This window comes from Pristiophorus japonicus, chromosome 2 (genome assembly GCF_044704955.1).
Source record: "Pristiophorus japonicus isolate sPriJap1 chromosome 2, sPriJap1.hap1, whole genome shotgun sequence".
NCBI lineage: Eukaryota > Metazoa > Chordata > Chondrichthyes > Pristiophoridae > Pristiophorus > Pristiophorus japonicus.
Genome location: NC_091978.1, coordinates 155,524,800 through 155,813,157, shown reverse-complemented (window position 1 = coordinate 155,813,157; position 288,358 = coordinate 155,524,800). Strand labels below are relative to the sequence as shown.

Sequence of the window (288,358 nt, the reverse complement as noted above, 5' to 3'; positions counted from 1 at the left end):
GATCCGGTCCGGTCTCTTTCCTCCCCCCCCCCCCCCGACCTCCGCGACTCTCTCTCCCCCCCCGACTCTCTCTCATCCCCCCCGATACAGTACAAGCGACAATAGAGGCTGCAATCCAGCCCAGGAGATACCTGCCGAGATTCAGCGTGGATACGGTCTGCTTAACAGCCTAATCTTGGCCAGCACTTCACACCCGCAAATTTTGTATCTCGCGTATCATGCGACCCCCCAAATTTAGGTTACAATTTAGGTCTTCAAAAGTCGCATGATACGCGAGTATATACGGTACTTGTTCAATTGGTCTGCTATTTCTTTGTCCCCCGTTATGACTTCCCCTGATTCTGACTGCAGGGGACCTACGGTTGTCTTTACTAACCTTTTTCTCTTTACATATCTATAGAAACTTTTGCAATCTGTCTTAATGTTCCCTGAAAGCTTCTTCTCGTATTCCATTTTCCCTGCCCTAATCAAACCCTTTGTCCTCCTCTGCTGAGTTCTAAATTTCTCCCAGTCTCCGGGTTCGCTGCTATTTCTGGCCAATTTCTATGCCACTTCCTTGGCTTTAATACTATCCCTGATTTCCCTTGATAGCCAAGGTTGAGCCACCTTCCCTTTTTTATTTTTACGCCAGACAGGAATGTACAATTGTTGTAGTTCATCCATGCGGTCTCTAAATGACTGCCATTGCTCATCCACAGTCAACCCCTTAAGCATCATTCGCCAATCTATCCTAGCCAATTCACGCCTCATACCTTCAAAGTTACCCTTCTTTAAGTTCTGGACCATGGTCTCTGAATTAACTGTTTCATTCTCCATCCTAATGCAGAATTCCACCATATTATGGTCACTCTTCCCCAAGGGGCCTCGCACAACGAGATTGCTAATTAATCCTCTCTCATTACACAACACCCAGTCTAAGATGGCCTCCCCTCTAGTTGGTTCCTCGACATATTGGTCTAGAAAACCATCCCTTATGCACTCCAGGAAATCCTCCTCCACTGTATTGCTTCCAGTTTGGTTAGCCCAATCTATGTGCATATTAAAGTCACCCATTATAACTGCTGCACCTTTATTGCACGCACCCCTAATTTCCTGTTTAATGCCCTCCCCAACATTACTACTACTGTTTGGAGGTCTGTACACAACTCCCACTAATGTTTTTTGCCCTTTGGTGTTCTGCAGCTCTACCCATATAGATTCCACATCATCCAAGCTAATATCCTTCCTAACTATTGCATTAATCTCCTCTTTAACCGGCAATGCTACCCCACCTCCTTTTCCTTTTATTCTATCCTTCCTGAATGTTGAATACCCCTGGATGTTGAGTTCCCAGCCCTGATCTACCTGGAGCCACGTCTCCGTAATCCCAATCACATCATATTTGTTAACATCCATTTGCACAGTTAATTCATCCACCTTATTACGGATACTCCTTGCATTAAGACACAAAGACTTCAGGCTTGTTTTTTTAACACCCTTTGTCCTTTTAGAATTTTGCTGTACAGTGGCCCTTTTTGTTCTTTTTCTTGGGTTTCTCTGCCCTCCACTTTTCCTCATCTCCTTTCTGTCTTTTGCTTTTGTCTCCTTTTTGTTTCCCTCTGTCTCCCTGCATTGGTTCCCATCCCCCTGCCATATTAGTTTAACTCCTCCCCAACAGCACTAGCAAACACTCCACCTCGGACATTGGTTCTGGTCCTGCCCAGGTGCAGACCGTCCGGTTTGTACTGGTCCCACCTCCCCAGAACCGGTTCCAATGCCCCAGGAATTTGCATCCCTCCCTGCTGCACCACTGCTCAAGCCTACTCTGACTAGCACGTGGCACTGGTAGCAATCCCGAGATTACTACTTTTGAGGTCCTACTTTTTAATTTAGCGCCTAGCTCCTTATATTCGTTTCATAGGACCTCATCCCTTTTTTTACCTATGTCGTTGGTACCAATGTGCACCACGACAACTGGCTGTTCTCCCTCCCTTTTTAGAATGTCCTGCACCCGCTCAGAGACATCCTTGACCCTTGCACCATACCATCCTGGTAGAAGTGCCCTTGGAGTGGAACGGATGTCGCTCGGCGTCATCAGCGCCATGCTGATGACATCAGTCACGCTAATGCGTCACAACGTCCCTCCTCTTCAGTTAAAGGGGAGGGCCGCTGCGAACTGCAGTTAGTTTACTTTGGCCCACAGAGCCACCAGGGATGGTTTCTGCTGGGCCACTGGCCCATTACCCAAGAGGGGGTGCTGGGGCTACCTGGCCAAACCACGGGCTCCATTGCCGCTCGACAATTAAACTAAAATGGCAGAGTGCCCTCCCCTTTAAGGGCGGATGTGCTACCCAGCCACACACACCTTCCCACGAGGGAAAGCTGTTGGAGGCACTGAGCAGCGACTGATTCGCTCCTGCGGGGCAATTCCCCACTCGGGGCGAAAAGGGATTGCTGCCAGTCGGTAGGGGGTCGGCACATGCCCGACGGGTGACACTGGAAAACAAATGGAGGGCAATTTCATAAATGTTTGTGGCTCCGCACCGACTAGGCAGTGAGTCCTTACCGACCCGTAGCCACCTCTTTGAGGCGGTCACGGCTCTTAAAGGGTCTATATCAGCCCCAAAGGCTCTTGAAAGAAACACACGATAAAAATCCACAAATCACTAACTAAACTGATAACATGTATGTTTTTTTAAATTTATTTATTCAAGGGATATGGGCATCGCTGGAAAGACCAGCATTTATTGCCCATCCCTAATTGCCCTTAAGCAGGTGGTGGTGAGCCGTGTGGTGAAGGTACTCAGTGCTATTAGGTAGGGAGTTCCAGGATTTTGAGCCAACGACGAATAAGCACAGTCATATCTTTCCAATTGTGACTTGGAGGGAACTTGAAGGTGATGGTGTTCCCATGCGCCTGTCCTTCTAGGTGGTAGAGGTTGCAGGTTTGGGAGGTCGAAGAAGCCTTGGCGAGTTGCCGTTGTGCATCTTGTAGATGGTACACACTGTAGCCACATTGTATCGGTGGTGGAGGGAGTGAATGTTTTCGGTGGTGCATGGGGTACCGATCAAGCGGACAGCATTTCCCTGGACGGTGCCAAGCTTCTTAAGTTTGTGGGAGCTGCACTCATCCAGGCAAGAGTATTCCATCACACTCCTGACGTGAGTCTTGTAGGTGGTGGAAAGACTTTGGGAACTCAGTAGGTGTGTCACTCACCACAGAATGTGTTTGTGAAGCGCAGAAGTGCCCAAACAATTTTATAATTTTTTTTGAATAAAGTGCTTGGAATGAGCCTTTGCTTCTCTTACTCTTGTTATGAGGACAGATGAAAGGAAGTAGGGGCTAAAAAGCTGTTTAACAATAGCACCCAGGATGTTGATGGTGGGGGACTTGACAATGCTAATACCACTGAATGTCAAGGGGTGGTATTTAGACTCTCGTTTGTTGGAGATGGTCACTGCCTGGCAGTTGTGTGGCGCAAACATTCTACTTATCAGCCCCAAGCCTGGATGTTGTTCAGGTCTTGCTACATGCGGGCATGAACTGCTTCATTATCTGAGGAATTGCGAATGGAACTGAACGTTGTGCAATCATCAGCAAACATTCCCACTTCGAACCTTATGATTGAGGGATGGTCATAGGATAGTTACAGGTCAGAAGGATGCCATTCAGCCCGTCGAGCCCATGCCGGAATTGCTGAAGCAGCTGAAGATGATTGGGCCAAGGACACTCCCCTGAGGAACTCCTCCAGCTATGTCTTGGGGCTGAGCTGATTGGCCTCCAATAACCTCCTTTGAGCTAGGTATGACTCCAGTCAGTGGAGAGTTTTCGCCTGATCTCTATTGACTTCAATTTTACTAGTGGTGCCACACTTGGTCAATTGCTGCCTTGATGTCGAGGGCAGTCACTCTCACCTCACATCTGAAATTCAGCTCATTTGTCTATGTTTGGACCAAAGCTGTAATGAGATGTGGAGTCAAGTAGTCCTGGCAGAACCCAAACTGAGCATTGGTGAGCAGGTTATTGGTGAGTAAGTGCTGTTTGATATTATTTTCAACAAAACTTACCATCCCTTGGCTGATTGAGAGTAGGTTGTTTGTGAATAAATGGAGAGGTAATTGACTGGATTGGATTTGTGCTGCTTTGTGTGGAGAATGCATACCTGGGCAATTTTTCACTTTGTCGGATAAATGCCAGCTTGGAACAGCTTGGCTAGAGGCACGACTAGTTCTGGAGCATAAGTCTTCAGCACTATAACCAGGATATTGTTGTGGCCCATAGCCTTTTCTGTACCCAATGTGCTCATCTGTTTCTTGATATCACGTGGAGTGAATCGAATTGGCTGACGACTGGCTTCTGTGATGGTGGAGACCTCTGGAGAAGCTGATATGGATCATCCACTCGGTACTTCTGGCTGAAGATGGTTGTGATCGCTTCAACTTTGTCTTTTGCACTCACTGCTGGGCTCCGCCATCATTGAGGCTGGGGATGTTCATGGAGCTTCCTCCTCCCGTTACTTGTTTAATTGTCCACCACCATTCATGACTTATGAGGAAAGGTTGAGTAGGTTGGGCCTCTACTCATTGGAATTCAGAAGAATGAGAGGTGATCTTATCGAAACGTATAAGATTATGAGGGGGCTTCACAAGGTGGATGCAGAGAGGATGTTTCCACTGATGGGGGAGACTAGAACGAGAGGGCATAATCTTAGAATAAGGAGCTGCCCATTTAAAACTGAGATGAGGAGAAATTTCTTCTCTGAGGGTTGTAAATCTGTGGAATTCGCTGCCTCAGAGAGCAGTGGAAGCTGGGTCATTGAATAAATTTAAGACAGAGATAGACAGTTTCTTAACCGATAAGGGAATAAGGGGTTATGGGGAGCGGGCGGGGAAATGGACCAGAGTTCATGATCGGATCAGCCATGATCGTATTAAATGGCGGAGCAGGCTCGAGAGGCCAAATGGCTTATTCCTGCTCCTATTTCTTATGTTCTTATGACTGGGTGTGGCAGTACTGCAGAGCTCTGATCTGATCTATTGGTTGTGGGATTGCTTAGCTCTATCTATAATATGCTGCTTCCGCTGTTTAGCATGCATGTAGTCCTATGATGATGATGAGTCCTGCATTGTAGCTTCACCAAGTTGGCATCTCATTTTCAGGTACATGTAGTGCTGCTCCTGGCATTCTCTTCTACACTCCTCATTGAACCCGAGTGGGATGCCTGGCTTGATGGTAATGGTCGAGTGAGAGATATGCCAGGCTATGAGGTTACAGATTGTGGTGGAATATAATTCTGCTGCTCCTGATGGCCCACAATGCCTCATGGATGCCCAGTTATGAGCTACTAGACCTGTTCTGAACCTATTCCATTTAGCACAGTGGTAGTGCCACACAACATAATGGAGGGTGTCCTCAGTGTGAAGAGGAGACTTTGCCTCAAGGACAGTGCAGTGGTCACTCCTACCAATGCTGTCTTGGACAGTCCAATAAGCTGCATGTGATAGGTAGATTGGTGAGGACGAGGTCAAGTAGGTTTTTCCCTCATGTTGCTTCTCTGCCCAATCTGACATCTATGTCCTCAGGACTTGGCTAACTAATGGTGCTTTCTTGGTGACGAACATTGAAGTTCCCCACCCAGAGTAGCTTGTTAGTACTCTAAAAGAAGCAGTGGCATTCAACTGGGAGCCGGATCCTGGCTACATTCCCAAACCAGCACCACCTGGTCCAGAGTCAATATTGAGGACGCCAAGGTTCATTCCTACCAGTATGCTGGTCTGCTCCTCTACCCCCTTGCTGGTCCTCAGGGTGTACACCAACTACATCAAGAAGTGTGTGTGGGAAACCTGCCTCCAGAACTCTGCCAAAGCCACGAGAGGTATATTGATTCATCTGTGGGACAGCGCTCCTAATATTGGCACAAGACCCCAGGAGGACTTGGCAGGGTCGACTGTCATGTCTGAATCTGATGCCCAGGTCGAAGCTAAGTGGTCCGTCCAGTTTTATTCTTATTGTACGTTTTTGTAGTAGTTTGATACAAGTGAGTGGCTTGCAAGCATTTCAGAGGATAGTTAAGAGTCAACTGCACTGGGTAAGTGACCAGTTGGGTTTTTATAACAATCCTATAGCTTCATTATTGATACTATTTATAGATTTATTCAATTAACTAAATTGAAATTCACCAACTGCCATGATGGGATTTGAAATCATGTATCTGAATTTAGTCCGGGCCTCTAGATTACCAGTACAGTAACATAACCACTATCCTAAATCCTAGTGATCAACATGTTAAGATTCTTTGATCATGATAAGAAAAAAAAAATAAGGATACATACTAGATTAATCCCTTATATCCATTTCTGGTCCTCAGGGCCAACCACATCAAGAAAAGTGAGTGGAGAACCTGCCTCCAGATTTCTGCCAATGCCACAAAAGAGGTGAGCAAGAACATAAGAAATAGGAGCAGGAGTCGGCCATTTGGTCCTTCGAGTCTGTTCTGCCATTCAACAAGATCATGGCTGATCTTCTACCTCAACTCCACTTTCCTGCATTCCACCTTCCCGCACTACCTTGATTACCTTAATATCCAAAAATCTATCAATCTCTGTCTTGAACACACAACGACTGAGCATCCACAGCTCGCTGGGGTAGAATGGCCAGCTGACAACTCTTTTCAAATTTTCCTCCCCAGAAAAGTATCTATATTCAGTGTGGCTCAGATCAGCAACTCAGCGGTGTGTGTTTGTGCATGTGAAGGGGAAAGATACACGTAAACTCGTCCTCCTCACGGTAGCGCTGCAGTTCTATTGTAATGCACATGTCACCATCCAGAGATGTTTGCTTGGAATTTCCACATGGGTTCTCCAGACATAACTTTGACGGAAACCCCAGAGAAATGGCTTAAACGGCTGATTATGCCATTTCTCCACGGTTTCCACTGAACTGTCGATGTTACACTGGACAATTGGGAGAAGCCCATGGAAATTCTATCCCGTAGTTTAATGCCTTACACATGTTATGTAACTGCTGCACATTTACACTTGCAATCTGCACTCAGTCCCAAAACTGCATATTAGTCAATAATCTACAATCTCCCATTCCCCGCCCCTTCCTGTCTCCGCTCCTCCATATCCCCTTCCTCCTTCTTCTCCCATTCCCCTCATCCCCTCCCTCCTCGGTTTCCTCCTCTTCTATTTTGCTCCCTTCTCCAAGCCCCTCCCTTTCCTGACTTTCGTCCCCTTATACCCGATTTCTGCTGCTTCCTATTCCTCCTCCCTCATCCCCCTGAAATCAAATAAAAACAGAAAATATTGGAAATTTCCACCAGAACCTGAAACAAGAAGATGGAGACTGAATTGTAACATCTCTACCATCATCCATCATCATCATCATTAGGTAGTCCCTCAAATCGAGGGTGACTTACTTCCACGCCGAAAAGGAATGAGTTCACAGGTGTTTCAATGAAGGGCCTAATATTCCGGATCCCAAACTACATGTCGAAGGGTGGAAGATGCCGGTGCGTGGATTTTTTTTTCCATGTGGTGGCCGTTGCACACCAGCCATCACACGAGCTTGACAGAGCTAGGTCTTGGTCCAGTAGCAAGGGTTAACCAAGACGACTGGAGACCAGCTCTGCTGCACGGACCTAGTGCGCACACATATAGCAGCGTGGGCTGGCCCGTGCTGCCCCAGGGCCCTCAGCTGTTCTGGCCCCAAACTCTCGCCTCTCCTGGCTGAGATCAGCCAACACAGCCCAGACTTGGATCGAACCCAAGAGCTTCCTGTGTGGCTGAGTAGCTAAACTTGCAGAGCATTGAGGGATACGCTGAAAAAAAATAGGTTAATAGTTCTGATGCAGGGTTACTCCTGGAGCATTAATCTATCCTTCTCTTTCAGCTGATGACTGTTTTTTTGTGCATATCCAACATCTTTAAATAATATAGGCCTAGGCTCAGTCATATTAACCTGTAGTTTTGTTGATTTAAGGTTGTTTATGACAAATTGACTGATTCTGAGCATGACGCATTATCAGCTGCTGATTCAACAGCCTGCCTGTATTATCGTTCATCTGAAGTAAGTTATGCTAATATGCTGAAAGCTACAATTAAAGCAAAATAGCAAGAGCACTATCAGTATCACTAGAATTATATTACACTCTATATATAGAACTATATATTACACATTGAAAAATCTCAAAGCACTTTGTTTGTAAGAAATTACTTTTGGAGTACGTGACTGTCAAGCAGGAAAACATGTTGACCTTTCTGTGCCCACGTTCCACAAACAGCTTCGTGAATTTTTTTTGTGGTATTGCTTGAGGGAGGACAACAGGAAAACTCTGCTCTTCTTTTAATAATGGCATTGGGTCTTTTAACATTCATTTCAACCAATGGAGTAGGTAGACAAAACCTTGGGGACAATTTTCCACATGGCCGATTTTTGATGCAGTTGTAGAGGTGCGTCCGATTTTTTAGTGGCCGACTGCACAAAAAAAAAAGTTGCAAGATTCGCCGGAATAAACTTCCATTTTGGAGCGGCGCAGATTGTCCTTAAGTTCTGTCAGATTGTCAGGGTAACGAGGGACACACTGAAGGGCTGAGGCTGCAAAGTGAAACATACAAGATGCAGCAAGACAGATGCAGGTACATATTATATTGGCAAGATCTCTTCATTTCTGTTTATTGGAAGATTGTAGTGACAAACTATCACACCCTGCAATATTTATTTATTTAATTTTAAGTGAAACAGACCTAATAAAATGAAAGACATTCCACACACAATCGCACATTAGGTTACCGCTTTTTTGTAGAGCCCCGGTGCTGCTGCTATCCCGGGCTGAAAGGCCCCCCTGCCCCCGGTGCCAGTGCTGCTGCTATCCCAGGCCGAATGCCCCCCCGCCCTCGGTGCCAGTGCTGCTCCTATCCCTCTGCAAAAAGACTTCCCTCCCTCCAAAACCTAACTCAGCTCTGCTAAAACAATGGCATCTTCTCTGCGCCAATTTTCTTAAGTGCAGGTAAGGTTTTTCAGAACGGTGCACTGCTTAAATGGGCAGAAATGGCACAGCCGGCACCCCCAGAGACGTCAAAAATTCAGCAACTAAAAAATCGTTCGTAAGTAGTTTAGGATGGCGCAGAAACCTTGGCGAAACTTTCAGATTTAGGTCTACTCCAAAAAAAACAGCGGACACCAAATAAAACGACGCAGAATGGTGGCGAAAATAGGGCCCTTAATTTTTAACATGTCATCTGAAGAATGGCACCTCCAAAAGCAAAGTATTCCATCAGTACTGCACTGGAGTGTAAATGTAAATTATGTGCTACTTGGCAAAGTAGTGGATAGTTATAGGCTTCAGGATGACAGACAGGATGGTGAAATGGGCAGATGCATGGCAGATGGAGAAGTGTGAAGTGATGCACTTTGGGAGGACTAATATGGAAAGACAGTATACAATAAATGACACGATTTTGAGACATGTAGATAAGCAGAGAGATCTTGGTGTCCACATACACAAATCCTTAAAGGTGGCACGCCAAGTTGATAAGGTTGTTAAAAAGGCATATGGATTACTTGGGTTTATGAATCGAGGAATAGAATATAAAAGCAAAGAGATTATGCTAGAACTTTATAAATATTTGGTTAGACCTCAGCTGTGGACAATTCTGGGCAGAACACTTCAGGAAAGATGTAAAGGCCTTAGAAAGGGTACAGAGGAGGTTTACTAGGATGAGAGATTTCACTATGAGGAGAGGTTGGAAAAGTTAGGGTTCTCCTTGGAATAGAGAAGGTTAAGAGGTGACATAATAGAGGTTTTCAAGATGATGAGAGGTTTTGATAAAGTAGATAGGGAAAAGGTCATAGATTCAAATCATTATCAAAAGATCTAGAGAGGAGATGAGGAGAAATGTTTTTACTCAGTGGTCTGGATCTGGAATGCTCTACCTGAAAAAGGTGGTGAAAACTAACTCCATAAATAATTTTAAATGGGAGTTGGACAGGTACTTGAGGATGAGAAATTTACAGGGTTATGGACAAAAAGGAGGGACGTGGAACTAAGCATGACTGCTCTTTTTAAGAGCCAGCACAGGTACGATGGGCCAAATAACCTCTTTCTGTACTGTAAGGTTCTACAGTTCTATGAAAGTCCTGATAGGAGGCTCGATTTCACAACCTTAGGATCCAGAGTTGCAAATCCCACCAACTGAGCCCAAGATGATGCACAGGAGAGAAGTCTGTGTCCTAGGGATGGGCCAGATGAAGGTGGTCACCTATCATTGTAAATTTGATCAGCTACCAGAAGTTACTGCTGGTTCTACAAGTTAAAAATTGGTAGATTCCAGATAGTTGAGGTCAACAAATTCTCTAGTCTGATATTACAATCACAAACAATCCTGTAATTTCAACAACTGCCCTGGTAACAGTGTTGGATTCTGCATCTGCATTAAACTAATGCCATGATAGTGAGTTTAGGTCGTCACCACCCAGTTTCATTACTCAAATATTCCCCTAACTTCACATCGTCTCAGAGGCCGTGAGAATAATTGATGAGGGAACCAGAAAGGTCACAATGTTGCAGTAGTCAGTGTTCTTAGGGCAGGTTAGTACATAAGAACATAATAAATAGGAACAGGAGTAGGAGTAAGCCATTCACCCTTCGGGCCTGCACCGCCATTCAATATCATGGCTGATTTTCTACCTCAACTTCACCTTCCCTCACTATCCCCATATCCCTTGATTCACTTACTATCCAAAAATCTATCAATCTCGGTCTTGAAAATACTCAACGACTGAGCATTCACAGACATCTGGGGTAGAGAGACAAAGTGAGAAGCTTTACTTCACTTGTAACCAAAGCTATGCCTTATCTGTAAATGTTGGATCCTGATGGTGTAAAATAAAAAGAAAATTCCACTCCATAGAAATGGTATCCAATACCTTTGTGGAAAATCCTTCACACAGGAACATAGCAAAACTGTAGCATATTTGTGAAGAAAAACTTGATCCACCAATCACACAGACCGATGAAACATTTTCTATGCATCTACATATTATTTATTCGTGTGAGTAATTGTAAATCATAGAGGCTGCTGTAGCAGGGCACAGGTTGTACAACCCTGAAATGGTTTATTCACATTTTAAATGTCAGTTGTTGAATCCAGCAGTGCAGCTAGAACCACTGCCCAGTACTAAACCAATGCTCATATGATTGTTTTTCAGCGTCCTGTAAGAAATTAAAATCTCCAAGAAAATTTCCTAAACTGAGCATCACTGTATAATATCACGTTTAAAATAATGGAATATATTTCAAACCAAGGTAAAATTAATTCTGCAGTGAACCACAGTAAAGGAAAAACTGATTTAAAGATCTTTAATTAAGAGATGGAGCAACTCTCTGATAAAAGTCAAAGGGCTGGATTTTCGGTTGCCAAATGCCTCAGTTAGCGGCCAGAGAGGGCATTAATGGGAGCGTAAGAGGTTACCGACCGGGAGCGCAGTGTTTAGCGCCCCAACTGAAAATTCATTAGAGGCTAACCAGGGACATAAACCAGTAGCGGCTGGCTGCTGATGATCACTTCGATCATGATGTATTCCTGGTGCAATGCCCTCACTTGCTACCCGGTCGGAAAATTAGGTGCGGCTGCCAAGAACAACGTCTGGAACAACAGTCAGTACAAGCTTGCAGAGTTGTTAACTGATAGCTACTTAAAAGGGATGAGGAAGCGCTTCCCTCGGAGGTCACAGTCAGTGCAACGTTTACACAGAGCACAGTGTGTGAGCATCCGAGTTTGCGGCAGCAGACTGACATACTAGTTGAGCTTGAGAGAAAAGTTATTTCGAAAACTTTAATGGGGGCATTACTTGTTCGCCAGCATCGCATTCTACTTGCTCTAGCAAGGCTTCGAGAAGAGAGGACTGTTGGCCATGTTGATGGCAGAAGGAGAGCCTCTAGAAGTCGGGGCAGGAGGCCTTATCTCCCCCCTCGCCGCCACCCCCCCCCATCCCATGGCTTTACCAGCGGCAATGCTCATACCCAAACTTCTCTGAGGGCCGCGTGTCAGAAAGCTGCACTTCCGAAAGGCGGTCAATGCAGAGATATGCCATCTCCTGCAGGAAGACCTGCAGCCTCACATTGGCACTGCCTGTCACAGTGAAGGTCATGATGGCACTCACTTCTATGTCTCCGGCTCCTTCCAGGCTGTATCAGGAGACATATGCTGCGTCTCTCAATTCGCAGCACATTGAATGGACTTCATTACCTGCCCGTTGACCAGGGAGAAACAGGATGAGCGCACAAATGGGCTTGCCAGGATAACTGACTTCCCGAAGGTACAAGGAGCAATTGATTGCACGCACGAGGTCTTGCGAGCACCATTCCAGAATGCAGAGGTCTTCAGAAACAGAAAGGGATACCACTCCCTAAATGTGCAACTGGTCTGCGATCACATGCTGAGCACCCTCGCAGTCAATGCTCGCTATCCTGGGGGGGGGGGGAGGGAGGGAGGGAGGGAAGGCGAGGGGGAGGGAGGGAGGGAGGGAAGGAGAGAGGAGGGAGGGAGGGAAGGAGAGAGGAGGGAGGGAGGGAAGGAGAGAGGAGGGAGGGAGGGAAGGAGAGAGGAGGGAGGGAGGGAAGGAGAGAGGAGGGAGGGAGGGAGGGAGGGAAGGAGAGAGGGGGGAGGGAGGGAAGGAGAGAGGGGGGAGGGAGGGAAGGAGAGAGGGGGGAGGGAGGGAAGGAGAGGAGGGAGAGAGGAGGGAGGGAGGGAGGGAGGGAGGGAGGGAGGGAGGGAGGGAGGGAGGGAGAGAGGAGGGAGGGAGGGAGGGAGGGAGGGAGGGAGGGAGGGAAGGAGAGAGGAGGGAGGGAGGGAGGGAGGGGAGGAGAGGGGAGGGAAGGAGAGAGGAGGGAGAGAGGGAAGGAGAGAGGGGGGAGGGAGGGAAAGAGAGGAGGGAGAGGGGAGGGAGGGAGGGAGGGAGGGAGGGAGGGAGGGAGGGAGGGAGGGAGGGAGGGAGGGAGGGAGGGAGGGAGGGAAGGAGAGGGGAGGGAAGGAGAGAGGAGGGAGGGAGGGAGAGAGGAGGGAGGGAGGGAGGGAGGGAGGAGAGGAGGGAGGGAGGGAGGGAGGGAGGGAGGGAAGGAGAGAGGAGGGAGGGAGGGAGGGAAGGAGAGAGGAGGGAGGGAGGGAGGGAAGGAGAGAGGAGGGAGGGAGGGAGGGAAGGAGAGAGGAGGGAGGGAGGGAGGGAGAGAGGAGGGAGGGAGGGAGGGAAGGAGAGAGGAGGGAGGGAAGGAGAGAGGAGGGAGGGAAGGAGAGAGGAGGGAGGGAAGGAGAGAGGAGGGAGGGAGGGAGGGAGGGAGGGAGGGAGGGAGGGAGGGAGGGAGGGAGGGAGGAGAGAGGAGGGAGGGAGGGAGGGAGGGAAGGCGAGGGGGAGGGAGGGAGAGAGGGAAGGAGAGAGGAGGGAGGGAGAGAGGAGGGAGGGTGGGAGGGAGGGGAGGAGAGGGGAGGGAAGGAGAGAGGGGTGTGGGAAAGAATCGCGGAGGTCGGATGGTGTGGGAAAGTCACGGAGATCGGGGGGGGGCGGCGGGGGAGAAGGAAGAGTCGCGGAGGTCGGGTCGGGTCGGGTCGCCGGGGGCGGGGGGAGCGGGAGTCGAGTCAGGTCGGGTCCGATCGGGAGGAAGCAGGAACTGGGCGCGGGAGGCCCAGTTCGCGCATGTGCAGAGGTCCCGGCATTGTTTTCAGCGCAGGGACCTGGCTCCGCCCCCCATAGCTCGTGCTGCGCCGCGCCCAGCTCCAGATGACCTGCAGGGAGCCGGAGAATAGGTAAGTGTTTTTTAGACGCACTTTGTGGCACGAAAAACGGGCGTCCAGGTCCGGGCTGCGCCGTTTTCGGCGCGTCCCGAAATTTGGGCCCATAGAGAGAGAGAGAGAGAGAGAGAGAGATAGAGATAGAGATAGAGATAGAGATAGAGATAGAGATAGAGAGAGAATTTTATGTACTGGTTGATGTTCCATAGTATTGTACGTGTTGAGTTCCTAAGTGCAGATTTAGACAGTTGGGCCAGGTCACACAGTCTGAAATTAACCCTGAGCGATACCACTGCCGACAACCAATCACTCTGAAAAACAGCCCTTAACTCCTACTCTCTCTTTTTTTCCTTTCTAACCAATTTTTATCATCCCCTAATTTCATACACTTTAATCTTCTCTAGTAATCACCCATGCAGTACCTTAAAAAAGGCTTTTCTAATGTCCATGTCACTGCATCCTCCATCTACCATGGCTGTTACCTGTGTGTATATCAAATGCACAAAAAAATAGAAATAACTTTTCAAACAATTCTGAAACATAAAGGATAAAGTTCCTTGTATGTAATATAAAACTGTCTGACGTTTAGACCTGGAAGAGATGTGGATGGATACTCATTGCATTACTGACCATTGTGCATGCCTCTTTTTCTTGCTATTGTGCACTAAACAAACTTAGCCAATAGCTATCCAAGCCAAATTTAATCCATCGGACAGACCATGTCCCTTTCACGTGTTGAACAGTCACCCCAAGTCCAAGCATATAACTGAAGAAATATTGCCAAGAAATCTGGCATCTTCAAATTTCAGTAAGACAGTGTCCAATATTTTGACGTCATGGGCTGTTTCGGTCAATACTATAGCCCATATATAAAGTTTACATCGCTGTTCCCATTAACTGGCATATATCCAACTGATCCAGGTGTTCCGATTTAGGATTTATCCACCAACAGAGCAATCTTTTCGAAGAAGAAGTAGGACACATTCATAGACCGAGTTGTAAAGATTCGAGGGCTGATAATGGCCATGTGCCATAAATTGCCCTCCTTAATCTAATGACTTGAGTTTTGTTTTTGTTTTTGCCCTAACGAGCATCATCCGTATACACTTTCTTGCAGTCGTTTATATGCAAGTTTGCCTCCTTCTGAACTTGGCTAAATAAATACAGCAGACTCTAGTCAAATATTTTCAAAAGTAATAATTATGTTGCTGGGACTGCTGTGTGAATCCAAAATCAACTTTCTGAAAGTGATCACTTGGCATAGCAGCTGAGCCGTCTTAATTCAAGATCTGGGGAGGGGTGCCTGAATGTGATTTTTGGTTGGCCAGTAATGCATTTGAGGATACTGAGTACTTGATGGGGAGCATTTCATAATAATTCAAGGAGATACGCTGGGAAGGATATGAAGCCATTTCATTATGGTGGAAATTAAGTCCATGAGGGATATAGTCAGAGGTAACTGAAAATATGAGCTGCCCCAAAATACCATTCTATTCACACCAGGGGAAGTGCGGCATTTAACCCAAAAGAAACTAGTTTTGTCTCCGCTAGTTTGTATGAGAGGAGCTGCACAACTCAAGTTCATGAAGTAAAAGTTTGGGTATCTTAAAGTAACACAATTTAACCTTTAGGTTTTCCAGTTCTATTAATCACCCTCCATGCAAGTGTTCAACATAATTGTATGTTTTCAAATATATGATTTTCGCCCCCTAGCTTTATAGGCAAGAGTGTAGGATCATGCTAATTCAAGTTCCGTTAATTCAGCCTCTAGTATCCTTGGGAAGTGGTGTTCCACAAGGATCAGTGCTGGGCACTGTTGTTCACCATTTATATAAACGATTTCGACTCAGGTATCAGAAGTACAATTTCAATTTCAAAATTTGCTGATCACAGCAAATTGTGGGGTGTAGTAAGAGGATGACCGCGACAAAATACAGGAAAACATAAATAAACTTGCAGAATAGGCATGTAATTGGCAAATGAACATTCAATGTAGATAAGTGTGAGGTACATTTTGGTAGGAAGAATACGCTTTGGAAAATAAGTGTCTAAATATGGTAGAGAGACAGGGGGGTCTGGGAGTACAGTTACTCAAATCATTAAAAGTGACGACAGGTTAATAAAGCCACAAAAAGGGAAAATCAAGCACTATGGTTCATTTCTAGATAGATAGAATTGAAAAGCAGAGATGTTATGTTAAACTTTTATGGAGCCTTGGTTAGTCTACACTTGGAGTACTGTGAACCGTTCTGGTCTCCATATTATAAAACAGAGAGGCAGTGAAGCAGGTGCAAAAAAGATTAACTACAATGATACCAGAACTGAGAGGTTAAAACTAACAGGAGAATTAAACAGGCTGGGGCTGAGGTGACCCGATAGAGGACTTTAAGATTATGGAAGGGTTTGATAAGATAGGTGTAGGCAAGATGCTTCCACTTGTGAGCAAGACCAGAAGTTGGTGTCTCGTAAATAAGATAGTCACTTATAGATCTAACAAGGAATTCATAAGAAACTTCCTTCACTAAGAGAGCGGTTAGACTGGAACTCGATAGCACAAGGAGTAGTTGAGGTGAATAGCATAGAAGCATTTAAGGGGAAGCTAGATGAGGGAGAAAGGAATAAAAAGATATGTTGATAGGGGTTAGATGAAGTAGGGTGGGAGGAGGCTTGTGTGGAGCATAAATGCCGGCATGGACTGTTGAGCGGAATAGTCTGTTTCTGTGCTGTTGATACTGTACTGTATATCCGTGTGTTTGACTGTGTTGTTTTTCCCTTCACCCTATCCTGTCCTTCTTAAATGTTGTTCATTTGCAGTATCTTCTACTTCTGATGCAACGTCTATATTCCCAACGCCTATATCCCCATAGTTAAAAATGAAGTTGTGGTCACTTGAATACAGGAACAGTAGCATAGTGGTTATGTTACTGGACTAGTAATCCAGAGGCCAGATTAATAATCCAGAGACGCGAGTTCAAAACCCGCCACAGCAGCTGGGAAATTTAAATTCAATTAAATAAATCTGGAGTATAAAACTAGCATCTGGTTCACTAATGTCCTTTAGGGAAGAAAATCTGCTGTCCTTACTTGGTCTGACCTATATATGACTGCAGGCCCACAGCAATGTGGTTGAATCTTAAATGGCCTAGCAAGCCACTCAGTTGTAACAAACCACTATGAAAAACATTAAGAATAAAACCAGAAGGACCACTCGGTATCGACCTCCACACCGTCTTCGGACACAACTACGGCACACCCACCCAGATGATCTTGGAAGTCCTCCTCACTAACATCTGGGGACTTGTGTCAAAATTGGGAGAGTTGTGAAACAGACTAGTCAAGCAATAGCCAGACATAATCATTCCTTTCAGTCAATTTCTCAGACTCCTCCATCACCATCCCTGGGTATATCCTGTCCCATCGGCAGCATAGATCCACCAGATGTGGCGGTACAGTCGTAAGGGAGTGGCCCTGGGAGTCCTCAACATTGACTCAGAACCCCACGAAGTTTCAGGTCAAGCTTGGACACGGAAACCTCCTGCTGATTACCACTTACCGCCCATGTTCAGCTGATGAATCAATACTGCTCCATGTTGAACACCACTTAGGGTGGCAAGGGTAGAATGTACTCTGGGTTTAATTCTTCAATGTCCAACCCCAAGAGTGGCTTGATAGCACCTCTACTGACCGAGTCCTGAAGGACACAGCTGCCAGACTGGGCCTGCGGCAGGTGGTGAGAAAACCAACACAAGGCAAAAACCTACTTGACCTCATCCTCAACAATCTACCGGTCACTGATGCATTTGTCCATGACAGCTTGCTAACAGTGACCACTGCACAGTCCTTATGGGGAAGAACACTGAGGACATCCTCCATCGTGTTGTGTGGCACTACCACTGTGCTAAATGGGATACATTCAGAACAGATCTAGCAGCTCAAAACTGGGCATCCATGAGATGCTGTGGGCCATCAGCAGCAGCAGCAGAATTGTACTCCACCACAATCTGTAACCTCATGACCCGGCATATCCCTCACTTTACCATTACCATTAAGCCAGGGGATCAACCCTGGCTCACTGAGGAGTGCAGAAGAGCATGCCAGGAGCAGCACCAGATGTACCTAAAAATGAGGTGCCAACCTGGGGAAGCTGCAACACAGGACTAATGCATGCTAAACAGAAGCAGCATGCAATACACAGTGCCAATCAACGGATCAGATCAAAGCTCTGCAGTTCTGCCATATTCAGTTGGGGAATGGTGGTGGACAATTAAACAACTAATGGGAGGAGGCTCCATGAATATCCCCATCCTCAATGATGGCGGAGCTTAGCACCAGAGTGCAAAAGATAAGGCTGAAACCATCTTCAACCAGAAGTGCCGAGAGAATGATCCATATAGGCCTCCTCCTGATATCCCCACCATCACAGCAGACAGTCTTCAGCCAATTCAATTCACTCCACACAATATCAAGAAACGGCTGAGCACACTGGGTACAGGAAAGGCTACGGGCCCTGACAACATCCCGGCTGTCATGCTGAATACTTGCGCTCCAGAGCTAGCTGTGCCTCTAGCCAAGCTGTTCCAATACAGCTACAACACTGGCATTTAACCGACAATGTGCAAAACTGCCCAGTTATGTCCTGTCCACAAAAAGGAGGACAAATCCAATCCAGCCAATTACCGCCCCATCAGTCTACTATCAATAATCAACAAAGTGATAGCACTGTCGACGATACGTTCCATCAAACGGCACTTGTTCACCAACAACCTGCTCACCAATGCTCAGTTTGTGCTTCACCCAGACCATTCAGCTCCTGACCTCATAACAGCCTTGGTCCAAACATGGACAAAAGAGCTGAATGTGACTGCCCTTGACATCAAGGCAACATTTGACCAAGTATGGCATCAAGGAGCCCTAGTAAAATTGAAGTCAATGGAAATCAGGGGGAAAACTCCCCAGTGGTTGGAGTCATACCTAGCACAAAGGAAGATGGCTATGACTGTAAGAGGTCAATCATCTCAGCCCCAGGACTTCGCTGCAGGAGAGCCTCAGGCCAATGTCCTAGGCCCAAACATCTTCAGCTGCTTCATCAATGACCTTCCCTCCCTCATAAGGTCAGAAGTGGGGATGTTTGCTGATGATTGCACAGTGTTCAGTTCCATTCGCAACTCTCCAGATAATGAAGCCGCCCATGCCCGCATGCAGCAAGACCTGGACAACATTCAGGCTTGGGCTGATAAATGGTAATATGTGCACCACACAAGTGCCAGGTAATGACTATCTCCAATAAGCAAGAGTCTAACCACCACCCCTTGACATTCAACGGCATTACCATCTCCGAATCCCCCACCACCAACATCCTGGGGGTCACCATTGACCAGAAACTTAACTGGACCAGCCACATAAATACTGTGGCTACAAGAGCAGGTCAGAGGCCAGGTATTCTACGGCAAGTGTCTCACCTCCTGACTTCCCAAAGCCTTTCCACCATCTACAAGGCACAAATCAGAAGTGTGATGGAATACTCGCCACTTGCCTGGATGAGCGCAGCTCCAACAATACTTAAAAAGCTCAATACCATCCAGGACAAAGCAGCCCGCTTGATCAGCAGCCTATCCACCTCCTGAAACAGTCACTCCCTCCACCACTGCACATTGTGGCTGCAGTGTGTACCATCTAGAAGATGCACTGCAGCAACTCGCCAATACTTCTTCAACAGCATCTCCTGCGACCTCTACCACCTAGAAGGACAAGGGCAGCAGCGCATAGGAACACCATCACCTCCAAGTTACACACCATCCTGACTTGGGAATATATCACTCTTCCTTCATCGTTGCTCGGTCAAAATCCTGGAACTCCCTCCCTAACAGCTGTGGAAATACCTTCACCACAAGGACTGCAGCGGTTCAAGAAGGCGGCTCACCACCACCTTCTCGAGGGCAATTAGGGATGGGCAATAAATGCTAGCCTTGCCCAGCGACGCCCACATCCCATGAACGAATAAAAAAAGACAAACCTTAAAACTATGGGAGCAAGTATCTCCTGGGCATCAGGCGAATTGCGAAACACCGATTCACCGAAGCCTTAAAACTGTTGTACTACATTGGCAAGTTAGGTACACTACAATTGTATTATCCGTGTAAAGTTGCCGAATGTCACCCATTGCAGAACTGGAGCGGCGCTGATTTTGCGAAATCCAGCTGCGTGAGCCTTTGTCGTGTGAACTACACATTAAATCCGTGTAAACATTTTACTGTATATTTTCCATTTTCGTGAGAAAAAAAACATTTGAAGATGTTAATAAGCACTTACCTGGAGACTGTGTGTTCAGCGGTTGCTATGGAGCTACCTTCACAAAAGCTAACCGGAAACGTGCGGTGCAACAGCCAGGCACGTGCGGTATTTGGAACCCGGCCCGGATCATTGGAACGGTGAGGATCGCCTGGTGGGAAAGTCGAGGCTGCCTTAGCCCAATGGCACTAGTCCATATAGACTGTAAAATATTGTGCCATTTTCAAGAATGTGACTTGTCATTGCATCTCCGGTTTTCATTTTTTTTGCATATGTGTATTGCTAATGTTACACAAAACTATAATCAAAAGTAACCCAAAGGCAAGTCTTGAGGGAGCCGGCAGTGAATGGGTTATCAAAGTCAAGTGATGTACGTGCAATTTATATTGCTGCGGAGGGAGGGAACATGTTTAAATTTAAGGAATTCTTCAGGTTGCGTGCTATAAACTATTTAGACGGGACTTAAACGACGATTTCATAACATTCCTCAAACGTTCTTCTTTGCGTTTAATTAATCAAAAAAGGTACATAACGTTCAGTCAGCGATTGCGGACCTTGGCTCGACCCCAGTCGAAGTGTAACTTAAAAATTGTCAGGAGAGGATTTTGGGGGGCAACGGGAAGGGGGAAGAAAATAACCCCCCCCCCCTACTAGAGATATGCAATGGTTTTTAATCCCATTGCCTTTTTCTGTTCCTTTTAAAATGCTCATCATCATTATTATTTTTTCTTTCCAGTTCTGAAGAGTTACATCTAAAACATTGTCTGCCCAAATGCTGACTCGTCATCCATCCTGTTTAAAAGTCTTCCAATCAAACTGTTAAAAAAGCTGCTATTACCATCTGTAGGGTTTCTGTTTTTCCCCCCTCACAACACAAGCCACTTAAATCGACAGAGTTTACTTACAGGACCAACACATAAGTATCTACCCCCTCTTACCCCGCCCCCTTCCCATGTGGCACTTCGGCATTTAATAGTTAAAAGCACACAACTTACCAGAGTAGATCATTGGTAAGCTTCCTGCTGTTTCCTAACCAGTTGTTTTTTTTGTCAATACAATCCTTAGAGCTCAGTGGAAAGGGTCCCAATGTCAAGTCAACCACTCCAGATTCCATTAAAGACAGCTTGTCTATCATGAGCACTATCCTGTAGTACTGTAGATCTGTAGCTCAGGTAAACAAATCTGCCACAAGAGGTTGACTTTGTTTTGAACTTCCATCAGCAGGGATCAGCTTGGAGCCACTGTGATCATAAAAGATCCCTCCTACCTTCTCTCCCCTAATGATAACTAGTTGACTTAATAGTTAAATAATGCTCATCAGCAATTGCTTAATTCAGGCCTTGTATGTGGGGCTTTGAGAAAAATCCCCTCGCCTGAATCTTGGAGGTGGAGTGCATATTCTGGATAAACGCCAAGATTAGGCAATATATTTGCATAGCTTTAGCTTCTCAACAAGGACTTTGAGGCTCAAGGCCAAAAGCTTTACAGAAAAATCAAAGAAAGCAATTTTCTTTTAATCTCTGTGATACTCTAGAATTTGAAAGCCACAAACTGTCCTGCTAATCCTCATGAGAGGAAAATCCAACCTGTTCCTTTGAGTATCCTGCAGGCTTCCACAGCATTCATTATGAATTCTGGGACAACCAAAAAAATGACATTAAGAGTCACTGATAACAATGAGGTCTCTCAGGATTCTTTTGTCTCACTATGATCACCCTTGTGTGGATAGAAACCATAATTATGTGCTGGAACACTGAGGGTATGCATACCTCAAAAACAAATCCTATTCAGCAGCTCAGAGGTAAGCTGGTAGTTTCTGGTACTCCAAGACCATTGGTGTTTCTTCCCTGCCCCTCCCAATCGCCTAGAGCAGCTTTTTAGAAATTTGGCACATCATCCATACCTGCTACCGTACCATTAGTCAGACAATGCAGTGCTGCGTCCACTAAGTCAGTGTCATGTATCCAACATGGCTACTGTTGGTACTATCACAAGGTGTGCCACCAGTGGGCACAGAAGTGGGAGACTTGTAGGTTACCTGTACAGGTGTGCATGGCCTAGTGTAAAAAGCAGGCCACCAGGTGTGATCTTCACTCTGGAATTAACGAATAGAGGACTAATGTCACTACAGTTCAAATACAACACATTGCCTCGTGGAGTCATTACTAGAGCATCTAAGAACACAACAATTGGCGACAAGATTCTGAACTTTCACGTGAAAATGGCTACCCTTGGTACGTTGCAGCAGTTCGCCGATGGTGATGATTGGGTCGCCTTTGTGGAGAGGTTAGAACATTTTTTCACAGCAAAAGACCTGGCAGGAGACGACTCGGCCACACTGGCTGAAAAGCACTGAGCTATCCTGCTAACCAGTTGTGGGCCCACCGTCTATGGCCTCGTCAGGAACTTGCTGGCACCAGCGAAGACAACAACCAAGACGTAAAAGGAGCTCGTAACCCTGATCCATGAGCAATTCAAGCCCAAGGAGATCATCCTCACAGCCAGACACCGGTTCTATACCCATCAACGGCCCAAAGGACAGGAAGTCATGAAGTACGCCGCAGACCTCAGGAGGCTGGCGGCACCGTGCGAGTTCGGCACCCACCTCAACGAAGCGCTGCGGGATAGTTTTGTCATTGGAATTGGCCATGAGGACCTTCTTTGTAAGCTACTGTCGGCGGATACCATGGTCACACTGCAGAAGGCCATCTCTGTGAGCCAGTCTTTCATGACCTTGACCTGCGGCTCTAGGCAGATGACTCACTCTCAGGACTCAAACCTGGCAGGTAATGTGCACAGAGTAGCGCCGTTTAGGGGCTGGACTGTAGAGCGCGAATCCTCTCAGGGAAGAGAGAACAGGCCCCTGAGTCCCTTAACTCAGAGTCCGCCGAGGGAGGCTAATCGAGTAGCACCATGCTGGTGTTGCGGAGGGAATCACAGGGCTCACCAGTGCCGCTTTAAAGACTGTATGCAAAGGCTGCAGCACAAAGGGCCACCTCCAGTGAATGTGTAAGAGAAGTATGACTCACTGTGTCGATGAAGTCTGCAGATGGCCAAGAATCCAGCGTGGATTATGAATCACTAGGCAGAGAGGCAGCCCAGTCCCACGGGGAGGTACATAGCGTGTTTACCTGCACCACCGACTGTTCCCCATTGAAGATGGAAGTCGAGATAGAGGGCATTCCAGTCTTCATGGAAGTGGACACAGGGGCGAGCCAGTCAGTGATGAATCAAGGAACCTTTGAGAGGCTATGGGACAATCTGGCTGAACGACCCGAGTTGGCCCCGGTTCAGGCAAAGCTGCGGACCTACACCGATGAAATCATCCCAGTCGTTGGTAGTGTGAATGTAAAGGTACTCCATGATGGTGCGGTGCACAAGTTACCTCTGTGGATTGTTGCAGGTGATGGACCAACGCTGCTCCGCAGAAGGTGGATGGAGAAGATCCATTGGAAGTGGGAAGACTTCACCACTCCAGCAATCGACGCCCTCTGCACTCAGAGGCAAAGCAGGCCCTCACCTGAGGGTGGACCCAGCCCCGGAGAGCAGACCAGCACAGCACCCGAGGCACAGACCGCTCAGCACAACTGCGTGGAGATGATCCAGCTGAGACGACCCGAATGCACCTTCCAGGCTCCAGAGGAAGAAAGTCAGATCCAGAGGCGACTTCCCAGCTTCGGAGGCAGAACCCGGGGAGAAGAGGATTACCGCAGTCAACATCATGGATGGTGAAAAGATGGCGCCCAAACCACGAGGTGAGGCGCTGAAGACAAAGATGGGCTCAGCCAGACCACGAGGTGCAGCGCTGATGGAGCAACACGTGGCACCAAACGGAGAAGCGGATTGGGGTAAAGAAAGCAAGGCTCTCTTAAAGGAGGCCTGCAACCCACCACAATTAAAGGGACAGTTCCACACATTTAAGCAAAATAATAGTAATTGCAAGTCAGAGACAAAAGGTGTAATTGATCATGTAAAATGTGCAACTGATAATCTGAATTGTGTACATGCAACCAGCGAGGAAAAGTCACGTGATTATGTAAAATGTGTAACTGATGATCTGAATTGTGCACATACAACCAACGAGAAAAAGTCACGCGATCGCAATCGAGCCCACAGTGTGTCCATCATAAGTAATGAAAAGTTGAGCGATGTAGGGTTTCAACTGCACGCAGCCGACACACACGAGCTGCAGAGCAAGCGACCTCAGCAGGGCAACAGCATCAGTATCGATACCATGCCCCTAATCGATTCCACCTCTCAGGCACCCGATGGCACCAACTGCCATGAGCCTGAAGGAGCAGACTGTACTAAGGCACAGTCCCCAGACCCCATCGCCACCAAGGCCATACCCGTAAATAAAGAGTCACCTGCCACAGTTCCCCCAAAGGAAAACGGCACCAGCCAGGATCCCAAACCAAACAACGCCCAGGCCAGCAAGTCAGCAGTTCCCTGTGCACTGCTAGGCGACAGCTCCTCAGGAAGCAGCAGCAAGCCAGGGAGGTGACAGGCATCTGTGAACCAACCCAATGCTAGGGACCACGGCAACAACCCCGAGAGCAGGCAACTCGAGCCAACCGGGTTCCCACTGCCGGCACCGGGCACTGAGCCGCCATCAGACTGCAGGGACACAACCCAACAGCTCCGGAACTAGTTTATCCTCACGCACCCATCACTGCAGCGATAAGACATCTAACGTACTTGTCTCACAATAGAACCACAAATATAAGGCAAAACCCATTTTCCTGAACTTGAATGTACATCAATGCTAGGAGCCCCTGCCATAATCGATGTGGGGGTGGGGAGAGAATGGAGTGGCCAGGGACACACACACATACAGCAACCACCAGCACTCTACTGCACCAACCACTCACCCAAGATTGAAATGACCTGCCAAGGGTCAACCAGACATAGCCCACATAGAGCTAAGCCCAGTCAATGGAGAGGCGATTTGCACTAAAGGCTCAGGGGAGAGTGATGTCATGTATCCTGTATGGCTACTGTTGGTACTATCACAAGGTGTGCCACCAAGGGCACAGCAGTGGGAGACTTGTAGGTTACCTGTATAGGTGTGTCTGGCCTAGTATAAAAGGCAGGCCACCATGTGTGATCCTCACTCTGGAGTTAACGAATAAAGGACTAAGGTCACTACAGTTCAAGTACAACACATTGCCTCGTGGAGTCATTACTAGAGCATCGAGGGTCTAGCGAGAAGGGGGAACTGAGAGAAATCATTATTAGTCAGGAAATGGTGTTAAGGAAATTGAAGGGACTGAAGGCCGATAAATCCCCAGGACCTGATAGTCTGCATCCCAGAGTACTTAATGAACTGGCCCTAGAAATAGTAGCTGCATTGGTGGTCATTTTCCAAGATTCCATGGACTCTGGATGAATTCCTATGGATTGGAGGGTAGCTAATGTAATCCCACTTTTTAAAAAAGGAGGGAGAGAGAAAACAGGGAATTATAGACCAGTTAGCCTGACATCGGTGGTGGGGAAATGCTGGAGTCAATTATTAAAGATCGAATAGCGGCGCATTTGGAAAGCAGTGACAAGATCAGTCCAAGTCAGCATGGATTTATGAAAGGGAAATCATGCTTGACAAATCTTCTAGAGTTTTTTAAGGATGTAACTAGTAGAGTGGATAAGGGAGAACCAGTAGATGTGGTGTATTTGGACTTTCAAAAGGCTTTTGACAAGGTCCCACACAAGAGATTAGTGTGCAAAATTAAGGCACATGATATTTGGGGTAATGTATTGATGTGGATAGAGAAACGGTTGGCAGACAGGAAGCAAAGAGTGGGAATAAATGGGTCCTTTTCAGAATGGCAGGCAGTGACTAGTGGGGTGCCACAGGGTTCAGTGCTGGGACCCCAGCTATTTACAATATACATTAATAATTTAGACGAAGGAATTGAAGGTAACATCTCCAAGTTTGCAGATGACATTAAGCTGGGTGGCAGTGCGAGCTGCAAGGAGGATACTCAGAGGCTGCAGGGTGACTTGGACATGTTAGTTGAATAGACAAATGCATGGCAGATGCAGTATAATGTGGATAAATGTGAGGTTATCCACTTTGGTGGCAAAAACAGGAAGGCAGATTATTATCTGAATGGTGATTGATTAGTAAAAGGGAAGTGCAACGAGACCTGGGTGTCATGGTACATCAGTCATTGAAGGTAGGCATGCAGGTACAGCAGGCAGTAAAGAAAGCAAATGGCATGCTGGCCTTCATAGTGAGGAAATTTGAGTACAGGAGCAGGGAGGTCTTGCTGCAGTTGTGCAGGGCCTTGGTGAGACCACACCTTGAGTATTGTGTGTAGTTTTGGTCTCCTAATCTACGGAAGTACGTGCTTGTTATTGAGGGAGTGCAGCGAAGGTTCACCAGACTGATTCCCGGGATGGCAGGACTGACATATGAGGAAAGACTGGATCGGCTAGGCTTATACTCACTGGAATTTAGAAGGATGAGAGGGGAGCTCAAAGATACGTATAAAATTTTGACGGGCCTGGATAGGTTAGATGCAGGAAGAATGTTCCCGATGTTGGGGAAGTCCAGGACCAGGGGACACAGTCTAAGGATAAGGGGTAAGCCATATAGGACCGAGATGAGGAGAAACTTTTTCACCCAGAGAGCTCTGAACCTATGGAATTCTCTGCCACAGAAAGTTGTTGAATCCAGTTGGTTGGACATATTCAAAAGGGAGTTAGATGTGGCCCTTACGGCTAAAGGGATCAGGAGGTATGGAGAGAAGGCGGGTGAGGGGTACTGAAGTTGAATGATCAGCCATGATCACATTGAATGGCGGTGCAGGCTCGAAGGGCCGAATGGCACCTATTTTCTATGATTCTGTCTGAGAACACAACAGCCGGAATCTGCGATCTCAACTGTACCAATTCATTTTGACTTCCGGGTTTCATGTCTCCAAGCTGTGCAGTGAGCGTGTTGCCCACCCATGTGACGCAATATCAGCTATATTTAAAGGGATGGTCCACAAATGGAAATTGGAGGTGTTCAGAATGGATGGTGGACATGGAGCAAGGGCAGCATGTAGAATCATGCTGCTTTGCTGGAATTACTGCTAGGTGCAGTCAGGAGGAGGAGGGAAATAATTTTCTCCAGCAATGGGAGGAATAACTTGGTGCTTGCAGGGGCAGCAGGGGCGTTGTGCCCAGGATGCAATGTAACCAGGTCTGGAAAAGTGAGTACATTTGCTGATTCAACTATATCCTGTGCTTTAAGCACCCCTCCTCCTTTCACTCTGTCTTGCTAAGTGTTCTCTATCACATCACAGCTAACACACACTCAACTTTCAGCAGCACGCAGCCTTCACTTTCTATGCACTTCATCATCTTCCAATTTATCCTTCCACCATTGACACTCACCCCAATCCTTATGCAATATGATGCATCTGCCTCAGAATCACCCTCGCCAAATACACTGCATCCATGATGACTAGCTGACCTCCTATTCACAGGTCTGTTTTATCGTCTCTTGTCGGAGAAGAGGGGGAACTGAGGGAAATCCTCATCAGTCAGCAAAATGCAAAGGAGAGAGACAGGACTGGAAGTGGGCTACCACAAATAGTACAGTTCACAGATGCAGAGGAGGGTGGCCTAGAGAAAATGGAAAATCTGCATCCCTCTCAGTCGCAGATAGCTGGTGTCAGAATTATAAATATCTGTGACACATAGGTGTTTTTGTGGCTGCAAATGAGACTCCAGAATGGTATGTTGCCTCCCTGGTGCAAGGGTCAAGGATGTCTCGGAGCAGCTGCAACGCATTCTGGAGGGGGAGGGTGAACAGCCAGTAGTCATGGTACATATAGGTACCAACGAGATAGGTAAAAAATGGGATGAGGTCCTACAAGCTGAATTTATGGAGGTAGGAATTAAATTAAAAAGTAGGACCTCAAAGGTAGTAATCTCAGGATTGCTACCAGTGCCACGTGCTAGTCAGGGTAGGAATTGCAGGATAGCTCAGATGAATACGTGGCGTGAGGAATGGTGCAAGGGGGAGGGATTCAAATTCCTGGAACATTGGAACCGGTTCTGGGGGAGGTGGGACCAGTATGAACTGGACGGTCTGCACCTGGGATGTCCTAGGCAGAGTGTTTGCTACTGCTGTTGGGGACGGTTTAAATTAAAAAGGCAGGGGGATGGAAATCTATGCAGGGAGACAGAGGGAAGTAAAAAAGGGGCAGAAGCAAAAGGTAGGAAGGAGAAAAGCAAGAGTGGAGGGCAGAGAAATCAAGGGCAAAAATCAAAAAAGGCCACATTACAACATAATTCTAAAAGGACAAAGATTGTTAAAAAAAACAAGTCTGAAGGCTCCGAGTCTCAATGCGAAGAGCATTCGTAATAAGGTGGATGAATTGACTGCGCAGATAGCTATTAACGGATATGATGTAATTGAGATTACGGAGACATGGCTCCAGAGTAACCAAGGCTGGGAACTCAACATCCAGGGGTATTCAACATTCAGGAAGGACAGAAAAGAAGGAAAAGGAGGTGGGATAGAGTTACTGGTTAAAGAGATTAACGCAATAGCAAGGGAGGACATTAGCTTGCATGATGTGGAATCTATATGGGTAGAGCTGCGAAAACCAAAGGGCAGAAAACGTTAGTGGAATTGTGTACAGATTACCAAACACTAGTAAGGAGGTTGCGGATGGCATCAAACAAGAAATTAGGGACGCGTGCAATAAGGGTACAGCAGTTATCATGGGTGACTTTAATCTACATATTGATTGGGCTAACCAAACTGGTAGCAATACGGTGGAAGAGGATTTCCTGGAGTGTATAAGGAATGGTTTTCAAGACCAATATGTCAAGGAACCAACTAGAGAGCAGCCATCCTAGACTGGGTCTTGTGTAACAAAAGAGGATTAATTAGCAATCTAGTCGTGTGGAAGAGTGACCATAATATGGTAGACTTCTTCATTAAGATGGAGAGTGACACAATTAATTCAGAGACAAGAGTCCTGAACTTAAAAAAAGGAAACTTCGACAGTATGAAACGTGAATTGGCCAGGGTAGACTGGAGAATGATAATTAAAGGGTTGACGGTGGATAGGCAATGGCAGACATTTAAAGATCACATGCATGAATTACAACAATTGTACATCCCTGTCTGGCGTAAGAATAAAAAAGGGAAGGTGGCTCAACCGTGGCTAACAAGGGAAATTAGGGAAAGTGTTAAATCCAAGGAAGAGGCATATAAATTGGCCAGAAAAAGCAGCAAACCTGAGGACTGAGAGAAATTTACAATTCAGCAGAGGAAGACAAAGGGTTTAGTTAGGAGGGGGGAAATAGAGTATGAGAGTAAGCTTGCAGGGAACATAAAAACTGACTGCAAAAGCTCCTATAAATATGTGAAGAGGAAAAGATTAGTGAAGACTAATATAGGTCCCTTGCAGTCAGAATCAGGTGAATTCATAATGGGGAACAAGGAAATGGCAGACAAATTGAACAAATACTTTGGTTCTGTCTTCACTAAGGAAGACACGAATAACCTCCCAAAAATACTAGGGGACCGAGGGTCTAGCGAGAAGGGGGAACTGAGGGAAATCCTTATTAGTCAGGAAATGGTGTTAGGGAAATTGAAGGGACTGAAGGCCGATAAATCACCAGGGCCTGATAGTCTGCATCCCAGAGTACTTAAGGAAGTGGCCCCAGAAATAGTAGGTGCTTTGGTGGTCATTTTTCAACATTCCATGGACTCTGGATCAGTTCCTATGGATTGGAGGGTAGCTAATGTAACACCATTTTTTTAAAAAGGAGAGAGAAAACATGGAATTATAGATCGGTTAGCCTAACATCAGTGGTGGGGAAAATGCTGGAATCAATTATTAAAGATGTAATAGCAGCGCATTTGGAAAAGCAGTGACAGGATCGGTCCAAATCAGCATGGATTTATGAAAGGAAAATCATGCTTGACAAATCTTCTAGAGTTGTTTGAGGATGTATCTAGTAGAGTGGATAAGGGAGAACCAGTAGATGTGGTGTATTTGGACTTTCAAAAGGCTTTTGACAAGGTCCCACAGAAGAGATTAGTGTGCAAAATTAAGTCACATGGTATTGGGGTGATGTATTGACGTGGGGAGAGAACTGTTTGGTAGACAGGAAGCAAAGAGTGGGAATAAACGGGTCCTTTTCAGAATGGCAGGCAGTGACTAGTGGGGTACCGCAGGGTTCAGTGCTGTGACCCCAGCTATTTACAATATACATTAATGATTTAGACGAAGGAATTGAAGGTAATATCTCCAAGTTTGCAGATGACACTAAGCTGGGTGGCAGTGTGAGCTGTGAGGAGGATGCTAAGAGGCTGTAGGGGGACTTGGACAGGTTAGATGAATGGGCAAATGCATGGCAGATGCAGTATAATGTGGATAAGTGTGAGGTTATCCACTTTGGTGGCAAAAACAGGAAGGCAATTATCTGAATGGTGACAGATTAGTAAAAGGAGAGGTGCAAAGAGACCTGGGTGTCATGGTATATCAGTCATTGAAGGTAGGCATGCAGGTACAGCAGGCAGTAAAGAAAGCAAATGGCATGCTGGCCTTCATAGCGAGGGGAGTTGAGTATAGGAGCAGGGAGGTCTTACTGCAATTGTACAGGGCCTTGGTGAGACCACACCTTGAGTATTGTGTGCAGTTTTGGTCTCCTAATCTACGGAAGGACGTGCTTGCTATTGAGGGAGTGCAGCGAAGGTTCACCAGTCTGATTCCCGGGATGACAGGACTGACATATGAGGAAAGAATGAATCGGTTAGGCTTATACTCACTGGAATTTAAAAGAATGAGAGGGTATCTCAGAAACATATAAAATTCTGACGGGATTGGACAGGTTAGATGCAGGTAGAATGGTCCCGATGTTGGGGAAGTCCAGAACCATAGGTCACAACCTAAAAATAAGGGGTAAGCCATATAGGACCAAGATGAGGAGAAACTTTTTCACCCAGAGAGTTGTGAACCTATGGAATTCTCTGCCACAGAAAGTTGTTGAGTCCAGTTCATTGGACACATCCAAAAGGGAGTTAGATGTGGTCCTTATGGCTAAAGGGATCAGGGGGTATGGAGAGAAGGCAGGGGTGGGTCCTGAGGTTGCATGGTCAGCCATGATCATATTGAATGGCGGTGCAGGCTCGAAGGGCCAAATGGCCTGCTCCTGCATCTATTTTCTATGTTTCTATGTTTCTATATATGCCGACTTCACGTCACCAATAAACCCACTTCACTATGAAAATACTGAGTGAAAGAAAGAGTTGGATTTATATTGTGCCTTTCACGACCACTGGACGTCTCAAAGCGCTTTACACCCAATGAAATACTTTTGGAGTGTAATCACTGTTGTAATGTGGGATACATGGCAGCCAATTTGTGCACAAGCAAGCTCCTACAAACAGCAATGTGATAATGACCAGATAATCTATTTTTGTTATGTTGATTGAGAGTTAAATATTGGCCAGAACACCATGGATAACTTCCCTGCTCTTCTTCGCAATAGGGCCATGGGATCCTTTACATCCACTTGAGAGAGCAGACAGGGCCTTAGTTTAATGTCTCATCCGAAAGACAGTGCAACACTCCTTCAGCACTGCACTGGAGTGTCAGCCTATATTTTTGTGCTCAAGTCCCTGGAATGGGGCTTGAACCCACAACCTTCTGACTCAGAGGTGAGAGTGCTAACCACTGAGCCACAGCTGACACCTATGGTGATTGTCAAGACTGTGACTGCCACAACTAAATCATATTTCTTTCTTTTGTCTTCTGGGCCCTTCACATATACAGCAAGTATCGCAGGACATGCATGAGAATGATTCCTCAGAGGACTTCATTCCTGCTGAGGGTGCACCATCACAGGACATAAGCCATGCACCGGCGCAAATACGGGCACTTCGGTGGATCCACTTAGACATAGAAACATAGAAACATAGAAATTAGGTGCAGGAGCAGGCCATTCGGCCCTTCGAGCCTGCACCGTTATTCAATAAGATCATGGCTGATCATTCAACTTCAGTACCCCTTTCCTGCTTTCTCTCCATACCCCTTGATCCCTTTGGCCGTAAGGGCCATATCTAACTCCCTTTTGAATATATCTAACAAAATGGCCTCAACAACTTTCTGCGGCGAAAATTCCACAGGTTAACCACTCTCTGAGTGAAGAAGTTTCTCTTCATCTCGGTCCTAAATGGCTTACCCCTTATTCTTAGACCGTGACTCCTGGTTCTAGAACTCCCCAGCAATGGGAACATTCTTCCTGCCTCTAACCTGTCCAATCCTGTCAGAATTTTATATGTTTCTATGAAATCCCCTCTGATTCTTCTAAATTCAAGTGGATATAAGCCCAGTTGATCCAGTCTCTTCTCATATGTCAGTCCTGCCATCCCGGGAATTAGTCTGGTGAACCTTCGCTGTACTCCCTCAATAGCAAGAACATCCTTCCTCAGATTCGGAGACCAAAACTGAACACAATATTCGAGGTGTGGCCTCACCAAGGCTCTGTACAACTGCAGTAAGACCTCCCTGCTCCTATACTCAAATCCCCTAGCTATGAAGGCCAACATGCCATTTGCCTTCTTCATCGCCTGCTGTATCTCCATGCCAACCTTCATTGACTGATGTACCATGACACCCAGGTCTCGTTGCACCTCCCCTTTTCCTAATCTGTCACCATTCAGATAATATTCTGTCTTCCTGTTTTTGCCACCAAAGTGGATAACCTCATATTTATCCACATTATACTGCATCTGTCATGCATTTGCCCACTCACCTAACCTGCCCAATTCACCCTGCAGCGTCTTAGCATCTTCCACACAGCTCACATCGCCACCCAGCTTAGTGTCATCTGCAAACTTGGAGACATTACATTCAATTCCTTCATCTAAGTCATTGATGTATATTGTAAATAGCTGGGGTCCCAGCACTGAGCCCTGCGGCACCCCACTGGTCACTGCCTGCCATTCTGAAAAGGACCCGTTTATTCCAAATCTCTGCTTCCTTTCTGCCAACCAGTTTTCTATCCACGTCAATACATTACCCCCAATGCCATGTGCTTTAATTTTGCACACTAATCTCTTGTGTGGGACTTTGTCAAAAGCCTTTTGAAAGTCCAAATGCACCACATCCACTGGTTCTCCCTTGTCCACTCTACTAGTTATATCCTCAGTTGAGTTTTCACCTGGTGATTCACACCTCACAACTGAGCACCAGCAGAGACTGGTGGCAGGGACAGCTGTGGAGAGTCCATGTCAGGGGCACAATCCTCTCCAAGCTCTGCTCAGCTGAACACAGATGCTGAACCCCGGGTCTGTCATTGAGAAGGAGACTGCTAGAGGTGCATCAACAAGTAAGCCAGCAAAGATCTGAGTAGCCGACATCTACCTCTACTAAAGCCACACAGGATGCACCACATAGGAAGCTTGAGTTGAATAAATTGTAATTCACCAAGGGTATGCACATGGGTGTTTGACAAACTGGTATGTTAAGCTTCCTTTTTTATAATGCCATGTAAAATTTATTGATTAGCACCACTTCCACATCATCAAGATTATTGCGTCTGAGGGCCAACTCACCCTTTCACTCATTTCAGGATGAATCTCAATAGAAGATGGGTCCCATTGGGCAGATGTGCAATGTGGCTGAAGGACTGTTCAGTGTGGGTGGTGGGAACGAACTGCAGAATTTAATTTATCTTTCACACTAGGTGAACCGTTGCGATATTAGGGCATCCCGAGGAGCAAGGAAGCGGCTGGTGTTGTCGATGGTGCCCCATCTACATCATCCTCCTCATCCTCTATGTTCTCCTCATCTGAAGATGAGTGAGGAGCCCTTTCGGCCTCCTCCACCTGCAATCCTCTCTGCTGCATAATGTGTAGGATGCAAGACGCTATTATAATTCTGGACAATCTATATTAACGACTTGGAAGAAGGGACTGAGTGTAACGTAGCCAACTTTGCTGACGATACAAAGATGGGAGGAAAAGCAATGTGTGAGGAGGACACAAAAACTCTGCAAAAGGACATAGACAGGCTAAATGAGTGGGCAAAAATTTGGCAGATGGAGTATAATGTTGGAAAGTGTGAGGTCATGCATCTTGGCAGAAAAAAATCAAAGTAAATGTTATTATTTAAATGGAGAAAGATTGCAAAGTGCTGCCATACAGCGGGACCTGGGGGTACTTTGTGCATGAAACACAAAAGGATAGTATGCAGGTACAGCAACTGATTAAGAAGGCCAATGGTATCTTGGCCTTTTTTGCAAAGGGGATGGAGTATAAAAGCAGGGAAGTCATACTACAGCTATATAAGGTATTGGTGAGGCCACACCTGGAATACTGCATGCAGTTTTGGTTTTCATATTTACGAAAGGATATACTTGCTTTGGAGGCAGTTCAGAGAAGGTTCACTAGGTTGATTCTGGAGATGAGGGAGTTAATTTATGAGGAAAGGTTGAGTAGGTTGGGCTTCTACTCATTGGAATTCAGAAGAGTGAGAGGTGATCTTATCGAAACGTATAAGATTATGAGGGGACTTAACAAGGTAGTTGCGGAGAGGATGTTTCCACTGATGGGGGAGACTAGAACTAGAGGGCATGATCTTAGAATAAGGGACCGCCCATTTAAAACAGAGATGAGGAGAAATTTCTTCTCTCAGAGGGTTGTAAATCTAGGAATTCGCTGTCTCAGAGAGCTGTGGAAGCTGGGACATTGAATAAATTTAAGACAGAAATAGAAACTTTCTTAAACGATAAGGGGATAAGGGGTTATGGGGAGCGGGCAGGGAAGTGGAGCTGAGTCCATGATCAGGTCAGCCATGATCTTATTGAATGGCGGAGCAGGCTCGAGGGGCGGTATGGCCTACTCCTGTTCCTATTTCTTATGTTCGTATCCTCACTGTAAAGTACTGAAGCGCCTCCAGACCTAACTAGGCACCTGAAGTGCATCTTCAACATTCCGATGGCTTGCTCGATGATACACCTGGTGGTCATGTGGCTCTCGTTGTAGTGTTCCTGTGCCTCAGTAATGGGGTTCCTCACAGGTTTCATAAGCCAAGTTTTAGGGGAGTGTCCCTTGTCTCCTACAAGCCAGCCCTCGAGTCTGCTTCCTGAAACAAAAAGGTCTGGCATCATAAGAGCATTAGTAATAGGCGCAGGAGTAGGCCATACGGCCCCTCAAGTCTGCTCCGCTATTCAATGAGATCATAGAAACATAGAAACATAGAAAATAGGTGCAGGGGTAGGCCATTCGGCCCTTCGAGCCTGCACCACCATTCAATAAGATCATGGCTGATCATTTCCTCAGTACCCCTTTCCTGCTTTCTCTCCATACCCTTGATCCTCTTAGTCGTAAGGGCCATATCTAACTCCCTTTTGAGTATATCCAATTAACTGGCATCAACAACTCTCTGCAGTAGGGAATTCCACAGGTTAACACCTCTCTGAGTGAAGAAGTTTCTCCTCATCTCAGTCCTAAATGGCCTACCCCTTATCCTAAGACTGTGTCCCCTGGTTCTGGACTTCCCCAACATCGGGAACATTCTACCCGCATCTAACCTGTCCCGTCCCGTCAGAATCTTATATGTGTCTATGAGATCCCCTCTCATCCTTCTAAACTCCAATGTATAAAGGCCCAGTTGATCCAGTCTCTCCTCATATGTCAGTCCTGCCATCCCAGGAATCAGTCTGGTGAATCTTCGCTGCACTCCCTCAATAGCAAGAACATCCTTCCTCAGATTAGAAGACCAAAACTGAACACAATATTCCAGGTGAGGTCTCACCAAGGCCCTGTACAACTGCAGTAAGACCTTGCTGCTCCTATACTCAAATCCCCGAGTTATGAAGGCCAACATACCATTTGCCGCCTTCACCGCTTGCTGTACCTGTATGCCAACTTTCAAAGACTGATGAACCATGACACCCAGGTCTCGTTGCACCTCCCCTTTTCCTAATCTGCCACAATTCAGATAATATTCTGTCTTTGCGTTTTTGCCCCCAAAGTGGATAACCTCACATTTATCCACATTATACTGCATCTACCATGCATTTGCCCACTCACCTAGCCTGTCCAAGTTACCTTGCAGCCTCTTAGCGACCCCTCACATCTCACACCACCACCCAGTTTAGTGTTATCTGCAAACTTGGAGATATTACACTCAATTCCTTCATCCAAATCATTGATGTATATTGTAAACAGATGGGGTCCCAGCACTGAGCCCGGCAGCACTCCACTAGTCACTGCCTGCCATTCTGAAAAGGACCCATTTATCCCGACTCTCTGCTTCCTGTCTGCCAACCAGTTCTCTATCCACGTCAGTATATTATCCCCAATACCATGTGCTTTGATTTTGCACATCAATCTCTTGTGTGGGACCTTGTCAAAAGCTTTTTGAAAGTCCAAGTACACCACATCCACTGGTTCTCCCTTGTCTACTTTACTAGTTATATCCTCAAAGAATTCCAGAAGATATGTCAATCATGATTTCCCCTTCATAAATCCATGCTGACTTGGACCGATCCTGTCACTGCTTTCCAAATGCGTTGCTATTTCATCCTTAATAATTGATTCCAACATTTTCCCCATTACTGATGTCAGGCTAACCGGTCTATAATTATCCGCTTTCTCTCTCCCTCCCTTTTTAAAAAGTGGTGTTACATTAGCTACCCTCCAGTCCATAGAAACTGATCCAGAGTCGATGGACTGTTGGAAAATGATCACCAATGCATCCACTATTTCTAGGGCCACTTCCTTAAGTACTCTGGGATGCAGACTATCAGGCCCCGGGGATTTATCGGCCTTCAATCCCATCAATTTCCCTAACACAATTTCCCGCCTAATAAGGATATCCTTCAGTTCCTCCTTTTCACTAGACCCTCAGTCCCCTAGTACTTCCGGAAGGTTATTTGTGTATTCCTTCGTGAAGACAGAACCAAAGTATTTGTTGAATTGGTCTGCCATTTCTTTGCTCCCCATTATAAATTCACCTGAATCCGACTGCAAGACGTTTGTCTTTACTAATCTTTTTCTCTTCACATATCTATAGAAGCTTTTGCAGTCAGTTTTTATGTTCCCTGCAAGCTTCTTCTCGTACTCTATTTTCCCCCTCTTAATTAAACCCTTTGACCTCCTCTGCTGAATGCTAAATTTCTCCCAGTCCTCAGGTTTGTTGCTTTTTTTGGCCAATTTATATGCCTCTTCCTTGGATTTAACACTATCCTTAATTTCCCTTGTTGAGCCACCTTCCCCATTTTATTTTTACTACAGACAGGGATGTACAATTGCTGAAGTTCATCCATGTGATCTTTAAATGCTTGCCATTGCCTATCCACCGTCAACCCTTTAAGTATCATTTGCCAGTCTATTCTAGCCAATTCACGCCTCAAACCATCGAAGTTACCTTTCCTTAAGTTCAGGACCCTAGTTTCTGAATTAACTGTGTCACTCTCCATCTTAATAAAGAAGTCTACCATGTTATGGTCACTCTTCCCCAAGGGGCCTCGTACAACAAGATTGCTAATTAGTTATTTGTCATTACACATCACCCAGTCTAGGATGGCCAGCTCCCTAGTTGGTTCCTCGACATATTGGCTGATCTGATCATGGATTCAGCTCCACTTCCCTGCCTGCTCCCCATAACCCCTTATCCCCTTATCATTTAAGAAACTGTCTATTTCTGTCTTAAATCTATTCAATGTCCCATCTTCCACAGCTCTCTGAGGCAGCGAATTCCACAGATTTACAACCCTCTGAGAGAAGAAATTTCTCCTCATCTCAGTTTTAAATGGGCGGCCCCTTATTCTAAGATCATGCCCTCTAGTTCTAGTCTTCCCCACCAGTGGAAACATCCTCTCTGCATCCACCTTGTTAAGTCCCCTCATATACGTTTCGATAAGATTACCTCTCATTCTTCTGAATTCCAATGAATAGAGGCCCAACCTACTCAACCTTTCCTCATAAGTCAAACCCTCATCTCCAGAATCAACCTTGTGAACCTTCTCTGAACTGCCTCCAAAGCAAGTATATCCTTTCGTAAATATGGAAACCAAAACTGCATGCATAGCTGTAGCAAGACTTCCCTGCTTTATTCTATATCCCCTTTGCAATAAAGATTAAGATTCCATTGGACTTCCTGATCACTTGCTGTACCTGCATACAATCCTTTTGTGTTTCATGCACAAGTACCCCCATGACAGCTCCCAGGGAATCTGCCGCAGACCTGCATGAACCTCTTCTTGTGGTTCCATAGAAACTGCCCATTGATGGATGAATATACCAAACTCATGGTTGCTGTGGCGGTACTCAGATTGCAAAGTCTGTGCAACGATGGCGCCCTGTACCTGCGGGAATCCAGCCGGAGGGGCAAATCTGAGTGCCTGCTCATTCTGGCTATTGTCAATATAGGGGAAATTTCCTACCCACCACCCTCCTACCCACCACCTCACATTGGCCCCAAGTTTCCACATGATTTGCTCCTGATTTTTAGGAGCAACTGGTGTAGAACGGAGTATCTTAGAAATCGGAATTCTCGTCATTTAGTTTGCTCCAGTTCTCGTCAGTTAGAACAGTTTCACTTTGGAACAGAATTTTTTTTTCAAAAGGGGGCGTGTCCGGCCACTTATGCCTGATTTCAAAGTTTCGTGAGTGAAAACTTACTCCAAACTAACTTAGAATGGAGTAAGTGAAGATTTTTGTACGCTCGAAAAAACCTTGTCTACACTTTAGAAAATCAGGCGTAGGTTACAAATCAGGCGTAGGGAATGGTGGGGGGGGGTGTTTAAAGGGAAGTTTACAAACATTAAACACTTCAGTTTTACAAATAAAGAGCCATCATCAATAATAAATGATAAATACATCAATAAATCAACCAATAAATCAATCAAAAAAAATTAATAAGAAATTATTTTTTTTTTAAATCAATAAATAAAACATTTTCTACTTACCGACTGCAGCACCGGGAGCCCTCCAACAGCGTGCTGGGATGCCCCCCCCCCCCCCCCCCCCCAAGTGTGTCTCTGTCAGTGTCTCTATCTCTCTGTCTGTCTGTCTGTCTGTGTGTCTCTCATTCTCTGTCTGTCAGTGTCTGTGTTTCTGACAGCGAGGAGGGGGGTAGAGGGAGAGAGAAGGGGGAGGGATGGGGGAGAAGAGGGGGGAGGGGGAGGGGGAGGGGTGGAGAAGGGGATAAAGGGGAGAAGGGGGAGAAAGGAGATGGGGGGGGAAAGGAGATGGAGGGGGGAGAAGAAGGAGATTGGGGGTGGGGGTGGGGGGGGAGAAGGAGATTGGGGGGGGAAAGGAGATGAGGGGAGAAGGAGATTGGGGGGGGGAGAAGGAGATTGGGTGGGAGGGAAGGAGATTGAGGGGGAAGGAGATTGGGGGGGGAGGGAAGGAGATTGAGGGGGGGAAGGAGATTGGGGGGAAGGAGATGGGGGGGGGGGAGGAGATTGGGGGGGGTGGGGGGGAAGGAGAAGGGGGAGGGAGGCTGAACGTGCCGGACCCGAGACTTCGGGCAGGGCCCGTCCCCAGCATCAGATTTACAGGTAGGTGGCATTGGGTCGGGTCGGGGGGGGTGATGGGAGGGAGGTCGGTTCCGTTCGGGTCGGGGGGAGGGAGGGAGGGAGAGGGAGGTCAGGTCGGATCCAGTCCAGAGGCGGGGGGGGGAGCGGGTGTCGGGTCCGGTCCGGGGGCGGGGGGGGGGGGGAAGCGGGTGTCGGGTCTGGTCCGGGGGCGGGGGGGGGTAGCGGGTGTCGGGTCCGGTCCAGGGGCGGGGGGAGCGGGTGTCGGGTCCGGTCCGGGGGCGGGGGGGGGTGGGTGAGCGAGCAGGTGTCGTGTCTGGTCCGGGGGCGGGGAGGAGCGGGTGTCGGGTCCGGTCCGGGGGCGGGGGGCGGGAAGCGGGAAGCGGGAGTCGAGTCGGGTCGGGAGGAAGCAGGAGCTGGCCGTGGGAGGAGCCTTATTCACGCAGCCCCAGTGAGGCCATTCGGCCAGGGCTAGGGGCTGCGTGCTTTGGGCCCCCCCCCCACACAGTTTCGGGTGCCTGGAGCTACTGCACTTGCGTGCCCACTGTAGTGCGCATGTGCAGAGGTCCCGGCACTGTTTTCAGCGCAGGGGCCTGGCTCCGCCCCCTACGGCTCCTGCTGCGCTGCGCCGAGGGCCAGAGGACCTGCAGGGAGGTGGAGAATACGGAGGGTTTTTTTAAGCGCACTTTGTGGCGTGAAAAACGGGCGTCCAGGTCGGGACTGCGCCGTTCTAGGCGCGGCTCGAAACTTGGGCCCATAATGTCAGAATGCTAAAAGTTAAAAATAACAGAAAATTGACATTTTCCTATTGCATTTGTATCCTGTATTTATCTGCCTGTACTTCAGACCTTTCTGATACTGATCCAGCCTTGGTCTGTTGCCAACCTGTATGATTTCTAATATATCATTTACATCCTGTTGCCAAACCCAAAATTCTCAGGGTTATTTTGTTGCTGATGAAAATTAATTAATAAAACTTTGATAGCAATCCCTTCATGTTCTTTGAGAGAAATTAACAGTTTACATTTTGGACAGATTAGCCCAAAACTGTACACATTGTAATCCTATGTTTATCTCCCATGTTTAATTCTCCATTTTCGGCCAATGATTAACTATTATTAGCCCAAGAGAAGCCAGGCAAGCTCTGCTCTTCAATGCCCTCGGTAATTATAGTCTAACAATGTAAGGCATACAAGATCATGTGTAACCTGATCTCCATTATTTCCTTCGACTCAGTAAAGTAGGTGGGGTGGCGGAAGAGGGTAAAAGGGAACAATGTACAACACAAATTCCTACATTACAGACTTTCCAATTCATCACACATTTCCAGTCATATATAATGTCATTTGTACAATTCCAAATGAGATAGTATGTGTGCATACATGTGATTGTTAAACATGTGGGTGAATTAGAACATCTGTTGACTTTGTAATCTATGTTCTTTGATGCAGCATATTGGTATTCTAAATATGCTATTTCAGATTTCTTCTACACAAGACAAATTGCAGGAATTGTGTGGAACACAGAAAATGTTAGGAACATTTTAGCTTTTGGCCTAGGATAAAGAGAGCAAGATAATACAGTACTTAAGTTTTCTAAACTTATGCCATCACCGCCTACAAAATCAGAACCTCTGCCTGCTCCCCAGAAGATCCTTTGGAACTTTTATTTAAAGTTTCTACAATTCAGCTGCAGCAATATTACAGGAAGGAAAGGAGCAGAGGAGGGGATTTAAAAAAATTTCTCCAACACCCCTCACACCCAGCCCCCACGATCTCAGACTCCCTGTGCCCCCTGCCCCCGCGATCTCTAACTTGCCCCCTACTCCCATGATCTCCAACCCGCCCCTCGAACCCTCGGCGAACTCAGATTCTCCTCCTTCCAACCCCCGCGATCTCCTACTTACCTGGCATCCGCTCCCTGGCAGCTTTTCTGCCCAACAGGCAACCAACCTGCTGGCTGCCAAGCGAGAAACCGGCTGAAAATTTAAAAAAAAGATATCCTGCAGATATAAAGCCACGGATCCTGGGTGCTTTTTAACTGAGTTCCCTGAACGTGCCCATATTTCCAGTCCAAGGGTTATTTGCATACAGGAGCTGAGGTTTCCAGCCTGTACTGGGGATGCACGCTAGACTGGAGATGAAGACTTGCTACACTAGCCCTAGAGGAGCCTGTCACAAGTCTCTGTCTCCAGCAGAAATAGAAGGCAGTCTCCCCACTGCCTGCATTTTGGTGCTATTTGTGGGGCTTATTTGTGGCCATGCTTGGAGAGTGCTAGAACAGGGTTATTTGACAATGTTTCCTCAGAGAACTCTGATGGACCTTCGAATGCTGGGTTCCACTGTTGAACAGGCAGCCTCAGTGACAATTGAGAAATACAGCACAGGCATATTTCAATCATCTTAATCCAATTTTCATGCACCCACCCATATATGGGCAACTGCATTTTAAGCTGTCAAGCCTGCCTATTAAGAAATGGGGGAGGTGGGGATTTACAGTGGGAAGCAGCAAAGTGCATCACCAATCGAGTTTCCACTGGCACCCACCCCCGCTTTGCCAACATAGTCACCAGGGACTAGGCAGAAGATCTAGCCTCATGCATCAGCTATTGTAGAGTTAGTGTACCTCTAATTATTCAAAGTATTGGGAAAAAATGTTTTCTGCTGCCACTGTATTCATTTGGTTACTTCCCTCCATATGCTAAATCCTATGTCAAATACTTCCAGTCAGTCTTCCAATCCTCCTTACATCGTTGAGACAGCCTTGACCAAACTCACAAGTGACAACCTCTTGTGATTGTACTGGTAGTATTTAATTCCTCATCTTTCTCAACCTCTGCAGCATTTGATTGAGGGGATTACCATTGCCTCGTCTCTGTTATCTAGTTCCATGGATTTGCTCTTGCATGGTTCCACTCCTATCATAATGCAGCCACCACATCTCTTTCAATGGTTTTCCTTCCTACTCCACACCATCACCTTCAGATTACCCAAGTTTCGATCTTTTGGCCTTTCATCTATCTGCTGCTTCTGATGTCATCAATAGGTACAGGGTCAGCTTCCACACAAATGTTGATGACACCCAGCTCTCATCATCATCATAGGCAGTCCCTCGGAATCGAGGAAAACTTGCTTCCACTCTAAAAATGAGTCCTTTGGTGGCTCAACAGTCCAATACGAGAACTACAGTCCCTTTCACAGGTGCGACAGATAGTTGTTGAGGGAAGGGGTGGGTGGGACAGGTTTGCCGCACGCTCTTTCCGCTGCCTGCGCTTAATTACTGCATGTTCTCGCCGTTGAGACTCAAGGTGCTCAGCGCCCTCCCGAATGCACTTCTTCCACTTAGGGCGGTCTTTGGCCAGGGACTCCCAGGTGTCGTTGGGGATGTTGCACTTTATCAGGGAGGCTTTAAAGGTGTCCTTGTAACGTTTCCTCTGCCCATCTTTGGCTCGCTTGCCGTGAAGAAGTTCCGAGTAGAGCGCTTGCTTTGGGAGCCTGTCTGGCATGCGAACGATGTGGCCTGCCCAGCGGAGCTGGTCAAGTACGGTCCATGCTTCAATGCTGGGGATGTTGGCCTGGCCGAGGACGCTAACGTTGGTGCGTCTGTCCTCCCAGGGGATTTGTAGGATCTTGCGGAGACATCGTTGGTGGTATTTCTCCAGCAATGTGAGGTGTCTACTGTACATGGTTCATGTCTCTGAACCATACAGGAGGACGGGTATTACTACAGCCCTGTAGACCATGAGCTTGGTGGCGGATTTGAGAACCTGGTCTTCAAACACTCTTTTCTTCAGGCAGCTGAAGGCTGTGCTGGCACACTGGAGGCGGTGTTGAATCTCGTCGTCAACGTCTGCTCTTGTTAAGAGGCTCCCAAGGTATGGGAAATGGTCCACGTTGTCCAGGGCCACGCCGTGGATCTTGATGGCGGGGGGTGGGGGAGTGCTGTGTGACGAGGACATGCTGGTGGAGGACCTTTGTCTTACGGATGTTTAGTGTAAGGCACATGTACGCCTCAGTAAATATGTATGTGTGCAGATGCAGGCATCATCTGCGTACTGTAGCTCAATGACAGACGTTGGGGTGGTCTTGGACCTGGCCTGGAGACGGCGCAGGTTGAACAGGTTCCCACTGGTTCTGTAGTTTAGTTCCACTCCAGCGGGGAGCTTGTTGACTGTGAGGTGAAGCATGGCAGCGAGGAAGATTGAGAAGAGGGTTGGGGCGATGATGCAGCCCTGTTTGACCCTGGTCCGGACATGGATTGGGTCTGTAATGGATCCGTTGGTAAGGATCACAGCCTGCATGTCGTCGTGGAGCAGGCGGAAGATGGTGACAAACTTTTGGGGGCGTCCGAAATGGAGAAGGACGCTCCATAGACCATCACGGTTGACAGTGTCAAAAGCCTTTAAGGTTGAAGAAGGCCATGTAAAAGGGTTGGTGCTGTTCCCTGCATTTTTCCTGCAGCTGTCGCGATGTAAAAACCCAGCTCTACCTCGTCACCAAATCCACCCATCAGATTGACTGACAGCAAGTTATGGATGAGCCACAACTTCCTCCAACTTAATAGCAGGAAAACAATTGTGTTCTGTCATCACCATAAACTCCATGCCTGTGTCACTGATTTCATCTCTTCCCACCCGCCCTCCAATCATCAGGTTGAACAAAGTCAAGTAAAACTTTGGTGTCTGCTCAACGCTGAGCTAAGCTTCAAAAGTTACATCTTATCCATCACCAAAACTATCTATTTCCTCCAGCAAATATTCCTCTCCCTCTACCTCAGCCTCTCGGTAACCAAAACTCTTATTCATACTTGTGTCACCTTTAGCCTTCATTATTCCAATGCTTTTTTTTCTGGCCTCCTATCCTGCACAAACTCCAACTTATCCAAAATACAGCCATATATATCCTGTACCGTAGAAATCCTCCTCGTTCATCAGCTTGCTGACCTTTATTGTCTCCCTATCCCCACAAAGTAGATTTAAACTCATTTTCATCTTTAAATCTCATCACAGCCTTGGTCCACAACAAGTGAGCAGGTAGCAGCAGGTTAGAACCATACCAGAGCAAGTGCAGCACGAACCAGAAAGTGAGTCTTGTTACAGTGTAACACTTCACCAATACAAACACGTCTAATGGCAAACCATTCACTATAGTAAAAACTACAGTATAATTATCCAATAAAAGCCATTTTTAGCACTGATCCATTTCCAAAACAATTCGACAAAGTTATTGAACATCAATAAGCATCATCCAATTTCTCAAAGGACATTGCCCATAAAATAAACTCCAGCCTTGTATCATCTTTCGGTCCTCTGACTCTGGTATTTTGTGTCCCCTATCCTCGTAGAATCATAGAATGGTTACAGCATGGAAGGCGGCCGTTTGGCCCATCGAGCCCATGCCGACTCTCAGCCAGTCCCACTCCCCTGCCCTTTCCCTGTAGCCCTGCCATTTATTTTCCTTCAGATACTTATCCAACTCCCTTGTGAAAGATAAAATTGAGTCTGCCTCCCCAACCCTTTTAGGCAGTGCATTCCAGATCTTACCCATTCGCTGTGTAAAAAAGTTGTTTCTTGCGTCGCCTTTGGTTCTTTTGCCAATCACCTTAAATCTGTGTCCTCTGGTTCTCGACTCTTCTGCCAATGGGAACAGTTTCTCTCTATATACTCTGTCCAGACCCCTCTTGATTTTGAACACCTCTATCAAATCTCCTCTCAACCTTCTCTGCTCCAAGGAGAACAAACCCAGATTTTCCAGTCTATCAATGCAACTGAAGTCCCTCATTCCTGGAATCATTCTCGTAAATCTTTTCTGCCCTTCTCTGAGGCCTTCACATCCTTCCTAAAATGTGGTGCTCAGAATTGGACACAGTATTCCAGTTGGGGCCGAATCGGTGTTTTATACAGGTTCATCACAATTTCCACACTTTTGTACTTGATACCTCTATTTATGAAGCCCAGGGTCCCGTAAGCCTTTTTAACTGCTTTCTCAACCTGCCCTGCCGTCTTCAAAGATTTATGCATCCCCTTTAGGATTGTACCATTTAGTGTATATGTTCTCTCCTCATTCTTACTACCAAAATGCATCACTTCACAATTTTCTGCGTTAAATTTCATCTGCCATGCGTCTACCCATCTCACCAGCCTATCTATGTCTTCCTGAAGTTTATCACTCTCCTCCTCACTGTTCACTATACTTCTAAGTTTTGTGTCATCTGCAAATTTTGAAATTGTGCTCTGTACACCCATGTCCAAGTCATTAATATATATCAAGAAAAGCAGTGGTCCTAGAACTCATCATCATCATCATCATCATCATCATCATAGGCAGTCCCTCGGGATCGAGGAAGACTTGCTTCCACCCTTAGCATGAGTTCTTAGGTGGCTGTACAGTCCAATACGAGAACCACATTTTCTGTCACAGGTGGGACAGATAGTCATTGAGGGAAAGGGTGGGGAAGGAGCCTGGTTTGCCGCACACTCCTTCCGCTGCCTGCTTGATTTCTGCATGCTCTCGGCGGCGATACTCGAGGAGCTCAGCGCCCTCCCGCATGCACTTCCTCCACTTAGGGCGGTCTATGGCCAAGGACTCCCAGGTGTCAGTGGGGATGTCGCACTTTATCAGGGAGGCTTTGAGGGTATCCTTGTAATGTTTCCTCTGCCTGTCTTTGGCTCGTTTGCCATGGACGAGTTCCGAGTAGAGCGCTTGCTTTGGGAGTCTCGTGTCTGGCATGCGAACTATGTGGCCTGCCCAGCGGAGCTGATCAAGTGTGGTCAGTGCTTCAATGCTGGGGATGTTGGCCTGGACGAGGACGCTAATGTTTGGGCGTCTGTCCTCCCAGGGGATTTTCAGGATCTTGCAGAGACATCGCTGGTGGTACTTATCCAGCGACTTGAGGTATCTACTGTACATAGTCCACGTCTCTGAGCCATACAGGAGGGCGGGTATTACTACGGCCCTGTAGACCATGAGCTTGGTGACAGTTTTGAGGGACTGATCTTCAAAACTCTTTTCCTCAGACAGCCGAAGGCTGCACTGGCGCACTGGAGGCATTGTTGGATCTCATTATCAATGCCTGCCCTTGTTGATAAGAGGCTCCTGAGATAGGGGAAGTGGTCCACGCTGTCCAGGGTCACGCCGTGGATCTTGATGTTTGGGGGACAGTGCTGGGCGGCGAGGACAGGCTGGTGTAGGACCTTTGTCTTACTAATGTTTAGCGTAAGGCCCGTGCTTTCATATGCCTCGGTAAATACGTCGACTATGTCCTGGAGTTCAGCCTCTGTGTGTGCACAGACGCAGGCGGCGTCCGCGTACTGTAGCTCGACGACAGAGGTTGGGGTGGTCTTGGACTTGGCCTGGAGACGGCGAAGGTTGAACAGGTTCCCACTGATTCTGTAGTTTAGCTCCACTCCAGCGGGGAGCTTATCAACTATGAGGTGGAGCATGGCAGCGAGGAAGATTGAGAAGGTTGGAGCGATGGCACAGCCCTGCTTGACCCCAGTCCAGACATGAATTGGGTCTGTGATGGATCCATTGGTAAGGATCACGGCTTGCATGTCGTCGTAAAGCAGACGGAGTATGGTGACGTACTTTTGGGGGCATCCGAAACGGAAGAGGACGCTCCATAGACCCTCGCGGTAGACAGTGTCAAAGGCCTTTGTAAGTTTGAAGAAGGCCATGTATAAGGGCTGGTGCTGTTCCCTGCATTTTCCTGCAGCTGTTGTGCTGCAAAAATCATGTCCGTTGTGCCCCGGAGGGGACGAAATCCGCACTGCAACTCCGGGAGGAGCTCCTCGGCCATGGGGAGAGACGATTGAGGAGGACTCTAGCGACGACTTTCCCAGTGATTGATAGCAGGGAGATTCCTCTGTAGTTGCTGCAGTCGGACTTGTCCCCTTTTTTAAAGATGGTCACAATCACTGCATCTCTAAGATCTCCCGGCATGCTCTCCTCCCTCAAGATGAGAGAGATGAGGTCGTGTTTTCGTGCCAGTAGTGCCTCTGCGCCATACTTCAATGCCTCAGCAGGGATTCCATCCGCTCCCGTAGCCTTGTTTTTTAGCTGACTTATGGCCTTTTCTACCTCATGTACTGTTGGGGCCTCACTGAGGTGGTGGCGGGTAGCATGTTGTGGAATGGAGTCGAGAACACTCGAGTCAAAGGCAGAGTCTCGGTTGAGGGGATCTTCGAAGTGTTCCTTCCAGCGGGCCCTGACTGCCTCGGTGTCCTTGATGAGTGTTTTCCTGTTCTTGGCCAGGAGTGGGGTGGGGCCTTGGGAGTTTGGTCCATATGCGGCCTTGACTGCGGTAAAGAATCCTCGCACATCATGGCTGTCGGCCAGCTGCTGTATCTCCTGTGCTTTCTCCATCCACCATCTGTTCTTTAGGTCCCGGGTTTTTTGTTGGACCTTAGCCTTTAGCTGTCTGTGATGCTGCTTTGCTGCTCCCGAGTTGGGTTGCTGTTTAAGGCTCAGAAATGCCCTGTGCTTGCAGTCTATTAGTTCTTGAATCTCCTGATCATTCTCATCAAACCAGTCCTGGTGTTTCCTGGTTGAGTGACCGAGCGTCTCCTTGCAGACACTGGTTATGGAGGCCTGGAGGGCAGACCAAGCGCTGTGGGCATTCTGCGTCTCTGGGTCATCAAGGCACGCCAGGTTAGCTGTGAGGCGCTGACTGTAAAGAGCTCTCTTAGCTGGGTCCTTAAGAGCCCCGGCATTGACTTTTTTGTGACACTGCTTCTGCTGCCCCCTTCGCTCTGGGGCTATGTTGATGTCAATGATGGATCTGATTAGGCGGTGGTCCGTCCAGCAGTCGTCAGTTCCTGTCATGGCACGGGTGATGTGCACATCCTTGCGATCCCTGGCTCAGACGATGACATAGTCGAGCAGGTGCCAGTGCTTGGAGCGAGGGTGTTGCCACAATGCCTTGTATTTGTCACTCTGGTGCAACAAGGTGTTGTTGATGACAAGTTCATGCTCTAGACATTTTGTCAGGATAGGGTACCGCTGGAGCTGGCTTTCCCTACCCTCTCTCTGCCAATCACGCCTCCCCAGAGGTGTGTGTCCCTGCCGACCCTGACGTTGAAGTCTCCGAGGAGGATCAGTTTGTCGTCCGCGGGGACGCAAGTCAGGGATTTTGAGAGGTTGGAGTAAAAACCCTCTTTGGCCTCATCGGTTGCATCGAGTGTTGGGGCGTAAGCACTGATGACTGTGGCACACTGGTTCCGGGATAGGGTGAGTCAAAGCGACATGAGGCATTTCTTAGTCCCGCAGGGGGAGTCTTTGAGGCGGTCGACCAGCTCGTTTTTGATGGCGAAGCCGACTCCGTGGAGGCAGTGTTCTGCCTCTGGTTTCCCTCTCCAGAAGAAGGCGTAACCTCCACCTTGTTCCTTGAACTGGCCTTCCCCTGCCCGCCGGGTCTCGCTGCGATGTCGATATCAAAGCGTCTAAGTTCCCGAGCAATTATGGTGGTGCGGCCTTCCGGCCTGTCGCTGTTGGGGTTGCCCATGAGGGTCCTGACGTTCCAGGTCCCGAACTTCATGTTAGAGGAGTGGAAGATGCCTGTGCGTGAGTTCTTTTAACGTGGGGTGATCGTTGCACGCCAGCTACCACACGGGTTTAGCTGATCGAGGTCTTGGTCCAGTGGCAAGGGGGTCCAGGACGACTGGAGACCAGGCACTGCTATATAGGCCTAATTGCCTACGGCGAGGTGTTGGCCGCAGGCTCAGCCCTGGGTAGCGCCCTTGGTGGTAGGTGGTCCGAGGTTTGTTTGGGGGCAGGCATTGGGGGGGCCAGCGGTGCATTGGGGTTTAGAATGGGGGGGCACGGGGGTCACAGCCATTGTACTCACCACGTGCTGGAGAAGGACTGACCCCTGGGGAACATCACTGTATGCCTTCCTCCAGTCTGAAAAACAACTGTTCACCACTACTCTCCACAGTCACTTAGCTAATTTCGTATCCAGGCTGCCATTGTTCTTTTTATTCCATGGGCTTCAATTTTGCTGGTTAGCTTATTATGTGACACATTGTCGAATGCCTTTTGGAAATCGTATTATCCTCATCAATTTTCTCTCTTACCTCATCAAAAAAACTCGATCAAATTAATTAAACATGATTTGCCTTTAATAAATCCATGCTGGCTTTCCTTAATTAATCCACCCCAATCCAAGTGACTTAACTTTGTCCCTGATTACTGTTTCAAAAGCTTTCCCACTACTGAGATTAAATTGACTGGCTGGGTTTATCTTTATATCCTTTTTTGAACAATGGTGTAACATTTGCAATTCTCCAGTCCTCTGGGACCACCACTGTATCTAAGGAGGATTGGAGTAATATGGCCAGTACCTCTGTGATTTCCGCCCTCAATTCCCTCAACTTCCTATGATGCATCCCATCTGCTCCGGGTGATTTATCTACTTTAAGTACAGCCAGCTTTTCTAATACCTGTTCTTTATCAATTTTTATCCTATTAAGTGCCTCTATTACCTCCTCCTTCACTATATGTCTATGGCAGCATCCTCTTCCTTGGTGAAGACAGATCATTTAGTACCTCAGCCATATCCTCTGCCTCCATGCTTAGGTCCCTAATCAACCCCACCCCTCCTCTTACAGGTGCAGCGTCGAGAATCCGAAACCCTCAGGACCGAGGCCGTTCCAGATTCCAGGCTTTTCCGGACTTTCGATCGACTTTCTAACATCTCGAATCTGGAAACACCCGAGCCCAGGTTCGGGTATTTCCAGATTTCGGAACATCAGAAAGGGGGGGGCGGGTGGGAGGTCCCCGACGAGGAGATGTTCGGGTGAGCCCCGCCGTGGAGAAGGTGTTCGGGTGGGGCCCCGCCGTGGAGAAGGTGTTCGGGCGGGGCCCTGCCGTGGAGAAGGTGTTCGGGCGGGGCCCTGCCGTGGAGAAGGTGTTCGGGCGGGGCCCTGCCGTGGAGAAGGTGTTCGGGCGGGGCCCTGCCGTGGAGAAGATGTTCGGGCGGGGCCCTGCCGTGGAGAAGGTGTTCGGGTGAGCCCCGCCGTGGAGAAGGTGTTCGGGTGGGGCCCCGCCGTGGAGAAGGTGTTCGGGCGGGGCCCCGCCGTGGAGAAGGTGTTCGGGCGGGGCCCTGCCGTGGAGAAGGTGTTCGGGCGGGGCCCTGCCGTGGAGAAGGTGTTCGGGCGGGGCCCTGCCGTGGAGAAGATGTTCGGGCAGGGCCCTGCCGTGGAGAAGGTGTTCGGGCGGGGCCCTGCCGTGGAGAAGGTGTTCGGGCGGGGCCCTGCCGTGGAGAAGATGTTCGGGCGGGGCCCTGCCGCGGAGAAGGTGTTCGGGCGGGGCCCTGCCGTGGAGAAGGTGTTCGGGCGGGGCCCTGTCGTGGAGAAGGTGTTCGGGCGGGGCCCTGCCGTGGAGAAGATGTTCGGGTGAGCCCCGCCGTGGAGAAGGTGTTCGGGCGGGGGCCTGCCGTGGAGAAGGTGTTCGGGCGGGGCCCTGCCGTGGAGAAGGTGTTCGGGCGGGGCCCTGCCGTGGAGAAGGTGTTCGGGCGGGGCCCTGCCGTGGAGAAGGTGTTCGGGCGGGGCCCTGCCGTGGAGAAGGTGTTCGGGCGGGGCCCTGCCGTGGAGAAGATGTTCGGGCGGGGCCCTGCCGTGGAGAAGGTGTTCGGGCGGGGCCCTGCCGTGGAGAAGATGTTCGGGCGGGGCCCTGCCGTGGAGAAGATGTTCGGGCAGGGCCCTGCCGTGGAGGCCCCAAGGTAAGGGCAGCGGCGGTGAGCGCGGCGAGGTAAGGGTGGCGGGAGCGAGGCGAGCGGCGGCGAGGCGAGCCCGAGGTCGGGCAGCGGCAGAGCCCAGAGGTCGGCAGGTCCGGATTCCGGAACATTTTACGGATTCCGGACGAGCCTGCCACCGATCGGTCTGGAGTCCGGAACACTCCGGATTTTCGATGCTGAGCCTGTACTACCCTTTTACTATTTGTATACCTATAGAAGACTTTTGGATTACCTTTTATGTTGGCTGTCATTCACACACCCTCACTTTGGCCCTCTTATTTTCTATTTCACTTCTCCTCTGACCTTTCTATATACAGCCTGATTCTCAGATGTATTTGCAACCTGACATCTGTCATAAGCGCTCTTTTTCTGCTTTATCATATTCTCTATCTGTTTTATCATCCAGGGAGCTCTGACTTTAGTTGCCCTACCTTTTCCCCTCACTGTAATGTATCTCGAATGTACCTGAACTATTTCCTCTTTAAAGGTAGCCCATTGTTCCATTACAGTTTTGCCTGAAATCTTTGACTTCCAGTTTACCCGGGCCAGATCCGTTCTCATCCCACTGAAATTGGCCTTCCTCCAGTTAAAATGTTTTACACTAGATTGCTCCCTGCCTTTTTCCATAGTTAATCTAAACTGTATGATACTATGTTTACTGTTCCCTAAATGTTCACCTACTGAAATTTGCTCCACTTGACTTACCTCTTTCCCCAGAACCAGATCCAGCAATGCCTCCTCCCTCATCGGGCCACAAACATACTGATCAAGGTTCTCTTGAACACACTTCAGAAATTCTTCCCCCCCTCTGCCCTTTACACTATTACTATCCCAGTCTATATTAGGATAGTTGAAGTCCCCCATTATCACTACTCTGTAGCTCTTTCACCTCTCTGTAATTTCTCTGCAAATCTGCTCCTCCATATCTTGACCGCTATTTCATGGTCTATAGAATACACCTAGTCGTGTAATGGCATCTCTATTATTTCTTAACTCTAGTCATATGGGCCCCAAGTTTCCACATGATTTGCTCCTGATTTTTAAGAGCAACTGGTGTAGAACGGAGTATCTTAGAAATCGGAATTCTCGTCATTTAGTTTGCTCCAGTTCTAGTCAGTTAGAACAGTTTCACTTTGGAACAGAATTTTTTTTTCAAAAGGGGGCGTGTCCGGCCACTTACGCCTGGTTTCAAAGTTTCGTGAGTGAAAACTTACTCCAAACTAACTTAGAATGGAGTAAGTGAAGATTTTTGTACGCTCGAAAAAACCTTGTCTACACTTTAGAAAATCAGGCGTAGGTTACAAATCAGGCGTAGGGAATGGTGGGGTGGGGGGGGGGGGGTGTTTAAAGGGAAGTTTACAAACATTAAACACTTCAGTTTTACAAATAAAGAGCCATCATCAATAATAAATGATAAATACATCAATAAATCAACCAATAAATCAATCAAAAAAAATTAATAAGAAATATTATTATTTTTTTAAATCAATAAATAAAACATTTTCTACTTACCGACTGCAGCACCGGGAGCCCTCCAACAGCGTGCTGGGATGCCCCCCCACCCAGTGTGTCTCTGTCAGTGTCTCTATCTCTCTGTCTATCTGTCTGTGTGTGTCTCTCACTCTCTGTCTGTCAGTGTCTGTATTTCTGACAGCGAGGGGGAAGAGGGGGGAGATGGGGGAGAAGGGGGAGGGATGGGGGAGAAGGATGAAGGAGAAGGGGGTGGGGGGAGAAAGGGGGAGGGGGAGAAGGGGGAGAAAGGAGATGGGGGGGAAAGGAGATGGGGGGGGAAAGGAGATTGGGAAAGGATATGGGGGGGGAAGGAGATTTTGGGGGGGGAAGGAGATTTTGGGGGGGGAAGGAGATTGGGGGGGGGAAGGAGATTGGGGAGGATGGGGGGGGAAGGAGAAGGGGGAGGGAGGCTGAACGGACCGAGCCCGAGACTTCGGGCAGGGCCCGTCCCCAGCACCAGATTTACAGGTAGGTGGCGTTGGGTCGGGTCGGGGGGTGGTGGGAGGGAGGTCGGGTCGGGGGGAGGGAGGGAGGGAAGGAGAGGGAGTTCAGGTCGGGGGGAGGGAGGTCAGGTCGGATCCAGTCCGGGGGCGGGGGGGGGAGCGGGTGTCGGGTCCGGTCCGGGGGCGGGGGGGGGTGGGAGCGAGTGTCGGGTCCGGTCCGGGGGCGGGGAGCGGGTGTCGGGTCTGGTCTGGGGCCGGGGGGGGGGAGCGGGTGTCGGGTCCGGTCCGGGGGCGGGGGGGAGCGGGTGTCGGGTCCGGTCCGGGGACGGGAAGCGGGAGTCGGGTCGGGTCGGGAGGAAGCAGGAGCTGGCCGTGGGGGGAGCCTTATTCACGCAGCCCCAGTGAGGCCATTGGGCCAGGGCTAGGGGCTGCGTGCTTCAGGCGCCTGGAGCTACTGCACTTGCGCTCCCACTGTAGCGCGCATGTGCAGAGGTCCTGGTACTGTTTTCAGCGGAGGGACCTGGCTCCGCCCCCCTACAGCTCCTGCTGCGCTGCGCCGAGGGCCAGACGACCTACAGGGAGCTGGAGAATATGGAGGGTTTTTTTAGGCGCATTTTGTGGCGCGAAAAACGGGCGTCCAGGTCGGGACTGCGCCGTTCTAGGCGCGGCTCGAAACTTGGGCCCATAGATTCTGTCCTTGACCCCTCCAGGACATCTTCTTTATCCAGCACTGTAACATTCTCCTGAACCAATACTGCCATACCACCTCCTATCTTTCCTGAACACCCTATAACCAGGAATATTTAATAACCAATCCTGCCCTTTTTTGAGCCAGGTCTCAGGTATTGCCACAACATCATATTTCCATGTGGCTATTTGTGCCTGCAGCTCACTTATCTTGTTTACTACGTTTCATGTGTTCACATACACTGTAAACCTATCTAAGACTATCCTGTATTCTCTCTTATTTGGACTCCACCTAATACCTTACTATTTCTTACTTTAGTGCTCTCTGCCTCATTTCCCCTTTCTAATGTTACATCCTGGTGCCCATAACCCTGAAAATTAGTTTAAACCCTCCCAACAGCACTAGCAAACCTCCCTGTGAGGATATTGGTTTCGACCCTGGTGAGGTGCAACCCGTCCAGCCTGTACTGGTCCCAATGCCCCAGGAATTTGAAGCCCTCCCTCCTGCACCATCTCTCCAGTCATGCATTCATCTGCTCTATCCTCCTATTTCTTTATTCACTCGCACTGGCACCAGGAGTAATCCGGAGATTACTACCTTTGAGGTCTTGTTTTTTAATCTCTTTCATATCTCCCTAAAATCCGCCTGCACCACCTCACCCCTCTTTCTACTTATGTTGTTGGTACCAATATGGACCTCCCCCCTCAGAATGTTCTACAGCGACATCCTTAGTCCTGGCACTAGGGAGGCCACATACCATCCTGGAGTCACGTCTGCGGCTGCAGAAACGCCTGTCTGCTCATAGAGGACTATTGCTCTCCCACTCTTCTTCCCCCACCCCGCCTGTGCAGCTGAGCCACCCGTTGTGCCATGGACTTGGCTCTGGCTGTACTCCCCAGAGGAACCATTGTCCTCACCAGTACTCAGAACAGAATACTGCTTGGAGAGCGAGATGCACTCAGGGGACTCCTGCACTACCTGCCTGGTCCTCCTTTTCTGTCTGGCGGTCACCCATTCCCTCTCTGCCTGTGCACTCCTTATCTGCGGGGTGACCACCTCCTGAAATGTGTTATCCACGAAGCTCAGTCTCGTGGATGCATCGCAGTGAGGCTAGCTGCTGCTCAAGCTCCGAAACTCGGAGCTCGAGCTCCTCCAACTGACGACACTTCCTGTGGTTGTCGAGGACATGGGAAGCATCCTGGATTTCCCACATGGCACAGGATGTGCATTCCATGGTACTGAGCTGCCCTGCCGTGCCTTTATTAGGTTGGACCATTGTCTGACCATTCTTGTCTGACCATTGATAGCTTTCAGTCACCTTGCCTGCATGCTCTGGAACTTCCCCTCAATATTCCTTCACTTTTCCACTTCTCTTTCTTTCTTGAAAAGCATTTTGAACACTTCTCTTTTTGACCAGGCTTTCTACCTGTATTTCTTGCTCTCCTCATCCCAACTCAGCATCCATTTTCCTGATTTCCAGTTATGAAGTGCCTGGGACATAAAAAAAAACACATTCAAAGGTGCTATATAAATCCAAGTTTTTGTTTAGTTGCTGGCAAATTTAATTGAATATTTTATCCATCATGGGCTAGAAATTCGACTCCATAGTACCCGTTTTTTCGGTACTGCGGGTGCCGTTTTATGTCCAAACTGATTTCAGGTCCGGGCCATCTTGGTAAAAGACATCCTTAACCTAAGTCTGAAGCAGGCATTATTTCATTTGCATATGCAAATAAGGGGCCCAATGTCAGCTTCTGGTCCCTGGGTTTGCCCCTGAGGCAGCCAGCGCCTCTCGAAAAACCACACTAAACACCACACAATGCACTTCCACAATTCCGAGATCTCCAAGCTCACTCCCAACTCCTTGCCCCTGAGCTGCCCCCCGCCAGCACTCCCGAGCAATGTTCTTCCCAATTGTTGGGGGGTACAGATCCCATGAACGGGCTGCGTGGCCCATTAAAAATGTCGCTCGTGTGCGAAATCTCCCATTTGAAAAGTCGGTCCCGGGCTGTGCGGGAGCTCCAGACAGCTGTGCGGGAGCGCCGCTTCATGGGACTGCTGCTGCCGAACCCCCAATACTACACCCGAGGCCAATCTTCCGACTTGACCCCCGACAGATTCCGATCATGGACTCAGGAGGCCCACTTGTCCACACCCACTCCCTCCCCGCGATCCAACCCAACCACTCTGACCGGATGCTGCAGAAACGGACTCTGTGGAATGTTTCCTTGAAGACTCTCAATATTCCTAAAAAATTGACCTTGAGCAGACGGCCCAATTGCAAACAGCAGAACGCGACCAACTGCAAGAATTAAAGTGTTTGAAACTTGAGAAGAGACCGTCTCGAAGAAATATAGACTCAGATGGATTCAAAGCACAATAAGGAATGGCAGTGATCATCACAACTGCACAAAATAGCAACAACAACTTGTATTTATATAGCGCCTGTAAAATAGTGAAACGTCCCAAGTTGCTTCACCGGAGTAGTAAGAGATTAAAAAATATAAATTAGCGCAGGTGACCAAAAGCTTGGTCAAAGAGGTATGGTTTAAGGAGCGTCTTAAAGGAGGAAAGAGAGGCGGAGAGGTTTAGGTAGGGAGTTTCTGAGCTAGGGGCCTAGCAACAGAAGGCACGCCACCAATGGTTGAGTGATTATAATCAGGGATGCTTAAGAGGGCACAATTAGAGGACTACAGACATCTTGGGCGGGGTGGGGGGTGGTTGTGAGGCTGGAGGAGATTACAGAGATAGGGACAGGTGAGGCCATGGAGAGATTCGAAAATAAGGATGTGAATTTTGAAATCGAGGCGTTGTTTAACTGGAAGCCAATGTAGGTCAGCGAGGACAGGGCTGATGGGCGAGTGGGACTTGGTGCAAGTTAAGACACGGGCAGCCAAGTTTTAGATCACCTCAAGTTTATGTAGGGTAGAATGAAGGAGCCCAGCCAGGAGTGCATATTGTTCAACACTGCCACCAGTGCGCCAGGGCAACCTTCGGCCGCCTGAGGAAGAGAGTGTTCGAAGATCAGGCCCTCAAATCTGGCAGGAAGCTTATGGTCTACAGGGCTGTAGTGATACCGGTCCTCCTGTATGCCTCAGAGACATGGACCATATACAGTAGACATTTCAGAATGGCAGGCAGTGACTAGTGGGGTACCGCAAGGTTCTGTGCTGGGGCCCCAGCTGTTTACATTGTACATTAATGATTTAGACGATGGGATTAAATGTAGTATCTCCAAATTTGCAGATGACACTAAGTTGAGTGGCAGTGTGAGCTGCGAGGAGGATGCTATGAGGCTGCAGAGCGACTTGGATAGGTTAGGTGAGTGGGCAAATGCATGGCAGATGAAGTATAATGTGGATAAATGTGAGGTTATCCACTTTGGTGGTAAAAACAGAGAGACAGACTATTATCTGAATGGTAACAGATTAGGAAAAGGGGAGGTGCAAAGAGACCTGGGTGTCATGGTACATCAATCATTGAAGGTTGGCATGCAGGTACAGCAGGCGGTTAAGAAAGCAAATGGCATGTTGGCCTTCATAGCAAGGGGATTTGAGTACAGGGGCAGGCAGGTGATGCTACAGTTGTACAGGGCCTTGGTGAGGCCACACCTGGAGTATTGTGTACAGTTTTGGTCTCATAACCTGAGGAAGGACATTTTTGCTATTGAGTGAGTGCAGCAAAGGTTCACCAGACTGATTCCTGGGATGGCGGGACTGACCTATCAAGAAAGACTGGATCAACTGGGCTTGTATTCACTGGAGTTCAGAAGAATGAGAGGGGACCTCATAGAAACGTTTAAAATTCTGACGGATTTAGACAGGTTAGATGCAGGAAGAATGTTCCCAATGTTGGGGAAATTTAGAACTAGGGGACACAGTCTAAGGATAAGGGGTAAACCATTTAGGACCGAGATGAGGAGGAACTTCTTCACCCAGAGAGTGGTGAACCTGTGGAATTCTCTACCACAGAAAGTTGTTGAGGCCAATTCACTAAATATATTCAAAAAGGAGTTCGATGAAGTCCTTACTACTAGGGGGATCAAGGGGTATGGCGAGAAAGCAGGAATGGGGTACTGAAGTTGCATGTTCAGCCATGAACTCATTGAATGGCGGTGCAGGCTAGACGGGCCGAATGGCCTACTCCTGCACCTATTTTCTATGTTTCTATGACACCTCAAATCGCTAGAGAAATATCATCAACGTTGTCTCCGCAAGATCCTGCAAATCCCCTGGAAGGACAGGCACACTAACGTTACTGTCCTCGATCAGACCTACATCCTCAGCATTGAAGCACTGACCACACTCGACCAGCTCCGTTGGGCAAGCCACATTGTTCGTAAACCTGATACTAGACTTCCAAGGCAAGTGCTCTACTCGGAACTCCTACACGGCAAGTGAGCCCCAGGTGAGCAGAGGAAACATTTCAAGGACACCCTCAAAGCTTCCTTGATAAAATGCAACATCCCCACCGGCACCTGGGAATCCCTGGCCAAACACCACCCTAAGTGGAGGAAGAGCATCCGGGAGGCCGTTGAGCACCTCGAGTCTCGCTGCCGAGAGCATGCAGAAAGCAAGCACAGGCAGCGGAAGGAACGTGCGGCAAATCAGACTCCCCACCCACCCTTTTCTTCAACAACTATCTGTCCCACCTGTGACAGAGACTGTAATTCTCGTATTGGACTGTTCAGTCACCTAAGAACTTGTCATGTATTCAACCAGCATTGTAACCCATGTATAATCTGACCTAAGTTGTACACTGTGAGAACAATGACCACTAGGTGGTGAACTTGTGGGAGACACTCCTAACCTGGACCTTCAGAGATAAAAGGGGAAGCTCCACCCACTTCCATCACTTGAGTGCTATGGAATAAAGGACAGGTCACAGACTGACCTTCTCTCAAGCATGAGCCTCGTGTGCATTTATACTGTATAGTAAGGACGTATCAATGGCGACGAGAAACTGGGATTTAAACCACGTGAGCATGGCCACTAGCAGAACAGAGGAGAGGTACTGTGTTAAGGAATGGTTGGGACAGAGATTCAACATTGTTAAAGCAGCACACAGTTCTCCAGGCAGACAAGGGCAGTCGGGCATGCCCCAACATGTAGTCGAACCCAGAGAGGGAGTTCGACAGAGACAATGGCAAGCTGAACGGCGATTCACGCCATTGCAAGGGACAATGCGGCCAGTAATGGGGCCATCAACACCTGTTAATAGAAAACATAGAAAACATAGAAAATAGGTGCAGGAGCAGGCCATTCAGCCCTTCTAGCCTGCACCGCCATTCAATGAGTTCATGGCTGAACATGAAACTTCAGTACCCACTTCTTGCTTTCACGCCATACCCCTTGATCCCCCGAGTAGTAAGGACTTCATCCAACTCCCTTTTGAATATATTTAGTGAATTGGCCTCAACTACATTCTGTGGTAGAGAATTCCACAGGTTCACCACTCTCTGGGTGAAGAAGTTTCTCCTTATCTCGGTCCTAAATGGCTTACCCCTTATCCTTAGACTGTGACCCCTGGTTCTGGACTTCCCCAACATTGGGAACATTCTTCCTGCATCCAACCTGTCCAAACCCGTCAGAATTTTAAACGTTTCTATGAGGTCCCCTCTCACTCTTCTGAACTCCAGTGAATACAAGCCCAGTTGATCCAGTCTTTCTTGATAGGTCAGTCCCACCATCCCGGGAATCAGTCTGGTGAATCTTCGCTGCACTCCCTCAATAGCAAGAATGTCCTTCCTCAAGTTAGGAGACCAAAACTGTACACAATACTCCAGGTGTGGCCTCACCAAGGCCCTGTACAACTGTAGCAACACCTCCCTGCCCCTGTACTCAAATCCCCTTGCTATGAAGGCCAACATGCCATTTGCTTTCTTAACCGCCTGCTGTACCTGCATGCCAACCTTCAATGACTGATGTACCATGACACCCAGGTCTCGTTACACCTTCCCTTTTCCTAATCTGTCACCATTCAGATAATAGTCTGTCTCTCTGTTTTTACCACCAAAGTGGATAACCTCACATTTATCCACATTATACTTCATCTGCCACGCATTTGCCCACTCACCTAACCTATCCAAGTCACTCTGCAGCCTCATAGCATCCTCCTCGCAGCTCACACTGCCACCCAACTTAGTGTCATCTGCAAATTTGGAGATACTACATTTAATCCCCTCGTCTAAATCATTAATGTACAATGTAAACAGCTGGGGCCTCAGCACAGAACCCTGCGGTACCCCACTAGTCACTGCCTGCCATTCCGAAAAGTACCCATTTACTCCTACTCTTTGCTTCCTGTCTGACAACCAGTTCTCAATCCACGTCAGCACACTACCCCCAATCCCATGTGCTTTAACTTTGCACATTAATCTCTTGTGTGGGACCTTGTCGAAAGCCTTCTGAAAGTCCAAATATACCACATCAACTGGTACTCCTTTGTCCACTTTATTGGAAACATCCTCAAAAAATTCCAGAAGATTTGTCAAGCATGATCTCCCTTTCACAAATCCATGCTGACTTGGACCTATCATGTCACCATTTTCCAAATGCGCTGCTATGACATCCTTAATAATTGATTCCATCATTTTACCCACTACTGAGGTCAGGCTGACCGGTCTATAATTTCCTGCTTTCTCTCTCCCTCCTTTTTTAAAAAGTGGGGTTACATTGGCTACCCTCCACTCCATAGGAACTGATCCAGAGTCAATGGAATGTTGGAAAATGACTGTCAATGCATCCGCTATTTCCAAGGCCACCTCCTTAAGTACTCTGGGATGCAGTCCATCAGGCCCTGGGGATTTATCGGCCTTCAATCCCATCAATTTCCCCAACACAATTTCCAGACTAATAAAGATTTCCCTCAGTTCCTCCTCCTTACTAGACACTCTGACCCCTTTTATATCCGGAAGGTTGTTTGTGTCCTCCTTAGTGAATACTGAACCAAAGTACTTGTTCAATTGGTCTGCCATTTCTTTGTTCCCCGTTATGACTTCCCCTGATTCTGACTGCAGGGGACCTACGTTTGTCTTTACTAACCTTTTTCTCTTTACATACCTATAGAAACTTTTGCAATCCGCCTTAATGTTCCCTGCAAGCTTCTTCTCGTACTCCATTTTCCCTGCCCTAATCAAACCCTTTGTCCTCCTCTGCTGAGTTCTAAATTTCTCCCAGTCCCCAGGTTCGCTGCTATTTCTGGCCAATTTGTATGCCATTTCCTTGGCTTTAATACTATCCCTGATTTCCCTAGATAGCCACGGTTGAGCCACCTTCCCTTTTTTATTTTTACGCCAGACAGGAATGTACAATTGTTGTAATTCATCCATGCGGTCTCTAAATGTCTGTCATTGCCCATTCACAGTCAACCCCTTAAGTATCATTCGCCAATCTATCTTAGCCAATTCATGTCTCATACCTTCAAAGTTACCCTTCTTTAAGTTCTGGACCATGGTCTCTGAATTAACTGTTTCATTCTCCATCCTAATGCAGAATTCCACCATATTATGGTCACTCTTCCCCAAGGGGTCTCGCACAATGAGATTGCTAATTAATCCTCTCTCATTACACAACACCCAGTCTAAGATGGCCTCCCCCCTAGTTGGTTCCTCGACATATTGGTCTAGAAAACCATCCCTTATGCACTCCAGGAAATCCTCCTCTACCGTATTGCTTCCAGTTTGGCTAGCCCAATCTATGTGCATATTAAAGTCATCCATTATAACTGCTGCACCTTTATTGCATGCACTCCTAATTTCCTGTTTGATGCCCTCCCCAACATCACTACTACTGTTGGAGGTCTGTACACAACTCCCACTAACGATTTTTGCCCTTTAGTGTTCTGCAGCTCTACCCATATAGATTCCACATCATCCAAGCTAATGTCTTTCCTAACTATTGCATTAATCTCCTCTTTAACCAGCAATGCTACCCCACCTCCTTTTCCTTTTATTCTATCCTTCCTGAATGTTGAATACCCCTGGATGTTGAGTTCCCAGCCCCGATCATCCTGGAGCCACGTCTCCGTAATCCCAATCACATCATATTTGTTAACATCTATTTGCACAGTTAATTCATCCACCTTATTGCGGATACTCCTTGCATTAAGACACAAAGCCTTCAGGCTTGTTTTTTTAACACCCTTTGTCCTTTTAGAATTTTGCTGTACAGTTGCCCTTTTTGTTCTTTGCCTTGGGTTTCTCTGCCCACCACTTTTCCTCATCTCCTTTCTATCTTTTGCTTTTGCCTCATTTTTGTCTCCCTCTGTCTCCCTGCATCGGTTCCCATCCCCCTGCAATATTAGTTTAACTCCTCCCCAACAGCACTAGCAAACACTCCCCCTAGGACATTGGTTCCAGTCCTGCCCAGGTGCAGACCTTCCGGTTTGTACTGGTCCCACCTCCCCCAGAACCGGTTCCAATGCCCCAAGAATTTGAATCCCTCCCTGCTGCACCACTGCTCAAGCCATGTATTCATCTGCGCTATCCTGCGATTCCTACTCTGACTAGCACGTGGCACTGGTAGCAATCCCGAGATTACTACTTTTGAGGTCCTACTTTTTAATTTAGCTCCTAGCTCCTTAAATTCTTTTCGTAGGACCTCATCCCTTTTTTTACCTATGTCGTTGGTACCAATGTGCACCACGACAACTGGCTGTTCTCCCTCCCATTTCAGAATGTCCTGCAACCGCTCCGAGACATCCTTGACCCTTGCACCAGGGAGACAACATACGATCCTGGAGTCTCGGTTGCGTCCGCAGAAACGCCTATCTATTCCCCTCACCATCGAATCCCCTATCACTATCGCGCTCCCAATCTTTTTCCTGCCCTCCTTTGCAGCAGAGCCACCTACGGTGCCATGAACTTGGCTGCTGCTGCCCTCCTCTGATGAGTCATCCTTCCCAACAGTACTCAAAGCAGTGTATCTGTTTTGCAGGGGGATGACCACAGGGGACCCCTGCACTATCTTTCTTGCACTACTCTTCCTGCTGGTCTTCCATTCCCTATCTGGCTGTGGACCCTTCTCCTGCGGTAAGACCAACTCACTACATGTGATACTCACGCCATTCTCAGCATCGTGGATGCTCCAGAGTGAATCCACCCTCAGCTCCAATTCCGCAACGCGGACCGTCAAGAGCTCGAGGCGGATACACTTCCCACACACGTAGCGCCCAGGGACACCGGAAGTGTCCCCGAGTTCCCACATGGTACAGGAGGAGCATATCACGTGACCGAGCTCTCCTGCCATGTCTTAACCTTAGATACCCTTAAATTGGTAATAACAATGTTGCAGTTCACTTACTGATATAAAACAGAAAAGAAAAGCTACTCACCAATCACCAGCCAATCACTTACCCCATTGGCTGTGATGTCACTTTTTGATTACTTTCTACTTCTATTTTGCTTTCTCTCCCGCTGTAGCTGCACCGGTACGCTTTTGACAGGTCGCTCCCCTCTCACCAACTGCCGCTGGCTCTCGATCTCCCACTGGGCTTTTGATAGGTCGCTCCCCTCTCACCAACTGCCGCTGGCTCTCGATCTCCCGCTGGGCTTTTGATAGGTCGCTCCCCTCTCACCAACTGCCGCTGGCTCTCGATCTCCCGCTGGGCTTTTGATAGGTCGCTCCCCTCTCACCAACTGCCGCTGGCTCTCGATCTCCCGCTGGGCTTTTGATAGGTCGCTCCCCTCTCACCAACTGCCGCTGGCTCTCGATCTCCCGCTGGGCTTTTGATAGGTCGCTCTCCTCTCACCAACTGCTGCTGGCTCTCGATCTCCTGCTGGGCTTTTGATAGGTCGCTCCCCTCTCACCAACTGCTGCTGGCTCTCGATCTCCCACTGGGCTTTTGATAGATCGCTCCCCTCTCACCAACTGCTGCTGGCTCTCGATCTCCCGCTGGGCTTTTGATAGGTCGCACTCAAGGACAATCACAGGGCAGTCAGGGATGATCGACTGGCAAGGGACCTTTTGTTTCAAACAGCAGCTCATGTTGGAGGCGTGGAGGCACACACTCAGTCGGAGTTTGCAGAGATGAGCAAAATACCTGCAGAAATTGCAGAAATGAATGCTGGGGGAAATCGCTGGAAGCTGAAGTTCAGCGAGTTCATGTGGAGCACGTATACAGTTCATACACCAGGACGCCACCAATAATGATGAAAGTGCTCCTCAATGGCATCCCAGTATCAATGGAGCTAGACACGGGGGCCAGCCAGTCCATGATGGGTATCAAACAGTTCGAAAAGTTGTGGGCATCCAAGGCCAGGAGGCCAAAATTATCGCCGATTGACACACAGCTACGGACATACATAAAGGAGATCATTCCGGTGCTAGGCAGCGCCACGGTAGTCGTGACCCACAAAGATTCGGAGAACAGGTTGCCACTCTGGATTGTCCCGGGGGACGGTCCCACACTACTGGGGAGGAGTTGGCTTGCTGTCATGGAACTGGAAATGGGACGATGTCAATGCAATTTCCTCGGTGGAGCGAGTATCATGCTCACAGATCCTGGACAAATTTGACTCATTATTTCAACCCGGCATTGGCACTTTCATGGGGGCTAAGGTAGTGATTCACATTAACACGGATGCCAGGCCAGTACTCCACAAGGCCAGAGCGGTGCCGTACGTGATGCGGGAAAAGATAGAAGGCAAATTGGACCGCCTGCTGAGGGAAGGCATCATCTCGCCAGTCGAATTCAGTGACTGGGCGACCCCGATTGTGCCGGTGCACAAGGCGGATGGGTCGGTCAGGATATGTGGCGATTACAAGGCCACCATCAATCGGGTGTCACTCCAAGACCAGTACCCGCTACCGAGAGCGGAGGACCTCTTTGCGACGCTATCCGGTGGCAAACCTTTTTCAAAATTGGACCTGACCTCAGCTTACATGACTCAGGAGCTGGTGAGTGAGTCGAAGAAGCTGACCACCATCATGACACACAAGGGGTTGTTTGAGTACAACAGATGTCCATTCGGGATTCGCTCGGCCGCCACGATCTTCCAACGAAATATGAAAAACCTCCTCAAGTCGATTCCAAGGACGGTGATTTTTCAGGACAACATCCTCATCACGGGTTACGACACTGAAGAACACCTCCACAACCTGGAGGAGGTGCTACACAGACTGGACCGGGTAGGGCTGCGACTGAAAAAGGCTAAGTGCGTCTTCCTAGCTCCAGAGGTAGAATTCCTGGGGATGAGGGTAGCAGCAGACGGGATCAGCCCTACTGCGTCCAAGACGGAAGCGATCCAGAGAGCACCCAGACCCCGTAACACGACGGAGCTGCGTTCATTCCTGGGGCTCCTGAACTATTTTGGTAACTTTCTTCCCAAATTGAGCACGCTGCTAGAGCTGCTACACGTGCTCCTACGCAAAGGTCGTGAATGGGTCTGGGGGGACAGCCAGGAAAGGGCTTTTAATAGAGCACGCAATTTGTTATATTCCAACAATCTGTTAACGCTATATGACCCATGTAAGAAACTTGTGTTAACGTGCGATGCGTCGTCCTATGGTGTCGGGTGTGTGTTGCAGCATGTCAATGCCAAGGGTCAGTTACAGCCGGTAGCTTATGCCTCAAGAAGTCTGTCCCAGTCAGAAAGGGACTACAGTATGGTAGAAAAGGAGGCGCTCGCATGTGTATATGCGGTAAAGAAAATGCACCAGTACCTGTTTGGCAGGAAATTTAAGCTGGAGACAGATCACAAACCCCTAACGTCCCTTTTGGCCGACAACAAGGCCATAAATGCAAACACATCGGCCCGCATACAGAGGTGGGCACTTCCGTTATCCGCCTATGACTACACAATTCGGCACAGACCGGGCACCGAAAACTGCGCCGATGCACTCAGCAGGCTCCCACTAGCCACCTACAGATCCCGACCACACTCGCTCACAGGGGTTCCACCCGCAGAGCTGCTAATGAAAAGGACGCTCAAAACCCGTTATCCCTTATACACCCCACCATGAAAAAAATTGTCGAGAGCAGGCGTCAGTCACAATATGACTACCATGACAGGAATGCGAGGGCGCAATGTATTGATGTAAATGACCCTGTTTTTGTCCTCAACTACGCTGCAGGGCCCAAATGGCTCACAGGCACTGTGGTTGCCAAAGAGGGAAATAGGATTCTGGTAGTTAAACTTACCAATGGACAAATCTGCCGCAATGTGGATCAAACAAAAAGGAGGTTCAGCAACCCCATTGAAGAAGCAGAGGAAGAACACAATATAGAGTTCACTCCACCACAGGTGACCGAACACAGGGACCAAAGGGAGGAGAGCCCAGTCACTGTGGGCAGTCCGGATAGGCCTGAGGCACCGCAAACAGCAGACACTCAGGCCAGCGCCCAACAACCGGAGCCCCAACTCAGGCGCTCTACAAGAGAGCGTAAACCACCAGAGAGACTCAACCTGTGATCCCAATGAGACTTTGGGCAGGGGGAAGGTGATGTCATGTATTCAACCAGCATTGTAACCCATGTATAATCTGACCTAAGTTGTACACTGTGAGAACAATGACCACTAGGTGGTGAACTTGTGGGAGACACTCCTAACCTGGACCTTCAGAGATAAAAGGGGAAGGTCCAGTCACTTTCATCACTTGAGTGCTATGGAATAAAGGACAGGTCACAGACTGATCTTCTCTCAAGCATGGGCCTCGTGTGCATTTATACTGTATAGTAAGGACGTATCAGAACTCACTTTTAGAGTGGAAGCAAGTCTTCCTCGATTTCGAGGGACTGCCTATGATGATGGAATAGTCAAGTCTAGAGGTAACAAGGGCATGGATGAGGGCTTCAGCAGCGGATGAGCTGAGGTAAGGGCGGGGACGGGTGATGTTACGGAGATGGAAATAGGCAGTCTTAGTTATGCTGCAGATATGTAGTCGAAAGTTCATTGCAGGGTCAAATATGACACCAAGGTTGCGAACAGTCTGGTTCAGCCTCAGAGAGAAATTAGAGAGGGATTCAGTGGCTAGGGAACGCAGGTTGTGGCGGGGACTGAAAAAATTGGTCTTCCCAATATTCAATTGGAGAAAATTTCTGGTCATCCGGAATTAGATGTCGGACAAGCAGTTTGACAATTTAGAGAGCGTGGAGGGGTCGAGAGAAGTGGTAGAGCTGGGTGTCATCAGCATACATGTGGACACTGATGTGTTTTTGGATGATGTCATCAAAGGGCAACATGTAGATGAGAAACAGGAGGGGACCAAGGAGAGATCCTTGGGGGACACCAGTTGTAACTATGCGGGGGCGGGAAGAGAAGCCGTTGCAGGTGATTCTCTGAAAATACTGTAAATAAACCTATTGCCAGACGAGCCCTAGCAGCTAGAAACTACCAAGCGGAACAAAACTCATTTTAACAAAGTACATAAAAATAAATGGAAAAAACAATCTGCCCATCTTACTCACCCCAAGGAGAAAGACTTTTAATTCTTGGATAGCCATTGGCTGGTTTACCCAGTACAGGTATTAAAGTGCACTTTTTATGTACTTATCCCTGGAAATTGAAGCTCCTACTGCAACGCCACCTACATTATAATGATGTCCAAGGCCCAAAATCCAGGGTGCCTCAGACCTCACCATTTGAGGTTGTTTGCTCTCTGCGGGCAAGGCACAAAAAAATGAACGCTTCCGAATTTCTAGGCTCATAAGTCTGCCTCCAAGTTTTCATGTCTGGCATGAGGAAAGTGCAGCACAGAAAGAAAAAGGAAACTCTCACGCACATGCACAAACAAACATAGAGAGACACACACTCAGTCGTGAAACGTTGTAGCACACGGACAAGTTATTCAGTGCTGAAGAATGTTTTCGTCACCTACTCTAACCCCGCTTTCCTGCTTACTCCCTATATCCTTTAATATTGTTTTTCAAGCAATGAATTCGCTTTTAAAATAATTTATGGCAGAGAACTTCACACTCTAACCACTTATGCAGAGAAATGTTTAAATGTGCCTGTTATATATGTAAACTTGTATTTACTCTGTACAGTCACCAGAGGGCTCATCCCCTGGAGCTCTAAGGGATCCCATAATCCCTTGGGAGCACAGGTATTTAAGGAGGCCTCACAGGTTGGAGAGGCACTCTGGAGACCTGCAATAAAAGACTAAGGTCACACTTTACTTTGAGCTCACAGTATTCAGTCTGACTGTTTCTCCATAAATAACAGTGCCCTCTTTACTGTGTCTCTGACCAGTGGAAACATTCCACCACTATTTTATCTTATCATAACCCTTCATAATTTTGAACACCTCCATAAAGTTTTAGCATAATTATGGATAAGGACAAAGAAAAAAGAGGAGTAAAGGCTCTAAACTGGGGGAAGGCCAATTTTACTAGGCCGAGAAGTGATTTAGCAAAAGTGGACTGGAAACAGTTACTTGAAGGTAAATCAGTGCCAGAGCAGTGGGAGGCATTCAAGAGGGAGGTACACAGAGTTCAAGGCAAACAAAGAAAAAGGGAGAATTGCCAAATTTAGAGCCACCTGGCTGCAAGGTGCATACAGGATAAGATAAGGCAAAAAGCATGGGAGGAAATATCGTGAGCTCAATACTGAAGAAAGCTTACAGGAGTATAGAAAATGCAGGGATGAAATTAAGAAGGAAATTAAGACAGCAAAAAGGGGACATGAAAAAATACTGGCAAGTAGAATCAAAGAAAACCCAAAGATGTTTTACAATTACATAAAGAGCAAGAGGATAACTAAGGAAAGAGTAGGGCCTATTAGGGACCAAAATGATGATGTGTGTGTGGAGGCAGAGGATGTGGGCATGGTTCTCAATGAATACTTTGCAGCTGTCTTCACAAAAGAGGGGGACGATGCGGACATTGAAGTTCAGGAGGAAGGTAGTCAAATATTGGACAGGATAAACATAGTAAGAGGGAGTATTAAGGGGTTTAGCATCCTTTAAAGTAGATAAACCACCAGGACCGGATTAAATATATCCGAGGCTATTAAAAGAAGCATGGAAGGAAATAGCAGAAGCTCTGACCATCATTTTCCAATCTTCCCTGGCTACAGGAGTGGTGCCAGAGGATTGGAGAATTGCCAATATTGTACCATTGTTTAAAAAGGGAAGGGATAAACCAAGCAATTACAGGCCAGTTAATTTAAACTCGGTGGTGGGCAACTTACTGGAATCAATTCAGACGGACAGTATAAACCTTAATTTAGAAAGACACAGATTAATCAAAGGCAGTTAGCATGGATTTGTTGAGGGAAGGTTGTGTCTGACAAATTGAGGAAGTAACAAGGAGGGTCGATGAGGGCAGTGCGTTTGACATAGTATACATGGATTTTAGCAAGGCTTTTGACAAGGTCCCACATGGTAGGCTGATCAAAAAATTAAAAGCCCATGGGATCCAAGGGAGAGTGGCAAATTGGATCCAAAATTGGCTCAGTGGCAGGAAGCAAAGGGTAATGGTTGACAGGTGCTTTTGTGACTGGAGGGCTGTTTCCAGTGGGGTTCCACTGGGCTCAGTCCCTTGCTTTTTGTAGTATATATTAATGATTTAGACTTAAATATAGGGGGCATGATAAAGAAATTTGCAGATGATATAAAAATTGGCCTTATAGTTGACAGGGAGGAGGAAAGCTCTCAACAGCAGGAAGATATCAATGAACTGGTCAGCTGGACAGAAAAGTGGCAAATGGAATTCAATCCAGAAAAGTGAGAGGTAATGTATTTGGGGAGAGGCAACAAGGCAGGAAAATATACAATAAATTAGAGGATACTGAGAGGTGCGGAGGAACAGAAAGACCTTGGAGTATATTTCCACAGATCCTGTTTTAGCAAAGCTTTTGATAAGGTCGCACATGGCAGACTGGTCACTAAAGTAAAAGCCCATGGGATCCAGCCTAAAGTGGCAAGTTGGATCCAAAGTTGGCTCAGAGGCAGGAAGCAAAAGGTAATGGTTGATGGGTGTATTTGTGACTGGAATGATGTTTCCAGTGGGGTTCCACAGGGCTCAGTACAAGGTCCCTTGCTTTTTGTGGTATACAGCAATGATCTAGACTTGAATATAGGGGATATGATTTACGAAGTTTGCAGATGATACAAAAATTAGCCATGTGTTTGATGGTGAGGAAGAAAGCTGCGGACTGCGGAAGATATCAATGAACTGGTCAGGTGGGCAGAACAGTGGCAAATGGAATTTAATCCGGAGAAGTGTGAGGTAATGCATTTGGGGAAAGCTAACATGGAAAGAGAATACACGTTAAATGGTATGACACTGAGAAGCGTAGAAGAACAAAGGGACCTTGGACTGCATGTCCACAGACCCCTGAATGTAGGTCAGGTCAGGTAGAAAAGGTGGTTAATAAGGCATACGGAATACTTGCCTTTATTAGCCGAGGCATAGAATATAAGAGCAGGGGGTTATGTTTTAACTGTATAAAACATTGGTTAGGCCAATGGAGTACTGCATGCAGTTCTGGTCACCGCATTACAGGAAGGACGTGATTGCACTGGAAAGGGTACAGAGGAGATTTGCGAGGATGTTGCCGGGAGTGGAGAATCTTAGCTATGAGGATAGATTCGATAGGCTGGGTTTGTTTTCCTTGGAGGTGTATAAAATTATGAGGAGCCTAGATATAGTGGATAGAAAGGGCCTATTTTCCTTAGCAGAGGAGTTAACACCTAGGGGGCATAAATTTAAAATAATTGGTAGAAGGTTTAGAGGGAATTTGAAGGGAAATTTCTTCACGCTGAGGGTTGTGGGGGTCTGGAACTCACTGCCTGAAAGAGTGGTAAAGGCAGAAATCCTCATCACATTTAAAAAGTGCTTGGATGTGTACTTGAAGTGCTGTAACCTGCAGGGTTACGGACCTAGAGCTAGAAAGTGGGATTAGGCTGGATAGCCTCTTGTCGGCTGGCACGGACACAATGGGCCAAAATGGCCTCCTTCCGTGCTGTAAACTTCGATGATTCTATCCTTAAAGGTAGCAGGACAAGTCGATAAGATAGTTAAAAGGGCATACGGAATGCTTTGCTTTATTAGCCAAGGCATAGAATACAAGAGCAATGAAGTTATGCTAGAAATGTATACAACACTAATTAAGCTACAGCTTGAATACTGTAATGTATTTAACCCTGTGTAACCTGCATGATACTTGACCACCAGTGGGTCCACCTGTTGGAATCCCAACAGATCCCAGCATCCCTTGGGAGCACAGTATATAAGCAGGCCACCCATGAGGTACTTGCACTCTGAAGTCTTATTAAAGGAGCTAAGGTCACACTTGCTCATTGTACACAGTACTCAGTTTCATCCTTTATTATGAGTGTACCAATTGGCGACGAGGTAACGAACAACCGCGCGAAAATGCAAAGAACAGTCGGTATCCTGGAGAAGTTCTCAGAAGGGGGCGATTGAGAAGCCTTCGTGGAGAGACTCGACCAATACTTCATAGTCAACGAGCTGGAAGGGGCTGAGAATGCGACCAAACAAAGGACGATCCTCCTAACTGTCTGTGGGGCAACAACCTATGGCCTCATGAAAAATCTCCTGGCCCCGGCAAAACCGACAGAGAAATCCTACGAAGAATTCTGTACGCTGGTCCGGGAGCACCTAAATCCTATGGAAAGCGTTTTGATGGCGACGTATCGATTCTATACGTGTCAACGATTGGAGGGCCAGGAAGTGGTGAGCTATGTCGCCGAACTAAGGTGCCTCGCAGGACATTGAGAGTTTGAGGGATTCCTAGAACAAATGCTTTTTGTACTGGGCATTGGACATGAGACAATCCTTCGCAAACTGTTGACTGTAGAAACTCCGAATCTGAGTAAAGCCATAACAATAGCCCAGGCGTTTATGTCCTCCTGTGACAACACCAAGCAGATTTCGCAGAACAAAGAAGTTTCGGCCATTACTGTGCATAAAGTAACGTCGATCTCGAGCAGAAATGTACACGGCAGAACGTACACACCGGCTGCTGCTGCCCGACCTCAATTGATCCAGAGTCCGCCATCAATCGTTAATGCGAGGCAGTTAACACCTTGTTGGCGCTGCGGAGGTGATCATCGGCCCCATCAATGCCGCTTTAAGCACTATGCGTGCAATGATTGCAGAACAATGGGACACCTCCAATGAATGTGCAGGCGAGCTGCAAACCTGCAAACCACCACGTTGCAGAGGAAGATCGATCCACAGCGGATCAGGCTGAATTGGAGACTTGTACGGAGGAGGCAGAAGTGTACTGGGTATACACATTCACTACGAAATGTCCACCAATAATGTTGAAAGTTGAACTGAACGGTATTCCAGTATCTATGGAACTGAACACGGGTGCAAGTCAGTCCATAATGAGTAAAAAGGCCTTCGACAGGCTGTGGGGCAAAAAGGTACACAGGCCCAAGCTCAGCCCCATTCACACCAAACTAAGGACTTACACCAAGGAACTAATCCCTGTAATTAGCAGTGCTGAAGTCAAAGTCTCCTATGACAGAACAGTACACGAACTCATACTATGGATTGTGCCAAGGGATGGCCCCACGTTGTTTGGCAGAAGCTGGCTGGGAAAAATCCGCTGGAACTGGGATGACATCCGAGCACTTTCGTCCATCAACGACGACTCATGTATCCAGGTTCTGGGCAAGTTCCCATCGTTGTTTGAGCCAGGCATTGGAAGCTTCCAGGGGCCGAAAGTGCAGATCCATTTGGTTCCCGGTACGCGACCCATCCACCACAAGGCATGGACTGTACCATACATGATGCGTGAAAAAGTGGAAATTGAGCTGGACAGGCTGCAACGTGAAGACATCATCGTGCCGGTGGAATTCAGTGACTGGGCCAGTCTGATTGTCCCGGTAGTTAAGGAGGACGGCATGGTTAGAATTTGCTGCACGACCAGTACCCGCTACCCAAGGCAGATGACCTATTTGCGACCCTGGCTGGAGGGAAGACGTTCACTAAGCTGGACCTTGTCATGTATCTTACATTATTATATATAACTGAATCCTAACATGCTATACATGACTGTAATAAGATATGACCTGTAACCACCAGTATACCTTACCACCAGGGGTGCACTTGCAAGTGCAGCATTCCAGAGCTGTAAAATAAAGGTGCAGGTCCAGAGTGACCTTGACTTCACTACATGCCTCGTGTGAATCTGTACTGAGGGGACAGGATTTTATAGACCTGACCTCGGCCTACATGATGCAGGAGCTGGAGGAGTCTTCGAAAGGCCTCACCTGCATCAACACACAAAAAAGTCTGTTTATCTACAACCGGTGCCCGTTCGAGATTTGGTCGGCCGTGGCAATCTTCCAGCAGAACTTGGAGATCCTGCTAAATTCGGTTCCTTGCAGTGATTTTCCAGGACGACATATTGATTACAGGTCGGGACACCGTGGAGCACTTGAAGAATCTGGAAGAGGTTCTTAGTTAGTTGGATCATGTGGGACTCAGGTTGAAACACTCGGTGTGTTTTCCTGGCATAGGACGTCGAGTTCTTGGGAAGAAGAATCGCAGCGGACGGCATCAGATACACCGACACCAAGACAGAGGCCATCAAGAATGCGCCGCGATCACAGAACATGACGGAACTGTGGTCGTTACTGGGACTCCTTAACTATTTCGGTAATTTCCTACCTGCTTGAACCCCTACATGCGCTACTGCGCAAGAGAGACCACTGCGTATGGTGGAATTCACAAGAGGCTGCCTTTAAGAAAGCCAGAAATCTGTTGTGTTCAAGCAAACTGCTTGTTCTGTATAACCCTTGTAAATGATTAGTGCTGGCTTGCGATGCGTCGTCATACGGGGTCAGGTGTGTGTTACAACAGGCTAATGAATTGGGGATTTTGCAACTGGTTGCTTATGTGTCCAGGAGTTTGTCCAAGGCCGAAAAGGCCTACAGCATGATTGAAAAAGAGGCTCTGGCATGCATCTACGCGGTGAAAAAAATGCACCAGTGCTTATTTGGCCTCAAGTTTGAGCTTGAAACTGACCACAAGCCGTTCATATCGCTGTCCTCTGAGAGCAAAGGGATTAATACCAATGCCTCTGCCCGCATTCAAAAAGTGCGCCCACGCTGTCGGCATGCAACTATATAATCCGCCACAGACCGGGCACAGACAACTGCGCAAATGCTCTCAGTCGACTGCCATTGCCCACCACCGGGGTGGAAATGGCACAGCCTGCAGACTTGCTCATGGTCATGGACGCATTCGAGAACGAGAAGTCCCCCGTTACGGCCCGCCAGATCAGGACTTGGACCAGCCAGGATCCTTTACTGTCTTTGGTAAAAAACTGTGTCCTCCATGGGAGCTGGTCCGGTGTCCCAGTGGAGATGCAGGAGGCGATTAAGCCATTCCACAGACGCAAAGACGAGTTGTCTCTGCAGGCAGACTGTCTATTGTGGGACAATCGCTTGGTCTTGCCCAAGAAAGGCAGAGATACGTTCATATGTGAAATGCACAGCACCCACCTAGGCATTGTAATGATGAAAGCCATAACCAGATCCCATGTCTGGTGGCCCGGCATCGACTCAGATTTAGAGTCACGTGTGCGCTAGTGCAACACTTGCTCTCAGCTGAGCAATGCACCCAGAGAGGCACTGCTAAGTTTGTTGTCGTGGCCCTCCAAACCGTGGTCGAGGATCCACGTAGACTATGCGGGCCCATTTCTAGGCAAAATGTTTTTGGTTGTTGTGGACACTTACTCAAAATGGATTGAATGTGCAATAATGTCAGTAAGCACGTCCACGGCCACTATTGAAAGCCTACGAACCATGTTTGCCACGCACGGCTTGCCTGATGTCCTAGTCAATGACAATGGGCCGTGCTTCACCAGTGCTGAATTCAAGGAATTCATGACCCGCAACGGGGTCAAACATGTCACATCTGCCCGTTCAAGCCCGCATCCAATGGCCAGGCAGAACGGGCAGTTCAGACCATCAAGCAAAGCTTGAAACATGTGTCGGAAGGCTCCCTGCAGACCTGGCTGTCCAGAGTTCTGCTCAGCTACCGCACAAGACCCCACGCACTCACCGGGGTTCCCCCAGCCGAGCTGCTCATGAAAAGGGCGCGCAAAACAGGGCTGTCTCTTGTCCACCCTGATTTCCATGATCACGTGGAGGGCAGGCGGCATCAACAAAGTGTGTACCATAACCGCGCAAATTTGTCACACGATATTCAGATCAATGATCCCGTGTTTGTGCTCAATTATGGACATGGTCCCAAATGGTTCGCTGGCACCGTCACAGCCAAAGACGGGAGTAGGGTGTTTCAGGTCAAACTGACCAATGGACAAATGCACAGAACATTTGGACCAAATCAAATTGCGGTTCACTAACAGCTACGAACAACCCAAAGAAGCCACCACCAACTTTGACCCTCCCACACACAAGTAGCAACTGACATCATGGTTGACCATGATGCCAAACTCATCATCCCCAGCAGCCCGGCAAGGCCGGATGTCCAGCAGCCCAGCGAAGAACTGACCAACTCACCCACACCCGCATTTATACTGAGACGACCGACAAGGGAGCATAAAGACCCAATCGTCTCACCTTGTAAATAAGTGTACCGTTGATTTTACGGGGGAGTGATGTAATGTATTTAACCCTGTGTAACCTGCATGACACCTGACCACAAAGGGCCCACCTGTTGGAGTCCCAAGGGATCCCAGCACCCCTTTGGAGCACAGTTTATAAGCAGGCCACCCACGAGGTACCTGCACTCTGGAGTCTTATTAAAGGAGCTAAGGTCACACTTGCTCATTGTACAGTTTCATCCTTTATTATGAGTGTACCAAATACCGCATGCAGTTCTGGTCACTGCATCACAGGAAGGCTGTGATTGCACTAGAAAGGGTGCAGTACAAGGATGTTGCCATACTGGAAAATTTTAGCTATGAGGAAAGATTGGATAGGCTGAGGTTGTTTTCCTGGAAACCAAGGAGGCTGAGGGGAGATTTAATTGAGGTGTATAAAATGGAGTAGGGGTCTAGATAGACTTGATAGGAAGGACGAATTTCCCTTAGCAGAGGGGTCAAATAACCAGGGGGCATAGATTTATAGTTGGTAGAAGGATTAGAGGAAAGATGAGGAAAAATTTCTTCACCCAGAGAGTGGTGGAGTGAAAGGGTGATAGAAGCAGAAACCCTCATCATGTTTAAAAAGTACTTGGATGTGCACTTAAACAGCCGTAATCTACAGGGCTACGGACCTTGTGCGGGAAGGTGGGGTTAGGCTGAGTAGCTTTTTTGAAAGGCACAGACACGATGGGCCGAATGGCCTCCTTCTGTGTCGTAATTTCTCTATGATTCACAGTACTTCAACTACAGCCTAAGGTTTTGCACAAGTTCAACAATACCTCCTTGCTTTAGTGTTATGCGTCTAGATATAAAAATAAAGCCAAGGATTTAGTTTGCCTTTTTTTGGCCCATGTACTTGCACTCCCAACTTTAATCATCATCATCGGCAGTCGCTCAGAATCGAGAAAGAGTTGTTTCCACTCCTAAAGTGAGTCCTTTGGTGGCTGAACAGTCCAATACAAGAGGCACGACCCTGTCACAGGTGGGACAGACATTAGTCGGGGAAGGGGGTGGGACTGATTTGTCACACGCTCCTTCCGCTGAATGCGTGCGACCTCTTCACGCTCGCGGCGTTGAGATTCAAAGAGCTCAACGCCCTGCCGGATGCACTTTCTCCACCTCGGGCGGTCTTCGGCCAGGGACTCCCAGGTGTCAGTGATGTCGCACCACTGTATCTGTGCATCAAAGTCCTGCTCCTTTTCGACTCTTTAAAATGTTACCATTTAATGTGTATTTTATTTCCCTATTCTTACTTCCAAAATGCATTACTTCACATTTTCTGCAGTGAACTACATCGGACATGTATCTGCTCATCCTGCTCGCCCATCTATGTACTTCATACAGTTTTTCACAATTTGCTATACCATTTCTTATGCCATTAGCAAATTGCAATATTTTTCATTCGGTTCCCAGGTCCTGATCATGTACAGTAAATGAGAAGCCCAAATGTAGAGCATTACTCAGCACTTTTTGTCTGCCAATAAACCTCCTTTTATCCCTACTCTTGCTTTCTATTTTCCAATCATCTAACGTTTTGGTTTATATGGATTTTCGAAAACACAGAACTATTCAAAGAAATCTAACAAAAATGCAGTTATCAACAGGTTAAGTTTGATCAAGCAATACCTGTCTTTTAGAAATCAGTGCTGACTAGTTCATATTTATCCAAAGAGTTTAGTAAATTTAATACTCTCAAATTTCATGGTGTAGCCCCATTTCCTTTTTTTTTTGGAAGAGGGAACTTACATCCAGCACTCTGGCACAATTTCCCATTCCACAGACTTTTTGAAAATTATATGCAAGGGCCTCTACTATTTCTTCCCTAGCTTCAAGAATTCTTTGAGGATGTAACGAACAGGTTGGATAAAGGGGAACCAGTGGACCTGGTGTATTTGGACTTCCAGAAGACATTTGACAAGGTGCCACATAAAAGGTTACTGCACAAGATAAAAGTTCACGGGGTTGGGGGTAATATATTAGCATGGATAGAGGATTGGCTAACGAACAGAAAACAGAGAATCGGGATAAATGGTTCATTCTCGGATTGGCAACCAGTAACTAGTGGGGTGCTGCAGGGACCCCAACTATTTACAATCTATATTAACGACTTGGATGAAGGGACCAAGTGTAATGAAGCTAAGTTAGCTGACGATACAATGATGGGAGGAAAAGCAATGTGTGAGGACACAAAAAATCTGCAAAAGGACATAGACAGGCTAAGTGAGTGGAATATAATGTTGGAAAGTGTGAGGTCATGCACTTTGGCAGAAAAACAAAGAGCAAGTTATTATTTAAATGGAGAAAGATTGCAAAGTGCTGCAGTATAGCAGGACTTAGGGGTCCTGGTGCATGAAACACAAAAGGTTAGTATGCAGGTACAGCAAGTGATCAGGAAAGCCAATGGAATCTTGGCCTTTATTATAAAGGGGATGGAGTATAAAAGCAGGGAAGTCTTGCTAGTTATACAGGGTATTGGTGAGGCCACACCTGGAATACTGCATACAGTTTTGGTTTCCATATTTAAGAAAGGATATACTTGCTTTGGAGGCAGTTCAGAGAAGGTTCACTAGGTTGATTCCGGAGAGGAGGTGGTTGACTTATGAGGAAGGGTTGAGTAGTTTGGGCCTCTATTCATTGGAATTCAGAAGAATGAGAGATGATCTTATTGAAACGTATAAGATTATGAGGAGGCTTGACAAGGTGGATGCAGAGAGGATGTTTCCACTGATGGGGAGACTATAATTACGGGGCATAATCTTAGAATAAGGGGCCGCCCATGTAAAACTGAGATGAGGAGGAATTTCTTCTCTGAGGGTTGGAATTCTCTGCCTCAGAGCTGTGGAAGCTGGGTCATTGAATAAATTTAAGACAGAGATAAACAGTTTCTTAACCGATAAGGGAATGAGGGTTTATTGGGAGTGGGTGAGTCAATGATCGGATCAGCCATGATCGCATTAAATGGCGGAGCAGGCTCGAGGGGCCAAATGGCCACCTTCTGCTCCTATTTCTTATGTTCTTATCCAGGATCCTTGGATGTCAACAATTGGGTCCTTTATTTTTCTACTTAAGTTCTTTAGTACTACAGAATAATACAGCACAGGCAGCCATTTGGCCCATCAAGTCTCTCTGAATAACCTCCACTCAGTTATACAATGTGAAAACAGAGGGAAATTATTCTTATCCCACCACCATCTTCTCAGGGCAGCTAGGGATGACCAATAAATGCCAGCCATACTGACGATGCCCACATCCAGAGAATGAAATTAAAGTGTATAGCAAGTAACATTAAGCAAATGGCAGTAAGTTGTGTCATGATTATATAAAGTTTAATTTAGAGCATTTGGTTGTAACATTTTATAGTGGGATCTAGAGCAAATAAATCACACTAGTTTAATGTTAGATTTTATTGAACAAAATACAGATTATAAACAAGTTATGTATGCATCTGTTGTTACCATCCCCCATTTAATGAACACATTACATTTTAAATCAAAGTGCACTGTGGATATACATACATAGGCACACTAATATTGAACACATTTTTTCCCACTAGTTCAGGCTTGGAAGCCAAATGTTGACCTCTTGAAAGTTTTACATGTAACCTACTTTCCACTGATACACTTTTATTCAGTCATTCATTTTAATGCTGATTAGACCAAATATAACTTGATGGAACAAAAGGCAGACTAGGATTGAGAGAAACTATTCATTATTGTTGACCAGGATTATTGTTGCTTTTAAGTATATGTATGAAGTTATCCTGAATGCATAATTGATCTATTGATACTATATTACACTTTGAATGCCAATTTAGCAGAATGTTTATTAAATATATATCATTAACTTTTCCAGTGACCCAAGAATTATTTAAATATACCACCAAAGTTCATCTGATATTTGAGCAATGTGTGTAATTTTACTAAAGCAGGTTACAATGTCAAACCCACATTAGATATCTTACCTTGCACTGCTGTCATAAACACTTACGGCTATATGAAGAAACAAATCCTTTCCAGTACTTATCCACTGAAGTCTCATTTTGGCACCATTTAAATCTCTAACCTTGTAATTCATTTTTATAGTAGCTAAAAGAATCTCAAGTAGATTGATTGTGTGTACCTTTAAACCTCAAGACTGAAAAGGCTTTGCATCTTTCACAACATACCCATTTTCATTTACATCATTTGGTGGTTTCTATACATTTCTGCTGTTTCCAATACCAGAAATGTACAGAACCACACAAACTACATTGCAAACTGGCTATTGTCGAACAAAAATGTTCAAGGCAATATTTCATCTGGCCAAAAACAAATTCTGTGCTAATATCTTCAATTCTAAGGTTATGGCAATGTAGAAAAATGTATTCAATGAAGCAGAGACAAACAGTACCGTGCAAATATTGAGTTTTGCAACATTTATTTGTATCAAGGTGTGCAAACTAGGACATAAAAAAGGTACCTAAAATGTGCATTGAATGCCACATACAGGGATGTGCCAATAAAAATCATAATGCATTAACTGCAGCTCATTTGTTACATTTTTATAAGCTAATAGGCATCGTCATTGACCAGCCAATAAAAAAAAAATCAAATTTACATTGACATTTAGTTTGTTATTGCATCAGCAGTATCATACACGGATTAAAATGTGTATATCGTAAGGTACCTCCCAGTAAATGGCCAACTTAATGACATTCTATTTTTATTAGCCTGTGTTCTTCAGCATTCAAAAGAAATACAGTTTAAAAACTGCAATGTATGGAAGGCAATTATACAAGCCATGGCACCATATATAGAAACTAGATTATTGCTAGTAGGGATGCAGATACAAAACATTGAAACAGTTATTGTATTGACAGCACTGTATTTGAACACTTTGTTCCCTAAGTGCGCCTTGCCTGGTTTCATTCATAAATTGCACTAGCCCATTTTTACAATGACAACCATTCTGACCAATGTCATAATGCTCCAATTTTAACAGCGAAACAGATACAATAAATAGAAAAACTGCCCACACTTTAAAAGGAAAAATTCCGCAAAAGAAAACATACATTGCTAAGACCAAACATGAACTTTATTGTGGCACAAACATCTGAATATAATAATCATCTTAAACCCCAAAAACCTCAAAAGTGAAATACTAGCAAGCGTTACAAGGAAGACACAAGGATGAATTAGTTCAACTTCCTTATTTCTCATCATTCAACATAAACAATTGGGCAAAACACCTTTTTTACAAAAAGGGAAGGCAGTGGATGTATAAACAGTTGAAAACCACGCTGTCTACTAGTGCCCTTATATCAGAAGGACTAATATACTTAATTATGAGTGCAAAGGTTTTGTGTGATTCATTATTAGATCGCACTGAATCAATCAGTAGCTGGAATGTTCAGTAAAACATGTTTTTTTTTAAATGGCATGATTTTGATTACAACTAAAAATAAATTTAAAGATAAGCGCAAGTTTTCCCAGTACAGGTACAGCATAAGATGTTTGTACAAATTTCAGCCATATCAAAAAGGCCTTCGAAAGTAGTCTAGGCTTTTTGCCTCCTTCCCCACCCATTTTTGGTAGACCTGCGGACAGGCTCACGTTAGCTACATGTAAATGAGGGAAACATGGCCTCTGCTTCTCGATGTCACTATGGAATGTGTGTGCAGGGAACAGTAATAAGATACCAATGTCAAAATTAACTAGTGCTCAGAGTTCACAGTAACACCCCACATACCCCACAAAGCACCAGCAGGTTACAAAACAAAGGTTTCAAAAAGGCAATTTATATGCTCCATAGGCCCAGTGGTCAGAAATAATTTGTAGATTCATCCAAGACTTCAGTAAACAACCTCTGCAAATCCTTCTGCAACTTGTAATACAGTACCTCGAGTTACTTGAATTAGATTCCTGGATTATTTTGCAGTGTAAAGACTACACAAACATACCAGAAATATTTTATACACAGATGAATTGAACAGTGTTGTCTTGTGATTATTTTGCTATTCATAATAATGAAATGCAATCACATTGATGATACATTATTGCCATATGCTGCCAAAATTTGATCTCTTTCTCCCACTCCATTGCTTATTCACATGATGTCACCTGACATTTTCAGCTGAATCTGAGCAAAACTTTTGGCAAGAGCCGTCATCAATTTATAATTTTTTTAAAAATGTAGAAAGTGCAAATGATTTTCTGACAGGGAAATTCCTAACATTGTTTAGGATTCAGTATATCCTTAGTGCTCAGCATACTTCGCCAGACAATAGCTAAATATTTATACAGCTCACACTGCCCAATGTTAGATTATCCACCATAGGTATGGTCTTCATTCTTTGAACTTGTTCAATTCAACGTATAGTTAGTCATCCAATTGGGTAAAATACAGCAACAGATACTCTTCCTTTACAAATTTTGCACCACGTATGGCTATCCTGCTTAGACATTTCTCTCCAACCCACTGCAAGGCCTCATCCTGATCCAACATTTAATTCCAACTAGAGGCAGCAAGACAGATTGCAAACGACAACAATGTAAAAGCTGCACACAAAATCATTAGGGGAGCTTTGTACGTGGAGAAAGAACTACAAAGATGATGGCCATATCTATAACACATAGCTTAATATTCTTTCATCCTCCATGTAAAATGTTTACAGCAAACTGGGAGAAAAAAAAAAATCAGGAGGCATGAACTCTTAAGTGTAAATACCAGCTCAGAATCACACTGGTGCACTGGTCAGTTTGAACTGTCTAATCAACACAATTAGTAAAAGCTTGCTAGTCACTCCAATTAGTTGCCTTACAGATAGTGTGAAGAGAAAAAACAACAATATTTTAGCAAACAATATGACGATTGCACAAATAAAACAGGTTAAAATTTTCTTGGATCATTTTTTTTAAACCAGTGAGGGAGTGATATATGTGGAAATATATTCTGCAACGCTATTTGCCGATTTCCACTTTATCATGAGTCTGCCTCAAGTTTTGTTCCCATAGGAAACAATTACCTGACTCACAAATGTCTATTCTTTTATTGATGTAAAATGTTACCACAATGTGCACATCAAAATGACAATTTCTTTCAATGGAAGGCATACGTTGTCACTGGTACAATTTCAAGTTATTTCCTGAGGTAAGTGAAACTTGCAAGAGACTAAATTTATGGGCCCTGAATTTTCACACGGGTTCTCCTGCTCCTGATGCAAGCTTGGCAGAACCCCCATAGAAATACCACCAATTACTGAAAATGGTCATTTCTCCAGGGCTTAGAGATCAGAAGAACTCCAGGATGACAGTGTCATTAATGACTTTTCTTGAACCTCAAGATAAGGTAGATTAACCAAGACAAAGTGCACCAATGATGTGCTGAAGAATCGAGAAGAAAGCAGTCTTAAGAAATCTAATACACATAACTGAAAAGGTTTACATACATCAGATAAGCTTACTCAATACATAATTAAAATCAAAGAACATTAGCTGTTGGACAAATTATTTAAATTACTCAATGACCTTTACTAATGTGACAATTATTCTGTGTTCAATAACGAATCCAATTAAAAAATACTTGAAACATTCTTGTCTTTATATAGTACATCATGGAGAACAGTAATTTAAGGAAGCAAAATTAGCAGCTTTTCTGTACGTACAACATTTCACAAATAGCAACGAGATAATGGAACACTTGTTTTTGTGTTACTGGTTGAGAGGAAATATGTTGGTCATGATAGTGGGAGAACTCCCACTTTTCAAGTGCCATGGGATCATTACCTGAATAAGCAGATGTGCTTGTTTCCTAAATCTCTTTCCTTTTGGATGAGATGTGGCAGAGCTACTAAGTAACAACGGACAGGATAACTGAAAAGTCACACCTCAAAGGGTTGTCATCGTGATCTTGACACCTGTGAATGAATGTTTTCCATTAAGGGCTTTAAAATTGGAAGTTTTGAGATAATACAAAGGTCCCTGTCACAGAGGAAAGTATGCCCAGATGAGTTAGTTTGGTCCTCTGAAGAGTTGCACCCTCAAATGTGGGCACAGATAAACTGTCGTATCTGGCCCTGCATCATAAACAGTGCATTCCATTTGTACAAAAACTGGAATGTTTAAATGATGCTCAGAGTAGGAAGAAGGCCTGAGAGCCAAGATTTTCTGAATTGGATGGGGGGGGGGGGGGGGGGGGTCGAGGGTGAGATGTAACGATTCTATGATATAAAAGAAAAGCAACTTACTGCACAGGAGACTAGCTGAATATTGAAAGGTGGTGCTCGACAGTTATGGCTTCTGCAAAAGAATGCCAATAATCCTTTCTTCTGATAAATTATATAGAGATCAGTTTCTGGGTAATCCCACATTCAATATCCAGAATACCAGAGAGCTATAAAAATCAACAAAAGGATACAAATAAAGCACTAAGAGGTGGGGGAAGAAAACAGAGCATGAAAAAAAAACCTTGCATGGGATGTCAGCGCCAACTGTAAACATTTTTATAAATAGAGTGGTAAAGGGAAATGCAGGCCCATTAAAAAGATAGATGCAGGCAAGACTATAGTGACAATATGGAAATAGCTAACTCGTTAAAATTAGTACTTTGTATCTGTTTTCACAGTGGAGGAAGAGGACAAAATGCCAGCAATACAAGGGAACGTAAAATAAAAGTCAAGGGGAGAAACTTAGTGAATTTAATTTGCTAATGGTAATGGAGAAAATATTGGGACTTAAGATAGACAAATCTCCAGAACCTCACTGTTTATACCCCAGCATATTAAGTGAGGTGTTCCTTTAAGTGAAGAAATTTCAGATGTATGAGTCATAATTTTCCAAAGCTCTCTAGATTCAGAAACTGTGCATTGGAAAACTGCAAATGTCACTCCATTAGTCAAGAAAGGAAGGGAGAAATCATGTAACTACAGACCTGTAGGTTTAACACCTGCTATGAAGATGTTACTAGAATCTATCAGAAACAGAGTGACAGGGTACAGTGTAGATTCATTAGAATTAAAACAGGGCTTAAAGGGTTAAATTAGGAGGCCAGGCTGCATAAACTTCTTTGTATTCCCTCGAGTTTAGATGGTCAAATGGTTATCTAAAATTGAGGTTTGAAAACGATTAAGGGTTTTGATTAGGCAGACACAGATAAAACTCTTTCTTTCAGTGGGGAATCTAGAGCTAGGCCATTTAGAAGTGAAATCAGGAAGCACTTTTTCCACACAGAGGGTGGTAGAAATCAGGAACTCTTCATTTTGTGCCCCCACCAATGAAAAAGCATATGGACACTAGGTCAATTTAAATTTTCAAGACTGAGAGTGATAAGATTTTTGTTAAGTAAGGGTATCAAGGGAGATGGAGCAAGAATGGATAGAGTTGAGATACAGATCAGCCATGATCAAGCTCAAGGGGCTGAGCTACCTACTACTGTTTCTATTCTTAAGAGTGGCGATGTTTCACAATGGAAAGTCAATTTGTATAGGCATCATCCTTGCACTGTGAACAAGAGAGATAATTTGCAGTTGTAATGGCTAAGACCACCATTAGACAGAGAGGGAAAAAAGAGGTGAAACAAGGCAATACTTTTTTATTGGTAGCTGATTCCTCAACATTGAGATTCAAGTAATTTCTGTGATGCAAGTAGATTTTAAGATCCAAGTGCAGCAACCACATCTATGAGTGTGTCGCTTCTCTTCCCCCTCCACCCAAGCTCAGAAAAACTTGCTTCTTTGACCTTCTCAAATCCTGGAAGTTCACAGCCACTAGGCAGCTCCCAAGAGACGATTAAAATAATTCAATCTTGAACATTTCATTCATAAATCCAGAGACGATTGGAATCTTCTTAGAAATAACATTGGAGTTTCCTGATCTGGAAATACACCTCTACACTCAATTTCCTGGAGTTAACAATGAGAATTCTAAAATGACTTCCTCGAATCTTTGGGAGTAGGAAAGGGGAGGGGCATCTTTGAAGTGAAAGGCAGAGACATCTGACAATGTTTGTCTGAGGACCACCACATGCAGTCTGATATGGGTTGGGTCTAATATTTAGTCTAAATATGGTAAGCCAAAGGGAAGTTAATGACAGCTGAATAGAGATAGATATTCTGAAGTTAGAGATACTTTATGGTTTATCAGGTCCAAATGGGGCCAAGTCAAGTTGATCTAAATTATACCATTATCTTTGTCGAAGTCCAAATAGATGATTGGGAAGAGCAGGTAAACTTTTAAAAAAAAATGTTCACTTTATTCATGATAGTGTCTGCTAAAGTCAAAATTCTCAATGACCTCGGCCCAGTTATGAAGATGTAGGAATTTCAAACAAAAGAAATCGTGACGAGGATACAGCGAGTATAAATGCTCTTTTGTCATTTTGCTTCCTAAAAGTATGTCCCATCCAATTCAAGTCTAAGAACTATGGATAAATCCCACCAGCTTTGGTGAATTCATACTGCAAACAGTCCAGGAGTCTTGACCAGTGTTAACAAGGAACTTGTAATATCTACTGACACCAGTGCTGGAGGAGACATGGCCTTGGTAATTTGTAAATATCCTGCAATGCATTCAGATAAACTTTTTAAAGCCAAGGACAGCTTCAAGAAACCCTTTAAGTAGGTTCTAAGGGCAACAATCTATAGTTGATTACATCTCCTAGTGTTTACAAGACTTGCATTAGCAAGTTGATTTAACAATTAAGGTCCCTCTGGATGGAAGATCAATAGAGGTCATTTTTATCTCCATGGATTTTTTTCCCAGCAAATTAAGATGGTCGAATAGAACCTTTTGTTGAGATTGAAGCAGGCTTTATGGAAATTGTGCAACATTGCTGGGCAATATAAGTGCTACAGATGTTGGTCATAAGTAAGAATGTAATATGCAAAACAGATCTTAAAAGTAGGAACACACATGAATTGGAACAAAGGACAATTTGATCATCGAAAAATCTCGAGGCTAATTGATAAAAAAAAAATCACAAATCAAAATTTGTCAAAACTTCCACAAAAGACAGTAACTGCACAATTTAAAATGTACAACCAAGGTAAATAAGCATAAAATGTTGTTTACATGCACAGACTGTACGAAGAGGTTGTACAGAGGCTGTTAAGGAACATTATCCAAGTGCTTTTCTTCTGTTGAACAACACTCCACTTCTTCGAATGTAAAAGCTGAATAAAGGAAGAATCAGATGGAGTTTTCTTTTCTCTCCACCAAGTTCCCTCAAATTTTGCTACTATTAAATGTTAGTCCCTATTTTGGAAGTTCATTAAGTGTAAGCACATTTATATCAACAACATAAGTAACCAATAACAGACGATTATTGGTTGAGGGGGTGGAGACAGGAGGAAGTTGAGACACACATTTTACAGTTTTAAATTTAAGATTTCGTGTGAGCAGGACACAATATTTTTATAGCAGATCGATCTGATGTGGACTATGGATTACAGCCTTACTTTAGAAACAAAGTAAATAAGAAAATAATAAATATGTTGTAAAGGTTAAAAAAAATCCAAAGTAAAACGAGTCTCAAATTTGCAAATAGAAAGTGTTAATCAAGTCATATTTTAAATTAAGAAGCCCTTTCATTTTATTAGCACAGTATAGACCAAATCCATCAATCTGATCTGAACCATAATTTAAATAGTAAAAGAGATTAATATGTATTTTAAAATTGACCCAGTGTATCAAGCACCCATTAATGTTTCCAACTGAAAGTGTACAGAATTTGGCTTCAGTTTTGTGACTAAGCATTTTTGTCAAAAAATGTTTTTGTTCCTATTAAAAGTGATTTATGCCATCCAACATGTCTATTCACTTTGCCAAAGATAAGATACTGTAATTCCCAAACCTCTGGCTGTAATGCCATACTATTCGATCTTCTAATACATTTATTGTATTCCCTAAAAGATAAATGATAATTAAAGAGCCACTAGATAACATCCCAAAAAGCCGATATAATACACTTGATTGCTAGCAACAATCAACATGGTCCTTCAGTACTATACAGCTATAATGGGAAGCCATCTAAAGAATACAAGCCTAAACCATTAGACTACAGTCAACTATGATATTGCACCACTTAAAAGTGACTGTTCATAAGGTCAATTTTAGCTTGAAAATGATTTCATTGCACAGCAGGATAAAATAATAAAAGAGTCCACGATTTGTACCCACTCTCATTCGATCTTTCAACAGACGGGACGTCATAACACATGCAAAAGACAGAAAATATAACTATTTAGCTACTAAAAAAAAAAATAATCAAACTAATCAAGTTTCATTTTCTGTGACATACTCCTGCTATATACCAGTCTGACATGAAAGGGCCTTTAACATGAAGAAAATAAATCACATTGTGAAGCAGTATGCAACAATATTTGCATTTACATTTTCATTGGGGAAAAAAAAAATCAACCACCAGAATGCAATCAATTCCATTCTAAAATCCAGTGAATTAGCAGTCATTTTAGATCAGGCAAACTTCCACTTCAACATGGTGTAGAGGCAATTTGTCTTCTCTCTTTCCCAACTTCCTCGAAAACCAAGGCCTAATATTAGTGAAATAAACAAGTATTTGGGTTCAGCAAAGGAAAGTACACCTCTGAACAAAAATCAGGAACACTACCATATCTATTGGTATACGGTCATGTATTAGGAAAAGACTATTCAGTCTTGCATGCGTACTTGCATTACTTTTGTTAGTATTCTGACTGGTGTTCCCCTGCCAAAACTACTCTGACTTAGAGCTCTTTTTCATACGATCACACATTTGTCAGTAGCCTACAAATGCCCGGAGTATCATCGTAAATCCTGTTCTGGTGCCCTACAAGGACAATGCATGTCCTAATCATCGGTTGGCAATGGCCTGAGCTCTTTTGGACTAGTTAATTCATCTACCTGATTATTCAGGCTAGTACTTTACAATTTACTCTCTTGATTGATAAAATAAAATATATCCAGACTCCGAGTTTTTTGAAATGTCTGAAGTCAGACCGTAGAATTCTTCAATAGCTTGAGCATCAATTTTCTGTAAAAGAAATAGAATCCTTTAGTAATTTTAGAATTATAAATATAACCAGATAAATTTAAATTAACAATTCAATGCATTAACCGTGAGAATTTATGCAAGTGGACATTTACAGTTACTTCCTCCAAAACATCAGTATTGGCCCATCACTGCTTAAACAGCAGGTCTCAGCCTCATTACTTTGAAAATTTAGGTGAGTTTTGATCATGTCAGACAAATATTTTGCATGCCAACCAAACACCGAGCTGCACTCAGATTGGGGACTTGTATATCTACAATTAGATAAACATAATTCATTATACCCTGGAGCTTGTTTCAAAACATGTCAACTCCCCAAACTTTGCAGTCTTGATCCTGCAACCATTTGATCTTGTCTAATTTCAGCATACAAAAATGTTCCCACAGTTCTCATGCAAATAGTCCTTCCACAATATGTTCTCCACACTCACCCATCAGCTTCCCCTTATTGTTTTAAATCAATTTCTTACACATTCCCTGTTCAGGCTAGTAAAATTCAGTGAATGTGAGTGGGGGCAGCTGCAGGGGCATAATCTTGTTCCATTGAATCTCACCCATTTCTGCCCACCATAGAACATTCTGATAGGAGGGGGTAGATGCTTGTTCGGACCAGCCCCTTCAGTCCTAATGTCATTGAAAGTGACAGGTCTGAGGATTATGTCTCCTCCTGCCACTATCCACTTTCCTACAGCCAGGGGAATGTACTCCTACATGATGTAAATACGGAAGTTGGGACTAATACCAGTTTATTAACAGTCAATTTCCATTGGTAAAGCAACTGAACAAACTGCCAGCATTATTTTTTCCGCTTTAAATCTTCAGCCAAAATAGTCCACCTTCCTCACCTCTTGAAGGAACAGGAAGGTGCTGCTGCAATACTCAAGGCATTCCCCTGCCCACAGTAGAGCAACTGATTAAATTAGAAAATCAGACCATTAAAGCAGTAACTACAGCTGGGGGTCAGAATTACCAATGGAATATAAAACCAGAGTTAGGGAAAAAAAAAAGAGAGAGACGATAGTGATATTAATCATAAACAATGATGTAGCATTAGTGCATAAGGATTTGAGAGAAGTGATTCAAACAGAATCCCACTGGAATCAACTAAATAGCACGGGATCAGTCACGGCTACTGGAATTATTATAGATGGTCAAATAATGGAAATTAAATTACGAATTAAATTTGGGGACAAAATTAGAAGGGCATATATAAACAATTGAGTTACAATTGTAGAAAATGTTAATTATCCAAAAATAGACAGATGGGGAAATATGTGATGATGAAAAAGAAGGGTTTTTTTTTAATGTATTCAGGATCATCTGCTCATTCAATAAGTTGCTATTCCAACAAGGAAAGAAGTACAACTTAATCAGGTTCTGGGCGATGAAGCAGAGCACATTGGCAACCTAAAAACAGGGAAATATTTTGGAAAAAGTAACCACAAAATCATTAGGTTTAGTACAAGAACAGAAAAGGAAAAAGTTGAGGACAAGGGTACTTGGTTGGAAAAAGTAAATTTAGCAAGATAAGAGGGATCTTACTCAGAGTAAATGGAAGGAGAAACTGACAAATAAAATCATAGATCTATATTGCTGAACTTGTACAAGACCCGAGGCTGCAGTCAAAGTGTGCTGCCTGCAGTTTTGGGCACACCGTTATATAAAAGGATACTAAAGCAATGGAAAAACAGCAGCATATATATTTTCACTAGGATGTTAACAGGGATTTTGGGAGGGGGGGGGGGGGGTGTTACAGTTATGAACAAAAAGTTGAGAAGTTAGGTAGGCCTTTATCCACTGGAGCAGAAAAGGTTGAGGGCTAACCTAATAGAGCAAAGATGTATAGTGACAGATTGTTTCCATTTGTCAGCAAGATGATAACGGAAGGGCACAAATTTACAATAATCACAAAAAGAATTGAAAGGTTAGAAAAAAATTCTTGAGGATGGTTAGAATGTGAAATTCTCTGACAAAACATTGCTGAAGCAACTTTCATCAATTCTATCAATAGAGTATGGGGACCGAGTAAGAGTGTGGGATTAGACTAGATGGCGTGTAAAGGAAAAACAACAGCACAGACTTGATGGACTAAATAGAACGTTGCAGTACAGAAACGGGCCAATAGTTCAATTCTAACCAAGTGTTTGCAACAATAGACATTATTCACTACAGCAATCCTCAAACTCCTCCGACTTCTACAAACAAAGCAGCTTTTTTTCCTGCCAATTTTCTGAAGTTCCATCCTCAAGACATTGATACCTTGCTGGGGTGCAGTTCCATGGCACCAGTTATTCTCTGGGTACCTTGCCCAACTGTGTATTTTTTATGTGCAAGACTAGAGTGAGTTTCAGCAGGTTATTTGACCATTGGGGTAGGGGGGAGGGAGTAACAGTGTCAAAATTGAGACTCTGCTCAACCAATGAAACAGCCAACCAGGTCCTATAGATTATGATTAAGTGCAGAAATCCTCAGCAATTTTCAATTTATTTAGTGTTGGGCTTACCCAGGAATTTGTTCGCAGAGATATAGGCCCCAAGTTTCCACATGATTTGCTCCTGATTTTTAGGAGCAACTGGTGTAGAACGGAGTATCTTAGAAATCGGAATTCTCCACATTTAGTTTTCTGCAGTTCTAGTCAGGTAGAACAGTTTCACTTTGGAACTGAATTTTTTTCTCAAAAAGGGGCGTGTCCGGCCACTGACACCTGATTTGAAAGTTTCCACAGTGAAAACGTACTCCAAACTAACTTAGAATGGAGCAAGTGAAGATTTTTGTTGGCTTGAAAAAACCTTGTCTACACATTAAAAAAATCAGGCTCAGGTCACAAATTAGGCGTCGGGAATGAGGTGGGGAGGGGGGAGGGTGGGAAGGGAAGTCATTAAATTCTACAATAAATCCTTATTTATACTTATACAAATAAATCCAACCTGAATAAAAATTTATAAGCAAAGAAAATATTAAATAAACCATCTTCCTATCTGTGTGAAAGTGCTTCAGGCAGGCATTTCAGTCAGCGGTGTGGCGTCAGTCCCGACGATGGGAGGGGCAGGCAGGCAGCAAGCAGCCTTCCACTTGAGCTGCAGGCATTTCAGTCAGCTCAGCGGTGTGGCGTCGGTCCCGACGACGGGAGGGGCAGGCAGGCAGCCGTTCCCGACAGAGGGGGGGGGGGAGGCAGGGAGAAGGCTGCAGGAAGCCTCATTACTTGAGACAGCCGTTTGCCGTCGGGCCCGACCGACGGCGGGAGGAGAAAGCTGCAAGCAGCCTCAGTGCTGATCATGGAAGGGCAATGTGGTTTTATTAAAAAATGTTAAAAATTGAACAGCTACAAAGAATTTGAATAGTCTCAAACAATTGCATGTGTCCCGTTTATCACAGTCTATCTTTAATTACAGAATGCACTCCCTCACCCTCACACACAGAAATATCAAGAAAATTAAAATACAAGCCTTTGCAAGGGTTCAATAAACAAATTTTCACTTTTTCTGCAGCACTTTTTAAAATGGCCGAGTGCCAATGTTTCCTTCACACTGCGCGTGCGCGAACGCTCCAACGCGCACGCGCAGGGTTGCCGGCACGAAAAAAACTCATTTAAACTGTACCCGCCCCCTCCTACTTACAAAATCGGCGCGAGTGGTAGGCTCCGCGCCAAGCAGACATCGAGCTGCAAAGCGCTCGAGAATAGCGCATTTCTTTTCAGCCGCCGTTTTCGGCGCGAAAAACGGGTGCCCAGCTCGGAGGGGCGCCTGTTTTGCTGCGTGTGGAAACTTGGGGCCATAATTGCTTATATTTGCATGAATTTATGTTTCTGCCCACTTTCATTAAAAGCACATCGAACATCAACCACATGGTGATATTTTTCTTTTTAAATGGCACCACTCTTTCCTGACTTAAGTAATGCAAGCTAATACAACTCAGATACATCAGTGATCAAGAACAGATGGTTATGAACTGCAGTTTTTGCATGCCAAACACAACAGTGGGTTCATCATGAAAGCAGCCCACTAACCCTTTTATGCTGAAATAAGGCCTAACAAACGAAGTTTTCAAAGATTCACATGAACTTGTATGTCCAAATGCTTCATCAGCTGCTCACGACCAGATTCAAATCTATAACTATGTAACAGAATGAAAGACAACTTTTGAAAGGTTGGCCGTGCCCATATTTTCAAGATGCATCAAAGTTGGTGGAAGTGGGTAAAGGTGGTGATTACTGCCTGCCTTAACTTTCAGAAAACATTTGAATGTTCCCTTACAGAATAATATTTGACTGACATGAAAACTGAGGCTCATCTGAAGGAAGCAGTAACCAGCAGAGCCATACAGACAACATCAGTTCCACATTGCAACTCCAGCCCACAGAATTAGATGATCTCAGCCATGTCCTCATGCAATACGCAACTACATGCACTCCCAACAGGGATCTCTTAATAATGATCAGGGGCCCTCACTTAGAGGCCATTTGTACTGGAGTCAGGTGCACTACAAATGGCCCATCAACAAGGGGCTCTGATCATTACTTGGAAGTTCATGTGGTTACATATTGCACAAGGACAGGATCAGGTTTGGCTGTATGCCCCTTTTTTCCCCACTCTCTCTGCCCATGGTCAAATAGCCTACCTATTGAATACTAAAACTTCACCAGCAAGCATGTATGAATACCGGCAACTTAGGTGAAGTAGTGCAGGGCTCCTGTGGAAATGTACTTCAGCAGGATATCAACACCTTCAATGCAGGATGAGGGAAAGGGACAAGAGTGAGAGAAAAAAAGAAAAAAGCAAAAAAAGAAAGATGCAGCATTTGTATGGCACCTTTCATATATTTAGGACGTCCCAAAGTGCTTCAAAACCAATGAGTTTGTTTTAAAGTACAATTGCTGATGTTATGTAGGCAAATGTGGCAGCCAATTTGTGTACTACAAAGTCTCACAAATGGCTAGTTAATCTGTTTTGGAGATGTTGGTTGGGGTTTGGCCAGAATGTCTGGAGAACACCCTGCTCTTCTTCAAATAGAGCCATGGGATCTTTTACATCTCACCTGAGTGACGGCACCTCCGACAATGCAGCACTCCCTCAGTACTGCACTGAAGTGTCAGCCTAGATTATGTGCTGCAATGGGTCCTGAATCCACAAGCTTCTGACTCAGGAGGTGAACGAGCTACCAGTGAGCCAAGCTGACACTTGAAAGCTCTAAAGAAGAAGATAGTTAATAGATGGGTAGCAGTGAATACTAAGAGTTCCCACTCCCCCAGGATTAGTCCTAGGTCCCATCATATTCAAATGAATAACTAGTGGTTAAAGATATTGTAAATAGAATGTTGAAGTTTTAGGATATAAAATTAGGTGGAAAGCAAGATGTTCTGAGGAGACAGATGCAATTGAGAGAAATTTAGACACTAAGCAACTGAGTAGAAGAATGAGAAATGTAATTTCAAATTCAAAAAATGTACCACTCTGAAAACTGTGCCATCATGTTTGGTGACATGAGCACCAATGGTGCTATGTACACAAAGGCAATTATTAACTAGTTCAAGTCCAAGTACTAAACCAGTTACTGAGCTTTAGCTTTCCAACACCTCTCTCAACCCCTCCACTGTGCATGTTGTCAGACTGCTTATTCGACATCCACTCTTGGATGAGTATCAACTTCCTTCAGTTAAACATTAGGAAAACCAAAACCATTGTCTTTGGTCCAGTCACGAACTCTGTATTCTTGCCATCAATTCCACCCCTCTCCCCAGCCACTAACTTAGATTGAACCTGACCATTCACAATCAGTGTCCTATTCAACCCCAAGAGGAGTTTCCGACGCATTTCCTCTCCATCACAAAGACATCTACTTTCAGCTGAATCCGGTTTCAAGTCCTTCTCATCCATCACTCCTGTCCTTGCTGTCCAACATGGGTTCCCTGTTCCTCAATGCCTCCCATTTAAAGTTCTCACCCTGGTGGTTAAATCCGCTCATGGCCTTACTGTCCCCAACTCTAAACTCCTCCAGCCCTATAATTCCATCCAGAGAACTCTTGTTTTCTCCAACTCTGGCCTCTTGTACATTCCCTACAGCCCTTTGCATTACAAATTGGCAGCCAAAACTTCAGCCATCTGGGCCCCATGCTCTGAAATTCCCTTCCGAAACCCCTCCACCCCTCTCACCTCCCTTAAAACCCACCTCTTGGACCAAATCTTTAATGACCCACCTCCTAATATCACGCCTTTCATTTCATGTACACTTTTCTCTGATTATGCATATGTGCAGCACCTTGGGACAGTTTTCTAAATTAAAGGCACTATATAAATGCAAGTTGTTCTTGTTACTATTGCAGCTGCAGCCCATTTGCACCGTCAATTAATTCTGTGTCCCCAGAAAGTCATCTGAATTTTGCAGAATCTATGATTAACAAAAAAGGCCAAAAACAAAAACAGCCAACAACTAATGTCTGCCATGAAAGAAAACAAAATAGCATGTATGTCAGCTCAGCCCTTTTTTTTCCATTAATCTTCTTGTAGTGATTTTGGGAGTGGCATTGGCACAGGACTGGGAGGTGGTTGACTGTCCACCTGTGATTGCCTGGAGTCCTTGGGGTACATTTTCCCCTGCATCGCCTGGATAGAAACATAGAAAATAGGTGCAGGAGTAGGCCATTCGGCCCTTCGAGCCTGCACCACAAATCAATAAGATCACGGCTGATCGTTCACCTCAGTACCCCTTTCCTGCTTTCTCTCCATACCCCTTGATCCCTTTAGCCGTAAGGGCCATATCGAACTCCCTCTTGAATATATCCAATGAACTGGCATCAACAACTCTCTGCGGCAGGGAATTCCACAGGTTAACAACTCTCTGAGTGAAGAAGTTTCTCCTCATCTCAGTCCTAAATGGCCTACCCCTTACCCTAAGACTGTGTCCCCTGGTTCTGGACTTCCCCAACATCGGGAACATTCTTCCCGCATCTAACGTGTCCCATCCCGTCAGAATCTTATACATTTCTATGCGATCCCCTCTCATCCTTCTAAACTCCAGTGTATAAAGGCCCAGTTGATCCAGTCCAGATGTGGATTATTACCTGGGCAGAGTGCAAAGAGGAAAAATTGGGTGGGGAGATTGCTTGCTCTTAACAGGGCACCCATGACAGATTTTTCTACTGTTAATTTAAAAGGAGGAAAAAAAAAATCAGGCAGGATCCATTATGGGTGTGCAATCCCCCCCACCTCCCTCCCCGCCGACCTGATTTTCCATTCTGTGCACTGACCATACGATAAAGATGAAAATCTATCCCATTCCTGCCCCCTTAAACTTATGATATTATAAAGCATTAATGTTTATAAGACTAACCTCAACAATATCATCATCAAACAAAAGCCAGAAGCCATGGCTTTTCACAATAGTTATGTAGTGTCCACGGTTAGGGCCACTGAAATGGGGAAAAATAAAGTTAGAACATCACAAGCATACCCAAACAAATATTAAGTGCAATTAAGATTAAATAATTGAGAAAAATTTATACAAATGCAATGCAACCAGCAATTGTTGCTTCATTATCTTGAAATCAGCCATGGAAAGATTGCTCAGTTACTCAGATTTGATGATGGAATTTCTCTGGTTCTCAGAGTTTTGCTAAAGAAAAAGACGACTCGGTCAGGAAAAACTGGCTGAACTCACTTTTACGTGACCATAAAAGTTAATGGACTACTGAGTCAATGCCAATTTATACAAGAATAAACCATCAGTGTACAACCAACAAATCAATTTAAAATAATGCAGTGAGAACCTGTAAATCAACAGAGAATGTGTATTCTTCTGTTTTTCATAGTTAGTCTCATCTTAGCATCCTCATTTCTATTTTGTACTGTTTCAATAATTTTCCTTTCTCTCTATTTAATTTCCATCTAGTTTTCTAAATCTCTCTCATTTTAAACACATTTTATTATTTTTATATTGCCCGTGCTAATCTTTTTCTGGCCTCCCTTAATCTCTAGTGCTTCAGCAGAAAAAAAAGATTAAGTAGTTTACCAAGCAATTCCCCTTCTGCACGGATAGTTTACAGGATATTGCCCGAACGGATAAAAGAACGAGATATAATTTCATGTGAATGGGAATAGAAATGGGAAGGAAGGAAAAAGGCTCTAGTCAATACTTAAAAATCCCAACAGTAACCGGTAATAGACTAGCCCTGAAATCAAGTAAAAGAAAATTCAGAACCATGCCATATAACATTAGTAAGAATGGGCAGAACAGTTGGGGGATATATGCCCCAATTTTCCCCAATCAAAAACAATGGCGTACACTTACCTGTACGCACGTTTCTTGGAGCACCGTCAGCAGCGGGAAAAAAAAAATCACTAGTTTCCAGCAAAGGAAACCTAACTGTCGCGCCAGCTCTACTAGAGTCCATCTCAGGGGGGGCGGTGCTAACAGTGTGCACCTAAAATGCACTGCGCATGCGCTGAAAGAAAAAAAAAAGATGATCGCGTTGCACATGCGCAGAAAAAACAAAACGTTCAGCTAGGGGGACTTGCAGCTATGAGGAAGAAAACCCACTTTACGCACTGACACGGACTAGTTTTTTCCCCATCGGGAGGTGAGCAAATGAATTAATTCATTACAAAATCATTGAAATTGCAAAGTGTAAAAAATAAACCTATATACATGGGGGCCAAAATTGGTGGACATACCGCCCACCGACCTACCGCCCAAAATCGAGAAAGTGATCAAAAAATACCTACATACTGCCCAGAGGGAAATTCATCAGCGACATACCGCCGGGCGGTATGCATATTGTCCGCTCACACGGAGCGCCCTACAGACCGCCCATTAGTAGCATACCGCTGACATACCACCGGAGCTGCACACCATCTGAAAAAAAGGTGGTTTTATGCTGATGGTATGTAAACTACAATGTTTCTCCTAGTTACCCCCCCCCACCCTCAGAGATAGAGTCCCCAACCCTCAGAGATCTATTGCATGCCCCTAGCCCCAAAAAAAACCCATAAAAATAAAATGAACAATTTAAGTATTATAAATAAATCAAAAACACTGCACAAAACAATAAAAAAATCTACTTATCTGCGATCCGACGTTGGCAGTCTCTGGACTGCTCTTCTCGGGCGGGGGGAGGGGGGAGGAAACAGAGGTCGATGGACGAGCGCATGTGCAGAACCCGGGACATGGAGTACCGAGTCCCAGGCAACTTACCCTGCACTGCCGGAGCAGACCATCCGTCGCACTCCGCAGACGTACCGCTCAGGACTACCTGGCCCAATATTGCCAGCACTCCACCCCAGTGGTAGCAAGCGGTGAAGATTAACCGACCACCGCGAGACCACCGAGGATTGGGCGGTCCACCAATTTCAGCCCCATGGTTTATAGCGCGATAATTGTGTGATAATGACATGACTACTGAAGGTAGCGAGGAATTTGATAAGGTGCTGCATTAAGTTCATAGAAAATAGACAGGGAGGCCCTTTGACTGGGGATAGGAGCGGGCCAGTGCCGATTTCTTTGGGTGTAGGTAAGGCTTTTTCCTAGGGTGTTGCTGGTGTATGCACGGATTCAAAAAAAATTTGTTATTGGGCCTCAAAGGGCACGTAAACTGCTCAACGTACACCAGCGCCAGAATGTATGCGCCAAACATTCTGGTGCGAATAGTCGGTGCCCCAACATTGGGAGAACTGTTAACTAACCTTCAGTGCCAAAAAAAACAAAAATCGCTGTGTGCTGAAAAATTGCCGCTCATTGCTGAGCAAAATAGGGGCCATAGTACCTTCTCTTACTGAACAGCTGCCATGGCAAACTGTTGTAGGCCTATGCTATCCCTATGGAGACATGTGGAGTAGATGTGAGAACAGGACTTTCATTACATTATGCACAGGCATAAACTCAATACACTGGAGGCACAATTAGCAAATTGAGCAGATGAGAGATTTCCCAGTTTCCTCCGGTCATGTATTCAACTGTCATTGTAACCCATATATAAGCTGACCTAAGTTGTACACCTTGAGAACACTGACACAGGGGGCGAACTTGTAGGAGACACTTCTAACCTGGACTTTTCTGGTATAAAAGGGGAAGCACCACCCACCGTCTGTCTCTTGAGGTCTTGGTAATAAAGGTAACTGGTCACAGAGTGAATTTCTCTCAAGTATGAGCCTCATGTGCATTTATACTGTATAGTAAGGACATATCATTGGCGACGAGGATGGGATTTAAACCACGCGAGCATGGCAACTACCAGCACTGAAGCGAGGTACTGTGTTGGTGATGATTGGGACGACTTTACTGAGAGACTACAGCAAAGTTTTGTCACTAAGGAATGGTTGGGACAGGGTTTTCAGGAAACCGATTGCGACCAAAGACTTGATCTTGGAAGCGGCGGCTCCGATAACCCAGACAATTATCTCAGGGGAGGAAGAGACCAGAATGATTTATGGCAAAAATCTTAGCTCAAATGCAACAAATGACCAGGGAGTCTACATTGTTAATGCAGCACACAGTTTTCTAGGCAGACAAGGGCAATCGGACATGCCCCAGCATGTAGTCGAACCCAAAGGGGGAACTCAGCTGAGACAATGGCTAGCTGAATGGCAATTCATGCCTTTGCAATGGACAATGCAGCCAGTAATGGGGCCATCAACAACTGTTAATGGTGCGCTTAAGGACAGTTACAGAGACAGTGGAGCGAGTATCATGCTCACAGGTCCTGGACAAATTTGACTCATTATTTCAACCCAGCATTGCCACTTTCATGGGAACCAAGGTAGTGATTCACATAAACCCGGACGCTAGACCAGTACACAAGGCCAGAGCGGTGCCGTACGTGATGCGGGAAAAGATAGAATGCGAATTGGACCGCCAGCGGAGGGAAGGCATCATCTCGCCAGTCAAATTCAGTGACTGGGCAAGCCCAATCGTGCCGGTGCTCAAGGTGGATGGGTCGGTCAGGATATGTGCCGATTACAAGGCCACCATCAATCGGGTGTCACTCCAAGACCAAAGGAGGGCCTCTTTGCGACGCTATCTGGTGGCAAACTTTTTTCAAAATTGGACCTGACCTCAGCTTACATGACCCAGGAGCTGGCGAATGAGTCGAAGAAGCTGACCACCATCTCAACACACAAGGGGTTGTTTGAATACAACAGATGTCCGTTCGGGATTCGTTCGGTCACCACGATCTTTCAGTGAAATATGGAAAGCCTCCTTAAGTCGATTCCAGGGACGGTGGTGTTTCAAGACGACATCCTCATCATGGGTCGCGATACTGAAGAACACCTCCACAACCTGGGAGGAGGTGCTACGCAGACTGGACCGGGTAGAGCTGCGACTGAAAAAGACGAAGTGCGTCTTCTTAGCTCCAGAGGTAGAATTCCTGGGGAGGAGGGTAGCAGCAGACAGGATCAGACCTACTGCGTCCAAAACGGAAGCGATCCAGAGAGCACCCAGACCTCGTAACACGATGAAGCTGTGTTTGTTCCTGGGACTCCTGAACTATTTTGGCAACTTTCTTCCCAAATTGAGTACGCTGTTAGAGCCGCTACACATGCTCCTATTGCAAAGGTCGCGATTGGGTCTGGGGTGACAGCCAGGAAAGGGCTTTTGATGGAGCATAACACATTGCGTGCTCTACAAACTGTTAACATTACATGACCCGTGTAAGAAACTAGTTTTAACATGTGATGCGTCGTCCTATGGGGTCGGGTGTGTGTTGCAGCATGTGAACGCCAATGGTCAGTTACAGCTGATAGATTATGCCTCCAGAAGTCTGTCCCAAGCAGAAAGGGGCTACGGGATGGTAGAAAAGGAAGCGCTAGCATGTGTATATGCAGTTAAAAAAAAATGCACCAGTTTCTGTTTGGCAGGAAATTTGAGCAGGAGACAGATCACAAACCCCTAACATCCCTTTTTGCCGACAAAAAGGCCATAAATGCAAATGCAACGGCCCGCATACAGAGGTGGGCACTTACGTTAGCCGCCTTTGACTACACAATTCGGTACAGACCGGGCACTGAAAACTGTGCCGATGCACTCAGCAGGCTACCAGTAGCCACCACTAAGGGGGCAGCTGAGCATGATGCTGAGATGGTCATGGCTGTTGAAGCTTTCGAAAGCGAAGGCTCACCTGTGACAGCCCGTCAGATTAAAGTCTGGACAAATAAAGACCCGCTACTGACTTTAGTTAAGAAATGTGTCCTGAATGGGGACTAGGGCAGCCACATATGGGGCATGTCTTGAGGAGTTTAAACTGTTTCATAGGCGCAAGGATGAACTCTCGATTCAGGCCAATTGCCTACTGTGGGGAAACTGAGTAGTCATGTCCCAGAAGGGCAGAGAACTCAGAGAACTCCACAATGAGCACCCGGGCATTGTCATGATGAAGGCAATTGCCAGGTCACACGTTTGGTGGCCAGGGATAGACCTGCAACTGTGTGTTTGCAGGTGCAACACGTGTGCTCAGCTGGGCAACGCACCCAGGGAAGCCCCCCTTTGCCCCTGGTCCTGGCCCGCCAAGCCATGGTCATGCATCCATGTGGACTACACAGGTCCTTTCATGGGAAAAATGTCTTTGGTTGTAGTAGACGCCCACTCCAAATGGATTGAGTGTGCCATTTTAAGTTCAAGCACATCATCTGCCACGGTAGAAAGTCTACGGGCAATGTTCGCCGCCCATGGTCTACCGGATGTCTTGGTCAGCGACAATGGCCCGTGCTTCACAAGTACTGAATTCCAGGACTTCATGGCAGGCAATGGAATCAACCATGTCAGAATGGCACCGTTCAAGCCGGCCTCAAACGGCCAGACAGAACGAGCAGTGCAGATAATCAAACAGGGGATGCTCAGAATCCAAGGGGGTTCCCTACAAAGCCGCTTATCATGCCTCCTGTTGGCCAATAGATCCCGACCACACTCGCTCACAGAGGTTCCACCCGCAGAGCTGCTAATGAAATGGACGCTCAAAACCAGGTTATCCCTTGTACACCCTATGAAAGAAATTGTTGAGAGCAGGCGTCAGTCACAATGTGACTACCATGACAGGAATGCGAGGGCGCGATGAATTGATGTCAATGACCCTGTTTTTGTCCTTAATTACGCTGCAGGGCCCAAATGGCTTGCAGGTACTGTGATTGCTAAAGAGGCGAATAGGGTTTTGGTGGTTAAACTTACCAATGGACAAATCTGCCGCAAACACATGGATCAAACTAAAAGGAGGTTCAGCAACCCCATAGAAGCAGAGGAAGAACACGACGTAGAGTTTACTCCACCACAGATGACCGAACACCGGAACCAAGTGGAGGAGAGCCCAGTCACGGTGGGCAGTACGGACAGGCCTGAGGCACCGCAAACAGCAGACACTCAGGCCAGTGCCCAACAACCGGAGCCCCAACTCAGGTGCTCTACAAGGGAGCGTAAACCACCAGAGAAACTTAACCTGTGATCCCAATAAGACTTTTGGAGCGGCCAGGAGAGGGGGGGGGGGGGAGGTGGTGATGTCATGTATTCAACTGTCATTGTAACCCATGTATAAGCTGACCCAAGTTGTACAACTCGAGAACACTGACCACAGAGGGCGAACTTGTGGGAGACACTCATAACCTGGACTTTTCTGGTGTAAAAGGGGAAGCTCCACCCACCGTCTGTCTCTTGAGTTTTTGGTAATAAAGGTAACTGGTCACAGAGTGACTTTCTCTCCAGTATGGGCCTCGTGTGCATTTATACTGTATAGGAAGGACATATCACCACCGATAGAAGATAGTTAACCTTTTGAGGGCCTGGTATCATATTCAGCTTTCTAAATATGATTTAAAAGGTTGCGATGCTGAATAGAAAATAAATGAGAGAAATCACAGATTAAATCAGAGCTAATTGAAAAACTGCCTCAAAATTCCTGGCAGGCCACAACGCAGCCAGGATTGCAGCAGAGTAGGACTTCCATTTGCTAGTCTGATCTCGCGTTGATCCCATCCTAATACCTGGGACAGTGTCCTTAGCATAAAAGGAGCAGTTACACATGCCATATACTGCAATCTTTGGGCGTCAGCCCCACAATGGTCTTGGTGGGGAGAATAACAAGTAGGAAGAATTTCAGAACAGCAGGTTGGTTCTGCGTGCGGTGACAGGTTGGAGAGTAGCCCTTCGTCTCCCCCACCCCCAAGATAAAGCAAACTGACATTTACCAGTTTCTGAACAGCACATGGATTGCTCTGCGATTAATTGCACTTCGCAAACAGACAATATGGGCCTACTTTTACCAGTATGTAATGCTGGCAAGGAAAATACACCTTCTGTTGTGGGAAATGCAGATAGAACAACTGAGATGTCTGGTGGGAGGCGTTATTGAACTAATCCACCTCCTCTTATGACACACGGGCAGGGAGATCCAATGCAGATTAGGTTATTTCTTGGCTGAATATTTTTATTCATCGAATCATACCACACAGGAAGCCATTTACCCATCATGCCTGTGCTAGCTCTTTGAAAGAGCTATCCAATTAGACCCATTCCCATTCTTTCCCCACAGCCCTGCAAAATATTCAATTTCAAGTATTTATGTAATTGCCTTTTGAAAGTTATAATTGAATTTGTTTCCACCACCCTTTCAGGGAGTGCAATCCAGATCATCATAACTCACTGTGTAAAAAAAATTCTCATCTCCCCTCTGGTGCTTTTGTCAATTATCTTAAATCGGTGTCCTTTGATTACCGACCCTCCTGCCAGTGGAAACAGTTTCTCCCTATTTGCTCTATCAAAAGCATTAATGATTTTGAAAACCTCTATTAAATTTCTCCTTAACCTTCGCTGCTCTAAAGGGGGCCTTCTCTACTTTCCTTTATTTTCTTGCACTTTTGTTTCTATGAACCTCTCGTCTTTTCACTGCCCATTTGCACATTCTTTTGTCCTTTTTTATATCTCTGCATCATCTAACTGTGCACAAGATGTTTGCAGTCATTAGACCCATTAATTCCCTCAATGATTGGTGTTATTTCCAATTGTCAGTCAGATGAAGGGTATACACCCAGAATGTCATAACTTGTCTTTTCTCTTCAGAAATGCTGACTGACCAGGTGTGTATTTCCACCACTTGAAAAGCAAAAACTGAAAATGCTGGGAAGCATGCATTCTATGTTTTGATTTTGACATAAAAATGTTGCTGCTTGGCTTCAGAAAACTAAGGCCTTGATTACTCCTATTTTGCAAGAGAGGAAATAATGTGTAGGTGGGGAAAGGAGGGAAAAGAGACAAATATTTATTTATTGATTAAATGGGACTGAAGTGTTCAGTCATTGCAATAGTCAAATCAGGCAGATGAGCGCAACTGTTCAAGTAAAGTCATCCAGTTTTAAAAGCCCACTAGTTTTTTTTCCCCTCGACTTATTGAACAGATTGTTTGGCATACTGTATAGCAAATGGAGTGCTAAACATTTATTGCAAAAATACTATCCAGTACTGTGAGTTTGTCACCTATCTAACCAGAAAGTCTATATATATTTCAAAGGGCTGGATTTTCGGTTAACTTGCACCCCATTTAGTGCCTCGGCAGGGCACAAAAATTTTTTTTTGGATGTCAAACGAGACGCGAAAGATTTTGCGCCCAGGCTAAACTTTCACCAATGGTTTTGCGGGGGCGCTAAAACTTACCACCTCGCTGCTGTCTTGACCGTTGGGATGATGTAAATCGGTGTGCATTGCTGCGCTAGCGGCCCGGGCGTAACCTGTGAACATTTCGCCTGATTTAGCATCCGCTCAAGTACCTGGCCAGAAAAAACAGATGGACCCAGGACGCACCAGGCGCTAACGGCGCCATGTTGAAAGTGAAGGAGGAAGTTACATAGAACATAGAACATAGAACATAGGTGCAGGAGTAGGCCATTCGGCCCTTCGAGCCTGCACCACCATTCAATGAGTTCATGGCTGAACATGCAACTTCAGTTCCCCATTCCTGCTTTCTCGCCATACCCCTTGATCCCCCTAGTAGTAAGGACTCCATCTAACTCCTTTTTGAATATATTTAGTGAATTGGCCTCAACAACTTTCTGTGGTAGAGAATTCCACAGGTGCACCACTCTCTGGGTGAAGAAGTTTCTCCTCATCTCAGTCCTAAATGGCCTACCCCTTATCCTTAGACTGTGACCCCGGTTCTGGACTTCCCCAACATTGGGAACATTCTTCCTGCATCTAACCTGTCTAAACCCATCAGAATTTTAAACGTTTCTATGAGATCCCCTCTCATTCTTCTGAACTCCAGTGAATACAAGCCCAGTTGATCCAGTCTTTCTTGATATGTCAGTCCCGCCATCCCGGGAATCAGTCTGGTGAACCTTCGCTGCACTCCCTCAATAGCAAGAATGTCCCTCAAGTTAGGAGACGAAAACTGTACACAATACTCCAGGTGTGGCCTCACCAAGGCCCCGTACAACTGTAGCAACACCTCCCTGCCCCTGTACTCAAATCCCCTCGCCATGAAGGCCAACATGCCATTTGTTTTCTTAACCGCCTGCTGTACCTGCATGCAAACCTTCAATGACTGATGTACCTTGACACCCAGGTCTCGTTGCACCTCCCCTTTTCCTAATCTGTCACCATTCAGATAATAGTCTGTCTCTCTGTTTTTACCACCAAAGTGGATAACCTTACATTTATTCACATTATACTTCATCTGCCATGCATTTGCCCACTCACCTAACCAAGTCACTCTGCAGTTGAGTGAATAAGACGGTTGGGAGAAGAACGCTGTGTTACTGCAGACTTTTGATTATGAAATTTTGAGAGAGTTTCTAGTTTGTTTTAAAGGACAATTAAGGACATTTTAAAAGATATGGGGGCCATGCTAGGTTGGGAGCCGTTCATCCTGGCTGCTAATGCAATATGGCTTCAAGCTGGAAGGCAGCTTATTGTTGATCATTTGCAATGTAATCAAAGAGGTTCTCCAAAGTTCAGGGTGCCGTTGACTGTATGTACATCGACCTGTGAGCATCTTTAGAGAATCCAGAGGTCTTCCGAAACGGATTCCACTCCCTGAACGTACAGATCATCTGCGACCACAGTCAGCGCATCATGGCAGTCAATGCCCGATATCCAGGGAGCATCCATGAGGCTTTCATCTTGCATGAGAGCACTGTCTCATGCATGTTCCAGCGTCAACCACAAGGTCAGAGCTGGCTGATCGGGGACAAAGGTTACGGCCCTACAACCTGACTCATGAGTCCCCCTCCGGAACCCTCAGACAGAAGCCAAGCATCGCTATAATGAGCCATGCAGCCACATGTAACATCGTCGAACAGACAATTGGAGTGCTGAAGCAGCACTTCTGATGCCTGGATCACTCTGGAGGTTGCCTACAATACTCCTCTCAGCAGGTCTCTGAGTTCATTGTGGTGTGCTGCATGCTACACAACTTAGCCATCATGAGGGGATAGGAATTGTCAATAGGGACTGCAGGATCACCTCAGGAGGAGGAGGAGGAGGAAGAGCCTGGCGAGGAACCCATGCTATCACCACCACAATCACAAAGGAGGCACCGTGGAAATTTTGCCGCTGCAAAAGCCTTATGTCAGCAGCTCATTGAACGCTTTGCTTGAAGAGTGAACAGCAGGTTTGAGCGTTGCCTGGCCACTCGATCCCACCATGTTGACTAGTCCCTTCTTATTTTGCAAATGAGACACTACACAGGAATGGTTAAGGTGAACACAAAAATGTATTGGACATTGTAACCTTTTTAACCTTCATGGTGATACTTAAATAAAATAATGAGCTGCATCCAGCAGTATGATACTTCAAGAACATAAAGAAGCTGCATCCAGCATGAAGAACATAATGTAACAAGTGTGATACTTAAATAAAATCCTGCCCCACTATTTTTTGCCACCCCTTCCCTTCATCCTCCTCCTATGCCTGCTGCTCATCAAAGTGGCACCAGGGCATGCAGGAAGGATGCCAGAGTGCTGCTGCGTTGGGGGAGGGGGGATGGCATCTGGGGACACATTGGACCAGCTCGTGGAATGGAAGACCAGGCTCCTGACTGGCTAGCCTCTTCATCGGCATCGGCAGTCACAGGTGGTTTGGGTGACAACCGTCGCTGATGTTTGGTTGGCGACACTGTGGGGTGGGGGGGGCAAGAAGATGGAATGCTATCTTCCGGAGGAATGATACCACCTCCCATATCCCTGAAGCCACTCTGTCGCTGATGGGGCTTGCCCCTCCCCTAGCAACTGGAGCACGATGTAAACCAACACCTTGCTGGCCTGCTTCGGAACCATCACATCCCCGTGTGACAGTGGGAAACGCTGCGAGTATGGAGGCAGGCATGGACTGCATCACCTGCCCAAGCTGAAGCAGAGCTTGTGCCTGTGATGCGCCATGTTCTGAAAGGGTTCGCACCACACTCTCCGGGACGCCACTATCACTGCTGGAGGCCACCAGCCTCAGTGTAGGCATTGATGGCCTCGCAGGTATCATGGCTCGCACTGAATCTGCGACCCTACCTCCGTAATTGTCGCTTTCAGAATGCTCGCGGGAATTCTTCCCAAAACATCAAGGAGCTGAACTGCTGATTCGGATGCGCTCCCTGGAGATTCCCACCGTGTCCAGTTCCACGTCTGTTTATCAGCAGACCAACTTTGCCGACTCATCATCTTCATAGGCAGTCCCTCGGAATCGAGGAGGACTTGCTTCCACTCCCAAAGTGAGTTCTTTGATGGCTGAATAGTTCGATACGAGAGCCACAGACCCTGTTACAGGTGGGGCAAACATTCGTCGAGGGAAGGGGTCAGTGGGGCTGGTTTGCCGCGCGCTCCTTCCGCTGCCTGCGCTTGGCCTCTTCATACTCTTTGCGTTGAGACTCTAAGAGCTCATCGCCCTCCCGGATGTACTTTCTCCACCTCGGGCGGTCTTCGGCCAGGGTCTCCCAGGTGTCAGTGGTAATGTCGCACTTTACCAGGGAGGCTTTGAGGGTGTCCTTATAACATTTCTGCTGCCCGCCTTTGGTTCGTTTACCATGAAGGAGCTTCGCATAAAGCATTTGCTTAGGAAGTCTTGTATCTGGCATGCGTACTATGTGACCTGCCCAGCAAAGCTGATCGAGTGTGGTCAACGCTTCAATGCTGGGGATGTTAGCCTGGTTGAGGACACTGCTGTTGGTGTGCCTGTCCTCCCAGGGGATTTGCAGGATCTTGCGGAGACATCGTTGGTGATACATCTCCAGCGACTTCATGTCTTCTATACATCGCCTCAGATCCATACAGGAGGGCGGGTATTACTACAGCCCTGGAGACCGCCTCCAGTGTGCCACTGCAGCCCTCAAATGTACCACCAAGCTCATGGTCTACCGACTCACCCTCCAGAGAGTGGCCGCGCCCTGCATTAGCGTTTGCGACAGGAAACCAGAAGGTGGAAGCCCGGGGGAAAAAAACGCACGCGCAAAACGGAAGATTGCGTCAACGCCGGAACTTTAGGCTCTGGCGCAGAGAGTCTGTGGTGCAATGCCAGAATTAACGCTAACACTCCTCAGGAACTTTCAGTTGGCGAAAGTTCCTCGGTCTGGCGCCAACTTTATCGCGGAACTAAATTTTTTGCTCCGCTGCGAATTGCACCCGGGAACGCTCGAAAACACAAAGAACCGAAAATCCAGCCCAAAGAATTTGTACAGGTGATTGGAGACACTTTCTTTAGGAATATCTTCAAAGGATTTGGGAGGTATACCTTGGGCTGTTTTGCACCAAATCAGAAGTCATTCTGGAATCATCCTAAACAGGGAGTTTCCAAGAGTTGTTCAGCAGCCAACTAATATGCAGGATTAGATCAGGCCTTGTGCATCTGGTCCGGTTTATAGTGAGGGCTAATTATTGAGAATATTAAAGTCCATAATTACTACAAATCTACTGTTTGTATTTAATATTGTCTATTTGCCAGCTTACTGATTAATAAATCGGTCTAGTATTTAATAGCCTAATCCAGTCTGATAAGAGTGATTCTTACGTATTCAAAAGTCAAGGTGATCAGATAGCAATGTTCACTGTATCCAGCAAGCCAGGGAATGGTGACAAAAATTCCTTGTTTGACTTTGAGCTTCTGACACTTATCTAAATATCAAGCAATTAAAGGCACACTGAAGCTAATTTTAACATTTGGCAATAATGTAAAAAAGGTGATTAACAGATCACCCACCCGTTTATACTTCAATGGAAAGGAAGATCGGGCTGTGTGTATAATGGCACTGAGCACCCATTTTACATTGTCAAATGTTAAAATTACCCCCAATGAGTCATATGGAGTAAGGGCACAGTTAAGCGAGTGGCCAGTGACGCTGAACTCTAATTGTTACAAGCACATACATCCTCATGTATGGTTTCTCAGAGTGGATATCATGACTATCTTATTACAAATAATAACAATAATCTAAAGTTTACTTTTTAGTTATTCACATAACCAGTGGCAGCCTTTAATCAGTTTAGCAACTTAGAAGCTTAACCCTCAGGCCCGAAGAGTCGACTGACTAACTGTTTCTCTACAGATGCTGCCTGGCCTATGTATTTCTAGTTTTTTCTGTTTTTGGATTTCCAGTATATATTTTAATTATTTATTATTTAAAGACATTTCACTGTGTTGTACTATTCCAAATACAGTTTCTCACTTATGAAATCTATTCCCATTCTTAAGTTATGATTGTATTAAGTTGCTACAACAACTGGTTCAGATGCAGTTAATAAAAAATCTTTCCTAAAACAAACCTGCCACAGTGAACAACAACAGCCACCAGATCATACATGCGGTCCAAATTAATAGCATCTCCTGATGTATTAAACAGCCTCAGCTCCAGTGGAAACACCACTCGGTAAGAGAGTTTTGTGTATCGATGTAATTGTTCCATGTATTTGAATCTCTTCAAGTGTAATGCAAGGATCATAGGTAGCTTCTTCACACACATTCTGTCAACCAAAGACAAAACAGTATAGAAAGATTTATATATTTAAAAAAATGTAAAAACTGAGAGTCATCCAGTGGTCTTTCAAAACAAACCAACCAATACGTCACTTTTAGGCACTAAATGAAACTATGAATAACTAATCTCACTATTGTCAAAAAAAAGTCCTGACATGGGTGATTAGATGCAGAAGACAAAAAGCAAGAAACCTTCTTGCACGAAGACATTTTGGCTCAAGTTCTAATGCATGGGGCCGCTGCATTAATTGGCACCCCAGCCAAAGACATTTTGCAGAATAATACAGCAGGTAACAGAAAAAAATTCTGAAGAGCAACATGTGTGAACTGGTAAATCACCCAAACACACACCATTGAATACTGCAACTGTTGAATGCCTTATGATGAAGATTCATTTGAAAGTATTGTCTACAGAACAGTGACTACGCGTCAAAGTAATTAATTGTATATGATGCACTTTGGGCATGTAAAGGATTTGATAACACTATATAAATGCAGGTTTTCTTTCTTTCTATTCATGTGGTTATTGATTACTGACAAATAAAATAGTAATTTGATTCCCACCTCCCTTATAAGCTTAATATAGTTATGCTTTCAATTGTTCGAATCAATACCTAGCCTTGGTTAAGCACTGCCTAGCATTTTAAGTTGTTTTTTTGGCAATTTTGTCTTCTAAAAGATTTTCTTTAAAAAAAAATCACCCACAGAACAAGATAATTAAATTAGAAAGGAATTCATAATCTCTTATGCAATTTGTAAATACAATGATCAATTACAGTTTGTACACCGGTTATATATGCTCACCTTTTCTGAGCTTCCTGTTTACTGCAACATGTTTCACAATAATACTTGTGTTCACTGCACAGTGTTTCTGTATTGCTGAAATCTCTGCAAAATAAAGTTGCAAAAATTATAGTGCATTAATGCTTGCAAAACACTGAAGAAATCATGATAGTTTTACGTGGCCTTTTAAAAAAATGTGTACCGGTAGATTCGAGCATATTAGTTGCAATTCAATCACTTGAAAAAGACATCAGGATTTGAAATAGAAGATCAGTAAACAGTAAAAGAAAGTAGAGCAGTGTGGTGAAGTACGCCGCTGTAGCAATGTACGGTATTAAGATGCTAGTTACAGGATTCACATTCGATCCCAAACACTGAAAAGTTCCCGACCTTAGACACAAATTTAATGGGGGTGGAATAAAGACACGAACTGGAAGTCAAGCATTTTTCGATGGGGATGGGGAGTGGAACGGACAGGGGGAAAAAATCTAAATTTTTGGGTGAGGCAGGAATGGTATGTAGCTATACACATATTGTTGTCACTTTAAATTGGTCTCTACATGCCAAGAGCAGCCTGTCTAGATAGAACATACATTATCTGGATCAGAACTCCCACCATCAGTGACTCATATCTATGGAAATTATGTAACTTTTTAGGGTTTTTTTCCTTCTATGATGTCTAATTACACGTGAGGGTAATTAGACTGCAGCCAGCTATGTAGAATGGAAGTTCTCATCCTATTGTTCAACAAGAGATTTATAGCTTACCCAGGGAATCAAAACAAAAGCAAAATACTATGGATGCCCCTTTTGCTCCTGGTTCTGCACTGTTAAATCTCTAACATCTTCCAGTGTTTCTCTCTCCACAGATGCTGCCTGACCTGCTGAGTGTTTCCAGTAAATCAAACTATCAATTGGGATCTTACCAAGAAGTTATCTCCCCATATTTGCAGCCTATTTAATTTGCTATTATAGCAGATCTTTAAAAGCCTGTAATATCTTGTTTACAGGCTCACAGCTCTACTTAATATGGGAGGTGGGTGAATGGCTAGGGACAGATTACTGAGGGGGGGGGGGGCAGGGGTGTTACCCAGGTACCTTTAAAGTTCATTTTGATCAATAATTCTTTAGCTGGAAGCTGCTTGAAAGTATGTAGAAGTATGGCATTCTTTCCCTAGTTCACCAGTCTACTTCTCATTGTATCAATATACAGGCAGAGGCCAAAAGACACAAAAGCATTCCATCAGAACTTAAGCTGCAAAAGTTACTGCTGAAAACCACAAGTTCCACGGTTTATTTGTTGTTTGGAATGTTAAGTGAAGTTTTGTAAATTAGCCAATTTGCTATTTTCTTTATTGCCCAATACTGTTACTCAATACACTAGATTCAGAGTTTTCAGCCTGAAATATATGGTTTGTTAGCTCCAATTGCCCATCAGTTGTGTTAGAAACTAGAGATACCTTTAAAAAAAAAACAAGGTTATGCAACGTTTACATGGTTGTGTTAGAACTGGAGACAAAAGTCTCCTCAGACTAGATAGATACTTAGAAGTGCTAATATTTTGGTTTGCTGCAGATGGTATAGCATTCTGTACTATATACAATCTCCCTGTTGCTAAGCGATTATCTGTTGTTTTTAAGTTAAGACTTGAACTTTGTTTATGTATTTTATGTATAAAGCCAAGGTAGAGATTGAAGTTAGTTTAACAGAACTGCTTGCAAAGACAAGTAAACATGATCTCAAAATGAAGCAATTTGCTCGGTTGTAAAGATAAGTAACGACCGATTGAAGTTAAATAGCTCTGCTTTGGGCCTCATGGTTAAAAGAGTACTGAACTAGGCCTTGTATTCATGGTACCCGAGTGGATAGGGACCAGATAGATTCCAAAGGAAGGACTCTGAGAAAGTATAAACAGAAAAGGCATGTGGACAAGATCATTAGATATCTTTAGGGAGGGCTTTGACACAAGAATCAAGACAAAGAACCTAAGCCCCATTGGGTATTGAGTTTTTAGGGGAACCTCTATAGGCCAAAACATCTTTGTCAATATTCCTTTTCAGGCCCACCCCTAAAAATAGAACAACAGTAACACCCCCCCCCCCCTGCCCCTCCAAGTGCTTGTCCTCACAGGGAGAGGATGCGAGAGCGATAGACTCTAGACAAAAGGAAGAGAAGCCGCTCAGAGAACTGCTCACGTGTGCTAACCATCTGTCCGATCGGATCGGTATCAGTTACTTGTTATGGTCGTATGTTTTTTGCTGAATAGCTAATGTGTTATAATCATTCAGTCTTAAATTCTGATTAAACATAATATACCCACCATAGTGGGTTGCACTCATTATTTAAAAAGTGGCTGTAAAGAGTTTATTTCTAACAGTTGTAGAGATCAGGAGCATACAGCAAGATCCATGCTAGTGGATACATTAGCAGTAGAAAGGTTTTGTTGTTTGCCGAGAGGCTTGTTATGCTCCAGCTTGCTTCGCACATAAGGTTATGGGCTCAATTTTCCCCAAAGCTTTTTTTTGGCATACTTAGTGTTACGCCCCTTTTTTGGGGGCCCCAAGTATGCCAAAAATGTGTTCCAAGTTTTCCCCGTTTGATTTCTTCATTTTGGCGCAGACTAACCTGTCCTTTAGTTTTAGGGGTGGAGCCTTGATCTGCGCCAAAATGATCAGGTTGCCACGGTAACCAGGGACACAATGCAGGCTGAGGCTGGAAAATTAAACATACAGCCAGCTCGCAACCTGCACAAGCACATTAAAATTCATTGCAGCAACTTCACAAGCACAAATACATTACAGCAACTTACCTCCATGAAATTATTAAAGTCCCCCCCCCCTCTCCGACCAGATGCCGATCACCGCTCCTATCCCAGGCCGAAGGGCCTCCAGGTCCTGCTCCCCGCACCGAGCCTTGGCCGAGTGGCCTCCTCTCTCCCGGTCCCGCACCTAGCTCTGGCCTCCTCCCTCCCGGTTCCGCACCTAGCCCTGGCCTCCTCCCTCCCAGTTCCGCACCTAGCCCTGGCCGAGCGGCCTCCTCCCTCCCGGTTCCACACCTAGCCCTGGCCTCCTCCCTCCCAGTTCCGCACCCAGCCCTGACAGAGCGGCCTCCTCCCTCCCGGTTCCGCACCTAGCCCTGGCCGAGCGGCCTCCTCCCTCCCGGTTCCGCACCTAGCCCTGGCCTCCTCCCTCCCAGTTCCGCACCTAGCCCTGGCCGAGCGGCCTCCTCCCTCCCGGTTCCGCACCTAGCCCTGGCCGAGCGGCCTCCTCCCTCCCGGTTCCGCACCTAGCCCTGGCCTCCTCCCTCCCAGTTCCGCAACTAGCCCTGGCCTCCTCCCTCCCAGTTCCGCACCTAGCCCTGGCCGAGCGGCCTCCTCCCTCCCGGTTCCGCACCTAGCCCTGGCCTCCTCCCTCCCGGTTCCGCACCTAGCCCTGGCCGAGTGGTCTCCTCCCTCCCGGTTCCGCACCTAGCCTTGGCCGAATGGCCTCCCGGTCCACTCCCACATGCCTATCCCAGGCCAAATGGCCTCCCGGTCCTCTCTCCCGCATCTTTCCCAGGCCGAATGGCCTCCTCCCTCCCTAGATCTAACTAGACCCGAAAGGCTTCCTGCCCCTCCTCTTACCTCTTTTGCTACCTGCACCGATTTCCTTAACTCACCAGAAGGTTTTTTTTTACAACAGAGGCCACATACATTGGCCTGAGAAGAACTGGACTAACTCTCAGCTGGCCAAACTTGCCTTACTGGCCAGAATTGGCATGGGTGGCAGGTTACACCCGCTTTGGCTGAAAAAGAAACTTACCTAAAAAAATCATAACTAACTGGTGCAAATTGATTGGGGAAACTTGTTTTTTTTTAAAAAACGTAGGCCAAAAAAAGCGGCCTGTGCCAAAAAAATGTTGCAAATCACTGGGGAAAATTGAGCCCGATATTTTAGTTCATGGGAAGTGAGGACATGCCTCTGGAAACAGACTATTGTATTAGGCACAATAAAAAGTATCCAGAACGAGTCCGAATCATAACAGGGCCATCCCTTTCAGAATGTCCACTCTGCAGAATAAGAAATTCAGGTTTCCTGTTTGTTTGTCAAGCTTCTACCAAGTAATACTTTGAAAAGCTGAAGAGGAAAGGAGAAAGAAATGTTCCTTTAAAAAAATACTTGCCATTGCAGGCCTTGATTAGAGTCAAAATTATTGCTTTAAAAAGACAGCTTTATGTATAAAAAATTTCCAGATACTGATCTGATCACCACTTACCTGAGGCAATGTGTAATTGATGTGTTCTGTTCCACATCAACTGAAAGATCCAGAAAATCTTCATCTTTGCTGCTAACCTGCAGAATACCGATTATGGAGTCAAATTAAGTCAAAATATATTTCGAAAGGTTAAGAAAGCACATGGAATACTTGGCTTTGTAAATAGGGGCATTAAAAACAAAAACAAAAACAAAGTCATGAAAAACCTTTACAAATCATTAGTGGGGATACACCTGGAGTAGTGTGTAAAATTCTGGGCACCACACTTTAGGAAGGATGTCAAGGCCCCAGAGAGAGTAGAGGTTTACCAGGTTGATACCAAGGATGAGGAAATTCAATTATGTGGCGAGGTTGGAGAAGCTGAGTGTGTTCTCCTTAGAACAGAGAAGGTTAAGGAGACACCCAATAGTTAGTATTCAAAATTATACAGGATTTTGATAGAGCAAGAAGGGAGAAACTATTTCCTCGGGCAAGTGGGATGGTAACCAGAGGTCATAGATTTAAAATAATTGGCAAAAGAACTTGAGGGGAAATTAGGAGAAATTTCTTCAGAGGGTTGTTAAGGTCTGGAGCGCACTACCTGAAAGTGTGGTGGAATCAGATGCCATACAAACTTTCAAAAGGCAATTGGGCATGTACTTGAAGAGGACTAATTTGCAGGGTTGTGGAAAAAAGGGTGTGGGACTAAATTGGGCAGCTCTTTTGAGTTGGCAAAAGCACAATGGGCCAAGTAGCCTCCTTCTGTACTGGACGATTATATAACATAAGAACACAGGAGGAGGTCATATGGCCCCTCGAGCCTGCTCCGTCATTCACTAAGACCGTGGATGACCTACCTCAACTTCTACCCTATCCACATATCACTGATTTCCTTAGTGGCCAAAAATCTAATCGATCTCAGTCCTGAATATATTCAATGACTGAGCATCCACAGCCCTCTGGGATAGAGAATTCCAAAGATTCACAGCACTCAGTGAAGACATTTTTCTTCACCTCAGTCATAAATGGTCGACCACTTATCCTGGGACTATGGCCCCTAGTTCTAGTCTCTCCAGCCAGGGGAAACAGCCTTTCAGCATCTACCCTGTCAAGCTCTTAAGACTTTTAAACGTTTCAATGAGATCACCCCTCATTCTTCTAAACCCCGGAGAATATAGGCCCATCTACTCAATCTCTCCTCATAGGACAACTGCTCTCATCCCAGGAATCAATCTGGTGAACCTTTGCTGCACCCCCTCGAAGGCAAGTATATTCTTCCTTCGGTAAGGCGATCAAAACTGTATACTGAAGATCCAATTACAGATCATTTGAATATTTGTACACTCATTTTAGTATTCAACATTGAAGCTTGAAGCTTCCCCCCCCTTAAGCATCTACAATAGCAAACCTTTAAAAAAAAATCAATGCTCATCTAAACATTTAAAAATCTTGGCTGATGCAATATGCATACAACATTCTGTTCCTTGGGCAGATTATCAAGGTAAGCTTTGCCCTTTATAAAGTAACATTTAGTGCTGACATTTTCTACAATTTGATTGAAAGGAAACGATGTCCAGGCCAAAAACACAAAATGGATGAAGAAGAAATAAAGGATAGATAATTTTCACAAAACTTTAATGGAAAGAATAAATAATATTCAATCTTGAATTTTCAATGAATGTATAGAAAGCAAGCCTGCATAACAATTGTGCTGACTTCCTTTGTTGATAAATTCTATGATTATTTTCTATCTTTATTCTGATGCAAGGAACATCTGTGGCCTCATAAGGAAGAAGAGAGGATAAAGCATAAATATTGCACCTCATCACATCTCTGCAATGTCCCAAAACACTTAGTGAAACAAAGTGCTATGAATGCAGTCATATGTCGGCAAATACAGCAGCAATGTGATGAATGACCATTAATGGTTTTAGTTGGTGCTGGTATTTAAAGGAAAAACATTGGCCAGGGCACTGGGAGAATGCTCAGCCCTGGAATGGGGTTTGAACAATTCAGGAAAAAGTTAAAATTTATATTCTTTAAATAAATTCTCCTCAATTCTTTAAGCCAAGGTAAAAATGGTACGATGTAATAACATATTACATTCGGAGTCACTCTTGTGTTGTACAAATGCTGAGAAATTTCTGTTGAATTCATAATCTTAACTGTCTGGGAAAAATATCAGACTTGATCTTAGCCAAGAGGCTGAAAACTAGCATCGGGGAAGATACAGAGCAGAGGAGACACAGACAGACACACACACACACACAGGTCGAGCAAAGAAAGACTCTCTCCTTAATCCCTCATCCACAGCTGGGAATGAAGCAATATTGAAAAGCAGGAAACATCGACAAAATGATCAAAAAGAAATATGTACATTTTCTTAAAACTTTTGCTTACCGTTTCACAGTTGAGACATCGTGTCTCATTAGTAAGTGTTCCTTGAAAGATCTCATGTACCCAGGTGGGTTCAGGCTTGTTCTCTTCTATTTCGTTCGCATTTCCATTCTTCAATTTCCCATTCTGTTTCTCTTGCTTCTTCTCTTCCTGCAAGATGTCAGCGATGGTGTTCAGCAGGTAGTTCAAAAACTCATGTGCATCTTGTTGCATGTAGTTATCAAACAAATCTACAGTTAAAAAGAAAAGAAAATGTAATTGTGTTAAGTTTGATCAACTTCTAATGGGGTTAGTTTACAGAGCAAGCGAAGGTGGCATGTAACAGTAAAGTACTGCTCACATGACCTTCCTTCCCCCACACGATATAAAAATAATCTGGCTTCAGCTACAGCTCACATACTAGAAGTGGGATGGGGGAAGAAGGTAGAGAGATTTCCTCAAATACATTTATAAATAACACGTTTATGATTTTGCCACAAGTAGTGAACAAAGGAAATCTTCCCAACAAGTATGTTTTTGTTACTTTCTACCTGTTTATGAAACAATGGTCCAATTATTTTATAATGGAATAAGGAATAAAGCAGATTTAAATAAAGCAGTTAGCATTGAGGTTTAGCGCTATGTCTTCTATTACTGCATTAAGCTTGGTGGGTAGGTTGTTAAGTGATTAAGAAACTAATTCTGTATATCTGTTCCCATGATAGGAAATTATAGACCAGTTAGCTTAATATCTGTGGTTGGGAAAATGTTGGAGTCCATTATTAAAGAAACAGTAGCTGGACATTTGGAAAAGCAAAATTTGGTCAGGAAGAGTCAGCATGGATTTATGAAGGGGAAGTCATGTTTAACAAATTTGCTGGAATTCTTTGAGGATATAACGAGCAGGATGGATAAAGGGGGAACCAGTGGATGTGGTGTATTTGGACTTCCAGAAGGCATTTGACAAGGTGTCACATAAAAATTACTGCACAAGATAAAAGTTCATGGGGTTGGGGGTAATATATTAGCATTGATAGAGGATTGGCTAACTAATAGAAAACAGAGAGTCGGGATAAATGGTTCATTCTCGGGTTGGCAATCAGTAACTAGTGGTGCCACAGGGATCAGTGCCGGGACCCCAACTATTTACAATCTATATTAACGACTTGGAAGAAGGGACAGTGTGCAACGTAGTGAAGTTTGCTGACGATACAAAGATGGGAGGAAAAGCAATGTATGAGGAGGACACAAAAAAATCTGCAAAAGGATAGACAGGCTAAGTGGGCAAAAATTTGGCAGATGGAGTATAATGTTGGAAAGTGAGAGGTCATGCACTTTGGCAGAAAAAAAATCAAAGAGCAAGTTATTATTTAAATGGAGAAAGATTGCAAAGTGCTGCAGTACAGCGGGACCTGGGGGTACTTGTGCATGAAACACAAAAAGTTAGTATGCAGGTACAGCAAGTGATCAGGAAGGCCAATGGAATCTTGGCCTTTATTGCAAAGGGGATGGAGTATAAAAGCAGGGAAGTCTTGCTACAGCTATACAGGGTATTGGTGAGGCCACACCTGGAATACTGCATGCAGTTTTGGTTTCCATATTTATGAAAGGGTATACTTGCTTTGGAGGCCGTTCAGAGAAGGTTCACTTGGTTGATTCCGGAGATGAGGGGTTGACTTATGAGGAAAGGTTGAGTAGGTTGGGCCTCTACTCATTGAAATATCGAAACGTCTAAGATCATGAGGGGGCTTGACAAGGTGGATGCAGAGAGGATGTTTCCACTGATAGGGGAGACTAGAACTAGAGGACATAATCTGAGAAGAAATTTCTCTTCATCTCAGTTTTAAATGGGTGGCCCCTTATTCGCTCAGAGGGTTGTGAATCTGTGGAATTCGTTGCCTCAGAGCTGTGGGAGCTGGGACATTGAATAAATTTAAGACAGAAATAGATAGTTTCTTAAACGATAAGGGAATAAAGGGTTATGGGAGCGGGCAGGGAAGTGGACCCGAGTCCATGATTGGATCAGCCTTGATCATATTAAATGGCGGAGCAGGCTCGAGGGGCCGTACAGCCGACTCCTGCTCCTATTTCTTATGCTCTTATGATATCCCAATATGTTAGCTTCAGTCTTTTACAAATTAATAAATCTTTCATGCATGGTTAAAGTTTTTATTTAGTTTAACTATAAATATTCAGAATAATGAATAACTAATATAAAAACTTAGTTTAAGAAAAGCGTGCAATGAAACTAACAAAAGGGAAAATCTAGAAAAGTGACCTCACGGAGAGCACAGAGGAAAAGCTCAAAGTCTGAGTAAATTGGGTGAGTAAATAGTAAGTAATTTGCTTTTTTAGTAAAAACTATCTACCCAAGTTAAATTAAATAAACAAACTCACTTGGAGCAGCAGAGCCAGAGCAATGGAATCAAAAAAAATCAAGGAGTGATGTCACAGGACAGCAGGTCTCTATAGCTCTCTAAGTTAAATTAAGCACTGGAAGACTAATAACTGCTATTACTTTATTAAATTAATAACAGTGTGGACTGTGTGGATGTGTGCGCGCTAGGTCCGTGCAGCAGAGCTGGTCTCCAGTCGTCTTGGGTAATCCTTACCACTGGACCAAGACTTAGCTCTGTCAAGCCCGTGTGGTGGCTGGTGTGCAACGACCACCACACGTTAAAAAAAATATCCACGCACAGGCATCTTCCACTCCAAGATTTAGTTTGGGACGTGGAATGTTAGGTCCTTCATTGAAACACCTGTGAACATTTTAGCGTGGAAGCAAGTCATTCACGACGATGACGACAATGAAAACTAGGTTAACTAATTAAAAATAAATCTATTGTATTAAAAACTTTAATTAATTAAATAAATAAAATAAAGTTACATCGAGATGGCAGGGCAGGTGGTGTGTTGTAACTGCAGTGCATGGGACACTGCGGTGCATCGAGGAAGGGGAGTGTTACCCGGACACTTTGTTCCAGGAGGTAGTCACACCCACTAGGTTAAGTAGTTCTTTAGAGGTAGTCAATGTTCAGGGACAGGAAGATGTGACTAAGTCAGGAAGGTATGGGGACCCAGAATGTAGTGATGGAGAAGTCTCAGCCCTTGACCTTGCCTAATAGGTACCAGGTACTTGCTCCCTGTGTGGATGAGAACAAGGACTGCAGGGAGGATGGGCAAATTGACCACAGCACTATGGTACAGGAGGCCATTCTAGTTGGGGGAGGGGGGGTGGGGAGGTGAGGGAGGGGAGAGAGAAAAGAGGAGTAAAAAGGAATGTGGTAGGGGACAGTATAGTCAGGGGTATAGATACTGTTCTCTGTAGCTGTGACTGGGAGTCCCGAGGCTCTGTTGCCTGCCCAGTGCCAGGGTTATGGACATTTCACAGCTGGAGAAGAACTTGGGAGTGGGAGGATCCAGTGGTCGTGGTCCACATAGGAACCAACGACATAGGTAGAACTAAGAACGAGGTTCTACTAAGACAGTTTGAGGAACTAGAGTCTAAATTAATAGGCAGAACCTAAAAGGTAATAATCTCTGGATTACTACCCAAGTCACACGCAAATGGGCATAGGGACAAGCAAATCAATTAAAAATGTGCAGCTAAGTGGTGCGAGAGGAAGGGGTTTTGATTCCTTGGTCACTGGCATCAGTACTGGGGAAAGAGAGAGATGTTCCATTGGGACAGGCTCCACTTAATCTGGGGTGGGACCAGTGTCCTGGCGAATTAAATAACTAGGGTTGTAGATTGGGTTTTAAAAAGGTACTGGGACAGGTGAAGGGACATTTAGTAATCCAAAGTGAAAAGTCAAGACAATAGAACAGTGTAGTGAATTGGGTAAAGATAAGCAGTGTGTGACAGGAAGGGACAGCGAGTTTAACAGTTATACTGCATCAATAAATAAGGTGAAAGCAGGGAAAATTGATAAAAAGTTAAAACTAAAGGCTCTTTACCTGAATGCACGAAGCATTCGTAACAAGATAGATGAATTAGTGGCACAAATAAAAATAAATGAGTATGATCCAATAGCCATTCGAGACACGTGGCGGCAAGGCAACCAAGATTCGGAACTAAATATTCCAGAGTACTTGACATTTTGAAAAGACAGGCAGACTGGAAGAGAGGTTTGTCCTGATAATAAAGGATGCCACAAGGACAATAGTGAGAAAGGATCTTGGCTCAGAAGATGAGGAAGTAGAATCAGTGTGGGTGGAGGTAAGAAATAACAAGGGGCAGAAAACACTGGTGGGCCCAACAGTAGCTATATTGTCAGACAGAGTATCAATCAAGAAATAATACGAGCTTATAACAAAGGTAATACAATAATCATGGGGGTCTTTAATCTTTACATAGACTGGGCAAATCAAATTGTAAAGTTAGTCTGGAGGACAAGTTTATGGAATGCATTCGACACAGTTTCCTAGAACAATAAGTCATAGAACCAACTAGGGAACAGGCTATTTTAGATCTTATATTGTGTAATGAGACAGGGCTAATTAGTAATCTCATAGTAAAGGATCCTCTGGGGAAGAGTGATCATAATATGATAGAGAATTTCACCGAGTTTGAAAGTGAAATTTTTATGCCCGAAACTAATGTCTTAACCTTAAATAAACCCAATTACATAAGGACAGTGACGAGTTGGTTAAGGCATATTGGGAAATTAGATTAAAAGGTATGACAGTAAATAAGGAGTGGTAAACATTTTTTTTTTAAATTCCAAAATATACATTCCATGGTGAAATAAAAACTCCATGGGAAAGGTGATCAGTCCGTGGCTAACTAAAGAAGTTAAGGACAGTATTAGATTAAAAGAAGAGGCTTATAGGGCCCAAGTTTCCACACGCGCCTAGAACGGCGCAGTCCCGACCTGGACGCCCGTTTTTCGCGCCACAAAGTGCGCCTAAAAAAATCCTCGGTATTCTCCACCTACCTGCAGGTCCTCGGCGCAGCCAGCACGAGCTGTGGGGGGGGGGGGGGGGCGGAGCCAGGTCCCTGCGCTGAAAACAGTGCCGGGACCTCTGCACATGCGCGCTACAGTGGGCACGCAAGTGCAGTAGCTCCAGGCGCCGAACTGTGTGGGAGGGGCCGAAGCACGCAGCCCCTAGCCCTGGCTGAATGGCCTCACTGGGGCTGCGTGAATAAGGCTCCTCCCACGGCCAGCTCCTGCTTCTCCCCCCCCCCCCCCCTGCCTCCGGACCAGACCCGACACCCGCTCCCCCCTCCAGACCAGACCCGACCCGCGCTCCTGTTCCCGCTCCCCGCCCCCCCCGGCTGGACCCGACCCGACGCCACCTACCTGTAAATCTGGTGCTGGGGATGGGCCCTGCCAGAGGTCTCGGGCCAGCCCGTTGAGCCTTCGGTCCCGAAAGGCCTGCCTGAAGCACTTTCACACAGGTAGGAAGATGGTTTATTTAATCTTTTCTTTGCTTATAAATGTTTATTCAGGTTGGATTTATTTGTATAAGTATAAATAAGGATTTATTATAGAATTTAATGACTTCCCTCCCACCACCCCCCCAACCTCGTTCTGGACGCCTAATTTGTAACCTGCGCCTGATTTTTTTAATGTGTAGAACAGGTTTTTTCAGTTCTACAAAAATCTTCACTTGCTCCATTCTACTTTAGTTTGGAGTACGTTTTCACTGTGGAAACTTTCAAATCAGGCGTCAGTGGCCGGACACGCCCCCTTTTGAAGAAAAAATTCTGTTCCAAAGTAGAACTGTTCTACCTGACTAGAACTGCAGGAAAAAAAATGTGGAGAATTGCGATTTCTAAGATAGTCCGTTCTCCACCAGTTGCTCCTAAAAATCAGGCGCAAATCATGTGGAAACTTGGGCCCATTATGTTGCAAATAATAATAGTAAGCCCGAGGATAGAAACCAAAAATGGATGACCAAAAAATTGATGTAAAAGGAGAAAATAGAATGAGAGAAAACAAGCAAGAAACATAAAAACAGATTGCAAGAGCTTCTACAACAATGTAAAAAGGAAGAGAGTAGCAAAAGTAAGTAAGTGTTAGTCGCTCAGAGGCTGAGACAGGTAAAATTATAATGGGAAATAAGGAAATGGCAGAGACTTTAAACAAATATTTTGTATCTATCTTCACAGTAGAAGCCACAAAAAGCATACTGAAAATAGTGGGGAACCAAGGGGCTAATAAAAGGTGTGAAACTTAAAGTTATTAAGATCAGTGGAGAAAAAGTACATGAGAAACTCATGGGACAAAAAGCTGACAAATCCCCTGGACCTGATGGCCTACAGACTAGGGTTCTAAAAGCAGAGGTAGTGGATCTTCCAAAATTCCCTAGATTCTGAAATGGTCCCAGCAGATTGGAAGGTACCCCCACTATTCAAGAAAGGAGGGAAGAGAGAAAACAGGGAACTACAGACTAGTTAGCCGGAGACCAGTTGTCGGGAAGATGCTGGAATCCATTATTAAGGAAGTAGCAACAGGGCACTAAGAAAATTATACTAGGATTAGGCATTGTAAAAATGGTTTTATGAAAGGGAAATAGTGTTTGACAAATTTATTAGAGTTTTGCAGATGTAACAGCAGGGAAGGTGAAGGGCAACCAGTGGATGTAGTATATTTGGATTTCCAAAAGGCATTCATTAAGATACCATATAAAAGTTTTTTACTCAAGATAAGGGCTCATGGGGTTGGAGGTAATGTATTAGCCTCAATAGAGGATTGGTTAACGGACAGAAAACAAAGTATAAATAAACGGGTCATTTTCAGGTTGGTAGGCCATAACTAGTGGGGTGCTGCAAGGATCAGTGCCTGGGCCTCAGCTAGTTACAATTATATTAATGACTTGGATGAAGGGACCCAGTGTAATGCATCCAAGTTTGCTGATGATACAAAGCTAGGTGGGAAAGTAAGTTATGAGGAGGACATCGCCTGACAAGGGTTATAGACACGCTAATTGAGTGGGCAAGGTGACAGATGGGAGTATAATGTGGGAAATGCAAGGTTATTCACTTTGGTAGGAAGAAGAAAATGCCATTTTTTTTTAAAAAAAGGGTGAGAAACTATTAAATGCTGGTGTTCAGAGAGTTGGGTGTCCTACATAGGATATACGGCACGGAAACAGGCCATGCCATCGTTTATGTCCCACTCGAACCTCCTCCCATCTTTCCTCATCTGAATGGATCAGCATAACCCTCTATTCCTTTCTCTCTCATATGTTGGTCTTGCCTCCCCTTAAATGCATCTATACTATTTGCTTGAACCACTCCCTGTGGTAGCAAGTTCCACATTCTTACCACTCTCTGGGTAAGGAAGTTTCTTCTGAATCCCCTAGTGGATTTCTTGGTGACTATCTTATATTGATAGCCTCTAGTTATGCTCTTCCCCACAAGTAGAAACATTTTCTCTGTATCCACTTTTCATAATTTTAAAGACTTCAACTAGGTCACCCCTCAGCTTTCTTTTTCCAAGAGAAAAAAAAGAGACCCAGCCTGTTCATCCTTTCCAGATATGTAGACCTTCGCATTTCTGGGTATCCGAACAGAACTGTACGCAATACTCCAAGTGTGGTCTAACCAAGGTTCGATACAGGTTTAGCATAACTTCCCTACTTTTCAATTCTATACCTAAGAAATAAATCCTAGTGCTCGTTTTTTTTATGGCCTTGCTAACCGGAGTTGCAACTTTCAGTGATTTACATATTTGTACTCAGAGATCCCTTTGTTCCTCTACCCCACCTCGACTCGGACCCTCCAAGTAATAAGTGACCTCCTTATTCTTCCTACCAAAAGACCTCACATTTGTGTGTTGATCTTAATTTGCCAGTTTTATGCCCATTCGACAAGTTTATTAATGTCCTCCTGTAATTTGTTGCCATCCTCCTCAGTATTGACTACCCACCACCACGCCCCCTCCCCCCTCCAATTTGGTGTCACCCATAAACTTAAAAAATGTGTTTTTGATTCTAAAGTCTAAATCGTTAATATAAATTGTGAACAACAATTGATCCTCCCAGCATTGATCCTTGTGGAACACCACTACCCACCTTCTGCCACTGTGAATAGCTACCTTTTACCCCTACTCTCTGCTTTCTGTCTTGAAGCCAGCTAGCTATGCATTCTGCTACTTGTTCTCCAACCTTGTTCATCGGTCTATTATGGGGTACCTTATCGAAGGCCTTTTGAAAATCTAGATAAATTACATCTACTGCATTACTATTGTCTACTCTCTCTACTACCTCTTGAAAAAATGCTATGTACAAGCTACAACACTGGCATCTACCCGATAATGTGGAAAACTGCCCAGGTAAGTCCTGTCCACAAAAAGCTGGACAAATCCAATCCAGCCAATGATCGACCCATTGTACTCCTAGTACAAGAAACAGAGAGTTAGCATGCAGGTACAGCAAGCAATTACGAAGGCAAATGGCATGTTAGCCTTTATTGCAAGGGAGTTGCAGTACAAGAGAAAGGAAGTCTTGCTACAATTGCCACTCCAGCCAATCACCGACCCATCAGTCTACTCTCAATCATCAGCAAATTGATGGAAGATGTTGTCGACAGTACTATCAAGTGGCAATTGCTCACCAATAACCTGCTCACCGATGTTCAGTTTGGGTTCTGCCAGGACCACTCGGTTCCAGATCTCATTACAGCCTTGATCCAAACATGGACAAAAGAATTGAATTCCAGAGGTAAGGTGAGAGAGACTGCCCTTGACAGTAAGGCAGCATTTGACAGAGTGTGACATCAAGGAGCCCTAACAAAATTTAAGTCAATGGGAATCAGGGGGGAAACCCTCTGCTAGCTGGAATCATAACTAGCGCAAAGGAAGATGGCTGTGATTGTTGGAGGTCAACCATCTCAGCTCTAGGACATCGCTGCAGGAGTTCCTCAGGGCAATGTCCTAGGCCCAACCATCTTCAGCTGCTTCATCAATGACCTTCCTTCTATCATAAGGTCAGAAGTGGGGATGTTCACTAATGATTGCAGTGTTCAATTCCACCCCCAACTCCTCAGATAATGAAGCAGTCCATGCCCGCATTCAGCAAGACCTGGATGCCATTCAGGCTTGGGCTGATAAGTGGCAAGTAACATTCGCACCACACAAATGGCAGACAATGACTATCTCCAACAAGAGAGAGTGTCTAACCACTGGCCCTTGACATTCAACAGCATTACCATCACCGAATCCCCCACCATCAACATCGTGGGGGTCGCCATTGACCAGAGGCCTAACTGGACCAGCTACATAAATACAGTGGCAACAAGAGCAGGTCAGAGGCTGGGTATTCGGCGACAAGTGTCTCACCTCCTGACTCCCCAAAATCCTTCCACCATCTACAAGGCACAAGTCAGGAGTGTGATAGAATACTTGCCACTTGCCTGGATGATTGCAGCTCCAACAACACTCAAGAGGCTCAAAATTATCCACGACAAAGCAGCCAGTTTGATTGGCACCTTTTCCACCCTCCAACACTAGTGCACTGTGGCTGCAATGTGTACCATCTACAAGATGCACTGCAACATCTCGCCAAGATTTCTTAGTCAGCAGCTCCCAAACCCTTGACCTCTACACCAAGAAGGACAAGGACAGCAGGCACATGAGAACACCTCACCTGCAAGTTCCCCTCCAAGTCACCCACCATCCCGACTTGGAAATATATCGCCGTTCCTTCATAGTCGCAAAATGTCTCCCTCCCTAACAGTACTATGAGAGTACCTTCATCATACAGACTGCAGTGGTTCAATGCGGCGGCTCACCACCACCTTCTCAAGGGCAATTAAGGATGAACAATAAATGTTGGCTTTGCCTGCGACATGCACATCCCAGGAACGAGTATAACTTTTTTTTAAAAACGAAGGTTGTCCTATGAGAGATTGAGCCCAATACAAAAGCAAAATACTGCGGATGCTGAAATCTGGAACAACAACAGAAAATGCTGGAAATCTCAGCAGGTCAAGCAGCATCTGTGGAGAGGAATGAGAGTTAACATTTTGTCAGAACTGGAGTGTGTTTGAAAAGAACAGATTCTTAGCAAGCACTGAAAGGGGGAAAGGAAGAACAAAATGGAAAGTCTGTGATAGGTTGGAAGACGAGAGAGATTAGAGACACAAAAGGGATGATGGCCCAAATCGAGCCTATACTCTCTGGAGTTCAGGTGATCTCACTGAAAAATATAAAACTCTGAGGCAGATTGACAGGGTAGATGCTGAGCGATTGTTTCCCCTGGCTGAAGAATCTAGAACTAGGGAGCATCGTCCCAGGATAAGGGGTCGGCCTTTTAAAACTGAGATGGAGGAATTTCTTCTTTCAGAGGGCTGTGGATGTTGTGTATCTGTAAAGCATGCACTCCCATGTTCCGCCACCAGGGAGCTCATCCCCTGAAGTCCCAAAGGATCCCAGCATCCCTTGGGAGCACTGTATTTAAGCCAGACCCCTAAGGCCTGTTCCTCACTCTGGAGTGTCTTATTAAAGACTGAGGTCACTGTTACTTTAACCTCCCTGTGTTAGAAACACAATAACTGGCGACGAGAATACGAATCCAACGCAAAGATGCAGCAAACTGTGGGCATCCTGGAGAAGTTCTCGAAGGGTGAGGAATGCGAAGCCTATGTTGAACAGCTAGACCAGTACTTCGGAGCCAACGAGCTGGACGGAGAAGGAAGCACTGCAAAAAGGAGAGCGGTCCTCCTCACAGTCTGCGGGGCACCGACCTACAGCCTCATGAAGAATCTTCTGGCTCCGGTGAAACCCACAGATAAGTCATATGAGGTGCTGTATACACTGGTTCGGGAGCATCTTAACCAGAGGGAGAGCTTGCTGATGGCGAGGTATCGGTTCTACACATGCCAGCAATCTGAAGGTCAGGAAGTGGAGAGCTATGTCGCCAAGCTAAGGCAACTTGCAGGACAATGTGAGTTTGATGGCTACCTGGAGCAAATGCTCAGACTTTTTTGTACTGGGCATTGGCCACGAGACCATCCTACGAAAACCTTTGACTGTAGAGACACTGACCCTCAGTAAGGCCATTGCAATAGTACAGGCGTTTATGTCCACCAATGATATCAAACAAATCTCTCAGCACACAAGTGCTAGCAATGTTCATAAATTAACTGGAACTGTGTTTGTGAGCAGAAATGTACAGGGCAGAACCCACGAGTCTGCAATTGCCAGCAGGCCTCAGGTGACCCAGATGACTCAGAGTCCCCAACAAAAGATGAATGCAAGGTAATTCACACCTTGTTGGCGTTGTGGAGGCTTCCATTCAGCCTATTCATGCCGCTTCAAAGGGTATGTTTGCAAGAGCTGTTGAACAATGGGGCACCTCCAATGAGCTTGCAAACGAGCTGCATGCTCTGCAAAACCTGCTAACCACCACGTGGCAGAGGAAGATCGATCCATGGTGGATCAAAGCAATTTCGAGCCTCAGAGAGGAGGCAGATGCTGAAGTACACGGGGCACACACATTTTCGACGAAATGTCCACCTATAATGCTAAACGTAAAATTGAATGGCTTACCCGTAGCCATGGAACTGGACACCGGCGCTAGCCAATCCATCATGAATAAAAAGATGTTTGAGAGACTGTGGTGCAACAAGGCATTCAGACCAGCCCTGAGCCCCATCCACACGAAACTGAGAATGTACACCAAAGAGCTCATCACTGTCCTGGGCAGCGCCATGGTCAAGGTCAGCTACGAGGGCACGGTGCACAAACTGTCACCCTGGATTGTCCCGGGCGATGGTCCCACACTGCTTGGAAGGAGCTAGCTGGGCAAAATCCGCTGGAACTGGGATGACATTCGAGCACTATCACATGTCGATGAGGCCTCATGTACCCAGGTTCTTAACAAATTTTCTTCCTTTTTTGAGCCAGGCATTGGAAACTTTTCCGGGGCGAAGGTGCGGATCCACTCGGTCCCAGAGGCATGACCCATTCACCACAAGGCGCGAGCGGTACCTCACATGATGAGGGAGTGAGTGGAAATCGAGCTGGACAGGCTGCAATGTGAGGGCATAATCTCCCCAGTGGAATTCAGCGAGTGGGCCAGCCCGATTGTTCCAGTACTCAAAAGTGATGGCACGGTCAGGATTTGCAGCGATTATAAAGTAATTATTAATCATTTCTCACTACAGGACCAATACCCGCTACCTAAGGCAGACGACCTATTTGCGACGCGGAAGGAGGCAAGACGTTCACCAAGCTCGACTTGACTTCGGCCTACATGACGCAGGAGTTGGAGGAGTCTTCGAAGGGCCTCACCTGCATCAACACACACAAGGGACCGTTCATCTACAACAGATGCCCGCGTTTGGAATTCGGTCGGCTGCAGCGATCTTCCAGAGAAACATGGAGAGCCTCCTCAAGTCGGTACCACACACGGTGGTCTTTCAGGACAACATATTAGTCACGGGTCGGGACACCGCCGAGCACCTACAAAACCTGGAGGAGGTTCTCCAGCGACTGGATCGCGTAGGGCTGCTGCTGAAGAGATCGAAATGAGTCTTCATGGCAACAGAAGTGGAGTTTTTGAGGAGAAAGATCGCGGCGGACGGCATTCGGCCCACAGACGCCAAGACAGAGGCTATCAGGAACGCGCCCAGGCCACACAATGTCAAGGAGCTGCGGTCGTTCCTGGGACTCGACTATTTTGGTAACTTCCTACCGGGGTTAAGCACCCTTTTAGAGCCCCCACATGTGTTATTGCGTAAAGGTGAGAACTGGGTATGGGGGAAAAAAAATCAAGCAATTGCTTTTGAGAAAGCCAGAAACATCTTATGTTCCAACAAGCTGCTTGTATTGTATAACCAGTGTAAAAGACTTGTGCTAGCATGTGATGCGTCGTCATACGGAGTCGGGTGTGTATTACAACAAGCTAACGTTGCGGGGAAGTTGCAACCTGTCGCCTAATGCTTCCAGGAGCTTGTTTTAGGCCGAGAGGGCCTACAGCATTGAGAAAGAGGCATTAGCGTGTGTGTTCGGGGTAAAGAAAATGCATCAGTGCCTGTTTTCCCTCAAATTTGAGCTGGAAACCGATCACAAGCCCCTCGCATCCGTGTTCGCTGAAAACAAGGGGATAAATACTAATGCCTCAGCCCGTATACAAAGGTGGGCACTTGCGTATAACAATACCATCCGCCACAGGCCAAGCACCGAGAACTGTGCGGATGCTCAGTCGGCTACCATTGCCCACCATGGGGGTGGAAATGGCGCAGCTGCAAACTTGTTGATGGTGGTGCAGCCCGCAGACTTGTTGATGATCATGGAAGAGTTTGAAAATGATAAATCACCTATCACGGTCCTCCAGATTAGGACTTGGACCAGCCAAGATCCTCTGCTGCCCCTAGTAAAAAAAAACTCTGTACTGCATGGGTGCTGGGCCAGCATCCCCGTTGAAATGCAAGACCAATCAAGCCGTTCTAGCGGCAAAAGGACAAGCTGTCCATTCAGGCAGACTGCCTGTTATGGGATAACCGCATAGTGCTACCAAAAAAGGGCAGGGAGACATTCATCTCAGATCTCCACAGCACACACCCGGGTATAGTAATGATGAAAGCGATAGCCAGATCCCACGTGTGGTGGACCGATATTGTCATTGATTTAGAATCCTGTGTACGGCAATGCAGCATATGTGCTCAGTTGAGCAACTCGCCCAGAGAGGCACCACTAAGTTTGTGGTCCTGGCCCTCCAGACCATGGTCGAGGATCCAAGTCGACTATGCGGGCCCGTTTCTCAGTAAAATGTTCCTGGTGGTGGTGGATGATTTTTCAAAATGGATTGAATGTGAAATAATGTCGGGAAGCACCACCACCGCCACCATTGAAAGCCTGAGGACCATGTTTGTTACCCACGGCCTGCCTGACATACGGGTCAGTGACAACGGGCCATGTTTCACCAGTGCCGAATTTAAAAGAATTCATGACCTGCAATGGGATCAAACATATCACCTTGGCCTCGTTTAAACCAGCCGCCAATGGTCAGGCAGAGCGGGCAGTACAAACAATCAAACAGAGCCTTAAACGAGTCACAGAAGGCTCACTCCAAACCCACTTGTCCCAAGTACTGCTCAGCTACCGCACGAGACCCCACTCGCTCACAGGGGTGCCCCCGGCTGAGCTACTCATAAAAAGGACACTTAAAACCAGACTCTCGCTGGTTCACCCCAACCTGCATGATCAGGTAGAGAGCAGGCGGCAGCAACAAAATGTAAACGATAGTCGCGCCACTGTGTCACAGGAAATTGATCTGAATGACCCTGTGTATGTGCTAAACTATGGACATGGTCCCAAGTGGATCGCGGGCACGGTGATAGCTAAAGAAGGGAATAGGGTGTTTGTAATCAAACTAGACAATGGACAAATTTGCAGAAAGCACCTGGACCAAACGAGGCTGCAGTTCACAGACTGCCCAGCGGAAGCATGCTGGGCCCATAACCCAGAGGTCGATGGATCGAAACCATCTTCTGCTAACGGCAATCTTTAATGTGGGTGCAACCAACACTTACACTGCAACTAATCCCAGCCTTGACAAGAGTTCACAGACTGCCCTGAACAACCCACAGCAGACACCATCTTTTTCGAGCCCACAACAGACACCCAAAGGATCAACGATACCATGCCTAACCAGGAAATCGAACCCATCACTCCCAACAGCCCAGCAAGGCCAGGCTCACCTAGCAGCCCTGCAGGGCCAACAACACGCCAGCCCAGCGAGGGCACAGCCAACACACCAGAACAGACATCTGTACCGAGGCAGGCCACCAGGGAAAGAAAGGCTCCCGACCTCCTCACCTTGTAAATAGTTTTCACTTTGACTTTGGGGGGGGAGGGGGGAGTGGGAGTGATGTTGTGCATCTGTAAAGCATGCACTCCCATGTTCCGCCACCAGGGAGCGCATCCCCTGATGTCCCAAGGGATCCCAGCATCCCTTGGGAGCACTGTATATAAGTCGGCCCCCAAGGCCTGTTCCTCACTCTGGAGTGTCTTAATAAAGACTGAGGTCACTGTTATTTTAACCTCCCTGTGTGCAGCCTCAGCTGTGTTAGGAACACTAGTGAATCTTTGGAATTCTCTGCCCCAAAGGCATTGAGAATATTCAAGGCTGAGATAGATAGATTGTTGAACTCTAGGAGAATTGGGCAAGAAAATGTTGAGGCCAAAAATCAGCCATGATCTTATTGAATGGCAGAGTATGTTCTTCTTTTGTTTCGTTCTTAGGTTCTTACAGCCACTGCCATCAGCAGTGCTGAGTTTATTTCTGTCTTATTTCCATATTGCTTATGTGTTTCTTTAAATGTGATTGCCTAATGACATCTGGGACATTTGTTTGGATACTGAGTTTGCAAGGTGTGGGGCTGCTAATACACAATTAAGGTTAAGGCTCTCGGGATCAAAATTATTTTTCAGTTTTTCCATGCCTTGCCAACAGCTTTCAGGAGATCATCACTACTCAGTCAAGAACAAAATGATATAAAAAAAATGTTAGAGTTCTCCTGTTTGACAGGATTAAACACTTGCTGCCCAGTGTATACATGAAGTCATAAAAGCTCAAAGTCCAATGTTCAATCTCTGGTCTGCACAGAGTTATCTAATCTCAGCCTAGAGTAGGTTATGGGGTAGTAATTGGCAGCGTTACATTTGTCCTACATTTTGTGGACAGAGCATTCCGGGCCAATTTTTCATATCGTTGGTAGATTCCAGTGTAGTAGCTAAGCTGTTCCAGTATAGCTAGGGGCTTGGCTCCCTTTTGGACACAGGACTTCAGTACTACAGCCAGGATGTTGGCAGGGCCCATAACCTTCGCTGTGTCCAATGCACTGAGCTGTTTCTTGATGTCACATGGAATGAATCGAATTGCCTGAAGACTGGCATCTGTGATGGTGGGGACCCCAGGAGGAGGCCAAGATGATCATCCACTCAGCACTTTTGGCTCAAGATGCATATGCTTCAGCCGAGTGCTGGCCTTGGCCATCATTGAGGATCATCCTCCAGTCAGTTGCTTAACTGTCCATCAACATTCACAATTGGATGTGGCGGGATCGCAGAGCTTGCACCTGATCAGTTCATTGTGGGTTCACTTAGCTCTGTCTGTAGCATGCTGATTTGAATGCTTATAGTGCTGTGTTACAGCTTCACCAGGTTGGTACCTCAGAGAGCAAAATGTTCCTGTGGAGGATAGTTCAGCCATTACAAGAATACACTGATTATAGCATCTGAAGATCAGAGATCAGTATGTAGTCCTGGGAGCAGCTTGCTACAGGCAGAGTGCCACTGCCTACTTTCTGCCATTATGAAATGTGAAGGTTGAAGGTACAGGACAAAAATAAAAGACAAAATGTCAACCAGATTATGACAAACTAAGTTAAGCTGTAGGAAGTGTGGTTGCATCATCATCTTATAATATTGGACTTATAATGAGGAGCTCATGAGAAGACAAACTACCACAATACTCTGGCTATGACCCAATCAAGCTGTCATTTATCCAACTAACAACTGAGATAGATGCCTGAAATATTAGAGGGTGCAAGAGAAAAAAAACATTTAGGCTAGATGAAAGCATCTTCCACATATCAAGATCACATACCAAGATCCCACCTACATTTGTAATCTTTTGGGATTTTTTGTGACAGTTGCTACGTCCATCTGTAATTATTCATGTTTTTGTTGCCTCTAGTTTTTAAAGAAAATCTGGCAACCCAATGCAGAAGAGTTGTTTTAAACAATGCAGCAAAGTCATAAAACTGGGCATCAACTGAGTGATGGTCAAAAAACAAATTCTAACTTCTCTAGAATTTTCCTCCGTTACCTGATTTATACCAACAATAGGCTATGTAAAGTTATACCTTGACAAAGAGTGAAGGTGATGTAATCTAAATATCTATAAGACTAATATATTCTGGTTGATATGCAACACTTTCTTGCCCACTACCATAACAGCCGTTATGTGAATGTCAACTGGAAAAATAATTGACTTAAAATAGGCTAAGAAGACTGCAATTATACCTGGAGTATGACACTACACAACGTGGGACTAAAAACTAGGAATAATGGATTGATTTGGGCAAGTAATAACTAAAACTGGTAGTAATTAAACATTCAGAATGTGTATAATCTTGTTGCAATACTCACCATTCTCTTTGCGTAACCGAGAAATGAATTTCTTGGGAGGAATCACACCGACCTTTTTCTTCTGGGTGGCAATGCTATGGAAGAGGTCAGCTAGACACGTCAGCAGGTTTTCCTTCTTCTTCTGTTGTGCCTTGTATGCAAGCACATTCTCTCGAAATGGTCGGCAGAAGTAGAGAGCTTGCAGTACAGAGTTACAATAGCAGGTGTTCCCAAACTACCAGAGTAAAAGACACGTGGCATTTAGATCATACATTAATACCATTCCAAACCAACAATATTCCTTGACATATTTATATTTCAGTCAACCACAAGTTAGGAATATTTGCTTAAAAGGTGATCAAGAGTCTCACAAATTTTCAGCAAGTCACAAGTATATTTCATAACATACAATAGGTAAAACTGTACACTTTCATTATGACATGCATTGCTTTGAAGTCACAGTTGACAAATTGTACAGTACAAAACTAGGTGGTTATGCTTGAAAACAAGATTCTTTTTTAAACAAAAGATCAAAAGTAACCAGTTCCATACACCATCAGCTATTACGCTGTATAATATCACTCAGCAATTTAATCTAGACAATTTGACATACAAATAAGATCTTGCAATTCAAATGATCAAATCTACAAAAGAATCAGAAGAAAAACTTACCTACTACTTTTTCAGGATAAGACACTTGCAAATTGATTTTGGCTATATTTAGCAGTTCTGACCTGGGCAACATTTTATGCTTAAACCAACAAATCTACAGGAGTAAAAAAAGCAAAATGCTGGAAATCTGAAAATAAACAGAAAATAATTCTGCTTTTGTCATCTTCAGCTCTTCTAAACCCATCCTTTGTTTATTTTATTGTCCCATTAAAATCTCCTTTTGCTTTGCACAATCATCTCTTTTGTCATTTAATTTCTCCTGGGTTCCATCCTATCACAAACCTTCCCTTTTGTTTTTTCCTCTCCCACCCACCTCCGTCCACACCCTCCTTTCCCTGCCCCTGCACTTGCTTAAAATCTGCTAGATCTCTAACTGTTTCCAGTACTAACAAAGGGTCATCGACCTAAAACATTAACTGTTTCTCTCTCCACAGATGCTGCCTGACCTACTGAGTATTTCCAACATTTTGTATTTTAATCTGCAGGAGTAGATGGAAAGTGGTCTGGTACTTGGAATTCTAGGCTTCATTCAGGCAAGAGCCGAATCTGGAATCAACTTTATTACCAAACTACTCTGGTCTAATAGAGCCAGCATGCTACAACAATATATAGACTCATGCATGCTAAATATCCATTGGTTAAATGCTTGTGTTTTATATGATTCTTTAACAGTAGTGTTTCCGCTAGTAATATTGGCGTGATGCGAAGAAAATTGACCGGACCAGCTCAAATGATTGAGGAATTTTAAACGCAATTGAGTTACGCCCAAAACCACTTACAGCGATCTTTTACGCTAGTTTAAAATTCAATTCCTCCTTGATCAGGCAACAACATACTGGCCATGCCCCAAGGTAAAAATTGCAAGATTCCACCAATTGCGCTGGTTTGAGAAGGCTCTTCAAATTATACTCATTTTCTTAGGCGCAGAGGCAAGTTTTTTTTTAATTTTCATCAAAAGATATTTAATTTACTGGGAAATTAACTAGTGTGTACCAATGAAACGATTAAATGGTTCAGAATAGTTTTTTTTTTAAATAGTCATTTCAGTGATTTTAAAATAGAGTTACTCGTAGGTGGAGGACTGAACCCACTTATTAAAAATGCTTATTTTTGATGATAAAACCATTTTCAGCTGGATTAATTAAAATGCACCAGGTTACCACACCAAGGAATACTTTTTAATGGAAAGAGAAAAAAAAAAGGATTATGTTCTATTACACGGTCCGATTGTATTGGTACATTGAAGATTTTACGTTTGATTATGCAAATTAATTTTATTGGAAACCTGTACTGTAACCCAACAATTTCAAGCAGATATTGGTCAAAATTTCCCAACTGTATCCAAAGCAGAAAGTCGATCCCTTGATTTAGCTCAGACTACTGAAGAGAAAAAAAGGTTTATTCACATTTCCAACCATGGAATTACGTAGAAATTTCAAAACGAAAACAGGCCGTGCGGGACAATTAGTATGTGTTGTTATTCCTCCACACGAGCAGTGTTCATAAGTCCATATACTCGCCCTGTTCCAATATCCCTTTATACCCTTTTCTTTCAGCAACCTTTAATCTATTTTTAAAATGTTCACACTCGCCACAGCTACTTCGGCAGCACCTCCCAAACCTGCGACCTCTATTACCTAGAAGGACAAGGCAGCAGGCACATGGGAACACCATCAGCTGCAAGTTCCCCTCCAAATTACATATCATCCTGACTTGGAAATATATCGTTGTTCCTTCATCGTCCTGGGTCAAAATCCTGGAACTCCTTCCCCAACAGCACTGTCATTATCATCATTGTAGGAGTACCTTCACCACACGGACTGCAGCGGTTCAAGAAGGTGGCTCACTACCACCTTCTCAAGAGCAATTAGGGATGGTCACTAAATGCTGGCTTTACCAGCAATGCCCACAGCAGCTCATTTCAGGGTCAAATATGACGCCTAGGTTGCGAATAGTCTGGTTTAGCCTCAGACAGATGCTAGGGAGAGGGATGGAGTCAGTGGCTAGGGAACGCAGTTTGTGGCGGGGACCAAAGACAAAGGCTTCGGTCTCCCCAATATTTAATTGGAGAACATTTCTGCTCATCCAGTACTGGATGTCGGACAAGCAGTCTGACAATTTAGAGACCATAGAGAGGTCGAGAGAAGTGGTGGAGAGGTGGAGATGTGTGTCGTCAGCGTATATGTGGAAAGTGACTCCGTGTTTTCAGATGATATCAGAACAAAGATCAGTGGCCTACGACCAAGATTGTTCGATCTTGAAACAACTGCTTATTTTTAAATTCAACTTAAAAACAACTTTGTATTAGTTTCTTCAGAAGGTGGAATAAACTTACATTGACCAAACCAAAGTAGTGTTCATTGATTGGGAACTGCTCTGGACCGATGTCTTTCTCCAGAGCAGAGGCATTGGTGCCCTGCAACAAAAGCACAAGTGTTCGTGAGAATACAGCAATAAGTACAGCAAGCTAGATGCTGAGTTTAGGACAACCTGCTGCAAGATTGCAAAACCAACCATCAGCAGAAATTCAGCACAATATTACATTTTTTTTTAAATTAATGCAGATATTCTCTTGATCCTGCATAAAATTTCATTAGCAGTGATTTTGCTCGTGAAATGTGAATATGAGAAGGACCATGCCATTTGATATTGCATTTGTATTGTCAAACAGACAAACTCCATTTGACAATTATTGATTAAATAGGGTACCCTGGTTAATGATTCAGATACGTGGCAGTGTAAGAAAAATCTACATTTATATAATGCTAAGTATTAGGTGATCCAAGATGTTCCGCAGTTGGGCAGCAGACTGAAGCAGGAGAGGAAGGTGAACAAAATATTTTGATCCCTGGAGTGCAGGGGAAATGAGGGAGGGGAACATGTGGCATGATACACATGGTTTTTGGAGTGCGGGGGGGGGGGGGCGCATGTGGCACAATTCAAAATGACGGAGTTGAGGAGGAGAGTTCCAGAGGGCCCAAGTTTCCACATGATTTGCGCCTGATTTTTTAGGAGCAACTGGTGGAGAACGGACTATCTTAGAAATCGCAATTCTCCACATTTTTTTTTCTGCAGTTCTAGTCAGGTAGAACAGTTCTACTTTGGAACAGAATTTTTTCTTCAAAAGGGGGCGTGTCCGGCCACTGACGCCTGATTTGAAAGTTTCCACAGTGAAAACGTACTCCAAACTAAAGTAGAATGGAGCAAGTGAAGATTTTTGTAGAACTGAAAAAACCTGTTCTACACATTAAAAAATCAGGCGCAGGTTACAAATTAGGCGTCCAGAACGAGGTGGGGGGGGGGAGGGGGGGGGAAGGGAAGTCATTAAATTCTATAATAAATCCTTATTTATACTTATACAAATAAATCCAACCTGAATAAACATTTATAAGCAAAGAAAAGATTAAATAAACCATCTTCCTACCTGTGTGAAAGTGCTTCAGGCAGGCCTTTCGGGACCGAAGGCTGAACGGACCGGCCTGAGACTTCGGGCAGGGCCCGTCCCCAGCACCAGATTTACAGGTAGGTGGCGTTGGGTTGGGTCGAGGAGGTTCGGTTCGAGGGGGGGGGGGAGAAAGAGAGAGAGAGAGAGAGAGAGAGAGAGAGAGAGAGAAAGAGAGAGAGAGAGAGAGAGAGAGAGAGGGAAGGAGGGAAGGAAAGGAAGGAAGGAGAGGAGGTCAGGTCGGATCCAGTCCGGGAGCGGGAGTCGGGTCGGGTCCAGTGGGGGGGGGGGGGGGGGGGGGGGTCGGGTTGGGTCCAGTCGGGGGGGCGGGGAGCGGGAACAGGAGCGCGGGTCGGGGAGCGGGAGCGGGAACAGGAGCTCGGGTCGGGTCCAGTCGGGAGGGGGGAGCGGGTGTCGGGTCTGGTTGGGGGTTGGGGGGGGGGGGGGGGGGAAGCAGGAGCTGGCCGTGGGAGGAGCCTTATTCACGTAGCCGCAGTGAGGCCATTCGGCCAGGGCTAGGGGCTGCGTGCTTCGGGCCCCTCCCACACAGTTCGACGCCTGGAGCTACTGCACTTGCGTGCCCACTGTAGCACGCATGTGCAGAGGTCCCGGCACTGTTTTCAGCGCAGGGACCTGGCTCCGCCCCCCCCACAGCTCGTGCTGGCTGCGCCTTGGGCCAGAGGACCTGCAGGGAGGTGGAGAATACCGAGGTTTTTTTTAGGTGCACTTTGTGGCGTGAAAAACTGGCGTCCAGGTCAGGACTGCGCCGTTCTAGGCGCGTGTGGAAACTTGGGCCCAATGTGTGGGGCACAATGGCGTAAGATTCTGCCACCGATAGTGCAGAGGGAAGAAACACACAGACCACCAGATTTGCAAGCGCAGAGGTGTAGGCAGAGACACAAGGCTGGAGGAGGGTGCAGTGGTAGGATGGGAGAAGCTGTGGAGGCATTTAAACACAAGAATGACAATTTTGAAATTGGCACACAGAGGAACGGGGAATCAATGGAGGTCAGTATGGATCAGAGTGATAGGCTATTGGGTTAGAAGGTGGGGGTGGAGTTCTCGATAAGTTGGAGTTTATAGAAGATGGCGCTCAGCAGACGAGCTTGAATATCGGAAAGATCGAGTCTAGAAGTAAAGGTGTCGATGAAGATTTCAGCAGCAATATGGGTGAGGCAGGGCAGAGGAGGGCAATGTTTTAGAGGTGAAAGTGGGCAGCCTTAGTCATGCACGAGTTTTGGCGCCTTAACTCAGTGTCGAGCAGGACATTGAGGCTGCATAGACAATAGCATCAATGAGCACCTGGGAAGCGGGTCACAATCAATAGTTAAGGTAGGGAATTTCTGGATAGTTTCAATCTGCTCATTTTCTAGCTGCTAAAGATTCTGGCACATCCACAACATGATGTTAAAGAAAGCAAGAACTTACATTATTATAGGGCCTTTTGCAACCTCAGAATGTCCCAAAATGTTTTACAGCTAATGAAATACTTTTGAAGTTTCACTATTATAATGTAAGAAAGCCGTCAGCCAAGTTCCCTGCAGCAGGTTCCAATAAACAGCAATGAGATAATCACTATTTTAATGATGTTGGTGGAGGGATAAATATTGGTCAGCACACTGGAGAGAACTCCCCAGTTCTTCAAAGTTTCATGGGATCTTTTACGTCCACCCGAGAGGAAACTCGGGGCCTCTGTTTAACATCTCATCAAAAGATGGCACCTCTGACAGTGCAGTACTCCCTCAGTACTGCACTGGAGTGCCAGCCTAGATTTTGTGCTCAATTCTCTGGAATGGGACTTGAACCCATAAACCTTCTGACTCTGAGGCACTCCTGTTACCACTGAGCCACAACTGACACAGCTATTGGATAAACAGCAAGACAGTCATAGAATAAAAAGTAAAGCTGAGCGTCATCAGCATACATATGACTGGTTACCTCCTGCTTAAGGATAATGTTGCTGAGGAGTAAATATATAAGAGGAGAACAAGGATAAAACTGATGCAATAGGTTGCTGAAACCTGGCTGGATAACAGTGATAAATCAGACATGCAGCTAAACGGTTACACAGGATTCTGAAAAAATTGGTTGGATCACAAAGTGGGACATGCAGCTTTATTTGTAAAAAAACAGGATATAATTACAATAAAGAGACTAGCTGAATTCATTGAGTGCAGCCAAGAATGGGCTTGCCTCAAGGTTCAAACTTGGCATACGTTATGAGCATCCAAGGCAACAAATATAGTAAGATAGAGAACTTTGCAAACAAATTAGATGAGTAGAAGAGTGTACATTAAGTGATACAGCCAAGTGGAGAGTGATGCAAAATTGAATTAGTTGTCAACAGTGTTTTTGATGTTTTCTTATTTCAACATCAGAGACAGTACTGGAGAGGGCAACTTATTAGTACTTAATAGTGATCCAATGATGATATACAACTTCTACTCAACAGCTATCATTGCATTGTTAGATTTCAATTGCTTAGATAACTTAATGCTGCTGATAATCTAATATTAGCCTCTGATTTCAGGAAGGCTAAATTTTCACTTGTGGGGCAAAATTTGAGGAGGTACATTGCCATAGACTATTGGTTAAGAATAATTGTGATACAACAAAACACATGATTAATATTGGATTGCAGATATATTAGGGCATGTTGGTAGTTAGTTGTGATTACACATGCCCATGGGCTACCGCAGTTTCTTGGAGCTTCCTTGATTGCCTTTAAGAGTCAGAGGAATTTCCCAATGTTTTCCAGAATTACCTACAAGTTTTTGCCTCTCAGGAGATAGCATGGTTAGGGATGTGTATACAATGCAAGATGTTGTACCAATGATTGGATGTAACGGGTTTGACGTACATAATGTTCTTTTCTCTTATAAGAACATAAGAATTAGGAACAGGAGTTGGCCATCTAGCCCCTCGAGCCTGCTCCGCCATTCAACAAGATCATGGCTGATCTGGCCGTGGACTCAGCTCCACTTACCCGCCCGCTCCCCATAACCCTTAATTCCCTTATTGTTTTGGGATGTTCATGTATTGAGCCTTGGGGCTTACCAGAGATGACCATATTGGGCACAAGAGGTGACCCATTTTAGGAAATGTACTGGCTACATGGGATAAGTAGGACTGGATGCAGTTTTACAGAAGTGGGTGAGAGGAAAGTATGATATGGTTGAAGATGTTGAGGCGCCCAAATATATCTTTATTTTTGATTATGGAGATCCTCCATGAAGGGCGCAGAATTCAAAGATCGAAAAGCCAGAGGTGGGGAACTAAGGTGTTAAAGTGGCATTTCATCCATGGGATCTGTATTCAAATTCAGTCCAAACTGATGAAATGAAAGTCTCCTCTTTATGCTTGCTTTAAAAGTTCTATGTAAAGTGAGTTTGGACAGGCTCAATCAAATTCCTCCTGGGCATAAGGCAACAGCACAAACTGTTCCTAACTAGCAATGTCACTCAGACCAATGATCGTTTGTGTGTAAACAGAGAAAAAAAATGCAGCAAAGGGTGCTCTTGAGGTTGGTACAATGTAAACGGAGCTTTTCCCTATGTCTCGTGCTATACCGGACCTGGGAGTGCTCGTTGCCAACACTGGGTGCCTGAAATGGAAAATATTCCATTTTGGATTATTAAACATCCTTCACTGTGAAAAGGGGGAAAACAACTGGAGGTAAGCTTGAAATTAACTTATTCTGCTCCTGCCACCATCTAATTATGCAAGTAAAAAAATATTTTTAAAAAATCATACATATTCACAGGCTATCAAGCTGTCCAACAAAGCCAAAATACAAGAGTTTCATTCAACTCGGGTTCTATGGTGTATATTTAATCTGGATTAAGTCACCAACTCATGGGGTTCGTCCGTGGGGCGCTTACACATCATAGACCAAGATCAAAATAATGGCTGTCACGGCTGTTATTTTGACATTCTCTATGTAAAAATTACTAAATTTCTTAAGAGTTAGCAAACCTTGATTTGTTTGTGCAGCCACACACTCACATTCCACTGCCCATGTTGAATCCTTGATGCCACAAGGTTAACCTAGTATCACTGATCACTAGTTTGACTATCTTCAACCTGAAATTTGCAAATACCTTTCCACTGGAAAACTGTTCAACAAAGCATAATTGTATAAAGTCTGCAGAGAGATTATTTTGATACTAAACAATCTTCCTCTTTACCCTGCCCCACCTCAATTCAGTGACATATTTTAATCCGGTCCAGTGCAAGAAAGCTACAAGCTGGGGCACTCCTTTTGCCCGACAATGAAATAGAGAATTGCATCCTCAAAAGGGCTTTCTCCACTGCTTTACTACAGGAATCTCTAATTCTTCATCCACTCATCCCATACCTCTCAAAACTAAGAATAGCTAGCTACTCACAAACATGTTTTGAAGATGATTTCATACTTCACTGAAGGTTTTTACCTACAGTACTGCACAATTCATACCAACTGGCCCTGCACCTGCAACATAACATGAAGGATCATTCTACTGTTGGGAATGCCAGAAAAAAAAATCTTCGTGCTCTTGATTTCGGTGTGTAATCTTATAATTTTGTACAGGTACCTAATCTAATGCCTTTCTTAATGTGAGAACTAGTTAATACTTTCCTTATCTCTGTAAAACATAACTGGCACAGATAGTTTCTGAAAATGTTCTGCACAGCCTCAGAGTAAGCAATCTTTTGTAACCGATAATAGGTCTGCTTCCATCCCAATAGTTTACGCATTACATCATAACATAACTGACTACACTCAATCAGCTCCGCTGGGCGGGTCACATTGTTCGCATGCCTGACACAAGACTCCCAAAGCAAGCGCTCTATTCGGACGTGACGGCGGCGGCGATGATGATGATGAATGAGTCCTTTATAACTGCACAACTTTTTTTAAAAAGGCAAGATTTCAACTGTCCTGCAGTGAACTGAATTCAAACTAAAATTCTGAAAAGTTAACAACGTACCTTAATGAATCCTGTGGATTCTCCTACTCACATTACCATTCTCCTACTTTACAGACTTGTGTCCACTAATAAAATGCAAACATAACTTTGTACGGTAAAGTGTATTAACTTCAAATGCAATGGAAATTACTTGTATGATGACTATTATGAATATGACTAAAGGCATATTCTCACAAGATGAGATCTACATTACTACATTTTTGAGGAAGAGATACACTTAGAGTAGAAGCCCAACTCCCTTTAGTTTCACTTCAATACAGGCTTTATTGGAGTTTATTAAGTAGAGGGTGCAAAGAACATACTTGAAATAGTGGGGAACCAAAGGATCTAATGAGAATGAGGAACTTAAAAGTAAATATTAGTAAAGAAACAGTACTGGAAAAATTAATGGGACTAAAAGCTGACAAATCCCCTGGACCAGATGGATGACATCCTAGGCTTTAAAAAAAAGTGTCAGCAGAGATAGCAGATGCATTGGTTTTGATCTTCCAAAATTCCCTAGATTCTGGAACAGTCCCTGTGGATTAGAAGGTAGAAAATGTAACCCCGCTGTTCAAGAAAAGAGGGAGAGATATAACAGGGTACTATAAGCCAGTTAGCCAGACATCAGTAAGAGAGAAAATTCTAGAACTATTGTGGACATGGTAACAGGGCACTTGAAAAATCACAAGATGATTATACAATCATAGAAATTTACAGCACGGAAGGTGGCCGTTTCGGCCCATTGTGTCCGCGCCGGCCGACCAAGAGTTATCCAGCCTAATCCCACTTTCCAGTTCTTGATCCATAGCCCTGCAGGTTACGGCACTTTAAGTGCACTTCCAAGTATTTTTAAAATGTGGTGCGACTTTCTGCCTCTACCACCCTTTTAGGCAGCGAGTTCCAGACCCCCGCCACCCTCTGGGCGAAGAAATTTCCCCTCATATCTCCTCTAACATTCCCCTCCCCCCCCCACCATTTACTTTAAATCTATGCCCCCTGGTTGTTGACCCTCTGCCAAGGGAAACAGGTCTTTCCTATCCACTCTATCCAGACCACTCAATGTTTTGTCTCCCCTTAGCCTCCTCTATTCCAAAGAAAACAGACCCAGCATCTCCCATCTTTCTTCATAGCTAAAATTCTCCAGTCCAGGCAACATTCTTGTAAATCTCCTCTGCACCCTTTCCAGTGCAATCGTATCTTTCCTGTAATGTGGTGACCAGAACTGCACACAGTGCGCCAGCTGCGGCCTAACCAGTGTTTTATACAATTCAAGCATAATCTCCATGCTCTTGTATTCCATGCCTCGACTTATAAAGGCAAGTATTCCATATACCTTCTTAACCACCTTATCTACCTGGCCCGCTACCTTCAGGGATCTGTGGACCTGCACTCCAAGATCCCTTTGTTCCTCTCCACTTTTCAGTGTCGTACCATTTAATGTCTATTCCCTGGCCTTGTTAGACTTCCCCACCTGACCAGAACATTGAGATCTTCCTGCAGTCAGTCCACAGCTTTCTTCTTCATCAACAACACAGAATATTTTAGTGTGATCTGCAAACTTCTTAATCATACCCCCAACAGCTAAGTCCAAGTCATTGATATATATACCACAAAAAGCAAGGGACCCAGCAATGAGCCCTGCAGAATCCTACTGGATGCAGCCTTCCAGTCACAAAAACACCCATCAACCATTACCCTTTGCTTCCCGCCTCAGAGCCAATTTTGGATCCCACTTTGCCCTGGATCCCATGGACTATTACTTTCGTGACCAGTCTGCCATGTGGGACCTTATCAAAAGCTTTGCAGAAATCCATATACACTGCATCATACGCACTGCCCTCATCAACCCTCCTGGTTACCTTCTTGACAAATTCAATCAAGTTAGTCAGACACAACCTTCCCTTGACAAATCTATGCTGACTGTCCTTGATTAATCCATGTATTTCCAAATGAAAATTTATCCTGTCCCTCAGGAGTTTTTCCAATAGTTTTCCCATCACCGAAGTTAGGCTGACTGGCTTGTAATTACTCGGTCTATCCCTTTCTCCCTTTTTAAACAAAGGTACAACATTAGCAGTCCTCTGGCACCCCACCTGTAACCAGAAAGGATTGGAAAATGATGGTCAGAGCCTCTGCTATTTCCTCTTTTGCTTCTCTTAACAGCTTGGGATACATTTAGAAATATAGAAAACAAGTGCAGGAGCAGAACATTCGGCCCTTCGAGCCTGCACCACCATTCAATATGATCATGGCTGATCATGCAACTTCAGTACCCCACTCCTGCCTTCTCTCCATACCCCCTGATCCCATTAGCCATAAGGGCCACATCTAACTCCCTTTTGAATATATCCAATGAACTGGACTCAACAACTTTCTGTGGTAGAGAATTCCATAGGTTCACAATTCTCTGGGTGAAAAAGTTTCTCCTCATCTCGATTGTAGATGGCTTACCCCTTATCCTTAGACTATGACCGCTGGTTCTGGACTTACCCAACATCGGGAACATTCTTCCTGCATCTAACCTGTCCAATCCCATCAGAATTTTAGATGCTTCTATGAGATCCCCTCTCATTCTTCTAAATTCCAGTGAATATAAGCCTAGTCAATCCAGTCTTTCATATGTCAATCTTGCCATCCCAGGAATCAGTCTGGTGAGCCTTCGCAACAGTCCCTCAATAGCAAGAATGTCCTTCCTCAGATTAGAAGTCCAAAACTGCATACAATACTTAAGGTGTGGTCTCACCAAGGCCCTATACATCTGAAGCAAGACCTCCCTGCTCCTATACTCAAATCATCTTGCTATGAAGGCCAACATGCCATTTGCTTTCTTTGCTGCCTGCTGTACCTGCATGCCTACTTTCAATGAATGATGTACCATGACACCCAGGTCTCGTTGCACCTCTCCTTTTACTAATCTGTCACCATTTAGATAATAATCTGCCTTCCTGTTTTTGCCACCAAAGTGGATAGCCTCTCACTTATCCACATTATACTGCATCTGCCATACATTTGCCCACTCACCTAACCTGTCCAAGTCACCCTTCAGCCTCTTAGCATCCTCCTCACAGCTCATACTGCCACCCAGCTTAGTGTCATCTGCAAACTTTGTCTAAATCATTAATATATATTGTAAATAGCTGAGGTCCCAGCACTGAACCTTGTGGTACCCCACTAGTCACTGCCTGACATTCTGAAAAGGACCCGTTTATTCCCACTCCTTGCTTTCTGTTTGCCAACCAGTTCTCTATCCACATTAATACATTACCCCCAATACCATGTGCCATAATTTTGCACACTAATCTCTTGTGTGGGATGTTGTCAAAAGCCTTTTGAAAGTCCAAATACACCACATCCACTGGTTCTCCCTTATCCACTCTACTAGTTACATCCTCAAAATTCTAGAAGATTTGTCAAGCATGATTTCCCTTTCATAAATCCTGACTTGGACCGATCCTGTCACTGCTTTCCAAATGCGCTGCTATTACATCTTTAATAATTGATTCCAGCATTTCCCCCACTACCAATGTTAGGCTAACCGGTCTATAATTCCCCTTTTTCTCTCTCCCTCCCTCCTTTTTTAAAAAGTGGGGTTACATTAGCTACCTTCCAATCCATAGGAACTAATCCGGAGTCCATGGAATGTTGAAAAATGACCATCAATGCATGTCCTGTTTCGAGGGCCACTTCTTTAAGTACTCTGGGATGCAGTCTATCAGGCCCTGGGGATTTATCAGCCTTCAATCCCATCAATTTCCCCAACACCATTTCTTGACTAATAAAGATTTCCCTCAGTTCCTCCTTCTCGCTAGACCCTCGATCCCCTAGTATTTTCAGGAGGTTATTTGTGTCTTCCTTAGACAGAACCGAAGTATTTGTTCAATTTGTCTGCCATTTCCTTGTTCCCCATTATGAATTCACCTGATTCTGACTGCAAGGGACCTACATTAGTCTTCACTAATCTTTTTCTCTTCACATATCTATAGAAGCTTTTGCAGTCAGTTTTTATGTTCCCTGCAAGCTTACTCTCATACTCTATTTTCCCCCTCCTAATTAAACTCTTAGTCCTCCTCTGCTGAATTCTAAATTTCTCCCAGTCCTCAGGTTTGCTGCTTTTTCTGGCCAATTTATATGCCCCTTTCTTGGATTTAACACTATCCCTAATTTCCCTTGTTAGCCACGGTTGAGCCACCTTCCCCGTATTTTTACACCAGACAGGGATGCACAATTGTTGTAGTTCATCCACGTGATCTTTAAATGTCTGCCATTGCCTATTCACCGTCAACACTAAGTATCATTCGCCAGTCTATCCTATCCAATTCACGTCTCATACTATCAAAGTTACCTTTCACTAAGTTCAGGACCCTAGTCTCTGAATTAACTGCGTCACTCTCCATCTTGAAGAATTCTACCATATTATTGTCACTCTTCCCCAAGGGGCCTCGCACAATTTCATCCGGGCCTCGGGATTTATCCACTTTCAAAGCTGCTAAGCCCCTCAATACTTCCTCTCACTATATTTATCTTGTCTAATATTTTACACTCCTCCTCCCTTATTGCAAAATCTGCATCGCCCCTTTTTTGTGAAAACAGATGCAAAGTATTCATTAAGAATCCTAACCACATCTTCTGCCTCCACACATAGATTTCCTTTATGGTCTCCAATAGGCTCCACTCTTTGTCTAGTTATAGAAACATAGAAATTTACAGCGCAGAAGGAGGCCATTTTGGCCGATCGTGTCCGCGCCGGCCGATAAAGAGCCGCATGGCCCTTGATCAGCAGCCCTAAAGGTTACATATAAACCCATGAACAATGACGGAAAGGCAAAGAGCACCCAGCCCAACCAGTCTGCCTCACACAACTGCGACACCCCTTATACTAAAGCATCTACACTCCACCCCAACCGGAACCATGTGATCTCCTGGGGAATAACTTGCATCAAGATACAAGCCACTAAACTTGACTATTTTAACACTAGCTTTCTTTTTCGTTGTTATGAGTGACTATGATTATATTTCAGGTCGCAAAGGGCAGACATAATACTTCAATCTGCAACAATTTCCTTATTATCCATGAGAATAAGGTGCAGACAGACAATCGTGACAAACATAAGCATTTGTAATAAACACTTGTGCACGCTAGTCGCAAACTTCTTTGTAAAATATTTATTTAGTCGAAAAACAAGAATCATCAGGAATGGTATCAAAGAATTATTTACTGAAGCACTGAGCTCGACAGAAAAGGCTTGCATTTCATCTCCAAGTGTATTTTCAACAATAAACAGGCCTACTGATGGCAGGACAGATGTTCTTTGGATTCATTTGCACACAGTCAAGTTGAAATCCAAGCAGATTACTACTCAAGGAACTGACTCCCTTATACATGGAGCTATACTGTATGATTTTGCAGAAAAACAAGTTAAGCTTATCCAGCAAGAGTCATACGTGCTGACATTGATGGGAGATAATCAAAGAAGGATTCTGCAAGAGTTTTATTTGTGCGGTGTGCTGTAAACCTTTTAAGCTACCTTGGTTTTTAAAAATATTTTGCTGAAGCAGTGAAGTTAGTGGAATTACTTTCTGTAAGCGTTTAGTTTTTCTGTTTCATGACGTCCACTAACAAAACTGGCATAAAATCCTGGTCTACATCAATAAAAATAATTGTTACAACTGTAACCTTAAAAACACTGCGAGATTTGTGTGCGCATTCACAATATGGCAGACCAAAAGCAGCAGGAGGTATTAACCAGAACTCCTTTGGTGCTCATTTTCATTTGACTCCCATCCCAACTTTCCCTCTTGCTCTCAGAATACACCAATTCTTCAAAAAAAATGATTCCCTGAATACAAGTAGCTATTGACTATTATTGATGTGTAAGCCTAGATAGCTCCCATCAGGCTATTCAACTACAGAGGGCATCAAGTCAAGTACAATCTGCCCTCACACTATATTAACCTTTCCCCAAGGATCACTGGATAGAGATCAGGAGTGGCAACCTTGGCCATTTTCCATTTTCCAGCCCAGGGCACACCTGCTCCTCGTCTGAAGTTGCTGTACTACTCTCGCATAAACAACACCGAACACCATTAGCCTCACCATTATTTTGACAGTAAATTCTGGCACAGCTGCTGCTCCCACTGAGATTAGCACACTCAACACAGCACATATTAGGAATCAAACCTGGCAAATTCTGGCCTGTCTAGTTCCTTGCTATCTGAAGCCATTTCCTTCGTACTTGAAACAGCAATTAGCTCATTCAAAGCTAGAAATGGATGCTGACAAACTCTTAACTTATTTGTACAATGTTCCTCCACCACTACTTTAACAATGATTAATCTCATACAAGCGAACTTTAAGCATTTGTATGCTAGAATCATCGTCAATAGCAATTTCGATTCTCTGGTTAAGTAGCTATGGATTCAAAAGAGCGCAATTCTTTTTGAATCACTATTTTCTATTTTTTTTAAATCCACTCTTTTGGAAATCTTTCAGAACTGGAAAATTGTATAATGCATTTTCTGGTTACCAACCTTTTCCATAAATTCTATTGTGGACAGGCTCATTAAATTCTATGTAGAAATTATGGTTTGCATCTGAAAATAACACACATTAGCTGCTGAGATGTTCAACGTCACCACAATGTGAGGGTGTGCAAGAGTTTCACTCCCTCCTCAGAATTAATAAAGTAATGGGCCAGAATTTACTGTCAAAATAACGGTGAGGCTAATGCCGCTCAGTGTTATTTATGCGTGAGTAGTACAGCAACTTCAGACAAGGAGCAGATGCGCGGTTAAATATTATCCAAAAGTTGCTGTCCACAATGCGTCGCTCTGCCATAATCACATTTCACTCACCTTTGGCATGCACTGAATGTCATGAAGTTGCTGTATTTTGCAGTAGATACAAACTAAACCTGCAGATATTTAGGGCTAGTAATTAATAGCGTCTGTATCTTTCAACAACATTTCTTAAATATTGCCAATCATCCTTTCTGGCACTGGAAATTATTAACATTTGGTGTCTCATTTGTTTAAATGTCAAATTTTAAATGATTTCTTACTTTTCCTTTGTCTTTTTTCTCCCTCTCAAACTAATATTTATTTCCCTCTTTTTTCCCCTTTCTGTACCTGATTTGACATTGAATTCACCACTTTAATTCACCCCCCTTCTCAGACTTTCTGCTGTTTATTCCTCAACCCTTCAATCTGATTGGTTAAGGAGATACACTGTTGGTTTCCCGGTTCACTCAGGTCCCAGATGCTGTTATCAGTTCGTATTTCCAGCAACTTCGTGAGGGGGGAAAAAAATTGATCTGAAGAGTGCAGTAATAAGTCTAACAGCAAGCGCCTTTAGATGCCCTGCTTCAGCAAAATCTTGCCCATTAAACTGCTCCAGTGACTACTGATCCAAAAGTCCTTTATTGCTAACCAAGAAAGCACAAACATTAAAGCTTAATTACAAGCAATTCAGATTATACCTCTATCAATATTTGTAAATCAATACATTTCAATTCAAACAAATTTTGATATGTACTAAAAACAATTCACTGTATTTCCAAAACTTATCTGAAGAGTGATCAATGATGCAGCACTGGAATAACCAATCCTATCTGTCCGTCTGTCCCTGCTTGAAGTTGCCCATCAATCAGTTTATTATATAGTTAACCACACTGGTGGAGAATGCCCAGATTGTCCTATGCTTCCTATTACAGGGGGACATGTTAGACCAGCCTGCAAAAGGGAAAAAGACTACAACAACATGGTTTGGCTCACCCTGCTTCAATCTCACCTCCTGACTGCAGATGTGGAGAAGACCGTGGCCCAGTTCGCCGTAGAGAGGGGCCTGCAAAGGGAGAAAAATGAGAATCTCAATTCTCTCTCCCCCCCTCCCTCTCCCAATAACAAAAACTATATTATAACATATAAAAATATTGCTGCATATAGATAAAAAGGTAGAGAGGTCATTTGTGTTGACACGTGAATCAATGCAATGTTTACTTTACGTTTACTCAGAATTTCCCATGACCTTCTCGATTAGGTTATCATGTTATAATTTTAATCCAATTGCGGTGTGACATTAAAAGTCACTAATTCAAATCTTATAAAAAGATAAAAAAGGAAAACCATGAATGCTGAAAATCTCCACAGTAAATGTTGCAAATGCACAGCAGTTCCATCAGCATCTGAAATAGACAAATGTCTCAAATGTGACTTTAGCATCAGTGTTCCGGTAAAGTTTCCAACCCAAATCATTAACCTATCTTCCTCTTGCCAATGCTGACTGACCTTCTGAAAATTTCCAGAATTTATTATTTTTATTTTAAAATGGATAGAATCATGGAATTTCACAGTTAACTGCACATGAACGGGCTCTCAAAGAGCTATCCTGCTGGGCCCATCCCCTGGTCCTTTCCCCACACTCTTAAATTCCTGTTTTTCAAATATTTATCCACTTCCCATTTACAAACTATTATGGATTCTGTATCTACAACTGTTGATGGTAAAGGCACTCATTTCTTAACATTTGCTCTCTAGGTTCAGTAAGCAAATTAAATTCAGAACTGGGAGAGTATTAATGACTTGAACTTTATTGTATTAATAACTTAAACTAAATTACCTAATTAAAACTACAAATTAAAAAGGTAAAAATAATAATTTGAATAAACACTGCAACTAATTATATAAATAAAATAAGGTTGATAGAAATGACAGGGCGGGTAGTGTGCCATAACTGTAGCATGTGGGAGTTGGAGACGACCAGTGAGATCCCAAGCAACCACATCTACGGTGAGTGCCTGCAGCTCGAGGAACCTTGGCTCAGAGTTATTGAGCTGCAGCCATTGCGATGCAGCCGGGAGGGGTAAGAGTTACCAGGACACTTTGTTCCAGGAGGCAGTCAAACTCCTTAGGTAAAGCAGTACTTTATAAAGTTTGTCAATGGTCAGGGATAGGAGGGTGTGACTGCGAGTCAGGAAGATATGGAAACCCAGGATATAGTGATGGAGGAGCCTACTTGCTGCCTTGAAGGATGAGAACAAGGACTGCAGGGAGGATGGGCAAACTGACCACAGCTCTGTGGTACAGGAGGCCATTGCGGTGGTGAGTAAAAAGCAATGTGGTAGTGGTAGGCAACAGTATAGTCAGATGGACAGATACTATTCTCTTCAGCCGTGACAGGGTATTCCGAGGTTGCGTTGCCTACCCCGGTGCCAAGGTTAAGGCTATCTCCTTGCAGCTGGAGAAGAACTTGGAGAGGGAGAGGATCCAGTTGTCGTGGTCCATGGAGGAACCAATAACATAGGTAGAACCAGGAATGAGGTTCTACTGAGGGAGTTTGAGGAGCTAGGATCCAACTTAAAAAGCAGAACCACAAAGGTAATTGGGCAAGAACCTCCAGTTTTGTGCTTATTGCCCAAAATGTGCTTTATTTCCGGTGTGGGTGTTAAATAGGGTTATCTGATCACCGACTTCTCGCCCATTCTCAAGACACCTAGTTTCCATTTTTGAAAATGGGCGTTACTGTGAGCGATATCAAATGGGCGGTAGCGTAAAATTTTTTTGACCTTCTACCATGAAGTGTGGCCGTCCTTAGCAACGGCATGGCAATGCTCGATTCCCGTGATTCAGGAGGTCAAGGGTCATCATGACTTGCGCAGAAGAGGAGACAGAGAGAGAGGGGGAGCTCAGAGGGACTGAAGGCGTGTGTGGCTGTGGTGTGTGCTTGTCTGGCTGTTGTGGGAGGCACGAAGGCGATTCACCAGCAGCAAAAAGCCTACTAAGCACCAAGAACATAGTTGGCACCGAGTTTTTGGACAACAAGAAAGATATAACATGGAAGGGATGGAGGAGGCCCTGGAGCTGGTAGCCAGGAACACTGGTGGCAGAGGGCTCCCAGTGATCCCGGAGCGCCGCACTGCACGCCAAGGTGACACACCTCCATTGCCAACCACACGAGAGCTAGCAGCAACATCTTGCTTCTGGCTCGGAGCGCGTTCCCACCTCAGCACCGTCGTCTCCCGTATCAGTCTAAGCAGCACTTCGGCCATCACACACCCCCCACCCCCCTCCTTCCCAATGAAGCATCGCCTGGAGACCTCCTCGGTCAGGCGGCCTGGAGTCAGGAGGGGAAGGGGTAGAGGTGGGGAGAAAAGGGTTGGTTTGTACAGAAATACTGATGATTTCAGACTAATGTTCGGTTTAAATGTTTTTTTATTTAACAAAACCTTGTAGCACATTGGCTCAGTTGGCTGCACCATGACACAATGAATCCTTATCAAAGGGTATAATCACACTTAACTTCAATCAACTTAAACATTAACTGACACCAAGGTGATGCCCACCATTGATGTATGACCTGCACACCCAGCAGTGTGTCAGCCTTGTAAATAACAACGTTTTTCAGGCAAAGCGATAATTGATGAGCTCCCAACACAGAAAATTGGTGGAGTAGGCCATTTGGCCCTTCGAGCCAGCATCACCATTCAAGAAGATCATGGCTATCATTCGTCTCAGTACCCCTTTCCTGCTTTCTCTCCATACCCCTTGATCCCTTTAGCCTTAAGGACCATATCCAACTCCCTCTTGAATATATCTAACGAACTGGCATCAACAACTCTCTGCGGGAGAGAATTCCACGTTAACAACTCGAGTGAAGAAGTTTCTCCTCATCTCAGTCCTAAATGGCTTACCCCTTATCCTTAGACTGTGACCCTGGTTCTGTACTCCAACATCAGGAACATTCTTCCTGCATCGAACCTGTCCAGTCCCATCAGAATTTTATATGTTTCTATGAGAGCCCCTCTCAATCTTCTAAACTCCAGTGAATGCAGGCCCAGTTGATCCAGTCTCTCCTCATAGGTCAGTCCTGCCATCCCAGGAATCAGTCTGATGAACCTTCGCTGCACTCCCTCAATAGCAACAACGTCCTCCCTCAATTAGGAGACCAAAACTGAACACAATATTCCAGGTGAGGCCTCACACCAAGACCTCCCTGCTCATATACTCAAATCCCCTAGCTATGAAGGCCAACATGCTATTTGCCTTCTTCACTGCCTGCTGCACCTGCATGCCAACCTTCAATGATTGATGTACCATGACACCCAGGTCTCGTTGCACCTCCCCTTTTCTTAATCTGCCATTCAGATAATATTCTGCCGCCTTGTTTTTGCTACAAAAGTGGATAACCTCACATTTATCCACATTATACTGCATCTGCCATGCATTTGCCCACTCACTTACCCTGTCCAAGTCACCCTGCAGCCTCTTAGCATCCTCCTCACAGCTCACCACCACCCAGCTTAGTGTCATCTGCAAACCTGGAGATATTACACTCAATTCCTTCATCTAAATCATTAATGTATATTGTAAATAGCTGGGGTCCCTCAAAAAATTCTAGAAGATTTGTCAATCATGATTTTCCTTTCATAAATCCATGCCGACTTGGACCGATCCTGTCACAGCTTTCCAAATGCGCTGCTATTTCATCTTTAATAATTGATTCCAACATTTTCCCCACTACTGATGTCAGGCTAACCGGTCTATAATTCTCCATTTTCTCTGTCCCTCCTTTCTTAAAAAGTGGTGTTACATTAGCTACCCTCCAGTCCATAGGAACTGATCCAGAGTCTATAGACTGTTGGAAAATGATCACCAATGCATTCACTATTTCTAAGGCCACTTCCTTAAATACTCTGGATGCAGACGATCAGGCCCTGGGGATTTATCGGCCTTCAATTTCCGTAACACAATTTCCTGACTAATAAGGATTTCCTTCAGTTCCTCCTTCTCGCTAGACCCTCAGTCCCCTTGTATTTCTGGAAGGTTATTTGTGTCTTCCTTCGTGAAGACAGAACCAAAATATTTGTTCAATTGCTCTGCCATTTCTTTGTTCCCCATTATAAATTCACCTGATTCTGACTGCAAGGGACCTACGTTTGTCTTCGCTAATCTTCTTCTCTTCACGTATCTATGGAAGCTTTTGCAGTCAGTTTTTATGTTCCCAGCAAGCTTTCTCTCATACTATATTTTCCCCCTCCTAATTAAATCCTTTGCCCTCCTTTGCTGAATTCTAAATTTCTCCTAGTCCTCAGGCTTGCTGCTTTTTCTGGCCAATTTATATGCCTCTTACTTTGATTTAACACTATCCCTAATTTCCCTAATGTTTGTCATTGCCTATTCACAGTCAACCCTTTAAGTATCATTTGCCAGTCTATTCCAGCCAATTCACATCTCATACCATCGAAGTTACCTTTCCTTAAGTTCAGGACCCTAGTCTCTGAATTAACTATGTCACTCTCCATCTTAAAGAATTCTACCATATTATGGTCACTCTTCCCCAAGGGGTCTTGCACAACAAGATTGCTAATTAGTCCTTTCTCATTACACATCACCCAGTCTAGGATGGCCAGCTCGCTAGTTGGTTCCTCGACATACTGGTCTCGAAAATCATCCCCAATACACTCCAGGAAATCCTCCTCCACCGTACTGCTACCAGTTTGGTTAGCCCAATCTATATGTAGATTGAAATCGCCCATGATAACTGCTGTACTTTTATTGCACGCATCCCTAATTTCTTGTTTGATGCTGTCCCCAACCTCACTACTACACAACTCCCACTAGCGTTTTCTGCCCTTTGGTATTCCACAGCTCAACCCATACAGATTCCACATCATCCAAGCTAATGTCCTTCCTTACGATTGCATTAATTTCCTCTTTCACCAGCAACGCTACCCAATCTCCTTTTCCTTTGTGTCCATCCTTCCTGAATGTTGAGTTCCCAGCCTTGGTCACCCTGGAGCCATGCCTCCGTAATCCCATTTTATATCATATTCATTAATAGCTGCCTGCGCAGTTAATTCATCCACCTTATTACGAATACGCCTCGCATTGAGGCACAGAACCTTCAGGCTTGTCTTTTTAACACACTTTGTCCCTTTAGGTTTTTGCTGTAATGTGGCCCTTTTTGATTTTTGCCTTGGGTTTCTCTGCCCTCCACTTTTACTTTTCTTCTTTCTATCTTTTGCTTTTTGCCCCCATTTTACTTCCCCGTGTCTCACTGCATAGATTCCCATCCCCCTGACGTAAGGCTCTCTCAGCTACCATGGCCCTTTCATACGGTCTACGGGGAGGGGGGGGGGGGGGGGGGGCGGTGGGGCATATGCTGTCATCACCAAGCATCCAGCAATGACCTTGTAGCTCATTGTTAAACAAGTCAGATTCAGTGCTCTCACGCAGGATGTGAGCATCATGAATGCTGCCCGGAATTCACTGCCACTATAATTTGCTGGTGGTCGACAACCAGTTGAACATTCAGGGAGTGGAATCCCTTGCGGTTCCTGAAAACTTCAGCATCCTGAAAAGGTGCCCACATCGCGACGTGCATACAGTCTATTTGCTCCCTGCACCTTGGGAGTAATTCTGGAGAATCCTATAGCCCTCTCACTCTGTGCTCCCTGGGAAGCCGATCAAATCTCTCCTGCATGCATACAGGGCTTCAGTGACCTTTTTAATGCAGCGATGTGTGGCACGCTGAGAAAGTCCGCAAATGTCGGCAGCTGTAGCCTAAAAAGAACACGAGGCGTAGAACGACAGTGTCGCGGTGACTTTGACCTCGATGGACAGTGCAGTTCTAATGGTGCTGGTAGGCTGCAGATCTGCCCTCATGAGCTGGCATACCTCAGTGATAACCTCTTTGTGGAAGCGCAGTTTCCGAAGGCAGGTGGTGTCCGACAAGACGAGGTAAGAATGCTTCTCCTTGTACTTGCGGAGGTTGTAACGTCTGGTCCTCCTCATCTGTCACTTCTTACATTGGGCACATAATGCAGTGGAGCGCTCCTTCGGCGATGTCGAGTATGCTGCATGTATTTGGTCACCAAGAGAGGGTGAGAAAGGACAGGCCCCATTGCAGTAACTCTCTGTTTTCTACCGATTGCTCACAAATAAGGAATGTCCCGATGAAAACACCTCTTCAATTACAATCGGTCACAGTATGGTCAAGATGTTTTTACAGATGTTCACATCAACTCCAACGACCTGCAGGGTACATCCGAACTCTGCTGAGGTTGAAGCACAGCAGCCTTTTAAAGGACGCGACATATGGTTGACAACATGGTGTCCATAACAGTGTGATTCGTTCCGGTTAGTTCTACTTTTTGTGGGTGTTTTTTTGGACAAACGATGGTGGTGAAATTGACTATAGGCTATCTCCATGGCCGCTAGTCTTTACGACAAAACACAGTGGGCGAGTGTTAATTTTGAATCTTGGCGTCAATTATGTGCGGAAAGTAACTCTGGCTGATATTATGGGCGTTGAATTCGCCCAAAAAAAGTGGGCGGGCGGTAATATTTTTTCCCGGCGTTAAGCACATGGGGAAAAGTAACGCTCGGCCCTAAGTTTCCGAAAAATACCTGCCAGTTTCCATTTCGTGTCAAAATGGGAGATATATGGGCGTTATATGTCATTTCAGCAGTAAAATGGGTGTTAAACATGCAAAAAATGTGGAGGTTCAAGCCCATAATCTCTGGGTTGTTTCCCGAGCCATGCGAAAATTGGCATAGGGACAAGCAGATTAGAGGTTTAAAAGCGTGGCTCAGAGTGGTGTGGGAGGAAGGGGTTTCAGTTCGTGGGCCACTGGCACCAGTACTGGGGAAGTTGATCTGTTGGGACGGGCCACACTTAAACTGGGTTGGGACCAATATCCTAGCGAACCAAATAGACAGGGCTTTAAACTAATGAGGGGCGGGGGGGGGGGGGGCGGAGGAGGTAGGAGAATTCAGGAAAGAATAAATTTAAAAGCAGCAAGAGAAATGTTAAGGCTCTGCAGCAGAGTAGAGTTTGGAGTAAAAATAAGCAGAGTGGGTCAGGAAGGGGCAGAGTGTTAACAAAGGTAATAGGGCATTACTGACTGAGGTAACATCAGGAAAGAATAAAAATACATTAAAGCTAAAGGTATTATATTTGAATGCGTGAAGCATTCGCAAAAAATAAATTATTTCATAGCACAGATAGAAATTAATAGGTTTGATCTAGTAGCCATTATGGAGACATGGTTGCAAAGTGGCCAAGGTTGGGAACTAAAGTATTCTGGAATATTAACAGAGCAGAAGGGATAGGCAAAATGGAAAAGGAGGAGTAGCCCTGATAATAACGGATGGGATAAAGACAGTAGAGAGAAAGGATCTTGGCTCGTAAAATCAAGTAGTAGAATCAGTTTGGGTGGAGCTAAGAAACAGCAAGGGGCAGAAAACATTGGTGATAGTTGTTTATAGGCCCCCAAACAGTAGTTGTAATATAGGGCAGAGTATAAATCAGGAAATTAGAAATGCATGTAATAAGGGTAATACAGCATTCATGGGGGACTTCAATCTACATATAGACTGGGAAAACCAAATTTGCAGTAATAGTGTAGAGGACAAATTCATGGAATGTATACAAGATAGTTTTCTCGATCAGTATGTTGAGGGAACAGGCTTTTAGGTCTAGTACTGTGCAATGAGAAAAGGTTAATTAATAAGCTTGTAGTAAAGGGGCGGAGTTAAACTAATATGGTAGGGGGATGGGAGCCTATGCAGGGAGACGGAGGGAAGTAGAAGTAGAATGGGGACAGAAGCAAAAGATAGAAAGAAGAAAAGTGAAAGTGGAGGGCAGAGAAACCCAAGGCAAAAAGCAAAAAGGGCCAAATTACAGCAAAATTCTAAAAGGGGCAAAGTGTGCTAAAAAGACAAGCCTGAAGGTTCTGTGCCTCAATGAGAGGAGTATTCGGAATAAGGTGGACGAATTAACTGCGCAGATGTGATGTAATTGGCATCACGGAGACATAGCTCCAGGGTGACCAAGGCTGGGAACTCAACATCCAGGGGTATTCAACATTCAGGAAGGATAGACAGAAAGGAAAAGGAGGTAGGGTGGTGCTGCTGGTTAGAGAGGAAATTAATGCAATAGTAAGGAAGGACATTAGCTTGGATGATGTGGAATCTGTATGGGTGGAGCTACGGAATACCAAGGGGCAGAAAACGCTAGTGGGAGTTGTGTACAGACCACCAAACAGTAATAGTGAGATTGGGGACAGCATCAAACAAGAAATTAGGGATGCGTGCAATATCATGGGCGACTTTAATCTACATATTGATTGGGCTAACCAAACTGGTAGCAATGCGGTGGAGGAGGATTTCCTGGAGTGTATTAGGGATGTTTTTTTTTTTAAGACCAATATGTCAAGGAACCAACTAGAGGGCTGGCCATCCTAGACTGGGTGATGTGTAATGAGAAAGGACTAATTAGCAATCTTGTTGTGCGAGGCCCCTTGGGGAAGAGTGACCATTATATGGTAGAATTCTTTATTAAGATGGAGTGACACAGTTAATTCAGACACTAAGGTCCTGAACTTAAGGAAAGGTAACGGTGATGGTATGAGACGTGAATTAGCTAGGATTGACTGGCGAGTGATACTTAAAGGGTTGATGGTGGATAGGCAATGACAAACATTTAATTATCACATGGATGAACTTCATCAATTGTACATCCCTGTCTGGAGTAAAAACAACATGGGGAAAGTGGCTCAACCGTGGCTAACAAGGGAAATTAGGGATAGTGTTAAATCCAAGGAAGAGGCATATAAATTGGCCAGAAAAAGCAGCAAACCTGAGGACTGGGAGAATTTTGTAATGCAGCAGAGGAGGACAAAGGGCTTAATTAGGAGGGGGAAAATAGAGTATGAGAGGAAGCTTGCAGGGAACATAAAAACTGACTGCAAAAGCTTCTATGGATATGTGAAAAGAAAAAGATTAGTGAATATAAATGTAGGTCCTTTGCAGTCAGATTCAGGTGAATTTATAATGGGGAACAAAGAAATGGCGGACCAGTTAAACAAGTACTTTGGTTTTGTTTTCACGAAGGAAGACACAAATAACCTTCCAGAAAAAGAGGGCACCGAGAGTCTCGTGAGGAGGAGGAACTGAAGGAAATCCTTATTTGGCAGGAAATGGTGTCAGGGAAATTGATGGGATTGAAGGCCGATAAATCCCCAGGGCCTGATAGTGTGCATCCCAGAGTACTTAAGGAAGTAGCCCTAGAAATAGTGGATGCATCGGAGATCATTTTCCAACAATCTATCGACTCTGGATCAGTTCCTATGGACTGGAGGGTAGCTAATCTAACACCACTTTTTAAGAAAGGAGGGAGAGAGAAAACAGGGAATTATAGACCAGTTAGCCTGACATCAGTAGTGGGGAAAATGTTGGAATCAATTATTAAAGATGAAATGGCAGCATATTTGGAAAGCAGTGACGGGATCAGCCCAAGTCAGCATGGATTTATGAAAGGGAAATCCTGCTTGACAAATCTTCTAGAATTTTTTTGAGGATGTAACTGGTAGAGTGGACAAGGGAGAACCAGTGGATGCGGTGTATTTGGACTTTCAAAAGGCTTTTGACAAGGTCCCACGCAAGAGATTGGTGTGCAAAATTAAAGCACATGGTATTGGGGGGTAATGTACTGATGTGGGTAGAGAACTGGTTGGCAGACAGGAAGCAGAGAGTCGGGATAAACGGGTCCTTTTCAGAATGGCAGGCAGTGACTAGTGGGGTACCACAGGGCTCAGTGCTGGGACCCCAGCTATTTACAATATACATTAATGAGTTGGATGAGGGAATTAAGTCTAATATCTCCAAGTTTGCAGATGACACTAAGCTGGATGGCAGTGTGAGCTGTGAGGAGGACGCTAAAAGGCTGCAGGGTGATTTGGACAGGTTAGGTGAGTGGGCAAACGCGTGGCAGATGTAGTATAATGTGGATAAATGTGAGGTTATCCACTTTGGTGGCAAAAACACAAAGGCAGAATATTTTCTGTATGGCGGCAGATTAGGAAAAGGGGAGGTGCAGCGAGACCTGGGTGTCATGGTACATTAGTCATTGAAAGTTGGCATGCAGGTTCAGCAGGTGGTGAAGGCAGCAAATGGTATGTTGGCCTTCATAGCTAGGGGATTTGAGTATAGGAACAGGGAGTTCTTACTGCAGTTCTACAAGGCCTTAGTGAGGCCTCACCTGGAATATTGTGTTCAGTTTTTGGTCTCCTAATCGGAGGAAGGACATTCTTGCTATTGAGGGAGTGCAGCGAAGGTTCACCAGACTGATTCCCAGGATGGCAGGACTGACATATGAGGAGAGACTTGATCGACTGGACCTGTATTCACTGGAGTTCAGAAGGATGAGAGGGGATCTCAGAGACATAAAATTCTGACAGGACTGGACAGGTTCGATGCAGGAAGAATGTTCCCGATGTTGGGGAAGTCCAGAACCAGGGGACATAGTCTAATGATAAGAGCTAAGCCATTTAGAACCGAGATGAGGAGAAACTTCTTCACCCAGAATTGTTAACCTGAGGAATTCCCTGCCGCAGAGAGTTGTTGATGCCAGTTCATTGGATATATTCAAGGGGGAGTTAGATAAGGCCCTTACGGCTAAAAGGGATCAAGGGGTATGGAGAGAAAGCAGGAAAGGGGTACTAAGATGAATGATCAGCCATGATCTTATTGAATGGTGGTGCAGGTTCGAAGGGCCGAATGGCCTACTCCTGCACCTATTTTCTATGTTTCTATGTTTAAGGAAGAGTGACCACCATATGATAGAATTTTAAATTGAGTTTGAAAGTCATTTAGTCTGAAACTAGGGTCTTAAATCTAAACAAAACAAACTACGTAGGTTTGAAGGGCGAGTTGGCCAAGATAAATTGGTAAATTACATTAAAGAGTATGATGGTAGACAAGAAATGGATAGCATTTAAAGAATAAATACATAAATTTACAACAAATATACATTCCTTTAAGGCACAAATACCCCACAGGAAAAGTGGTCCAACCGTGGCTAACAAAAAGAGTAGTTAAAAATAGTATTAGATCAAAGGAAGAGGCTTATATGTTGCCACAAAAAGAGTAGTAAGCCTGAGGATTGGGAGGATTATAGATTTCAGCAAAGGGGGACCAAGAAATTGATAAAGGGAAAATAGATTAGAGTAAACTAGCGAGAGACATAAAAACAGACTGCAAAAGCTTCTATAGGTATGTAAAAAGGAAAAGATTAGTCAAAGTAAGTGTGGGTCCCTTACAGGCTGAAACAGGAGAAATTATAATAGGGAATAATGAAATAGCAGAGAAATTAAATACTGTGTGTCTGTCTTCACTGAAGACGACGCAAAAAACTTACCGAAAATAGTGGAGAACCAAGGGTTCAGTGAGAATTAAGAACTGAAAGAAATTAGTATTAGTTAAAAAAATGGTACTGGAGAAATGAATGTGACAGAAAACTGATAAATCCCCTGGACCCAATGGCCTATATCCTTGGGTTTTGAAAGATGGCTATAGAAATAATGGATGCATTGGTTGTCATCTTCCAAAATTCATAGATTCTAGAATGGTTCCCGTGGATTAGAAGGTAGCAAATGTAACCCCACTAAAGAAAGGAGGGAGAGAGAAAACTGGGAACTACAGACCAGTTAGCCGGACATCAGAAGTAGGGAAAATGCTAGAATCTATTACTAAGGATGTGGTAACAGAGCACTTAGAAATTAATAATGTTGGGGAGAGTCAACACAGATTTACAAAAGGGAAATCACGTTTAACAAATCTGCTTGAGTTTTTTTTTTTGAGGCTGTAACTAGCAGAATAAATAAGGGATAATCAGTCAATGTGGAAAATTTCGATTTTCAGAAGGCATTCGATAAAGGTGCCACACAAGAGGTTATTAAACAGAATTAGGGCTCATGGGATTGGGGGTAAATGCTAGCATGGATTGAGGATTGGTTAACGGACAGAACGAGTCATTTTCGGGTGGCAGGCTGTAACTAGTGGGGTACTGCAAGGATCGGAGCTTGGGCGTCAGCTATTCACAATATATATCAATGATTTGGATGAGGGGACCAAATGTAATATATCCAAGTTTGCTGATGATATAAAGCGAGGTGGGAATACAAGTTGTGAGGAGAATGCAAAGAGGCCTCAAGGGGATATTGACAGGCTAAGTGAGTGGGCAAGAAAGACTTGCATTTATATAGCGCCTTTCACGACCACCTGACATCTCAAAGCGCTTTACAGCCAATGAAGTACTTTTGGTGTGTAGTCACTGTTGTAAGTGGGAATCACGGCAGCCAAGAACATGGAAAATGGAATATAATGGAGAAGTGTGACGTTATCTACTGTGACAGGAAAAATAGAAAAGCAGGAGTATTTTTTTAAATCGTGAGAGATTGGGAAATGTTGGTGTTTAGAGACACCTGGGTGTCCTTGTACATGAATCACTGAAAGTTACCATGCAGGTACAGCAAGCAATTAAGAAAGCAAATGGTATGTTAGCCTTTATTACAAGAGGATTTGAGTACAAGAGTAAAGATGTAATTGCTGCAATTATATCACCACCATCATCATCATAGGCAGTCCCTCAAAAAAAGGATGCCTTGCTTCCATGCCGAAAAGGGAGGAGTTCACAGGTGTTTCAATAAAGGACCTAATATTCTGGATCCCGAACTACATCTTGAAGGGTGGATTTTGCCTGTGCATGGATTTTTTTTTTTTAAAAACGTGTGGTGGCCGTTGCACACCAGCCACCACACGGGTTTGACAGAGTTAGGTCTTGGTCCAGTGGCAAGGATTAACCAGGACGACTGGAGACCAGCTGCGTTGCACGGACCTACTGCGCACACATATCGCAGTGTGGGCTGGCCCGTGCTGCCCATGGGCACTCGCCTCTTCTGGGCCCCGAACTCTTGCCTCTCTTGGGCCTCGATCACATCCCTCTATGAACTCTTTTCGCTCCTTCGCCCCGACCTCGCCGCTCCTGCTGTACCTACCCGCGCTGCAATCAGCCGTCGCCCTCCTGCAGCAGCTCCCTGCAGTGGTACGCTGCTGCACGCTGCTACCTCTAATGGCCCCAGCCTGCTGATGGTCTTGCAGGCCGGGAACGCGCCGATTTCCGGGCCGGGCTACCGGATGCTGCTCCCTCTAATGGCCCCGGCCTGCTGATGGCAATTAGGAGGGAGCAGCATGCAATTATATAAGGTCCTGGTGAGACCATACCTGGAGTATTGTGTACAGTTTTGATCTCCTTACCTCAGGAAGGATGTACTTGCCATTGAGGGAGTGCAACGGCAGTTCACCAGACTGAGTCCTGGGATGGGGGAATTGTCCTATGCAAGAGAGATCGAGTAGACTAGGCCTATATTTTCTAGAGTTTAGAAAAATGAGAGATGATCTCATTGAAACATACAGGGCTTGACAGGGTAGATGCAGGCAGGATGTTTCTCCTGACTGGGGAGTCTGGAACCAGGGGACACAGTCTCAGGATAAGGATAAGGGATCGGCCATTTAAGATTGAGATGAGGAGAAATTTCTTCACTCAGAGGGTTGTGAATCTTTGGAATTCTCCAGCCCAGGAGGGCTGTGAAGGCTCAGTCGTTGAGCACATTCAAGATAAAGATCGATAGATTTTTTGATATTAAGTGAATCAAGGGATATGGGATAACGGAGTTGAGGTAGCCATGATCTCAATGAATGGTGGAGCAGGCTCGAGGGCCAAATGGCCCTCCTGCTCCTATTTCTTATCTTCAGCATTAAAATAAATCCTACCTTCTCCCTTTGTTCTTATGATCTTAAATTAGAAATGTTCTCCCCATCTTAATCAAATCCCCTTAATTTTGAACAGCTCAATCAAAATCTCCTCGTAACCTTCTCTATTCTAGGGGGGAAAAAAACAACTTTTCTTTGCAACTAAATCCTCACATCCCTGGCATCATCCTAGTAAATCTCTTGAGCACTCCCCATGGCCTGGGATATCCTAATATAACAAACCCAAAACTGGACACCATATTCTAACCATTCTAAATCAATGATTTGTACAGGTTTAGCATTGCCTCTGCTTTTGTACTTGGTGGCCCTCTTTATAAAATTATCCCATGCTTTTGAACTTGACCTCCCTAAAGATGTGTGTATTTTAACTCCCAAGTTTCTCTGCTCCTGTACACCTTTTAAATTTTTACCACTAAGCACATATTTCCTCTCTGTATTCTTCTGTCCAAGATGTAACACCTCATATTTCTCAGTGTTGAATTTCACCAAACAGCTAACCACCCAATCTATGATCCTGGCTATGTCTTCCTGAAGTCACATAGTCTTCTTTACAATTACCTACATTCATTTTTTGGGACATCTGCAAATCTATATCGAAGTCTAGATTGTGTATTTATACATTTTAAAATCAACAAGCATCTTTATCAAATGTCTAATCAAATATTACCAATTATAAACAAATGCTCCAAAAGAATTTGGATTATACAGAGAAGGAAAACAATGGAGGAATAGGGCACAGATTTGGTTAGCCTATCACATTCTTCCTTCTTGAACAGAGTAATGAACAAGAACATAAAGGATTAGAGCAAGAGTAGGTCATACAGCCCTTCGAGCCTCCTCCGCCATTCAATATTATGGCTGATCTTCGATCATACCTCAAATATACCACATCCACTGGTTCCTCTTTAAATCGACCCTGCTAGTTACATCCTCAAAAAATAATAAATTTGTGTCCCCTGGTTCCAGGATGATTTATCTTTCACAAAACAATGTTGACTCTGCCTGATCATATTATGATTTTCTAAGTGCCCTGTTATCACTTCCTTAATAATGGACTCCAGCATTTTCCCGACGACTGATGCTAGGCTAACTGGCCTGTAATTCCCGGTTTTCTCTCTCCCTCCTTTCTTGAATAGCAGGGTTATATTTGCTATCTTCCAATCCACCAATGTATCCACCATCTCTGTAGCCACCTCTTTTAGAATCCTAGGATGTAGGCCAGGTCTAAGAGATGTGTCGGCTTTTAATCCCATGAGTTTCTCATGTACTTTTTCTCGACTAATATTTTCCCTGCTGAGGCACTGAAGTATGGCGGAGAGGCACTACTGGCATGAATACACGACCTCATCTCATCTGGAGGGAGGAGAGCATGCCGGGAGATCTTAGAGATGCAGTGATCGTGACCATCTTTAAAAAAGGGGACAAGTCCGATTGCGGCAACTACAGAGGAATCTCCCTGCTATCAACCACTGGGAAAGTCGTCGCTAGAGTCCTCCTCAATCGTCTTCTCCCCGTGGCCGAAGAGCTCCTCCCGGAGTCACAGTGCGGATTTCGTCCCCTCCGGGGTAAAAACGGACATGATTTTTGCAGCGCAACAGCTGCAAGAAAAATGCAGGGAACAGCGCCATCCCTTATACATAGTCTTCTTCGACCTGAGAGGCCTTTGACACTGTCAACCGCGAGGATCTATGGAGCGTCCTCCTCCGTTTCGGATGCCCCCAAAAGTACGTCACCATACTCCGCCTGCTCCACGACGACATGCAAGCCGTGATCCTTACCAATGAATCCATCACGGACCCAATTCATGTCCAAGCCGGGCTGCGTCATCGCCCCAACCCTCTTCTCAATCTTCCTCGCTGCCATTCAAATATGTTGGAGCATTTATCATAAAATCATAAAAACTTACAGCACAGTGGTTTGCCTAATAGATACCATTTCTTTTATCTCTGCTACAACAGCAGTAACTTTCCGTAATCATTGATCATAGAATCAGAAATTTACAGCATGGAAGGCTATTCAATAGGTCACGCCTGAGCTGTGCTTAATCCCACAACCCCACCTTTTGTTCGTAACCATGCAAGTTCCTCATCCTCAAGTACCCGTCCAACTCCCTTTTAAAATTTATGGAATCAGCTTCCACTTTTCAGAATCCCTTTCAGGTTGAGCATTCCAGATCCCAGCAACGCTCAGTGAAAAAAAAATTCTCATTTCCCCTCTAGCTCTTTACCAATGATTTTAAATCTATGACCTCTGATTATTGACACACTCACCAGAGGCAATAGTTTTTCATCTAACTCCTCTATCAAAACCGATCATCTTGAAAACCTCTACTAGGGCAACTCTTAACTTTTCCAACCTTTCCTCATAACTGAAGTCCCTCAGTTCTGGTGAAACTGGTATGATTGCTAATATTTGATTTCACATTTGATGCGCTATTGGGCAGCCAAGGGAACAAGTATGCGAAAGGGATACAAAAATATTCTTTGAGAGGTTTGTAACTTTATTCAAACTGATTAGAACCAGCTATTTTCAGCAGGGTGGTAGATTATAGCAGTTCAGCACAATGACTTGCGTTTTTTTTTTATAAAGTAATTTAGAGTTGATGGCCGAACAAAATTTTAAAAGCCAAAATACGACGAATTATTCTAATCCTAAATGCTGCTTAGAAAATGTATGCACATTTCTACTTTCACTGTCTCCTCTGTATAATTTCAGGAAGACAACATTTTTTTTAAAAAAAGACTTGGATTTATATAGCGCCTTTCATGACCACCGGACGTCTCAAATCGCTTTACAGCCAATTAAGTTATTTGAATGTAGTCATCGTTGTAATGAAAGAAACGCGGCAGCCAATTTGCACACAAGCAAGCTCCCACAAATAGCAATGCGATAATGACCAGCTAATCTGTTTTTTTTTGTTCTGTTGATTGAGGGATAAGTATTGGCCAGGACAGAGAATAACTCCCCTGCTCTCCTTCGAAATAGTGCCATGGGATCTTTTACATCCACTTGAGTTCTAAAAGTGGCTCCAGAGATAGCAGATGCATTGATTTTGATCTTTCAAGATTCCCTAGATTCTAGAACGGTCCCAGCGGATTGGAAGGTACTAAATGTAACACCGCTATTCAAGAGGGAGAGAGAAAACAGGGAACTACAGGCCAGGTAGCCTGACATCAGTAGTCTTGAAAATGCTGGAATCCATTGTTAAGGAAGTGGCATCAGGGCACTTAGAAAATCATAACATGATTAGGCAAAGAAAACTTGGTTTTATGAAAAGGAAATCGTGTTTGACAAATTTATTAGAGTTTTGAGGATGTAACTAGCAGATAAGATGAAGGGGAAACAGTGGCTGTAGTATATTTGGATTTCCAAAAGGCATTCGATAAGGTGTCACATAAAAGATTATTACACAAGATAAGGGCTCATAGGATTGGAGGTAATTGTATTAACAGGGACAAAAATTGGTTAATGGACAGAAAACAGAGAGTAGGGATAAACGGGTCTTATCCAGGTTGGCAGGCTGTAACTAGTGAGTTGCCATAAGAATCAGTGCTGGGGCCTCAGCTATTTACAATCTATATTAATGACCTAGATGAAGGGACCAAGTGTAATGTATCAAAGTTTGCTGATGATACAAAGCTAGTTGGGACAGTAAGCTGTGAGGAGAACACAGAGTCTGCAAAGGGATATAGACTAAGTAAGTGGGCAGTAAAGTGGCAGATGGAGTATAATGTAGGGAAATGTGAGGCTATTCACTTTGATAGGATGAATAGAAAAACAGAATTTTTTTTTTAAATGGCAAGAAACTTTCAAATATTGGTGTTCAAAGAGACTTGGGTGTCCTCATGCAAGAAAGGCAGAAAGCTAGCATGCAGGTGCAGCAAGCAATAAGGAGGCAAATGGCATGTTGTCCTTTATTGCAAGAGGGTTGGAGTATAAGAGCAAGGAAGTCTTGCTACAATTGTAGAAGGCCTTGGTGAGACCTGGAGAACTGTGCACAGTTTTGGACTCCTTATCTAAGGAAGGATATACTTGCTTTGGAGGCAGTGCAACGAAGGTTCACTAGATTGATTCCTGGGATGAAAGGGCTGTCTTATGATGAAAGATTGTGTAGAATGGGCCTAAGCTCTCTGGAGTTTAGAAGAATGAGTGGTGATCTCATTGAAACATGCAAGATTCTGAAGGGGATTAATAGGGTAAATGCTGAGAGATTGTTTCCCCTGGCTGGAGTGTACAACTAGGGGTTACAGTCTCAGGATAAGGGGTAGGACATTTCAGACAGATGAGGAAGAATTTCTTCACTCAGAGGATTGTGAATCTTTGGAAGTCTCTGCCCCAGAGGGCAGTGGAGTCTCTGAGTATATCCAAGGTGTAGATAGATAGCTTTTTGGCATCTAGGGGAATCAAGGGATATGGAGATCGGGCAGGAAAGTAGAGTTAAGGTTAATGATCGGACATGATCTTATTGAATGGCGGAACAGGCTCGAGGGGCCACATTGCCTATGCTTGCTCCTAAATCATGTTTTTATGTTCTTATACGCATTAAAGAAAAAGTTGAGGTGGGATATGAAAATACTCAGTTGTAGATTCTGTGCATATGAACAAGTCATAACAATGTCAACAGAATTGGAAAACAAGCACTTAATAAAAAGAACTTCAGGTGAGGCAACAAGCTCAAAAGAATTTGCCCTCCTATATAGCAGATTTTGATTCTTCTGCTCCTTGGATTAGGGTTAGGGTTCCATAGTTGCCGCCAGTCTTACAGCAAGTCTTCCCGTGACACACTTGAGTGACCAGTATTCACAAGCTGTTCAATCGCTTAGGCCAAGTAAGCCTAATCCATCCCCAACAACCAAGTCATAAAACTTGGAAGATCTTAGGTTTCATCCTTGGTCTGTACAGAGCCATCAGTCTTCCAACCTCCATAAATTGAGCTCCTCCAAAACTCTGCTGCCCGTATCCTAACTCTCACGAAGTCCCGCTCACCCATCACCCCTGAATTCGCTGACTTATATTCCGGTCAGCGACTCCATTTAAAAATTCTCAATCCTCGCGTTCAACTTCTTCCATGGCTTCTTCCCACGCTATCTGTAATCTCCTCCAGCCCTACAAATTCCCCCGCCCCCCCCAAAGAACTTTACATTCCTCCAACTCTGACCCCTTGGCCATCCCCTAAACCTGGCCATGGCACATCCTTCAAATCTACCAACATGTGCCAATTTTATCCTTCCCCTGGAAATGAAATCATTTAAAACTATGATGCTCATTAAAACTGAAAAATGCCTATGGAGCTGGTTAGCTGCACAAACAGCTAACCAGCTCCATTCAATCCTCCTACATAGGTTTGATTGCTGAGTGCAATTACATGCAGGATCAATCACACCTGCGGTGTATGTAAACCTCCTCCAAGTTTTATTTTAAATTACCAGCTCTCCAAAAATAGTTTTTTTTCTAGCACACATTTAATTAACAAAGTACTCCTGACAACAAGGGTACAAGTTCTGATGTCATGCAGTTATAAATAGAACAAATGGAAATAAATAAAGGAGTCATCATTTTTAAATTGTAACTCATTTATAACCTGACAAAATGTCATCAGTTTATTTAATGTTGCATTGATGCACTGCATTATGTATGATTTTTTTTATTACAAGGAAAATACAATTTTGAAGTTTATATTATAAACAGCTAAAAGATACTCTGCATTAAAAATGCATTTATTGTTTATATCCTGTTTAAAAAAAAAATATTGAACTTCTGTTCCCTCTACAGGATCCTTGTATAACCAACTCTAACCAGAGAGCATGGAATCCATTCTCAGGTCTTTGTCAATGTCACTGTGACCAGATACTGGACCAACCCTGGGTAACTGCCAGATTCTCCCTCCTTACAATTGAATTCTACACATCAGCACGCCATTGAAACTCAAACACATTTAATCCACTACAATGCCATAGCCCCTTGAATTTTATAAAATCAATCAATTTAATTGTTCACTGAATAAATCTTTTTATTGCTTTCAAGGCCCATTATTTTTTTCTTCCAGTTCCCTGACCCACAGGCCATCTATGACCCAACATTGAGGGGGAAGGAGGGGTGAGGGGACAGGGCAGATAACTTGCTTGCAGGCCAGTCAATGGGCTCAATTTTCTCCAGTGATTTGCACTGTATTTTGGCCGAAATTAAAAAATCCAAGTTATCCCAATCTTTGTGCACCAACGTAACTCAGGTAGTTACGATTTTTTTTTAGGTTTGTTTTTTTTTTTGCAGGGAGTGTAACCGGATGTCTCGGTCGGGTGTTATGCTCCTCCTGTACCATGTGGGAACTCAGGGACTCCGGTGTCCCTGGCGACTACGTGTGCAGGAAGTGTATCCACCTCCAGCTCCTGACGGTCCGCGTTACGGAATTGGAGCTGAGGGTGGATTCACTCTGAAGCATCCACGATGCTGAGAATGACGTGAGTATCACGTGTAGTGAGTTGGTCTTACCGCAGGGAAAGGGTCCACAGCCAGCTAGGGAATGGAAGACCAGCAGGAAGAGTAGTGGTCATCCCCCTGCAAAACAGATACACTGCTTTGAGTACTGTTGAGGGGGATGACTCATCAGGGGAGGGCAGCAGCAGCCAAGTTCATGGCACCATGGCTGGCTCTGCTGCACAGGAGGGCAAGAAAAAGAGTGGGACAGCAATAGTGATAGGGGATTCAATGGTGAGGGGAATAGATAGACGTTTCTGCGGCCGCGACCGAGACTCCAGGATGGTATGTTGCCTCCCTGGTGCAAGGGTCAAGGATGTCTCGGAGCGGGTGCAGGACATTCCGAAATGGGAGGGAGAACAGCCAGTTGTCGTGGTGCACATTGGTACCAACGACATAGGTAAAAAAAGGGATGAGGTCCTACGAAACGAATTTAAGGAGCTAAATTAAAAAGTAGGACCTCAAAAGTAGTAATCTCGGGATTGCTACCAGTGCCACGTGATAGTCAGAGTAGGAATCGCAAAATAGCACAGATGAATACGTGGCTTGAGCAGTGGTGCAGCAGGGAGGGATTCAAATTCCTGGGGCATTGGGACCGGTTCTGGGGGAGGTGGGACCAGTACAAACCGGACGGTCTGCACCTGGGCAGGACCGGAACCAATGTCCTAGGGGGAGTGTTTGCTAGTGCTGTTGGGGAGGATTTAAACTAATATGGCAGGGGGATGGGAACCAATGCAGGGAGACAGAGGGAAACAAAAAGGAGGCAAAAGCAAAAGACAGAAAGGAGATGAGGAAAAGTGGAGGGCGGAGAAACCCAAGGCAAAGAACAAAAAGGGCCACTGTACAGCAAAATTCTAAAAGGACAAAGGGTGTTAAAAAAACAAGCCTGAAGGCTTTGTGTCTTAATGCAAGGAGTATCCGCAATAAGGTGGATGAATTAATTGTGCAAATAGATGTTAATAAATATGATGTGATTGGGATTACGGAGACGTGGCTCCAGGATGATCAGGGCTGGGAACGCAACATCCAGGGGTATTCAACATTCAGGAAGGATAGAATAAAAGGAAAAGGAGGTGGGGTAGCATTGTTGGTTAAAGAGGAGATTAATGCAATAGTTAGGAAAGACATTATAGCTTGGATGATGTGGAATCTATATGGGTAGAGCTGCAGAACACCAAAGGGCAAAAAACGTTAGTAGGAGTTGTGTACAGACCTCCAAACAGTAATAGGGATGTTGGGGAGGGCATCAAACAGGAAATTAGGAGTGCATGCAATAAAGGTGTAGCAGTTATAATGGGTGACTTTAATATGCACATAGATTGGGCTAGCCAAACTGGAAGCAATACGGTGGAGGAGGATTTCCTGGAGTGCATAAGGGATGGTTTTCTAGACCAATATGTTGAGGAACCAACTAGGGGGGAGGCCATCTTAGACTGGGTGTTGTGTAACGAGAGAGGATTAATTAGCAATCTCATTGTGCGAGGCACCTTGGGGAAGAGTGACCATAATATGGTGGAATTCTGCATTAGGATGGAGAATGAAACAGTAAATTCAGAGACCATGGTCCAGAACTTAAAGAAGGGTAACTTTGAAGGTATGAGGCGTGAATTGGCTAGGATAGATTGGCGAATGATACTTAGGGGGTTGACTGTGGATGGGCAATGGCAGACATTTAGAGACCGCATGGATGAATTACAACAATTGTACATTCCTGTCTGGCGTAAAAATAAAAAAGGGAAGGTGGCTCAACCGTGGCTATCTAGGGAAATCAGGGATAGTATTAAAGCCAAGGAAGTGGCATACAAATTGGCCAGAAATAGCAGCGAACCTGGGGACTGGGAGAAATTTAGAACTCAGCAAAGGAGGACAAAGGGTTTGATTAGGGCAGGGAAAATGGAGTACGAGAAGAAGCTTGCAGGGAACATTAAGGTGGATTGCAAAAGTTTCTATAGGTATGTAAAGAGAAAAAGGTTAGTAAAGACAAACGTAGGTCCCCTGCAGTCAGAATCAGGGGAAGTCATAACAGGGAACAAAGAAATGGCAGACCAATTGAACAAGTACTTTGGTTCGGTATTCACTAAGGAGGATACAAACAACCTTCCGGATATAAAAGGGGTCAGAGGGTCTAGTAAGGAGGGGGAACTGAAGGAAATCTTTATTAGTCGGGAAATTGTGTTGGGGAAATTGATGGGATTGAAGGCCGATAAATCCCCAGGGCCTGATGGACTGCATCCCAGAGTACTTAAGGAGGTGGCCTTGGAAATAGCGGATGCATTGACAGTCATTTTCCAACATTCCATTGACTCTGGATCAGTTCCTGTGGAGTGGAGGGTAGCCAATGTAACCCCACTTTTTAAAAAAGGAGGGAGAGAGAAAACAGGGAATTATAGACCGGTCAGCCTGACCTCAGTAGTGGGTAAAATGATGGAATCAATTATTAAGGATGTCATAGCAGTGCATCTGGAAAATGGTGACATGATAGGTCCAAGTCAGCATGGATTTGTGAAAGGGAAATCATGCTTGACAAATCTTCTGGAATTTTTTGAGGATGTTTCCAGTAAAGTGGACAAAGGAGAACCAGTTGATGTGGTATATTTGGACTTTCAGAAGGCTTTCGACAAGGTCCCACACAAGAGATTAATGTGCAAAGTTAAAGCACATGGGATTGGGGGGTAGTGTGCTGACGTGGATTGAGAACTGGTTGTCAGACAGGAAGCAAAGAGTAGGAGTAAACGGGTACTTTTCAGAATGGCAGACAGTGACTAGTGGGGTGCCGCAAGGTTCTGTGCTGGGGCCCCAGCTGTTTACATTGTACATTAATGATTTAGACGAGGGGATTAAATGCAGTATCTCCAAATTTGCGGATGACACTAAGTTGGGTGGCAGTGTGAGCTGCGAGGAGGATGCTATTAGGCTGCAGAGTGACTTGGATAAGTTAGGTGAGTGGGCAAATGCATGGCAGATGAAGTATAATGTGGATAAATGTGAGGTTATCCACTTTGGTGGTAAAAACAGAGAGACAGACTATTATCAGAATGGTGACAGATTAGGAAAAGGGAAGGTGCAACGAGACCTGGGTGTCATGGTACATCAGTCATTGAAGGTTAGCATGCAGGTACAGCAGGCGGTTAAGAAAGCAAATGGCATGTTGGCCTTCATAGCGAGGGGATTTGAATACAGGGGCAGGGAGGTGTTGCTACAGTTGTACAGGGTCTTGGTGAGGCCACACCTGGAGTATTGTGTACAGTTTTGGTCTCCTAACTTGAGGAAGGACATTCTTGCTGTTGAGGGAGTGCAGCGAAGATTCACCAGACTGATTCCTGGAATGGCGGGACTGACCTATCAAGAAAGACTGGATCAACTGGGCTTGTATTCACTGGAGTTCAGAAGAATGAGAGGGGACCTCATAGAAACGTTTAAAATTCTGACGGGTTTAGACAGGTTAGATGCAGGAAGAATGTTCCCAATGTTGGGGAAGTCCAGAACCAGGGGTCACAGTCTAAGGATAAGGGGTAAGCCATTTAGGACCGAGATGAGGAGAAACTTCTTCACCCAGAGAGTGGTGAATCTGTGGAATTCTCTACCACAGAAAGTAGTTGAGGCCAATTCACTAAATATATTCAAAAGGGAGTTAGATGAAGTCCTTACTACTCGGGGGATCAAGGGGTATGGCGAGAAAGCAGGAAGGGGGTACTGAAGTTTCATGTTCAGCCATGAACTCATTGAATGGCAGTGCAGGCTAGAAGGGCTGAATGGCCTGCTCCTGCACCTATTTTCTATGTTTCTATGTTTCTATATCTGCGCCAGTTTTTCACAATTATGCAAGTTTGGCCAATTTACATTTTTCTTAGGATGGCACATGTGACCACTCCCAAAAAACCTTCTGAACACTTAAGGAAAATGAGCGCACATGAAAAAAAAAAATCGCGCAGAAAGACGCCATTGTTTTTAGGTGAAGTTTTGGAGGGAGTCAAGAACACGTAAATGTGCATAATCAAGCTTAAATTTTTTTAAACTTAAATCGCAGGAAATGGAAGTTTAATGGAATTCTTTAAGTTTTCGTTAAATAAATAAATAAATAAACGTCTCCAAACCGGGCTCAAGGGTCAGAATGTTGGCTGGCAGAATCGGTCCCTCGCCCAGACACAGGGGTTCGGCTTGAACAAAAGTCCCAGGAAGGGGTGGGAGGGCTGTGGAAGGCATGCAAAGCCTTACACTATGCATCAAATAAAGCACGGGGGGGGGGTGGGGGGGGTTTCCCCCGATCATTGCGCCTGCTCAGACCTGGGTGCGGTCCATACTAGGGCGCCCTCCAGAGAGAGAAAGAGAGAGAGCGAGCGAGCACAAAGAACCTTGTCCTGCCTGCCATTTTGAGCTTCTTGCAAAGATACAATTTAATCATGGCAGCAATATTAACAATGCCATACCTTGTGCAAGCCTTCTGCATGATGGTGCTGCGGAGGGGACAACTGATTCTACATCATCCCATGAAGAACCTCAAAGCACATAGAGTGATGGGCAGGAGGCCTTACCCATGTCAGATATATCAAGATAGGTATTCGTACCTGCACCTGAGCGATGCAGACTGTGTCAGAAGGCTGCGTTTCGGTAAAGAAGTTGTAACTGAGATCTGCGAGTTAGTAAAAGCAGACCTGCAACCGAGAAGCATCAGGAGGACTGCTTTGTCAGTTGAAGAAAAGGTAACAGCTGCACTTTCATTCTATGCCTCTGGATCGTTCCATGCCACAACTAGGGATGTGTGCTCCATTTCTCAACCTGTAACATATATCTGCATTTGACTACAAAGTTCCCCAAGGCAATGCGTGAAAGGGCTGTGGGTTTCTCCAGGATTGCTGGCTTCCCAAAGATACAGGGCTACATTGATTGTACCCACATTGCCTTGCTAGCACCTTTGGAGGATTCTGAGATGTACAGGAACAGAAAAGGCTTTCAACTCCATTAATGCGCAGCTTGTGTGTGACGGCATGCATCGCATCATGTCAGTTGATGAGATACCCTGGGAGCACCCATGATGCATTCATCCTTCGCAAGCACACTATATCTGCCATGTTTCAGCAGCAGCCAAAGGTTGTGGCCTCGCCACCTGGCTCATGACGACCTGGATGGAAGCTGACCAGGAATACAACATGTCGCACATTATGATGCTGCGCATCGCAGAGAGGATCATTGGCATCTTGAAACTGCGTTTCCAATGCCTGGACCATTCCGGAGGCTACTTGCTGTACTCCCGAAACTGTCGGTCAGTTTACTGTTGTGTGCTGCATGACTTGGGCATCATGAGCAGCAGCAGCTGGTAGTAGAAGCCCCACCTGAGGAGAGAGTGGCTGATGGAGGAAGAACATGCAGATGACTAGGTGGAGGAGGACAGCGAGGACGAGGAAGCCATTCAATTACCTGAACCCGGAGCACGACGGCGGAGGTGGGCGGGCCGTCGTGCCCCTTTATCGATTGCTCGAGCCTTGCGCCAGCAGCTCATCCTCTTAACTGCCTAAAGGCTCAGCGGCAACTATTCCAAATGGACCATGTTTACTGTTTGGACCTGTTCCGTAATGTTGTGTTGTGTTGATGGAACAAATGATGGAAATGATTCTTGTTTATTCCATTATTAACATAACTTTTTGAAGTAATGTAAATCATTCAGTTATAATTTAAAATATATTTTATTCAAAAGTTTAACAGCACTTCTTGATGGGGCAGGTAGGCGGCAACATAAGAGTTTCCAGCTTGGGGCTCTTCAGAGGCTGGTCTGGGGTTTGGATTGGGAGTGGCAGTTGATTCTGTCAATGGGCGCGCGGTCTCGGCATGTTCCCTTATTGCAACAGCTAACTCCCACATTCCTTTCCTCATGTTCACTGACTGTCTCAGCTACTGGCGGCATTCCCTTCCATATGTGCAGAGACATTGTTTCTGCTGACTGAGCCATTACCTCCCTCACGTGTCCGGACAGTGTTCCCATTTCTCAAGAGAGTGTTGTTACTTCTCCCGACAGTCCCGATACCGCATCACCCACCCCACTGATGGTGAACAGGAATGATCGTATAAGGTTAATGCTCTCTGCACTCATTGCCATCATCTGAACCACATCGGTTTGATCCTACACCTCAGGAGAGCGCTGTCAAGCTCTCCTTCCTCTCCTCACCCTGGGTGTGCCTCGCTGCATCCCACTGGGACCCACAGCCTCAGGCGATGGGAAACCATGGAATGTCCCACCAACACTCATACCACTCAGGGAAGGGGCTGGCACCTGCACCTCCTCCAGAGTGAACACAACAGTGGGGGCTTCATCCATCCCCTTGCGCTGCCCCCCCACCATGCTCTTGGTCTGGAAGGTGGGATTGGAAGATGTTCTCCCCCTCCGCGTCGGAATCATCTTCTGCATCGGCTTCAACCTAGTCAGGGTTGTCCTCAAGTTCTGCAAAATATAATAGAACAGACAAATGCTTAGCAGCAAAGGAGGTGGCAGGGTGACATGAGTAGGCTCACACAGCACAGGCAGCAGGCTCATTTGAAGGATCATGATGAACGATAGCACATTGCATCAACCGAAGCGAAGCCGACGGAGACATCCCCATGAACCGAAGCATGGCTAGCCCACGCAGTACTTAACACTTAGCAAAGCCAGACTGTGGAATTTGCAGGACTTACCCTCTCCCTCGAGTGTGGGCCCAGCTTGTGCAGTGATGGTTGCTTTTCTCCAGGCAGGACCCATCAAAGCAGCGACCCTGCTTCCCAAGGGCATCACTGGATGCAGATTTGCTGGGCCTCCTCCTGTTCGAGTTCTTCCTAGTTTGTTGTGTGCCACCTTTCTCTGCAAAGATGAAAACATAACTTTTTGGAGAGGGTGTCTTTCTGCTGAGTGAGACATATACAGCTGGTCACATTTACAATAACAATTCCATTGAATAAATGAAAATATTACTTACACTAATTACTTGACCAAGGTCCTGCCACTTCATTTTGCACTGGCCTCCAGACCTCGGGATGGTCACCATTGCACAGTAATCTTCTACAAGTTGGTTCCAGCGTTTCTTCATTTCTTTGGGTGAAACTTTTGTGTGACCTCTGCTGCTGTCCAACTCGTGTCATCTGCCCAACTCGTGTCATCTGCCCTCAATTGCAGTAACTAGTGCCTCCACTTCAACCTGTAAGAAATTCTTGGTCCTTGCACCACGTTGAATCATGTATTCCAGCTCCGATTTTTCCAATGAGAATGAAAGTTCTCACACACAACTGGCTCTTTAAAAGTGGCCAAATGCAGACCAGGAGCTGTGCTGGACATGCGCACCCATAGGAAACATGTCAAAAACGTCCCTTTTTTTTCGCGCATGCACAGAAGGGGGGAGCATCGGTTTTTTTCGGCGCAGACATTAGGCTTTACCCCCCGAAACTACAGGACAGGTTGCACAGCACCAATTTCAGAAAATAGAACGGGGAAACTTACTATTTTTTTTTTTGGAGTAGTTGGGGCCAAGAAAAACAAGTAACTCTGGCAATACGCCAAAAACGGCATTGGGGAAAATTGAGCCCAATGTCTTTGTAAGGCAGCCATAATTGGCACACCTTCCAAACCATGGAAATTCTGGGTCTCCACTCAACACTGTCCCATAGCAACACAGCCGAGATCAGTGGTATAGTGAAAATAAACCTTTAGCTCACTACTCTACTGCACTGTACATTCATGCAGCGCCACACAAATTTACTGCATGTTTGAATATAAAGATTCCCCAACAAATCCAAGGCACTGCACTTTCTGGTATAAAACGGAAACTAAGCTTTGCATCATTTGGTTTAAGAGAATTTATGCTTTTATTAAGCATGCACTCTCCTTCTTCCCCATTTCCTACACAATGTGTGTGTTTGTCAGCCACTCTCTTCTCTACATCCAAATTTCTTGCTCACAGCTCTTGCTATGGGAGGAAATTCATGATACACTCCTTTAGATTTATGTCAACTGAACTTTTGAATGTACTGCTGCCTTATGAAACATTTCTGAGCATCAATTTCACACACACAAAAATTAACATTGAACTGTGTCTTTATTAATTTTGGTAAATTCATCTCCAGGAATTAAAAAATAAAATCAACTTTGTTCCAATTTGAAATGTGTCCCAGTCTCAAAGACGAGCGTTTCCACTTTGGGGGGGGGGGGGGGCAGGGTGGGCACGGGGGAGAAAGAGTTCAAAACTAGGATCCATAAATAGAAGATAGCCACCAATAAATCCAATAGGGAATTCAGGAGCAACGCCTTAGTTAGAATGTGGAACCTGCTACCACAAGAAGTAGTTGTGAACAGCATAGATGCATTTAAAGGGAAGCTAGATAGGCACATGAGGGAGCAAGGAATAGAAGGATATGTTGATAGGGTTAGATGAAGTAGGGTGGGAGGAGGCTCGTGTGGAGCATGAACACAGATAGACTAGTTGGGCCAAATGGCCTGTTGCTGTGCTGTAATTTCTATATCATTATTTTGAACTTTATTTATACAATCCAAAAATCTGAACTACAAATGCAATTATGTTTTGGAGTTTTACTCCAGCTGCTTTCCTCTGGTTCAGCATCTCCGAAAATGCCAATACTTACAGGCCAAAGTGCATCTTTACCTGAACCCATATCTAGATAAATTGTAGCCAACCTGGAGGCAGAACAAATTGCTGAATTTTTCTTACTGGTTATATTTATTGTCCTTCCGTTATCTTCCTCTACTTCAGAAGCAAGAAAAATAAACACTTCATTTAAAAGTGGTGTTGGCTATTAACTGACAAACAGTAAATGGTAAGTGAACAGTAATATGAACACACTTTTATAGTTTATTGGTTTAACTCTGCCTCCTCGGAAGGTAAAGTCACAGGTGCTACACTAAACTTTGTGAACAGAATCTGGCACAACACTTCTGAATATTAACTTAGTGAGATGATGCACTGCTTACCTTCCATAAACTCTCTCTAGCCTATTTCTCTATCTATCGGTCACTGTGTCTGTCTGATGGCTTCAGGCAGACCACTCAATTAAAAACTGACTGAGATAAAGGATATTTAAATAGAGCTGCTAATCTAATATATTCAAACAAAGTCCACAGGATGTTTGTATTTGAATTGAATGGCTTGGCATCTCCCGTGAATAACTTTCACAGATGTAACAATTTTTCTCGGGTTACTGCTATCAAAATTGACTTGAGACCATTTACTGTGAGTGAACCTGATTTTTAACCCAATATGTACTGTGACAGAAAAAAAGCCGATTGCATCATGCCGAAGACAAAATGCTTAACTTTTGCCATAGGACTACTTCAAAAGACAACACATCTCTTGATAATTTTGATTCCAACAGACAAAACACACTTCTTTTATCACAATAGATATGTATAAAGGCAGAAAGATACAATGAGAAGAAAGAAAGAACTCATTCAGTGCTCCAACATACTACTGCAAGAATAAATAAATTTTAAACCAGGAAAGGATGCCATTTTAATGCACCTGAATTGTGCGTTTGTTTCGATAAGACCACAGTAACACAATTCTCCCCAATAGTCCAGCAGCTTACGCCAGCACGTAGCTGAGCCATACAGACCAGGAAGGTCCCAGGTTCAAGTTGACATAGCTGATCTCAGCCAGGGGAAAAGGGACACTACAGTTGACCTTGGAATCCCTGGGGGAGGGTGAATGGTAACAGAATACAAACACTCAGTCTTTACACCCATATATCAAGAATAACCATTTGGAAAGGGTACTGGAAAGTGCCCAAGACTTGAGGAACTGTATCCTACCAAAGCGTCAAAAAGCTTTCATGGGTACAGGGAAAATATATTGGCAGAGATGAATGGGCCAAAAGGACCACTGTAATTTTAAAAATTGCTACGCTGATTTAACTGAATAGGCTTAAAAAGCAACTTTTTAAAATTTATGTGCGTCAAAAAAAAAGAGCAAAATCTGGATCACAATATTAGTCAGCGGACTGAACAGTAGTTGGATACTGATTAAATGATTCAAAAATTAAAGCCATATTGAAGAGTCTGACAGATACCCACAAAGAGATGTCAAAATCTCAGCGTATTCCCTAAAATGCCTCGTGCAAGCTTGGAGAATTATTTGGGATTGGTTTGGAGACATGGAAGTGTTAAACTATTTATTCCGCAACCATCCAAGATTGCGATACAATTTCACAACAAATATAGAAATTGCTCCAGGAGATAATTTCCCCAAATCAACAAGTATTGTGCCGTGCCGTGCCAAGTCCGCATATACGCATGATGTATCGTCCCAGGATCCTCCATTTTGAGGAAAAATAAATTGAGAGATTATTGTCACCGAAGTCCACACATGCATACAACTAGGAAAAATTGCAAGAATTAAATCTGCTTTGGACGAGAATTAAATTGGGTAGGGACTGAGGAAGGAATATGAATGAGGATAGTGAAACATTTTCCCCCACCCCAAAAATAGAACTAAACTTTGATACCAGATCTTCTGTATCTGTAAAGCATGCACTCCCATATTCCGCCACCAGGGAGCGCATCCCCGGAAGTCCCAAGGGATTCCCGCATCCCTTGGGAGCACTGTATATAAGCCGGCCCCTAAGGCCTCTTCCTCACTCTGGAGTGTCTTGATAAAGACTGAGGTCACTGTTACTTTAACCTCCTTGTAGAGCAGTCTCATCTGTGTTAGGAACACAACAACTGGCGACGAGTATACGAATCCAACGCAAAGATGCAGCAAACTGGGCACTCTGGAGAAGTTCTCGGAGGGTGAGGACTGGGAAGCTTATGTCGAACGGCTAGACGAGTACTTTGTAGCCAACGAGCAGGACAGAGAAGGAGGCACTGCAAAAAAGGAGAGCGGTCCTCCTCACGGCCTGCGGGGCACCGACCTACAGCCTCGAAGAATCTTCTGGCTCCGGTGAAACCCACAGATAAGTCATATGAGGAGCTGTGTACACTGGTTCGGGAGCATCTTAACCAGAGGGAGAGCGTGCTGATGGCAAGGCATCGGTTCTACACGTGCCAGCGATCTGAAGGTCAGGAAGTGGCGAGCCCAGCTAAGGCGCCTTGCAGGACAATGTGAGTTTGATGGCTAGCTGGAGCAAATGCTCAGACTTTTTTGTACTGGGCATTGGCCACGAGACCATCCGACGAAAACTTTTGACTGTAGAGACACCGAACCTCAGTAAGGCCATTGCGATAGCAGAGGCGTTTATGTCCACCACTGAAAACACCAAACAAATCTCTCAGCACAAGTGCTCGCAATGTTCATAAAATAACTGGAACTGTGTTTGCGAGCAGAAATGTACAAGACAGAAACCACGAGTCTGCAACTGCCAGCAGGCCTCAGGTGACCCAGATGACTGAGTCCCCAACAAAGGATGACTGCAAGGCAATTCACACCTTGTTGGCTTTGCGGAGGCTTCCATTCAGCCTATTCATGCCGCTTCAAATGGTATGTTTGCAAGAGCTGTAGAACTAATGGGGCACCGCCAAGGAGCTTGCAGACGAGCTGCAAGTTCTGCAAAACCTGCTAACCACCACGTGGCAGAGGAAGATTAGTCCATGGTGGATCAAAGCAATTTCGAGCCTCAAAGAGAGGAAGCAGAGGCTGAAGTACACGGGGTGCACACATTTGAGACAAAATGTCCACCTATAATGCTAAATGTAAAATTGAATGGCTTACCCATAGCGATAACCAATCCATCATGAGTAAAAAGATGTTTGAGAGACTGTGGTGCAACAAGGCACTCAGACCAGCCCCGAGTCCCATCCACACGAAACTGAGAACGTACACCAAAGAGCTCATCACTGTCCTGGACAGCGCCATGGTCAAGTTCAGCTACGAGGGCATGGTGCACGAACTGCCACTCTGGATTGTCCCGGGCGATGGCCCCACACTGCTTGGAAGGAGCTGGCTGGGCAAATTACGCTGGAACTGGGATGGCATCCGAGCGCTATCACATGTCGATGAGGCCTCATGTACCTAGGTTCTGAACAAATTTCCTTCCCTTTGAGCCAGGCATTGGAAACTTTTCCGGGGCAAAGGTGTGGATCCACTTGGTCCCAGAGGCACGACCCATTTACCACAAGGCGCGAGCGGTACCTCACATGATGAGGGAGAGAGTGGAAATCGAGCTGGACAGACTGCAATGCGAGGGCATCATCTCCCCAGTGGAATTCAGCGAGTGGGCCAGCCCGATTGCTCCAGTACTCAAAAGTGATGACACGGTCAAGATTTGCAGCAATTATAAAAGTAACTATTAATTGTTTCTCGCTACAGGACCAATACCTGCTACCTAAGGCAGACAACCTATTTGCGACGCTGGCAGGAGGCAAGATGTTCACCAAGCTCGACTTGACTTCGGCCTACATGACGCAGGAGCTGGAGGAGTCTTCGAAGGGCCTCACCTGCATCAACATGCACAAGGAACTGTTCATCTAAACAGATGCCCGTTTGGAATTCGGTCGGCTGCAGCGATCTTCCAGAGAAACATGGAGAGCCTACTCAAGTCGGTACGGTGGTTTTTCAGGATGACATATTGGTCACGGGTCATGACACCGTGGAGCACCAACAAAATCTGGAGGAGGTTCTTCAGCGACTGGATCGCGTAGGGCTGCAGCTGAAGAGGTCGAAATGCGCTTTCATGGCAACAGAAGTGGAGTTTTTGGGGAGAAAGATCACGGCGGACGGCATTCGGCTCACAGACGCCAAGACAGAGGCTATCAGGAACGCGCCCAGGCCACAGAACGTCACGGAGCTGCGGTCGTTCTTGGGACTCAACTATTTTGGTAACTTGCTACCGGGGTTAAGCACCCTTTTAAAGCCCCGACATGTGTTATTGCGTAAAGGTGAGAACTGGGTATGGGGGGGGGAAAAAACCAAGTAATTGCTTTTGAGAAAGCCAGAAACATTTTATGCTCCAAAAAGCTGCTTGTTGTATAACCGTGTAAAAGACTTGTGTTAGCATGTGATGCATCGTCGTACGGAGTCGGGTGTGTATTACAACAAGCTAATGTTGCGGGGAAGTTGCAACCAGTCACCTATGCCTCCAAGAGCTTGTCTAAAGCAGAGAGGGCCTACAGCATGACTGAGAAAGAGGCATTAGCGTGTGTGTTCGGGGTAAAGAAAATGAATCAGTACCTGTTTGGCCTCAAATTTGAGCTGGAAACTGATCACAAGCCCCTCATATCCCTGTTCGCTGAAAACAAGGGGATAAATACTAATGTCTCAGCCCGCATCCAAAGGTGGGCACTCGCGCTATCAGCGTATAACTATACCATCCATCACAGGCCAGGCACCGAGAACTGTGCAGATGCTCTCAGTCGGCTACCATTGCCCACCACGGGGATGGAAATGGAGCAGCCCGAAAACTTGCTGATGGTCATGGAAGCGTTTGAAAATGATAAATCACCTGTCACAGACCACCAAATTAGGACTTGGACCAGCCAAGCTCCTCTGCTGTCCCTAGTAAAAAAACTGTGTGCTGCATAGGAGCTGGGCCAGCATCCCCGTTGAAATGCAAGAGCTAATCAAGTAGTTCCAGCAGCGAAAGGACGAGCTGTCCATTCAGGCAGACTGCCTGTTGTGGGGTAACCGCATAGTGCTATCCAAAAAGGGCAGGGAGACGTTCATCTCGGATCTCCACAGCACACACCCGGGTATTGTAATGATGAAAGCGAAAGCCAGATCCCACGTGTGGTGGCCCGGTATCGACTCTGAATTAGAGTCCTGTGAACGGCAATGCAGCGTGTGTGCTCAGTTGAGCAACGCGCCCAGAGAGGCACCACTAAGTTTGTGGTCCTGGCCCTCCAGACCATGGTCGAGGATCCATGTCGACTATGCAGGCCCGTTTTTCGGTAAAATGTTCCTGGTGGTGGTGGATGCTTTTTCAAAATGGATTGAACGTGAAATAATGTCGGGTAGCACCGCCACCATTGAAAACCTGAGGGCCATGTTTGCCACCCACGGCCTGCCTGACATACAAGTCAGTGACAACGGGCCATGTTTCACCAGTGCCGAATTAAAGAATTCATGACCCGCTATTGGATCAAAGATGTCACCTCAGCCCCGCTTAAACCAGCCTCCAATGGGCAGGCAGTACAATCAAACCGAGCCTTAAACGAGTCACAGAAGGCTCACTCCAAACCCGCCTGTCCTGAGTTACCACAAGGGACCCCACTCGCTCACAGGGGTGCCCCCGGCTGAGCTACTCATGAAAAGGACACTTAAAACCAGACACTCGCTGGTTCACCCCAATCTGCATGATCAGGTAGAGAGCAGGCGACAGCAACAAAATGTAAACGATGGTCACGCCACTGTGTCACGGGAAATTGATCAGAATGACCCTGTGCATGTGCTAAACTGTGGACATGGTCCCAAGTGGATCGCGGGCACGGCGATAGCTAAAGGGAGTAGGGTGTTTGTAGTCAAACTAGACAATGGACAAATTTGCAGAAAGCACCTGGACCAAACGAGGCTGCGGTTTACAGGCTGCCCTGAACAACCTACAGCAGACACCACCTTTTGAGCCCACAACACACACCCAAAGGATCTACGACACCACCCCGGACCAGGAAATTGAACCCATCAGGCCCAACAGCCCAGCAAGGCCAGTCTCACCCAGCAGCCCTGCAGGGCCAACAACACACCAGCCCAGCGAGGGCACAGCCAACACACCAGAACAGATATTTGTACCGAGGCAGTCCACCAGGGAAAGAAAGACTCCAGACCGCCTCACCTTGTAAATAGTTTTCACATTGACTTTGGGGGGGGAGGGAGGGGGCGGGCGGGTGATGTTGTGTATCTGTAAAGCATGTACTCCCATGTTCCGCCACCAGGGAGCGCATTCCCTGAAGTCACAAGGGATCCCAGCATCCCTTGGGAGCACTGTATAAGCCGGCCCCCAAGGCCTGTTCTTCACTCTGGAGTGTCTTAATAAAGACTGAAGTCACTGTTTCTTTAACCTCCCTGTGTGCAGCCTCCTCTGTGTTAGGAACACAACACCAACTAAAGAGGTGATGGAAGGTAAAGCACAGAATCAGGCCATTCAGACCAATTGGTTTCTGCCAGTATTTATGCTCCACAAGAGCCCATCTAACCAACTTCATCTAATCCCATCAGATTGTGGATGCATTGGTTGTAATTTACCAAAATTCCCTGGATCCTAGGGAGGTCACAGCAGATTGGAAAACTGCAAATGTAACGCCCCTATTTAAAAACAGAGGCAGACAAAAAGCAGTTAGCCCAACATCTATGGTTGGGAAAATGTTGGAGTCCATTATTAAAGAAGCAGTAGCAGGGTATTTGGAAAAGCAAAATTCAGTCACGGAGAGTCAGCAGGGATTTATGAAGGGGAAGTCATGTTTGACAAATTTGCTGGAATTCTTTCAGGGTGTAACAGAGTGAATAAAAGGGAACCAGTGGATGTGGTGTATTTGGACTTCCAGAAGGCATTTGACAAGGTGCCACATAAAAGGTTACTGCACAAGATAAAAGTTCACGGGATTGGGGGTAATAGAAACTTTGAAACATAGAAAATTAGGTGCAGGAGGAGGCCATTCAGCCCTTCAAGCCTGCACCACTATTCAATAAGATCATGGCTGATCATTCCCTCAGTACCCTTTTCCTGCTTTCTCTCCATACCCCTTGATCCCCTTAGCCACAAGGGCCATAATCTAACGCCCTCTTGAATATATCCAGTGAACTGGCATCAACAACTCTCTGCAGCAGGGAATTCCACAGGTTAACAACTCTGAGTGAAGAAGTTTCTCCTCATCTCAGTCCTAAATGGCCTACCCCTTATTCAAAGACTGTGTCCCCTGGTTCTGGACTTCCCCAACATCGGGAACATTCTTCCCGCATCTAACTTGTCCAGTCCCTTCAGAATTTTATGTTTCTATGAGATCCCCTCTCATCCTTCTAAATTCCAGTGTATAAAGACCCAGTTGATCCAGTCTCTCCTCATATGCCAGTCCAGCCATCCCGAGAATCAGTCTGGTGAACCTTCGCTGCACTCCCTCAATAGCAAGAACGTCCTTCCTCAGATTAGGAGACCAAAACTGTACATAATATTCCAGGTGAGGCCTCACCAAGGCCCTGTACAACTGCAGTAAGACCTCCCTGCTCCTATACTCAAATCTCCTAGCTATGAAGGCCAACATACCATTTGCCTTCTTCATTGCCTCCTGTACCTGCATGCCAACTTTCAATGACTGATGAACCATGACACCCAGGTCTCGTTGCACCTCCCCTTTTCCGAGGTTGGGCCTCTACTCAGTGGAATTCAGAAGAATGAGGTGATCTTATCGAAATGTGTAAGATTATGAGGGGGCTTGACAAGGTGGATGCAGAGAGGATGTTTCCACTGATGGGAGACTGGAACTAGAGGGAATGATCTTAGAATAAGGGACCGCCCATTTAAAAACAGAAATGAGGAGAAATTTCTTCTCTCAGGAGGGTTGTAAATCTGCAGAATTCGCTGCCTCAGAGAACTGTGGAAGCTGGGGTATTGAATAAATTTAAGACAGATAAGGGGATAAAGGGTAATGGGGAGCGGGCAGGGAAGGGGAGCTGAGTCCATGATCAGATCAGCCATGATCTTATTGAATTGCGGAGCAGGCTCGAGGGGTCATATGCCCTACTCCTGCTATTTCTTATATTCATCCATACTTCGTTCTTCGGAATGAATTATAAGTGAATAAAGATTGTATCATGTGGGATGTAAGAGTAGTTATTGCAAATAAGTTCAGGTTCAAATTGTTGGAGATCTTCATGCCCAGCACCTGGGAATGTGTTTAACCAAGACTTTTGCACACAGTTACTTATGATGCTCAGGTTTAGATAAAAGATAGAGTACATCGTTAGTCAGTGTACAACATGTCGGTAAGAAACCACCATCAGTACCATTGCAGCCATGGAAATGGCCTCCCAGAATGTGGCAAAGTTTACATTGCAGTGCTAAAACTGTGCAGGAGTCCCTGGCCAAAGACCGCCCTAAGTGGAGAAAGTGCATCCGGGAGGGCACTGAACACCTCAAGTCTCATCACCGAGAGCATGCATAAATCAAGCACAAGCAGCGGAAAGAGCATGCGACAAACCTGTTTCACCCTCCCTTACCCTCAATGAATGTCTGTCACACCTGTGATAGGGACTGTGGTTCTCATATTGGACTGTTCAGCCACTAAAAGGATGAGAGAGTGGAAGCAAGGCTTCCTCGATTCCGAGGGACTGCCTATGATGATGAGAACGACAACAATTGTTCATTGTGATTGATAGCCATTCGAAGTAGGTAGAGATGTTTCCGATGCAGAAAACAACAAGTAAAACACTCGACAATTTGCGAAGATTGTTTTCTTCATATAGGCTCCAAAAGAAATGTGTCTGATAATGGGCCGCAATTTTGTTCAGAAGAATTTGCACAGTTCATGAGCAGAAATGGTGAGAAACATAAGGTTCCACGGTATCACCCTGCTTCAAATGGTGCAACAAAGCGCACAGTACGAATTATAAAATGTGCCCTCATCAAGCAACTGTTGGATTAAAATCCAAGGAAACGTCAGTTGTCATTGGACCACAAACTGGCAAATTTTCTAATTACTTATCGTAATACTCCTCACACAACTATTGGCAGAACACCAGCAGAGTTGCTTCTCAAACGACAGCCACGAACCAGGTTCTCGGTGTTAAAGCCAAACTTGGCACAGTCAATAGAAGAGAAACAATTAAGGCAGAAAGAGAATCATGATAGAGGTAGAGTAAGAGAGAGAAGTGTGATATTGAATCAGAAAGTTAAAGTAAAGAACCATCACCATAAATGGTGAACAAAGAAATGGCAGACCAATTGAACAAGTACTTTGGTTCGGTATTCACTAAGGAGGACACAAACAACCTTCCGGATATAAAAGGGGTCAGAGGGTCTAGTAAGGAGGAGGAACTGAGGGAAATCCTTATTAGTCGGGAAATTGTGTTGGGGAAATTGATGGGATTGAAGGCCGATAAATCCCCAGGGCCTGATGGACTGCATCCCAGAGTACTTAAGGAGGTGGCCTTGGAAATAGCGGATGCATTGACAGTCATTTCCCAACATTCCATTGTCTCTGGATCAGTTCCTATGGAGTGGAGGGTAGCCAACGTAACCCCACTTTTTAAAAAAGGAGGGAGAGAGAAAACAGGGAATTATAGACCGGTCAGCCGGACCTCAGTAGTGGGTAAAATGATGGAATCAATTATTAAGGATGTCATAGCAGCGCATTTGGAAAGAGGTGACATGATAGGTCCAAGTCAGCATGGATTGGTGAAAGGGAAATCATGCTTGACAAATCTTCTGGAATTTTTTGAGGATGTTTCCAGTAGAGTGGACAAGGGAGAACCAGTTGATGTGGTATATTTGGACTTTCAGAAGGCTTTCGACAAGGTCCCACACAAGAGATTAATGTGCAAAGTTAAAGCACATGGGATTGGGGGTAGTGTGCTGACATGGATTGAGAACGGGTTGTCAGACAGGAAGCAAAGAGCAGGAGTAAATGGGTACTTTTCAGAATGGCAGGCAGTGACTAGTGGGGTACCGCAAGGTTCTGTGCTGGGGCCCCAGCTGTTTACACTGTACATTAATGATTTAGACGAGGGGATTAAATGTAGTATCTCCAAATTTGCGGATGACACTAAGTTGGGTGGCAGTGTGAGCTGCGAGGAGGATGCTATGAGGCTGCAGAGTGACTTGGATAGGTTAGGTGAGTGGGCAAATGCATGGCAGATGAAGTATAATGTGGATAAATGGGAGGTTATCCACTTTGGTGGTAAAATCAGAGACAGACTATTATCTGAATGGTGACAGATTAGGAAAAGGGGAGGTGCAAAGAGACCTGGGTGTCATGGTACATCAGTCATTGAAGCGCAGGTACAGCAGGCGGTTAAGAAAGCAAATGGCATGTTGGCCTTCATAGCGAGGGGATTTGAGTACAGGGGCAGGCAGGTGTTGCTACAGTTGTACAGGGCCTTGGTGAGGCCACACCTGGAGTATTGTGTACAGTTTTGGTCTCCTAACTTGAGGAAGGACGTTCTTGCTATTGAGGGAGTGCAGTAAAGGTTCACCAGACTGATTCCCGGGATGGCGGGACTGACCTATCAAGGAAGACTGGATCAACTGGGCTTGTATTCACTAGAGTTCAGAAGAATGAGAGGGGACCTCATAGAAACGTTTAAAATTCTGATGGGTTTGACAGGTTGGATGCAGGAAGAATGTTCCCAATGTTGGGGAAGTCCAGAACCAGGGGTCACAGTCTCAGGATAAGGCGTAAGCCATTTAGGACCAGAGATGAGGAGAAACTTCTTCACCCAGAGAGTGGTGAACCTGTGGAATTCTCTACCACAGAAAGTAGTTGAGGCCAATTCACTAAATATATTCAAAAGGGAGTTGGATGAAGTCCTTACTACTAGGGGGATCAAGGGGTATGGCGAGAAAACAGGAAGGGGGTACTGAATTTGCATGTTCAGCCATGAACTCATTGAATGGAGGTGCAGGCTAGAAGGGTCGAATGGCCTACTCCTGCACCTATTTTCTATGTTTCTATGGTTACCAAGAAGAGTCGTGAAGATATGTGGCTCTCACATATTTGGCCAAGATGTTTGATCATGGACAGCTTAGGTTTGCTCACATTGATCATATTTAAACTGCAGATGTGGAAGGAGTTGAAAGTTGGCATGATTCGATTATTTCTAATGAGTCAGATAGTCTTGTTACAAGTAGAGTACCAGTAGCAAATCCTACATCAGATGTACTGGAATAAGTCCACGAGAAAGTCAGAATTTAAGTCAGAGTCCAAGTCAGGCAGACAAACAGTCTGAAGTTGTAGAGAATCAAAATGTAGATCAAGGGTTGCCCTTGGAGAAAAATTCTCCTCAGGCTCAGCTTAGAATGTGTCTAAGTTCAACACCAAGTTTGGAAAGTTCTGTTCAAGAGTGATGGTATCCTCTTTGAAACAGAAAACAAGTGGTTAAGTTTGATTTGTGAATATGGTTAAATAAGTCAATATCTTTTGTTGTGTATAACCATGCAAGTTATGTTTGATGATTATTTTGTCATGATTACTTCTTCATTAAGGAGGGAGAAGTATAATAGAGCTCCCCGTAGTGGACTACTGCACTACCCAGTGGACTACTGTGGTAATGCAACTATATATGGATCAAGTGATAAGGTCACATGACAAGTTCCTGTCGAGCTAGTGTGTGTGTAGTGTGCTTAGTGATGTCGTAAAGAATATATCACAAGGACCTTGGTGAGACCACACCTGGAGTACTGTGCAGAGTTTTGGTCTCCTTATCTAAGGAAGGATATACTTGCCTTGGAGGCAGTGCAACGAAGGATCACTAGATTAGAAATATAAAAACATAGAAATCTACAGTGCAGAAGGAGGCCATTTCGGCCCATTGCGTCCACGCCGGCTGACAAAGAGCCACACGGCCCTCGGTCAGCAGCCCTGAAGGTGGTTACATATAAACCTATGAACAATGGTGGAAAGATAAAGAGCATTTGGCCCAACCAGTCTGCCCCACACAACTGCGACACCCCTTGCACCGAAACATTCTGCACTCCACCCCAACCGGGTGATTTCCTGGGGGAGGCAAAAAACAAATAAAAACCCAGGTCAATTGGGGAAAAAAAAAATCTGCGAAAATTCCTCTCCGACCCATCCAGGCAATCAAAACTAGTCCAGGAGATCACCCTGGTCGTATTCGATTCCCTGCAGTACTTACCATCATATCTGCGCCAGCCAAGACATTATCCAGTCTAATTCCATTTACCAGCTCTAGGTCCATAACCCTGCAGGCTACGGCACTTCAAGTGCCCATCCAAGCATCTTTTAAATGTGGTGAGGGTTTCTGCATCCACCACCCTTCCAGGCAGTGAGTTCCAGACCCCCACAACGCTCTGCGTGAAAAGTCTCCCCTCACATCCCCTCTGAATCTTCCACCAACCACCTTAAAACAATGTCCCCTCGTAATTGACCCCTCCACCAAGGGAAATAAGACCCCTGTTATCCACTAGACCCCTCAAAATGTTGTGCAGCTCAATGAGGTCTCCTCTCAGCATCCTCTGTTCCAATGTGAACAAACCCAGCCTATCTAATCTTTCTTCATAGCTAAGATTCTCCATTCTAGGCAGCATCCTCATAAATCTCCTCTGCACCCTCTCTAGAGCAATCACGTCCTTCCTATAATACGTCGACCAGAACTGCACACAGTACTCCAGCTGTGGCCTAACTAGAGTATTATACAATTTAAGCATAACCTCCCTGCTCTTGTATTCGATGCCTCGGCCAATAAAGGCATGCATTCCGTATGCCTTCTCAACCTCCTGGCCTGCTTCTTTCAAGGATATGTGGACAAGCACTCCAAGGTCCCTTTGTTCATCTACACTTAAGTGGCCTACTGTTTAGTGTGTATACCCTTTCCTTATTAGCCCTCCCAAAGTGCACTACCTCGCACTTCTCTGAATTAAATTCCACTTGCCATTGCTCTGCCCACCTGACCAGTAGATTGATATCCTTCTGCATCCCATGGCTTTCCTCTTCATTACCACATAACCAATTTTAGTGTCATCTACAAACTTCTTAGTCATACCCCCATATTGAAATCTAGATCATTGATGTATACCACAAAGCAATGGACCAGTACTGAGCCCTGCAGAACCCCACTGGCAACATCCTTCCAGTCACAAAAACATCCATCAACCATTACCCTTTGCTTCCTACCTCCAAGCCAATTTTGGATCCAACTTTGCCCGATATCCCATGGGCTTTAACCTTCGTGACCAGTCTACCATGTGGGACCTTATCAAAAACCTATATACACTACATCATACGCACTACCCTCATCGACCCTCCTGGTTACCTCCTCAAAAAATTCAATCAGGTCAAACACGATCTTCCCTTAAGAAATCCATGCTGACGGTCCTTAATTAATCCTTGCCTTTCCAAATATAGATTTATCCTGTCTTTCAGGATTTTTTCCAATAATTTTCCCACCACTGAGGTTAGGTTAACAGGCCTGTAATTACACAGCCTATCCCCTTCTTAAACAAGGGTACCACATTAGTAGTCCTCCAGCACCATGCCAAATCCAAAGAGGAATGCAAAATGATGATCAAGGCCTCCTGTGGGCAGGGGTGGGAGTGTCCAAGACCAAGCGCAGCGGACGGTCTTAGAATAAGGTGGAGGAGAGATGGGTGGGTGCAGCCTCTCTTTGCTGTTACTGTTCTCAAATTTAAAAATTTTTGTAAGTTATGTAAATTTACAAGTTTAAAAGTTTGAGTGATCGTAAAGTAAAGCTTGATAACTTTAATAAAATTATTGTAAGTACAAAAGAACAGCGTTAAAAACTTTTGAATAAAATATATTTTACATTAAAACTGAATCATTTCCATTATCACAACACAACACACATTACGTAACAGCTCTAAACAGTAAACATGGTCCATGTGAAATATTTGTCACTGAGCCCTCAGGAATCAGTAAATCACTTACGAGTTGCTGGCGCAAGGTTCGAGCAATCGTAAAAGGGACATGATGGCCTGTCGTTGCGCTCCGGCCTCAGGCACTTGCATGGCTTCCTCATTCTCTTCGTCCACATCTTCCACATCATTATCAGCCACTCTCACCGCAGGTGGGTCTTCCACTACTAGGTGCTGCTGCCTCATGATGGCTAAGTTATGCTGCATACAGCACACAACAGTAAACTGACCAACAATCTCAGGGGAGTACAATCTCCGGAATGGTCCAGGCATCGGAAAAGCTGTTTCAAGATGCCAACGGTCCTCTCTATGAAGCTGCCATCGCAACGAGAGACATGTTGTATTCCTGGTCAGCTTCCGTCCGGGTTACGTGTAGGGACGTCATGAGTCAGGTGGCGAGGGCATACCTTTTGTCTCCCAGTAGCCAGCTCTGCCCTTCCAGCTGCTGCTGAAACATGGCACATATAACGATGTCGCAAAGTATGAATGCATCATGGGTGCTCCCAGGGTATCTTGCATCAACTGACATGATAATGATGCATGTCGTCACACACAAGTTGTACATTAAGGGAGTGGAAGGCTTTTCTGTTCCTGTACATCTCGGAATTCTCCAAAAAGGTGCTCACAAGGTGATGTGGTACAATCAATGCAGCCCTGTACCTTTGGGAAGCCCACAATCCTCGAGAAGCCCACAGCCCTGTCATGCATTGCTTGGCCGGTCATGGGGAACTTTATGAAGTCATTCCTCCGCGCATGCAGTGCAGCTGTCACCTGGCGAATGCAGACATGTATTGCATGTTGAGAGATGGCGCACACTTCCCCAGTTGTAGCTTGAAATAAGCTGGAGGCATGAGATTGCAGCTGTAACCTTCACTTCAACTGACAAAACAGTCCTCCTGATGCTTCTTGGTTGCAGATCTGCTTTGACCAACTCACTGATCTCAGTTGCAACTTCTTTGCAGAAATGCAGCCTTCTGACAGTCTGCATCACTCAGGTGGAATTACGAACACCTGTCTCAATATACCCAAGGTGGGTAAGGCCTCCTGCCCAGCACCCTATGGGCTCTGATGTTCCTGATGCGATGACATCGAATCAATTGTCTCCTACGTATCAGCATGATGCAGAAGGCTCGTACAAGGTATGGCAGTCAGTATTGCCCCCATACTTAAATTTTACCTTTGAAAGAAGCTCAAAACGGCAGGAAAGCAGGCAGGATAGGTTCACAGTTCTCTCTCCCTGGATGGACCACGCCCAGGGTCGTGTGACTTCTCCCCTACTCATTGCAGTCTGCAGAAGCCTTTCCCTCCCTGGCTTGTTTTCCGGCCGAGGCCCGAGCCCAGGCACGGGGCCGATTCTGCCGGCCAAAGCTTCAACCCTCCAGTCCTGCTTCAGGACGTTTGGTGGTGGCATGCGAGTGAGTTTAAAACAAAAGAGAAAACTTCTGAAATCCAACAAACTTTCATTTACTACGTTGACAGGTTAAAAAGTTGAACTTTATTATTGATTTTTTTTTTTTTTAAAAACAGTGTTCTTGACTCCCTCCAAAATCTTCGATTTGTCAATGTGCGCTGGTTTTCTTAACTGCCCAGAAGGTTTTTCGGGAATGGCCAGATATGCCGACCTAGGGAGGAAAAATTCTTGGCAAAACTGCAAAAAATTATAAAACCCGGCGCAGATGAGGAAACGCCACCTATGACATCAAAAAAAAAACTAGTCTAGAAAAATCGTTACTAAGTCAGTTAGGCAGATCGCAGGGGGAAACTTTGAAAAAAAATACACAAAAAAAAACGACACAAATGACCAGGGAAAATTGAGCCCTATATCTCATATCAATAAATCCATAGTGTAGTCAATAGCAAGCAATTGGCATATAGGCAAATTTTCTGTTCGAGTAATGCACATCTGTAGTCCTCAAATGATAAAAAAAGATTGTGTTGCAAAAAAACATTTTAAAAATTGAGCTTCATCTTTTGGTAAGTAAAAAACACAATTACTTCTCAATTACAGCTTTAACTTTAATACAGCACTTGGGCTCTATTTTTTGCTGTGGTCTTAAAAATTGGTCAAACCCTTTTCTAACTAGTATTGGAGAGAGTTCAAACATTTTGTAATCCCAAATCACACAAAGCAGGTACTGTAAAAGGGAACAATAACTAAATGAAATGGAGACGCTCAGTCTTCCAATGGTGTAACTGGGAAGAGCTGCCAGAATTTAACAAAAAAGAAAGAAAGACACTCTACTATCTTTCTCATTTATAGTTTTCAACTCAAATGACTAAGTGATGTGCACCTTACTGTTCTGGGTTGAGTAAAGCCACATATTTACCCCAAATTCAGTATTTAAGCCTCTTTTGTGGGTGATCTTTGCCAGTTTTGTGGCTCTATTGTGACTTGTTTAAAGGCCTGCATTCACAAACTGTAGTGATTGTGCATACAGTAAGGGGCTGCTTTGTGCAAGCTTTCTGGAAAACCCTACCAGACTGGTCCCAGTAATTAAGAGCTATGCACTGCCAACTTATAGGGCATTCTAGTTTCAATTCTCACGATCATATGCATCATAACAGGAATCTTGACCAATAAAATGACACGGGTTACAAATTGTGGAGATCTGCAAACATATCAGAACAGAAATTAGCCTCCATAACTATAAGGCAACATATTTCACAAGGCAGGACAACACCATCAATGAGAAAGAAGGGGAGAATGGAAAAGATTTCTGAACCGCAGGAGATTATGGTAGAGATCGCAAGTGCTTGCAAGGAAAGGACTCAACTCAGCCAATCAATCAATCGGGAAGTAATTTTCTCCAAAATTATATGATTTTTTGCCAAAATTATATGATTTTTAATATTTGTATTCTTGATCTAATAGCCTATTTGTTAAATTATTGCTTACCATCTTGGATCAGCAAACTGAACAAGTCTAGTCAAAAATGTTTTGCTCACCAAAGAAATAAAGCCGAGCAGTGCCAGGGAATTGTAAATGAAGCAGAGTTCCTTAGCTGACAGCCACAACCCATTTCAAGTGTACACTTTCACAGACACATTCTTTTAACTATATTTTTCATTGAAGTTTGTAATGTGGCCATCACCACAGCTATTTTGTATTTATAGGCCCAAATTATTAAAAAGGTCCAATAGACAACGGTGACACGTTTAATGCAACTATAAATGTTGTTATTGCATTAACACACCCAGGGCCACAACATTTATAGTACCAACCAAAATACAGGAGTTTACATGATTAACTTTCAACCCAGCAAAACCAAATTAAAAAAGTTACTTTTCCCACCTTTAACTATATTAATAAACTATATTAAATGCAACAATACTTCAATTTTTAGTACTTTTACTGAGATGTGCATGTTCTTACTCTTGAACTGATGTACTGTTCATAACAGTAACTTCTCTCTCTCTTATAATCCTGGGCCAATAATTTACAACATTCCTCCACACTTGTCCATTCTATGCCCAAATGATTTGCCTGGAACCCTAGATATCCAGTTACAGTAACAAATAATCCTAGACCTCATGTGAATCATAACTTTGCTTACATCAACTTAAGTGCCAGACAAAATAATAAATCAAGCAGCATATTTCAACAAAGCACAGAAATCTATTGTACAAATTGATCAAATAAAACTAGTAAGTTCAAGATAATTGCACAGACATCACATGGAGCTCATATCATTAACCTCCTCTTGGCTTATGATACTTCTCAGTTGTAATTATCTTTTACTATACAACTGTGCAATAGATGCTTATGGGTTACACATGAGGAAGACCATTCAGCCCATCTAAAACTAATCCAGAAAGATCTCCACATTGCAACAGTCCATTGTGTCTTAAATTATTCCAGGATTTTGCCTTCATTATTCTATTGAGAAGCCCATTTAGAGTGTTGTTCACTCTTGAGAACAATTTCCTGATATCAATCCTAAATTTACTTTTTACTAGTTTGAACCTTGGTTGTACAGTATCAGATAGTTACATATCAATCTTGCAGCCTACAACCAAACATTAGCCAAGCTTGTGACCTTAAACTTACCATCCGCATATTAAGATTACATTTTTATACCAGCTGTGGAACCTAGTAAAGAATGGAATTGTTTTATATGTTTATGCTGAGGGGTATCAAGGAATTTTAACATTCAGATAGTTATATACTTCTATTAAAAGAACAATTAAAACTTTAGCTCACTGTTTCTTCACTGTGTGATGATAGATGATCTCATTTTCTTTACATAGACGTACAAATGAAGTTTGTTTGCCTCATAAAATTCCAGTCCTCAAGTTGACCACTAAAAATAAAAAAAACTCTAACCCCCTAGGTCACCTGCTTACAAAAACCTACACAAATCACCACTGGCAAAAAATGTTCTAAATCCTACTGAACACACAGTACTCCATCATTTATTTTTTTCCAATCACAAAATGCAAACTAAAGACACACATGGGGAAAAATACCTATTATAGAAACATAGAAAATAGGTGCAGGAGTAGGCCATTCGGCCCTTCGAGCCTGCACCACCATTCAATAAGATCATGGTTGATCATTCACCTCAGTACCCCTTTCTCTCCATAACCCCTTGATCCCTTTAGCCGTAAGGGCCACATCTAACTCCCTTTTGAATATATCTAACGAACTGGCCTCAACAGCTTTCTGTGGTAGAGAATTCCAGAGGTTAACAACTCTGAGTGAAGAAGTTTCTCCTCATCTTGGTCCTAAATGGCTTACCCCTTAGACTGTGACCCCTGGTTCTGGACTTCCCCAACATCGGGAACATTCTTCCTGCATCTAACTTGTCCAGGCCTGTCAGAATGTTATATGTTTCTATGAGATCCCCTCTCATCCTTCTAAACTCCAGTGAATACAGGCCCAGTCATCCAGATAATTATGCTGTAAAGTGCAATCAATAAATAAATAAATAAATAAATAAATAAAAATAAATAAAATAAAAAAACAAAACCAAACATAGCTGACATTTTAACAAGTCCCCAGAGATTTACTTACTTTGTGCTAATAAAGAGAGAAAACATGAATTGTTCTACACTGCTGCTTTAAAGTAGAGGTCTCAGCCTCCCCATTCACAAGATAACAGATGAAAAAGGCCACTCCTCCCATCTTCCTATTCTAAATTGGGCAAATAGAATGGCACTGGGCACAAGCCCAATGACATAAAATAAATAGCGCCCTTGCCCCACCCAAGAGGAGCACTAATACAAGACAAATTGCCTACTCAAAACTAATAATGCATGCAAACTTATTTTTAATTCATCCATCTAGAAAGGTCTTAAAGTTTTCCATTGCAGCATCCAATTGTTTCTTAAAATGATTCTTGTTTTTTTCCTCCAAAAAACTCTTATTGAAAGTTTATTCCAGTTGTAGTATCCAGGGATGGCACATCTTGTGCTCGGCAATGTTCCTTTAAAATCAATTCGATAACTGTTTCCGTTAAATCAGAATACGATAAACGTTTTAATACAATCTGCTTCAAGGTTCACAAACTACTTTTCTACAGTAGTTTCTATACTACGATACACCTGTACGCCTCAGCATGGTTGCTTAAGTGATCAACATTTCTTACTGCAAGTGCTCTGTATTTGCGATTTACATAAAATAACGGGTAAATAACAATGCAACAAATTTCCAAAAGTTATGTTTTCAGACACAATACACCACTGTGCTTATGCTGCAACTCCATAGTTTCAAAGCAGTGCATGCTTTCTGTGTGTAAAGATAATTTCTACTTGTGAAAGTTCGTTAAAGGAAGTTTCATTTTGATTTATCTACAATCCGACTACATTCTAAATTCATGGATATGGCCATACATCGACAGACAACATATATGTAGCACCGGATTTGAACTATTTGTGCAGATGTCAATTTTTAATGTTTTTACATTTTGCAAAATGGAAACAGTGGTACAGAATAAGCGTTGGTAGTTAAATCGGATCTCGGAATCCGAATTCTATCTGGATTAGATAGGCATTTATCTGCACTGTAAATCAAACTCTAAATGTATGCGTGCATCCAGTTCACAGACCCTGAAAATGTCCACGGCCGTCTACTCACCATATTACAAATTGAAGCGATGTTTCTGACAGTCATTAGTTTGCAGCCTGTGGTTCCTCCGCCATCTTTATAAAAATATTATAAACCCAGGGGAAAAGAGGGAGGGAGGTGGGAGGATGTTTTGCCGGGAGTCGGCGGTGAAAACTGAGCCGGCTCGGGGCGTCTGCGAGCCGGCAAGATTAAGGTAAACAAAGCGCTGCACCCTCGCTCGCTCAAGTGGCTGTCCAGGCCCATGAACTGCCCAATCCAGCCCACCACTCCTCTCACACTGGAAATATTAGCAATTTATTGCCATGTAGTAGCTACTCCAGCTGTCTTCCCATGATATCCGCTTTAAATGCATAATGGCGATTCCTATAGAAACAGCAAGCTGAAAGTCAACCCAACATCTGCTCCACCCGCTCCCGGATCGCTCGTGACAGCGAAACAGGAGGAAGCGGTATTTGATTGACACCAGCACGACCCAATCGGAAAACGGAGCAAGCTGCCAATCGTATGAAAGCCCGAGTCACTTGGCCAATCAGTGTGCGCGGGACTTTTTGCCTGGGTTCGTCATGTTGTTCTTGGACCCAGTCATTAACAGTTTGGTTGTAAAGGGGAATATTTGTAAATCTCAAGGTCAGCTCAGCAAATTGCTAAATATATGCATCCGCATTTTAATTAGCGAATTTGCACTATTTTAATGAACTACCTGTACTATAAACTTGCTTTTATTTGGTGACTTTTAATATGTAATTACAGGATATGCAGCACCGAAAATCATTTTTATTGAAGACTTTGGTTCAAACTGCTGAAACTGAAATTATGATTGATTTTAAAAGCTACACTATGTAATGTACAACAATGCTGTACTTCCCTTGCCCGAATTATTTCTAACGCCTTGAGTAAAGTCTACTAAACAATTTATTCGATTAAATATAAACCTGAACAATTTATTGGAAACCCACTGCTGGAAAAAATTCATACTGCAGTACATATGATTGGAAAACAATGATGCTATGACCTATTCTCTTCACTCCATTCCCCCATTCCCAAGAAAAATGAGTTCTTATCCCCACTCCCGATCACTATCCAGTAATTCCTATCTAAATGTTCACGGGCAGGAACTTCTCTTTTGTGTCTCGGTTTGTGCCCCGGAAGGGCGGTAAATGGTGTTTTGGGCGTAAGGCCGGGCGTCCAGGTTTTAGTGTCCGGCCAGTAAATTAGACTCCTGATTTCCAGCGGCGCAAAAACTTACCGCTCCGCCCTCCAGTTTGACTCAGACCATGACGTCAATCGTCGTGCAACGCTGCGCTTGCGTTACGGGTGGAAAATTCGGCCCTTACGCCTCATTTAAATTCCGCCCCAGGAATCTTCAGAAAAAAACAGCATTCCCAGGATGCAGCAAGAGGTATTGGCGGCGTATTTAAATGGAAGGAGGAGGATACTATATTGCAGGTCACATTGACTGCAACAGTTGCGCACAGCCACTGCTTGAAGCCCTGACTTGCAAACAGCAGTTTTATCTGCAATTACAATGTCCTTACAAGGTCAGCGAGAGAATTTAATGTGGACATTACTAGTTCGCCAGCGTATCATGCTAGTTGCTATTGGCAGGCGGCTTCAAGCTAGAAGAAGGGTTGTTGGCCATGTCTGGCCATGAATAAGGGGAGACCAAAGGCGTCTGGGGAGGAGGCCTTAGCCCCAATGGGTTTACAGGGAAAAACGCTCATACCTCCAGCTCTCTGAGGAGCAGTGTGTGAGAAGGCTGCGCTTCCGAAAGGAAGTGCTGACAGAGAATGCCATCTCCTACAGGCAGACCTACAGCCTTCCAGCGCCAGCACAACTGCGCTGCTCATCGCAGTGAAGGTGATTGTGGTGCTGGCCTCCGGCTCCTTCCAGGTAGCAGCAGGGGCATATGCGGCATCTCTCAATACGCTGCACATTGCTGCATTCGCCAAGTCACAAAGGCTCTCTAGGCCTGCAGAATGGACTTCATAAAGTTCCAATAAGCAGGGACAGCCAGAATAAGAGGGCATGTGGGTTTGGCAGAATTGCAGGCTTCCTGAGGATTCAAGGAGCTATTGACTGTACACACATGGCTTTGCAAGCACCATTGGACAATGCAGAGATTTTCAGAAACCAAAACAGTTTGGGTGGTGATAAGGAATAATAAGGCGAAAATGTTATTGGTGGGCAGAGTCGATAGGCCCCCTAACAGTAGCAACTCTGTTGGTCGGAGTATAAATCAAGAAATAGTGGGGCTTGGTAAAAAGGAAACAGCAATGATCATGGGTGATTATAACCTCCATATTGATTGGACAAATCAAATTGGTTAGGGTAGCCTTGAGGAAGAGTTCATAGAGTGCATAAGGGACAGGTTCCTTGAGCAGTATGTAACGGAACCAACCAGGGGTCAGGCTATCTTAGACCTGGTCCTGTGTAATGAGACCGGATTAATAAACAATCTCCTAGTAAAGGATCCCCTTGGAATGAGTGATCATAGCATGGTTGAATTTCAAATTCAGATGGAGGGCGAGAAAGTTGGATCTCCAACGAGCATACTAAGCTTAAATAAAGGAGACTACAAAGGTATGAGCGCAGAGTTGGCTAAAGTGGACTGGGAAAATAGATTAAAGTGTAGGATGGTTGATGAACAGTGGTGTACATTTAAGGAGATATTTCATAACTCTCAAGAAAAATATAGTCCAGTGAGGAGGAAAGGGTGTAAAAGAAAAGATAGCCATCCGTGGCTAACTAAAGAAATAAAGGATGGTATCCAATTAAAAACAAGGGCATACAAAGTGGCCAAACCTAGTGGAAGGACAAAAGATTGGGAAGCTTTTAAAAGCCATCAAAGAATAACTAAAAAAATGATTAAGAAAGGGAAGATAGACTATGAAAGTAAACTCGCACAGAATTTAAAAACAGAAAGCAAGAGTCAGATACTTAACAAGGAAAAGAGTAGCTAAAGTAAATGTTGATCCCTTAGAGGATGAGATCGGGTAAATAGTGATGGGGAACATGGAGATGGCAGAAACTCTGAACAAATGTTTTGTATCAGTCTTTACGGTAGAGGACACTAAAAATATCCCAACAGTGGATAGTCAAGGGGCTATAGGGTGGGGGAGAACTTAACACAATCACAATCACTAAGGAGGTGGTACTCAGTAAGATAATGGGACTAAAGGCGGATAAATCCCCTGGACCTGATGGCTTGCATCCTAGGGTCTTAAGAGAAGTAGCGGCAGGTATAGTGGATGTATTGGTTGTAATTTACCAAAATTCCCTGGATTCTGGGGAGGTCCCAGCAGATTGGAAAACTGTAAACTTAACACTCCTATTTAAAAACGGAGGCAGATAAAAAGCAGGAAACTATATACCAGTTAGCCTAACATCTGTGGTTGGGAAAATATTGGAGTCCATTATTAAAGAAGCAATAGCAGGACATTTGGAAAAGCATAATTCAGTCAGGCAGAATCAGCATGGATTTGACAAATTTGCTGAAATTCTTTGAGGATGTAACAAACAAGGTGGATAAAGGGGAACCAATGGATGTGGTGTATTTGGGTTTCCTGAAGGCATTTGACAAGGTGCCACATAAAAGGTTACTGCACAAACTTAGCGGTGCCTCTCTGGGTCCATTGCTCAGTTGAGAGCAAGTGTTGCATTGGCGCACACAAGACTCCAATTCTGCGTCGATGCCGGGCCACCACACATGGGATCTGGCTATAGCTTTCATCATTACTATGCCTGGGTGGGTACTGTGTAGGTCGCCTCTGAACATTTCCCTGCCTTTCTTAGGCAAAACCACGCAATTACCCCACAAAAGACAGTTCGCCTGTATGGACATTTCTGTCTTTGCGCCTGTGGAACTACTTGATCTCTTCCTGCATCTCCGCTGGGACGCTGGACCAGCTCCCATGGAGGACACAGTTTTTACCAGGGACAGTAAAGGATCCTGGCTGGTCCAGGTGACTTTTCGTTTTTGAACGCACCCATCACCAAGAGCAAGTCTTCAGGCTGTGCCATTTCCACCTCGGTGGTGGACAATAGTAGCCGACTGAGAACATCAGCGCAGTTCTCTGTGCCTGGTCTGTGGCGGATGACATAGTTGTATGCCGACAGCATGAGCGCCCATCTTTGGATGCGGGCAGAGGCATTAGTGTTAATCCCTTTGAGAATAGCAATATGAACGCCTTATGGTCAGTTTCTAGCTCAAACCTGAGACCAAACAGATACTGGTGCATTTTTTTCACCCCGTAAACACACGCCAGTGCTTCTTTTTCAATCGTGCTGTAAGCCCTTTCGGCCTTGGACAAACTCCTGGATGCATAGGCGACCGGTTGCAATGTTTCCGATTCATTAACCTGTTGTAACACACACCCGACCCCGTATGACGACGCATCGCAAGCTAGCACTAATCGTTTACATGGGTTATACAGAACAAGCAGTTTGTTTGAACATAACAGATTTCTGGTTTTCTCAAAAGCAGCCTCTTGTGATTTCCCCCATACCCAGTCATCTCCCTTGCACAGAAGCACATGTAGGGGTTCTAGCAAGGTGCTTAACCCGGGTAGGAAATTACCGAAATAGTTGAGGAGTCCCAGGAATGACCGCAGCTCTGTCACGTTCTGTGGTCTCGGCGCGTTCTTGATGGCCTCGGTCTTGGCGTCGGTGGGTCTGATGCCGTCTGCCGCGATTCTTCTTTCTAAGAACTCGACTTCAAACATTTCAACCTGAGTCCTACGCGATCTAGCCAACTTAGAATCTCTTCCAGATTCTTCAAGTGTTCGATGGTGTCCCGACCTGTGACCAGTATGTCGTCCTGGAAAACCACGGTGTGTGGAACCGACTTTAGCAGGCTCTCCATGTTCCGCTGGAAAATTGCCACGGCCGAACGAATCCCAAACGTGCATCTGTTATAGATGAACAGACCTTTGTGCGTGTTGATGCAGGTGAGGCCTTTCGAAGATTCCTCCAGCTCCTGCGTTATGTAGGCCGAGGTCAGGTCCAACTTGGTGAACGTCTTTGCTCCAGCCAGGGTCGCAAATAGGTCGTCTGCCTTGGGTAGCGGGTACTGGTCCTGTAGCGAAAAATGGTTAATCGTTACTTTATAGTCCCCAAAAATTCTGACCGTGCCATCGCCCTTGAGGACCAGAACAATCGGACTGGCCCACTCGTTGAACTCCACCGGCGCAATGAAGCCTTCTCGCTGCAGCCTGTCCAGCTCAATTTCCACTTTCTCTCGCATCATATATGGTACCACCCGTGCCTTGTGGTGGATGGGCCATGTATCGGGAACTAAGTGGATCTGCAGCTTCGCCCCCGAGAAACTTCCAATGCCTGGCTCAAACAATGATGGGAATCTGCTCAGAATCTGGGCACATGAGGCGCCGTCGACGGACGAAAGTGCTCGGATGTTGTCCCAGTTCCAGCGGATTTTTCCCAGTCAGCTTCTGCCGAACAGTGTGGGGCCATTCCCTGGCATAATCCATAGTGGTAGTTCGTGCACTGCTCCATTAAAAGAGACTTTTACTTCTGCGTTGCCAATAACAGGGATCAGCTCTTTGGTGTAAGTTCTTAGCTTGGTGTGAATGGGGCTAAGCTTGGGCCTGTGTGCCTTGTTGCTCCACAGCCTGTCGAAGGCCTTTTTGCTCATTATAGATTGACTCGCACCCATGTCCAGTTCAACTTTTAACATGATCGGTGGACATTTCGTGGTGAAGGTGTGTACCCCGTACACTTCTGCCTCCTCGGTTCGAGTCTTTAGTTCAGCCTGATCCACCATGGATCAATCTTCCTCTGCAAAGTGGTGGTTTGCAGCGTTTGCAGCTCGTCTGCACATTCGCTGAAGGTGTCCCATTGTTCTACATCCTTTGCACGCATAGTGTTTGAAGCGGCATTAATGGGTCCGATTATCACCTCCACAGCGCCAACAAGGTGTTAACTGCCTCACATTAATGATTGATGGTGGAGTTTGGGTCAGCTGAGGTCGTGCAGCTGCTGGCGTATATGTTCTGCCATATGCATTCCTGTTTGAAAACGACGTTACTTTGTGTACAGTACTAGCCGAAACCTCTTTATGTTGCGAAATGTGTTTGGTGTTATCGCTGGTGGACATAAATGCCTGGGCTATTGTTATGGCTTTGCTCAGGTTCGGTGTTTCAACAGTCAATAGTTTGCGAAGGATAACCTCATGGCCAATGCCAAGCGCAAAAAAGTCTCTTAGCATTTATTCAAGGAATCCATCGAACCGCAATGTCCTGCAAGACGACTTAGTTCGGCGACATAGCTCGCCACTTCCTGGCCTTCCGAACGTTGATATGTGTAGAACCGATACCTCACCATCAAAACGCTTTCCTTCAGATTTAGGTGCTCCCGGACCAGCGTACACGGTTCTACATAGGATTTGGTTGTTGGTTTCACCAGAGCTAGGAGATTCTTCATGAGGCCATAGGTTGTTGCCCCATAGACGGTAAGGAGGATCGCCCTTCGTTTGGCAGCATTGGCCACGAAGTATTGGTCGAGTCGCTCCATGAAGGCCTTCCAATCGTCCCCTTCTGAGAATTTCTCCAGGATACCAACAGTTCTTTGCATTTTCGCGTAGTTGTTCGTTATCTCGTCACCAATTATTACGCTCATAATAAAGTGATACAACTGAGTACTATATGCAATGAGTAAGTGTGACCTTAGCTCCTTTAATTAAACTCCAGAGTGCTGGTACAGCGTGGGAGACCTGCTTATATACAGTGCTCCCAAGGGATTCTGGGATCCCTTGGGACTCCAACAGGTAGACCCTCTGGTGGTGGTGTGATACAGGTTACCAAAGGTTACATACGTAACAGTTAGTATGCAGGTACAGCAAATGATCAGGAAGGCCAATGGAATCTTGGCCTTTATTGCAAAGGGGATGGAGTATAAAAGCAGGGAAGTCTTGCTACAGTTATACAGGGTATTGGTGAGGCCATACCTGGAATACTGCATGCAGTTTTGGTTTCCATATTTAAGAAAGGATATACTTGCTTTGGAGGCAGTTCAGTGAAGGTTTACTAGGTTGATTCTGGGGATGAGGAGGTTAACTTATGAGGAAAGGTTGAGTAGGTTGGGCCTCTACACATTGGAGTTCAGAAGAATGAGAGGTGCCCTTATCGAAATGTATAAGATTATGAGGGGGCTTGACAAGGTGGATGCAGAGAGAATGTTTCCACTGATGGGGGAGATTTGAACTCGGGGGCATAATCTTAGAATAAGGGGCCGCCCATTTAAAACTGAGATGAGGGGAAATTTCTTCTCTCAGAGGGTTGTAAATCTGTGGAATTCGCTGCCTCAGAGAACTGTGGAAGCTGGGAAATTGAATAAATTTAAGACAGAGATAGACAGTTTTTTTAACCGATAAGGGAATAAGGGGTTATGGGGAGCGGGCAGGGAAGTGGACCTGAGTCCATGATCGGATCAACCATGATCGTATTAAATGGCAGAGCAGGCTCGAGGGGCCTTATGGCCTACTCCTGTTTCTATTTCTTATGTTCGTATGAAAGGGATACCACTTCCTAAACGTCCAGCTTCTATGCGACCACACGTCGCGCATCCTCGCAGTGAATGCCCGCTATCCAGGGAGCGCACATGATGCTTTCATCTTGCTTGAGAGCAGTGTCTCACGAATGTTTCGTGACAAAGGGAAGGGAAAGGCTGGCTGATCAGGGACAAAGGATATGGCCTGGCCACCTGACTCATGACCCCCTCCGGAGCCCCACCACAGAAGCCGGGCAGCGCTACAATGAGAGCCATGTGGCCACCAGCAACATCATTGAACAGACAATTGGGGTGCATAAGAAGCGCTTCCATTGCCTGGACCGTTCTGGAGGCAGCCTTCAATAATCCCCTCAACAGGTCTACGAATTCATTGTGGTGTGCTGCATGCTACAAAACCTGGCCATCATGAGGGGCCAGACATTGCCAGTAGGGATTGCAGGCCCACCTCAGGAGGAGGAGGAGGAGAATGATGAAGAGGAGCCTGGCGAGGCCCTGATTGTACAGCCACCCCATCGACGGGGGAGGCAGCGTCCAGATGCTGCAGGAGATAGAGCCGCACGTTGTAAGCTCATAATGGACTGGTTTGGTTGAATGGAGGAAGCTGAGGGATGCATCTAATACTGGCCATGCTATGTGCCACCATATAGGCACATAAGAACATAAGAAATAGAAGCAGGAGTAGGCCATTTGGCCCCTTGAGCCTGCTCCTCCATTTAATAAGATCATGGCTGATCTGATCTTGGGCTTAGCTCTACTTCCCTGCCACTCCCCATAATCCTTTACACTCTTATCGTTCAAAATTCTGTCGATCTCCACCTTAAATATATTCAATGAGCCAGCCTCCACAGCTTTGTGGGGCAGAGAATTTCACAGATTTACAATCCTCTGAGAGAAGAAATTCCTCCTCATCTCAGTTCTAAATGGCCGACCCCTTATTCTTAAACTATGCCCCCTAGTTCTAGATTCCCCCATGAGTGGAAACATCCTCTCTGTATCTACCTTGTCGAGCCCCCTCAGAATCTTATATGTTTCAATAAGATCTCTACTCATTCTTCTAAACTCCAATGACTCTCGGCCCAACCTGCTCAACCTTTCATCATAAGTCAATCCCTTCATCTCAGAAATCAACCTAGTGAACCTTCTCTGAACTGCCTCCAATGCAAATAAGGAGATTCAAACTGTACGCAGTACTCTAGGTGTGGCCTTATCAATACCCTGTACAGTTATAGCAGGACTTTCCTGCTTTTATACTCCAACCCCTTTGCAATAAAGGCCAACATTCCATTTGAAGGATTGCCTACCTGTATGTTAATAATCTAGTAAATACCAACCAACATAGAGACCTCCCTGGCTAACCTCTGTGGATTGTGAAAAGCCCTATGATATGGTGCACTTTGACATCAAAAGGCTTTTGACAAAATGTGATTAAAAAAACTGCGACATTAGCTTTATGCAATCATATTCAGGTAAAACTTGGCAATGGATAAGAAATTAAAGCAAGCTGCATTATAGGAAGCAGCCTGTTAACAGTGATATTGGAGAAGAGGAGACTACTGTATGTCCCAGAATTGGAGTTGGGAAAGCTAATGTTTCTAATTTACATTCATGGCTTGCATCCAAAAGCACAATACACATTGGTTAAGGTGAGAAATCATACCAATTGGGTAAAAATGGGGCAAATCTGAAGAGATAGCCAGGGATCCTCAAAATGAATATGCAAATGGGTGACTCGATGAAATTTAACATAGGTAACTATAAAGTTTTGTAATAAAAAGAAAAAGTGGAGAACATGCATTTCCCATGAATGATGTTGAAATAGCTAAAGGTGAAGTTGAAGGAGCAGTCAAGGTAACCTACCCAATCACTGTGAAGCAGCAATATATGAAGCAAACAGAATATTGAACCATATAAACAAATCAACAAGAGTAAAAGTCAGAAAATTGATGTAGTTTCCAGCACCTTTCTGAGGGGTCAAAATAGCCTTATAGCACTTCCAATCCAGAGGTTGTGAGTTCAGGTCTGATGATGGTTGTTATGTATGTAACCCTATGTAACCAGCATTCTACTGTCACCAGAGGGCATATCTGTTGGAGTCCCAAGGGAACCCAGCATCCCTTGGGAGCACTGTATATAAACAAGCCTCCCATGCTGTACCAACACTCTGGATTTAGAATAAAGACACTTACTCATGTCTACAGTACTCAATCACATTACTTTATTCTGGACATAACAACTGCCGACGAGATAATGAACCATCATGCAAAAATGCAGAGAACTGTTGGAATCCTGGAGAAATTCTCAGAAGAGGATGATTGGGAGGCCTTTGTGGAGCGACTTGACCAATACTTGGTGGCCAACGAGCTGGAAGGGAGTGTGAACGCTGCCAAACGAAGGGCGATCCTCCTCACCGTCTGTGGGGCAACAACTTATGGCCTTATGACGAATCTCCTTGCTCCGGTGAAACCAACAACCAAATCATATGAAGAACTGTGTAGTCTGGTCCGGGAGCACCGAAATCCGAAGGAGAGCGTTCTGATGGCAAGGTATCGATTTTACACATGTCAATGGTCTGAAGGCCAGGAAGTGGTGAGCTATGGTGCCGAACTAAGGCGTCTTGCAGGACATTGCAAATTTGATGGATTCCTGGAGTAAATTGTAAGAGACTTTTTTGTGCTTGGCATTGGCCATGAGGTTATCCTTCGCAAACTATTGACTGTTGAAACACCGAACCTGAGCAAAGCCATAACGATAGCCCAGACATTTATGTCCACCAGCGATAACACCAGCAGCACAAAAATGTTTCGGCAAGTGTGTACACAAAGTAACGTCGTTTTCAGGCAGGAATGCATATGGCAGAACATACACGCCTGCAGCTGCACGACCTCAAATGACTCAGAGTCCGCCATCAAGCATTAATGCGAGGCATCTTGTTGGCGCAGTGGAGGTGATCATCGAACCCATCAATGCCGCTTCAAACACAATGCGAAGGCTATGGAACAATTGAACATCTCCAGCGAATGTGTAGACAAGCTGCAAACCCTGCAAACCACCACGTTGCGGAGGAAGACCGATCCATGGCTGTTGGGGAGGGGTTAAACTAATATGGAAGGGGGATGGGAACCCATGCAGGGAGACAGAGGGAAGTAACATGGGGGCAGAAGCAAAAGATAGAAAGAAGAAAAGTAAAAGTGGAGAGCAGAGGAACCCAAGGCAGAAATCAAAAAGGGCAACATAACAGCAAAATTCTAAAGAGATAAAGTGTGTTAAAAAGAAAAATCTGAAGGCTCTGTGCCTCAATGCGAGGAGTATTCGTAATAAGGTGGACGAATTAACTGCGCAGGCAGCTATTAACGAATATGATATAATTGGGATTACGGAAACATGGCTCCAGGGTGACCAAGGCTGGGAACTCAACATCCAGGGGTAGTCAACATTCAGGAAGGATAGACAGAAAAGAAAAGGAGGTGGCATAGCGTTGCTGGTTAAAGAGGAAATTAACGCAATAGTAAGGAAGGACATTAGCTTGGATGATGTGGAATCTGTATGGGTAGAGCTGCAAAATACCAAAGGGCAGAAAACACTAGTGGAGTTGTGTACAAACAGTAGTAGTGAGGTTGGGGACAGCATCAAACAAAAAATTAGGGATGCATGCAATAAAGGTAAAGTGGCAGTCGGTGGTGGAGCGAGGAGAGGCCTATAAAGGCCCAGCGGGAGTCCGGGATCAGCCCCAGGCGTGAGCAGCTAGCTGCAACAGGGTCAAAAGTAAGAAAGAAGTCAAAAGTAATCGAAGTCACAGCCAAGAGGGTAAGTGATTGGCTGGATGAGTGGAGGGTAATTTTCTTTTTTCTTATCTTTTTTCTAGTTCTTAGCAGTAAGAAACCTTTGGCATTGTTGCCAAATTAAGTAAGTTAAGGGTTAAGTCATGGCAGGCGAGCCCAGACACATGCCATGCTCCTCCTGTGCTATGTGGCAAGTCAGGGACACTTCCAGTGTTCCTGATGATTACATGTGCAGGAAGTGTATCCTGCTGCAGCTCCTGACAGACCGCATTGCGGCACTGGAACTGCACATGAATTCACTCTGGAGCATCTGTAATTCTGAGGATGTCGTGAATAGCACATTTGGTGAGTTGGTCACACCACAGGTAAAGGTTACACAGGCAGATAGGGAATGGGTGACCATCAGGAAGAGCAGCGGAAGGAAGGTAGTGCAGTCTCCCTCCAAAACAGATACATCACCTTGGGTATTGTTGGGGGAGATGACTCATTAGGGGAAGGCAGCAGCAGCCAAGTCCATGGCACCGTGGGTGGCTCTGCTGCACAGGGGGGCAGGAAAAAGAGTGGGAGAGCTATAGTGATAGGGGATTCTATTGTAAGGTGAATAGATAGGTGTTTCTGCGGCCGCAAACGAGACTCCAGGATGGTACATTGCCTCCCTGTCTCGGAGCGGCTGCAGGGCATTCTGGAGGGGGAGGGTGAACAGCCAGCTGTCGTAGTACATATAGGTAGCAATGGTATAGGTACATATAGGTACCAACGGTATAGGGATGAGGTCCTACAAGCTGAGTTTAGGGAGCTAGAAGTTAAATTAAAAAGTAGGACCTCAAAGGTAGTAATCTCAGGATTGCTACCAGTTCCACGTGCTAGTCAGAGTAGGAATGGTAGGATAGCTAAGATGAATATGTGGCTTGAGGAGTGGTGCAAAAGGGAGGGATTCAAATTCCTGGGATATTGGAACCGGTTCTGGGGGAGGTGGGACCAGTACAAACCAGACGGTCTGCACCTGGGCAGAAGCGGAACCAATGTCATAGGGGGAGTGTTTGCTAGTACTGTTGGGGAGGGATTAAACTAATATGGCAGAGGGATGGGAACCTATGCAGGGAGACAGAGGGCAGTAAAATGGGGGCAGAAGCAAAAGATAGAAAGAGAAAAAGTAAAAGTGGGGAGCAGAGAAACTCAAGGCAAAAATTAAAAAGGACCACATTACAGCAAAATTCTAAAGGGACAAAGCTTGTTAAAAAGACAAGCTTGAAGGCTCTGTGCTTCAATGCAGGGAGTATTTGCAATAAGGTGGAAGAATTAACTGCGCAGGCAGCTATTAACGGATATGATACAATTGGGATTACGGAGTCATGGCTCCAGGGTGACCAAGGCTTGGAACTCAACATCCAGGGGTATTCAACATTCAGGAAAAATAGACAGAAAGGAAAAGGAGGTGGGGTAGTGTTGCTGGTTAAAAAGGAAATTAACACAATAGTAAGGAATAGTAAGGAAGGGCATTAGTTTGGATGATGTGGAGTCTGTATGGGTGGAGCTGCGGAATACCAAAGGGCAGAAAACGCTAGTGGGAGTTGTGTACAGACCAGTAGTGGTGCAGAACAGAAGTAATGAGGTTGGCAACAGCATCAAACAAGAAATTAGTGATGCATGCAATAAAGGTACAGCAGTTATCATGGGCAACTTTAATCTACATATAGATTGGGCTAACCAAACTGGTAGCAAGACGGTGAAGAACGATTTCCTGGAGTGTATTAGGGATGGTTTTCCAGACCAATATGTCAAGGAACCAACTAGAGGGCTGGCCATCCTAGACTGGGTGATGTGTAATGAGAAAGGACTAATTAGCAACCTTGTTGTGCGAGGGCCCTTGGGGAAGAGTGAACATACTATGGTAGAATTCGCTATTAAGATGGACAGTGACACAGTTAATTCAGAGACTGGGTCCTGAACTTAAGGAAAGGTAACTTCGATAGTACGAGACGTGAATTGGCTAGAATAGACTGGCCAATGATACTTAAAGGGTTGACGGTGGATAGGCAATGGCAAACATTTTAAGATCACATGGATGAACTTCAATAATTGTACATCCCTGTCTGGAGTAAAAACAAAACAGGGAAGGTGGCTCAACCGTGGCTAACAAGAGAAATTAGGGATAGTGTTAAATCCAAGTAAGAGGCATATAAATTGGCCAGAAAAAGCAACAAACGTGAGGACTGGGAGCAATTTAGAATTCAGCAGAGGAGGACAAAGGGTTTAATTTGGAGGGGGAAAATAGAGTATGAGAGGAAGCTTGCTGGGAACATAAAAACTGACTGCAAAAGATTCTACAGATATGTGAAGAGAAAAAGATTAATGAAGACAAACGCAGGACCTTTGCAGTCAGAATCAGGTGAATTTATAATGGGGAGCAAAGAAATGGCAGACCAATTAAACAAATACTTTGGTTCTGCCTTCATGAAGGAAGACACATATAATCTTTTGGAAATACTAGGGGACCGAGGGTTTAGCGAGAAGGAGGAAACATAGAAACATGGAAAATAGGTGCAGGAGTAGGCCATTCGGGCCTTCGAGCCTGCACCACCATTCAATAAGATCATGGCTGATCATTCAACCTCAGTACCCCTTTCCTGCTTTCTCTCCATAACCCTTGATCCCTTTAGACGTAAGGGCCATATCTTACTCCCTCTTGAATATATCCAATGAACTGGCATCAACAACTCTCTGCGGTAGGGAATTCCACAGGTTAACAACTCGCTGAGTGAAGAAGTTTCTCCTCATCTCAGTCCTAAATGGCTTACCCCTTCTTCTTAGACCGTGTCCCCTGGTTCTGGACTTCCCCAACATCGGGAACATTCTTCCTGCATCTAACCTGTCCAGTCCCGTCAGAATTTTATATGTTTCTATGAGATCCCCTCTCATCCTTCTAAACTCCAGTTAATACAGGCCCAGCCAACCCAGTCTCTCCTCATATGTCAGTCCAGCCATCCCGGGAACCAGTCTGGTGAACCTTTGCTGCACTCCCTCAATAGCAAGAACGTCCTTCCTCAGATTAGGAGACTAAAACTGAACACAATATTCCAGGTGAGGCCTCACCAAGGCCCTGTACAACTGCAGTAAGACCTCCCTGCTCCTATACTCAAATCCCCGAGCTATGAAGACCAACATACCATTTGCCTTTTTCACCGCCTGCTGTACCTGCATGCCAACTTTCAATGACTGATGCACCATGACACCCAGGTCTCGTTGCACTTCCCCTTTTCCTAATCTGCTGCCATTCAGATAATATTCTGCCTTCGTGTTTTTGCCCCCAAAATGGATAACCTCACATTTATCCACATTATACTGCATCTGCCATGCATTTGCCCACTCATCTAACCTGTCCAAGTCACCCTGCAGCCTTTTAGCGTCCTCCTCACAGCTCACACCGCCACCCAGTTTAGTGGCATCTGCAAACTTGGAGATATTACACTCAATTGCTTCATCTTAATCATCAATGTATATTATAAATAGCTGGGGTCCCAGCACTGAGCCCTGCGGCACTCCACTTGTCACTGCCTATCATTCTGAAAAGGACCCGTTTATCCTGTCTCTCTGCTTCCTGTCTGCCAACCAGTTCTCTATCCACGTCCGTACATTACCCCCAGTAACATGTGCTTTAATTTTGCACACCAATCTCTTGTGTGGGACCTTGTCAAAAGCTTTTTGAAAGTCCATATACACCACACCCACTGGTTGTCCCTTGTCCACTCTTCTAGTTACATCCTCAAAAAATTCCAGAAGATTTGCCAAGCATGATTTCCCTTTCATAAATCCATGCTGACTTGGACTGATCCTGTCTCTGCTTTCCAAATGCGCTGCTATTTCATCTTTAATAATTGATTCCAACATTTTCCCCACTGCTGATGTCAGGCTAATAGGTCTATAATTACCTGTTTTCTCTCTCCCTCCTTTTTTAAAAAGTGGTGTTACATTAGCTACCCTCCAGTCCATAGGAACTGATTCAGAGTCGATAGTGCATCCACTATTTCTAGGGCCACTTCCTTAAGTATTTTGGGATGCAGACTATCAGGCCCTGGGGATTTATCGGCCTTCAATCCCATCAACTGAAGGAAATCCTCATTAGTCAGGAAATTGTGTTAGGGAAATTGATCTCCTAATCTGAAGAAGGACGTTCTTGCTATTGAGGGAGTGCAGCGAAGGTTCACCAGACTGATTCCCAGGATGGCAGGACTGATGTATGGGGAGAGACTGGATCGGCTGGGCCTGTATTCACTGGAGTTTAGAAGAATGAGAGGGTATCTCATAGAAACATATAAAATTCTGATGGGACTAGACAGGTTAGATGCAGAAAGAATGTTCCTGATGTTGGGGAATGGAGAGAAAGCAGAAAAGGGGTACTCAGTCGGCTACCATTACTCACCACCAGGGTGGAAATAGCACAACCTGCAGACTTGCTCTTGGTGATGGATGCATTTGAAAACGAAAAGTCACTCGTTATGGCCTGCCAGATCAGGACCTGGACCAGCCAGGATTCTTTACTGTCCCTTGTGAAAAATTGTGTCCTTCTTGGGAGCTGGTCCAGCATTCCAGTGGAGATGCATGAAGAGATCAAGCCATTCCAGCAGCGCAAAGACGAAGTGTCCATACAGGCGGACTGTCTTTTGTGGGGTAATCGCATGATTTTGCACAAGAAAGGCAGGGCAACGTTCATACGTGATCTGCACAGTACCCACCCAGGCATAGTAATGATAAAAGTTATAGCCGGATCCCATGTGTGGTGGCCCGGAATCGACGCAAATTTCGAGTCTTGCGTGCGCCAATGCAACACTTGCTCTCAACTGAGCAATGCACCGCTAAGTTTGTGGTCATGGCCCTCCAAACCGTGGTCTAGGATCCACGTTGACTTCACTGGCCCGTTTCTAGGCAAAATGTTCTTGGTTGTTGTGGATGCTTATTCTACGTGGATTGAGTGTGTAATAATGTCTGTAAGCACGTCCACTGCCTCCATCGAAAACCTACGAGCCATGTTTGCCACGCACGGCCTGCCTGATGTCCTTGTCAGCGACAACGGGCCGTGCTTCACCAGCGCTGAATTCAAGGAATTCATGACCCACAATGGGATCAAGCATGTCACATCTGCCCCGTTCAAGCCCACATCCAATGGCCAGGCAGAACGGGCAGTCTAAACCATCAAGCAAAGCTTGAAATGCGTATCGGAAGGTTCCCTGCAGACCCGCCTGTCCTGAGTCCTGCTCAGCTACCGCACCAGACCCCACTCGCTCACCAGGGTTCCCCCAGCCAAGCTGTTCATGAAAAGGGCACTCAAAACAAGGCTTTCTCTCGTCCAGCCTGATTTCCATGATCACGTCGAGGGTAGGCGGCATCAACAAAGCATGTACCATGATCGCGCAAATTTGTCACGCGATATTGAAGTAAATGACCCTGAATTTGTACTCAACTATGGACATGGTCCCAAATGGCTTGCTGGCATGGTCATAGCCAAAGTAGGAAGTATCGTGTTTCAGGTCAAACTCGCAAATGGACTAACTTGCAGAAAGCATTTGGACCAAACCAATCTGCGATTCACAGACAGCCACGAGCAACCTGAAGAGGACACCACCAACTTTGAGCCTCTGGCAACTGACATCACGGTTGACCACGAAGCTGAACTCATCATCCCCAGCAGCCCAGCAAGGCCAGCTGTGCAGCAGCCCAGCGAAGAACCAACCAATTCACCTGCACCTGCATTTGTACCGAGACGATCAACTAGGGAGCGGAAAGCCCCAGATTGTCTCACCCTGTAAATAAGTGTACTATTGACTTTGGGAGAGAGTGATGTTATGTATGTAACCCTTGGCAACCTGAATCAGACCACCACCAGAGGGCCTACCTGCTGGAGTCCCAAGGGATCCCAGCATCCCTTGGGAGCACTGTATATAAGCAAGTCTCCCATGCTGTACCAACACTCTGGAGTTAGAATAACGAGAGTAAGGTTACACTTACTCACGTCTACAGTACTCGATCAAATTACTTTATTCTGGACATAACAATGGTAAGTTGAGAAATTGTATTTTGTAAATCTGGTAATTTGTGAGTTGGCATCAGATGAAATAGCAATGAAAACTGATTCACTAATGTCTTCCAGCAAAGGGTACAGACCATACATTTATAACTGGTGAACATTTAAAGAAATATTTCATAATTCTCAATGAATATATATTCCTGGCTGATAAATAAAAACTCCAAGAGAAAAGTGATCCATCCGTGACTAACTAAAAAAGGTTAAGGATAGTACTAGATTCAATGAAGAGGCTTATAATGTGGCCACGAAGATTAGTAAGCCTGAAGATTGGGAGATTTTTAGAAACCAACAAAGGATGACCAAAAAATTGATAAAGAGGGAGAAAATAGATTATATGAGAGCAAACTTGCAAGAAATAAAATAACAGATTGTAAGAACATCTACAAATATGTAAAAAGGAACAGAATAGCAAAAGTAAATGTGGGCACTTAGAGGCTGAGACAGGAGAAATTATAATGGGGAATAAGGAAATGACAGGGGCTAGAATTTCCACTCCATTTCCGCTGGTTTTTCAGCGGTACTGCTCGTTTTCAGTGGAAAACCACCCGCCGATAATTTCCACAAAGAGTTCCTCCGGCGGTTTCGAAATACCGTTGGGGAGTGGACCGCCGGCGTGCACCATCGAAAAAACTGCTACCGCCCAAGTTTGGGCTCAGCAGTGACCCGTAGGTGAGTAGAAAAAAAACGCCCACGAGAAAGCAGCTGAAGGTCGGCGGTAGGTAAGTAGCCCTGCAAAAAAAGGTAAGTTAAAGTGTTTTTTATAATTCTTTTAAAATTATTTTACAGCAATAAAGTGGAAAAGGGTCCTGAGAATGTTTACTGTTTTTTATTTTTTGGAAAAAATATTTTTTATGTTTTACCCCCTCCCTAGGCCCAACCCGCAGCCTCGGACTAAATTTAAGTCAGTAAGGCGCAATTTGATTAAGAACCGTCCAATTTGCCCAGGATTGCGTTTTCCACCGGGAATGTGCGCGTAAGATCCATTTTTCCTGCCGGGCAGAATATTTTCCTTTTTCTATGCAATTTTTTGCCGGCGTTAATTTAATAATCAGCGGTTTTTTGGGCAGCAATCCGGCAGTGGCGGATTTTATGGAAATTCTAGTCAAGAGACATCAAACAAATATTTTGAATTTGTCTTCACAGTAGAAGAAACAAAAAAAATGCCAGAAATTGTGGGGAGCCAGGCATCTAATGAGAATGAGGAACTTAAAGTCATTAATATTAGTCAAGAAAAAGTACTGGAGAAATTAATGAGACTAAAGCCAATAAATTCCCGGGACCTGATGGCCTTCATGCTAGGGTTCTAAAAGAGGTGGCAGCACAGATAGTGCATGCATTGGTTTTGATCTTCCAGAATTCCTTAGATTCTAGAACAGTCCCCATGGATTGGAAGGGAGCAAATTTAACACCGCTATTCAAGAAAGGAGGGAGAGTGTTGCGTAAGCAATAACTCAAAAAGACTTAGTGCCGTGAACTCAATCAGGTGTGACCTGACTCTACTTTATTAGCTCTCAAAGCGAGGATTAAACATGGAGGCTTTCTTTATATACAAGGGTTGCACGTGTGTGTCTGTGGCTCAATGACCTCCCTGTCCATTCACTTTCCAATCCATTGATGGTATCTGTCCTTTCACTTCCCAATTCCATGATGGTATCTCTCCATTCACTTTCCCAATGCATTGATGGTCCCTGTCCATTCACTTCCCACTTCCATGATGGTATCTCTCCATTCACTTTCCCAATCCATTGATTGTACCTGTCCATTCACTTTCCGAATCCATTGATGGTATCTGTCCTTTCACTTTCCCAATCCATTGATGGTATCTGTCCATTGACTTTCCCAATCCATTGATGGTCCCTGTTCATTCACTTTCCCAATCCATTGATGGTATCTGTTCATTCACTTTCCCAATCCATTGATGGTCCCTGTTCATTCACTTTCCCAATCCATTGATGGTATCTGTCCATTCACTTTCCCAATCCATTGATGGTCCCTGTTCATTCACTTTCCCAATCCATTGATGATATCTGTCCATTAACTTTCCCAATCCATTGATGGTCCCTGTTCATTCACTTTCCCAATCCATTGATGGTATCTGTCCATTCACTTTCCCAATCCATTGATGGTCCCTGTTCATTCACTTTCCCAATCCATTGATGGTCCCTGTCCATTCACTTTTTCATACCATTGATGGTATCTGTCCATTCACTTTCCCAATCGGTCGCTCCTCCTGGTGGCAGGTAAACCCAGGCATATATACATTACATCATTCCCCCCCAAGATCTTGGTAACAGTCCTATTTACAAATTGAGATGGTCCGGGGTTTTCCGCTCCCAAGTTGATCATCTCAGTTTAATTCCAGATCTGGGTGAGCTCTCCAAGTCATTCATGACTTGAGGCTGGGTAGCTGATCTAATGGGAGTGGCAGTGTCCATGTCGGGGATTGAAGGTCCAGATTCATTGACAATAGCAGGGTCTTCTGATTGCTGAATATGAATCAGTTGGTCATTGATGGTGTCTTCTTCAAGCTGTTCCAGTTCGCCTGTGTGCCCCAATTTTGTCTGATCAATGTGCCTCCTGCATGTTTGCCCATTAGTGAGCCTGACAATAAGCACCCTGTTACTCTTCTTGGCTGTAACAATGCCAATGACCCATTTGGGGCCTTGACCATAATTTAGCACATACACAGGAACATTAATAGAGATATCGCGTGACACCGCAGTGCGATCATGATACCACTGCTGATGTTGACGTCTGTTTTCAACATGATCATTAAGATCAGGGTGGACAAGCGAGAGCCTGGTCTTGAGACCTCTCCATCAACAGTTCAGCATTCTGCTTAGTTACAGGATGAGACCCCGGTAAGCATGAGGGATCTCGTCCTGTAACTAAGCAGTATGTGTGACAAGCGAGTCTGCAAAGAACCATGAGTTACGCATTTCAGGCTCTGCTTGATGGGTGACAAATCCCCTGGACCTGATGGCTTACATCCGAGGGTTCTAAAAGAAGTTACTGCAGAGATAGTGGACACATTGGTTGTGACCTTCCAAAATTAGTTTGATTCTGGAATGGTCGAGGTGGATTTGAAGATAGCAAATGTAACCTCTGAATTCAAGAAAGGAGGGAGAGAGAAAACTGGGAACGACAGGCCAATTTGCCTGACAATCAGTGGTCGAGAAAATGCTAGAATCCATTATTAAGGAAGGGGTAACTGAGCACTTGGAAAATCAAATGATCAGGGAGTGTCAGCATGGTTTTCTGAAAGGAAAACAGTGTTTGACAAATCTTAGTTTTTAGAAGTTGTAACTAGCAGTAGATAAGGGGGAACCAGTGGATGTATTATATTTGGAATTTCAAAAGGCATTCGATAAGGTGTCATACAAAAGATTGTTGCACAAGATAAAGGGCTCATGCTGTTGGGGGTAATATAGTAGCATGGATAGAGGATTGGTTGGTTAAAGGACTGAAAACAAAGAGTAGAAATATACAGGTTATTTTCAGGATACCAGGCTGTTATTAGTGGGGTGCCGCAAGGATCAGCAAACTTGGCAAAAATAGGAAGGCAGAATATTATCTGAATGGCAACAGATTAGGAAAAGGGGAGGTGCAACGAGACCTGGGTGTCATTGAAAGTTGGCATGCAGGTACAGCAGGTGGTGAAGAAGGAAAATGGTATGTTGGCCTTCATAGCTAGGGGATTTGAATATAGGAGCAGGGAGGTCTTACTGCAGTTCTACAAAGTCTTGGTGAGGCCACACCTGGAATATTGTGTTCAGTTTTGGTCTCCTAATCTGAGGAAGGACGTTCTTGCTATTGAGGGAATGCAGCAAAGGTTCACCAGACTGATTCCCGGGATGGCTGGACTGACATATGAGGAGAGATTGAATCGACTGGGCCTGTATTCACTGGAGTTTAGAAGAATGAGAGGGGATCTCATAGAAACATATAAAATTCTGACGGGATTGGACAGGTTAGAGGCAGGAAGAATGTTCCAGATACTGGGGAAGTCCAGAACAGGGGGACACAGTCTAAGGATAAGGGGTAAGCCATTTAGGACTGAGATGAGAAGAAACTTCTTCAATCAGATTTGGTAATCTGTGGAATTCTCTACCGCAGAAAGTTGTTGAGGCCAGTTCGTTAGATATATTCAAGAGGGAGTTAGATATGGCCCTTGCGGCTAAAGGGATGAAATGGTATGGAGAGAAAGCAGGAAAGGGGTACTGAGGTGAATGATCAACCATGATCATATTGAATGGCGGTGCAGGCTCGAAGGGCCAAATGGCCTACTCCTGCATCTATTTTCTATGTTTCTATGCTTCTATGTTTGGACGGCCCGCTCCACTTGACCATTGGACGCGGGTTTGAATGGTGCTGACCATACGTGCTTGATACCATTGAGTCTCATAAACTCTTGAAACTCCAAACTCGTGAAGCACAATCCGTTGTCACTCACAATGATGTCGGGCAGACCATGAGTGGTGAAAATGGCACGAAGGCTCTCAATGATGGCTGTGGATGTGCTGGATGACATGATTACACATTCTATCCATTTGGTATATTCATCCAGCACCACCAAAAACATTTTGCCCAGGAAAGGACCCGCATAGTCAATGTGAATCCTCAACCATGGTTTGGATGGCCACGACCACAGACTTAGCGGAGATTCTACTGGTGCATTGCTTAACTGCATGCAAGAGTTGCACTGATGCACACATGACTCCAAATCAGAGTTAATGCCAGGCCACCAAACGTGAGAACTGGCAATGGCCTTCATCATCACAATACCGGAATGGGTACTGTGTAATCCCATACAAATCTCTCCCTGCCTTTCTGGGCATAACCACAAGATAACCCCATAGGAAACAATCAGATTGAATGGATAGTTCGCCTTTGCGACGGTTGTAAGGTTTGGTCTCATCACACACTTCCCTGGGAATGGCCAACCAATCACCACTAAGGACACAACATTTTACAACCGATAAGATCGGATCCTGACTGGTCCAGGGCCTAACTTGTTCAGCAGTGACAGGCAACCCTTCACTCTCAAAGGCATCCATGACCAACAGTAGGTCTGCGGGCTGTGGCATTTCCACCTCCGGCGTGGGCAACGGTAAACGGCTCAATGCATCGGCACAATTCTTGGTGCCAGGTCTATGGTGAAGTACATAATCATAGGCAGATAATGTCAGCGCCCACCTCTGGATGCGGGACGACGTGTTGGTATTGATACCTCTATACTCTGAAAACAAAGATATGAGTGGCATGTGATCAGTTTCAAGCTCGAAACGAAGCCCAAACAGATAGTGGTGCATCTTTTTAACCCCATATATGCAGGCTAAAACTTCTTTCTCGACCATGCCGTAGGCTCGTTCCGCTTTAGACATCTTCTCGACGGGTTGTAGTTTGCTCGATTCATTGGATTGTTGGAGCACGCAACCAACCCCATGTGATGAAGCATCACAGGCCAATACTAAATGCCTGCACGGGTCATAATGCACCAGTAATTTGTTGGAACAAAGCAGATTTCTAGCCTTCTCGAAGGCCCTGTCTTGAGATACACCCTAAACCCAGTTGTCGCCTTTTCTGGGCAGCAGTGGCTTTAATAATGTGCTCAATTTAGGTAAGAAATTACCAAAGTAGTTGAGAAGACCAAGGAACGAATGCAGCTTTGTCACATTCTGGGGTCTGGGTGCATTTTTCATGGCCTCTGTTTTCGAGTCCGTAGGTCTGATGCCATCTGCAGCAATTTTCCTTCCCAGGAATTCGACTTCCAGTGCCATAAAGACGCACTTTAATTTGAACGTTTCAGCCTGAGCCCCACTTTGTCCAGACGATGTAGAACCTCTTCTAGGTTGTGCAGTGTCACAACTTGTGACCAGAATGTCGTCTAGGGACGGACTTCAGTAAACTCTCCATGTTTCTCTGAAATATGGCTGCAGCCGAGCGAATTCCGAAAGGACACCTGTTGTAAATGAACAGCCCTTTATGCGTATTGATGCACCGTAAGTTTCTTCGACGATTCGACAAGCTCCTGTGTCATATAGGCCGACGTCAGATCCAATTTGGTGAACGACTTTCCCCCGGCTAGCGTTCCAAACAGGTCATCAACCTTTGGTAACAGTACTGATCCTGTTTCGAAACTCGGTTGATCATAACCTTGTGGCCTCCACAAATCCTGACAGTGCCTTCACTCTTCAGCATAGGAACAATGGGACTAGCCCATTCATTAAATTTGACCGGTGAAATGACCCCTTCATGTTGGCGTCTGACCAGTTTGATTTCGACCTTCTCCCTCATCATTGGCTTTGTGATGGACGGGTCTTGCATCCAAGTCCAGGTGGATCTGCACCTTGGTTCCCGTGAAGTTGCCGATGCCCGGTTCAAACAGCGAGGGAAATTTGCTCAGCACTTGAGCACACGAAGTGTCATCCACCGATGACGAAGCTTTAATATCGTTCCAGTTCCACTTTATTTTTTCGAGCAAACTCCTGCCGAACAACGTTGGACCATTGCCTGGAACGATCCACAGCGATACATCATGAACCGCCCCATTGTACGACACCTTGACTGCTGCACTGCCAATCACTGGTATGAGCTTTTTGGTGTAGGTACGCAATTTTGCATTTACTGGACTCAGCTTGGGTTTCATGGCCTTGGTATCCCACAGCTTTTCGAAAGTCCTTTAGCTCATAATTAACTGACTCGCACCTGTGTCTAATTCCATAGAAACCGGCACGCCGTTCAATTTTACTTCAATCATTATCGGTTGACTCTTTGCCAGGAACCAATGTACACTATACACTCCCTCCTCGGGTATCCCGGGTTGCATTGCTGGTTCCGCTCCGGATCGGTCATCATTATCCACGTGGTGTATCGCAGCATGCTTGCTGAGCTGCGGACACATTCGCTGAAGGTGCCCCATTTTCACACAGCCTCTACAAATATACAGTCTGAAACGGCACTGATGAGGCCGATGATTGCCCCCACAACACCACAGGGTGAAATCAGATTCGTGCTCAGTGACGGACTTTGAGCAGCTACAGGTTTCGCAAACACAGTCGGGTAGGCCCTGCCAGATGCAGCTCTGCCAACCGACGACACAATCTGGTGCACAGTACTTGCCGTGGAGTTCCGATTCTGCGAGGATATCTGCTTTGTACTATCGATCGTGGTCAGGCAAGCCTGGGCGATCATGGTGGCCCTGCTCAGATCTAACGTCTCCGCAGCCAGCAGCTTCCACAGGATCACCTTGTGGTTTATGCCCATTACAAAGACATCGCGCAGCATGTCTTCCAACATGGTTCCAAACTTACATGACCCAGCGAGACGTCTCAGCTCGGCAACAGATTCCGCCACGTCCTGGCCCTCAGAACGAACATGCTTGTAAAAGTGATATCTCGGGATAATGATGCCTTCCTTAGGTTTGAGATGGTCCTGAATCAGAGCACACAATTCCTCATAGGTCTTTTCCATTGGATGTGCAAGTGAGATTCTTTATGAGGCCATAGATTTTTGGACCACAAATCGCGAGGAAAACCGCCCTGCGCCTAACTGCGTCAGCGTCTTCAACCATCTTGTTGGCCATAAAGTAGTGGTCGAGATGATCTGTAAAATCCTCCCAGTCTTCTCCCTCCATGAATCACTCCAGGATTCTTCAACGGTGCTCATTTTTTTTGTGTGTGTGAAAATTCGTATTGTGCCTCTTCGCCAGATGTTGTGTATGCAATAACTCAAAAGGCTTAGTACCGTGAACTCATCAAGTGCGATCTGATTCTACTTTATTAGCTCTCAAAGTCGGGATTAAACATGGAGGCTTTCGTTATATACAAGGGCTGCACGTGTGTGTCTGTGGCCCAATGACCTCCGACGGTCGCTCCCCCTGGTGGCAGGTGAACCCAGGCATACATACATTCCAGAGAGGGAAACCAGGTAACGACATATCAGTTAGCCTAACAGCAGTCGCTGGGAATATGCTGGAATCCAATATTAAGGAAGTGGTAACAAGGTACTTAGAAAATCATAATATGATTAAGCAGAAATAACATGGCTTTATGAAAGTGAAATCATGTTTGAAATTAGAGTTTTTTGAAGATGTAACTAGCAGGGTAGATAAAGGGGAACCAGTGGATGTAGTATATTTGGATTTTCAAAAGGCATTTGATAAGGTGCCACAAGAAAGGGTGTTGCACAAGATAAGGGCTCATAGGATTGGAGGTAATATATTAGCAGGGATGCAGGGTTGGTTAAAGGACAGAAAACAGATTAGGAATAAATGAGTCATTTTCAGGTTTGCAGGTTGTTACTAGTGGGGTGCCACAAGGATCAGTGCTAGGGCTTCAGTTATTTACAATCTATAATAATGACTTAGATGATGGGACTGCAAAAGGGAACATTAAGACGGACTGCAAAAGTTTCTATAGATATGTAAAGAGAAAAAGGTTAGTAAAGACAAACGTAGGTACCCTGCAGTCAGAATCAGGGGAAGTCATAACGGGGTACAAAGAAATGGCAGACCAATTGACCAAGTACTTTGGTTCGGTATTCACTAAGGAGGACACAAACAACCTTCCGGATATAAAAGGGGTCAGAGGGTCTAGTAAGGAGGAGGAACTGAGGGAAATCCTTATTAGTCGGGAAATTGTGTTGGGGAAATTGATGGGATTGAAGGCCGATAAATCCTCAGGGCCTGATGGACTGCATCCCAGAGTACTTAAGGAGGTGGCCTTGGAAATAGCGGATGCATTGACAGTCATTTTCCAACATTCCATTGACTCTGGATCAGTTCCTATCGAGTGGAGGGTAGCCAATGTAACCCCACTTTTTAAAAAAGGAGGGAGAGAGAAAACAGGGAATTATAGACCGGTCAGCCTGACCTCAGTAGTGGGTAAAATGATGGAATCAATTATTAAGGATGTCATAGCAGCGCATTTGGAAAATGGTGACATGATAGTTCCAAGTCAGCATGGATTTGTGAAAGGGAAATCATGCTTGACAAATCTTCTGGAATTTTTTGAGGATGTTTCCAGTAAAGTGGACAAAGGAGAATCAGTTGATGTGGTATATTTGGACTTTCAGAAGGCTTTCGACAAGTTCCCACACAAGAGATTAATGTGCAAAGTTAAAGCACATGGGATTGGGGGTAGTGTGCTGATGTGGATTGAGAACTGGTTGTCAGACAGGAAGCAAAGAGTAGGAGTAAATGGGTACTTTTCAGAATGGCAGGCAGTGACTAGTGGGGTACCGCAAGGTTCTTTGCTGGGGCCCCAGCTGTTTACATTGTACATTAATGATTTAGACGAGGGGATTAAATGTAGTATCTCCAAATTTGCGGATGACACTAAATTGGGTGGCAGTGTGAGCTGCAAGGAGGATGCTATGAGGCTGCAGAGTGACTTGGATAGGTTAGGTGAGTGGACAAATGCATGGCAGATGAAGTATAATGTGGATAAATGTGAGGTTATCCACTTTGGTGGTAAAAACAGAGAGACAGACTATTATCTGAATGGTGACAGATTAGGAAAAGGGAAGGTGCAACGAGACCTGGGTGTCATGGTACATCAGGCATTGAAGGTTGGCATGCAGGTACAGCAGGCGGTTAAGAAAGCAAATGGCATGTTGGTCTTCATAGCGAGGGGATTTGAGTACAGGGGCAGGGAGGTGTTGCTACAGTTGTACAGGGCCTTGGTGAGGCCACACCTGGAGTATTGTGTACAGTTTTGGTCTCCTAACTTGAGGAAGGACATTCTTGCTATTGAGGGAGTGCAGCGAAGATTCACCAGACTGATTCCCGGGATGGTGGGACTGACCTATCAAGAAAGACTGGATCAACTGGGCTTGTATTCACTGGAGTTCAGAAGAATGAGAGGGGACCTCATAGAAACGTTTAAAATTCTGACGGGTTTAGACAGGTTAGATGCAGGAAGAATGTTCCCAATGTTGGGGAAGTCCAGAACATGGGTCACAGTCTAAGGATAAGGGGTAAGCCATTTAGGACCGAGATGAGGAGAAACTTCTTCACCCAGAGAGTGGTGAATCTGTGGAATTCTCTACCACAGAAAGTAGTTGAGGCCAATTCACTAAATATATTCAAAAGGGAGTTAGATGAAGTCCTTACTACTCGGGGGATCAAGGGGTATGGCGAGAAAGCAGGAATGGGGTACTGAAGTTTCATGTTCAGCCATGAACTCATTGAATGGCGGTGCAGGCTAGAAGGGCTGAATGGCCTGCTCCTGCACCTATTTTCTAAGTTTCTATGTTTCTAAGCCAGTAGACCCAAACTAGAACGCATTGAGACACAACTATGGACGTATACCAAAGAAATCATTCCAGTACTAGGCAGTGCAATGTTGGCGGTCACACAAAATGGATCAGTGAACCGGCTGCCGCTCTGGATTGTCCTGGGCAATGGTCCCGCACTGTTGGGAAGGAGCTGGTTAGCTGAGATGAACTGGAAATGGGGGGATGTGCACGCAATGTCATCTGTGGAGCGAAGCTCGTGCTCACAAGTCCTACAACAATTTGAGTCACTATTCCAACCTGGCGTCAGGACGTTCAAAGGTACCAAAGTAGTGATACGTATCACCCCGGACGCCAGACCAGTGCACCACAAAGCCAGAGCGGTGCCGTATGTGATGCGGGAGAAAATTGAGAGCTAATTGGACCGTTTACTGAGAGAGGGCATCATCTCACCCGTTGAATTCAGCGACTAGGCGAGCCCCATTGTTCCTGTCCTAAAAGCGAATGGTTCTATCAGGATCTGTGGCGACTACAAGGCCACTATCAATCGGGTGTCCCTACAAGACTAATACCCACTCCCGAGAGCGGAGGATCTTTTCGCTATGCTGGCAGGCGGCAAGCTGTTTACCAAGTTGGATCTCACTTCAGCCTATATGACCCAAGAACTGGCTGACGAATCTAAACTACTGACCACCATCACTACGCACAAGGAACTGTTTGTTTACAACAGGTGCCCGTTTGGCATTCGATCAGCGGCCGCGATTTTTCAAAGAAACATGGAGAGCCTGCTTAAATCCATTCCTGGAACAATCGTATTTCAGGATGACATCCTCATCACGGTTCGTGACACCGAGGAACATCTCCACAACCTGGAGGAGGTGCTACGCCGACTGGACCGGGTAGGCCTGCAACTCAAGAAGTCCAAGTGTGTATTTTTGACTCCTGAGATTGAGTTCCTGGGCAGGAAGTTTGCTGCAGATGGGATTCGGCCCACCGAATCCAAAACAGAGGCGATTCGACGAGCACCCAGGCCCGGCAACACATCGGAGTTGCGTTCATTTCTGGGACTCTTGAACTATTTCGGGAACTTTCTGCCGAACTTAAGCACGTTGTTGGAGCCGCTTCACATGCTCCTGCGTAAGGGTTGTGATTGGTTTTGGGGGGACTGTTAAGAATGGGCTTTCAATCGGGCGCGGAACCTACTTTGTTCAAATTAGTTATTGACCCTGTACGACCCCTGTAAAAAATTGGTTGTGACATGTGATGCATCGTCCTATGGGGTCGGGTGTGCGTTGCAGCAGAATAATGCTGAGGGCCAACTACAACCTGTGGCTTATGCTTCCAGGTCGCTCTCTCAAGCAGAACGGGGATATGGGATGGTTGAGAAGGAGGCACTCGCGTGTGTCTATGGTGTGAAACAAATGCATCAGTACCTTTTTGGCAGGAGGTTCGAATTAGAGACTGACCACAAGCCATTAACATCCCTGTTGTCAGACAGCAAGGCTGTCAATGCCAACGCGTTAGCCCGCATACAGCGATGGGCTCTCACGCTGGCTGCTTATGACTACTCCATCCGGCACCGGCCTGGCTCCAAAAATTGCGCTGACGCGTTCAGCAGGCTTCCACTGGCCACCACTGAGGGGGCAGCGAAGCAAAGCGCCGAGATGGTCATGGCCATTGATGCCTTTGACAGCGCAGGCTCCCCCATCACAGCCCGCCAGATCAAAATCTGGACAAACAGAGATCCCCTCCTATCTCTGATTAAGAAATGTGTCCTGACTGGGGATTGGGCGCCCGCACACGGAGCATGCCCTGAGGAGGTCAGACCATTTCACAGGCGGATGGATGAGGTCTCCATCCAAGCTGACTGCCGGGTAGTCATGCCCCAGAGGGGCAGGGAGGCATTCATCAGGGAACTCCACAGTGAGCATCCTGGCATCATTCTGATGAAGGCCATTGCCCGGTCACATGTTTGGTGGCTGGGAATTGATTTAGACTTGGAACACTGTGTTCGCAGGTGCACGACGTGTGCCCAGCTGGGTAATGCCCCCAGGGAGGCCTCACTCAGCCCGTGGTCCTGGCCCACCAGGCCATGGTCACGTATTCATGTAGACTACGTGGGCCCATTCATGGGAAAAATGTTTCTCATTGTGGTAGACGCGTACTCGAAATGGATCGAGTGCATCATTTTGAATTCATGCACGACATCCACTACTGTGGAGAGTCTATGTGCGGTCTTTGCAACCCACGGCTTGCCGGACATCCTTGTTAGCAATAATGGCCCATGTTTCACGAGCTACGAATTCAGGGAGTTCATGTCGGGCAATGGCATCAACCATGTCAGGACAGCACCGTTCAAGCCGGCCTCCAATGGCCAGGCAGAACGTGCGGTCCAAATCATTAAGCAAGGCATGCTCAGGATTCAAGGACCCTCCCTTCAATGCCGCCTATCGCGCCTCCTGCTGGCCTATAGATCCCGACCGCACTCGCTCACTGGGGTCTCACCCGCTGAGCTACTCATGAAACGAACACTCAAAACTCGGTTGTCCCTCATCCACCCAGTCCTGACCGACATAGTTGAGGGCAAGCGCCAGTCCCAAAACGAGTACCATGACCGAAACTCAAGGGGGAGATGTATAGAAATAAATGACTCCGTGTTTGTCCTCAATCACGCCGTGGGGCCCAAATGGCTTGAGGGGACTGTAATAGACAAAGAGGGGAACAGGGTCATCATGGTTAAACTTAACAATGGGCAGATATGCCGTAAGCATCTGGACCAAGTAAATAAAAGGTTCAGCATAGACACTGAGGAACCCGAGGAAGATCATGAGATGGTGCTCACACCACCGCCAGTGAACGAGCAACAAGAACATTCAGCAGCATGCACAGTCCCGGCGGTCAGCCCGGATAGGCCGGAATCATCACAGGTGACAGACACTCACGCCAAGGATAAACAACCAGAGCCCCAACTGCAGCGCTCCACAAGGGAGCGTAGACCACCTGAAAGACTTAACCTATGATCCCAATAAGACTTTGGGGGGGGAGGTGATGTCATGTATATAACCTCTATGTAACACCACTGCAATACTGTATATACTTAAGCAATGCACAGCGTGACCACAGAGGTGAACTTGTGGGAGACACTCCTTACCTAGTCATCCAGGTATATAAAGGGAGGTCCCATGCAGGGTCATCACTTCTTGGTCCTGTGAATAAAGGTTCAGGTCATAGAGTGACCTTGTCAATAGAATGTGCCTCGTGTGGGTTTTGTGCCATTGAGTAAGGACTTTACACATGTCACCCACCTTGCCACCTTCTCTGCTGCTAACCACTTATCTGTTCTCTTATATTTTGCAGAACAAGGTCAACCCTGATGATGCAAAAGAAGATTTAGATGCGGACGAGCCTGAAGAAGAGAACATCTTCCAATCCCACCTTCCTGACCATGAGCATGGTGGTGAAGGGGAGGTGGAGGGGAAGGTGATGGATGAAGCCCCCACTGTTGTACTCACTCTGGAGGAGGTGCAGGTGCCGCCCATTGAGGTGCCAGCCCCTTTCCTGAGTGGTACGAGTGTTGTTGGGACATTCCATGGTTTCCCACAGTCTGAGGCTGGGGATTCCAGTGGGGTGCAGTGAGGCACACCCGGGGCCCCACTGTCCCAGGCTGCGGGTACCAGTGGGATGCAACAAGGCACATCCAAGGCCCCACTGTCCGAGGCTGCAGGGCCCAGTGGGATGCAGCGAGCCACACACAGGGTGAGGAGGGGAAGACTGGGCTTGTATTCACTGGAGTTCAGAAGAATGAGAGGGGACCTCATAGAAACGTTCAAAATTCTGATGGGTTCAGACAGGTTAGATGCAGGAAGAATGTTCCCAATGTTGGGGAAGTCCAGAACCAGGGGTCACAGTCTAAGGATAAGGGATAAGCCATTTAGGATTGAGATGAGGAGAAACTTCTTCACCCACAGAGTGGTGAACCTGTGGAATTCTCTACCACAGAAAGTAGTTGAGGCCAATTCACTAAATATATTCAAAAAGGAGTTAGATGAAATCCTTACTACTAGGGGGATCAAGGGGTATGGCGAGAAAGCAGGAATGGGGTACTGAAGTTGCGTGTTCAGCCATGAACTCATTGAATGGCGGTGCAGGCTAGAAGGGCCGAATGGCCTACTCCTGCACCTATTTTCTATGTTTCTATGTTTCTATGTTTCTAAGGAGAACTCGACAGCACTCTCCAGAGGTGCAGGATCTAACAGATGTGGTTCAGACGATGACAATGAATGCAGAGTGAGGGAGGTAATGTCTCAGGCAGCTGATACAATGTTGGTGCACATGAGGGAGGGAATGTCGTCGGTATCTGATGCGTTGTCAGTGAACTTGAGGGAGGGAATGTTGCAGGTAGTTGAGACACTGTCAGGGCACATGAGGGAGGGAATGTACAAAAGAATAAGCTTGGTGCCAACCTGAGAAACGCTGCTCCACCACCTGCAGGCAGGGGTGGAGTCAACAAGACTAAACGCAGCAGGCGGTCTTAGAATAAGGTGGGGGAGATGGGTGTAGCCGTTCTTTGCTGCTGTTCTTATTATTATTGTTGTTACTGTTGTAACTGTTCTCAAATTAAAAGTTTTTGTAAGTTATGTAAATTTACAAGTTTAAAAGTTTGTAAGTGATCTTAAAGTTTTTAAGTGATCTTAGAGTTTGTAAGTGATCGTAAATGAAAACTTTAATGTTTGATACAAGAATAATTTTTACTAAGGTTAAGTTAAGTACAAATAAGTGTTTGTTAAACTTTTGAATAAAATATATTTTAAATTATAACTGAATCATTTCCATTATTTGTTCCATTATTAACACAACCTTTTGAATTGAAGAATCATTTCCATCTTTTGTTCCATTAACACAACACAACATTACGGAACAGGTCCAAACAGATGGTCCATGTGGAATAGTTGCCGCTGAGCCTTCAGGCAGCAAAGTGTTCACAGATGAACTGCTGGCGCAAGGCTCGAGCAATCGTTAAAGGGGCATGACAGCTCGCCCTACTCCGCCGTCGTGCTCCGGGTTCAGATAGTTATATGGCTTTCTCATCCTCGTCTTCCTCCTCCTCGTCATCTGCATTTTCCACCTCATCATCAGCCATTCTCACCTCAGGTGGGTCTTCTACTACCAGCTGCTGCTGCTTATGATGGGTAAGTTATGCAACATGCAGCATACAACAGTGAGCTTACTGACAATCTAAGGGGAGTATTGCAAGTAGCCTCCGGAATGGTCCAGGCATCGGAAACGCTGTTTCAAGATGCCAATGGTCCTCTCTATTATGCTGCATGTTGCAATGTGCGACATGTTGTATTCCCGGTCAGCTTCCATCCAAGTTACATGTAGGGGTGTCATGAGCCAGGTGGCAAGGTCATATCCTTTGTCTCCCAGCAGCCAGCTCTGCCCTTCTGGCTGCTGCTGAAACATGGCAGATATAACGCTTTCACGTAGGATGAACACATCATGGGTGCTCCCAGGGTATCTTGCATCGACTGACATGATATGATGCATGTCGTCACACACGAGCTGCACGTTAACGGAGTGAAGCCTTTTCTGTTCCTGTACATCACGGAATCCTCTAAAGATGCTTGCAAGGCGATGTGGGTACAATCAATGCAGCCCTGTATCTTTGGGGAGCCAGCAATTCTGGAGAAGCCCACAGCCCTTTCATGTATTGTCTGGGCAGTCATGGAGAACTTTATGTAGTCGAATGATGTTGCATGATGAGAAATGGTGCACACATCCCCAGTTGTGGCCTGGAACGATCCAGATGCATAGAATGAAAGTGCAGCTGTAACCTTCACTTCAACTGACAAAGCAGTCCTCCTGACGCTTCCAGGTTGCAGGTTTGCTTTTATTAATTCACAGATCTCAGTTACAACTGCTTTGCGGAACGCAGCCTTCTGACACAGTCTACATCACTCAGGTGCAGGTATGAATGCCTGTCTCGATATACCCGAGGTAGGTAAGACCTCCTGCCTCTTACGTGCTCTGAGGTTCTTCATGCAATGACGCCGAATCTGTTATGTTCAGAATAAATCCACAGGACTGTATTGCAACTTCAAACTGTTGTGACCTTGGTCTCTTTATTCAGACTCCAGAGTGCGGAAGCACCATGGTGAATCACCTTTTATACCTGCTTGCCCCAGGGTGCACAGGTGACCCTTAGGTCTCCCACAGCCGTGCCCCCTAGTGGCAAGTCTTAAATTTTGGTAATGTTTACATACATATATAACATCACTCCCCCCCAAAGTCTTATGTGCAAGTTATTTGCAAGTTGAGGTGATCTGGCGCCCCGCGTCCCCAAGTCGATTGCCTGGGTTGAAGTTCTGACCTGGTGGGTTCAGCCTCGTGGTTGACGGCAAAGTCGATCATGTTAGTGGGTCGCTGGGGAGCAGGTCCTTTCACAGTGGTTCCTGGTTATCTGTAGTTCACAGTTTGATCTAGTCCAAATGCTTTACGCGTTAGCCCAGTACACGGTTTCACAATCAACGCTCTGTTTTCATCACATACACTCCATTCCCCTCCTTGGCTAATGCGGTGCTAACGGCTCAACTGGGGCCCTGAACATGGTCTACATCACTTATTCTAATGTCACACAGTGCAATCATGGTGCATTCTTTGCTGATGGCATACGGAGGGCTCGGTTCTGAGTGATTCTGTCTGGTGACTGTGTAGCACCAAGGATAGCCGGGTCTGTAGGGAGTCTACCGTGACACGCGTGGTGCTTGGTTTAGTGATTTGGGCTGCCTGCTCCGGGTTATTGTTGCTGACCCTGAAGCTGAGCAAGCCAAGGAAGGCCGCAATGGCCATGAGACTTTCGGTAGTGGTGGGAGGCCGAGTGGTCCCCGTGGATCCTGGGCCGTAGTATGGGGGCCCTGGACCACCGACTGTGTGTAGCCGCCCTGCCTTACTTTGCAACATTGGGATGGGCCTTTCGTGTTTGCGACGGATAGGTTGCAACATTCTGTCTAGCGGTTCACCTATGGCAGGCGGTAAAGTGGGATCCTGGTTGGTCCAGGTCCTAAGCTGGGGGGCCGTTACGGATGACCTCTCGCTTTCTAGCACTTCCAAGACCGCGAGTGGGTCTGCAGGCTGCTCCATTTCCACCCTGGTGGTGGACGGCGGTAGCCAACTGAAGGCATTAATGCCGCTCTCAGTGCCTGGTCCGTGGCGGATCATGTTACAGTGCACAGACAGTGTTAGACACTCTCGAAACAACGCATCGATAATGGTGCCTCTGCTCTCCCAATGCTTGTGAGCAGCTTGTCTGACTCGAGCACATATTGGGACACTCTTTGGTACGTCTCTTTAGTCCCGTGAATACAGGCTGCTGCCTGGTTAACTTATTGGATACATATTCAATCGTTTGGGGCTCGCTCGCTACTTTTGCTTGCTGCACAACACTCCCAACTCCATGCGGTAACATATCACTTGCTACGAATACTTTGTTAGATACATATACAACTGATTGGGGTTTGCCCGCTACTTTGGCTTGCTGTAAGGTCTCCCCGACCCCATATAATGGTACATCATTGGCCGCGAAAGACCGCTCACATGGGTTACATAGTGCAAACAACTTATTGGAACGTAGTGGGTTCCTGGCCTTCTCAGCGGCCGCCCCTTTACCTTTGCCCCAAACCCAGTTGTCTTCCTTGCTGGGCGACACATTCCTCCGTTCCGTTGCGGCGACATCCCATGGTCTGGACACTCTCTCGTCCCGTGGTCTGGACGCACCTTCGTCCCATGGTCTGGATGCACTCTCATCCCGTGGTTTGGATTCTCTTCCATCTGTGTCCGTGATGTCGACTGCCGCGATCTTCCTCCCCAGGGATTTTGCCTCTGGTGTCGGGAAAACGCATTCGGATCATTTCAGCTAAAGTCCCACTCCGCATGGTTGACCTGGAGCCTCTTCCATCATCGGAATCGGGTGGTGGGTACCGTGCCTGTACTGCTGCTCGGTTGAACTTTACCTCCTCGTGGTTGTGATGAGCGGCCTGTGCCTCGGGGATCTGCAAATGGATCTGCACTTCGATGTCTGGTTCAGCTGAAAATGAGGGTTTGCTCAGCCTTTGAGAAGGGGAGACGTTGTTCGCTGGAGAAGGTACGCAGAGGTCTTCCCAGTTCCATTGAATCTTCCCCATCCACCTCCTACCAAGCAGCGTTGGCCCATCACCTGAAACAATCCACAGTGGTAAATCATGCACCGCTCCCTCATGGGATACTCTTATGTCCGCACTACCAATAACTGGTATCAGTTCCTTGGTGTAGGTGCGCAGCTTTGCCTGAATCAGGATCAGCTTGGGTTGCTGTGCTTCATCGCTCCACAGCTTCTCGAAAGCCTTCTGGCTCATAACTGATTGACTCGCCCCCGTGTCTAGTTCCATGGAGACTGAAGTGCCATTAAGTTCAACTTTTAACATTATCGAAGGGCTTTTGGTGGTGAAGGTGTGTATCCCATATACTTTCTCTTCATCCTCAGGTTCAGTTGCCTCTCCTGGTCGTTCATCGTGATCCTCGTTGGATCGGTCGTCCTCTCCTGACTCTGCCACGTGGTGAGTCAGAGATCGTTTGCACATTCGCTGGAAGTGCCCCATTGTTCCATAGCCCTTGCACACATAGGGCTTGAATCAACATTGATGAGCTCTATGGCTGCCTCCGCAGCGCCAACATGGTGCTAATGAATACGCATTCACGCCACACGGCGGACTCTGAGTCACTCTAGGCCTAGGTCTGGCCCTGCCCTGTGCCGTTCTGCCTACTGAAAACATTATTTTAAGCACAGTACTTGCCGGTGAGCTTCGATTCTGTGAAGATATCTGTATTGTGTTATCGCTTGTGGATATGAAGGCTTGGGCTCTCGTGATGGCCTTGCTCAGATCTAGGGATTCGGCAGACAGCAGTTTGCGAAGAATGACCTCGTGGCCAATTCCAAGCACGAAAAAGTCCCGCAACATTTCCCCCAAGGATCCTGCAAATTCGCACGGTCCCGCAAGGAGACTTAGGTCGGTGACAAAACTTGCCACATTCTGGCCCTCGGAGCGACGGTGCATGTAAAAGCAATACCTGGCCATCAGGATGCTCTCCTTTGGCTTGAGGTGTTTCCTAACCTTTGTACAAAGCTCTGGCCGTTGGTTTGACTGGTGCCAGCAATTTTTTTTTGACCTCCATACGGTGAGGAGAATCGCCCTGCGCTTGATCGCCGTCTCAGCCATGTCCAATTCGTTGGCCACAAAGTACTGATCGAGGCACTCAATGAAGGCTTCCCAATCATCAACAAATCTCTCAAGGATACCAACGATAGCCATTACTGCGTGAAAGTTCGTGATCCGTTACTCGTCGCCAATTTGTTAAGTTCAGAATAAATCCACAGGACTGTATTGAAAGCTCAAACTGTTGTGACCTTGGTCTCTTTATTCAGACTCCAGAGTGGGGAAGCAGCATGGTGAATCACCTTTTATACCTGCTTGCCCCAGGGTGCACAGGTGACCCTTAGGTCTCCCACAGGTGTGCCCCCTAGTGGCAAGTCTTACATTTTGATAAGGTTTACATACATACATAACAGAAGCAATTGTCTCCTCCACAGCAACATCATGCAGAAGGCTTGCACGAAGTATGGCATTGTCAGTATTGCCCCTATGATTAAATTGTACCTTTGCAAGAAACTCAAAACAGCAGGCAGGACAAGCGTCTTTGTTGTCTCTCTCCCCAAAGTCGATGCCCTAGTATGGACTACACCCAGGTCTGAGCCTGTGCGATAGGCTTGCTTAGATCAGGAACCGTTCCCACCCGGGGTTTCATTTGATGCTGCTTGCTGCATAGTGTAAGGGTTCTCATCCCTTTAGTTCGGCTTCCATCCTCCTGGGCTTCATTTGATGTTGCTTGTTGCATTGTGTAAAGGTTCTCATCCCTTCAGTTCGGCGCGCGCCAAAAAACAGCGCAAATCACTGGGGAAAATTGAGATCAAAGAGTCTGTAAAGAGAAATAGACAGATTAAGTGAATAGGCAAGAAGGTGGCAGAGGGAGAATAATGTGGGGAAATGTGATAAAAACAGAATATTTTTTAAATGGTGACAAACTATTAAAAGTTGGTATTCAGAGGGATTTGGGTGTCCTTGTACAAGAAACATAAAGTTAACATGCTGATACAGCAAGCAATTAGGAAGGCAAATGGTAGGGAGTTGGAGTACAAGATTAAGGCGGTCTTGCTGCAATTGTACAGGACTTTGGTGAGACCACACCTGGAGTACTGTGTACAGTACCTAAGGAAGGATATACATACCTTAGAGATGATGCAATGAAGGTTCACAAGATTATTTCCTGGGATGAGAATTGAGCAGAGAGATTGAGTAGAATGGGCCTGTACTCTCTGGAGTCTAGAAGAATGAGAGGTGATCAATGAGACATATAGGGCTGCATTTTTGGGTCTTCTCTGCTCAGTTTTTCGGCAATGGCGGCATTGAAGTGTTTTGGCCAGGCGGTCAGCCTCCAGCGCCTTGCAGCGATCCTCGGGTCCGGTTTAGCAGCGGCGCTGAGCAGCACCACCTGAAAAAGCTGCGCCGGTTGTAACATCAGCACGCGTTTTGATTCTTGCCCGTCCCATACGCTGCAAAGCTCGTCTCGCACTGACCGACTGGGAAATCAGGCGGTTCAACGATCCCAACAGCAGAGGGGTAAGTAATGGACTCCTATGGTAAGTGTGATTGATTTTTCTTTTAAAATTTTTTGCAATTTGTGTTGTGGTGGTATGGGCAATGTTTTGGGAATGTTTTTGTGGTATATTTTAAAGTTTCTTTTTTTTCCCCCAGGCATCTCTCAGAGTGCTCCCGGCCTGGCTCTTTAGCTCAGGAGTTTCCCATGCTAGTGCCCAAGAGAAGTGTTGTGGAAATGTATTTTTATCTAAGCTGATACCAAACGGTATTTGTGTGCCTTTTGATTAAAATGGAGTCCTGGCCCTTCCAGAACTTTCTGCATTTTAGCAGCCAGCTTATTTTAAACAGCTAAACCTGCTGTTAGATGGCTGATGGTTATCAGACAGCTAGGAGACAAGTCATGCTGAGACAAGTAACCCCCATGGTGCTCTCCTATTGTCTACACTACAGGAGTTCCATGTCACCCCACCCTTATCTTCTAGCCATTATCTCTTTCCTTTACCTCATCCATTTGAAGCAAACAGGTAAACTGACCAGGAAATTGGATAATCCTGATACAATACAAGACAGGTGATAGCCCATTACCTATGACTCATGGAGTAATGGCCGTTTGGCTTTCTGATAACCCTGACAAAAGGGAATATCTTGACACCATTTCAGTACCAGGATATAGTAATTAACTCTTTATCTGTATTCACTGACTGTGAGACAGAGCAATACACAGGGAGAGGCCAGAACTTGGGTTTTACTGTATAAATATCTTGTGAAGCTGTACCATTGCGGAGGTTTCATTTTGCCCTTGACTGAGTGAAACCTACCCCTTGCGAGCAAGTAAATTAAAAGGGAAACTTCCATCGGAGCTGCAAGTGTCGGAGTCATTCTTTTCGGAGGTCGAGATTTCGACAGTTATTGGAGGTTCCACCGAGATGCATACTCTCTGTCCTGTGAGTAAAACGGATACAGGCATAGTGCCTCTCCAGTGAAAGGCTTCAGTGGCCAAACAAGGTGAGCCTTTGCTCACAAGAGGTTTTCTTCACTGTTGAATCGCAGATGTAATCTGTTGTCCACAGCTGAGGTACTGCATCTACAAGACTCGGCATTTAAAAGTTAAAGGTATTTTTTTTATAACCATTTCTTTCTCAGCTCGCCAGCAGAAGAGAACAGGTTCTGGAAAAAATCTCGAGACAGCCCGGGGAAGGTTTCAGTAGGTAAAAGAAAGCGCTAGTCGATCGAAAATGGTTCCAGGTTCTTATATGATAAGATTTTTATTGTTTTTAATTCGGAAGGGGTTCTTATGTGATAAGACTATTAAAAGAAAGGAAAAAAAGAAAGCGCTAATAATCGATCGAAGGTTCTTATGTGATAAGATTTTTATTGTTTTTAATTCGGAAGGGGTTCTTTTGTGATAAGACTATTAAAAAAAAAGAGCGCAATCGATCAAAGAGTTTGGGTACGGAACCTTAAGTTTTATCAGCTGTTATTAGGATAAGTTAAGGACTCGGTCTGTAGTGGCGTACAACGCAGACTGAGAATTTGTTTAGAGGTTATGATTTGTGTACTCACGGGAATATTGTTTGTTGTCCTTGTATTACTGTTGTGTGCAATACCTTTGTGGGAGATTGCCATTAGAGAAACGGGAAGAGTCACTCGGGAAAATTGTGATTCGAAAAAAGAAAAAAAAAAAAAAAAACCACAAGGATTGATTAAGAAAAGAAACAGTAACTGATTGATCAACTACGGTTGGTTCGTGCCAACATATCTCACACACCCAGACTGAGCCCGAATTAAGAGCCTTTTCAGGCCACGTAACGGCCAGGAGAAGTGGGCGTAGAGAACTCGGTTGGCCGAAAGGATTGTGAGATCAGAAACTGTGGGAAAATCTTAATCATCCAGAATGGGTGCCGGAGCAAGTTAAAACACCACAAAAGGCACACCAGCCTATGTCTTGCTGCAGAATTGTGGTCAGTCTTCAATTGACCAAAGAAACAAAAACCAGTAAAGTGGACTAAGGGTGAAAACAGGCCATTTCCACCCGATGGTTCATTTAATTTAGAGAGAACAACTTGTCTCCAGGAGTGTCTTATAAACAGAGATCCAAAAAAAAAAAAGGAAAGTAATAGAAAAGGCCTGGGTTCCGATTCTTCAAGCCCATGTAAAATTAACAGAGGAAGTAAATCAAATGTAAAAAAAAAAAAGAGAACCTGATAGTGACTTATGGAAAAAAAAAAAAATGATGAAGCTAGTAAAAGAAAAAGCTTTATTGAATGGAGAGAGACTTGTGAATGTCTTGTCTTTGAATGAGAGTGCGTGAATGTCTTGTCTTTGAATGAGAGTGCTTCTGTCTTTTTTCCTTGTGTCTGGAAACCTGTTTGGAAAAGTTGTGGAGCTGCCTGTTTGTTTTAGCTCCGCCCACTTTTTCAAACAAAGTGAAGTTTTTTAACCCTTCATAGTGTTGTCCTGTATGTGGGAAGTTTAAGACATTTTAAGTTAGAAGCGCAGGTGTGGATTTATTCGGATGAGAGGTTACGGAGCTAGGAAATGCACAAAGGATGGGTTTGTTGAGACATGGTCCCGGTGGTTAAAAGTTGTAATGTTTTTTTTTAAAAAGCCTTTGTGGGTCTCTCGAGGTGCAGGCTGGGGGAGTACACTCTCATTGTCCTTGGTGTAAATTCTTGGTACAAAAGCTTCTAGCTCAGTAAGAGGATTTTTTTTGATAAAGAGTAACAGTACAATAGTTGAATTGGGATTTTGAAATATTTCAGGTGATCTCTTGATCAACATTTTGGGTGTATTGGAAAAATCTTGGGTTTGGAAGCCTTTTAATAAGATTAGAAAACAAGTACTTTACATTCTGTGATCTGTGAATCACTATAAGCATAAATGAGAAGTCCGTGTAACACACAGATTTGTCCAGTTCAGAAGCCCACACAAATATTCTCACAATGCTTAAAGGATGTGGAATGAAGTATCCCGGAATGCTTTCCAGAACCTTAAGCAGTCCCTCACTTCAGCACCAGCCTTGGGAATTACCAGATTACACTAAGCTATTCAACTTATTTGTGCATCACAAGTCGGGTTTTGCACAATCTGTTTTGACTCAGTTACATGGGGACAGGCAGCGACCGGTAGCGTATTTCAGTACCCAACTAGATCCAGTGGCATGCGGACTACCAGGATGTCTTCCTTCGTTGGCAGCAGCTTATTATGCTATGCAACAGGCTCAGACAATAACTCTAAATCATCTGACCATTTTATATATCCCACACTCTGTCGAGATTTTACTTACTAAATGTGCCACCCAACACCTAACCTCCGCAAGAACCACTAAATACGAGGTCGAACTGTTATCAAATCCGAACCTTGTCATCAAAAGATGTACTACCTTAAATCCAGCCACTCTACTCCCCACGGAAGACGACGGCGAACCCCATTCATGTGAAATGGTAACCGAATTAGTGACTAAACCACGTATCAATCTAACAGATGTACCAATGTGTAACCCTGAGCTAGTGTACTATGTTGACGGATCAGCCTTACGAAATGATAGGGGCCAACCTAGAGCGGCTTATGCAATTGTAACTCAGTTTAATGTTGTCGAAACAGCCTCTCTTCCAGACTCCTTTTCAGCCCAACAAGCCGAATTGTTTGCGTTAACTCGAGCCTGTATTCTGGCTGAAGGACACACAGTTAATATCTACACTGACTCCAGGTATGCTTTTGGGGTATCACATGACTATGGACAAATTTGGAAGATTCGCGGGTACCTGACTTCTTCAGGAACCCCTATCAAAAATGCAGAACAAGTGGAAAATCTCCTGCGAGCCATTCAATGCCCCTTAAAACTTGCCATTATCAAATGCCAAGCACATACAGGCCAGTCGAATGAGGTGGCACTCGGGAATGCCAGAGCTGATAATGCAGCTAAGTCAGCAGCTCTGTCGAAAGGGGGGATGCAGGTGTCATTGTTCCCACTAAGGAAAAATAATTGCTCAGACCCGCCACCCACTATTAATGACGTGCTGGCCTTTCAGACACAGGCCAGTACGGAGGAGGTGGTGACCTGGACGAAGGATCAATGTTATAAAAATCCAGAAGGAATATGGGTTCACCATGACGGCCGCGTGGTGGCCCCTAGATCCTTACTTCCATGGATTGCCCGATGTGTTCATACATTCACACATGCAGGCAAAGGGGGATTGGCAGATTATATTTTGGCAACTTGGTATGCACCAGGTATTTCGGCAATTGCAAAACAAATCTGTGAAAATTGTGTTACCTGTCAGACAATGAATCCGGGTAAGACGGAAAAAGTAGAATCTGCCTCCCACCCAAATCCAGTCGGGCCTTTTGTACATTTACAAATGGATTTTATTGAATTACCTATGTGTATGGGATTCAAGTATGTATTAGTTATTGTAGATGTGTTCTCTAGATGGATTGAAGCCTTTCCATGTAAAAAGGCCGATGCCACTACTGTTGCTAAATGTTTGTTAAAAGAAATTGTACCGCGCTTCGGAATCCCTGCTAAGCTTTCCAGTGATAACGGGTCACATTTCACGGGAACTGTCATAAGAGAAATGTGTAAAGCTTTACAGATTAATCAACGTTTTCATTGCAGTTATCATCCACAATCAGCTGGACTTGTTGAAAGATATAATGGAATGCTTAAAAATAAGCTGGCAAAACTATGCAATGACACTGGACTGAAATGGACAGAACTGCTGCCCTTAGCTTTGATGGTAATGCGATCTGCAACCAACAGAACAACAGGCTTGTCACCACATGAGATAGTTATGGGACGTCCCCAACGACTACCTTTTACAGCACCATTTACTGCAAAACAGATGGACATCCACAAAATGGAGGAAAATATGTTGAATTATTGTATTGCACTAACCAAATGTATTTCCAGCTTTCATTCACAGGTAAAGGAAGCCCAAGTCAAGCCAGCGGAAGGGAAGTGTCATAACCTGGAGCCAGGGGAATTCGTTTACATCAAGATTTTTAAAAGGAAAAGCAGTCTACAGCCAAGATTCGAAGGACCATACCAGGTCCTGCTGGCGACCAATACTGCAATCAAGGTAAAGGAAAGACCAACATGGATCCACGCATCCCATTGCAAACGGGCACCCGACCAGGAGGAAGGGACGAAGGAATCAGAGGAACAGAAAAAGGAAGACTGAATAAAGAACTGTATGGACTATGGGGACTGATGGTGCTGGGCTTGACAGGGTTTTACTTCGCATTATTGATTACACCAGGGGTACAGACCCACCACCGAAGGGAATTGCACGTAAACGTATTTATGGCACTGAGTCATAGGTATGCTCAAGAAAGAAACTTGTCGAGTTGCTGGATATGTTCCCATGTACCTGTCCACTCCAGGGGGGGTATTCCCCTGAGATCTGTCCCCTTTAACGAATCAGAAATGGTAGAATGGTTGACAGTGCAAAACAGGACAAAACTAACTAAGGGACCAGAAACGAAGGAGCAAACAGAATGGAGGTCGGCAGGGTATAAACTTACAGCCTTCCAGGGATGGTACCAGCCCAATTATGATAATAACCATCAGCCTCCCTTCCTAAGCATTACTCCCAGAATAAGAAATCCTGAGGGTATAATATGCCTAGTGAGTAATGAGACAAAAGGACCAGAAATGGGACGCAGCAAGTGTTCCCAAATGATTAAATGGCAAGCCACAACTAATCCGACTGAGAGAAAGATAGCAACCGTTGGCTGGACAACGGTCCCTAACAAAGCCCCAGGTGAAGGGTGGGAAGGTGAGACCACTCGAGTAGGGACAGTGCGAAAGGACCAGGAGCTGACGTCCTATAATTGCACCTACTTTATTTGTGGCCATAAAGCCTACCCATGGTTACCAGCCAACTGGACAGGGTCCTGTTACTTAGGATATGTGGTACCCCTTATCAGATCAGTAAGGACTCTAAGGGAGGCCTATGGAAGCCACAGATTTAAACGGGATTTGACGTGGCTAAACGGAATATTCAAGGTAATGGTGCCACCCTATGGAATAGCATCGACCGAATGGCAGTTACGGGAACTGGCTAACTTAGTAGAATCAGTAGCCAACGCAACTTCCCAAGCCTTTGAAGGGATAAATGACGAAATGGTAGCTATTCGAACAGTGGCTCTCCAAAATCGTATGGCCTTAGATTATCTCCTAGCCAAGGAGGGAGGGACATGCGCATTAATAGGTGAAGAATGCTGTACATATATCCCAGATAAATCAGAAGATATCGGCAGTCTAGCTGAAAACATCAGGAAAAAGGTAATAGAGTATAAACAGACAGTTGGCCAGGACGGTATCACCTTGTGGGGTTGGGCATCAGGATGGTTGGGAGCCCTGGGGAAATCTGTGGTACAGGGTTTGATCATATTCCTGCTGATAGTCTTCGCCCTGTATCTATTATTTGTCGTCATTAAGTGTTGCTGTGCCAGGGTTGGAGAAACTATGTTACCTACCGAGACCACGGCTAGAGTTATGGTAGCAACAACTGCTGAAGGCTCTTGTGTAGAAATGGAAATGGAGAGACTGTACAAGATCAGAATGGATTGAGTTGTCCTTGTGAAGGACAAAATGGGGGAATGTGGAAATGTATTTTTATCTAAGCTGATACCAAACGGTATTTGTGTGCCTTTTGATTAAAATGGAGTCCTGGCCCTTCCAGAACTTTCTGCATTTTAGCAGCCAGCTTATTTTAAACAGCTAAACCTGCTGTTAGATGGCTGATGGTTATCAGACAGCTAGGAGACAAGTCATGCTGAGACAAGTAACCCCCATGGTGCTCTCCTATTGTCTACACTACAGGAGTTCCATGTCACCCCACCCTTATCTTCTAGCCATTATCTCTTTCCTTTACCTCATCCATTTGAAGCAAACAGGTAAACTGACCAGGAAATTGGATAATCCTGATACAATACAAGACAGGTGATAGCCCATTACCTATGACTCATGGAGTAATGGCCGTTTGGCTTTCTGATAACCCTGACAAAAGGGAATATCTTGACACCATTTCAGTACCAGGATATAGTAATTAACTCTTTATCTGTATTCACTGACTGTGAGACAGAGCAATACACAGGGAGAGGCCAGAACTTGGGTTTTACTGTATAAATATCTTGTGAAGCTGTACCATTGCGGAGGTTTCATTTTGCCCTTGACTGAGTGAAACCTACCCCTTGCGAGCAAGTAAATTAAAAGGGAAACTTCCATCGGAGCTGCAAGTGTCGGAGTCATTCTTTTCGGAGGTCGAGATTTCGACAGTGTACAATGCCTCCCTTAATGCTGTGCCTCCTGACTCAGCGCCCAGCTGCCAAAACTTACCTACTGATGCGCAAACTATTCCCAGAAGCTAACTTTCCCGTCCTGCCGCCATTATCACCCCAAAAACATCAAAGCTGAAAATCCAGCTAGTTAGATTCTGAGAGAGCTTTACAGGGTAGATGCTGAGAGGCTGTTTCTCCTGGCTGGAGAGTCTAAAACCAGGGGTCATAGTCTCAGGGTAAGGGGTCAGCCATTTATTATTATTATTATTATTATTACAAGTAATAACTTTTACTTATATAGCACCTTTAACGTAGTAAAACATCTCAAGGCGCTTCACAACAGTGTTACAGGCAAACAGATAAATTTGACACCGAGCCACAGAAGAAATTAAGGCAGATGATCAAAGGCTTGTTTAAAGAGGTAGGTTTTAACGAGCGTCTTAAAGTAGGAAAGAGAGGTAGAGAGGCGCAGAGGTTTAGGGAGGGAGTTCCAGAACTTAGGGCCCGGGCAGCAGAAGGCGCGTCTGCCGATGGTTGAACAGTTATAATGAGGGATGTTCAAGAGGCCAGAATTTGAGGAGGGCAGACATCTTGTGGGATTGTGAGGCTGAAAAAGATGACAGAGATAGGGAAGGGCAATCCATGGAGTGATTTGTAAACAAGGATGAGAATTTTGAAATCGAGGCATTGTTTAACAGGGAGCCAATGTAGGTCAGAAAGCACAGGGGTGATGGGTGATCTTGACTTGGTGCGGGTTAGTACATGGGCTGCTGAGTTTTGGATAACTTCAAGTTTACGTAGTGTGGAATGTGGAAGGCCGGCCAGGAGTGAGTTGGAGTAATCAAGTCTAAAGGTAACAAAGGCATGAATGAGGGTTTCAGCAGCAGAAGAGATGAGGCAGGGGCGGAGGTTGGCAATGTTACGGAGATGGAAAAAGGTGGTTTTAGTTATGTCGCGGATATGTGGCTGGAAAGTTATTTTAGGGTCAAATATGGCATCTAGGTTGCGAACAGTCTTGTTCACCCTCAGATTGATGCTAAGGAGAGGGGTGGAATTAGTGGTTAGGGAACGCAGTTTGTGGCGGGGACCAAAGATAATGGCTTCAGTCTTCCCAATATTTAATTGGAGAAAATTTCTGTTCATCCAGTACTGGATGTCGGACAAGCAATCTGACAATTTAGATGCCAAGCAGGGGTCGACAGAAATGATGGAGAGGTAGATCTGGGTGTTGTCAGCATACATGTGGAAACTGACTCAGTGTTTTTGGATGATATCGCCAAGGAAGGCAGCATATAAATGAGAAATAAGAGGGGACCAAAGGCAGATCCTTGGGGGACACCAGAGGTAACGATGCAGGAGTGGGAAGAGACACCATTGCTGGAGATTTTCTGGCTATGATTAGATAGATAAGAATGGAACCGGGCGAGTGTAGTCCCACAGTGGTCAACTGTGTCAAAGGCTGCAGACAGGTCCAGAAGGACAAGGAGGGATAGTTTACCTTTGTCACAGTCATTAAAGATATAATTTAAGACTGAGACAAGAATAAATGTCTTCACTCAGAGGGTTGTGAATCTTTGCAATTTTCTATCCTAGAGGGCTTTGGATGCTCAGTCGTTGAGTATATTCATGGCCGAGTTCGATAAATTATTGCACTCTAAGGGAATCGAGGGATATGGGGGTTGGGCAGGAAAGTGGAATTAAGGTCGAAGATCAGCCATGGTCTTATTAAATGACGGAGCAGGCTCAAGGGGCAATATGGCCTACTATTCCTATTTCTTATTTTCTTATGTGCACTCCTACCTGGTCTGGTCTACACGTGACTCCAGTCTCACACTACATGTTTGATGCTTAATGTCTTCAAGCCAATTAGGGTGGCATTGCTAGTGTCATTCACATCATGAGAATAAATCTCTTTAAAAAAAATTCCCTCCTAACCAGCCTCATGAATTCCACTTTACACACATTCAAACTCTGCTGCTTATGGCCTATTCTGTACCATGCCCAGTTCACCCAATCTTTTCTTTCCTCCAGTGACTCTTCAACACCCAGCAAAAATTTCAAAATCATCATCCTTATTTATAAATCCCTCCATTCTATTACTCCCCCATACCTCTGCAAGCTCCAACAGTGCTATATTCCAGCTACAATGCTTCACTCTTTTGAGTCTGGACTTCTGTGTATAACCCTTTGTCCCACTCCAACACCACATCCACCCCCACTCCTGATCGCCTTGCCCTCTAAACTTCCTCTCTCAACATCTTCACCTTGTCACTATTCTCCCTGCTTTCAAAAGCCTCCTAAAGTTCTTTCCCTTGGACTGTTCTTATGTCCCGAACCCCTCTTCTTCCTTTTTCCTGCTTGCTTAGTGATCTTTCATTGTCTACTGTCTATAAAGTGCACTAAGACATCTCCCTGTAGATAAGGAACATTACAGAACTGTAACTTGAGTACAAAAAAAGACGTTAATAAACTTGCAGAATGGTCTTTTAAAAGCCAAATGAATTTTAATATTGTTAAGTGTGAGGTGGTGCATTTTGTTAGGAGGAATAAGGAGGCCACATATTCATTAAAATAAGAGTCTAAATGGGGTAGAGCAACAAAGGGATCGAGCCATGCACATTCACAAATCATTAAAAGTAACAACACAAGTTAATAAGGCCATAGGAAAATTCAAACAAAGCACCGGGGTTCACCGCTAGAGGAATAGAAATGAAAAGACTTGGAGTGTCTGTTCCAGACATTTCTAAAAGTATAATGGCATTCCTTTTCACAGATGATATTGTGTTGTTGATGGATTCGCATGGGGATGTAGTGCACTCTATCCACCATCTTCAATAATGGGCTAATCTGTGGGGTGTGACGATGGCTGACTCCAAGTATAGTTTTATGGCTTTGCACAGCCGAAAAGGTGATCTCAAAGGTATTTGTTCCAATTGTTGATTCGTGTCAGTACCTGGGGTACTGGTTGGTGCCAACTTCAACCTGGTCACAGTCCTATCGGATTGTGCTAAGAAAGGCACTTTGCATTTTCACACCGTTCTTCAACAGCAGTAAAGTTCCAATGCAGGTTAAGCTTGTGTTATACAAGTCTTTTGTCAAAATAGGTTTCCTTCATGGTTCAGAAGTAGGCATGCAAAAGAACAGTTTTCTCCAGCTCATCGGCAAGGTCCAGATCCAAGTTGTGAGGTGAATTTATGGCAAAAAGGGGAAGTGTTGGCAGAGAGGGATCTGACCCAAAGCACCTGATATCTGGCCAGGTAGGTCTGCAATATTCTAGGACACTGTTGATGACTGAGTAGCCAGCCTGGGTCACTAATGGACCTGAGGAGTAGACCTGTTACTGAAGCCTGGGATTCTTCCCAATCGGTTCCAGATGGTCCTGAAAGCAAAGCCCTAATGGTTAGGACCATCCTAGCTGGACAAGCAGCAGGAGATTTACAAGTGCTCTGTCCTGGTAAGCTGTATTATTTGAACTGGTTGAACTCCAGCAATATCTCTGCACACACTTGGGGGTCTTTAAACATTGGCTCTGCTAACTTGTGGCTAAGCTCTTTGGACTTTGGTAAGTAGAGAGAGTATGCACTCTATATTGGATAAAATTCTACATGAGCCTTTTTCTCATGAGCTTGGTTTAGAGGTTTGTAAATATAATGGTTGATTTTATTATGTGTCAGATTACCAGCTGGCAAATACAAAACATTTTACCTGTTTTATGGTAACAAAAATATGCTTTATAACTGTTCATTAGGCGATAATTGCCTGGAATTTAAATTTAATTTTAAAAATTCTAACATTTCAAATGGTTACAGCAAATTTACAGATACAAAAAAGGAGCAGTGGCCTGTACAATGTACCTCATAAGCACTCAGTGTACAACTGACCTATATGCTCCTCTGACATTTTATTCTTGTACTTTAACAGTTGGTACAAGTCTGGTGCCAGTTTGCCTCTCCATCACCCTTCCCAAACAGTCATGTACTGCTATTTTACTTCATCTGCAGTTCCCTGTCTTTTGGATTTTGTGTTCTGGTACATCCAACCAAAATAATTAATAGATACTGAAAAGAAAATGCATCTCTGAATACTCTGTTGTCAACTATCTAGAACCAAGATTGATGTTATATGGTAGTTCCATATAAGCTAGACTTTCCACTATGATCGCTATCACCCAAAAATGGGCGATATTTCTGGCCCATTTTAAAAACTACTAGTTTTGCCTTTTTCATTTGGGCAATAGCCTTAATGATGTGAAATGGGCCTTAGCGATGTATTCAATCGTGCAACGCTGGCATCCATAGCAACGGTCATTCTGCGCATGCGCGTTTTTTTCAGCAACTAACTTTTCCCGCGATTCAGGAGTTCAGGGGTCATCTGCGCATGCTCAGAAGACTGAAAGAGAGGGCGAGAGAGAAGGAAAGTGAAAAGAAGTCTGTGTAGGGTGTAAAATGTCAACAAGGAGGGCGAAAGCCTTCTCTGATGAGGCCAATGAGGCCCCGGGGTGGGTGTGGGAAACTTCCCCCCCGCTTTTATCAAAAAATATAGGGCAATATCGCCACCCTAGTCTCATCGATGGCCCACGATAGGCGTGAGGCAGACCAGTGCTGCAAGCGGTGGAACAGTCTTGTTGCATCGGCAAGAGTAAATATTCAATTATTACATTTTAAATTGTAATGATGCACTGACTCATTAATTAGAATGTAAATCTGCCGGGTTGTAATTAAGCTGGGTAATCTTGGGTAGCTTCCCTGCTAAGATTTGGACTGGGGTTGGAACCTACGCCCTTTAAATCTAATTTTGCTGAGATGCCTTACTTTTAATCAACAGTATTAATTATTATTATTTAAAGGCTTTGATCGAAAATTGAGGCCAAAGGAATGACTGGAAACAGACAGACCGCAAACATTCAGCATTTCTACCATTTTAGTTTAGAAGGAGAATTCTTGTGTGCTGTGAACAAGTCTTTAACTTGGGCACCGTCTCCTTTTTGGTTACGTTGGTGGATGGGGCACGACTGAGCACTAAGGGGTCCGGTCACCTTTACCCAGACTGTGTGAGTCTCTCCAGCTGCTGTCACTCACACAGTGACCCCAGCCTGGACTGGGGGAGAGCTGCTCTGGTTCACTGTCTGTCCTGGGACACTTTGGGACATTAGATCCGGCCACACAGAGGTCTCTGAGCACAGCCCATGGACACAGTGCCCCCTCCCATTACAGCCCTGTCATTGCTGAGCTCACCAGCAGTCCTGCTTCCCCCCACCCCTCCCGGGGAACCTCCATTGATTCAAATAAACTGCCTACCTCCCCTCAGGAGTCAAATGGCACAGCCCGTGGATGGGCCTTTCCTGGAGATTGTATGCGAGATGTTTGGTGTCAAGCATTAGTTCATAAACATGATCTTATTAAATATTTTCACTGAATGTTACAACCATGCATCCATTGTGGATACAAACCATATTAGCATATAACATTAACGTTAACGATGAATAGCATGTGGGGTGACTAATTGTGGATTACAATATCTAGGTAATAGTACCTAGTCAATTAGCTTATGCCATGCTCTTGTCACATTTGCAGAGGAAGATAACTAAGAATCATGCTGAGCAGAGGCGGACCAGGGGAGGGTCTGCTGAGCTGCACCCTCTCACCGACCTGGAAGAATGTGTCGCAGCATTAGTAGACACCCATAATCGTTCTGTCACCCGTGGTGGTGCAGATCCCGTTGTTGTGCCACATGAGTAATGTGTAAAGCAGTGATAAACCAGTGGCAATTTAAAATAATTTAATGCCATTTGATTGTAATATATGAATGATGTAATGTTATGCATGCAGTTTCTGTACTCTTCTGTACTCTCATGTTAATCATATGTAATGTCTCTTGTTCACATTTATTGCAAAAGTGTTGCTCCTCGTACATATGCCAGCATAATGCAAGTATTCTCATATCTCCCCTTCTCTTCTAATAACCTCAATTATGTTTTCCAGCTCCCCAGGCTCCCCAGGCGCAACCGGAGGCCTCTGCACCAACACCTGTACCATTGCAGGTCGTCATCACCGCGGGTGACGAACAGCAAAATGAGGAGGATGACGACGAAACTGATCCTGATGTCTCATCTGTGGTACCTGCAGCCACGTCATCCTCAAAGGATGAAGCAGCGGGGCCGAGTGGCTTGCAGTAGGCCACTCCAAGTCGTCCAGTGCCCACGCAGACCCCGCGGAGGTTGAGTCGGCGAGGTAGGCACGTGCTGTGACGGGGAGATGTAAATGAGGACATAATGTCACTATCAAGGGCGAGCGTCGACATAGGTCGAGAGCTCCTCCAGGTGCTTGGTGGATTGACCGGCAACATTGCCGCACTGTCTGCGAGAATAACGGAGGGCATGGAGCAGATAATTGTGGCAATGGGGCGAACAACCGACTCTGTTGATGCCTTGCGGCACACGATAGTTTTGGGACACGGCACTGCACCCCAAGGTGCCGTACCACCAACCAGCATAACAAATGCGAGACAGGAGGAAGAACTTCCTTCTGACTCGGAAGACATTTCTTTGCAAACATCTTCTCCTCCATCCACTGAGGTCATCCTGCTGACGTCACCCCCCTCCCCCCACCCTCACAGCAGCAGCCCTTGAGGTGCTCTGCTGCAAGACGTCTTGGTCCCATTACTCTGGGATTATGTGGGAAACGGGGGGTTATAACAAGGCGGGGGAAGCATGGCCGCAAGTAACGGGGGGGGGGGGTGGCCGTATATTATTGTTGATAATAAAAAAAATTGTTGAATGTTGACTGTTGGGGATGGTGGGAGGGTGTTGTTATTATATAGTTCTGTTAAAAATGTTGTTCACTGTTGGATTTTGCGGGGGGGGGGGGTTATATATATTTGTTTAAAAAAAATTAAAATTACCTGTTAAATTATAAAACATTTTAAGTTAAGTTTACAATTGCTGTGAAGTGTCTTCTAATAACGTAAGGTAAAACTTCAATACAAGGGTTGCAAACAATGGCCAGGTCAGGCAAGGATGAAACGTAACACAAGTGTAACTGTCACCAACGTAACGTCACGCAAGGCGTTCATTTATGAGCTGCTGACGCAAGAGATTTGCAGCTGCGTAATTACCACAGGGCTTTTCCAGTGTTGTGGGGTGGGCGTGAGGGCATGGGTTCATCGCCAGGCTGATTGTCCTCCCCGAGGTCCTTGCCCCCCACCTCCTTGTCCTCCTCTTCCACCTTCCCTCTCTCCTGAGGTGGACCGGCAGTCCCATCCGGCAATTGTTGTCCTCTCCTTATAGTTAGGTTATGCAGCATGCAGCACATCACAATGAACTCAGTGACCTGCTCAGGGTGGTATTGTAGATTGCCTCCTGAGTGGTCCAGACATCTGAAGTGCTGCTTCAGAACACCAACTGTCTTTTCGATGATATAGCTTTTGTTGTAGCGCTTCTTGGCTTCTGTCTGGGGCTTACGCAGGGGGGTCATGAGCCAGCTGGCAAGGCCATGTCCTTTATCCCTCATCATCCAACCATGACCTTGTGGCTGACTCTTAAACAGGTCAGAGACAGTGCTCTCACGCAAGATGTGCGCATCATGGATGCTCTGTGGAAAATTTGCATTTACTGCCTTGATGATTTGCTTGTGGTCGACAACGAGCTGCACATTCAGGGAGTGCCATCCCTTTTGGTTCCGAAACACCTCTGCAACCTATTAAAGTGCTTGTAGGGCAGTGTGCGTACAGTCTATTTTCCCTGCTTGGGGAAGTTTGCTATTCTTGAGAAACCCAAAGCCCTCTCTGTTGTGTATCTGTAAAGGATGCACTCCCATGTTCCGCCACCAGGGAGTGCATCCCCTGAAGTCCCAAAGGATCCCTGCATCCCTTGGGAGCACTGTATATAAGCCGGCCACTAAGGCCTGTTCCTCACTCTGGAGTATCTTAATAAAGACTGAGGTCACTGTTAATTTAACCTCACTTTGTGCAGTCTCATCTGTGTAAGGAACACAATAACTGCCGACGAGTATACGAATCCAACACAAAGATGCAGCAAATTGTGGGCATCCTGGAGAAGATCTCAGATGGTGAGGACTGGGAAGCCAATATCGAACGGCTAGACCAGTACTTTGTAGCCAACGAGCTGGACGGAGAAGGAAGCGCTGCAAAAAGAAGAGCGGTCCTCCTCACGATCTGCAGGGCACCGAACTACAGCCTCATGAAGAATCTTCTGGTTCCAGTGAAACCCACAGATAAGTTGTATGAGGAGCTGGTTCGGGAGCATCTTAACCCGAGGAAGAGCATACTGATGGTGAGGTATCGGTTCGACACGTGCCAGCGATCTGAAAGTCAGGAAGTAGCGAGCTACATCGCCGAGCCAAGGCAACTTGCAGGACAATGTGAGTTTGATGGCTACCTGGAGCAAATGCTCAGAGACTTTTTTGTACTGGGCATTGGCCACGAGACCATCCTACGAAAACTTTTGACTGTAGAGACACCGACCCTCAGTAAGGCCTTTGCGATAGCACAGGTGTTTATGTCCACAAGTAATAACACCAAACAAATCACTCAGCACACAAGTGCTAGTAATGGTCATAAATTAACTGGAACTGTGTTTGCGAGCAGAAATGTACAGGGCAGAACCCACGAGTCTGCAACTGCCAGCAGGACTCAGGTGACCCAGGTGACTCAGAGTCCCCAACAAAGGATGAATGCAAGGCAATTCACACTTTGTTGACGTTGTGGAGGCTTCCATTCAGCCTATTCATGCCGCTTCAAAGGGTATGTTTGCAAGAGCTGTGGAACAATGGGGCACCTCCAACGAGCTTGCAGATGAGTTGCAAGCTCTGCAAAACCTGCTAACCACCATGTGGCAGAGGAAGATCAGTCCATGGTGGATCAAAGCAATTTCGAGCTTCAGAGAGAGGAGGCAGATGCTGAAGTACATGGGGTGAACACATTTTCGATGAAATGTCCACCTATAATGCTAAATGTAAAATTGAATGGCTTACCCGTAGCCATGGAACTCGACACTGGCGCTAGCCAATCCAACATGAGTAAAAAGATGTTTGAGAGACTCTGGTGCAACAAGACACTCAGACCAGCCCTGAGCCCCATCCACACGAAACTGAGAACGTACACCAAAGAGCTTATCACTGTCCTGGGTAGCAGCATGGTCAAGGTCACCTATGAGGGGGTGCACAAACTGTCACTCTGGATTGTCCCGGGCGATGGCCCTACACTGCTTGGAAGGAGCTGGCTGGGCAAAATCCAATGACATCCGAACGCTATCACATGTCGATGAGGCCTCATGTATCCAGTTTCTTAACAAATTTCCTTCCCTTTTTGAACCAGGCATTGGAAACTTTTCCGGTGCAGATCCACTTGGTCCCAGAGGCACAACCCATTCACCACAAGGCGCGAGCGGTACCTCACATGATGAGGGAGAGAGTGGAAATCGAACTGACAGGCTGCAATGCAAGGGCATCACCTCCCCAGTGGAATTCAGTGAGTGGGCTAGCCCAATTGTTCCAGTACTCAAAACTGATGACACGGTCAGGATTTTCGGCGATTATAAAGTAACTATGAATCATTTCTCGCTACAGGACCAATACCTGCTACCTAAGGCAGACGACCTATTTGCGACGCTGGCAGGAGGCAAGATATTCACCAGGCTCGACCTGACCTCAGCCTACATGATGCAGGAGATGGAGGAGTCTTCAAAAGGCCTCACCTGCATCAACACGCACAAGGGACTGTTCATCTACAACAGATGTCCATTTGGAATTCAGTCGGTTGCAGCGATCTTCCAGAGAAACATGGAGAGCCTACTCAAGCCGGTAAGGTAGTTTTTCAGGATGACATATTGGTCACAGGTCGGGACACCGTCGAGCACGTACAAAACCTGGAGGAGGTCCTCCAGCGACTGGATCGCGTAGGGCTGTGGCTGAAGAGGTCGAAATGCGTCTTCATGGCAACAGAAGTGGAGTTTTTGGGGAGAAAGGTCACGGCGGATGGCATTTGGCCCACAGATACCAAGACAGAGGCTATCAGGAAAGCGCCCAGGCCACAGAACGTCATGGAGCTGCGGTCGTTCCTGGGACTCCACAACTATTTTGGTAACTTCCTATCGGGGTTAAGCACCCTCTTAGAGCCCCTACATGTGTTATTGCGTAAAGGTGAGAACTGGGTATGGGGAAAAAAAACAAGTAATTGCTTTTGAGAAAGCAAGAAACATTTTATGCTCCAACAAGCTGCTTGTATTATATAACCCGTGTAAAAGACTTGTGCTAGCATTTGATGCGTCGTCATTCGGAGTCGGGTGTGTATTACAACAATCTAACGTTGCGGGGAAGTTGAAACCTGTCGCCTATGCCTTCAGGAGCTTGTCTAAGGCCGAGAGGACCTACAGCATGATTGAGAAAGAGGCATTGGCGTGTGTGTTCGGTGCAAAGAAAATGCATCAGTACCTGTTTGGCCTCAAATTTGAGCTGGAAACCGATCACAAGCCCCTCATTTCTCTGTTCACTGAAAACAAGGAGATAAATACTAATGCTTTAGGCCACATACAAAGGTGGGCACTCGCGCTATCAGCGTATAACTATACCATTCGCCACAGGCCAGGCACCGAGAACTGTGCGGATGCTCTCAGTCGGCTACCATTGCCCACCACGGGGGTGGAAATGGCGCAGCCTGCAAACTTGTTGATGGTGGTGCAGCCCACAGACTTGTTGATGCTCATGGAAGAGTTTGAAAATGATAAATCATCTGTCACGGCCCGCCAGATTAGGACTTGGACCAGCCAAGATCCTCTGCTGTCCCTAGTAAAAAACTGTGTACTGCATGGGAGCTGGGCCAGCATCCCCATTGAAATGCAAGAGCTAATCAAGCCGTTCCAGCGGCGAAAGGACGAGCTGTCCATTCAGGCAGACTGCCTGTTGTGGGGTAACCACGTAGTGCTATCCAAAAAAGGGCAGGGAGACGTTTATCTCGGATCTCCACAGTACACACCCGGGTATAGTAATGATGAAAGCGATAGCCAGATCCCACGTGTGGTGGCCCGGTATCGACTCTGACTTAGAGTTCTGTGTACGGCAATGCAGCGTGTGTGCTCAGTTGAGCAATGCGCCCAGAGAGGCACCACTAAGTTTATGGTCCTGGCCCTCCAAATCATGATCAAGGATCCATGTCGACTACGCAGGCCCGTTTCTCGGCAAAATGTTCCTGGTGGTGGTGGATGCTTTTTCAAAATGGATTGAATGTGAAATAATGTCGGGAAGCACTGCCACTGCCACCATTGAAAGCCTGAGGGCCATGTTTGCCACCCACAGCCTGCCTGAACTGGTCAGTGACCATGGGCTATGTTTCACCAGTGCCGAATTTAAAGAATTCATGACTCGCAATGGGATCAAACATGACACCTCGGCCCCGTTTAAACCAGCCTCCAATGGGCAGGAAGAGCAGGCAGTACAAACAATCAAACAGAGCCTTAAACGAGTCACGGAAGGCTCACTCCAAGCCCACCTGTCCCGAGTAGTGCTCAGCTACTGCACGAGACCCCACTCGCTCACGGCTGAGCTACTCATGAAAAGGACACTTAAAACCAGACTCTCGCTGGTTCACCCCAACCTGCATGATCAGGTAGAGAGCTGGCGGCAGCAACAAAGTGTAAACGATGGTCGCGCCACTGTGTCACGGGAAATTGATCTGAATGATCCTGTGTATGTGCTAAACTATGGACATGGTCCCAAGTGGATCGCGGGCACAGTGATAGCTAAAGAAGGGAGTATGGTGTTTGTAGTTAAACTAGACAATGGACAAATTTGCAGAAAGCACCTGGACCAAATGAGGCTGCGGTTCACAGACTGCCCTGAACAACTCACAGCAGACACCACCTTTTTCAAGCCCACAACACACATCCAAAGGATCAACGACAGCACCCCGGACCAGGAAATCAAACCCATCACGCCCAACAGCCCAGCAAGGCCAGGCTCACCTAGTAGCCCTGCAGGGCCAACAACACGCCAGCCCAGTGAGAGCACAGCCAACACACCAGAACAGACATTTGTACCGAGGCGGTCCACCAGGGAAAGAAAGGCTCCCGACCGCCTCACCTTGTAAATAGTTTTCACTTTTACTTTTGGATGGGAGTGATGTTGTGTATCTGTAAAGCATGCACTCCCATGTTCTGCCACCAGAGAGTGCATCCCCTGAAGTCCCAAGGGATCCCAGCATCCCTTGGGAGCACTGTATATAAGCCGGCCCCTATGGCCTTTTCCTCACTCTGGAGTGTCTTAATAAAGACTGAGGTCACTGTTACTTTAACCTTCCTGTGTGCAGTCTCATCTGTGTTAGGAACACAATTGTCTCAGTCTGTGCCTCCCTGGTCATCGGGAAGTTTATAAAGTCCATCCTGCGAGCGTAGAGGGCTTCAGTCACCTGTTGAATTCAGCAATGTGTGGTGTGCTGAGAGCTATCACAACTGTCGTCAGCTGAGGTCTGAAAGGAGCCGATGCGGAGAAGGAAAATGCCGCAGTAACCTTCACCTCAATGGGCTGTGCAGTCCTGATGGTGCTGGTAGGCTGCAGATCTCCCTTAATTAGTTGGCATATCTCACTGATGACCTCCTTTCGGAATCGCAGCCTTCCCACGTGTTATCGGAAAAGTCTAGGTATGATCGCTTATCCCTGTAAATGCGTTGGGTGTAACATCTCCTCCTCGTGAACAGTCTGCCACCTCTTTGATTAGGCACATAATGCTCTTCAATAAATCTTCTCCCATCTCTATTCTGCAGCATATGATTAATCATCAATACTGGTTGAGAAATTACAGGCCACATCACTATAAATCACTATAAATGCCCTTAATTTGTCCTCAACAAATACAAATGTGATTTGATGATTGGCAAGAGTCAAAAATGCCCTTAAAATTACTCACAAATTGCTTCTCCTGACAAGCACTTCAAGCAGCCTTTTATTAAAGATCCTCCGAGTTACAAAATAGAGTCTGTAGTGCCGAGTTAAGGTCAGGTGATTGCAGCTTTTCTTCAGTGTCTTTTTGGGCCAGCGATCATTTGGGCGAATTATGGGTGAAATGCCAAAAGTAACGCTCGCCGATCATCTGGGTGATAATCGGGCGCTAGTTTCCATTATAAACAGTATTCTCGACCTTGGACGAGGATGACATAATTTTTTTTTAAGTAGGCCGGTCGATGCAGCTCATCCCTGTATGCCGAAAGTTGCACCGGCGATAAATGGGCTATGATCGGATGCTAGTTTCCATTTTTCATCAAAAATGGGCGATAGCCTGAATCTCAGTGCTTATATGGGCGCTAAATGGGCGCTAAATGGCCGATGATGTGTCGAAAGTCTAGCCCATTAAGTTTAAAGCAGGCAGTGATCTGAGATAAGGTAATGTAATTTAATATTGTTCTATTGCAACTTTATACGCTGCACAATATACCACACTGTTATTTAGTTATATATATTTTTATGCCTTTACACTATAATTTTGGTAATTTCTGACTAAAATGAAACACTTTCGCAAGGCACGTTAACATTTTATTTTGTTGCCAGTTTACTTTCAGAAGACAATAGAGTGCAGTGAGCAATATCAAAAGACAAAATGATGAAAGACTGTGACTGTCTAATATCATTATTAGACTAATTTTCTGCAATAAATATATTAGGGACATATCAGGTTTTGAATAGGTCAGATCTGATTCATCTGTGAGCAAATGCTTAGTTTTCAAGTTGTTCAGGTCAGGTTTGAATTGGAGATGGATGTAGATTGTAAATCAAATGCCAATTGTATAGAAAATTCATAAACTAGACTTAAAATATGCAGAGATAGTGGTAGAAAATTAAAACATCTAACTTACAAAAGTGATGTGTTACCAAAAGTAAATAGATATAATCAAAATATGATGATTTTCACTGTTTAGCATGAAATGAAAAACATTCTACCTTGATGTCCCAAATTGCTGAGACTTGCCCACACAACCAAAAGATAACATGCAGTGAATGATGATTGAAGCCTTTCAGAAAATTATGCCAGCACTTACCATCAGCTCGTTATGAACTTATCTTGAATTTAATCGTATGCTTTCTAAAAATGCCAGCACTGTACAAAACACAGTACAGTGTGATGAAAACATTCATTCATACATTGTGAGGAACAGATTATCTGTAAAAGTCAATAACCATGAAATAGATTTCATACAGATTTGTTTATGCCTCTATTTTCCTGTGTGCATGCTTTTCAGCTTCATTTAAAGTAAAAAATATATAGCTGCAAGGCCAGTTAATGGATGAGACCAACATAATTTTTTGAAATTAAACAAGCTTAAGAAGTATCAAACAGTAATTGACTAAAATTATCTCTAAAGACTTTTGAGGTAGATGTAAATATCAAACAAGATGACTGAATGCAGTAATATATAGAGTAATATATAGACATGAGCAGGTAGAAAGCTCGTAGGTATGTCCACCTCTTCTACCGCTTTTATTTTATCAATTTAAAGTAACATTTTCTCTTCAATTTCTCTCACTTGAGAGGAATGTTCTTAAATGTTATTATATCACAAGATAGACATGGATGAGGAAACCCATTTGAGTCATGTAAATTCATCCATCAACGAAGATCCTACATACACTACCCCCCGCCACCCGCCACCACCCCCCCAACCCCGCCTCCACCTCCACCATCCCAGCATCTAAGTCATCCTTAAAGAATGCAAGGGTTTTGACTCCACCACCCTACCTGGAAGTCTATTCCACATATTGATCACATTTTGTGAGAACAGCCTGCCATCAATCTTAAATTTTCCTGTCATCAATCTGAACCTGTGCTCCCTTCAACTGCAAAAACAACAACTTGCATTTCTATAGCACTCAACACATATAGGAGGATGTCTCAAGCTACTTGACATTAGGAGGATAAAATAGCGGACACCGACGAGGAAGGAAAAAATGAAGAGGTCCAGAGAACACATAAAGGCACAGTTGAAAAGAAGGATTTAGACGAGGTTTTTTTAAAAAAAGAAATGGTTATTAGAAAACAATGTGGAGGGAACTAGGCTTACGAACCCTCCTGGATTGTCCTAGAGTTTTTGGAATTAAAGATTAATCACCTGAAGCAGCCCAAGAGAAAAGTCATGGGGCATTCTCAAAATAAATATTAATAAATGGCTCAGAAACTCCCCTCAATTGTAATCAGTCTCAGCTGCTTGCCTGCTATGCACCACAGCTGCTACCCTACACGATATCAGCTTCAGCTGCTCATCACCTCCACCACTCCCCCTCCTCAACCACCTGCTAACCTGCCACCTTAGTTACTCGACATCTATCCTGTTCTTTTACTTACTCTTCCACCGGGTTGCTTGTCTGCTTCCACTAAGTTGGCCATTTATTCCAGCTTGGAAGTCCCCAGCTCCCACTGAAGGACATTTTGACCCCCTTGTCATGTATCTTACATGGCTACTGTTGGTACTATCTCAAGATGTGCCACCAGACGGCACAGCAGTGGGAGACTCGTAAGTTACCTGTACAGGTGTGCCTGGCCTAGTATAAAAAGCAGGCCACCAGGTGAGATCCTCACTCTGGAGTTAACTAATAAAGGACTAAGGTCACTACAGCTCAAGTACAACACACTGTCTCGTGGAGTCATTGTTAGAGCTTCTAAGGACACAACAACTGGCGACAAGATTACGAACTTTCACGCGGAAATGGCTACCCTTGGTACATTACAGCAGTTCGCTGATGGTGATGATTGGGATGCCTTTGTGGAGAGGCTAGAACATTTCTTCACAACAAACGACTTATATGGGTAGAGCTGCAGAACACCAAAGTGCAAAAGACGTTAGTGGGAGTTGTGTACAGACCTCCAAACAGTAGTAGTGATGTTGGGGAGGGCACCAAACAGGAAATTAGGGTTGCATGCAATAAAGGTGCAGCAGTTATCATGGGTGACTTTAATATGCACATAGATTGGGCTAGCCAAACTGGAAGCAATACGGTAGAGGAGGATTTCCTGGAGTGCATAAGGGATGGTTTTCTAGACCAATATGTCGAGGAACCAACTAGGGGGGAGGCCATCTTAGACTGGGTGTTGTGTAATGAGAGAGGATTAATTAGCAATCTCGTTGTGCGAGGCCCTTTGGGGAAGAGTGACCATAATATGGTGGAATTTGACATTAGGATGGAGAATGAAACAGTTAATTCAGAGACCATGGTCCAGAACTTAAAGAAGGGTAACTTTGAAGGTATGAGGTGTGATGTGGCTAGGATAGATTGGCGAATGATACTTAAGGGGTTGACAGTGGATGGGCAATGGCAGACATTTAGAGACCGCATGGATGAACTACAACAATTGTACATCCCTGTGTTAGATCTCTTAATTTCCAATGAAATGCGAACTACGATTGTAGTTTTAATGTAACTTTATTCTGGCAGCAGCAACAAGCTCTTGGCTTTAAGCCAGGCCTTTGTCCTTCTGAGACCACATGGCCAAAATGGATGTTTATATACCTGATCAGTTTACAGAAAAGAACTCGCCTTCTTTGACCTTATTGGCTCAATTAATAGTCTGTTAACCTTTAATTGGCTCACTACCCAAAGATCCTAAAATGTCAAGTTGATTGATGACTTAATGCAACATGCTGAGTTGCACGTAGCAGCTTTCACTTGGGGTCTGTGAATTTTCACATCCTGTCTGAATGCAGCCTGTTTGAATTCTCTATCACCTGTCTGGCGTAAAAATAAAAAAGGGAAGGTGGCTCAACCGTGGCTATCAAGGGAAATCAGGGATAGTATTAAAGACAAGGAAATGGCATACAAATTGGCCAGAAATAGTAGCAAACCCGGGGAGTGGGAGAAATTTAGAACTCAGCAGAGGAGGACAAAGGGGTTTTGATTAGGGCAGGGAAAATAGAGTACGAGAGGATGCTTGCAGGGAACATTAAAATGGACTGCAAAAGTTTCTATAGTTATGTAAAGAGAAAAAGGTTAGTAAAGACAAATGTAGGTCCCCTGCAGTCAGAATCAGGGGAAGTCATAACGGGGAACAAAGAAATGGCAGACCAATTGAACAAGTACTTTGGTTCGATATTCACTAAGGGGGACACAAACAACCTTCCGGATATAAAAGGGGTCAGAGGGTCTAGTAAGGAGGAGGAACTGAGGGAAATCTTTATTAGTCGGGAAATTGTGTTGGGGAAATTGATGGGATTGAAGGCCGATAAATCCCCAGGGCCTGATGGACTGCATCCCAGAGTACTTAAGGAGGTGGCCTTGGAAATAGCGGATGCATTGACAGTCATTTTCCAACATTCCATAGACTCTGGATCAGTTCCTATCGAGTGGAGAGTAGCCAATGTAACCCCACTTTTTAAAAAAGGAGGGAGAGAGAAAACAGGGAATTATAGACCGGTCAGCCTGACCTCAGTAGTGGGTAAAATGATGGAATCAATTATTAAGGATGTCATAGCAGCGCATTTGGAAAGAGGTGACATGATAGGTCCAAGTCAGCATGGATTTGTGAAAGGGAAATCATGCTTGACAAATCTTCTGGAATTTTTTGAGGATGTTTCCAGTAAAGTGGACAAGGGAGAACCAGTTGATGTGGTATATTTGGACTATCAGAAGGCTTTCGACAAGGTCCCACACAAGAGATTAATGTGCAAAGTTAAAGCACATGGGATTGGGGGTAGTGTGCTGACGTGGATTGAGAACTGGTTGGCAGACAGGAAGAAAAGAGTAGGAGTAAATGGGTACTTTTCAGTGACTAGTGGGGTACTGCAAGGTTCTGTGCTGGGGCCCCAGCTGTTTACATTAATGATTTAGACGAGGGGATTAAATGTAGTATCACCAAATTTGCGGATGACACTAAGTTGGGTGGCAGTGTGAGCTGTGAGGAGGATGCTATGAGGCTGCAATGTGACTTGGATAGGTTAGGTGAGTGGGCAAATGCATGGCAGATGAAGTATAATGTGGATAAATGTGAGGTTATCCACTTTGGTGGTAAAAACAGAGAGACAGACTATTATCTGAATGGTGACAGATTAGGAAAAGGGGAGGTGCAACGAGACCTGGATGTCATGGTACATCAGTCATTGAAGGTTGGCATGCAGGTACAGCAGGTGGTTAAGAAAGCAAATGGCATGTTGGCCTTCATAGCGAGGGGATTTGAGTACAGGGGCAGGGAGGTGTTGCTACAGTTGTACAGGGCCTTGGTGAGGCCACACTTGGAGTATTGTGTACAGTTTTGGTCTCCTAACTTGAGGAAGGACATTCTTGCTATTGAGAGAGTGCAGCGAAGATTCACCAGACTGATTCCCGGGATGGTGGGACTGACCTATCAAGAAAGACTGGATCAACTGGGCTTGTATTCACTGGAGTTCAGAAGAATGAGAGGGGACCTCATAGAAACGTTTAAAATTCTGACGGGTTTAGATAGGTTAGATGCAGGAAGAATGTTCCCAATGTTGGGGAAGTCCAGAACCAGGGGTCACAGTCTAAGGATAAGGGGTAAGCCATTTAGGACCGAGATGAGGAGAAACTTCTTCACCCAGAGAGTGGTGAACCTGTGGAATTCTCTACCACAGAAAGTTGTTGAGGCCAATTCACTAAATATATTCAAAAGGGAGTTAGATGAAGTCCTTACTACTAGGGGTTCAAGGGGTATGGCGAGAAAGCAGGAAGGGGGTACTGAAGTTGCATGTTCAGCCATGAACTCATTGAATGGCGGTGCAGGCTAGAAGGGCTGAATGGCCTACTCCTGCACCTATTTTCTATGTTTCTATGTTTCTATAATCATACACCTTTGACATCACTGGGTCATGTTTGGTTGCTCTACCAATCTCTTCAGCTGTGACTGGCAGATCATCAATGCATGAAAAATAAAATACTTCTTCCCTATCGGGTGTAACTTGTGATGGGGAAGGCAATCTAGACATTGCATCAGCATTACTGTGATCAGCTGATCGTCTGTATTCAATATCACATGTATATGCTGACAAAATTAAAGCCCATCTCTGCATTCGGGCTGCAGCTAATGTTGGAACTGGGGACTTTAGATGGCGGATTACTGTTAGGGGCTTATGGTCCGTATCAATGATAAACTTACGACCATACAAGTATTTGTGAAACTTCTTGACCCCAAAAATTAATGCCAAAGCTTCCATTTCAATTTGCGCATAATTACTCTCACTGGCACTGAGAGCGCGTGAAGCAAAAGCAATTGGTCTCTCCTCCCCACTACGTGATACATGAGAGATTATTGCCCAAACTCCATACGGAGAGGCATCACATGCTAGCTTAATCTCCTTAGATATGTCATGGAGAACTAACATGGTGTTCTCTACCAATTTGCTTTTACACTCCTTGAATGCTGTATCGCATTCTTTTGACCACTTCCAATAGTTCATTCAGTGGATGTAATACTGTAACCAAATTTGGTAGAAACCTCCCATAATAGTTCAAAAGACCCAAGAATGAACAAAGTTCAATGACATTCCTGGGAGTGGATGCATTTCCAATTGCATCCAATTTTTTCCAAGGTTGGATGTAAACCATCTTTGTCTACTCTGTACCCTAAGTACTCCACTGAATTTTTAAATAACTCACACTTACGAGCAGATACTCGTATTCTGTGTTTCTCTAGCCGTTTGAGGATTTCATTCAATATGTTGTTATGAATTTGTCTATTTGGTGCTGAAATTAGTATGTCATCCAAATAACATACTACCTCTTCAATACCTTGCAAAATCTGGCTTATCACTCCTTGGAATATGGCAGGCGCGGGAGACACTCCAAACAGCAGCCTATTAAATTGATATAGGCCTAGATGAGTATTTATAGTCAAACATGACTTGGACTCCTCATCTAGTTTAAGCTGTAAGTAGGCATTCGTAAGGTCCAGTTTTGAGAAGATCTGACCACCTGTCAGTGTTGTGAACAAATCTTCTACATTCGGCAATGTATTGGGGACATTACCCTCTAGAACTTGGTTTATGGTTACTTTATAATCACCACACAATCTTATCTTACCATTGGACTTAGGTACAACAACAATAGGTATAGCCCAATTACATTGATCTATCTTACAAATAATGTTCTCAGTCTCTCGTCTTTTGAGTTCTTGCTCAACTTTCTCCTTGAGTGCATACGGTACAGAACGTGGCTTGTAGTAAACCAATCTAGCGTCCTTCTGTACCATGACACTCACCTTGAAGCCTTGGATCGGACTGCCCGTTTCACAGAACACCTTCGGATACTGCTTGATAACCTCATCCGTTGATGAAAATCTCGCTTCCACACAGAAAATCTTACTCCAATCCAGCTTCAGTGAACTCAACCTATTTCTTCCTAGTAAGGCAGGCTTGTCTCCTTTCACTACTATTAGAGGCAAATTCTTAAATTGATATTTATATTTCACCGGTACGGTGATACGACCTACCACAGGAATTTTCTCTCCCGAGTAGCCTTGCAGCTCTATCTTGGATTTCTCAAGTTGAAAATCACGCAATTTGTCGAGGTACAGTGACTCCGGTACTACACTCACGGATGCACCCATGTCGATTTCCATTGGTACCTTGAAAATAAGAACATAAGAATTGGAACAGGAGTACGCCATCTAGCCCCTCGAGCCTGCTCCGCCATTCAACAAGATCATGGCTGATCTGGCCGTGGACTCAGCTCCCCTTACCCGCCCGCTCCCCATAACCCTTAATTCCCTTATTGGTTAAAAATCTATCTATCTGTGATTTGAATATATTCAATGAGCTAGCCTCAATTGCTTCCTTGGGCAGAGAATTCCACAGATTCACAACCCTCTGGGAGAAGAAATTCCTTCTCAACTCGGTTTTAAATTGGCTCCCCCGTATTTTGAGGCTTTGCCCCTTAGTTCTAGTCTCCCCGACCAGTGGAAACAACCTCTCTGCCTCTATCTTGTCTATCCCTTTCATTATTTTAAATGTTTCTATAAGATCACCCCTCATCCTTCTGAACTCCAACGAGTAAAGACCCAGTCTACTCAATCTATCATCATAAGGTAACCCCCTCATCTCTGGAATCAGCCTAGTGAATCGTCTCTGTACCCCCTCAAAAGCTAGTATATCCTTCCTTAAGTAAGGTGACCAAAACTGCATGCAGTTCTCCTGGTGCGGCCTCACCAATACCCTGTACAGTTGCAGCAAGACCTCCCTGCTTTTGTACTCCATCCCTCTCACAATGAAGGCCAGCATTCCATTCGCCTTCCTGATTACCTGCTGCACCTGCAAACTAACTTTTTGGGATTCATGCACAAGGAATTATAGTGCCAAAAAAAAAAATATATATATATATATATTAAAAAAAAGGGCCTTGTAAATGTTGGTGTGCCCCCAGATCGGGGGGCACGGTTTAATGTTTTTGTTGGTTACTCCAAAAGAGTTTCATGCACAAGGACCCCCAGGTCTCTGCACCGCAGCATGTTGTAATTTCTCCCCATTCAAATAATATTCCCTTTTACTGTTTTTTTTTCCAAGGTGGATGACCTCACATTTTCCATCTGCCAAATGTTAGCCCATTCGCTTAACCTATCTAAATCTCTTTGCAGCCTCTCTGTGTCCTCCACTAATCTTTGTGTCATCTGCAAATTTTGTTGCACTACACTCTGTCTCCTCTTCCAGATCATCCATGTATATTGTAAACAGTTGTGGTCCCAGCACCGATCCCTGTGGCACACCACTAACCACCGATTTCCAACCCGAAAAGGACCCATTTATCCCGATTCTCTGCTTTCTGTTAGCCAGCCAATTCTCGATCCATGCTAATACATTTCCTCTGACTCCGCGTACCTTTATCTTCTGCAGTAACCTTTTGTGTGGCACCTTATCGAATGCCTTTTGGAAATCTAAATACACCACATCCATCGGTACACCTCTATCCACCATGCTTGTTATATCCTCAAAGAATTCCAGTAAATTAGTTAAACATGATTTCCCCTTCATGAATCTATGTTGTGTCTGCTTGATTGCACTATTTCTATCAAGATGTCCCGCTATTTCTTCCTTAATGATAGCTTCAAGCATTTTCCCCACTACAGATGTTAAACTAACCAGCCTATAGTTACCTGCCTTTTGTCTGCCCCCTTTTTTAAACAGAGGCGTTACATTAGCTGCTTTCCAATCCGCTGGTACCTCCCCAGAGTCCAGAGAATTTTGGTAGATTATAACGAATGCATCCGCTCTAACTTCCGCAATCTCTTTTAATGCCCTGGGATGCATTTCATCAGGACATGGGGACTTTTCTACCTTGAGTCCCATTAGCCTGTCCAGCATTACCCCCATAGTGATAGTGATTATCTCAAGGTCCTCCCTTCCCACATTCCCGTGACCAGCAATTTTTGGCATGGTTTTTGTGTCTTTCACTGTGAAGACCGAAGCAAAATAGTTGTTTAAGGTCTCAGCCATTTCCATATTTCCTATTATTAAATCCCCCTTCTCATCTTCTAAGGGACCAACATTTACTTTAGTCACTCTTTTCCGTTTTATATATCGGTAAAAGCTTTTACTATCTGGTTTATGTTTTGCGCAAGTTTACTTTCGTAATCTATCTTTCCTTTCTTTATATTTATTCTTCGTCATTCTTTGCTGTCATTTAAAATTTTCCCAATCTTCTGGTTTCCCACTAACCTTGGCCACCTTATACGCATTGATTTTTAATTTGATACTCTCCTTTATTTCTTTGGTTATCCATGGCTGGTTATCCCTTCTCTTACCGCCCTTCTTTTTCACTGGAATATATTTTTGTTGAGCACTATGAAAGAGCTCCTTAAAAATCCTCCATTGTTCCTCAATTGTGTCACCGTTTAGCATGTGTTTCCAATCTACTTTAGCCAACTCTGCCCTCATCCCACTGTAGTCCCCTTTGTTTAAGCATAGTACGCTCGTTTGAGACACTACTTCCTCACCCTCAATCTGTATTATAAATTCAACCATACTGTGATCACTCATTCCGAGAGGATCTTTTACTAGGAGATCGTTTATTATTCCTGTCTCATTACACAGAACCAGATCTAAGATAGCTTGCTCCCTTGTAGGTTCTGTAACATACTGTTCTAAGAAACAATCCCGTATGCATTCTATGAATTCCTCCTCAAGGCTACCCCGTACGATTTGATTTGACCAATCGATATGTAGGTTAAAATCCCCCATGATTACTGCCGTTCCTTTTTCACATGCCTCCATTATTCTCTTGATTATTGTCCGCCCCACTGTGAAGTTATTATTTGGGGGCCTATAAACTACGCCCACCAGTGACGTTTTCCCCTTACTCTCTTTAATCTCCACCCACAATGATTCAACATTTTGTTCATTAGAGCCAATATCGTCTCTCACAACTGCTCTGATATCATCCTTTATTAACAGAGCTACCCCACCTCCTTTCCCTTCTTGTCTATCTTTCCGAATTGTCAGATACCCCTGTATGTTTAATTCCCAGTCTTGGCCACCCTGCAACGACGTTTCATTAATGGCCACCAAATCATACCCATTTGTAATGATTTGTGCCGTCAACTCATTTACTTTATTTTGAATGCTGCGTGCGTTTATGTAGAGTGTTTTAATACTAGTTTTTAAACCATGATTTTTAGTTTTGACCCCTCCTGCAGCCCCTTTATATTCATACATATTGTCCCTTCCTATCACCTTGTGGTTTACACTTAGCCAAGTGTTACTCTGCTCTGTTTCCTCCTGCCTTTTGCATTCTTTTTTGCGGTCCTGTTCATCTGAGATCTCACCCACTAACTAGCTCAGAGCCCTCTCCTGGGTTCCGAATACTCCTCGCATTGAGACACCGAGCTTTCAGGCTTGCCTTTTTATTACACTTTGACCCTTTAGAATATTGCTGTACAGTGACCCTTTTTGTTTTTTGCCTGGGGTTTCTCTGCCCTCCACTTTTACTCATCTCCTTTCTGTCTTTTGCTTCTGTCTTCATTTTGTTTCCTTCTGTCTCCCTGCATTGGTTCCCATCCTCCTGCCATATTAGTTTAACTCCTCCCCAACAGCACTAGCAAACACTCCACCTAGCGCATAGGTTCCGGTCCTGCCCAGGTGCAGACCGTCCGGTTTGTACTGGTCCCCCAGAACCGGTTCCAATGCCCCAGGAATTTGAATCCCTCTCTGCTGCACCACTGCTCCCGCAACATCTATGTGGATTTTGATGCTTTCCGAATCGCTGTCCGTTAACCTCATGCTCCTGATGACGTGTAACTCTAACATCTCCTCATCCTGTTGTTGTTCTTCCATGCTATGTCGTCTCTTGGGATTTCTACTCATAGCTTTGAACGCTGGACTCTTAGCTTTGGAAGCTGGTTTACCCTTCAGTCAGCATGCCTTCGCAAGATGCCCAGTCTTTCTACAGAAGAAACACTCTGCCTTCACGTATGGACAACTTTGAGCATTGTGTTGTCCCAGACACCTATAGCACGACTTCGACGCTCTGTTAGAATTTCTAGTTTCTGAGACTTTGGGCCCCCACCGTCTTTTACTTTGAACCTGCAGATGATTTACCTCGGTTGACTGACGACCGTAATCATTATTTAATTCTCGGGAATATTGTTCGGCCATGCCCATCGACCTCGCTATCTGACAAGCAATCTCAAAAGTCAAGTCATCCGTCATCAATAAGTTCCTTCTGATCACATCATTTTTCACCCCACAACCAAAATGATCCCGTAATGCTTGGTTTTGAAAGTTTCCAAAATTACAGTGCATCGATAGCTTTTTTAATGCTACGATGTAATCATTGATACTATCATCAGCCTTTTGATTCTGAATCCCGAACCGATAGCTTTCAGCAATTTCTAATGGTTTGGGGTTATAGTGCTGCTCCAGCTTCGTTAACATCTCTTTAAACATTGTGTCCTTTGGCTCGTCAGGCACAAGCAGATTTACAAAGGTTTTGTATAATGCTGGACCCGCCACCGATAAGAAGATCGCTTTCTTACGTTCCAACACAGCCTGGTTCTGGACTGCATTGTCTGGAACTTCAATTATGTTATTTGCAGTGAAATACATCTCTAGCCGATCCACATATGCTTTAAAACGTTCACGGCCGTGTCTATATTCCCCCAAATATCTGATTACACCTGCCATTTTAATCTCTAGCTGTTCACACCGTGTGCTGTACTTTACCTCGGATTTTGTAGTTTTTCCAAAGACAGAAACTTCCAAAGTCTCTCTGTCAGCTTGCTGAATCCTTCACCAACAAAATTTAAGCTTTAAATCATCTGAAATATCCCATCTCAATCGGCAAATGTGATATCTTCACACAGCACAGCACACACAGCTTCCTAACATGGTGGGCAGCTCTCTTGGAAATCTCCGGAAACCTGCCTGGTTCTGTTTATTATTAACCCTGCACTTGCAGTACACAATATGTCCGCATCCACAGTGTGGAGCTACAAACATGACAAGCTTACAAACATTACAGTACACACATGCTAAAGCTTCTTTTTCTACCATACTATAGACTCTGCTTTAGACAAACTTTTGGATGCATACGCGACAGGTTGCAGTTTCCCCGAATCATTGGCTTGTTGTAACACGCAACCAATTCCATATGACGATGCATCACATGCCAAAACTATACATGGATCATAATGTACAGCAGCTTGTTCATGCAAAGCAGATTGGTGGCTTTCTCGAAAGCTCTGTCTTTCAATGCGCCCCACACCCAGGTTGTGCCTTTTCTCAATAGCATGTGCAGTGGTTCAAGTAAAGTGCTCAATTTAGGTCGGAAGTTATCAAAGTAGTTGAGTAGACCCAGGAACGAACGCAGCTCTGTCACGTTCTGCGGCTTGGGTGCTGTTATGTATGTAAACCTGTAATTACCATGTCTAACCACCAGAGGACTTATCCCCTGGAGTCCCAAGGGATCCCACAATCCCTTGGGAGCACCTTTATATAAGGAGGCCTCACAGGCTGGAGAGGCACTCTAAGATCTGGAATAAAGGACTACGATCACACTTACTTTGAGCTTGCAGTATCTAATCTGACTCTTTAACCAAGACATAATAACTGCCGATGAGATACAGATCACGAAACCCAATGCAACAATGCAGAGAACTGTGGGCATCCTGAAGAAATTTTTGGAGGGAGATGATTGGGAAACCTTTGTCGAGCGAACGAGCTAGAAGGAGAAGGGAATACTGCCAAACGAAGGGCGATCCTCCTCACCGTTTGCGGGGCATCAACATATGGCCTCATGAAAAACCTGCTCGCTCCAGCAAAACCCACAGACAAGTCGTACGATGAGTTGTGCACACTGGTCCGGGAGCATCTAAACCCGAAGGAAAGCGTTCTGATGGCGAGATATCGATTCTACACTTACAAGAGGTCTGAAGTCCAGGAAGTGGCGAGATATGTTGCCGAGCTAAGGCCCCTTGCAGGACATTGTAATTTTGAAGGACACTTGGAGCATATGCTCAGGGACTTCTTTGTACTTGGAATTGGCCATGAAGTAATACTTCGCAAACTTTTGACTGTAGAGACCCCAACCTTGAGTAAAGCCATAGCGATAGTCCATCAGTGACAATACCAAACAAATTTCCCAGCACACTAATGCTGCTGCAAGTACTGTGAACAAAGTAACATTGTTTTCGAATCGAAATGTACATGGCAGGACTTACATGCATGTAGCTGCATGTCTGCAGATGACTCAGAGTCCGCCATCAAGGGTGGTGAATACAAGGCAATCAACACCTTGTTGGCGCTGCTGGGGTGATCATCAATTCCATTCATGCCGCTTCAAAGGATACGTTTGCAAGGGCTGTGGAACAATGGGACACCTCCAATGTATGTGCAGGTGAGCTGCAAACCCTGCTAATCCTGCAAACCACCATGTTGCAGAGGAGGACAGATCCACGGTGGATCATGATGAACCAGAGCCTCAGACCGAGGAGGCGCAGGTATATGGAGTGCGCACACATTTACCACAAAGTGTCCCCCGATAATGCTGAAGGTTGAATTAAATGGACACCAGGTGTCCATGGAGCTGGACACGGGCGCAAGCCAGTCCATAATGAGTAAAAAGACTTTCGATAAGTTGTGGTGCAACAAGGCTTCAAGGCTAGTCCTGACTCCCATTCGTACCAAACTTAGAACATACACAAAGGAACTGATTCCCGTAATTGGCAGTGCTACCGTAAAGGTCTACTACGATGGAGTGGTGCACGATTTACCACTCTGGGTGGTACCGGGCAATGGCCCCACTCTGTTCGGCAGGAGCTGGCTGGGAAAGATACGCTGAAACTGGGACAACATCCAAGCGCTTTCATCCGTCGACGACACCTCATGTGCCCACGTCCTAAGCAAGTTCCCCTCGCTGTTCGAACCAGGCATTGGGAAGTTCCAAGGAGCAAAAGTGCAGATCCATTTGATTCTGGGGGTGTGACCCATCCATCACAAGGCGAGAGCGGTACCTTACATGATGAGAGAGAGGGTGGTGATCGAGCTGGACAGGCTGCAATGAGAGGGCATCATTTCACCGAACGAATTCTATGGGCCCAAGTTTCCACATGATTCGCGCCTGATTTTTAGGAGCAACTGGTGGAGAACGGACTATTTTAGAAATCGCAATTCTCCACATTTTTTTTTCTGCAGTTCTAGTCAGATAGAACAGTTCTAGTTTCGAACAGAATTTTTTTCTTCTAAAGGGGGCGTGTCCGGAAAATGTACTCCAAACTAAAGTAGAATGGCGCCAGTGAAGATTTTTGTAGAACTGAAAAAACCTGTTCTACACATTAAAAAATCAGGCGCAGGTTACAAATTAGGCACCCAGAATGAGGTGGGGGGGAAGGGAACTCATTAAATTTGACAATAAATCCTTATTTATACTTCTACAAATATTATACAAATAAATCCAACCTGAATAAACATTTATAAGCTAAGAAAAGATTAAATAAACCATCTTCCTACCTGTGTGAAAGTGCTTCAGCCAGGGAGAATTCTGCAGCTGTTCGTGCTGCTGAGCGAGGGAGGGAGAGAGAGGGGAGGGAGGGAGAGGGAGAGAGGGGAGGGAGGGAGAGGGAGAGAGGGAGGGAGGGAGAGAGAGGGGGGTCGGGGAGGGGGGGTCGGGGGAGCGGGTGTCGGGTCGGGGGGGGAGCGGGTGTCGGGGCGGGGGGGGAGTGGGTCTCGGGTGTCGGGGCGGGGGGGGGGGGAGCGGGTCTTGGGTGTCGGGTCTCGGTCGGGGCGGGGGGGGGGAGCGGGTGTCGGGTCGGGTCGGGTAGGGTCTGGTCGGCGGGGGGAGCGAGTGTCGGGTCTGGTCGGGCGGGGAGCAGGAGCTGGCCGTGGGAGGAGCCTCATTCACGCAGCCCCAGTGAGGCCATTGGGCCAGGGCTAGGGGCTGCGTGCTTCGGGCCCCTCCCACACAGTTCGGCGCCTGGAGCTACTGCACTTGCGTGCCGACTGTAGCGCGCATGTGCAGAGGTCCCGGCACTGTTTTCAGCGCAGGGACCTGGCTCCGCCCCCCCACAGCTTGTGCCGGCTGCGCCGAGTGCCACAGGACCTGTAAGTCGGTGGAGACTACTGAAGATTTTTTTAGGCGCCGTTTTAGGCGCGAAAAACGGGCGCCCAGCTCGGAGGGGCGCCCGTTTTTTTTCTTGTGGAAACTTGGGCCCAATGAGTGGGCCAGTCCGATTGTTCCAGTCCTCAAGGGAGATGGCACCGTCAGAATCTGTGGTGATTACAAAGTAACTATCAACCGTTTCTCACTGCAGGATCAATACCTGTTACCAAAGGCAGACGACCTATTTGCGATGCTGGTGGGAGGGAAAACGTTCACGAGGCTGGACTTGACCTCGGCATATATGATGCAGGAGCTGGAGGAATCTTCGAAAGGCCTCACCTGCATCAACACGCATAAAGGTCTTTTCATTTACAACAGATGCTCATTTGGGATTCGATCGGCCGCGGCGATATTCCAGAGGAACATGGAAAACTTGCTAAAGTCAATCCCGCGCACTGTGGTCTTCCAGGACGACATCTTGGTTACAGGCCAGGACACCGTCGAGCACCTGCAGAACCTGGAGGAGGTTCTTAGTCGGTTTAATCGTGTGGGGCTCAGGCTAAAACTCTCGAAGTGCGTTTTCCTGGCGCCTGAAGTGGAGTTCTTGGGGAGAAGAATCGCGGTGGACAACATCAGGCCCACCGATTCGAAGACGGAGGCAATCAAAAACAACAGACTACAGAATGTGACGGAGCTGCAGTCGTTTCTAGGACTCCTGAACTATTTTGGTAACTTCTTATCAGGTCTTAGCATATTGTTAGAACCCCCGCACTCTTTACTGCATAAAGGAGATGAATGAGTATGGGGTAAAAGCCAAGAAAATGCCTTTGAGAAAGTAGGAAGCTGTTATGCTCAAACAAATTGCTTGTGTGTATGATCCATGTAAACGTTTGGTACTAGCATGTGATGCGTCGTCGTATGGGGTCGGATGTGTATTGCAATAAGCTAATGAATTTGGGAAATTGCAACCAGTTGCTTATGCATCCAGAAGTCTGTCTAAGGCCGAGAGGGCCTTCAGTATGATCAAAAAAGAAGCGTTAGCATGTGTTTACGAGGTAAAGAAAATGCATCAATATCTGTTCGGGCTCAAATTTGAATTGGAAACCGACCATAAGCCACTTATATTCCTCTTTTCTGAAAGTAAGGGGATAAATACGAATGCATCAGCCCGCATCCAGAGATGGGCGCTCACGTTGTCCGCATACAACTACGCCATCCGCCACAGGCCAGGCACAGAAAACTGTGCCGATTCTCTTAGTAAGCTACCATTGCCCACCACCGGGGTGGAGATGGCACAGCCTGCAGATTTAGTATGATAATGGATGCATTCGAGAGTGAGCAATCACCTGTTACTGCCTGACAGATTAGAACCTGGATGAGCCAGGACCCCTTACTGTCCTTAGTAAAAAACTGTGTGCTCCACGGGAGCTGGTCGAGTGTCCCGTTAGAGATGCAGGAAGAAATAAAGCCGTACCAGCGGTGAAAAGGTGAAATGTCTACACAGGCACAATGCCCCCTATGGGGTAATCGGGTAGTTGTGCCAAAAAAGGGCAGAGACACTTTCATTAGTGATCTCCACAGTACCCACCCAGGCATTGTAATGATGAAAGCGATAGCCAGATCCCACGTGTGGTGGCCCGGTATCGATGCAGACTTAGAGTCCTGTGTGCACAAATGTAATACATGTTCCCAGTTAAGCAATGCACCCAGGGAGGCGCCACTAAGTTTATGGTCTTAGCCCTCCAAACCGTGGCCTAGGGTTCATGTCGACTATGTAGGCCCATTCTTGGGAAAAATGTTTTTATTGATTGTAGATGCGTACTCCAAGTGGATTGAATGTGTGATAATGTCGGCAAGCACCTCTGCTACCACCATTGAAAGCCTACGGGCCATGTTTGCCACGCACAGCCTGCCTGATGTCCTTGTAAGTGACAATGGGCCGTGTTTTACCAGTGCCAAATTCAAGGAATTCATGACCCGCAATGGGGTCAAACATGTCAAGTCTGCCCCGTTTAAGCCAGCGTCCAACGGTCAGGCAGAATGAGCCATTCAAACAATCAAGCAGAGCTTGAAAAGGGTAACTGAAGGCTCACTGCAGACTCGCTTATCCCGAGTCTTGCCTAGTTACCGCACAAGACCCCACTCGCTCACCGGGGTTCCTCCCACTGAACTGCTCATGAAAAGGGCACTTAATACAAGGCTCTTGTTAGTCCACCCTGATCTACACGAACAGGTAGAGAGCAGGCAGTTTCAACAGAATACATATCATGATCGTGCAAATGTGTCATGCGAGAGTGAAGTAAATTATCCTGTATTTGTGTTGAACTATGGACAAGGTCCCAAGTGGATTGCTGGCACTGTTTTGGCCAAAGAGGGGAGTAGGGTGTTTGTGGTCAAACTCGCAAATGGACTCACCTGCAGAAAATACTTGGACCAAACCAAACTCAGATTGACGGATTATCCAGAACACCCCACAATAGACTCTACCTTTTTTGACCCTCCAACACACACACAAGTGGCAACCGACCCAGCGGTTGACCACGAAGCAGAACCCATCACCCGCAGCAGCCCAGCAAGACTCACCACCCACAGCAGTCCAGCAAGGCCAGCTGCGCAGCAGCCCAGCGAAGGCCCAACAAACGACTCACCAACACCAGCATTTGCACCGACACGATCAACCAGGGAAAGGAAGGCCTCAGATTTACTCACATTGTAAATAGTTACACTATTGACTTTGCGGGGAGAGTGTTGTTATGTATGTAAACCTGTAATTACTATGTCTAACCACCAGAGGGCTTATCCCCTGGAGTCCCAAGGGATCCCACAATCTCTTGGGAGCACCTATATATAAGGACGCCTCACAGGCTGGAGAGGTACTCTGAGATCTGTAATAAAGGACTATTGTCACACTTACTTTGAGCTTGCAGTATCTAGTCTGACTCTTTATCCAAGACATAACAGGTGCATTCTTGATGGCTTTGGTTTTCACGTCAGTAGTCTGATGCCATCGGTGGCGATTTTCCTCCAGAGAAATTCGACCTCCGGTGCCAATGAAGACGGACTTTGACTGTTTAAGTCTGAGTCCCACGCTGTCGAAACACAGGAGAACCTCTTCCAGGTTGTTCAGATGTTCCTTGGAGTCACATTGGTGATCAGGATGTCATCTTGGAACATGACGGTTCCAGGAACGGACTTCAGTAGACTTTCCATATTCCTCTGGAATATTGTTGCATCCGAGCGAATTCCAAACGGGCATCAGTGGTAAATAAACAGCCCTTTGTGTTAATGCACAGAAATCTTTTCGACGTCTCGACCAACTCCTGTGTCTTATAGGCCGACGTCAAGTCAAGTTTTGTAAACGACTTCCCTCCGGCTAGCGTCGCAAACAAGTCATCAGCCTTCAGTAATGGAACCTGATCTTGTTTCGAAACCCTGTTGATCGTAGCCTTGTAGTTTCCACAGGTTCTGACTGTGCCATCACTTTTCAGCACAGGAACAATGGGGCTGGCCCATTCATTAAATTCGACTGGTGATATGATCTCTTCATGCTGGAGTCTGTCCAGTTCAATTTCGACCTTCTCCCTCATCGTATATGGCACTGCCCGAGCTTTATGATAGACGGGTCTTGCATCTGAGTCCACATGGATCTGCACCTTGTCTCCCGTGAAGTTGCCGATACCTGGTTCCAACAGCGAGGGGAACTTGCTAAATACTTTGGGCACATGCATCTTCCTCCAATGACAACGTCTTTATGTTGTTCCAGTCGCACCTGATTTTCTCCAACCAGCTCCTGCCGAGCAGCGTTGGGCCATTGCCTGGAACAATCCACAGCGGTAACTCGTGAACTGCACTGTTATACGACACGTTAATTTGTGCACTGCCAATCACCTTTATCAGTTCTTTGGTATATATGCGCAGCTTGGCGTTAACAGGGCTCAGCCTGGGCCTCACAGTCTTAGTATCCCACAGTTTATTAAATGCCCTCTCATGATCGATTGACTCGCCCCTGTGTCGAGTTCCATCGATACCGGTATCCCATTAAACTTCACATTAATCAAAATTGGTTTACTCTTGGTTATCAAAGAGTACAGTCCATACACTTCCTCCTCTGGCATCTCGGATTGCGTATCCGGATCCACGCTAGTCTGACTCTCATCCTCCACGTGATGTGTCGCAGCTCACTTGCTCATCGGCGGACACTTGCGCTGGAGATGTCTCACTCTCAGACAGCTTCAGCAATTGTATTGCTTAAATTGGCACTGCTGGTGCCGATGATTCCCCCACAATGCCAACACGGAGAAGTCGGATACATTCCCGCTGGCGGACTTTGGGCAGCGACAGGTTGCGTGAACGCAGCCGGATAGGCCCTGCCATGTGCCGCTCTGCCGAACGCCGAATCATTTGCGAACGCAGCCGGATAGGCCCTGCCATGTGCTGCTCTGCCGAACGCCGAATCAATCGCATTTACAGTACTTGCCAAGGTTTGATTCTTCACCGCTATTTGCTTTAAACTCCTGTCCGTCGTCATACATGATTGAGCGATCTGGATGGCCCTTTTTAAATCCAACTGCTCCACCGCCAGAAGTTTGCGCAGGATCACCTCGTGGTTGATACCGATAACAAAGAAGTCCCACAGCATGTCTGCCAATACCATCCCGAATTTGCACGATCCCGCTAAATGTCTCAGGTCGGCAACGAATTCCGCCGTGCTCTGACCCTCCGATCGAACGTGTGTATAAGACCTGTGTCTCGAGATGATGATGCCGTCGTCTGGCTTGAGGCGCTCCCGTACCAATGTACACAACTCCTCGTACGTTTTCTCTGTTGGATCACTAGGCATGAGTAGATTCTTTATCAGACCGTAGATTTTTGAACCACACACGGTGAGGAACACTGCCCGGCGCCGAACTGCATCATCGACCCCCTTCATTTTGTTGGCCAAGAAGTACTGGTTCAAAGGGCTCACAAAGTCTATCCAATCTTCTCCCTCCACGAATTGCTCTAAAAATCCAATCGTACTCATTTTGCAAACAAATGTTCTTGTATTCTCGTCGCCAAATGTTATGTATGCAATAAAGGTTCAAATTGAGTGCTGTTTAACTAAGCAAGGTACAACCTTGCTTCTTCTTTATTTAGGCCCAAAGTGCCTGACTCACAAAATGGCTGGCCTTTTATACCAGAGCAGCACCATGTGCGTGCTGCTCAGTGGCCCTCCAACAATGACATGATCTGGTGGCTACAAACTGCATGTACATACATGACAGGCCTCAGCTCCACTTCCCTGCCCGCTCCCCATAAACCTTGACTCTATTATCATTCAAAAATCTGTCTATCTCCACCTTAAATATATTCAATGACGATGCCTCCACAGCTCTCTGCGATAGATATACCGTTTTAGATATTGTTGGGGGAGATGACTCATCAGGGGAAGGCAGCAGCAGCCAAGTTCATGGCACCGTGGTTGGCTCTGCTGCACAGGAAGGCAGGAAAAAGAATGAGAGTGCTATAGTGGTAGGGGATTCTATTGTGAGGGGAATAGATAGGCGTTTCTGCAGTCACAATCGAGACTCCAGGATGGTATGTTGCCTCCCTGGTGCAAGGGTCAAGGATGTCTCGGAGCGACTGCAGGGCATTCTGGAGGGGGAGGGTGAACAGCCAGTTGTCGTGGTGCATATAGGTACTCATGAAATAGGTAAAAAATGGGATGAGGTCCTACAAGCTGAATTTAGGGAGCTAGGAGTTAAATTAAAAAGTAGGATCTCAAGGGTAGTAATCTCAGGATTGTTGCCAGTGCCACGTGTTAGTCAGAGTAGAAATAGCAGGAAAGTTAAGATGAATACGTGGCTTGAGGAGTGGTGCAGGAGGGAAGGATTCAAATTCCTGGGACATTAAAACCAGTTCTGGGGGAGGTGGGACCAGTACAAGCCGGACGGTCTGCACCTGGGCAGGACCGGAACCAATGTCCTAGGGGGAGTGTTTGCTAGTGCTGTTGGGGAGGGGTTAAACTAATATGGCAGGGGGGTGGGAACCTATGCAGGGAGACAGAGGGAAATTGAATGGGGGCAGAAGCAAAAGATAGAAAGAAGAAAAGTAAAAGTGGAGGGCAGAGAAACCCAAAGCAAAAATCAAAAAGGGCCACATTACAGCAAAATTATAAAGGGACATAGTGTGTTAAAAAGAAAAGCCTGAAAGCTCTGTGCCTCAATGTGAGGAGTATTCATAATAAGGTGGATGAATTAACTGCGCAAATAGCTGTTATCGGATATGATGTAATTGGGATTACGGAGACATGGCTCCAGGTGACCAAGGCTGGGAACTCAACATCCAAGGGTATTCAATATTCAGGAAAGATAGACTGAAAGGAAAAGGAGGTGGGGTAGAGTTGCTGGTTAAAGAGGAGATTAACTCAATAGTAAGGAAGGACATTAGCGTGGATGAGGTGGAATCTGTATGCGTAGAGCTGCGGAACACCAAAGGGCAGAAAACGCTAGTGGAAGTTGTGTACAGACCACCAAACAGTAGTAGTGAGGTTGGGGATGGCATCAAACAGGAAATTAGGGATGCGTGCAATAAAGGCACAGCAGTTATTATCATGGGTGACTTTAATCTACATATAGATTGGGCTAAACAAACTGGTAGTAATACGGTGGAGGAGGATTTCCTGGAGTGTATAAGGGATGGTTTTCTAGACCAATATGTTGAGGAACCAACTAGAGAGCTGGCCATCCTAGACTGAGTGTTGTGTAATGAGAGAGGATTAATTAGCAATCTTGTTGTGCGAGGGCCCTTGGGGAAGAGTGACCATAATATGGTAGAATTCTTTATTAAGATGGAGAGTGACACAGTTAATTCAGAGACTAGAGTCCTGAACTTAAAGAAAGGTAATTTCGACAGTATGAGACGTGAATTGGCTAGGATAGACTGGCGAATGATACTTAATTCCCGGGATGGCGGGACTGACATATCAAGAAAGACTCGGTCAACTGGGCTTGTATGCACTGGAGTTCAGAAGAATGAGAGGGGATCTCGTAGAAACGTTTAAAATTCTGATGGGTTTAGACAGGTTAGATGCAGGAAGAATGTTCCCAATGTTGGGGAAGTCCAGAACCAGGGGTCACAGTCTAAGAATAAGGGGTAAGCCATTTAGGACTGAGATGAGAAGAAACTTCTTCACCCAGAGAGTGGTGAACCTGTGGAATTCTCTGCCACAGAAAGTTGTTGAGGCCAATTCACTAAATATATTCAAAAAGGAATTAGATGTAGTCCTTACTACGAGGGGGTTCAAGAGGTATGGCGAGAAAGCAGGAATGGGGTATTGAAGTTGCATGTTCAGCCATGAACTCATTGAATGGTGGTGCAGGCTCAAAGGGCCAAATAGCCTACTCCTGCACCTATTTTCTATGTTTCTATGTTCCTATGTTTAAAGGGTTGACAGTGGATAGGCAATGGCTCAACCGTGGCTTACAAGGGAAATTAGGGATAGTGCAAAATCCAAGGAAGAGGCATATAAAGTGGCCAAAAAAAGCAGCAAACCTGAGGACTGGGAGAAATTTAGAATTCAGCAGAGGAGGACAAAGGGGTTAATTAGGAGGGGGAAAATAGAATATGAGAGTAAGCTTGCAGGGAACATAAAAACTGACTGCAAAAGCTTCTACAGATACGTGGAGAAAAAGATTAGTGAAGACAAATGTGGGTCCTTTACAGGCAGAATTAGGTGAATTTATAATGGGGAACAAAGGAATGGCAGACCAATTGAACAAATACTTTGGTTCTGTCGTCACTAAGGATGACAAAAATAACCTTCCTGAAATACAAGGGGATCGAGATTCAAGCGAAAAGGAGGAACTAATAGAAATCCTTATTAGTCAGCAAATTGTGTTAGGAAAATTGATGGGATTGAAGGCCGATAAATCTCCAGGGACTGATAGTTTGCATCCCAGAGTACTTAAGGAAGTGGCCCTAGAAATAGTGGATGCATTGGTGGTCATTTTCCAACATTCTATAGACTCTGGATTAATTCCAATGGACTGGAGGGTACCTAATGTAACCCCACTTTTTTAAAAAGGAGCGAGAGAGAAAACAGGGAATTATAGACTGGTCAGCCTGACATCGGTGGTGGGGAAAATGTTGGAATCAATTATTAAAGCTGTAACAGCAGCACATTTGGAAAGCAGTGACAGGATCGGTCCAAGTCAGCATGGATTTATGAAAGGGAAATCATGCTTGGCAAATCTTCTAGAATTTTTTGAGGATGTAACTAGTAAAGTGAACAAGGGGGAGCCAGTGAATGTGGTGTATTTAGACTTTTAAAAGGCTTTGACAAGTTCTCACACAAGAGATTAGTGTGCAAAATTAAATCACATGGTATTGGGCGTAATGTACTGACGTGGATAGAAAACTGGTTGGCAGACAGGAAGCAAAGAGTAGGAATAAACGGGTCCTTTTCAGAATGGCAGGCGGTGACTTGTGGGGTACTGCAAGGTTCAGTGCTGGACCCCAGCTAATTACAATATACATTAATGATTTAGACGAAGGAACTGAATGTAATATCTCCGAGCTTGCAGATGACACTAAGCTGGGTGAGCTGTGAGGAGGATGCTAAGAGGCTGCAGGGTGACTTGGACAGGTTAGGTAAGTGGGCAACAACATGGCAGATGCAGTATAATGTCGATAAATGTGAGGTTATCCACTTTGGTGGTAAAAACAGGAAGGCAGATTATTATCTGAATGGTGACAGATTAGTAAAAGGAGAGGTGCAACGAGACCTAGGTGTCATGGTACATCAGCCATTGAAAGTTGGCATACAGGTACTGCAGGCAGTGAAGAAGGCAAATAGCATGTTGGTCTTCATAGCGAGAGGATTTGAGTATAGGAGCACGGAGGTCTTACTACAGTTGTACAGTTGTACCACACCTTGAATATTGCATTCAGTTTTGGCCTCCTAATCTGAGGAAGGACATTCTTGCTATTGAGGGAGTGCAGCGAAAGTTCACCAGACTGATTCCCGGGATGACATGACTGACATATGAAGAAAGACTGGATCGACTAGGCTTATATTCAATGGAATTTAGAAGAATGAGAGGGGATCTCATAGAAACATATAAAATTCTGACGGGATTGGACGGGTTAGGTGCAGGAAGAATGTTCCCGATGTTGGGGAAGTCCAGAACCAGAGGTTCCAGTCTAAGGATAAGGGGTAAGCCATTTAGGACTGAGATGAGGAGAAACTTCTTCACTCAGAGAGTTGTGAGCATGTGGAATTCTCTACCACAGAAAGTTGTTGAGGCCAGTTCGTTAGATATGAAGTGTATAGAAACATAGAAAATAGGTGCAGGAGTAGGCTATTCGGCCCTTCGAGCCTGCACCACCATTCAATATGATCATAGCTGACCATTTTTGCAACTTTAGTACCCCATTCCTGCTTTCTCTCCATACCCCTTGATCCCTTTAGCCGTAAGAGCCACATCTAACTTCCTTTTGAATATATCTAAAGAACTGGCCTCAACAACTTTCTGTGGTAGAGAATTCCACCGGTTCACAACTCTCTGAATGAAGAAGTTTCTCCTCATCTCAGTCCTAAATGGCTTACCCCTTACCCTTAGACTGTGACTCCTGGTTCTGGACTTCCCCAACATCGGGAATATTCTTCCTGCATCTAACCTGTCCAATCCCGTCAGAATTTTATATGTTTCTATGAGATTCCCTCTCGTTCTTCTAAATTCCAGTGAATATAAGCCTAGTCGATCCAGTCTTTCTTCATATGTCAGTCCTGCCATCCCGGGAATCAGTCTGGTGAACCTTCAATAGCAAGAATGTCCTTCCTCAGATTAGGAGACCAAAACTGTACACAATATTCAAGGTGTGGCCTCACCAAGGTCTCGTGCAACTGCAGTAAAACCTCCCTGCTCCTATACGCAAATCCTCTCGCTATAAAGGCCAACATGCCATTTGCCTTCTTCACTGCCTGCTGTACCTGCATGCCAACTTTCAATGACTGATGTAACCATGACACCCAGGTCTCTTTGCACCTCCCCTTTTCCTAATCTGTCACCATTCAGATAATATTCTGCCTTGATCGTGATCAGCCATGATCATATTGAATGGTGGTGCAGGCTCAAAGGGCTGAATGGCCTACTCCTGCACCTATTTTCTATGTTTCTATGTTACTATGACCCGATGGCTTGCATGCTAGGGTCCTTAAGGAAGTGGCTGCAGAGATAGTGGATACATTGGTTCTAATCTACCAAAATTCCCTGGATTCTGGAGAGGTCCCAGCAGATTGGAAAACCACAAAAGTAACGTTCCTTAAAAAAGGAGGCAGACAGAAAGTAGGAAACTATAGACCGGCTAGCCTAGCATCTGTCGTTGGGAAAACGTTGGAGTCCATTATTAAGGAAGCAGTAGCAGAACATTAGGAAAAGCATAATTCAATCAAGCAGTGTCAGCATGGTTTTTTGAAAGGGAAATCATGTTTGACAAATTTACTGGTGTTCTTCGAGGATGTAACAAGCAGGGTGGATAAGGGGGAACCAGTGTATGTGGTGTATTTGGATTTCCAGAAGGCATTCGATAAGGTGCCACATAAAAGGTTACTGCACAAGATAAAAGTTCACGGGGTTGGGGGTAATATATTCGCATGGATTGAGAATTGGCTAACTAATAGAAAACAGAGAGTCGTGATAAATAGGTCATTTTCCGGTTGGCAAACAGTAACTAGTGGGGTGCCACAGGGATCGGTGCTGGGGCATCAACTATTTACAATCTATATTAATGACCTGGATGAAGGGACCGAGTGTAATGTAACCAAGTTTGCTGATGACACAAAGATGGGTGGGAAAGCAAATTATGAGAGCACAAAAAATCTGCAAAGGAATCTAGACAGGCTAAGTGAGTGGGCAAAAATTTGGCAGATGGAGTATAATGTCGGAAAATGTGAGGTTATCCACTTTGGCAGAAAAAATAGAAAAGCAAATTATAATTTAAATGGAGAAAAATTGCAAAGTGCTTCAATATAGAGAGACCTGGGGGTCTTTGTGCATGAAACACAAAAAGTTAGTATGCACGTACAGCAAGTAATCAGGAAGGCAAATGGAATGTTGGCCTTTATTGCAAGGGGGATAGAGTATAAAAGCAGAGAAGTCCTGCTACAATTGTACAGGATATTGGTGAGGCCACACCTGGAGTACTGCGTGCAGTTTTGGTCTCTGTATTTAAGAAGGATATACTTGCATTGGAGGCTATTCAGAGAAGGTTGACTAGGTTGATTCTGGAGATGAGGGGGATGACTTATGAAGATAGGTTCAGTAGGTTGGGTCTATACTCATTGGAGTTCAGAAGAATGAGAAGTGATCTTATCGAAACATATAAGATAATGAGAGGGCTGGACAAGATGGATGCAGAGAGTATATTTCCACTCATGGGGGAAACTAAAACTAGGGGGCATAGTCTCAGAATAAGGGACTGCCTATTTAAAACTGAGATGAGGATGAATTTCTTCTCTCAGAGGGTTGTAAATCTATGGAATGCACTGCCCCAGAGCTGTGGAGGCTGGGTCTTTGAATATATTTAAGGCGGAGATGGACAGATTTTTGAGCGATAAGGGAATAAAGGGTTATGGGGAGCGGGCAGGGAAGTGGAACTGTGTCCATGATCAGATCAGCCATGATTTTATTAAATGGCGGAGCAGGCTTGTGGGGTCAAATGGGCTACTCCTGCTCCTATTTCCTGTGTTGTTGTGTTCACTCACCATCCTGATTTGCACATACATTACTATTCCTTCATCATCATTAGATCAAGATCCTAGAATTCACTTCCTAACTACATCATGGGAGCACCATCAGCACAGGATTGCAGAAGTTCGAAGAAATAATTCAGCACCTCCAGGCAACTGGAGATGGGCAGTAAAAATGCAGCATTACCAGTGAAACTCACATCGTGAAAAAAAAGAAAGTATGCATGCTGCTTTATTTCCTCTTTTGTGTAATACGTTACACATCCAAATTGAATTTTACCTGCCACAGGTTGTGGCATTTAGATATTGTTTTGTAAGTCTTTAGAAATATGTACCTTTGGATCTATTTCCAGGTAACTCCCTTTGTTGAAAATTAAGTGTCCTATTTTGTTCCACACTGGTAGACAGCATTGGCATAATGTATGGGGGAAGGCTGAATGATATGGAAGAGCAGAGGGATTTGAGGTTCAGGTTCACAAGACATTAAAAGCAGCACCATAAGTAAATAAGGCCTTTAAAAAGCTAATGGAATACTGTTTTCTACATCAAGAAGTATAGAGTATAAAAGGTGAATCTATATGAAACCTGAGAAAGACCATTGTTGGAGTACTGTGTACGGTTGAGAAAATAGAGAGGGTACAGCACAGATTTATTATGATGGTGCTTCGTATGAGAAAATATAAATACGAAGAAAAATGTTACAAATCTGGGCTGTTTTCAGGAGAACAGAGGAGAATAAGGAGTGATTTAATAGTGGTCTTTTAATAGTGTCTGCACTCCTCTAATTCTGCCCTCTTGAGCATCCCTGATTATAATCGCTCAACCATTGGTGGCCGTGCTTTCTGTTGCCTAGGCCCCAAGCTCTGGAATCCCCTGCCTAAACCTTTCCGCCTCTCTACCTCTCTTTCCTCCTTCAAGACGCTCCTTAAAACATACCTTTGTCCAAGCTTTTGGTCACCTGTGCTAATTTCTACTTATGCGGCTTGGTGTCAAATTTTTTATCTCATAACATTCCTGTGAAGTGCCTTGGGACATTTTACTATGTTAAAGGCGCTATATAAATACAAGTTGTTGTTGCTTAAAATTATGAAGGGATGGGATAGAGCAGATAGAAATAGACAATTTCTAGTGGTTGAAGGGTCTAAAATGAGGGGACATAGCTGTAAGATTAAATGTAAGAGATTTAGGACAGGGAGTGGGAGAATTTGTGTTACAGAGGATTGTGATGGTGTGGTATGTACTACCAGAGTTAGTGTTTGAAGCATAGTTCATATTAACATTTAATAAAAGGTTAAATAGCTGGTTGAAAGAAAGGAGGATAAAGCGATATGGGAACAGGGTGGATGTTATATCTGTAAACTTGTATTTACTCTGTACAGCCACCAGAGGGCTTATCCCCTGCAGTCCCAAGGGATCCAATAATCCCTTGGGAGAACAGGTATTTAAAGAGGCCTCACAGGTTGGAGAGGCACTCTGGAGACCTGCAATTAAAGACTAAGGTCACACTTTACTTTGAGCTCACAGTGTTCAGTCTGACTCTTTCTCCATACATAACAACTGGTGACGAGATACAAACAGCGAATCCAAAGATGCAGAAAACAGTGGGCATCCTGGAGAAATTCTCGGAGGGAGATGATTGGGAAACTTTTGTGGAGCGACTCAACCAATACTTCGTAGCCAATGAGCTAGATGGAGAAGAGAATGCTGCCAAACGAAGGGCAATCCTCCTCACCGTCTGTGGAGCACCAACGTATGGCCTCATGAAAAATCTGCAAAAACCCACGGAAAAATCGTACGATGATTTGTGCACACTGGTCTGAGAGCATTTGAACTTGAAGGAAAGCATTCTGATGGCGAGGTACCGGTTCTACACCTACAAAAGGTCTGAAGGTCAGGAAGTGGCGAGTTATGTCGCCGAGCTAAGAAGCCTTGCAGGGCATTGCAAATTTGAAGGACATTTGGAGCACATGCTCAGAGACTTTTTCGTACTTGGCATTGGCCACGAAACCATACTTCGCAAACTTTTGACTGCAGAGACCCCAACCTTGAGTAAGGCCATAACGATAGCCCAGGCGTTCATTGCCACCAGTGACAATACTAAGCAAATCTCTCAGCACATAAGTGCTGCTACAAGTACTGTGAACAAAGTGATGTTGTTTTCAAATCGCAACGTACAGGGCAGGTCACACATGCCTGCAGCTGCATGTCTGCAGATGTCTCAGAGTCCACCATCAAGGGTGATGAATGCAAAGCTATTAACACCTTGTTGGCGCTGCGGGGGTGATCATCGTTTCCATTCATGCCAATTCAAAGGGTATGTTTGCAAGGGCTGTGGGACAATGGGACACCTCCAATACATGTGCAGGCGAGCTGCAAATTCTGTTAAACCTGCAAACCACCATGTTGCAGAGGAGGACAGATTCACAGAGATCACAACGAACCAGAGCCTCAGATCGAGGAGGCAGAGGTACATGGGGTGCACACATTCACCACGAATTGTCCCCCGATAATGCTGAAAGTTGAACTAAATGGACTCCCGGTGTCAATGGAGCTGGACACGGGCGCGAGCCAGTCCATCATGGCCAAAAAGATTTTCAAGAAATTGTGGTGCAGCAAGGCCTCAAGGCCAGTCTTAACTCCAATTCGCACGAAACTAAGAAGTTACACAAAGAAACTGATTCCCGTAATCGGCAGTGCCACCGTAAAGATCTCCTATGATGGAGCGGTGCACAAGCTACCCCTCTGGGTGGTACCGGGCGATGGTCCCACGCTGCTCGGCAGGAGCTGGCTGGGAAAGATACGCTGGAACTGGGACAACGTCCGAGCGCTATCGCCCGCTGACAACACTCCGTGTGCACAGGTCTTAAACAAGTTCCCTTCGCTGTTCGAA

The 288,358-nt window shown here is 45.2% G+C and overlaps 1 protein-coding gene across 3 annotated transcripts; it reads right to left on the bottom strand.

The window, feature by feature from the left end:
- Positions 1 to 79,871: 79,871 nt before the first annotated feature.
- Positions 79,872 to 200,031, bottom strand: usp46 (ubiquitin specific peptidase 46). 3 transcript variants are annotated; one of them, XR_011588949.1, is made up of 10 exons: positions 199,625 to 200,031; positions 136,901 to 136,981; positions 133,915 to 134,128; positions 116,831 to 117,057; positions 114,452 to 114,528; positions 110,219 to 110,302; positions 109,204 to 109,401; positions 95,822 to 95,900; positions 93,530 to 93,681; positions 88,399 to 88,477 (listed from the first exon to the last, which is right to left on the bottom strand). XR_011588949.1 is itself a non-coding variant. In XM_070870067.1 (9 exons), exons 1-9 carry the CDS (start codon positions 199,658 to 199,660, stop codon positions 88,376 to 88,378), a joined length of 1,098 nt encoding a protein of 365 aa, XP_070726168.1. In that variant the 5' UTR covers positions 199,661 to 200,031; the 3' UTR covers positions 79,872 to 88,375. The 3 variants fall into 3 exon arrangements, 2 of the variants coding, with proteins under 2 accessions (XP_070726168.1, XP_070726169.1); XM_070870067.1 differs by lacking the exon at positions 93,530 to 93,681 and having other exon boundaries at positions 79,872 to 88,477; XM_070870068.1 differs by lacking the exons at positions 93,530 to 93,681; positions 95,822 to 95,900 and having other exon boundaries at positions 88,362 to 88,477.
- Positions 200,032 to 288,358: the final 88,327 nt, after the last annotated feature.

Bases quoted from the DNA above. Each gene is read 5' to 3' on its own strand.
- usp46 (XM_070870067.1), bottom strand. From the start codon at position 199,660: ATGACTGTCAGAAACATCGCTTCAATTTGTAATATG. The intron at 134,129-136,900 runs GTAAGTTTATTC...TTACTCTGGTAG, and splicing joins ACTACTTTGGTTTGGTCAAT to TTTGGGAACACCTGCTATTG. The intron at 117,058-133,914 runs GTGAGTATTGCA...TTTTAACTGTAG, and splicing joins TCGGTTACGCAAAGAGAATG to ATTTGTTTGATAACTACATG.